The 288358-nt window shown below is 41.4% G+C and overlaps 2 protein-coding genes, 1 long non-coding RNA gene and 1 pseudogene across 5 annotated transcripts; 1 reads left to right on the top strand and 3 right to left on the bottom strand.

Annotated features, from left to right (window-relative positions):
* Nucleotides 1-45117: 45117 nt before the first annotated feature.
* Nucleotides 45118-53617, bottom strand: AQP4 (aquaporin 4). Its single transcript, XM_036914246.2, has 5 exons — nt 53494-53617; nt 50517-50931; nt 49456-49620; nt 49090-49170; nt 45118-45621 (listed from the first exon to the last, which is right to left on the bottom strand). The coding sequence occupies exons 1-5, from the start codon at nt 53523-53525 to the stop codon at nt 45343-45345; spliced, it is 972 nt and encodes a 323-aa protein (XP_036770141.2). The 5' UTR covers nt 53526-53617; the 3' UTR covers nt 45118-45342.
* LOC118926844 (uncharacterized) lies at nt 51224-65948 on the top strand. 3 transcript variants are annotated; one of them, XR_008998284.1, is made up of 4 exons: nt 51224-51416; nt 56844-56947; nt 59745-59978; nt 60777-61205. It is a non-coding gene; the product is annotated as an uncharacterized LOC118926844 (long non-coding RNA). The 3 variants fall into 3 exon arrangements; XR_008998283.1 differs by lacking the exons at nt 51224-51416; nt 60777-61205 and adding exons at nt 53070-53199; nt 62165-65948; XR_008998282.1 differs by lacking the exon at nt 51224-51416 and adding an exon at nt 53071-53199.
* A 12986-nt stretch (nt 65949-78934) lies between these two features.
* Nucleotides 78935-281021, bottom strand: CHST9 (carbohydrate sulfotransferase 9). Its single transcript, XM_036914248.2, has 4 exons — nt 280828-281021; nt 177870-177911; nt 104156-104193; nt 78935-81595 (listed from the first exon to the last, which is right to left on the bottom strand). Exons 1-4 carry the CDS (start codon nt 280946-280948, stop codon nt 80504-80506), a joined length of 1293 nt encoding a protein of 430 aa, XP_036770143.2. The 5' UTR covers nt 280949-281021; the 3' UTR covers nt 78935-80503.
* On the bottom strand, nt 186339-209852 carry LOC118926851 (40S ribosomal protein S3a-like; annotated as a pseudogene).
* Nucleotides 281022-288358: the final 7337 nt, after the last annotated feature.

Raw genomic sequence — 288358 nt, 5'->3', positions numbered from 1 at the left:
GAGACGCTTGGAGCACCTTCTCCCAGATGTGGGGCAGGTGAAGGCTGAGGCACTTTTCTTGCTGTGTTAAGAGTTTCCTCCTACTTTCCCAGCAGGAAGGAGAGCCAGGCTGGGGTGAAAAAGTAGTGTTTTAGCTATAGTGGCCTGGCAAATTGGGCTTCCTATTGCTATGTTGACCTTATAGACTAATTCTATGATTTTAACTTCTGGGAGGGTTTTGTCAGGCTGCAAATATTCTAGGTGACTGGAAAAGAGCATAGTAAGGAGAAACAGCATAAGGCTCTGTTTGGACCCATAGAATCCTGACTTTTATTATCTATCCTTAGTCTTTGACATCCTTATTTTCAAACACCCAGAAGAATGTGTGAAACAGGCTATACTGGACAGGTTGGAGCTAAGAAATCAGTTTCCTTAGCAACTGTAGCCATATGAAAGGCTGGCAAGTCTTCCTTGTCTCATTTTTCATTTCATTTTCTGCAGTTCCTGAAAAGAGGTCAGATGCTCTGTGTTAAGTTCATGCTGCAGTTTTTCTCGTGGAACCTTCTGTCTCAGAGCTGGGGAAGGCAGATCATGGTACAAGTCATTGACTGCTCTTGTTTATTTCAATTAGAAATAAGCACATATACCTGGTCACATTTCACAGTCAGTTTCTCAAAGAATCATAGAATATTCGTTTTATCTGTGTAGAGTTCAGAAAGGAAAGTGGAGAAGCAAAGGACAGCATCAGCCACACACATAGTTACAGGTCATCGGTCTTCAGTGAGAGCTATTCTGATTTCAAAATCATATCAGGATATTTTTTGGTAATGGCGAAAAGCACCCTGATTCTTAAAAATTCAGATCAGTGCTCCACTAATATGATTCCTCTTCTACAATTATATGCAAGATCTAAAATTGAAGTGTATGGCTAATTTCAAGTTTCCAAATTCAATTCAACAATATTTATTGCATCTCTGATTCACTAAGACCTGCAGGGGGATAAGCAGATGTGATAAGATGGTTGGCGCCCTCAAGGAGTTTCAAATTTAGTAGTGGGGAATAAGACAAATATAGCGTAATTACAACTACGAGGAAGAAAGTGATAAACGGTGCAACGCAGTGGTTATCAACCTGGACTGGATTATTGGAATCACCTGGGGAGCCATAAAACCACCTGCGGTTCCTTCCCAGAGGTTCTGATTTAATGGGTCTAGGGTGCAGCCTGGGAATTGGGGTTTCAGAAGAGCTTTCCAGGTGATTCAAATGCACAAAGTTAAGAACCCTGGTGAAGAGAGTCCGAGGGGGTCCCAGAGGCACTCTGGACTCACTGGGATAGGAGAAGGGATCAGATTCATTGGCAGCATTTGAAAACAGCCTTGCAAAGTAGGTGTGATTCCCATAGGCAAAGGAACTTGGGGATGAAAGGAGGTGACTGAAGAGGAAAAGCCTGAGAAGAGCCACGGAGGTGTGAGACTGGGAGGCAGATAGTTAGGAAATGCGAGGGGACCACCTCCCTGCCAGCTGGAGTATCGTGGGTCCCAGAGAAGGTAATGCTGAGGCAGATCGGGAAACACTGCAGCCGGGTGAGGTGTGCGGACTGTGGAGAGGTAGAGGGACCTGGTTCATGTTTGGTTTTTCTGGTTTTAGCTGTGCCTCCAGATCTTTGGGGGCTAGAGTGTGCTTTGATAGGGAGGAGTCAGGCAGAAGACAAGAAAAAGAGCTTTATTATGAGGGCAGAGGATGAAGCCAACATCTGAAAAAACTGCTGTATTATAGATTTAGGAGGAACCTTGGATAATTCAGTTTGTTTTCCAGTCTAGGGGGACCCCTAGGAACTGACCGGGGATGGTTCCATGACGCGTCAGTGGGCTGGGCAACTCTGAGGTCAGTGGGGTGCCCAGGTGGGGATGTCCAGCAGGCAGTTTGCAAGCAGGTCTGAGCTGAGGAGAGAGGTCAGGCATAGAAGAACAGTTCTGAGAATACTTTTCAGTGAGGTAATTAGGACTTGAGGGCAAGGGAGGAGTATGGGAAGGAAAAGGGACAAAAAGAGGAGAATTTGAAGCCAACAGAAGAGGCATAGAATTAGTATCAGAGAAATAAGAGGAACCAGAAGAATTCAGAGGTGCAAAAGCCAGGACGCATTTTCCCAGAGGAAAGGTCCACATGCAAAATGCTGTGTGGAGGCTGCGGCATCAGGCAAAGGGAGACCCTTGGCGCGTGGCTTGTCTGTCACCGGCGCCGCCTCGGGGTGCTGGCTGAGCAGGGGCCGTGCACGGTGAGTGAGGGCCGCGGAGGCAGTTCCGCGAGCTCTCCTGTGAGCAGAGGCTTCTTCTAAGGTCTTGCATCCATCATTTTGTATTGATCCAAGCACAAATGGTTGCAGGGAAAGATGGATAGACTAATTTTCCGTCTGAGGGGGGGAAAAAGCCTCCAACTCTAAAATTTCAAGTAAGACCAATGGAGGAAAAATAGCATTCCCTCACCTGACCTTGAAAACATAAAATGAATAGTTAACAACAAGGCCATAATTAGTTCTCTTCCTGGGGTTTATGTCTAAGTCATTTACAAACGAATGCCCGTGGATTGCGCGGTGGGAACATGTGCGTAGACGACGCGTATCGCATATGATACACAGAACAGCACGGGGGACACACGAGGTGTTGCAGATGCAGCAAAGGAGAAGCCCCTGGGTTTTCCCTTTCGGGTGGAGGCAGCAGGATTCAAGCTGTCTCGTGGCTCTGCTCAGCAGTGAGAGTACCCACAGGCCTCACACCTCCCAGACACCCCCTCAGCTACCCAAAAAGAAGTTAATGAACAGGGACAGAAGCTCCCAATGAAAGAAGAAATACTTTCTTGATTACTCATGAACCTCTAGGTTCCTGAGCTATTCAGAATAACATGCTCTCTGGAATAGTGGCTAAACCCCTCCTGGCTTGCCCATCTGAGCACGCACAGCTGAGGTGCCAGGTCATCTGGGTACCACCTCCCACCCCAATGTAGGAATTACTTCACAGCCTCCCTGACAAGGGCTGCCTTATCTATATGTTTCTAGTGACAGAGCGTTCATCACCTGGTAAACTGGCCCATTCTGTTTTTAAGTGATTTTAGAACCGTTAGGAAGTTTTTCCAAACACTGAATTCTTCCTTTATAATATCATCTATCTTGCAGCTGGTCCTAGGTCTTATCTCTTTTAGATTCCATCATTCCCCTCAAGCTCTTTCTCTATTAACTATTGAATTTGTATTCAGATACTGGGGCCATCATTTTTATTTGCTTTATGAAGTGAAAAAAGAAACTGAAAAAAAATCGTAGCTTCTCTAGTCGAACTAAAATTCTCTAGTATGATGTTGGGTCCATTTGGAGTCCTCCATCCCTTTAAAAAGTCCTTGACATCAACACAAGATTGGTAACTTCATTCCCTCATTGAGTTTACCAGAGTCTAGGCCACTCTTAGTAGTTTTCTGGAGTCGAATGATCTGCTGGGTGCCTGACAAATATCTTTCTGGGCAGAGACTTCTGTTCCTGTGTGCAGAGCCTTCTGAGTGGGACCAGTCTACGGTGCAAGGCATGTCTCTCAGTGGTGAGCTTGGATGATGTTTGAGCTATCAGCAAATTTAACAGTTATCACTTACAGAGTTCCTTTTGCACTTAAATCTCATAATTTTTTTTTTTGATCATCGTCTTAGAGAAGGGACATGCTGACTATTTTTTAAGATTGCAAAGCCCTGCTGTAGCCACAAGTCAATGTTTGCTAAACTGTGCTGAGTTGGCTCGAATGGAATCTGCTTCACTAGGTGCGTCTTTTCCCCCTGAACTTAGGTTTTCCTGTGGGGTACTGGTTGGGTTCCTCTCCACAAACAGGAGAGACGTCTTTGGGTAAGTTTTATGTCTGTGAAGTGTATTTCGATTCTATAGCACTGCTTTGCAAGGCGAGGGCAAGATTCTCTTAGGTGTTATGTGCAAACGTTTTTTTTGAGATTGATAATACAAAGAGAAGAGAGAGGCCAATCAGCAGACAAATGGATCGGGAATCTGGGTCAGCCTGTTCTGCAGGCCAGCAGAAATTCCTACTGCTCAATACCTCAAATATTCAAAATGTTTCCCCTTTTTTATCTGGGTTCTTCAGTGTCTTCAGGATACCCGGACAACTGTTTACAGCCAAAGTTGTTCATCAGGGAATTAAGGCTGGGTTTTTTGTGTTTACAACCACTAAGAGATGTTCAGGTAAGTTGCAAATGATTTTTCTCCATATGTAGTTTTTCAGGGTAGTTTTCCTAATTCCTCTTATATCGGTTTTAAGTAGTGTGACTTGAGATGACACCAGATTTGAATTAGACACTGTTCTATCCATTTCAGCACACGTCCCTGGCTTATCCAGGTCGGTTACTTTCGCTTTGACAGGCAGTCCGCGTTGGTGTCTCTTGGCCAGTGTAGGTTCATGAGTTGCACTTGGGTTCCTGGGTACTGGCTGCCTTTGTTAAGTCCCTCTCTGTCCATTCTTTGTAGCCAGGTTGTCAATCTGCTTGATGATTGTTCCTTTTGGCCTGTTTAGTAGGCATTTAAGCACATCAACAGTAGAAGTTTTATGTACAAATAAAATTTCACATGTTTTTCAAGTGTTGGATTGGCATTTAGTGAAAACTTCAGCGTTTCCTCTGTAAATTAGAGGGCTTCTCTGGAAGTCCCAGTGCTTGGAAACAAAGCCATTGGTAAAGCCCCTCTCCCAGACCCCTAACCCTCCTGTTGCCATACAATCTCTCCTACCACTTTAGTGAAAGGACAATTCAGTAGATCTAGTAATAGTCTAGATGCCAGGGTACTTGGATGGGGTAAGAGAAAGGAAAGGGTACAATAAGAGTGAAGGTTTTGTTTAAACAGAAGATGTGTGGAATTTATAATTGTGGGAGAGATAGGAGAGGTAGGCTTGGAAAGCAATCTGTGGTTTTTAGATAAACTCAAACATTCTCTCTCTCTCTTTCTCTTTGTCACATTTTGTGGGACAGAGTCCTTGCCTGTAGTGGGGTGTGACATGCTAGAATCCAGTTGTTCTTGAAGCTTCACATGTTGATTTAGATGGGTTATGGGGAGAGCCAACGGCCATTTTTCCTGGTCTATCGACAATGTCGTTACTTCTGCAAAGCATTTTCCCATTCGCCCAGAGGTGGACTCTCTGTGATCTCCTGGAGTGTCAGGCGCCTCATTTCGCCCCAGATGTTGTTCGTCAGCACTCTTACAGCCCTCACTGAACGGCGGGCTCCCTGAGGGTGGGGCTGGCCTTGCATCATTTGTCTCTGCTGCCTTTGGCGCAGACGACATTCTCCGACTGCTGGGGCTGACTGGGAAAGACTGGGATTGAGGGCGGAGAGAGAAAGCAGGCAGGCTTGAGAGCCACTTACATTTCCAAGAGCTGGAGGCCCACTTGAGGCCCACCGGGAAGGAACTGGCCCTGGGTCACGGTGTGGGAAGCTGCCGTTCTGGGAGAAAGGATGGCTGGGAAGCCCTGCCCAGGCGTTTGTAAGCGACGTCTCCTCAGAATCCGCAGTGCTCTTGGCTACAGTTGGCTCTGAGGGAGAGGGTGACTCTGTCCAGTCTTTAGCAAACATTTAATCTCAGAGTGCTGAGGGGAGGGGGGGAGAGGGTCTGGAGGATGAGGCCAGCCAGGGCACCAGGAGAGGTCGGGATTCTGAGCAGCCTCCGGCGTGTCTGAGGACTCTGACCCCCTTCTCTGGCAGTCCCCGGATGTACTGGGGGGGCATTGACCTCCTCCTTTGCTTCTTAAACCCTTTCAACTGCACTGATCTGGGGATCCCTCCAGTAGAGGGGTTTTATCTCAGTCCCTGGGCTGCGTGCCGTGTCTGCCGATGGTAAGAGCTGAGTGAGTGAGCCCATCCAACCCTCCGAGGGTGCTCACTTCTGCAGGCAAGCCTCTGAATAGGAGCTCCCGTCCTGCCACTAGGTGGGTGACCCGTCAAAGATAACCCTGGGTTTTGAATTTCAACAGTGGCTAGAAAAATGCCTTAGACTGATCAGGTTTTTTTAGGAAAAATGGTAATGCATTTTAAATAAAGCTATTGTTACATAAATACTTTAGTTTTTTATATGCCAATGAGAAATTTTAATTTCTAATATTCTATTTTTATTTTATTCTACTTTATACTTATAAAATGCTATTATGTAAACATGATAGTTTAAAAGTAAATGGAATTCCTATGAACCATCACCTAATCCAAGAGCTAGGATGTTAGTAGAATACATACATACATACATGCATATATACATCTAACAGTGTGTGTGTATGTGTCTGTACACACACATGCATACACACACGTGTTATGCTTCTGTGCCTTATGGAGAGTGCTGCATGCTCATATTCTCACAGTCCCCCCAGGAGAGGTGAGCACCAGGAAGGGGAGGGAAAGGTGGAAGATGTGCAGGCTGGCAGATTTGTTCCCCTGAGAGAAGTGGTGGCAGTAAGTGCCCTGCTCTAGGGACTGTGGGCTGTGGGGACTGTCACCAGCTGGAGGGCATTATGCAAGAGGACCTGTGTGTGATTGCATATGTGCATATGTGCATGTGTGTGTGCATGAAGAAAAGATATCTGTCAAGGAAGAGCATAGATAAGAGAATTTTCTGGAGTTGGTCAATAATCGCAGATTTGGGAAGCTAGAGAATTGAAGAGGAGAGAAGATTCCTCTAATATTGTCATGACCTATGCATTCCTTTAAGGCTTACCAAGAAATACAAGAATTTGAGTCATCGCTAAAGTCCTGTTGAAACCTAGGCATGTTTTCTTTAACTTGACAAAATTTTGTGATGGACCCAAATGGAGCTCATCAAATGTTAGTAAGTATAGTCACATATACTCTAAAAAATCTAAGCATAGGAGTTAGACATCAAAATCAACTGTTCTTCAGAAGATCCTTACCAGTTATTTCACTTAAATTTAAAGGGTAAGATATAAAAGCTGTCTGCACAAAGTGTGATAGAGATTCGACTTTTCAAGAACAAATATCTCACGTCCAATGGCTCTCCTTCAAAACATTCTATGAAATATAAAAATATAATATCCACTGAACACTTGATGTTTGCAAACTAATAAAAGACAAGTGACTATAGATATTCTCCTTCTACTGAACTTCAAGGTTAGCTTTTTGCTTCAGGCACTATATGCTCATTCTGATGGGCAAAATCATTCCAACCTATTTTACCCTGTGTGCAATTTTGGATTTCTGGTATACCACGTGAACAGGAACCCAGTTGTATTTAGCTGGGTTGACAATTTCATTGTCAAATTCCCTAACCGAAGCCAAGTCGTAACCACATTTCTTGATACTCCTCTTGGGGAATGTATCTATTTGTTTACTTATTTAATATGATGTTTCTTTCACAGGCTACTCTTTCCATTTCTGGTGATAATATGAAATCCTTCTGTATATTGACTAATTAATAAGGAACTAAAACACCCAGATCTATTCTTTAGATATTTTAACCACTGCATCCTACTTTGAATATGTCTCTTTTAACCTTTAGTGGATGTATAAAAATAGGCTCCACCAAGATCATGGGGCTCCCACTTGGAATCCCTTGAGAAACATTGGCTTAGATAATGTTGGATGTGCTCTCAGGGTGGCCTCTCCTGTTCTGAGACCCTCCTTTTTATTTGTAAAATGTCAGGTGCTCTAACACAGAGACTCCTACACCTACACTCCTACACCCAGCTGGGATTCTGACCCCTGCACATCCTAGAGGACCCCCTGCTTCAGAAACTGCATTTTGGCAGTGGCAATCCCCATTTCTCTCCACGTGCAACCACTCTCCCGCCTTTCCTTCTGACAATCTGTCAGACAGTCACCGATTTTTCTTTGCTGGCAGTGCACTGTTACCAGTAATTGCAGAAACCATTAATAAAATGGGTGGGAGGGGGTCCAGGGGGAGGAAAGTAAGACACAAAGGGAGTGAGGATTGTACATAGCCCACAGCTCTTCCCTCCCACACATATGACTCACTGCTGCTCCCCACCTCATGCGGGAGAATGTTGTCCTGCTGAAAATACACCTTAAAGGCAGCTCTGCCTCAAAACTATTGCATATGCATATTAATAGCACACACTTGCAGTGCCCAGAGTTGTTTTTAATGAAGCCAGCTGAAATGCCCCACAACTTTCTCCTCTCCTTCATGCTGCAAAGGGGCCCCTAAGTGTAGGCTCAGGTGGCTCGTGTCCCCAAAAAGAGAGATAAAAGAGGCACAGTGAGTAATTCTTTATGACACAAGCAGGGAGGGGAAGAAGCTTGGCTGGATGAAATTAGTCTACCTTTGAGGAAGACCAAAACTGCAGGAAGAGTTTCAGTATGGAAAATGGCCATAAATGCTGGTCAAAGAGTAGGCAAAGGAACGAGGGGACAGCAGCCGGCGAGGAAAGCCAGGCCAGACGCAGGAGTGTCTGGGAGATGGTCTTTGTTTAAAGGGGAACCCTGAGATGACTTTTTCTCCATCTTGCCTGCTGCCCTCCTGTTTTCCTACAGGATGTAACAGCTTGCTTATCTGAGAACAGATCACCTCGGTTAGCTGGGCCAAATGTAAGCTTGAGTTTCTCAGAATGGTGTGGTATATGCAACCCATCAGGTCCCCAGTCTCCGGGGCCCATTGCTGTACTTCTGAAGAACAGCTGATGCTCTGGGGCTTGGCAATGAGCAGCAGGGGCTCATCAACATTTGGCTTCCCTTGTCTTTGACCAGCCCAAGATGCAGACGTGGTCTCTCTAGGAGACTGGCTGGCTCAGCTGATTAGAACATGATGCGAATGAGACAAAAGCAAATGCTTTTGCTAGCTCATGGTTTAGTTTTACGTCGAAGAAATCTCTTTCACACTTACTGAAATTACTCACAAAGAGAAACAGTGTGGACTATTCCACAGGATCGCCTGAGAGACACGCATCCTTCCTTTCCATTCTGGAAGGAAGAGCCCTTGTGATTTGCCACAGCTTGCATCACTAGCCTTCTAATATTCTCAGTGTTTTTAGCCTTGTTCCATCCCAGGAATCTTATACATGAAGACCGGTTGTAGCTTTACTCATTTGATTTTTTGCCATGGCCCTGAAATTTTGTACTGAAAGCCTTCCAAATCTGATCACAGGTTTCCCTTCTGGTTTAGACTCTTTACCCTCTTTATCACTCAACATGTCAATCAAATCAGAGACTCCAGTAGCTCTCAAGCTGTTAATACTTTCTCTTACCTTGTTGTTCTTCTGATGCCACTCCCAGCTGAACACCTTTCTCCAGTTCTGTCTCTTAAAATTCTTTCATTTCAAGGTACTGTTCCAATGTCACCGGTTCATGAAAAATTTCTTTTCCCACAAACAAAGACAAACTATCCAACCTCTTGCACTTGGCTTATTCCTCTTTTAGGGCACATGTATTTTTTTCATATAATCATTTATTCCTTCAACAGATATGCATGGAGTACCTACAAGTGCTAAACACTGTGGCACATGAGATGCTGAGTATGAACATATGTGATCTCCTTGCATTAATTGGCATTATCTATCTATCTGCTCTAGGCAGCAACCCCCCAACTTACCGTGATTTGACATGACCGTCCCATGCAGTCTTACTGGTCAGGTGGAGACTATTCTGTACATGTTGATTCAAGGACTTTATCAGTTTTATCTACCTATTTTATCTATCAGTTATATATTGTTGTATAACAAATTAGCCCAAAACTTACTTGCTTAAACAAACATTTATTATGTTATGATTTCTGTAGGGCAGGGGTTCGAGAGAGGTTTATCTGGGTGGTTTGACTTTAGGGTTTCTCCTGAGGTTGCAGTCAAGCTTGGCAAGCTGTAGTCAGCTGAAGGCTTGACTGGGGCTGGCAGACCCACTTCCAAGGTGGTTCACTCAGGGTGGCTCACCACCCATCCACTGAGTGTCCTCATGGCTGAGCAGCTGGTTTTCCCCAGAGCAAGAGACCCAAGAGAGAGCAAGATGGAGCCTGTCTTTTATGACCTCTCCTTGGAAGTCATGCTCTGTTCTTATTGCTACATTCATTGGGTGGAAGTGAGTCACTAAGTCTAGCTCATGATCAAGGGGGTGGAAATTAAGTCCCAGCTTTCAAGGGGAAAGCATCACAGCATTTGCACACCTGTTTAAGGAAAATCACAGCGTGGAACCCATGCTCCTTCCATTCCGTGAGGCTCGGTCATCATCCGGGGCCTGGGTTCTTCAGTTTCTAGCAGGTGCCAGGGGAAGGCAGGAAGGCACACCAGCTTCTTGGAGACACTGGTCTGAAAGTGACACATTTCACAGGCATTCTCATTGCAGATATGAGCATTACCTGGCCACCCTTGGATTTGAAGGGTGGCTGGGAAATGGAGTGTCTGGCTGGGCAGCCATTCCCAGGGACGACACTCTGCACCCTACCCTGCACCCCAATGTTAGCTTCTTCAGCATGGGGACTGTTGTCCTTTGTATTCCCATTAAACAAATAGCACAGGCCTGTTCTGAAGAGGTGCTCTTTAAATATTTCGTGAACAAATGAATACATAAATGATGGCACCATTATTTTTCTGTCTTATTTCAACAGATAAGCCTGGGCTTGCTTCTTAACTAGAATACACAACACCTAGGCTACTCAAATCCTATTTGCAACTTGGCTGTGTCATATGGGTCTCTGCTCAGAACTACATAGGCATGATGGTTCTTTTGTTATTTCTTATGAATTATTTATCTTCTCCCCTCTGAACTTTTTTCCAAATGGTACATAGCAAAGGACTAGTTCTTTATCAGAGAATATTAGATAAAGGCAAGAAAGTTCAAAGCTTCTCTGTATCACCACACAAATAATTCAAGCAAGATGCTGCCAAATGCCAAACTGATGGGATCCTCAGGTAGAGATAAGAAATAAATGGTCACAGCAACCAGAAGGCCTCAGTTGGGATGCTGTACTTCAACTTAAAAGATAGTGCTAAGAGCTTAAGCACACACAAATGGCTAATTTTATAAAGATGTCATTGAAATACAAGAGAATCTCTTTAAACTTGTCTGAGTGAATGTAATCTAGAAACACTGTAATATGGAAAAATGCTTAATGAGAGCATTAGTGAGACTTCACCATAATGTTTAATAGGAACAATAATTTGTGTTCATTGTTAAACACTTTTATTTTTTATTTTGGAAAAAATAAGCTGTTGTTCATTTGGGGATTATAATGGTTATGCACATATATATATAATACATAATATATATGAGATACATAGTATGATACACAAATAATATAGTATAGTAATATACATGATGTACAATAGTATAGGAGCAATTTATATGATATTTCATATGTCATATGTGATATATATATATGTGTGTGTGTGTGTGTGTGTGTATATATATATATATAAACTCTTACCAATCCTATTGAGATAGTTTAGGTATTTTCATTTAGTATGTTGACTTTTTACATATAGTCATAAACATTTCCCCATATCTTTAATATTCTTCAAAACATTATATCTAGTTACTGTATAACATTCTGTAATTGAAATGCATTTCTATAATTGAATATAATATTCTATAAGTGAAATAAAATTTATGTAATTATCCCTATAATGTTTGACATCTTTTCCATGTATTTCCATTTTTTTGGTATCATAAATAATTTTGTAACCAGTGCTGTGGTATAAACAATATCTGTTGCATAGTAGGTGCCCAATAAGTATTGATTAATAAACTAAAAGATACAAGCCTTTCTGCACATCTCTCATTAGCGACACTATTCCTAAAAGTGAATTATTATGAATTATTTGAAAGATTTATTCTACTTTTTTCGAGTATTTGGACTAAAATATGTTTGCAAAACATAAATGAGAGAGCTGTGCAGCCTTTGAATGGTCAGTGTTCCCTGCTGGTGTCTGACTTGTCTTTTCCCATGGCCACCACGAAAGCGTTTCTCTTGTAAGGAGCTTTATAGTTGCTGATGCTCCCTTACACTGTCAGCTCAGTCTGGTCCCCACAGCCACCCTGCGAAGGCAGTAAGCCAGTTTTTATTTCCCTCATTTTACAGCACAGGGAAGGAGACTTAGTTTGTGACATTAAAGGTCAACCTGAGGATCTGAAGCTGTTCGTTTACCCGCAAAAGGCCTGAGAGCCTCCTGCATTGAGTCCTACTTCTCAAGACATTCTTTCAAAAATACATCTGAGCAGCATGAAAGGCTGATCTTTTTAGTCATGTGGCCAATTTCCTACTATTAGGAATCTCAAGGGACTCGGCTTATTATTAACACAGTGAGGTTTTTGTGACAGTAGAAGCTGTGGCTTTCATCCTGAAAACCCTTTACGAAATGACTGAGACACCTGCCAGCTTTTCCTTTGCTTTCAGAACTGAGTGAGAGGCACAGGGATGGAGTACACTGTTCAAAAAATCCTTTGTCTTAATAGAAAAGGAGGTAGCACTTTACAAAACCATGATGGAAGCAGGTTAGCTTAATGAGGTCTCGAGTGTTTTAAGAAACGTACTTGGTCTTCAGCCATGGGTGAACCTCGGGGAAGACTTGGGACCCCTCAGGGGTTTTCCCGAGGGAGTAACAGGCTCCTCCTGGTTCACCGTTAACAACACCTTCCTGAACCCTCAGGGTAGACTTGAGTGATGTCGAGTGAGAAGTATGTGAATTAGACCCAATCATTTAAAATTAGGTGACTGCACCCTGGCTCCCCAGGAGACATCCCTGGGGAGATGAAAAGAAGTAGTGATGTCTGGGCCCCACCTTTGACAGTTAAAATCTGAATTTTCTGGGGCAGGAGCTGCATCCACAGCTTGTAAAAACTCCCAGGTGACTTCAATGCCCAGCTAGGGTTGAGGGCCACTTTTTACACTTTGTGAGCATCTCAGGGGAGAAGACAAGAGGTGAACAGACAAATGAAGAGAGCGGGTCCCAAAAGGCTTTCTTGTGTCCAGGTGGCTATAGTTTCCCGCACAGAACCTCAGAGTGGACTGCTAAAGCTTCTGACAGACCCACCCCAACTTCCAGACCCTTTCCTAAAAGCACAGTGTTCCCCAGATTCAATCTATGAAGTCTCCTCCTAGCGCCTCCCCAGGAGCAGTGAATTCGGGCCTTCGTGACCCTCTCTAGGTCTTCCTTCAACAAAATCGCATGGCCAGTTGCATCTAGAGCACAGCACTTCCAAAGGGAAGGGAACCTCGCTGTGCCCGTGAGATGCCCGAGGGGCAGGGAACCAGGGGCTGGGTGGGCTCTCCCTTCACGGGACTCTGGCTGGGAGCATCTCATCTGAACCAATATCAGCAAACTTGCTGGGAATCTATTACCCACACAAAGCTTTTTACTGACTGTTCTTCAAGGATCTAATTAGGCTTTAAAACACCAGCGATGGAGGCAAAGGTGCTGTCAGACAGCAGTGTCTATTAGAAAAATGGAACAATTAGGAGAAATTGTTGGTAGGAAAGGAGGCAGGTGGGAAGTCATGAGGGACTAGGTGACAGGGAGGTTTATAGGGTATCAGCGGGGACCTCCCTGGAAGGCCACTGCTCACTCCTCATCCCCTTAGCTTCCCTCATGCCTGTTTGCACCCTGCTTTCACTGAATTATGGACTCTCCTGTGGGAGGGGGACACTGGGGTTAGACTCCGAAGAATGGGGTAGGTCAAGGTTCTCTCAGACCCTGAAGTAGGTGACGTGCACACAATTAAAGTTGTTTGTGGAAAAGAAAATAGGTCTCCAATAGGAGACCATGGACTTTAAACATTTTAAAATTTAAAGATTAAAAAAACATGAAGACCTAGGATCTGTAATCAAAGAACAATTTTTGTATATCAAGAAGAATGTGGGAGTCTCTCTGTTGAAGATGTTAAGAGACTTTGGGGAATTAATGCAGACCTCTAACCGGCTACCCACCTTATCTTAGACTGTTCCCCTTGAGTCGCTATTAGCTCTTCACCTTTACAAAAATGCCCTTTTATTGACTACAATTATTATATAACAAAGACTCTACCCAAACCAAAATAGCCTGAAATCTAAACTTAAAACAATTAGGGGTTGGAAATGCAAATATTTACAAGCCAGACCCCAAAAGCAACCTTTGAAGCAAATGACAATTCTCAAAATTCTCAAAAATTTACTTATGGAATAGTGTCCTACTAAGTCCAGACTGCAGCTTAATCACCTGTTAGCCCAGCACTATGGACAAAGGGTTCCTGAGCTCGTGGAAGAATGTCTTAGGCTCCAGTAGCCTACTTTTCATATCTGGAAGGGTAGGAAAGTAAGCCTAACTTGGAGAAGCACAGCAGTAAGGTGGCCAGCCACTCAGCCCCTCCTTGCCCCAGGCTCCGGGTTGCAGCGCAGACCCTGCAACCTAGTGCTGTTTCTGGAAGGTGGGTAACAAATTCAACCTGGGTTGCACACAGTACAGGCAGAAGTCACCCTGTGCCCACTCCTGTCTATACACCCTCCCCTTGACTCCTACTGGTCTTAGTTACTTCATTTATTGGGAACACCAATCATGATTTTCAACCAAGGCATTGTTTTTCTTAAATGTCATTTCTCCTGCCTCTAGAGATATTGCATAGAAATTTTTTAGTGAGCCTGTTGTGTGATGTCACTGTGAGTCTTGCACATGTTGGATGATTTGCTTAGTTTACAAGACACCCAGAATCTTAAAAAGGACTGGCAGTGATCTGAACATATAGCATTTCCCAGTGTGGCAAGAAACAGAGGAACCTGCAAGTATCAGAAGCCAGGCTATCATCACATTGCTTGATTTTTTAGCATCTTTGGGCCTCATCATCTCACCACGCCGAGGCACCAAGTTTAATGTCACTGCAGCTGCTGTTAAAGAACTCGCACAGCAATCCTGTAATGAAAGAGAATAGCCATTGTCTCCTCTTGTGGTTTTGCTATGGTGATCCCTTTACCAAAACACCAGCTTTACCAGCCTTTTATTCATCCTCTATTTCCCCAAACTTAACTTTTTACACACACACACACACACACACACACACACACACACACACACACACACACACACACACCCCTACTGTAAAAAAAAATCAGGTTGGCTGATGCAGAAATCATGTACTTTCAACACCTGCCAAGGGGTGGAGCTGCAGAATCCCAGACCGTGGGAGGTCCGGCTCTTGCTGTTCGTTGGTAAGCAGTGCATTTATCCGTGATTTAGGCAGACCCATTTCTTATATGTTTTTCCTTATTTAGTATTGGGTTCTTAGCCCTTTTCTTTACTAGTAATTTTACCCTGATTGTAAGTGTGATGTAAATTCTTTACAAGTCACCCCTGTTTTGTAAGATCCAAGTGGGGACAGCATGCTCGACTGAGGACACAGCCTTCAAAAATGCATCTTGATAAGACGTGTGCACAAAATGAGGAGAAGAAATAAGTGACCAGGAAAATGATGATGCAGAAAATGTGTCTTAGGGAAGGACTATTAACTTTAACAAGTTTGGTTTTAAATATTTGGTATAGGGCTGCCACTGAGTTAAAATACTGAATCGATGGAGAAAAAACAGGTGTCAGGAAATTTAGTCTAAAATCCCTGGGTTGAGGGAACACAGTAAATTAAGCCCAGCCTTTTTCAGTTTTTATATTCATTAAGTGTGGCAATGCACTTACACATTTTTCTAGCTGTCATCACGTCTAGTTGTATATACTCTGGATGTTAGTATTTAGAAGCATACATCAGGCCCCTTGATTTGCATATCATTAGAGCCACAAAAACGTAAAGCAAGGCTGCTGTTTGCGACTGTAGCAAAGCTATTTATGCCCTTATCATGACACTTAGATTAGGGTGGGAAGACATTCTTCAGATTTTTTTGAAGTGCAATCACGCCCTTTACTCAGAAGCAGCTGGTGTCACCATTAGGTGGCACACTGCAGCCACCGATCATTCAGGCTGGACAGATGCATGCTGTACCACCAGGGCGGAAAAACCTGGGCCATTTCCTCAACCTTTCTGTCAACCGTTTCAGATTGCAGAAGACAGTGTGCAGGGAAACCCGGGACTGGAGTTGATATGCGCCTCTGGTGCTCTTTGTTTTAACATTTTGTCTCTAGCTCCTGCTCTTCAGGTTCTCTTTGCCCCTGCGGTCCTGAGCCGCCACCCCTGCCACTTGACTTCCTCTCAGCTGCAGGATTTACACTGGCAGCTACACTGCACATGTCACAATGTGCACTCTATTTGGACTGAATTCTCCCTTTTTTTTTGTATTTTCTGTATTTGCAGTGGGTCAGAAGCCTAATGGGGTGCTGTGTTTTACAACACATGCTATTCTAGAATCTCATCCCTGCTTTCCAACGTTGGGCAATAGTCAAAAAGAATAGTTAGAAAATGAAACCATGGTAATTCCTAGGATTTTCAGCATCTGCTCATGTAGCCCTGTTCCTTTACTCATGTCCTATACTGTGTAACCGGCTACAGGACAGACTCCAAAGTGCAGTTAAACCTAATGGGGCTGGGGGTTATCGTCTGTGGCTCCAGGTCCTCCAGCCACAGAATCTCGGGGCCCAGTCCCCAAACGGCCCGCCCTCTTGGCACACAGATCCTTCCCCTTGGAGGCCGGTGTCTTTTTTAACCCGGCGCTCTGCTGCCCCGGCCGCCCTGCCCCTCCTGGTGTTGCCCTGTTGATTCTGCCTCTCCCGCCACTGAAGATACTCTTGCTGGGCTTCCACGAGGTCGACCCCAGATTTGGAGGATTTTACAGTGACCTCATGCTAGGAACTCGGAAATCATTCCCCTGAGGCTGATTGAGCAGATGTAAGTGACAGCATCGATTATCAAGCCTGAAAGTGTCCCTTGCACCAACAGTCGAGCCAAACTCCAGAATGACGCACTGGCTGCTTGAGTCGTGGCCTCGCCTCCCTCCAGCTCTACGGCCTGAGCTCAGCTCACGGCCTTTGCACTCCCTAGCAGTGTGATCCTGGGTGAGTCATTCACCCTCTCTCTGCCTCAGCTTCTCGCACGTGGTCACAGGATCAACTTTCTGAGCTGTCAGAGGAGTAAATGATCCAGTGAACGTGATGGGCTGAGTGCCTGGCTCATAGCAGGCAATACCCAGTGCTGGCTACTACAAAGCTTTATCTTTAAAGTCCAGGGACTGGCTGCAAGTGGCCGTTTTTCCAAGGAGCCTTTTTCCAATGCAGGCTTACGCTCAGGGTGCTGGATGCTTTCACCCATGTGTACTAGAACTCCAGAGGGACGTGGGCAACTTCATGTTGCTACCCCCACCCTCCCACTCCCACTCATGAAAGCTCCTTGAGGTAAACATGCTGCAAAACTATTGATAGGAAAATCGCTGTTGACCTGGTGCCAATACTGGGAGGCACGGGCAAAATCCTCAGCGTTCGCTTTCTATTTGAGGACCTAGTTAGACATTTATGTCTCAGCCATCAGTGTCCCTTCCTCCTTCCTCAGAGTACCCTGAGTTCCCTTGAGAAAACCACTTTCCCTCGTCCCCAGCCATGTGGGACGGGGTAGCATCGGCCCTGCCCTGGTTCTGGGGTGGCCCCTGAGTGGCCTGTGCCATCAGCCTGCCCCATCTCCTCTGGCCTCTGCGACAGGTGCAGTGATGGACACTGAAGCCTGCCTGGACCAGAGACCCAAGGAGACATGTGCTGGGGTTTCTAGGAAAGAAAAATGTAACAGGCCTTCCCAAATGTTATAGGAAAATACCTTCTCTCTTCCTCTGGGTGAGGATGCGAGATCCGGGGTTTGGCGACTCCGGGAGGAAGTCGGCCCAGAGGGAGACACAGACAGAACTCAGCTCCTGGCGATACCTTTCCAGCCTCTGGATCCCCCTTCCCCACAGCTTCCTCTGGCTTGTTCAGCTACAACTCAACACATTTCCTTTATTGAATCAACCTGACTTGAATTTTTAGTCTCTTGCACTAAATGCCCCTATCGAACCTACTGAAACTCTGCGTCACAGTTAAAGGGTTCCTATGGCGGGGAGAAACACTTCATGGTTAAGTGGTATCATACTTGAAAAATATTATTGCTAGCTCATCTGTATTTAGATGTCTCAAATACCTGAACATTTCAAAGCTTTGTATATTTACATATGACTTCTCTTGATATGAAATGCAGAGTGGAGTCATTTGTTGACCTGCATTTCTGGAAAAGTGTTCCATCTATCAATTAGGAAATGGCCCTTCTTGTACTTTTCTAAAGTAAAATAATTCAGTGCTTGGCACATGGCAAATGCTCATGGAATGTTTAAGAAATTGAGATTTCTGTTACTTGAATTTCTGATTAATTGCAAGTTAATTAGAAACTCTCCCCTCCAACACATATAACTTACCATTTCCTCTTTAGAAAATCTTTGTAAAATGTAAGCATGCACTTTCTTTCCTTGGTAATTACAATACAGTGAGCATCATTGCATTTTTGATGATTAAGAATTTTAAGGTGCCTCCGGGTTAGTGGTCAGAGTATAGATTCTCACTGTACACTGTTTGATGTGGAGAAGTGGAAGGAAATTGGGCTAAACATGGATTGATCCTTTGACATTCCCTACAAGTTTGTTTTTTTAAAACTCCAATGTCTACTAGTTTTCCTTGTCCTTTGGATTTTCCCTTGAAGCATAATTTGTGCAAGAAGTTTAGTCAAAATCTTGTCAGCTGGGTGAGGGAAGTTTTTGTTATATTTTTTAGTAAGCCATTTTAACACCGACATCAGTAATTACACAGTAAAATTATTTATGTCTGGAAAGAGTTGAGGGGGACATGGGTTAACAGGGGCCTGACACTGGCATTATGAGTTTCAGTGACGAAGTTATACTGGGGGTTCAGTCTGTGAAGAGCCTCGGAAGTGAAGCAAGCTTTACCAGCGACAGTGAATTCAAGGACTAAGCTGGACGCGGACACCAGGTCATCAGTCAAGTGGGACTCAGGGTCCATTCCTGTCATGCCTCTTTTGTAGAATGATGGCCCAGTATTTCCAGATGTTCCTATACCCTGCAGATGTTCTGCAGCCAACCCTGCTTGGTTGTGTAGAGAGGTTGGAGTGGAGGGACCACATCAGGCTAGTACATTCTATTCTGGGCAGTCTTTTCTCTGTTTTTTTCTAGTTTCCCTTCATCACTGAACTGATAAGCTTCAGAGGATTCAGGAATTTGGGATCAGGGCTATTCATGCCTTATTTCCATCAGAGATATGATTGATAGCCAGAGTAAGAGATCAGAGGGGGATACAACATAACATGGAATGTTATGGGCTCAGTTGTGTCCCTTCCCCCCAATTCATATGTTGAGGTCCTTACCCCCAGTACCCCAGAATGTGACTGTGTTTGGAGGTAGGGTCTTTAAAGAGGTAACTGAGTAAAAATGAGGTCATTAGGGCAGGCCTCCGTCCCATATGCCAGGTGTCCTTATAAGAAGAGAAGTTTAGGACAGACAGATGTACAGTGACATGAAAACATTGAAAGAGGACAGCTATCTGCAAGCCAGGGAGTGAGACCTCAGCAGAAACAACCCTGCTGACACCTTGATCTTGGACTTCTAGCATCCAGACTATAGCAAAATCATTTCTGTTGTTTAAGCTACTGTGGAGCTTTGTTATGGCAGCCTTGGCAAACTAATACAGGGCACTAGCCAAGAAAGGAGCAGGTGACCATCAGTGTGCGGCCAAGGATGGGGTGGAAAAACTGCAGGTCAAGTCAGGGAGATGTGAAGGGGCCCCATCAGTGTCCAGGAAGCAGGTACCAGGTTGCAGACGGTGGGAACTTTCTGGCTGGGAGCCAGCGAGTGGTAGCGGGTCCGCCCTTTGTCTCAATCCCCTTGAAATTGTGATTCCCTTCTTCTGCCCCCCAACACCAATGCCTTCTGGTTATCAAGAGGCCCTGCTCCAGGATGGTTCAGAAACTGGCATTGGATGAGTTAGAAGTTTGCTTTTGTACATTTTCCAGCCCTTGCTGAGGCCATCCTTCGCATGAGTGAGATGCTATCCACCTGTTGTCTGCAGGGCATATACGTGGGGTGTACTTAGAGTTGTGATGATGAATTAAACTCAAGTTGGTGAAACCCTCCCACCAGTCCTCCCTGTGAGCGTGGCTTTGCATTTGTGGAGAAACTACAGGAGTTTCTGTGATTGGGGACTAATTTCTCTTCCTGCAAAGCTAACTGTTCCTTCTTTTAAAAATCAGGTTTGACTTCCTTCATCCTGTATTAGCATAATGCTCATTTTAGTTATAGACAACGTATTTTACTCCCAAGCCAGTCAGCCACCACTGGGCCAGGTGGTCTGGGGATTACAACGAAGAGTTAGAGAGTGCTCAGGAGCATCGAGGGATGGAGGAAGGAGGTGAAGATCAGGGAGTTAAAAGCCCCTATGCAAGAGATGAGTTCGGGCGCAGTGAGAGAGGATGGGAGGCATGGGGCTTCTGGCACATTCCTCAGATATAATCATTCTTTCCTTTTCCAGGCAAAAATGTGAAAGTAATGAAGTTGGCCTTTTTCTTGGATTAACCCAAGAAACAACATCCCTTTGTGTTTTTTGGTGCGCAAGTATGCATAACTGTTGGCTGGTGGTAGTAATTCGTGCTGAGGGCACAAAGAGCCGAATAAAACACTTCTTCGAGATCTGTGTTTAACAACAGGAAGGCAGGGGCATTGCTCCTATTCTCATCATTGTGTTCTTTGATGTTAAGCTTTGGGAATAGAATCTCAGCCTGCATTTCCCTGGAGTTCTTTTTCAGACATAGGCTAAGTTAGAGCAGGGTTTATTCTACGAAGTTTCTGCTTCCCCTTCCCCTGCCTACAGCAGGAGTGAGCAGAAGAGCCTTTGCAGGAACACACGACACTGTCCTGTTAACTGCCGAGCCCCAAGCTTATGGGCTTTGTGCAGGCGAGTGGCCCCCGCTGATTCTCAAGAAGCCCGGCAGCGTCTAGCCCCATTTGTACCAGCATTTGAGGAGGTGGTCCAGGTAGCAGGCCTCCCCTGACCCTGGCCCGGGTAATAGGGTGGCTGCCTATGCAGTCCCTCTCTGGAGCCCGCCTAGGAGAGGTGCCCCAGCAGCACCCATTCCCGGGCATGCGACACCGGCTCTGCCCAGCAGCCATTAGGTGGCGCTGCCGAGTCAACATTGCCCGCTCCCTTCTGCCGCAGAGTCCTGCCCTGACTGGCCGCGGCACTGGAAGATCATGTTGAAAAAGGTGGAGGTGACTGAAGTTTCCCCATCACCTGTGTGCAACTCCTCAGAGTCTCTCTCTCGTTTCCTCAAGAGTAGCCAAGAGCAGCTCTAAGGAAGCAGCAGCCTGGGAAATAGCTGCTCAGACTGAAAACAATGCTTGATACTTGAAAAGCGCTTTTCACTTTGCAAAGACTTTTCACATCAGAGTTCCCAGAATACAGTAGGTAAGCCTTCAAGAAATGTTGAGTGAATAAATGAAGAACTGTATGGGGAGAAAATTAAGTAATTATTCATTGACTCCTGGTAGTGTAGAAATCCCATCAAAGGTAGTTTATGAGAAGAGATGGATTTTTTTGTTGCTGTTGAGACAACATACATGATTATTGATAAACATGACACAGAGTCATACTTCTTTCTATTGCAGGAGTGTTATGGCAGCTGCCTTGTTAGCAGAAAATTGAAACAACAGAAGCAGAAACAGCTTATATGAAGAACATGCTCTTAAATTACTCTTGTTTCCAAATGGGCCCTTAATGGAAGGGTAACGATTTTGTTCTCCATTACTTTTCAATCATCCTAAATGATCTTGGGAACAGGCAGGGTAGAAAGTTGTTAAAAGCAGTATGTACAGCTTCTCTTACCAATTTTGGAGAGTATACTTATGTCCCCATGAGATCTACCAATTACAATTTAAGCAGTGTGACTTTCCAAGGCATTTTGTGGCTAGCTTCTAAAACCCATTCGTGTGGTATATACTTGGGAAAGAAATGCAAACTTTGATATCCTAGGTCTCAGTTCTAACACTCCCATGCCAACCATTTCAGCCTGACAGGGTCACAAACTCCAGGGACTGTCCTGGGCAGCTTCTTCTCTTGGGGACCCTGGGAGATTAGGTACATGCACAAGTACTAATGTCACCTGCTGGGCTTGCTGACTCTATAAAGGGAACCCCTTTTGTGTCTAGGACTGTTCAAATTCCATCCTAAAAAACCTTGGGATGATGGAAGTTGTGGTTCCTACCCAGAGCGTGCCCAGGACTGTTGTCAAAAAACACCTGTATGTTTAAATTTCAGAAAAAAATCCTCATATATCAAAAAAGAAGTATGTATAAATAAGAATTAAAAAGTATGCCCACTCTGTTCTGATTTTATTCTCTATCAGATGTAGGCATGGGTGAGCATTGTGTGTATCCCTTCCAACTCTTCCCTATGTTGTTACATTCCTGGGGTTCTAGAAATCTCTCTGTCTCACTTTCTCTATGTTTATGACACATACCCACACCCCATTTGTTTTCTTTTTTTAAAACCAAAAGTGGTCATAAAGTATTCCAGTGCATGGACATGTCATGATTTATTTCACCATTTTTCTACTGATGCTCATTTTTTGTAATATTTCCTTTTTTGCTGTTATATGTGCAGATATCTTTGTATCCTATGGACTGTTTCAGACTGGGGATGCTGTGCTTGAGGAAGATAGCACAGTCCCTAATGCAGAAGCCTTTGTGACTGTTACAGGTGCACCCTTGCTTTGCAGTTTTGTTCAGGAATCAGAGGATGACTAATACCCCAGTACTTTGGGGTGCCCCTGCTCTAGGCTCCAATTGAATGCACTCTCCTATCCATGGGGTGAGGTGGTGGTGGGGAGATAGTCCACATTCCACACTATTTTACATTTTCCTGCACTCTGAGAGTGTTCTATAACCCTCACCTCAAGAAAGCTGTAACTATTCAGTCTTACCTCTTCATCATTTTAACCTGTTTTTATTAGTATTTTATTTCTTTATAGGAAACATACCAATAACTTTTTTTCTTTTCTTTCCATGTCTTCCCTACCTCCTCCTTCTTTCTTCCACTCAGAGGACAACTTTATTTATATTTCCCTTTGGAATGCTTCCATTGGAATTACATTTTTTTTCCAGAGAAATTCTGAGTTTAAAATAAAAATAAGCATGTGGCCAATATACTATTTCTTTGCTATCTCTTTTTTGGTAAGTAAGGATTGGTGGAGAACCAGGGGGTTACTGACTCTCAGCAGGGGGCTGTACTACAAGCATGTTCCAAGATTTCCTCTTAGAACTTGGCCAAGACAAAGATGGTGGATGGGAGGCAGGAAGGGGTGTGGATCCCGGGGGTTTGCACCTGAACGGTGTGGTTTCAAGGTGGCTCACCGCTGAGGGCAGATCCCTCTTAGAATTTACAGGGAGAGTAATTTGACCAAGACTGTAACGTTAGGAAAGATGAGAGCAGTAATCATTGCTGATTAAATAGAATTAGAGGGATGGTTTTTAAAGAAAACATATAAAGGAAATATATAAAGAAGTATATATAGAAAGTACATAAAGAAAGGAGGAATCCTGAGATGGAGACAAGGAAATTAATGATGCATTATAGAATTCAGTTTAGCAGGTGTTAACAAGGACATGTTTTAATCTCAATAATTCATAATCTGGATACATCAAACCACACCATAATAGAATTTAACTCTATTTTTAGGGAAGAGTTACAAAATGATAGGCTGTTTAACATTTTTTTCTGATGTGTCACTAGTATATATGTGTAACACAGGCAATATATTTTAACATATGTTAACAAACAAACCAACTTTTTGTTTGATAAGCTGATCAGATCATATATAGTTGATGTGCTTCAGTCACAAAATAACAAGGTTTGGTTCAATTGCTTACTCACTAAAGGTGGCCTATTAGGACTGGCTGTTTGGAAATCAGCTTGGAGTCTCACTGTGGCAGCAGGGCAGTCTGAGAGCCTCCATTCTAGTGGTCTCAGATCTTCTATTTAGAAATTGTCACCACTTCTCTGGATGAAGATAGAATGTGAAGCATGTTGCCAAGTTTTGTTTCCTAAAATCTAAGATATACTTACTACACTGATGTGCAGTGACTACAATGGGGTATGTGGGGAGGGACTTGATAGAATGGGTGAATGTAGTAACCACATTGTTTTTCATGTGAAACCTTCATAAGAGTGTATATCAATAATACCTTAATAAAAAAATTGTAAAAAAAATCTAAGATATAATAGATGAAACTGAAGCCATAATCAGTGCTCACGAGCCTGTCTGTGATCTGCCTTCATTGTTCTGCAAGAGGAAGACTCACACGTGGAAAACCATATGCTTCATCATGTCTCAACTTCTGATGTCCCATCTGGGAGTGGTTTAAACCCTCATCCCTCAACATTTCTTCTATGACTCCAAAATTAAAAGACCATATTCCATCTTATTTTTATTAAATCTTTTGGGAGAGGCACAAAAACAGTAACTCTTAGTAGAGAAGGGAAATGTATGCCATCTGAGCTGGAAACAGATGCTAATGTCAACCTATTGGCAAGATTCCCAGCAAGAATGTACACAGTATTTATCTATTTCTCAAAGTGAGGATGCCCCTGACAATAAAAGAGAGGAGAAATTACCTGAATATAAACCTGAAATACCATTTTCATGTGTGATATAATAGCATTCCTCTTCTTTGGCCAAAACAGAACTCTCTGTTGATAGCTCAGTCAAAACAGTCAGTTAAAGAAGGGAATCATAAAAGAGCTTACACAAACCTTATAGGCTGTATTTAAACATGAAACCCTTAATTGTGCACTAGTTCACAGGCCTTGTGAAGTAGGTCAAGACCTCATCCTTGAGTTTGGACCTGCTGATGAACCATTGACTCTCATGCACAAATGATACCCACACAGAATCGGTTACAATGTTTAGCTTCAATTTCTTAAGTGAAAGAATAATTTATGGAAACTAACCAGACAGATTTGAGACTGGTATTCTTTTAGATTTGTAGGATTTCTCCCTCAATCCTTTCTGGTTGTCTTGTTCACACTTTCTATAAAAGCATTTTTTAAGCAACCCATTTTTATTGTCTCCAAGGCATATAATGTGTTTTTCTGTAGAACAGGTATTTTTCTCTTTGTATTCATATTAATTTCTTTTAATAATAATTAAATTACATTATTACAGAAATGAGTACAATTAGCATCACTGGATTTAAGAACAGGAAATTACACCTCTTGCCAGACACCCACCTCAGGGGCAAGGGCAGAATTGTATGGGTGCACTGGTGAGTGAGCAGTCTATTTGTTGTGAGAATCTAACATTCTATGGACACTAAGCAGCACATTTTACAGACAGCCCCAGCTAGTCTTTCTCTGTTGGATGGGGATCAGTTAAGAGAGTGTCTGGGAATCATTGTCATCGAGTATGTAGGTCCTTGTAGATCAGTGAGCAGCTCTCCCATATCTTATTGTATCAACACATAGAATGGTAACCCTCAGATAATGCCTCTTGTCCTTAAATAATTGCAGCATGTGTCCTTTAAAATCTGGTCCTGTCATAGGGATCAGTGAGTCTTTATTCAGACAATAGAAATGTATGAATGAATGAAATTTATATGTTGAAATGCTTTTGAGTATGGGGTATTTCAGATTCCTTCTTGTTCTTTCTTTTTTCCTAAAAGATGTATGTATTATAAACAATGGAAAATATCTGTATTCAACAATAAAAAATTTAAAAATCAGTGTAATTTAATGTTGGAAGTCAATACCGCATGTCCCTGATTGAGCTGAGAGGTGGAGATGTAGCCTTGTATTACCGCAGGTGGACTGGAAAATGCTGGCGCCTGAAAGCTCACGGTCGGTCACTGAGGACCCAGTCACTACGTGTTTTCATTGCTCCTAATACTTCACAGCTCTAGGCGACTGCCTGTTCTGCCTAATGACAGGGCCACCCTTGACTGGGAGCCCTCTGAACCTTCCCCAGGGGCCCCCTGGTGCTGGTTCACCCCTTGACTTCAGCCTTCAGAATACACAAAAAAGAAATCATAATGAAAGCAGCGGGGATGGAGACGTTGCTATGTGTTCATCTGGCTAAACTTCTAATATTTAATGAGTCTATTCAATTCTTAAGTCATTCTGAACTCTATCTGCAGCTCTGCTCCCTTTTATCTTTTCTCAGCATTGCAACCTTTACTACGAAGCTTATTTCAAGAAAAATATCTCTTAGAATTCAAATCACTCCTGTTTCCTGCTACCCTGTTTGTTCAGGATGCCAGTTTACAAGATGTCCTTTGAATGACTGCTTTTAGTGAAATCAAAGTGACTTTGGGAGAAGAACCTTGATAACTGAGTATGTGTTTTATACTCGTGTTTCTCTTGCAACTTGGTGGAATGAATGTGAAAACTGAATCATGAGGGAGGAGGAGGGCTGAGTCCTATGTTCTAGACTGTTGCAGAATTCCAAATTAGCAGCAGGGAGGTGCTCAGAGGACAGGGCCATCTATGGGGCTTCAGAAACGACCTGTAGCCACATCTGTGACTCGAGCATTTTCCCATTGGCATGAAGGGTGTTCATTCTTGGTTGCCAGATACCTCTGGACTGTAGAGTGAGAGTAGCTTCTTGTCCTTAAGATATTTTTTTCCTTATTTACTTTGGGGACAACTCTTGAAGTGGTGGTAACTTTCAGAGATCTCTAGGGGTTGCTGGAGGAAGGGTAGAAGGCCCCTCGGCTCCCCTGGGCTGGTGCGGAGGGAGGTGCTCCCCGCCACCTGTGAGCTCCCTGGAGTGGCTCTCATGGATGCGCCTCCTCTTGGCCAGAAAAGTTATCTTCAGCACAAAACTATATAACGAGGCTGCCTTACTCTTCTCCCCATTTGAGTGAGCAGACGTCTTTCTATGGCTTATAGTAACAAGTCTTAAAAGATGTCCATTCGTCACCTCCAACAGAAACACTGAGCACTTCCTGTGGATCAGGCATGGCACATACGTGTTTCCTTTAATCCTCCCAGTATCTTTAGTGAGTCTATCATCCTTGCTCTATGAAGGAGTAAAATGAGGTTTAGAAAGATAAAGGTCCCATAGCTGGTCAGTGGCAAAGCTGGGACTTAAATATAGTTCTATCTGGCTTCAAAAATGTTGGCTATAACTAGCCGACGTTTTGTGGCCCTCTCAGAGTATCATTGTGAAGCTTTCAGTGTTATTCATCTCACTTTAGAGAAATGTAAGCATACAATTGTCCATCTAACCTCTTAAATTCTTGGAAAGGACAGCAAAATGAAAAAATGAATACCTTTCATTATCAGCACTTAGATCAACTTCCATGCTGCCAAGCAGAGAGCACACCTCTCTCATCACAGTGTGTTCATTTAGCAGGAGGAAAAGGAAGAGAATCAGGAGCTATGGTCTCACGGGTAAGAAAGAGAACGGAGAATGGAGAACACTCTATAATAATATAAAGTATATACCCCATGAAGGAAGTCTTTTCTTGCTTGTGAAATAGCTGTCACGCCAACCTCTGGGTGTTTATGGTGACCCATGCTTGGTGAAGCCATAATACCAGTGAGGTTTCTTCTGTTCCCTTGCAAGTGGGCTGCAGGGCCGGCAGGGGCTGTTACACCTGCTGTGGCCCAGCTTCTGAGGCCACTGGACCCCTTTGGGCAGGCTGGCTGTCCCCAGAAATAAGAGCAATTTTCTTTGCAAGTGTTTGCCGAAGTGTGGCCCAACATGAAGAATGATTTCCTATGCAATTGTGTAACATTGTGATAAAAGTTTTTAAACAAAAATAGCCCAAAGATAGAATCACCAAACTCACAAGTGATCCAGATGGATTTTCTGACCTCTTTCTGTATCAACATTTCCTCTATGTTTTTGAATGTCGCTGGAAAAGTTTTTACATCCTTCAGGTTTCCATCCTGGGACCAGAAAGTTTCTCCCTTGTGCCTTAAACAGCCATGTGCGTTACTATTAAACTTGAACTGTCTGGACAGCTGTGAAGATGGAAACAAAATACCGTGCTTGGAAATTTTTATTTTGTTGTGTATATTCCTTAGTGTGCAGCTGGTCTGAATTCTTTCTAAAAAAGATGCTTTGCAGCTGTTTCTCTGAGGCAGGACCCGAGGGCGAATATCCCAGCCCATCACCCTACACATCCTCTCTGATCTGGGCAAGCCATCTTGTCCTTAACTCTGGTGTGTATCATCCCCAAAGACAGCCATTCATCTGAGCCTTCTTTAGGACACAGGACATGGGCTCTGGCTGAGAAGTTGCAGGAAGAGGGCGTTCCCGTGTGAAAGACTGTCCACACCCCCCACCTTCCCTTTCAGTTTCCATGGCAACATGCTGCTCTGATGGCACCTCCAGGATTATTACTATCACCACAGTTATTTTGGCTGCTGATTACTATTGCTGCTTATTGTCATCAACATCACTCTGACTGTCGATTCGTCACATCCTGATCCTTAACACCTGGCCTCTGCGAACGTCTTCTCAGAACAGTTGAAAAGCGAAAAAAGTGAGAATGTAAATCCCAAAAGACTACCATAGTGCAATGATCCTGCATCAGGTTTCTTTTTCCTTGCCTTTTATGTTTCTGTACCAAGTCTTTGTAATCCTTCCAGAATATATGAGCATAAGTTTGTTGTGAAAACACAATGTGCAGTTGTTGCTGTTACTGTGTGTGTGTGTGTGTGTGTGTGTGTGTGTGTGTGTGTGTGTGTGTGAGAGAGAGAGAGAGAGAGAGAGAGAGAGAGAGAGTTGGGGAGAATTGCACATCCAAAGCTTTCTAGCATTACTAAAGGAAATTCTCATTAAGTTGTAAACTAGTTGTTTAGAAACAAACTACCTACTGAGTTACCATGCCTGCCTGCAGCCACCCCTGTGACCCTCGTGGGACCAAGAGGGGAGTAAGTTTCCTGAAGAGATTAGTATGACCCCAGGTCAGCTGGCGGGCCTCATACCTTTGGAATCTGCCTAAATTTGGCTTGGAACCCTGCCTGCCAGCTCTTGGGAGCCCAGAACCTCATGCTAAAGCCTGCAAGTCCCCACTGCTGTGTGTTTGTGCCTTTCTATCTCTGGGCCCCTGTGTGGATGCTGGCCTCCCTGACTGGGTCAGTGACACCCTGGTGCAGAGTTCAGCCTCTGCAGTTCCTAAGACACTCCCATCAATCTAGCTTCTCGCCCTCCCTTGTTCATGTCCCAGAGCCTTTTCCTCCTCCACTTTGACTTAATTAACTCTGACACAACCCTCAGATCTCACTTCGAATGCCACTGACACATGGAAGCCCTCCAAGACTATGTCCAATCTCCTTGTAAATGATGTCACAACACACTGTATCCTTTCTTCCCTGCGTTTCTGTTAGTAATTATATGTTTATCTCTGGGGATTTAATTCATATAAGCCTCCAGCACTATACTTTTTTGTTCACCACTGTGGCCTATTGTTTTGTGTTGTATTCATCACATAGAAGGTGTATAATCAACATTTTGGGGTGAATAGGTAAATAAATACCCCCTTTGTAAGATTGGGGACTATGTTATACAGTGCTTCTGTTTGGCACAATGCTTGTTATATAGTAAGCTTTTAATAGGTGGGAGTTATAATAATGACTCTTATCCTGTAAGTTCACTGTACATGGAATAATGAATAATTTGTGTGTCTTCAGCTAAGTTCCCATAATTCTATTAGCTAAGTTTTAATAGCACAAATGATTTTGTTAAGTTCAATATTATGCACCTGGTTTCGACTGCATGTTGGTTTAAGAAATGGAGACCTTTGAGATCATTTGTGGAACCACTGATGGAGATTTTAGGCAGTGTGGCAGTCAGGAGCGAGAGCTTTGGTCCAGATTATGCCTACTTCTTTCTAGTGGTAACCATGGGTAACTTTTCTCTCTGAGCCTTTATTTTCTCACCTGTGAAGCAGGCATAATATTCTGTCTTGCAGTGCTGTTTGGTGATTAAATTACTAATACATACAAAGAGTTGAGGAGAATGCCTGGCACATAAGAGACATTCAATATGTATTAGCTATTATTTTATAAGGACTTGTAGGATAAATTATTCCTGGAATTTAGTACAAAAACTAAAATCATAAGTAACCCTTGAAGAGCTGGTATTTTTCCTTTTACAGCATGCCAGATTTAATAAAGGCCATTGCATTTTCTCTTTTGACTTGACTTGTAAATTTTAGAGCAAAATTTAGGGCTTAAATGCAACAAACATCTCATGTCTGACTCTCTGTCTATATGTGTGTGTGCTTGTATATATATATATGTATATAAAATATATAATATATAATATGTATATAATAAATTCTTTCAGGAGGCCAGTGAATGTGCATATGAATTCCAAGGGTGCATGAATTTCATAATAATAGGTTAGAAAGAAAACACATTTTAGGTGATATTGATGTCAGGTAAATTTTTTGTGAACCAAAATTTTCTCTATAACTCTGTATAAGCTTCTACACTCCTTTTTAAATAACTCATATCAAATTTAGTATTAATGTCAGAATGATTACAGAAATTCTAATATAATCTGTTCCAAATGCTGTAACTGAAAAGTCCCAAATATTTTCTACTATTTGTATCACAGAAGCATAGAATTTCAGAATAGGGTTTAATTTGTTTCCTTTTCATCTTTCACTTGGCTTACACAATAAGAGGAGTCCTGAGCAACTTAATTTTTTGCTAATCTAGCTTCAATTTCTTCATAGAAATGAGACAAAGCTTTTGTATTTTCCTACAGAATTATGGAGCCCAGATGGGCATTTCGTTTGACTCCTTATCAAGGACAAACCCTGAACCATTTGAAATAGGAGGATATTGATCCCATGTTCAAATCTCTTGAAAAAGAAATTTTAAAGACTTTCACTGGTAACTTGCCTCAAGACTGAGCATTTCTGTTCTTCCTGTTTAGTTTCCAACAGCAAACTGAATTTAAAATTCGTACCTCTACTGGGTGAAAAGGGGAGAAAGATTGATGACCATTTGTTGTGTAACAGCCACTGTAGAAACCAAAAAGGACTATTCATTTATTCAGCTATCCATCATCAACTAACAAATATTCACAGATTGATGTCTCTGCATCACATGTGTGTCCAGTTCTGGAGATTCTCTAATGCTCCTGGTCCTCAATGAGTTTTATGAGCTAGCGGATGGAGAAAGACAATCAAGTGAAACAGAATTTTGAAAATGAACTCTTTCTGCCTCTGTTTGGATGAAGCCATTGATGTAATATACATGAAAAATCAAAGTCAATGTGATCATGTTCTCCCAACACAGAATTTACTAAGTAATATGGTAGAACTAGTTCCTTAACTTTGGACTCATTCTGGATGAAGGCTGTATGAGTCTGTAGTGAAGAAAGGATTTGAGGAAGGTTTTCTTGGAGGATATGGTGTTATGAGCCTTAATTTTCACCCCAAGGGAGAGGATGGGGAGGGAATACAACATTCTTCACCTCAACCCTTTAATATGCTCCCTTAGAGAGCTTGCTGTGTAAATTTGGAATGGAGGCCCCTAGGCTGGGGCCTGACTCTAATTTGGCAAGCCTAGAGGGTGACAGAAAGGGACATGAGCTTTTCTGGCAATGCAGAGACCCGCCTACATATTCAGAGTTTGTCAAAATACATGTGGGAGTGTTTCCCATAGAAAAAGGGCCAGGCTCGAGTCTTCTTAACTCCTGTTGTGAGCTGGGGCAGAGGGCTGCCTGCCTGCCTAGGAGGTAGAATACGCCCCCTCCAGCCTGTCTTGAGACTTGGGTGAGGAATCCCTAGGGATGGGAATAACAAAGAATTAAAAAGCAAAATAAAACAAAGCAAAAATACAACCTAGAGGGAAAGGGTCAGCAGTGATTGTTTGTCGGCTCCTCTGCCACAGCTGCCGGAAAGGAGGAGAGCAGGGCACAGGGTGCCCAGCTGGCCAAACCCCTCCTGGAAGTCAGGCAGCTGCCCACCAACCTTAGCGGGGGCGAGAGGGAGCCTCCTTAACCTTGGTGATGGAGGAATTGACTAATACTTTGGGCAGGAAACATTGTACTTAGTGAATGGGTTTTGTGAGCTCAAGAGCTCGCACAGGCCTATCTTTCTATGTGGGTAAGCAGAAGATCATGGGGATCTGCCAGCTCTCCTCCCAGGGACAGGGCAAGACGCTCTCCATTAAACACAAGTTTCGAGGGACAGAAAGATGGAAAAACGAATTTGTGTCTTGGTTGCATTCACACCCACATCCACACGTCCGATGGGAGGAGCACAGGATGTTCCGAGGGGAGACTGGCAGATGCACTCAGTGTGGGCTCCAGGGCTTCAGAGGAAGTAACATTAGATAATGAGCAGGCAAGACTGGAGGATTTCTGTGCAAAGACCTCCTCCCAAGATGCTCATAAAACAATTCTAAAGTGATGTTTGAAGAAGTCTTAAGCCCCAAAGGCTAGGAAGACTAGAAAAGGAGGTGATAACTGCACAATTTTGCACCTGGAGCACAGCTGCTTGAGTGGTAAAGGATTTGAGAGAATGGATAGTTAAGCTAATGCAGAGAAAGACAAAATCTGACTCAAGTTACTCAGAATCCACAGCTCACAGATGGGTGCCACCTGGCTGGACTTCTAGAAGTGAGGTAGTTAAATGGATTAAAATGAGGAGCATCGATTGAAAGTTAGTTTTTGAAGCAGTCAGATCCCCAGAGCACTTTGCCAGCTCAACAACCAACAGTCCAGGCAAGAGAGGGAGGATTTCCTTTTTCTAGAGGGAAACTCAGAGGGCTCAGCTGAGGATGGCGGTAGCATACTGGAAACGGAGTGAGCGAAGGAATGAAACTCCGGATGTGGAGATCGGTCCCCAGCCTTTGCACATTCAGCTTCCGGGTGAGCAGCCAGCCGTCACTCTCCAGACAGGAGATTGAAGAGCCTCCTCTGGGGAATCCTGCCAGCCTAGGAACACAGGCCTGAACACAGTGGCACTGAGGCCTCCTCACCACGACTTCCCAGGCAGGTCACCCTACTTTAAAGTCCACAGTCAGAAGTCTCACACTTGGGCTTGGATGATTTTGTCTCTGTGCTTAAGTGTGAGCAGACAGTCAAGGATAACCAGACATGAGTAAAGCATCTGTTAAAGTACAGGAGGCACAATATTTGAATAATGGGAGCTCCAGAAGAAAGGTAAGTCACAATGGAGAGCAGGATGCAAGGAACAGCTCAAGTAAATATGCTGGGATTGAAGGGACTAAGCTCTAGATTGGCGACAAAATTCAATGGATTAAAATAGACCCCAGACATATCATGATAAAATATCAATGCGCTGGGGAAGAGAGAGCAGCCTAGAAGCTGGGGTGGGGGTTGGTGGGGAGAGAGAGAGAGGACTAATCAGAAAAACAAATGGTGCTTACTTCTCAACTGCCAGAAGCCAAGAGACTTCAAGGTTTCTATTAGACTATAATCAGTTGTCAGGATAAACAAACAAACCACTCCCCCACCACAAAAAAGCGAGAGAGAGAGAGAGAGAGAGAGAGAGAGAGAGAGAGAGAGAGAGAAAGAGAGAGAGGAAGATAGAGAATATGACAAACACAGGAGAGAGGCAAAGGGGATTCTCCAGACGACGGTGAAGGAGAATCCTAGGAGGGCAGACACTTGCCAGGGGAGGAGCTCCATCCGTCCAGGTGGGAGCAGGTCAGGAGGCTAGAGGGGAGGTTTCTTCAGAAAGGTGCCACTGAGAGGATGCCTGCTGTGTCTGAGCATCTTCAGGGGAGATTGAAAAAATCTCTGAAAAATTTGGGGTTGAACTGGTAAATACATAAAAAAGTAAGAAAACAAACTCCAAAGATTATTATGAACTTTAGGGAAAACAAAAACTCATATAAGAAAAGCAAAGAAATCAGTGTTAACTCAGGGCTCAGCTGTGAAGAGCATCTTTGTATATAGTTGTGTGTTGGAAACAGGGGGAAGATAATAAATGTTCTTTAATGGTGGCAAGTCTATATATAAATGTCTAAAAGCAAAGGAAAAAAAATCAGCAAGTAAGAGTGCAGATCTATTATTTAGAGACATAGAAGCAATTGTCAAAGTGTTTAGTCAGAAGAAATGAAAATAATTGCCTTTAGGGGAGAGGAGAGTGGGCAGGGAGGGTAGGGTGTTATTGTTGGTAGGGCGAACTTGGTAGAACTAGTAAAATAAATGTTATGAAAAACTACTAAATTATTTTATGGTGAAAGGTAAAGTGGTGGCTGGTTAGGTTAATAGAGAGCTCCAGGCAGGAGGAATAGGACATGTGAAGGCCCCGAGCAGAGGAGAGCACGGCTCATTCGAGGAACTCACAGAAGTCCAAGGTAAGTATGATGGATGGAGGAGTCAGGGGAAGGGGGTTGCACCGAGCTATGAAGCTAGAGGGTAAGCAGGACTGACCGGGAATGGACTTTAATTTTATCTGAAGGACAATGGAAATCTGATGAAGGACTTTTATCCACAAGTAAGACAAAGGTTCCCACAAAAGTAGCTTAAACACTAAGGGAATTTTACTGTCTTATCACATAAGAAGAGATCTGGAGTTAGGGAGAGTAGCTCAGCAGCTCAGTGATGCCATGAAGGATCAGACTCTTGACTTTCCACTCTGCCCTTCTCAGCATGCCAGGCGTGTCTTTCAGAACAGCTGAGAGAGCCAGACCCCACATCCTCACACAACAGCATCCGAAAGGTGGAAGGAGAAGAGTCCTGCTCCTCCCTGAAGTCTCTGTGTCAGTTAATTGATTGCTGCATAGCAAACCACATCAAAACTTAATGGCCTACAACAATCAGTGCATTACTTGCTTAGGACTTTGAGTCAGCAATTTGGGCTGGGTTTAGCTACAAAGTTCTACTGCTCTCTCCTGGACTCGCTCACCCACAGTCAATCGATTGGTGGCTTACCTGGGTCTGGCTGGTCTAAGATAACCTTACTTGCATGTCTGGGGCCTCAGCTGGGATGGCTGGGACAGTGGGATGACACGCTCCAAATGGTCTTTCATCTCCCAGTTGACCAGACTGAGTTTCTTCCCATTGCAGTCTTAGGCAGTGTCATAAGGAAATGGGATCTTGGGGCCTAGTGTCCAAAGTCCCACAGTGCCTGCAATGCTTTATTGGTGAAAGCAAGTTACATAAACAGTCCAACTTCAAGGGATGAGAAATAGATTTCACCCTATGATGGGAAGAACAGCAAAATCATATCGCAAAGGTATACATAAATAGGAATGCTATGAGTTATCATAGCCATCTTGGCACATAAATCTATCAAAGCCTCTTTGGAGAATAGAGAATATTTTCTCAGATGACATTAAACTAATCATTCTCAGGCCCTTTCCTAAACCAATCATTGATGAGGGCAATTAAATCACTCTGATTATGCATGCCTAATAAGGGTTGACCCCCTGGAACTGAGGACCCATCCTTCTCTGGAGCAAAAGGGTTCTTGTTGCAAAGAAGTATGTGTGCAGGATTTGGCTAGAAAAATAAACAATATTTCCCAGATTATACAAAAGAAATAGGATTTCATTTTTCAAAGATAACCTTTAAAAGATAATGATTTCATTTAAAAGATAACTTTTAAAAGATGAAAAGATATTATTTCATTTTTAGAAGATAACCTTGAAATACGATTTCATTTTTAAAAAAGAATTATCCTTCTTGCTGGGAGGCATGCAAGACTGAAGGCCACTAGACCAGTTGCAGGATTTCTCAACCTCAGCACTACCGATATATCCAGCCAGAGCTAGGTAAATCGTTGTTAGGAGTGGAGGACAGCCCTTTGTGTTTTAGGATGTTTAAAAGTGTCTGTCTTGCCTGAGGGTTTCAGCCCCAAGTTCACTATGGATGGGGTGAGACAGATAAATGACAATGGAACATTCTTGGGGTAAAAGGGTTTATACCCTGCTTTTTTCTCACTGTGGTAGTTTGAGCACTAGGGGATCATGTCTGAATCCAGCAGTCTGCAGGAACATAATCCACCTCCGTCTCTGCCTCTTAATGTAGTGACTCAGTCAATAACAGCTCATTGCCAACTGGGGTGGAATCATTAGCATATCAGTAGGCCAATTACATCATCAAGTAGTTGAGGGTTAGGTGAGGATCCTAGCCATAGGAACTTCCTTTTCCCCAGAAGCACCCATGGCATTTTCACATTAGATGCCAGAAGCTCACCTTTTGGTTCTAAGAACCAAAAATATCTCCAGACATTGCCAATTATCATCTGGGGGGAAAGTCACCCCTGGTTAAGAACTACTGAGTTTGGAGGGTACTACAATGGTCTAGCTGACTATTGCATTGGCCTGAACCAAGGTAGAGGCGTTTGGGGTGGAGGCAAGAAGGATTTAAGAGATCTTAGATATGGAAGATGATTGAATGGGGAAGGGGCACAACATGTGGATGACTGCCAGGTTTTGGCTTAGATATTCTGTGGTTTCGAGCACACAAGAGGAGAAACAGGCTAGAAGAAAATTAGACAATTTGTTCAGTGCAGGACATGTTCACTTTGAAGTGTTAGAGGACAATAAATGAAGATGTCTAAGAGGCCTTAGAGACAAGGTTTCAAATTGCTGATCCTTGAGCCTGGTCCAACTTCTTTGCTTGCCTCTACAGTTAAAAAATACATTTGAGCCAACATTAAGAATTTGGAGACTTCATATACAAGTCTGAATTTCAAGTTTGTTTAAATTAGTAGAAGCTCAGGCCATACTGGACCCAGGTTCTCTGATGGCAAAAATCTGCTGAGCTGAGTTGGCCCCACTCTGTCCCAGTCTCCACAGGACTTTCTTGACCCTCTTAGTTGCTTTCCCACTTTTCCTCTTAAGAATTTGAGTGTAGGACCCTTGCCTAGGTCTGACCTTTGTGCTCTTTGATGTAGACACAGACACGAGACCCATCACCATCTAAAAGGCCCCATGTAATATCCTCTGTGTCTCTGTTTGACCATATATTTAGGTCATTCCTCTTAGGCCTCTTTAAATATATCATCCATTCTTTTCCCTTCAATTCTGACAGCAATACATGTCCTTTGTGGAGAACAGAGAAAATAAAGCACACATATCATCTCAAATCCCACAGTCCTCTTAGATTTTGTTGCTAGCTTTCCATGTATCCTTGGAAGCATTGATTTTGACTCATTAGCCCTTCCCAGGAAGCAGCCACTTCTGTCTTAATTGGGGTAAATCTGTTCCCACTATTTAGTCCAGATCCCAGGATAGTTCATGAGTGAAGCAGAGTTTTTTTCAAAATGCCAATGGAAGAAAATTAACTACGCTTGTATTTATCTTTCTTCTATTGTGCATTTTAAGTCCAAATTGGAGACTGCTTAAAAAAATTTTTCTGAAACAATAAAAAATTCGAGCAATTAAGTGTTCTCCCAACATTAAATGATTCCATAGTTAAAATTTATTACCCCTCCTGTCTCGGTATTTCTAGGAAACATTTTCTATTTATGTTAATTTGCTATCTCAAATGTTTTTAAAATGAGCCTTTAGTGTATTATTTGTAAGGAGGTGACAAAGTTCTTTTAAAACTGCTTGAATAATAGAAAAAAATCACATGCCTCTTAGAGAACAAAACGGGCCGTGATAATGTGAAGGAGGGCGTGTAGGAAGGGATGTAATGGTTAGAACTAAAATGACACCTGACAATTACTTTCAATTTGAACCGAGGGGAAGAAAATCAGAATTACAACACTCTTGTGATTAAACTTTGATGAGATGAAAATGTCATCATTGTTTGATGAGGATGTTTTATTAGAGTTCAAAGAATATGAATGATTTAACTACAATGTACCAACACCACAGGGCTGAATAATCTAGGTCAGTGTTTCTCAACTCTTCCTTACTGCAGGTTGCTAGAGAAATCCCAGCCGCCCTCATTCTTTAGTTCTTCTGTTCCTGTTTTCATAGGATCAGCTTTTGAAACAACAAGATAAAACTTGTCTTTGTGATAAGTTTTGACATTGAAATCCTGGAGTAGCTTGACATGCAGAATCAGTACCAGGCGCCATGTGCTGAGAATTAGGCTCATAACTTTTCTTTTAGAATTTTAGAGGCTAGATTTCTTGAGAGAAGTGGGGAGATCTCACTGTCATCCAGTATATGTTGCTGAAAATCAAGAATCGGCAAGTCTTTTTATTCCACGGGAGTGTCTACTTCCCTTTAGCCTGACATTTTGGCAATGAAAATTGGAAAGATGGCTTAAGTTAAGACAGTGCATAGTCCAGCTCTCTTGGGGGCATTAGTCACGTTATCAGATGCCAAGAACCCGCTGACTCACACAGGGACTCTTCGCTGCCCAGGGCACCCAGCTGCCTTAGCACCTCTGGCTCTGGCTGGGGACAGGACCACTAGGAGTCCCTGGAATCTTACCCTGCTGCCCCCAGAGTTCTTTCCTTCCCCTCTGGGGGCCCACCACTTAAATAATTCCCACAGTTGTTGGTTGTACATCTCTACATTTTTAAATATTTTTTTCTTCTGGGTGTCAGAGCCAGATTATTTGGGGACCTAATCGTAATCCTGTAGTGTGGCCATAGAAAGGTATTAAGTGTGTTTAGTTCTATTTTATAAATGCAAGTCTTTCTCTTCTTATCATTGAAAGAAAGGAAAGCACTGGTCATTCTATTCAATTATTTCCCAGTGCTGTTGTCATAACAATGCTATAACTTGGCCCCCTCAAAAATACCTTCATTTTATTTTATTGCTAAAAAATACAGTCTTTAAACTTATTAGGCTAATCTAGGGTAAGTTATACACCAGCTCAGATTATTGCCAATCACCATTTTATTGATCCCTTATTAAAATTTTTTTTAATGAATAAATAAAATGAATAAGCACTTAAATGTAACATCAGAATTTTCCACAGCACTTTGAACAAAATTGTACTCAGGCATCTACGTTGATAAAGTGATTATGTGTCAAGAAGAATTAAAATCCACTTAACTTGTCTCAATGGAGGGCCAAGAGAAATTGTCAAATTAGGTAAATTAAAGACCAACCAGGAAATCTGAGCTAAAGAGTGGAAGGTAAATTATATAAGAAGTTTCTGTCATTACATTGCTCACTAAAGAAAGAGTTTTCTTGGTCCTTCAAAGTCTCTTTCAAAAGTACTTTATAAGTTTAGCTGACTTATCTTCGTGGCACTTGTATGTGAATATTTAAATCTTCCTTCAGAGGTGGTCAAAATGATAATCAGAGGTTAAGTTGGAAACAACTGAGAAGTTCAAACACACTACAATCTCGATTGGATATGAAAAGTCAAAGACTTGGAAAAAGCACATATGGAAGTCAGAACATTGCAAGCCTACAGTACCCCAGGTAAGAGAAAATTCAGGCCAGTGCCAAAGAGCAGAGTCTGTGGACAGACTGTCTGGATTCAGATCCCACATTTACCACTTAGCAGCTGATTGACTTTGAACAAGTTACTTTCCCTCCTTAGACCCCAGTTTCCTTACCTATAAAATGGGGATAATAGCCATATCTGACTCATAAGGTTTCTACGAGGAATGAGTATACAAGTGTAAGGTATGTCTGGTATAAGTAAGTGTTCAACAATTGAAAACTATTATTATTATTATTATTGAAATGTGGAAGACCTTATCAGTGCCTTTGCAATTAATCCTCAACTCTTTTCTGGACCAAATGAAAAAATATCTTAAATAGTGGTCCTTATGATATTTTTATAAGGAAAAACTCAATAAAAATATTACCTAAATTATCCAAAGTATCCAAATAAACCCATTGTAATAGTCAACACTATTCTCTTATTTGAGACATCCTCTAAGGTCAATAATACTCATGGTCTGTAGTAGTACTTAATTTATTTCCCCTTGTTGGTATACATAAAAGTTTCCTCTAGTATGGATAGAATATATTTTGTGCTACTTACAAACATGGCTGATGGGAAATTAGACTGCTAGGGGAATGGGATAACTTTGTGTGATTTAGGGGAATAATAGGAAATTGGGATTAATTGGGTTGTGGGTTCCAGTTTTTCTTTACCACCAGGTATAATTTTGGGTAGTTTACTTATTAATATCATTGACACTTGGTTTCTTCATATTTGGAAATGAAAATGATAGTAATGTTTACCCCATCATGAGATTTGAAGATTAAATGATTAAAAATTATTATAAATTCTAAAGCCATATGTATATATATATATGTGTATATATATACATATATATACACATATATACTCATAACTGATGATTATTCTAATCCACGCATTCCTTTTCTGCCATTCTGATCCTTGGACAATTGTTTCATTTAGGGAAAAAGGAATACAAGCTATGATTTTCATCTGTTCACAGAATTGTTAAATGCCTCCAGATAGGAGTGTTTCTTGTCCATCCATCCACCCACCAGCCCATCCATCCATCCATCTGATCACCCTGGCTTTGTTGAGCAAAGCACTAGCCAATGTGCAATCACTGTGCCATGCGCACAGGTTGCAAAAATCAATGTCTTGGTTTCTCAAAGACTTTCGAGTATGTGGAGGTAGCAGAACTTAACTCAGCTTTTTACGGTCCTCAATGTCCCCTTAAACCTGAGGAGTGTAGAGGTAGAAAATGAAAAAATAGTAAGAATTAATTCAGGTGACATATTGTTTTGGATACTTTCCAAGCAGGATAATAATCTAAAATCAGGCTGACATTTATATCTCTAGCTTTCCGTGCTTGTTAAAATACTTTTCTTGCTGAAATACTCATTGAGCTAAATTTCACCTAACATCTGGCCATTGTATAAATATAGCAATGAAAACATGTCTTGTTGCCTACACATTGCATATAAATTTTAGAAATCCAATTAGTGCTTCATTCCTTCTGTGCATTTTTCCTTTTATTTTTCTTGAATGTTTGAGCTAATTTGGGGTTTCTAACTGAGACTATAAGAATTCAAATTTCAGCACATATCTAGGCAACAGCAAAAAATAACTAGATTGCAGTGTAGAGCTTTGCAGTATTTCCTAGTGATTGTAAAATATTTCCTAAGTTCTTTATTCATTCATGCAATACACATTTATTGAGTGGAATGTCAAACCTAATGCTCAATGCTAAGAGTGGGGGATACAGAATAAATAAGACACAGGCTTAGCCCTTAAGGAATTTAGGACTTAGTAGGGGAAGCAGACACCTACACAAATGATTTCAGTACAATGTGACAAATGCTGTAAGAGGTATGTATTCACCCAGTTCCTAGGGCATCATTCACTGCTCCTCTGATGGGCTGCACACTACATGAATGATTGTCCTCAATCCTTCCCTGAGGGTCTATATCGTCTCAGAATTGAGGAGCTTCTCAAGCCAAGAACCAGAGGGAATAAACTAGTACACATTGTGCCTACATTATCCATCTGGGAAGGTAGAAACTGCCAAACGCCCTAAGGATGGATCATCTATTTAGCAATACCAGTCTCATTTGAGTCACTATTGTTTAAGTCTTCACTTTTAGACTCACTATAATGATAGCTGATATTCAGTGGTCTATTGTGTGTAGATGTGGATATTCGGAATTAAGCTCACCAAGACACAGCTTTCACTGTGTACTCAAGGGCCTGTTGCAGCATATACTCAACAAGTTCTCCAAAAATACATCTTATCATATGGATTCTGTTACCATTTCTTTGGACATTGATCACATTCAAATATCTAAACCTTCTGATCATTCTGAAAGATTCTCTGAAGGCATAACTTGCAAAAACTATGAATGATTTTTGAACATCATCAAAAACAATGCTTACCTTTTAAACATTAAAAAGTTTATTTGCACAAGTTAGTATGAGATAGAACATAATTCATGGAAATCGAAGACAATGCTAATGCCTTAACAGAGCATTCCAAATATTAGACATTATAGTTTTAAATCTTAATATTAATTCTAATGTTGGAATAACATTTCAGTTAATAAATAATTGTGACTACAACCATATGTTCAGTTTATTCTTATTAGTTTTTCATGAGTTATAATTTTATTGTGATTTAGGTCATCAAAGTGATAAGAATTGGGTATATATTTTCATAAATTCATGCTTATTTAATTAATCCTGAAGAGAATCTAGAAATATATTCCAATGAATTATATAAACCAGGTTTTTTTTAACTCCTGGATTTTAACATGCACAGAAACCAGTTTAACTGTTCTCACAGCAAATTGTCATTTGCGAAAGTGAGCGACCACAGTGTTTCAGTTCTGAATTAAATGTTTTTGATGTATTTCAGAGATGTATGGATTATGGGTTTCAAAGTGACTGCTGTGTTGGGGTGGTCTGTAAAGTCCTACTACACCATTGTGGTAAGGAATTTGCACATTCTACAGGGCTTCTGATGGGAACTGTTGGATATTATTGGATAAGGTTGTGTACTGAGCTCTTACTGTCTCTTTCAGGGGTCACAAAGGCAATTGCTCTGTCGAATGTTCACATGTGGGGACAGTGCTAACAGGCTGCCACAAAGGGCCTCACCAGGATAAATTTTAGCATTTGAATTTGTTGCTCTATTTTGGAATTTTCCTGTTTATTATAGAGCTTTAACCAGTGAGTGAGTTGCCTGGCTTCATGGCCTAAGAAGAATATTCTGTGCTATTTGGATTCAGAACTCTAATAATGAATCAGATAGCTTAATTCTGTCATATGTTATTCAAATATTCCTACTTTCTCATAAAATCTTCAAGACTGAGCAGCAGCTCTAGCAGGCACCTGTAAGTGCCTTAGGAAAAGAGTCAGGGAGTCTAAGAATTTATGAAAACCATCAAATGGCAGAAACAAAGGGTAGGGATCTTAAATCTAAGGCAACTGTTTAGGTGCCAGAAAATATTTCCTTCCAGTGTAAAATTTAGATTTCTTTGAAGAAACATGTCACCTTCAACGCTGAAAACATACATTCAAATTCTGATCCCCAGATGTTTAAGACAGCCCTGGAAACTTAAAAATGACTCTGACCCTGTGTACTCCTTCAACAAACTGTATACATTTCCAGTGTAGGGACCTTGCCATTTGGGGACGCTTGTACTTTTCCACAGGGAAGAGATGGTTGGCATCATTTCCTGGCTGGATATAATTCATTTATGTCCTTCCAGTTTTTTCTCTGATCTCCTTTCTGTGTATCTGTCAGCAGCCCTCTCCTGGGAGCAGCACGATGCACTTCATTAATAAGAAGGGATTAGAGGAAAAAGCCCTGGTCTCCTAATACACTTGGATAATTTGGTGCCATCCACAAGGCAATAGACCCCTGCTGCATAGATGTCATTAGAAAGGTACAATTTCATTACGTTTTACTGGCAGAGCCTTGAGTGAAATACAAAATATGTTGTCTCATATGCAGGGAAAAAAAGTGCTAATGCTTTCATTCACTTCGTGCCTCTAAAATAGTAAAATGCAGAAATATATTTTATGATTTTTACATTTATATTGCCTTCCCTTCATAGTCCTTGAAATCATGCTTGTGTTAAATCTTGAACAAAATTAAGACTAAAAGAAACTTATTTATATTCTTAAATCCCAAGTGAAATTCATAGATTTTAATTGTTCTGAATACCTACTATGCGCCAGGCACCCTGTTAGGTGCAGGAGAACAAACTACAAAAGCATCATTCATGCTTTTTTTTTTTTAGCACTAATTTATTGAATGCTTTTACTGGAAATGAGTGTATAAGAAGTAAGCCATATGGCTGAATAAAAATGATTATAAGTCAGTAAATTCTAAGTGTATTTGGAAAATATGCTAAATTTTTCCTTGTTAACCTTATTTTTGAATTGACGTGTTTGCCAATGGTTGATAGCATTATCTTTTGAACTGAACCATTCCCAATTTGAAGTCTTTAGTTGTATGTTGTGTAGACATTTGAAAAGATGGGCATAAACCATTCTTAGAATCACTGCCTAGTTTCTATAGCTGCTGCCCCAAATGGGAAGCAACATGCATCCCTGGCAGCTGTGGCTGGCCACACCTCTGGAAAGGGGCCAGGTATAAGCCACTCTTTGCAGTGGTAAGTTTTTGCTTTACTTCTCTTGTTCGGTGAAACTGATATTTGTATCTCTTTGTCTAAGATAAAGGCTAGACTAGATGGCTAAGATGATAGAAGCTGGGGTTTCCAGAGACCATTCCACTGCCTTAAGGTGGAGCACTACCAGAAAAACAAAGTATTTTAACAAATAAATGAACCAGTAATGAAAATACTTAAAAAAATATGGCAGGTTACATACAAAGGCAAGATTCATGTAGTCAGCTTTGAATGCAGTGTTCTGATGTCCTCCCCCTTTCATTCTGCAGCCGTGATATCCTTGTCTCCCATGCATTTTAGTTCACTACAGTATCATTACACACACAGTGAAGTTTATCCACAGACATCAAGAGAAGTGACAGAGCAGTAAAGATTGGGACTGGGTGGGATTACTTTACAGCTTCTAGAGTGAACATAGCCTAATAATCAATAAAAAGTCAGGACTCAACAAGTTACGTTCTTGTTACCAAAACTACATCTCAAGTAAGGTTTAAATATAAATAAACAAAGTTGCAAACAAACAAACCCCTCAGTTTTGCTAATAAATTAAAAAAACAAAGCGCAGTGGTTAAGTGGTTAAAAGCTTAGATTGTTAACCTCCTGTGGTGTCTTTGAAGATGTGCACTGAAAACAGATCAACTATTTGACACCAGAATACAGATTTTCTTTTATTTGTGATTTCTGTATGATGGTAACTTTTTCCCACCCCCATAAGATCTTTTGAGTCTGTGTCTTGAATCTCAATAGGTGACCCTTATTATTTGAATGTTTTATTAGCTGGAAGTAATAAATTATATTCTTCTAATTTCTGGGCTTTCATACCCCATTACTGTGTGTGCTGAGGAGGAGGAAGGAATATTGTGAATTAGAGTTGGGGTTGAAGATTGGGCATTTGTAACACAAATGGAAACAATTCATTAGCAATGACCCTTGTTAATATTCTTTTGCTGAGATAGTTTGTAAATAATGGATGCCAGTAACAGAGCTTGTTATATTGCCTCTCTTGAATGTGCACGGCTGTGACATAGTGTCCTTGGACACTGATAAACTTGGTTCAATGGAATAAATATTCAAATGGGGATTCATGGTTTGGAAGTTACGTGGTAGAGGAAGAAGAAGCTGATAGGTGTGTCTGTTAGGTTCTGTCAAGCAATGCTTAACCAGATCTTGATACACATTTTAAACATATCCTTAATGAATGGCATATATTTGCACTGGGGACTCTTTAAAAAGATTTCTTTTTTAGATTTGGAATTCACAGTAGGTTACTTCCATTCCTCCTTTGTAAAATAATTAAATATTTATTGTCCAGATGGAATTAAGATGACTTGAAATGATAAACCTGCGCATGTCTAATTTATAACAAATCTGTTTCCTTAATGGGCGGAAGGAAATCTGAGGACAGTTCTAAGGATCTGTGCCTGCTTTCAGTGCTATCGTCTAGTCATACTGAAGACAGCACCTCTCCGGATGGGTCTTTCCCCTTCTTGTCCTCCGCCCGGTCAATGTCAATCACGTGCACCACCCCAGGTTTTAGAATCAAGTCGTCCGTTTCTACCTGACTCCTGTTGTCCTCCACTTCCATGTAGCTCCCTTTTGTTTGCTGGGCAGCTTTACTGAAGGCTTCTTTGAAACGACGTTTGAGTTCCACATCTGGGCAGAAGACATACTCATAAAGGCCACCGGCGAGGACAGCTCCTATAATTGGTCCAACCCAGTATATCTGGGGGAAAGATAGCAGAGTTATAGCACATAAGTGGTGTAAAACCATTCCTCTGAACAACTCATAAATATAGAACGCAACAGATTTATATTAAGAGAGCCAGTGTGTCATGCATAAGGCAGAGGATTTAGAAAACATAAACATATAAGAAAATTCATCAAATCCACTTATAATAACACTTGACCAGAAAACGAGAGAAAACTGTTTCTCTTTTCCTGCTGTGACTAATTACTTGCTGTCCATTTTCTGATAATCCCTAACATCAAGGTAGCTCCTGTCTGGTGGAGCTGCAAATTAAGTGGACACCGAGAGTTCTTGAGCTAAAATAGAAAAAAGACAAGAATTTTGGGGAGTACTTATTTTCTTCATATTGCTATCTTCCATTCGTTTTCTGAATAATCACAATCCTTGTAAAGATTTGATCATCTGCAGCTTTAGTTATTCAGCATACATGATAAATGAATCAGCATACATGGTAAGCTCCACCACCTGGCAATGTTGTGAATGCTGGCATCAGTTACTTAACTTCCTACACTTCAATTTCCTTGTCTGCAAAGTGGGGATTATAAGAATACATACCTCATGGGTGGTAAGGATAAGACTGATTTAATATGTGTAAAGTACTTAGCAGTTCAAATTTCACGGTAACCTGCTGCATTTTGCTTCCGTTTCCCAGACAGTCCAAGATGTATGTGACTAGGCTGCCATTTTCCTTGCTATTTCCATAGCCGTTTTCCTTATTCTGCATGCTTTTCCTCTCTACAATTTGGCAATTTGATTTAATCGAAAGCCTCATGGGTTGTTTGTTGCTCTTGCCGAGAGAGCACAGTCATCCTCATGGTTCCTGCCAGGGTGACTGGATGACAGAACCCATCACTGTGTTTATGGATAATGGTTAGTTGCAGATTAGTAGTTTCCTAGGATTTTTAATTCATTAAATGGAAGCTTTTATTATATCACTTATGTATGTCTACAATATATTAAATTTTGTGTTTGGATAAATTTGATATTTACTTTAGAGCCCTTGTGCTGTGGAATGGTAGACATTCACTCCACAGATCCAGCCGGGCGCAGAGACCTTGTTTATTGAGCACTCTTTCTGACTCTCTGAGACAGTCGTACTTAGCACCTTTCTCGTATTAACTCATTTAATTCTAACAGTAACCTTTGAGGGAGATATGATTACTATTTTCCCTTTTCATGGGTAGGAAAACTGACACTCACTTGAGAAGGTAAAAAACTTGCTTAAGATTTCTTGCTCAGCAAGCGACTGAGCTGCGATTTCAGGTCTGTCTGATTTCAAACCTCTCTTTGGAACCACTGCATTGCTTTCCACTACATGACACACTCTGAAAACAACAGGATGAATGCTTCTGGCTTAAAGCATTCTCTGGAAATTAATCTCACTTAAACCAAGAGAAATCAAAGAAAATTCAAACTTTAAAGTTGAATTCATACACTGAACAGGGACACGTTTGAACAGTGACTGTGAGAACCAAGCTCCTTTTCTTGAGCATGAAGAAACCACCTGAGAGTTTTCCTTCTCCGCGCCTTTCCAGAGAGAAGCAAGAGTCCTCCTTTAAATGTCTTTGTTCTTTGCTCCTGCGCTGAGATCTCGTTAGATACGTTCTCTTCCACATGCTATAACCTCCACAAGGGAGAAAGGAGCCACTAAGTAATTAGGACATTTTCCCAAAACATCTATGAAGAGGACACGCTCTCAAAAATACACAAATCTCAGTTTCAAGTGGCTATTCCAAAACAAGGTCCTAACATACTCTAAAGTAACTTTATAAAAGACACAATATAAAATTTATAAGGGTAAGCAATTTTTATTGCTAAAAATAAAAAAATACAGGAAAGTGTAAAGAAGGAAACTAAAATAATTTCACTACACAGAAATCTCATTAATATTTCAGTGTTATTTCTAGTCTGTAAGTCTATCTTTCTACAAATATACTTTAAATTAGTTCTAAATTTCACACAACCATTCTTACAAAATGGACATCTATTTTCTGTAGGATTTAGTTTGTTATAAAATAGCAACCAGGGGAAACTTTAATTCAATCAACAAGCTAAGAAGTTCCCTACTTTTTAGATTTTTAACTAGTTTACAAAAACCAATTAATACAAACATGTATTTGCATCCACATTTTAAAGTCCTCAAAAGTGAAATTAAAAGTCGTAAATTTTAATTGCCCAAATAGTCTGAATTTAGTAAGTTAAACTAAAAGTTTGATCATAAAAGCTATATACTGCTCTTTAGAAATTTCCATTCTTATTAATGTGACAAACCTTTTGAGATATAAATGGAAATATCAGTGGTAAAATGATCACCCTCATGAGTACTGCCACTGACTGTTTGTGAGGCTGGGTCTAAAATCTGCTTTTGAGCACTGCCTGTCATGCTGTTATTTAATAATGCAGATTATTTTTAAAGACTTAGTGAACTTTTCATAGAAGTAGATGCACATAGCAGTGGGGCAATTTCTTCTCATTTGTAATGTACATCATGGTTGAGTGGATATGTATGGCTGGGTCAGTAACTGCTGTATGAATGAGATTAAAACACTAGTGACATATTCTGCTATATTCATGAATTAAAAATAAAAGTTGTAGCACTCACAACATATACATGACCATAAAAGTTAGCCCCATTTGGGGCTGGCTTACATATGTGTCATATTTTTGTTGGTTATTATAAGTTAGTGTATGAGTGGCCTTTCAACTGCTGCATTATTCATTTAAGGGATTTAAATTCCTTTGTTTAAGAAGCAATGGAAATAAAATCGTGGTATTTAAAAATAGACATCACAGCTATGTGGAAGCACCGCCACCACATTAATAAGTAGGTTAGACATGAGACTGAAAAGTGTGCCTTTTCTGAAAGTCATTTATTTTTCCAGCTATGGTTTTGGTGATAATAGCATAAACATTTGCACCATTTATTCCTCACCATCTGCAGTTCAGTTGCTTACAACTCACATACTATTAATTGGATTCATGGTTTTGTAAACAAAAAAGTAAATATTTTTGCTATGGGCAGTGCTTTTAAGCATTTCTTCCTTTCATCTTCTTTTTTCAAGTATATTTTCTGTTATAGCCAGCAAGGCTTTACAATTTCAATTATTTAAACACCATATCCACTGCACTATCCTGATGCTCACTTGTCCCACACAGGCAACCTCCATATACTATATAGTGTGTTGCAGTCTGTCAGATTCAGTGCCTACAGCAGCGCTTAAAAAAACGTCTGTTACTGAAGACCCAGAACAGATGTAAGATGAGACGTTTTGCAGCATATCTGTGCTAGTCTCTCCCTCATCTTTGTGAAAGATGTAATAAAGTGGGGGAAGGTCAAGGGTGGGATGAAGCAAGAGAAACTAGTGAGCAAACTAAGGAAAAAAAGAGCTCCATGGGTCATTGTCCTCAACTGTAGGAAGACAGGAGTATCAACAGGATGGTTACCCAATGGTTTTCCCAATTTCCCGTGATAACTGCAGGTCCAAAGGATCTGGCGGGGTTCATGCTGGCACCAGTGTAATTGATCTAAGGGGAAAAGGAAAAGAGCTTCAGACCATGCTAGGATGGAGTTACTAACAGGAATCATTCACTGCAATTTGCTACCATTTGCCAAGTCAGTTAGAGGAACTGTCAAGAGGTCAGCAGCCATATCAACACTGTTATCACAAAGTTAGCAAAATGATCACCTACAATGGACAGATGTGGCTGGATACTAAAGAACTACAGCTGTAAAACACAACATCATCAGGCCAGCACTAGGGTGAGGAGAAATGAAATGGATCAATTATTTAAATGGACCTGGGAACTTACTGCGAATAAATGTCCAATTGCAACAGAAAATCCAATTGCTAAAGCTATTGAACCAGTGACATCAGTCCGTTTGGAATCACAGCTGGCAAAAATAGTAAACACCAACTGAAATGTGATTATCAACTCTACCAGGAGTCCATGACCGGCACTAAGATTTCCATGAACCTAGAAAAAGAAAAATACTCCATCTGAATTGAAGCAGGAGTACATTTTCCATGATAACATATCATTGTCAAAGGCATATTGCATCACTGGGAAATGTGAGTCTTCTATCCCATCCACAATGGCGGCACCACACTTCTCCCTCAGAAAGAATACATTTCCACTCCTTTTGGACTATGGTCATGGATGTTAATTAACTCTTACAATGACCAGGTGGGAATTTGTGCTGGATGTCCTTTTCTACAAAGGAACCAAAATGTGCCACTGCTGCACTTAAGTTATAAAAAGAATTTCTTGAGAGCCTTGTAATTTTATAAGGCAATGATTACATCCATTAATTAGGTTTAAATTAATTAATGTATATCTCAATTAAAATTTAAACTGTGTGTGGCTTTTAAATCAATTCTGGTGCTGAGTTAACAAATGATATTCCTAATCATCTAAGAACAAAGCTAGTATCAAACTCCAATTTATTTATTTTTAAGTGTAACCCTTAATGTCAATCATATTAAGTCTCAGGAACATGACAAGAAGCAAAATTGTTTCTTCTGCTGGTGAACCAATGATAGTTGTTAAGCATTTAGCTAAATATATTTTTGTTTAGAGTTAAGCTAAATATATAGTCAATGCAGTCACTGGGATGGGAGAGAAAGAAGAGAAAACCAACACAATTTTTGTGCCACCTTGACTTAGTAACATCTAAGTCATTCAACAACAACGATGATTTTATATGTATGCATTTGATGTTGCCAGAACCAATTTTCACTGGTCAGTGTCAAGGATCATCAGAAATTCCCTGGGAATTAATAAACAGCGTCAGGAAGGTCTTTCAGGGTACCAGGGTGTCATTTAGTAGCGTCTGCAACAAGTCCTAGTTTGAAAATAGCTGAAGATGCTACCGTGGTGACCCCCAAGCTCCCCACCACACTGGCAGGTGTGACGAGGTAGAGAATTCCTGCTCCAGCGATGGCGCCCAGGCACTGGGCTGCGATGTAGAAGACAGACTTGGCAATGCTAATCTTCCGGGTGCACACCATGGCCACCGTCACAGCAGGGTTGATGTGGCCACCGCTGATGTGGCCGAAGCATTGCACCATAGTTGCGATGCTCAGTCCAAAGCAAAGGGCGATGAGAACCATGTCGACAGGTAAGGGCTTTTCTGCTCCGCCCCAGTTGATGGTGGATCCCAGGCTGAGCAGAACAAAAATAAGCATAGCCAAAAATTCCGCTGTGACTGCCTTCCAGAAAGCTTGGGTCCAGACGCCCTTGAAGGCCACCATGATACTCTCTCTTCTCCACGAAGGCCCACACTTGCTGAAAAAGAAAGGGAATCGCATCAGAGCTGCCAGACTGGGGTTGGTGGGCTCAGGGGAGGATACCAGGCCAGCAGTCTTGCTCTGCTGTGGAGAGGGCCCCTCCAAACCTTATTTGCCCAACGAGGAAGAATGATTCTGGAAAACCTCTTTCAATAGTTAAGAGACTGCTATTCTAGCCTGTTTTTACTTAACATTCAAAGATCATCCAGTTTCACTGAACTGTCCCTAGCAAGGAAAATGTCTAAATCAAGTTCCTTAAAGAATTAAGAATAAAATGTATTTACTTTTCAGTGAATTCCCTCAGAGCAAGTTTTTAAGTGCCAATGTACTTCTAACACGCCGCTGATAGTGCGAACACAAAGCAATAGAAACGGGAGGTCGTTTTCAGTTCCGCGTGATTCTCCCTGCTCCCGTGCGGGGTGGACCCCAGCTTAGGGGGGTCCCGCCGGGGAGCAGGGCCGCGGGACGTCGGTCCCCCCGAAGGTAAGGCCGGGAGTGGGAGGGCGCGCAGGGAGATGGCAGGGGCCGTGGGAACGGGGTCACCTCCGTGCTGTCCCTGGCCCGCAGGAGGGCTCGCGAGCCGCCCGCCGAGGGGCGCGGCGCCGTAAGGTGGACGGGCCGGGGACCCCGCAGAGGGCGAGCTCCGCGGCTCCCGGGCGGGAACGGGCCCCGGCAGCCGCCCGGGGCGCAGGGCAGCCTGTCAGCGGACCCGCGGCGCCTTTGCAGGCCGGGGACTGCCCCTGCCGCGCCTGTCCTCTCTCAGCGCCCCCGCAAGCCTTCCCCGAGGGATGCCCTGCAGGCGGAGCTGAGCGGCGCCGGGCGAGGACGCGGTGCGGCAAGGGGGCCGGGCCTCACCGCACCAGGCTCCGGGGGAGGCGGTTTTCTCCTTGGCGTGTTGATGGCCTCCTGCTTTTGCGTGACCCTGGAAGACGGCGGGCCGTCTCCTCCTGGGGGCGCTTGAGGGTGTGTCGGGTGGGGGCCGAGGGTGAGGCAGGACGGGCGCCCAGGGTGTCTGAACAGATCAGGGTTATTGCAGCGACCCCCTTGACGTACTGCTGAGAGTGTCCCTCCCCCACCCCGCTCCCTGCACACGCACTTGCTGTTCCCCCAAACCCAGGATCTAGCTGGCCAGTGGGGACATGCTGTGCCAAAAAGGGTGAGGGGGACTCTCCTTGAACTTTAGGATCTCAACTCAGCCTCTGGTCTGATTGGGGGCTTTGCTTCAGAGTTGGAAAGAGAAACCCATTTTCTGCCCGAGCTGGGGTGGCTCCAGAAGGGGACCAGCCAGCTGTATCGCAAGCGTCCGCTACCCAAGTGAACAAACTCCTCTAAGTGAATCCTGTAATTATGAAAAGCCCAGCTGGGAGGACAATGACATCACACTCCCTAGAGGAAGAGAAAATAGAGAGATAAACAGCACTTGGCCAGGGCAGGGAGGGTGTCCTGGGAGAGTCATTAAAATATCTCAAAGTGGGAGAAGCTCAGAGAGCTCACAGATTGAAAAAGAAGCCAGGCGGGTGTTTGCTGAACTCCCTCCCCAGCAGCGCACGTCTATAGCCAGGATGGCAAAGGGCGAGGTGCTATCACAGGTGCTGGTCGTCTGTGGCTGGACGTAGTGGGAAAAAGGAGGCGGACAAAGCAGGAAGCTAAGGAAGCCAGGTGGGCAGGAAGAGGCAGATGCTCTTCAGCACACGGAGGACCCCCGGGAAGGTGGGCCGGGCAGCGGGCGTCTCTGGACAGCCCTTCCCGGCTCACTTCCCCAGCTCCCCAGTTCTCTCTTCCTGCTCCTCTCAGGCGTCTGTTTACCTCTCCAGAGACTCACTTAAGAAACTTAGTTGCTCTTTCAGCTTTAAATTTTCATCAGCCCGAGAAATTAAGACAACAATCCAAATAACAACAAAAAAGCCCAGATAGAGAAATACAGTCCTTAAGGGTGCGGTTAGCTTTCATGAAAACACAAAATCTGATCTTCCTCCCGGGCAGAGCCACCAGCCTCAGCCTCAGGGCACCCCAGTTCCCTGCAGCACAGCCACACCCCCGACCTCACCAGTGCTCCCCCTGCAGCGGCTCTCAGAGCCCCCTGTTAAGATCATCAGTGTTCTCTTTTGGGTTCACACTCACTGGAAACGGATCAACTCCATTTGTTTTACTTCTTTCACCCCAGAACAAAGGGGGCTTGTTGATGTGTCCAGATGGTACTGAGCCGGACACATTACTTCTAGCTGAACACCCAGCCTGATCCACTTCTGGACAGCTGAGCCCTTAGGTGAGTAACTTTTCTGATGAAAACATATTATGGTTACATGTCCTTCCAATGGGTAGTTTGCTGTGTTTTCATAGGTCTCCAATATATGGAGGATTTTGCTACAAAGCATCACTTCTCTTCTACCTTCTCTATACCCCTCTGATGAATATGCCTTGTTTCCAGATCAGAAGGAATCCCTACCTGCCCTCTAGTTTTCTTCTAGAATCCTAGAAGGCACAAAATATCTATAATAGAAGAAGTAGAGTTTCATCTTTTAGCCCTGGCTTTGTTCCCTTAAGGCAAAGAAGGACTTACCCCCACCGCCTTGCTGCAGGTCTGTCACTCATGCCTTTCCTGGCCAGAGTGCAGCTCGCATTGCCTGCCTGCACCTCCCCGTGCGTTCGCTGGGAGTCAGATTACTGCCACTCGTCTGATTGGGTTTTTGGAGTCTAGGGGTGGAAAGATTCTGCACCATGTGGCAATCACCAAGTTATATTTGGACTTGAAATAACTTTTCTCTACCTGATCACCGTAGACACAGGGCATTTGAGGAACACATACTGTTTGCTTCCATTATGTTTGTTTAGCTGGTAATCTTTGAGAGTGAGGAATTCCCCAAATCTTTTGAGTTCTTCCTACCACAAAGAACTGCTGAGAATTTGTCTTGTCCTGTTGCATGCTGAAGTTGAAATTGGGCAGCTAATAGAAAATGGACTTGTGTTACTCTGCGGTTGAGATGAAGTGAGGTCCAGGCTGCGGTGCACTTGTCTTTGAGTGGCCCAACACCCAGTGGGTTCAGTTTGAAGTTTTTGATCTGAGAAGCAACGTTTCATGCACAACACAACTGCAGGGCCATGCGTAGCCTGGGCAGCACTCATTTGGTTAATAGAAAATAAGGAAATAGGAATGACAGAAATAAGACTACTTCAGGGTGCTCACCTGACTGTTACATTAAAATAATTGTTGGGTAAGAAGTAGCAAACAGGATTACAGATGTTGGGTTGGGACAAAATTATTGGGAAGTGTAGGTCCATTATGTAGAAACCTAGAGTCGTTCGTGAGGCCCAGTGCAAAAGGAAGGCAGGACTCCTTACCCCCAAATTACTCAGAATTCCCAGTTTGTGACTTTAAACAGGACATTAAACAAACAGTAGGCTCCTTCTAAACCAGGGTGCTGTGTGGCCACACAGGCTGTGTGCCTGTGAAGGCCTCCTGACTGAGGGGTGTGTGAGTCCAGGGAGGTCCGAGATTAGCTGCCTGCACCAGCACCATCCTATTCATTTTTTCCTTTAGATGGACTAACGCCGTGCATAGACTGGAGCAATCATAATCTTTGGTTTATGACACTCTGTCATCATTGGTGCCTATCTGGCCCTCTTTTATTTTAAATAATTACTTTTTAGTAGTATAACAACTATCCGTGAACCCACTGCTCAACCGAACAGCCAGAAGTGGGGTAATAACTTAAGTTTACCTGTGGGGCCCTCCCATCCCTCCCTTCTCACCTACTATCTCATCTCACATCACATCAGTGTTTTTCAGAATGAGGTGTGGCAAGAAGTAATGCAGAAGAGAAAGGAACAAAAGCTGTTACACTTTCACATCACAATTACAATTTTTTGTTTTCTCCTCCCTGTGGGTACCTGAGATAGGAAGGGGTGAAAGGCTCTCATTAGAAAGGAAGTGAAATTTTGAGTGTGAATTTCAGGGCAGCGCTTTATTATTGTTTCAAGCATTTGCAGGTAACAAAGATTAAATTTATATCCTTAAGAATGTGGTTGCACTCGGGAAAGACAATGTAGCACAGAGAAGACAAGTAGTGACTGGCATCTTACTATACTGAGGGACAGTGGCTGCAGCGGGGTGTGGGGGGCACTTGATAAATATGGGTGAGTGTAGTAACCACAATGTTTTTCATGTACAACCTTCATAAGAGTGTATATCAATGATACCTTAATAAAAAAAAAAAGACTGGTTGCACACTGATGATTGTCCATCAGGGAAGTCAGCCTTCTTAAAATATGCTCCTTGAAGGTAAGAATAAAGCCTGATGAGAGGGGGAAGGGGGATTATTGGGAATCCACAAAGAACACAACACATTTCACGAGGACTCTGAAAGCTGTTTACCATTCAGATTTTAGAATGAGATTTTTAAAAGGTACAAAACATTTTTTAAAATTGGGAAACTTTGATTTTCCAGGCAGAAGTGCTAAATGTAATGGCTCTGACCCTAACACATTGAGGTCTCCGAATCCGAAGGACAGCCCTGCAGTGTTCAAGTTCTCCCTTGCGAATGAAGCCTGTGGTCATATCACCAGGGCACCCGGAGAGTGTCACTCCCTAGGGCTACCGGGCACTTGGGGGGCATTTTTCAGGTCCACTCTTTGCAAGTTGCCCTAGGCTCATTAGCATTCACTCCCTGGCCTTGGCAATTCCCCACACCGTTTTACAAAGTGCCAACCTAACTCGGTTACCATGGTTTCTCAGCCCCTTTCCTTTCTTCTGGCTGGCTGGGTACTGCCCTGGTGGAATGTGTTGACAGTCCAGTTCCTAAGGGATGACTGTTCCCATCAAGGGAAGGTTGACCCTAATTGGCACCAACTCATGCACTTACTAGTATTCTCAGTGAGGGGCTTGCAATTGATCTGGGATTAACCCTTCTGCTACTGGAGGGAGTTTTTTCATTAGATGTTACTATGTGTTTATACTTGAGATGGTGTTATTGAGCCTCCTGCAACAACTCGGCCTTGTACAGTCATCGGCTCCTGGCCTCACATTTCTCTGGACCAGGAGCAGAAATTTCCAAGGGGATTGTCTGTGGGGCTGCAGGCAGGGTCATGATGGAGGAAAGCAGTATGGTGCCCTGTGGCTGGGACACTCTGAGGTGGGCAGCTCTGGCCATATAAGCAATAGTGTCTAAGTTCATCCATTTTGAACTGCCCTGGGCCTACAGCCCAGTGAGATTTGGAATCTAATTCTTTCCCCCCATTGGTAACTTTAAAAGGATCTAATCCATTTAAAAATGGAGTAATAATTTACTGATTAAAACTTCTTGGCTTTCTTACTGTATAGTGCTCTGATCTTTAGGATCTTTAGAGGGAGGAGCGTGACATGGCACACTGATTTAAAATCGATGTTACATGTCTGGCAACCTTGTGAATTTTTCGTTGAATGGCCTTGTGAACTTGTAGGTCAGTAATGCGTGGAAAAATGAAAGGAGGGAAAATGAAAATTCTAGAAGGACTCAGCAAACACTAGCTGGTGGATACACTTGGCTTCTGAACGTTTAGCCTACTTCACCAGTTTTTGTTCAGCGCTGGTATGTCTTAGGCAGCTGTGGACTTCTCTCATCCCTGCCTTCCTTCATATTTCTCTGTATGTTTGGAGATTCGAGTGCTAACAGTGCCAGTAGTGCCTCAGTACCAGATGGGAAGCGTCTCCAGGCTGGCTGGGGCAGTTTCAATCGCAACTTGTAAATCTTACCTGGCTTTTCGTGATTCTCAGCATCACGAATATCCCCTAGAGCCCTTCTGTATCAGCCCGTTCATTAAAAACAAACAAATGAACAGCACAACAGCGGCAGCAGTGGGGCGCCGGCCACCACCACAAGGGGCTGTTTTCGGGCTCTGCTCCCTGGGGACAGTGGTGTCACCTTTCGGTTGCAGGTCCGAGTGGTTTCCGGCAGCAGAGCTCACCACCAAAAGAGAATATCAAAAAACAGCAAGGAACCAAAATGTTTGACTTAGTCTGCTGTGCCTCAGAGAGGTGAGTGAGAAAACTGGGTCTTTCCACGGCCTTGGAACCTTTCACAGGTAAGCCTGTGCGCCTGCCCCGACGCCGCACGGACCAAGGGCTTCCGTTGGTTCAGGGCCAGGCTGACTCTGCTTTGGCTGGGGAGTTGTGCTCTGCTGACATTTAAGGCAGGAATTCCCTGGGAAAATAGTCAAGGGATTCTTTTGGCACTGCTGGCAGGGCTCCAGAGGGTTTAGGGTTCCCCTCTCTAGGCAAATGGAGAGAGGGAGGGAGGGAAAGAGAAACAGAAGGACTTTATTGAGTGACTGTATTTCATCTGTAGCTGGCACAAAAAAGCAGAAATGTGGCTGGATGACTGGATACTTTTCTTACCCCTTATCACTCACCCAGCTACTATGGCAGTTCAGCATTTGGTTGGGTGTTTTAAAGGCCGTTTTGGATGTCTACAATGGAAAATCAGTTCTCTGGGAAGCAAGAACTTTGGGATCTGATGGACTGAACCAAAATGACTGAACTGGTCAATAATCTAAATATAGTCTGCAGTAGTAATTGTTTCAAAATTTGAATTGAATTTGAACATATGAAGAGCTGAATGTGTAAGGTTTGGTGAACATTATCACCTGTTATCATTCAGAAAGGCTCAGAACTTCATGTTTTTCATAGACTAACAAAGATAGTCCCAGTGTTAAGGAAAGAGCAAGATGTTTAAAATTCTGTGCACAGGGGGGCAATGACAGGAAGAGCAGCCAGAAACTAGGCAGTTTAAGAAAATGCTTTCAGAATACTGCTTGGAAGCAGAACATTTTCTAAGAAAGGAGCAGAAATGGTCACAATTCGTGACCACAAAAAATGTGACTGACTCTCAGCCATCAAGTAGTTTAGGAAATCCCTTGGATGACCCTTCTAACAATTCAGATGAAACTTTCTTTTGCTTTTTTCCTGAATCATCACACGTCCTGCTCTTTAACTTCGGTAGCTCCTTTTCTTACTTTTGTACAATCTGAAAAAAATGTACATCTAAAGAAATTCACTGGACCTCTTAAAGTTGCTAAGTCTCATCTATGGTTTCACCTTACCTCTTATCTGAATGTTCTCACTCCCAGCTGCCCCTTAATCTGCAGGCCTGCTGCCGGGGGCTGCACCGTGGCCACATTGCGTGAGCACCACCTCTAAGGAGCCAGTGTGGGTGGTATCCATTCATCCACTCTGCCCCTCCCTTCTCATGTACCGTCAGGGTGTGCATGTGCCTTCATGAGGACTTTATCCTTTTTAAGAATAAAGAGGACAGGAAGAGAGGATATAGGAGGAAATGCCTTATATCAGGTTGAAAAAGGAAGGAAAATGAAGGTTTGTGTGTCTCTCAGTTGAAGATGGTAAAAAACTGGTTAGCCCTTCAGGCTATGTAGATCAAGAAATATTTGCTAGAACAATGCATAAATCATTACTGTTACTGCATTAATTACTTTGGAATCAAGAATTTGCATTTTCAAGGGAAAGGCTTGGGCTCTTGCTATTCATCTGTGCCTACTGTTCAGATCAGACCTGAGCAGTGGGGCCCTGCCTTGGAAGGCTCTGCCCCAGCTCTGCATCGTCTTCCTCTTGGATCATCAGAGCCCTTCTAGATCACATGCCCCATAACGGGGCTTCTTCCCTAGGTTGGGCCAGCGTCTTCTTTTGCATCCCTCTCCCCACCTGGACCACACTGTTGATGTGTGCAAGTCTCAGGGGTGGCCAGTGAAAGCTGTAAACAGGTGCGTATATATGGAGCTTGGTCCGGGGTGCCCACACTCTTGCATGCAAGTCTTCTCGTGGTGCAGTGTAGAGCTGTGACTGGGAAGAGAAGGGGGACCCAGTCATGCACACCTCAGGAGAGGACTTGATGATCCTAGAAACAGAGACCTGAGCAAAAGAGAGAAGCAATTCCCAGGAAACAGGAACGACAGTTCTGAGGGAATGTGCACTGCAAGGTCCCTCATTTGTGCACATTTGTAAGTTCCTGGTAGGAAGAGGATTGGCCCGAGCTATCCAGGTGTTGTGAAGAAGACTCTTAAAGAGTGGGAAACCTGAACAACTGCAGATGCAGAGAGGGAGCACAGTGTGCCGTTAGTACTGAAGACAGTTATCAGCGACAGTGCTGGGACACAGCCTGATCGGAACAGGGTGATGCGGGGTACAGAGGAGCAGCGAAAGTAGTGGAAGCACAATGACAAAAAGGGGCCCGAATGTGATAAACACAGAAAATCTTCCCTTACCTGTGTTTGACTAAGATTTTCTCTAGTTCTTTAGAAAAAATGAAATGGACGTCTGTATAGAAGCTACACTGAGTATTGCTGCTTTTTATTTCAACCAGATACGTATGTTTTGGCAAACTCTTATCTTTCAGGTATTATGTGAGGCATTGGTATACATAAAATAGCAAGAAGATCGATTTCTGAGGGCATCAGGGAGAAGAGACTTCAGGTGGAAAAGATTTAGGATAGAGAAGACTTGGAGTAATTTGTTTAAGGAGTGTGCCTGGGGAGGCACGCGAGATAAGTAAGGTTTTGGTCAGCTCCGGGAACATTCGAAGGTAGCGTGACTGTTCAGAGATCAGCAAATTCTCTGATTTTCTTTGGCAGTGCTCTGCAGTCAAGGGGGAAATGAATGCGCAGGGGGTGTGTTAAGTGAATCTTGGCACAGGGATCACTTAAAAAAATCCAGTGTTTGGTGGGAGCAGCGTGGAATTGGCTGGCCACGCCACTGGGTGGATTGTCATCCTCGTTATCACTAACTTGTTTTTTAAGCTCTTCCTATATGGCCTTTTCTGTTCTTAGGTCTTTAAATTCATCAACTCTGAGTTGGGTAGGAGTCCTCTGAGCACAGCGGAGCTGGCAGGCTGGAGAAGATGGAAGGGTGGAGTGATTCCAGGACGTGGTGAATGTTCCAGAAATGTGTGTTTAGTTGGTTTAACTTACACCGGAGACGGATGGAATTTCAGTTGGGGAACTCAAAGATTTGACAATTCCTGGATGAACACCTGAGACAGAATAGTGCAATCATCTCTGAAGGTAATTAAAAAATTGGATGTATTATTTTGGCCATTTTGGAATATTGTAGATGGCCTTGTTTATAAGCAGGGTTATAAGCAAGATGATCCTTCCAAATCTCTTCCCACCTTTAGAGGGTTGAAATGAAACTAGGTATTTTGTTTTGTTTTGATTTAGGCTTCTACTGATAGAAGGAAAAAAATGAGAATTTAATCTCATTATTTAGAATTGAGAAGATAGGTTTTCAAACAAAATAATTTGGCTCCCTGTGCTGTGGCTGAGTGTTGTGACTGTGTGTGACAGTGTTTCCTTTATCAGGTGCAAATAAATCAATCCAGATTGGGTTCATCTTCCACTTGGTTAAGATTTGGTAACATGCCCATATTAGGGAGGAAATTTGCTATCATATCCAGAAGATCTTACCTGCTATTTGTAATAACTAATTCTTAGACTTAACGTTTAGAGGCTTCTGGAAAAAAAGACACAGACTTAAGCCCACCTGGCTTGCTTGCTTATTTGTGGGGATAGAACAATCTTAATTCATATCTGGTGGAAGTCAGCAGGCCATGTAGGCAGACTTCTGAGAAGCTGATTGTTCATGCACAGCAAAACTCACTTTCAATTACTGAAATCAATTTTTTCTAATGCCTCAATTCTGAGGCCTTGGAATGCAATCTTTCATTTCATTTCTTTGCACACTGGCACATCGTCCTGTTTGCTTTGCAGCAGAAGAGCTGATGTGCTGCAGTTTGCTGCCTGGCCAGCTCTCTCTGCCTCTTTTGCCCCAGATCCCGTGACCCTCTGTTCTGTTCTGAGCAGACCCCAACATGGCTTTCTAGGAGGGGAAGTGCAGCACAGTGATAAAAACTGAGCAACACTATGGCTTCACTGAGGCGACTCTTTCCCAGGAATGGTGCTGACCTGATGGTACCCACCCCTTTGTCAAGCTGGCTGCCTGGGAGAGGGTAAGAGTGAGCAAATAGCTTTTAAAGAATGCTCATTTTCTACATGTGTAGGTCACCTACTCAAAATCTCATTTCTCAGTTTAAATCATTTTCTAACTCTTACATTATACCTCCATCAGCCATCTCTTAACTGTAAGAACAACCACATTTTTTCTCCTAGTGATACTAAGTTCACCACATTTCTCAGAACACAGCATAGATTATTGATAGCCTATACTCGTCTCCCCAGTCCTCTGTCTGGAAGAGTAGCTTAAAAGGGAAAGAGTGTATGTATGTGTATGAAATAAAAGGGAAATCCATTGTGCTATTTGGCTTGTTTCCAAACAACAAGTTTTGCCTTCCAAATGATGGTTTTAATGGGTTCTTAAATTATAACCATTTACAATCAGTGTTTTGGAACTTGGCTGTTAATATTAGAACTTTAGTTACAATCTCAAGTTCAAACTCCAAATAAGCCATCTTACTGAGCCTACAAAGATGTATGGAAATGCTCAGAAAAGTATTTCTTGGCCAGCCATGGCATGGAATGGAGATTTGGTGGGATGGGTTGTTGGGAGGAGGGTCCTCCCCTGACCACAGAGCAAGGCCGGTGGGGCTCACTGTCTCCTGTTCGCATGCTTTCCTGAAGAGGAGCCGACTGGTCGGCAGGTCTCCAGAGCACCCCAGAATACTCACACAACCTTTGAGAAAAATTTCTTGAATGTATCCTTGGACCTGGTGCTATGACCAGGCCCTTATAGTATCTGAGTGTGAACTGTAGAGATAGATTAATGGCTAAAAGTTTTGTATTTTGATATTTTCTGCCATTTTGTTTCTTAAATGTTGCATCTTCAATAAAACTACTATTGCATGTATATGCCAATTTTGTTGTTAAAAATTCGTACTGACCTTTTGACTTTATTTTGGGCCATAGTCTTGAAAAGCTTTATTTAGGACTATAGTACATAAAGGTTTATGACTCAGATTTATAGAATCACTGCAACTTAAATATCATCTAGTTCAATTGCTTCAGTTTTCAGAAGATGTCCCAGAGAGATTTATAGATAAATGAGATGGTTGTGTTTTTAACTATAACTTTAAACTAAAATTTTTCATAAAAATTTAATTTGGGTTTTGTTACATTTAAGTATCTGATACTTGCTGAGTATGGAGATTAAAAATGATTTATTAGATCAAAAGATTACACAAATCAATGGCAGAGAGCTTATTCCTTCTTAGTTTTTTCTTGCTCTGCTTCCACAGGCATTAGCCACTTTTAGCTCCATGGATGAGATCTTATCTTCTGCTTGAGTGTGAATTTACCTGGTTTGTTCCTGCAACGTGCTAGGAGCTGTTAGCAGGTTCTTTCTCAAGCCACAATCATTGAGGAAGTACCCACTGAACTAAATCTATAAGCCATGAAAGAAAAATCAGTCATTATTCTGGCTGATGAGATGAGATAAATACAGGTGGAACAGTGAATAACACATCATCTTTTAAATTACTATTATAAGATGGCAAAATAAAAGCCAAGTTGTATTTTATAGATAATAAATAAGGGGGACATATCTGAGTTGATTCTAAGATCAGAATCTGGTGATGTGTTAATTGAACACTTGGCAATTGCTTTCTGGGTTTGCCCATTCAGGCTACTTAGCTTATGGAGGAAATGAAGACAGAAAATTATCAGTGGCTTCATTTTATGCTGATACTTTGGAATAGAAAACCCGGGCTGAGTGGCATAATAAAAATTGTGGATGGACAATTTTTAGACCACTTAGGATGGTTGCATTAGAGAATCCAAGAAAATGTCTGTCATTATCTTTACAACATACAAGTGATCTTAGTTTGGGTTATATGCTTAGTCACGCAAAAGCTGCCTACAGGGAGTTCATGGACAGGGTTAAAGAGAAGCAAAGGTATTTTTAGGAAACTAAGTCACATTTGGAGAGGAGAAGTGACAAGGCAGGATCTTGAGGTTTACTGGTTGTAATCCCAAATTTGGAATGAAAAAGTTGCTCTTTTGTCCTGTGTTCAAGTTGGAGGTTTGCCCTCCAAGAGACAGTTAACTGCTGACTTTACTTGAATGTACTTGGACGGAGAAGAACTCAGACCAGTCATGAACAAGAAAAGAAGGCCAGGTTTTCTGGAAGTGTCGCCAAAACCCAACAATTTCTCAGAATTTTCCGAGGTGCCAGAGGAGAGTTTGCATTTCAATAGAAAAAGTTCTGAAAGCTTTGGAAACGATTCCCAGTCTTACTTTTTCATTAAAAGCGAAGAACCTTTGCTGTGAATAAAGGACAGAAAGAAGCACTTGCTAGGGCTTTGTTAGAAGTTAAAAAGGACTTCTGGGAAATTTCAATTGTTCAGTCCTTTGCCACAAAGCCAAGACAAAGGGGTTCAAGATATAATGGCAGATAGAAAATAAAAGTACTGTTAACTTTCATACAAAAGTACCCAGTGTCTGGAGCCACTTTTCACTAGCTTTCTTCTGAAAGAAGACAGAACTTTCTAGGTTTAAAAAGATATAATAGCAATGACTTTACAATAACCTAATGATACCCCTCATAAGCACATACTCATTACAAGTATTTAATCTTTTCACACACTATAAGTACCTGGTTAGGTGGCTTGGAGATTATATTTCTGAAAGACACTCTTCCAGAAAAAGAATAATACTATTGCAGTTGTGACTTGGAAGGATTTTAAGTAGGCTTATGATAACAGTCAAAAGTAGAAAAAATACTCATTATGGCAAATAAAATTATTTTAGGTCTAATTCTACCAGAGCAAGCTCAAAGTTGGCGCTGTCCAAAAGAAATATACTGTGAGCCATGAGCCAAACATATACGTAGAACTTTCTAGCAATGACATTAAAAAAAGTAAAAACAAACATTATACTAGTTATAATACTGTATTTCATTTAAGCCAATATATGCAAAATATTATCACTTCAATAGGAAATCAGTATAAAAGATTAGTAATGCAACACTTTACTATTTTTTCTTACTAAGTGTTTGAATTTGTAAGTATTATATACTTACCATCTCCATTGGATGTTGTTTTCATTGGAGATACTTGATTGATGTTCAGATGTCATGAAACAGTTGAAAGAGTAGATTTATAAACATCTTAAAAAATTTCTAATAACTGAATTGAGTAACAATTTTTAATTTTAAATTAATTAAAATAAAATAGAAAATTCAGTTTCTCAGTTCTCAACAACAAACATGTGGCTGATTGGCTAATGTGTTAAATAGCGCAGATCTGAGAAGCTGCAAAACATTTTTTTTAATGCTGTAGTTTTATTGTTTCAAATGTTAGCTTATCAAGTGAGCTTTTGAAAGTACTGATGGAACCCTTCTTATGTAGAGATATTTTGGGGGTAACACACATGGGGTATGAGCTTTGATGCGTCCTATGCTATAGGAATCCGTTTCTCCACTTAAGTATGCATGTCTTGCCAGAATTTTTCAAAACCCTGAGCAACCTTGGCCCATGGAGCACAGGGAATCACTTGGTGGTGGAGCTCAGGGGCTGGAGAGGAAGATGAGGGGGTAAAGCAGGGGCAGAAGGAGGGGCATTTTTCCTCCAGGCTCAGAAATGTGAACATTTTTTCAGGTTCTATGACATTACCACATATTTTCTGATTATTGAAATAATGATAAATTATTATAAAAAATGAACAACATTCAGTTTAGCCTGAAAAGGTAATAGAAACCATCCAAAATTCCACCACCAAGAGATAAAGCAAAAAACCCAATTACATTAAAACTTGACTTTTGATTTCACATCTTTTAAATATTCTGTGTGGTTAACTGGGAAGTACAAATAAAGAGTGTCTGACTCATATTAACACATGGCAGTGGTTTTGAGGAAAATCATTTATGCAAGTCTCTGACTTGAGTTGAATTAGTATTTTTTTCCGTGAAACACCAATTTTACTTGAAAGAACAACTAACCGGTAAACTTTGATAGATAAACTACGATTAGTCAGGCCCACATTTTTGTTGGACATCTTTTCAAAAGTGAATGAAGTGAGCTGTCATTTCGAGGAAAACAACAGAAAGTACTTGTTGCCAATAACATTTGAGCTTTCAACCAAAAAGTATAAGTTTGGGAAACTGTATTTACTACTGTGAACTTGACAGCTTACTGATATTTGAAGATTTTTCTGAAGAGATTTGTGATGATGGTAACAGATAGGATTTTTGACACTGTATAATAAAATATGTCAGCATTTGGAAAATCTGCATAACTCAGTGAATTAATATTCTCCAAATATCAATGCATAATTTTTGAAATCATGCATGGGTTAAAGATCCACTCAGAGTTCAAGATGAATGAATGGATCTAATGTAACACAGTAAGAATGTTTATTTTTATAGTTTCAGATTCCATATTGTATTAATATTTAAGAAGCTATTCATTGTTGAGTTTTTGCATGGTATTAAAGAATATCCACAGTTATGTGAAAAGGCTATTACAATACCTGAGCTCTCTCCAGCTCTACTGTGATTTCTGGCTGTTGATATCTGTTCTGGCATCTTCTGAGATGGTTGTTAGCACGTCATAGTGTTTGGTTACTGGTGCACAGGCTGGGAGTCCTCCTCACTCTCGTGGAGGCCTGCTGTTGCTCACTGCCTTTCCGTGCTGCTCTGGGGGACAGGGGGCAGCGGGCACTGTGCAATGGCTTTTGTGCTGTTCCCTGGAGAATGGGGAGCTGTCTTAGTTTCTCTTCCTGAGATGTGCCTGTCTACCTACCATTTTGGTTCTTTGTTAACTCCAGAAAGTACTTGCTACTTGTTTAAGAATATATATCGATTAAAGGAAGCATTGTTTTGATTAACACTAATTGCCAACTTATTTATAGAGCTCGTGTGAGATTAAGTCCTCTGGACTGCTCTTTGATAAAAGACATCCCCTGTGATTACAGAATATCAGAAAGGAATGTTATCTTTTAATCACATCTTTAATTTCTTTACAATAAAGAAAACCACAGACATATGAGTCATCTATTTTAAGATTTCCTTTTTCCAAAGCCTCTTACTATTGGTCTTTCTTTTTTTTTTTAGAGCTTAAATTTAGGGGTAGCTAAATCCTCTTTTTTGATTTTTCATAGAAGAAATCTGAAGTTCAGTGGGGAAAATGCCCCAAATTAGACGCAAGTTAGATTTAGGCAAGTACCTCAACTCCCAGTCTGGAGCTCTTTCTAATTCATTGTGTTTCTTCTCTACATATAAGCACCACCAACGTATCCTGGAGCATGGCTTGGAATCTGTCATTCTCCCATTCAAGAACTCCACTGCCTCCGTACTACCCACTAAATAAAGCGACGACTCCAAAGCCCAGTGATATATCCCTAATTAGTCCTGCAACCTTTTTTTCTTCTCCTCTAAATCCCACTCCCACTCCAGCTCGTCTGGAGCACCCCCACGGTCAGAAATCGGTGCTTTCTTTTAGACACACCATTCCTATACTGTTTGTTCTCTGCCTTGAAAGATCTTCTCTTCCTTTTCCTCTTCTTTAGTAAGGACCCAATTCAAGCTTTCTAATCCAGCTTGAATGCCATTTCCTTAATGTATTATTCCCGAGTTTCTCTACTTATGGATGTAATTTCTCATTCCTTCAAATTATCATAAAATGTTCTTTAATGTTGTTGTATGAAATTTATCATGTCTTGAGTGTTCTAAAATTTGCATTTTCTCTTCTGAATTATATGATCTTCGGTACATGATCTTATTCATATGCCCATTTCCTACAGAGTTTGCATGTACAAAGGAGGAACTAAATAAATATTTTAAAATTACTTTAAATATAATGGGAAAAATATAAAAAATAAATCAGCACAAAGCTAGAATAATATAAATTACACTAAAGAGAGTCAAATAACTTAATTTTCTCTGAGTTTGTGCCACCAATTAGTCAGAAAAAATGGATGATTAATTTTTGGAAAGAGCATCGTAAATTCAATTTCAGCTTGCAATTATAGGGAATATGAAAGGTTTTCAAATACGCTTATGAAAAATGAAAGATAGGTTACCTTTTCTAAGATGACTTGAGTTTAGTCTGAGTTAGAGGTAATAGGACAGACTAGATGTCTAGGCTTGCCTGTCAGCTTCCCCGTCTCCTGGGTCAAGTGTAGAGTTTGTTATCTGATGAAGCATATCAGCCAAGTTGGAGATTTGGGGGCTGTGAGAGTTACACTTTGTTCCTGCTGTGCTCCGCTTGATGTCTGCCTTTCCTCCCTGACTGCCTACTCTGCTCACTTCAGGACCAATCCCACACACAAAAGCAATAGCTATACATAGACTGTTTAACCAGTTCCCACAATGGTATAAGGTCAAATTCCTACAATAGATCCCTTATTGTATTGTATATCAATCCCAGTGGTCTGTTTGTTGATCGAACTCTGGCTGGTACAAAATTTGGTATAGAGGAATAAAAACCGAACATTACGGAGGGGTTCTCTGAGTTGATTCTGCCCTATCTGAAATCAGATCTCTTAACCATTTAGATTTAAAAGCATTAATGACACTATTTACAGTGATAAGAGGGACACTGGTAGTTCACATTCAGTGGCAAACATTTAATTAGACACATTCAATGCCTATTTAATCTGTAATAGGCAGTCATTACAGCTTATACTCATCTGTAATAAGTGCCTATCAAAGGCATACCTTCTATGGTGATACCTTCTTTAGGAGATCAAGTATTTGCTACCATATTACTGGAAATGAGGAGTATAATAGGATTGTTTGGTTGCTTCTAAGTATGTTGGAGAACTTGGGGAAAGGACATGACTTCAGTGCTTTACGTTTCTAGCACAAGATCTACATAAGGGGCCTAAAAATCTCTTTGAGTGCCACTGCTCCCCAGTCAAACCCTTATATTTTGTAGCTGTAGGGCTGTGATTCCTGAAAATCAAACCCAAATTCTAATCCTGTAAGTAGCTGGGTTATAATCTAAAGTGAATCCCCAGCTTCACTGGATTGCTTATGGTAAGTAAGGCACTGACTGTAGATGAGGCGGATCCTAAAAATTGGGGCAAAAAAATATGGGCATGTTCCCTTGACACTGGGAATACCGAATCCTTAAATTCTCCTGGCACAACTCTTCCAGTGGACACAGCCCTTATATCCCTGTCTGAGAAGATCTGCCCAACTTATAACCCTAGACAACTGGGAATGTGTGTGGGAATGGATCCTAGGGCGTGGGATCAGTGTGGACGGAATATAAAGTCAGATCCAGCTGAAGAAGTTCAAAAGTGGATGAGAGGGAGTACTGGTGAGAAGACGGCAGTGGTCCCGTGCAGCCAGCCCGTCACCAGGAGGCTGGCTGTGCAGCAGGGACGGAAGAGACAGTGTCATATCAGCAGCAGGAGCTCGGTTGAGGAGGGAGCAATCCCCCTTCCACCCAGAGCCCCACAGTCCAGGTGTTGGGACACAGACTGTCATCCAGGGTGCACGCCGTATCCTGAAGGTCAGGGCCACCACCCAGGAAGTTGTCGTTTTCAAGCTGGTGCCTTAGCTGGGTCTCTAATAGACCGTCCCATCTTTTATCACCCACTTCTGAGTAAAGCCACACATGGTCAGTCTAGCAGATTCCATGGTTGTCACAACTCATTTGCCATAAAATGAGTCCCTTGACTGGGTGGGACACATGTTGGTAGATCAGTCTTTTGGAGTGTCCTGGATGGTGGCGCTGCTCATGGCACTAGAGGAAATCCTACCTTTGGAGTGGCTATAAATCCAGTAGGACAAATTGCTGCTCTCTCCAGAGGGGAGGAGGTCCAATGCAATCAACTGATGCCAAGCAGATGTCTGGGCTCTGCTGCAAATGCACAGGGCATTCAGAGGCTGAAGTAGCTAGATCTGTTTCGGGGGAGTCACACTCTTGGACCTGTGCACTGCCTGCATCCCTGCTGCCGCGGTCACTTGGTTCACAGGCCCTCTGCACCAGCCCTGAGGCACAGGGCCCCAAGGCAGGCTGCCAGGATCCCGTCCCTGTGATGGCAGGGGGCGTCCCTGTGGTGGATGCTCCTGGGACGAAGGTGTGCCTGCTGCCTGTGCCCACCCCCATGGCCCACCCACATGCCTTCACCATGGAGCTCATTTTCTGTTCTCTCTTGATCTCATTTTCTACAGGCTTTCCTTGAACAAAGCGAAGCCATCGGTCTCTCCCCAGGGGCTCCTACATTTCTCTACCTCTCAGGCTGCTGCTGCTTCCCTATAAAGTGGATGGCTACCACATTTTCCTGCAGCTTTGCCTTCCATCCGCAGAGAACTCCCTTAACCACTGTCTTTTAGAACTACCCTGAGGGGCTGTAAGGGGGCCACTGTCTATTCTTGTCTAAAACCACATTTCACATTCACCCACTTGTGAACCGGGCTCGGCTTATTTCCTCCTTCCTCAGTTGGCCAGAGGGAACTCCCTTCAGACCGTAGGTGTGAGCCGATGGAGAGAGGCATCCTTGCAATAGAGGCAGGTGATGTGGAATAGGGCCCCTTATTCATCACCTTCTTTATGTGATTTACACTTACTTATGTGATTTACTCACACCTTCTAGAACTGCCACACCTGATTCTCAATACATTTCTATTATATAATCATGGACTGCAGCTGTGCACATCTGACCTTATAACTCTGTAGATCTGAGAATTCTCCATTATCATTATAATAATATGAATATTTTTGACAGGATGTTTCAGTTATAAAGGCACTTGGTGTCCTTAGCTGCTATTAGGTGCCAATAACTGTGTTTCAAGTGGGGAATAGTCTTATACTGCTTTGCTCCAGAACCCAAGATGTGTTACAGCTCTCTACTGGGACTTGCCAGACATTCTGCATGGCAACTTCCTCCTGCACAGGCACATCAGGCGCCCTCAGACCTGCTGGGTCACGTGCCCCAGAGCCAGGGCAGCCTGCACTCCAACTGGGAGGCCCCGGCTTTTGAGCCCCGGCCGAGCTGGCAGCCCTCTGAGTGGCTCTCAACAGGCATCAGACCGGTGTTCCCGAGCAGGGTACTTGCTGCCTCCAGACCCAGATGCCCTCCAAGAACCAGGCCTCTCTCATAGCTGCAAGGCACCGCTGTCCTTTAGCATAGCGGAATTGCCCCATCTCCCACAATGCTGTACCTCTAAGATTGTCACCTATGGGGCAGGCTCCTGAATTTCCATGGGGTGCATCTCCCACTCTGTTACACATACTTGGCTTCCTAGGACATCAGGGGAGCTGGCCATTTCCTGTTCTATGTTGTAGTCAGCCAACATGATGACCTGCAGAACACCGAGGCAGTCCAGGTCCCTGTGGGCCACAGGAGGGCAGAAGGTAGCAGGCTCAGCAGAGCCCTGGAGCAAGACAGTGAACATTGTCTTCTGTGTGAAGATGATTCGTGTTTGATCTTTTCCATTGAAGAATAATTTTTTCACTAGATCAAAATCCACAAACTGGATGTCAGAGACGGTGTTAATTTGTTGCAGCAAAGATACCACTTGGTCGGCTATCACTTGATTCAGGTTACAGTAGCTCTTGAATAGGGATGTGATTCCATGTTTCCTTAGGAAAGGGAGGGTTCTGTGACCTGTTCTGGTTATCCTGGTCCAGTGCTGGGTCCCAGGGTTTTATATATTAACTTCATTTTAATATCTGCACATCTGGAGACTTCTGACTGCTTCCTCAATATTGTGGCAAAAAGTTCTGGCATTGCTGCTTCATTTTATGCAGGCCATCGTCATATCCAACTCCGGGGGCCACCCCAACCTGCTGTTAAGATTAGCTTCCTGCCAGAATGGCATGGGTCAGTACCTCAATAAACTGTGCCTCATCCAGCTTCACATCTCACCTGGTCCCCACCTATCCAATACTCTCAGATTTCATTCTTACATGTGTTCCCCTGATTCCTGCTGATATATAGTGTTGAGGCTCTACAATGCTTTTGACATGCAAAGTATTTTCTTCCAGGACCTCCCCTGCTGGGCTGTGCTGGTCCTGGTCATCAACCTGGAGGCAGTGAGGGGTGCTGATGCAAGATCGTGAGGAAAACAAGCATCAGTGTATACCTGCCTCAGATATGTTGCTGTGTGATCTTCACGGAAGGCGGGATTGTTCTCTGGCCAGGGAAATGGGGCTGCTTCTGTTAGCCTGGATGTATAAGATTCTCTCCCATCTGAAGAACCCCCATTGCAGGTCTCAGTGTCCCACTCTCTTCAATCAGGGCCCTGACCTCGGCGTAGAGGAACCACTGAGGCCGTGTACTCAGCTCCGCCAGCATTACGGTTTGCTCCTGGGCCTGGCTGTCCAGCACAACCCGCCTTACCACTTGTGGGCTGAGTGTCTCCGTCAAAGCTGCCAAGGCTCTCTGTGCTGAGAGGACCCCCTGAGTTGGGCAGCAGACTACCTGGCTTTTCAGGTTCTTTCTCCAAAGTTTCAAATGCTGTTAGGAGAAGCCAGCCACCCACAGCCCTTATACTTGTCACTGTCCAGACACTGTGTATTCCAGTGACTCACCTCCCACTTGAGCTTCTGCTAACCATTCATGGACCACGGGTAAAACCTCAGTAATGGGGATGACAATGCTCGCTAAGGATTATTATTACCTCTCTCGTTTCCAAATGTTGGCTTCTGAGAATCTGTGCCAGCTGCTGCCAAGATTGCTTCACGTTACTGGTGATGTACTGGTTCCACTGACTGGCAGAGGGGCCGCTGCCTGACGGAGAGACCCTCATGACTGCAGGACTGGGTGGGCCAATGTTCTTCCCAAAGCAGCCCTAGGCAGGGCACCTAGGAAAGGCCCATGTGAGACTGAATGGGGAGGGACTCTGAAATACCCAGATAAAATAAATTCAGATAATGTAGTAGTATGGTAATCATTTAGTAGTTATGTTTGCTAGTGAGTGAATAAAAAATCAGAAGTAAAGGCCTATTGTATAGGCTTCATCAGCTGCCTTGCATTGGTGGAGAGCTGTGGATTTGTCTGTCATCAGAGGACAAATGATTAGTCATGTTGAGCCTCATTAAGTTTTGTAGGGAGGGCTGTTCCGAGGCTTGGCAGGTCACACAGGTGAAGGAACATGGCGAAACCACAACAGGCAAGAAATGCCTGGGAAACAAAGAAACACGAATGACACCTGTTTTGCAAACTCCACACCAGAAATGGCTACAGCTTGTCAGGAATTCTTATGGCTATGGGCTCAGCACAGGTTGAATTCTTGATTGGGAGACAGAGTAGATGGATGCTGATGTCATCAAATAAAGAAAAAGCAGGTGTCGGGGTAGGTGATGTGTTCAGCTTTAGTCCTGTTGAGTTGGAAAGGCCAGCTGGACACACAGGTGAAGAGACCAGCAGGAGGTTGGAAATCTTAGTCAAAGTCTACAACAGACATATGAGTTGGACAAGGAGATTTGGGAACTGTCTGTCTGGGCAGAGTTGAGGCACAGGGGAGAGAAGAGATTCCTCAGGCAGAGTGGGCGAGGCAGGCTGAGTGAGGGACGGTCACAGTGGAGGTGAGGAGGGGACAGTGGTTGGGGGTCAGGTGTGGGGGGTGCTTTCTGTTGGAGGGGCTGCATGAGGAAATTGTTAAAGAGAGAGGAGAAAATGGACACTTCAGACAGTGCAAAGAGTAGGAACAAAATAGGGGAAAAGCAAGGATGTCTTCAAAGAAGGCAAAAGTTCAATTTGGCTGCATAATGATGCATAACTGATGCAGTTATTAGGTGGTGCTGGGTAAGGGTCATATTGTTGAGGACCTTGAAGCCAGGCAGTGAGAAGCTGGGAGCAGAATGGTGCTGTAGGAAATTTATTTTAAAAGTGTATAGAGTGGAGTAAGGGGAGGAAATATACATACCAAAGAATATTGCTCAGCTTTAGGAAAAAAGGAAATTTTGACATAGCTGCACCTTGGATGAACCTTGAGGACATTATGCTAAGTGAAATGAACCCATCACAAAAGGAAAAATACTGTGTGATTACACCTACATAAGGTACCTGCAAAGTAGAATGGGGTGACCAGGGGCAGGGGCTGGAAAAGGTAGTTAGCACTGAACGGGTGCATGGAGTTGCAGACGTGCCAGATGACAAAGGCTCTGGAGAAGGATGGGTGGTGGCTGCTGCGTAACAAAGCAGATGCACTTAGTGCCACTTAAAAAGGGTAAAGATGGTACATTTTATTTGTGGTTACGTGTGTCTTACCACAATTAAAAATTAAATAAGGAAAATAGGAAAAAAGAGGAAAAACGGGAAGTGTGATGAGGAGTAGGGTTCCTTTTCAGAGGTGGTTTCTAATAGTCTCGGTGGGGCACATGGTGATAAGTGGGTAGGCAGCAGAGCAGTTATTAGGGGGACCCCATGAACGGGGTGTGTTCTTATCCTGGAAGTGGTCAAATGCTGATGATGTCATGTGGTTCAACCTAACAGAAAGGCAAGGAGAGACAAATGCTTTAATGAAGTCCAAGAAAAATGTACATTCTCACCATTTAAATTAAATTGCAAAATATTTCCTGGGGCCCTTGCTTTCAAACTAATAACCCAAATAGCAAATATCTCCCATTTTCAATCATCTTAGGTCAGTTTGAAAATGGCTTTTCTATTTTTTATTGGAGAAACTTGTACCGTCTTCAGTTCAGTATGAAGTTGTGTCGCCAAAGTTGCCTTCAGTACATATTTGTCTTTTGTGTTTCAAAAGGGGAGAATTTCCATTTCCCCATTTTCATCCTGAACGCTTTCAAAAAGTCTGGGCAGTGCACAGGGCTGGTCCCATAACTCACTTCATCACTTCAGCTCTAGTTATTGCGGTGGGCAGATCTTAGGGGCCAAGTTTCTGCTTCAGCCCAGGTCAGAATCCCACAGAGGACCAGGGTGCCAACACCCTCCGACCCGTCTCTGAGCTGAGATTCTTTAGCTTTTCAACAAAGTCACAGAAGGAAGGGAGCAGGCTTTGTCATCACCTATAATCAACCAGGATTTAAAAAGAATCACATACACATGAGTGGTGCTCAAATTTTGCTATGTAAAAAACTCATCCCAGGAGATTGTTAAAAAATTCCCAAGTGAGTTTCACAGAGGTTCTAATTTCAGCACATTTTGGGTGGGGTGCAGGAATCTGTTTGAACACAAAATTGGATAATTTTGATACCGGTGGTCCAGTCACTATTTTTTGAGAAATGGATAAACTAAATCAGGGTTATTTTTTTCCTAAGGACAATTATAGTCTTCTAATAATACTGCCATTTTAAGTTGGTAGTTACTGTAGCATTCTAAGTCCATTTTGGTTCATAATATTTCTGAAGAACATTTTTCTAAGCTTTGGAAATATTTTGAGGAAATTAACAGATAAAATGAAGTACTCCAGCATTTGCCAGAAGTTTTCTGCTCTTTAGGGACAATGGCTATTTCTTCCCAGGGCTGTGTTTCTGTTTTCTCCTGGTCTCTAAGTTGGAGTGAAAGAAAGAGGTCATTAGGGCACAAAAATAGTGATGAGCCCCTGGGAATGCTAACATCACCCAGGTTAGTCACAAGAAGGGGTGGAGAGGAGTTTTGAGCCAGACAGGGAGATCCTCAGAGAAAGCTGGGAAATAGGCACTTTCAGAGTTCAGGAAGGGTGGGGACACCTTGAAAACGAGTTTTGAAGGAAGGTTATGAAATAGCCATCTGGATGCCTCAGTGGGAAGCAGTTTGTGTCTCTAGACACTGAGCTTCCGAGGGCATGGGAACGTGACTCATCTCTGAGGAGGGTGGGAAGGGACGCTGTGGCCAAGGCGACCCAGTGGCCAAGACAGAAGGTTGCCAAAGAAAGGTACTGGATTTCTCTGACATCTTCTTTGTCAGTCAAAAGAGATTTCCTCAAACAAGGAAGTATTGTTTGGCAATCCCATTGGGCATAAGACCAGGGGCAAGTAGCATTTTGAGTGAGGATAAGGAAAGTGAGAATGTGACAACCTCATGGACTGCCTCACACAAATATGGTCCAAGAAAATGTTCAGGGAGCGCTTTTCCTTTGGGAGCTTGGTGGATGAGAAAACATACACTCTGAAGCAGGAGTGGAAGGTGGGGCACGTAGGGCCCAGCCAGGTGAGGGAGAAGGGACATGGGTGATGGTGGTTAGGCGGGGAGCATGAACAAGAGCTCTCTGGCTTCTCTAGGGGGCTGATCTAGGTTCTGCCCTACTATTTTCAGGTGGGCACCTGCGATGCAGGGGTATGTGTACAGAAATACCCTCCCTGTGATGCAAGAGACCTGATTTTGAAACATCAGCAACTAGTTCCAATAGTAAATAAAATGCACTATAGACCAAACCAAATGTTATCTCTGACCCGGTCTGGCCCGTGGGCTGCTGTGTGTGGTCTCAGCTTTGAAGCCAGAGAGACCTTAGCAGGAAGCTGGCTCTGCAGCTAGTCCTGACACCCCTGTGACTCCACTATTCCCATTTATAAAACAGTGGGTGACATGATACCTAACTCATTTGTTTGGGAAAGGACTAGACATATCCTCCATGTCATTGAATGAATGTATGCCAAGTATTTTTTCCAGTGTCAGCTGCCTAGTAGGTGCTCAGTAAATGGCTCTACATTAACCAGAATCATGTATTTTTTCAACATGTCCTTTAAAAACTAAATAAACATATATGTCACTTTAGAAATGTAAGAGATTGCTGTGTCCACAGCTCTGCTTTTAGGTTAGGGTCACTTCCTCAAGGTCTTACCCTGGCTCCTCCTTAGATCCACTGACGCCATAAATGCCTGAAAGTCATAAGGCAGAAATACACATATTAAACGTTAAGAAAAGCTATAGCAGAACCTTTAAACTGTATCATCAAAAACATTTATTAAAGTAACTCTTTCCATGCAGTGCTTAGCCAGAAATGTGAAAAGTGAATTAAACGGACACAGTTCCCTTCCTCTGGGATGACCTTAGACGTATTCCGATGAAATGGAGATTGTATATTCCTACAAAGAGGGATATAGCAAATGGATAAATAAGTTAATGAAGGAAACAAAGGAGGGGAAGGAATGCCTGCGTCACCAGTAAGGGAAGAATCTAATGAGCCTCCCATCAGGAGAAAAGCATTTTGCCTTTTTCCACTGATCTGAATGCTCACGAAATGATTATATTTCAAAATAGAATAAGCTGAGAGATTCCTTGGTGAGTTAGCATGAGATGAATGTCCAGATACGGAGAGAGGAGAGTATTTCGAATAGAGCCGAGACTTGAGCAGAGGCTTAGAGATGGGAGAGATGATGGCTTACATGGATCTGAGTCCCTGAGGGATATGACCCTGGTGAGGAACTGCGATGTGTGTGGCCTGGCAATTCTGTGCACTAGATGGTGTGAGGCAGCCCCCCTTCAGTGAGCTCTTCAGAGGTGGCTTCGCACAGGTAGAGCGTCCGCAGGCCCAGGAAGCCTGTCCCCTCCTAGCTGGGCGCTTACTTATCTTGATTTTTTTCATGGTGTTTCTCAGTTGGTTTAAGTCAACCTGCTTCATTTTTTGGGTACAGTTTTCCCAAGTCAGTTTAGGGTTATCTACCCATCAAACTATGACTGGGGATGGGAACTCAGGAAGGAGCCACCCACAGCTGCTCGGGGTCTCAGTGGTGACTGCGCTTTCACCGTGGCTGATCTTCAGAGGCCGTCCAGTGCCCACGTGCAGAGGACTGACTGGCCTGCCTTCCCCTTGGGCTGCATTTCACTTTCGGCAGGCTAGATTTGTTCCAGGGGCTTTCTCCTTTTCTAAAAACATTGTGTCCCAGGATGGACTGGGAATTCAAAAAAGGCGGAGAGGAATAAATCCTAATGTCTTAAAAAAATGTTTGAATCTGTCGGTTTAACTCAGCAAGAATAAAGGGATAAGTTGATTTGAAATGTGATAACCAACTAGCTAAATACACACTGATAGCAAAAAAAAAAAAAGTTAAGTCTATAATACTTAAAGAAGAGAGTTTGGTAGCGGTATTTGGGGCTGGGTTCATTTTGGCCTCCTGTTTAATTACCAGCTGTATTTCTTTGGTATGTTACTCAACCGCACTCTGCTTTAGTTTCCTTTATTATATATTGGTGGTGGTGGGGGCTACAATAGCACCTAATTTAGATTGACTATGGAGATTAAATAATGCATATAAGGCACTAAGTATTGAATATATGTTTGATTATGACTATGATCATGAATATTATGATGATTAAGTTAGGGGTGGACAGGCTGTGACACTAAGGGCAGGACTACACTGTGTCAGCCCTGGTCTAAGGTTCTCAGGTGGTCGAGCTACTATTAAAGGCCTTTGGCCAACTATTCCTCAGAGCCTGGTGGGGATGTGGGCCAGGGACAGTTTTTGCTTCACCTAATTCCACAAAGGCCGATAGGCAGGATGCATCCCAGCTGGCCAGGTGGGGACTCATAGTAAGGAACTGTTTACTGTAAGCCCAGCCTACAAATCCCAAGTTCTACTCACTCTGCAAGTGATCTTTGCAAGGGGAACGCATAGTCGTAATTCCCTGCAGCTGCTTATATATTCCCTTCAGCTAAACACTAAATATTTTAAGATCTAGCACCTTTTTTGAAGAATAATAATTCATGAATAAAGTGGAAAAGTTTTTTTTCTCTAATTATAAATAGAGTCCAAGTAGTTCTTGAATTGCTAAATAATATTTTATAGATCATGAAGTCAGAGGATTTAGTGAGCTGCCCTACATTTCCATTGACAATGGATATTTCTAAACACACATGAGAAAATCAGAAAGTTAGGTGTCCTGTGCATACATTTCCATTGAATGCTATGGGAGTTTCTGGGCACAATCACATCAGTAAAGCATGTCCATATGTAGTTTACTACATTAAATAACTGTGATTATGGATTTAATTGCCAACTTATTTCTCTAATAATAATTCCAGACAGAGGACTAACAGAGTGAAGGGGCCTGCCAGCTTGTTACTGCTGCCTGTAAAAATAAATAAGATCCTTAGGGTTTAATTAGAGGACTTACAACCACACCTCAAGCTGCTGCTGTTGACATGGGAGCACTGGGCATCTGGAAGGTGAGTCCAGATTTGGTTACCTGCCTTTAGGAATCTACACCCATGAAACTGTGACTGTCCAAAGGAGCAGGGATGCTCACACCGGGGTATGTACCCAGGCAGGATGACAAAGGGGAATGTGAGCTGGTCTGCAAAGCATAATTCAGGAGAGAAAAACAGTGTGAGTATTTAGCCTGACAGGGAATCCTGAATGGTGACTGGCTTCTTTGGCCCTATAGAAAAAGAGGTCATTGGAGAGGAAGAGGAGGTACATAAAAAATGTATCCTCCCTCTGTAAAACCTTTGTAACACATGGCCTCTGGAACTCCCAAACACACAGGATGTCAGCTGGCATCAGAGAGTCTTCAGGGAAAGAATGACTGAAGGACAGACCGCCGATGGGAACACAGGAGAGGGGTCAGGAGAGGGGCACATACAGGCAGGCACAGAACAGCACTGGCAGGGAGCACTACCTGTCGCTTCCTCCCCGCCCCCACCAATGCCTAACAGTCATGTAAATGAATGCATATAGGATTCTTCATTTATATGACTGTTTACATATACGAATGTTTACCTATGTCCCATTCTCTCAAGTGCCTTAGAAATGCTAATAAGAGAGATGAGATCCTTGTTTCCATGTTTTTTCTTTCCAAAGTTACAAAGAGAAAGGATTTTTTTGTTCCTTACATGTCTTTAGGAATTACTTTGAAAAAATTGCCTCTACTTTGTAGCAAGTCCCGTCTAAAACCAGTTTTGTGTAGTTTAGGAATAATGTGTCAGCCTTCTTGGCATATTTTTTATTCTCTCTCTCTGTAAAAAGATAATTTCAATGTTTCTAAGTTACCAGGAATCCACTCTAGCAAAATTTAAATTATACAGTTTAGATTCTCTAGAGTAAAAGTCCTCTAGGACAGGGAGCACAGCTTACACGTATGGTCTAGAGGCAAGAGTAAATGGAGTGGAAAAGCGGTGAAAGGTTGGGTCATAAGGCTTAATACTCAGGATCTGGCAGTCATTGCAGTTACCTACTCCCTGGGAGACACAATGCAGAGTGAAGCAATTCATGAACACTCAGCCATAAAATGGAAAATCAAAATGAAATAAGTACAACTGTAACCATCTCGGTCTATTACTATTCTAATATTAATACCCACTCTTCTTCGACAGACATTACTGAATATTTACTGATGAGAAAAAATGGTAGTTTGGGAAAAGGAAAGTGTTCAAGGAATGCATTTAAACAGGGTTTGAATGACATGAGATTTGCTTAAGTTAGGTTAAGAGTTGACCAATTAAAATAAATTTCCCACCCAAATGGGTCTTTAGATTTAGAGTCCCATGGAAAAAATTTCCAAAAAGCATTATAACTTCTTATAAGGGTGACACATGGTCCTATTTTCCAAAGATTTTGATTTAATATTTGAATGCAGTGGTATTCGACTTCATTAGTATAGAATATTTTAACTTAAAAAGAAAATACCCTAATTTGTTTATGCATAAGCCTATTAAAAACTTTTCTAGGGGCTCTTGTTATGTTTATTTTCCAGAACATAACCTATCTTTGAAGTGGTATATTAGTTTTTAAAAAGTCATTCCCAAGCTGAATAATTAGATTGCAAACAAAAGCTTTCTTGGTGTACAATCCTCAATAAAGCTAAACACATGATGCTTTGATTCAAATAATATTCTTATAAAACTTTGTTATTGTTTGAGGTCTATATTCAGAGTGGCAACTTTTGTTCTTGATGATTATTCCACCCTGAAACAATTTCCCCCCTGGCCAATTAAACCAGAATTAGGTGCACATTTATATCTGATGAGGCTTAAACTTTTTAACGGCCTCCTTCAGAAACTAAGTCCTTCAGTGGTTATGTTCATTTTGTACCTGCAGAGACGGCTCAAAAGAAAACAATCAATTCCCTTATGGTTTTTTCTGGATGAGGAAGGTTGCGTCCATTGCTTTGATCTTAGCATGTTGTGCATTTTTAATCAGCCTGTTGGATATAAAAAGCCATACATAGCCAGCCTCATCTGTTTTTTCTGCTACAGTCTCATGCTGTAAATCACACAGTGCTTTCTAATCTAATGTAAAATGCCTAAGCCTAACATATCATTTCAAATGGATTTATCATTATAGTTGACAGAAAGATTTCCAGGGTATAAGAAAACTATCCAGTGTTTGATTAATATGCCAAAGACTGCTAAAAATATATCCATGCACTTTAGACAACACATTCCAGGATGTAGACATACACTCATGCTATTTTAGATCCCTTTTCCTACCACTGCAAGAAGCTGTTGCAGCTGACATCGCCGCTGGTGAGGTTATTGCCTCTATAATTAATAATCTATAATGTAAAAGCAGCTCTTTCCCAAACATTTTCGAGCAACTCAAGTTCTTTACATGTCTCTGTTAGGTAATTTTCCTAGAACTTTGGGCCAATTGGTGTCATACTATTTGGTAAAAATCTTCATCCTATCAAGACAACTACACTTAGTTAAATTTCTCTCATACAGACAATTAGAAGGAAATCAGGGTTAGCTGATTTGAAGCTAGCATCATGAAGTAAATAACAGGGCTTTAGAAAATGAATACAAGCTACAAAACTGGAGTTGTGTAATTAAACATCAAATAGTCCAAGTAATAAAAGTCATATATTAGTTGTCTCTCAGTTTTTGTCAGATCCTTTAAATACTGTCTCACGACCTGAGCATTTGTTCTCTCATCAGAAGAGTGCCTATCCTTAAAGTTTGGAAATTTCAGCTCTTTTGGAGCACCAATAAGCTGTAAAAAGTAATTGGCATCTTCTTCCAGAGTTTCAAACTTGCCTACAAAATCATAATTGATCAAACACGGATAGCAGAGTTTGCTGACCTTTTCCCAGTGAATGTCCATTCCTACTGGACGGTGGGAATCTAGCAGGTAGTGGACAAACTCTTTGAATCTGACTCCAGATCCGTTATTTAATGCCTCTTCACAGGCATTTGGTCGATATTTCTTTATAATTGCTTTCCCGAATACTGGATGGTAATAACTATTGGGGTGTTCGAATTTGTCCCTAAATGCTGACACTAATCTTTCCATGGGGTCACGAACAAACACAGCTTTGGTGTAGGTATTCAAACGAGTATGTATCCCTTTTAAGTCAAAGCTATCTAGCTTTTTCAAATGCTTCCCATAGTGAACAGCATCATGAGAGATGTTGTATGCAGAGGGAGCCAGTCCATTTAGTACCATCAGAATTCTTTTCCAGTTGGAACAGCCAACCTTGGGCACTTCACAGTATAAGACTTTGTGTTTATCTTCTACATACATCCTGGACACCATATGAAAAAGATGTGACTGAGGACGACTCACCCCACTGTATTTCTTGCAAAACTCATGGAGGAAAGACCTCCGTTTCTCTTGTGTCTCATCAGTTTTCTTCCATTTGTTGTCTCTGATGAAACTTTTGTTTAAAGGGCGAATGGCCAATGGCCAATTCATTTCGCTGAACTTCTTGAAAAAGGTCTTAGTTCCTTGATGTTTTTCAATCAACTTAATTGTTGGTAACCCTGTGGGCTTACCCACAGCTCGATCCTTTCCTTGTGAGTGGCTGGTCTTCATTAAGACCCTAGTTGGCCTCTCAGAATTGCGTATAAGATTTTCTTTTTTTCCCTTGGGATCCTCCAGTATGTGAAATTTGGGGTTCTGTTAAAATAGAGAAGGAGAAGTGTGGAAAGCACATTCACAAACATGGGTATACCAGATAAGGAACTTAACATATTTGTTTTAAAATACTATCAAGGAGAGAACATTTCATTTAAGCCACCAGAACAATTTAGCAAAACATGCTGAATATGCATTTTGTAGCAAGGTTCTTCACAGAAAACGTAACAATGAAAAATGGTATCCATGTATCATTTTGAACCAAAGTTTCACATTTTATGTTATATGTATTTGGGTTACTTAACAGGTTATTATTCATTTAATGTTAGTGTGCTATATTGCATTAATAGATTTTCTAAATCCAAATTTTCTGAACCTTATAGGGATAAAACTATGAGTTTCTAATTTGAATCTATGATCATAAGTTTATTACTGTTTTTGTGCTATCTTTGCATCCATGGTTATCAGTTACATAACCTTACAAAATGCAAACAAACAAAAACTTAACACACCCACAAGATGGAAAGGAGAGGGCCCTGAGTTTGCAGCTTAGTTTTGCCTGTAATGCAATAGCATGTAGCTCTGCAATTCTGTAGGTCAGTGATTCTTGAACTATTAAGGAGTGTGTTACCTTCAAACACTGATTTAGTGCATCTGAAAATAAATATAAAATGTAGCTGTATTTAGATTGAAATCTTTGTTGTTTTTTGGGGTGTTCTATAATGTGTAGAACAGTTCACAGTCATTGATTACAACTTAAAATTGTAGCAGGGTAAGAATAAAGTCCTGATGGTCACCACAGTTTTCCAAGAACTTGCAAAATGTGATATATTTTTCCCTCGGAAAATGTTTTATTTTAAAAAATTCATTATCACAAAAAGTTATTAACTACACTCTACCATATAATCTCATGCATGTATAAGACAAGTCCCTCTTTCCCAGTGAAGAATCAGTAGGGAATCCAGAAAAGTCTACCTGCTGTCCTGCTGTATAAAATCATATCAACAGTAGAAAAAGAAGTTAGTTCTCTTGTCAGTGGGATGAATCAGCCCATCTACTCTTTGACTAGATACTTCCTACAGTTCTTGTAATAACTGGGTGAAGGAAGACATGGAAGATGGGATTTTCAAGACGGCATCCTCTAAGAGGGACAAAAGTTGTAAGAACTTCAGCTTTTACTCTGGGTAAATTAGGGAGACTTTGAGCAACTCTGAGCAGAGAGGTAAGTGATCTCACTTAGACTTGAAAAGGATGGCTGAAGAGAAGACTGAACTGGAGATATGGCAGTCCAATTGTCAGCCTGTTACTGGAAAAACTAACAAATGAATGATGTGCCGTGAGAGGGCTGTAGGGGGCTACCAGCACAGAGGTTGAGGAGTGGTGGGGAGGTCGTGGGGGATGTTTGTGTATCCATGTATGTAGGTATAATTGTAACTCCAGTGTCTGAAACAGTCTGTAGCCTATAGTAATTGCTCTCACATATTTGTTGAGTGAATGAACAAATGAATGAATGAAATTAAGTCTTCAAGGATGATTAGGAATTTTTTAGCCAATTAAGCAAAAAGGCAGAGGAATGAAGTGCAGTATATGAGACCCACTTCCAGGCATAGTGGTCCTCCTACCGGGTAAACTTTGGGTGGAGGGGGTTGCTTTTTTCTAGGGCAGGAAGACTGATCACAGTACAGCAACGTGTATCCCCTCATAAAATAGCTGCCCAAATCTTCCTTGCCACTCAGCCAATTATTTGGGATTTCAACTCTAAAACCATTTATCTGCTGCCTTCTCAGAGACTGCCAGAATGGCTTCAAAGCCCTGAATCCCTCTTTACTAAGATCACTGACTTGTAGTGCTTATAGTTTTCATAGAAATTATAAAATTTGACTTGAGGTTTGGAAGATCATGGGGTTCTTGGTAGGCTACACGGGAAGTACTTAGCACAAGCCAGACAGAAAACCACCATGACGTTTCTGCTGCTACTTTTGTACAACTGTAAATCATAATTGCTATTATTATTGTTTTAATAGTAGGAGTAATAGTATTTTACCCCAGTGGCTAGTGACTTAGAAGGTTCCCTTGTTGTCCATTACTATCCAGACTGATTTGTGTGTCTACATGTGCCCTAACTGGTTCTCTCCCTGCCCCACTAACAAAAAGGAAAAACAAAATCAGCTGTCCCCTGTGCCCGCTGGACCTTGTGCTGGGGTCGTCAGGTTGCCCTTCCATCTCCAGGGACTTCTGGAGTGTTTGTTTCCCATGACTTCCCAGATGAAACCTGGCTGCCCCCCACGGTTCTGCTTCCCTTGCACTTTCTCAGGTGGACGAGACTTCCCTTCCTTGACCACCCGTCCCTCAGGCTGGAAGACAGGGAGCGATTTCCTTGGGCTCCACGGCCTCCGGACCTTCCCCCCAACACAGCCCTCTGCTTCCACGAAGCACGTGCGTCCTGCTGAGCCTCCCTTTCTGCTCCTCACGCGGTCATTTGCCTGTACCCCGGGGTTTTCCACTTTATGCACTGAAGACTTTAGCTCCCAGCTGAGACTTGGCTTCTTCGTCCCACTCTTGTTATTACGTGCAGTGACTGACAGCCAATAAACTCAGTTCCGTGACCACCTCGCCTTTACTCGACACATTCCCTATTTCACGTACACCTCTCTGTACCGTAGACCTGGAGCTGCACCACCGTCATCACTCTGACCACCGCTGTCTAACCCTGCAGCCCCCCGTTACTTTTGAGATTCTAGGGCCACCTTTTGCTGTGTTATTCAGGATCCTAGCAGCCAGCCTGCCGGCTGCTTCTCTTAGCTCCAGAAGGTCACCTCTGCAGTAGGGCGGTTCTCCCTGTCCACCTTGTCCAAATTATGTTCCCTCTGAGGTTCCCTTGAACAGAACCCTGCTTATTTTCCTCATGGCACTTATCACAAAGTGAAGTGATTTTATTTACTTCTATGTTGTTTTTTTTCCCACCAGAACTCCATCTCTGTTGTACTCAAATACGGCTGCTGAGGGCTTGTCTTCCTTGTTCTGTCTTGGACCTCTGGTACCTAGCATGTTGTCTGGCATAGAGAAGATGATCAGTAAATAACTACTGAATGGACAGATGTGATTTTAATTTAATGATGGGTTTCCAAACTATTGTTTTATGACCTTGTTGAAGAAAAACTGTTCATCGAAAGGTCAAAGTTAACTTAGATAAACAATTTGCCACTGATTGCAGAGGTGCTGAAAATCTGTATTCAAACAAATCTTTGGCAGAAGCAAAAACAAACAGAACAGGCACATGCAGAGCTTCTCATGCTAACGTGGGCACGGAGGGCTTGGAGCCTTACCCGCTGCCAAATCAGATTGGTTCAAAGTCACTCAGCACTGCCTTGGAGCCTCCGGGAGCTTGCCAGCGACCTGGCCTCCCAGGCCTCCCTGTGCACACTCTGAAGCAGAGTCTCTGGGAAAGGGGCTCCTGGTTCTAAGTTTAAACAAGCTCCCCAACCATCCCCAGGCAGTAATGGCATTTGGAGACCGCTGAACTAGGGTACAGCAATGGAAAGTAAAAAAAAGAGACTTCATCTCATTCCATCCTGGAGAGAAAGACCAAATATGGTGGATGTGAGTGTTTCCATAAGCAGTCAAATGCCCTGTGTAGGCGGGGCTGGCTCAGAGGGGCCCGATGAAATACCCTTCACATGTATCCCCTGCCTTTCACGGGAAGCCCACATTCCCCAAGCCTCTTAATAATGGTGAGTTTGGCTTGGGAGGTAACTGTGGGGAAGGTTCGCTGCTCATGAATCAGACCTCCTTCTGTTGCCCATTTATCTAGGACTAGTCAGTTTCCTCAGCTCTGACCAAGATAAAGACAAACAGGCAACTAAGAAACAACGCTCCATGAAGCTTCTTGAATGTGCAGTAGACCTTTTTCCAGCAACCCCTTATGTCACCTTACCTTATAAAAGCCATTATTAGCTTGTGGTGACCACCCTCCAACCCCTGTAATCCATCCCACCTCCATTTTCTTTGATCACAGCAATTCTTCCCATGACAGGGCCTTGGACTACTAAAATTAAGGTTAATGGTATTTTAAATTTGAGGCTTACACCAGTGAATTTCCACCACCACCATCATAATGATGGCAACAATAATGAAAAGATAAAATAATAAATACATAGTAATTAAAAACTCCTACATCTTTGGGGTTCTTATTGTCCTCAAAGCACATGGATAAAAAGCCAAACTTCTGCTCTTTCCCAAAGTGGTCCCTCTCTCACTCTTTTCTATTTCTGAAATGCTTTTGTTACATGCCGGTCACCCGCTCACAAAATCTGCATGATGCTTTAACAATCAGAAAGTAAACTGGTTAATTTACATCTCATAATGTCTTTTTAAAAATCTTTTAAATTTATCTCTTTGTTGGGTATCCTTCTAATTAGTCTCCCTGAAAAAATACTGCCAAATTAGCTTTCCTAAACATTTTATTTCTCACTCCTTATAATTTGGAACTGGCTCAAATAGATCAATCATCTAACACCTGATTGCTTACCCAGCAGTGTCACCCTGTCACTGGGCTTCTTGTCTCTCTGTGTTCCGCTCTGTCCTGACACGGTCTGCGTTCTCTACTTGCATCCATAGGCCTCTCAGCATCCCCACCCATGTTCTTTTCCTTGGGCCTTTCCATGTCTCCTGGCTGATACAAAATCCTGCTTGCTCCATGAAAACCACACAGGTCCCCAGCAAGGATTCTGCTCTCTTCAGAACAATGGTAGCCCTTTTCTGTGAACAAGGTAATTTTATTCCAGCTGACACTGCTATTTGATTTTGTCATTGGAGAAACTCTTTTAGCCCCAGCTAAACTGTAAACTATGGCAGAAGGCTGTAGTTTTCCATCAATACCTTTGCAGAGTGGATATTGTTGCAAGGCTAGTTGAAAGATATGAAAAACATGCAGAGAAGTCTAATGAAAAAAATGTGTGGACATTAATTCAGGCTTGGGGGTCAAGGTGGGTTTCTTGCAGAAAGTGGGTGCTACACAAACCCATTTCTGTTTCCTCTTTCAAGAGCACTTTTTTCCACCTCACTGGCTTAGTTGAAAGGCTGGGGCATGCGACTAGTTGGTTTAATCATTGCATTAACCCAAAGACGAGACATGAAAATGTCTATTTCACAAATGAAGGACTTGAATGAAGCTCAGACAGTTTATATGACTTGCCCAAGGTCACACCTCTATTGCTGATGCTGGGCTTCAAACCTTGGACTTAGTCATTGATGTTTTTTTTTCAGCTGCATCACATATCAAACAATTTAGGCCTTGTTTAATGCCAACTGAATGAATTAAGGTACATAAATTAACAATCATATGCTGGTCACAAGAGAGTTAGGTAGTTGACAACCAGGATTTTAGAGTCATATGGTCCTGGTTTTGTGTCCTTGTTCTATCATTTTCTAGTGGTTAACCTTGGCTAACCTATTTCATTTGTCTAAGCTTCAGTTTCCTTGTCTGTAAAATGGGGATCACAATTTTTCTGAAGAGATTTTTGGGGACAGATTTCACAGAGGAATTGATGTGAAGATGAATGTGGGAGGACCCTGGGAAGTTGACAGGTGGGCAAGGTGGGGACAGGAAGGGCTTTCTATGCTTTGAGAGGACACTTAGGGACCAGATTCAGGTAAGTGGGAGAGGCAGGCAGACTTGGCATTCACTCCCTGTGCTCACAGAAGGAGTGTAGACTTTATTATGCAGGTGATGGGGATTTTTAGCAGGGCAAGGACTTCGGGCACACATTCCAGCAGCAGTGGAAGGTGTGCTGGCAGCAGGGAGACCATCTAGGTGAAAACTGTTAGGAGAGGAACTAACACAGTGGTGTGAGAATGAGGAAGAGGGGAGTTACATAAGGCAAATTTAGGACATTGATCAGACTGGAAGAGTGAGTGTAAATAAAGTGTAAGAGTGGCCCCCACTTCCCAGAGAGAGGAAAAGGGAGTAGCAGGCATTAGGGGAGGCTATGGGTGGGCATGAGTGCACACCATTCAGTTTCAGATCTTTTGAGTTTGAGGTGCCCCTGAGAGAGGCTTGTCAATATTAGGATGCCAAAACTGGGTACACAGATTTGGGAACTGTTGGCTGGTGGAGTGCAGGCTGAATTCATGGGCCTTGAAGGCACTGCTTAGACAGAGCAGTAATAATGATCCCAATGTCTGCCGTTTGGACAGTCGGCTATGTGCCAGACCCATCACACACACCACCACCTTCACTTCCATTTTACAGATGAGGAAATGGAGCCTCAAAAAGATTACCCAACTTGTTTAAGGCACACAGCTTGAGAAAAAGAGGCAATTCATTAGCCCAGCTGTTGTTCCTGGACTCAAAGAATGTCCTAAGCATTGTAGACTGTTGTGGGCAGACCATGGTGGGCAACTAACAGACAAATTTAATGATGATAAGATTGGTGATAAGATTGGTGATATGATGATAAGATGGTGGTTGCCTCCCCAACCCCCACCCCTGCTTCCTATCATTTAGCTTTGAAGTTTTCTAGTTTAATTATATATCACTTTTATTAATGTATCTTTCATCATTTCTCTTGAATTTAGATATCAATGCAGTTATATTTCTTCATACTCTCATGAAGACCTAGTTATTTTTAGTGCCTAATAAGAGTAATAATGGTTGTGGATAGGATACTTTTTCAGAAGTTGAAAACAGATATGACCTTCATGGATATAAGTAGAAAAACCTTCTCCTCAGTGGGCTCAATGGGCTTCTATGGATTTATCATGTTATCATCCAAGTTTTCTTGAGTAAATGAGGCTATTCTTTTGTTTTCAAATTTCCAGATAAATAAATTAGGATAGACTTTTGTGATAACTCACCCAAGGTCACTCTGTATAGTCAATGGAGAAATCAGGAACACAGTCCAGCTCTCTAATTCCATCCCAGGAAGCTTAATTAGCAGAACACCTCACTTTCTAAAGACATTCAAAAATTGAATGAGGTCAAGTGAAATACATGCACAATGTCTGTTCTTTACTGTTTTATCTCTCAGGTGTCTGCATGTGGCAAACATGGGTGAGAATGACAAACACAGTCAACTGTATTTGGGACGAAGGGAAGAGAGTACATGGAGGTTTGACTAAGGATTTTAACATTTCAGTGTAATCTCAGATTTCAAATAGATTTGAAATATGGTTCATTAATACCTCCAGGTTGGTATTTGGTTTTCTAAAAATTAGCATTTGTTAGCCAGCCTCTCCTCCCCCGGTATTAACGATGAACAACAATAGTGTGAACATCTGGAACGGTTCCAGAGGAGAAATGGAGGAAGGTGGGGAAGAAGGGGCCAGCGGCTCAGGGTTGGAAGGCCAAGTGTAAAGTCTTCTTCTTGTGGGGTGGGGTGAGGGATGTTGTTACAGGGGTGGGTCAGCAAGCAGGGAATTTTCACAGGCAAGGGGCATGAGTCGATGAGGTGACACTGAGGTTGGGGACTGCCTGGGGTGGACCAGGGAGCTGGAGCTGGGGAGGGCCAGAGACCTGGGTCAGCAGTGGAGGAGGGAGTTGGGGTGCTCCCAAGGGATGGAGATGGAAGTGCCAGGGAGAAGAAAGCCTTCGTGGGGCCAGGAGTGTGGTGGCTGGATAGATCAGCAAAGTATTAAGAACACAGCATTTGAGTCCGCTCGACCAAGTCATCCACCTACCTGGGTGATTTTTGGACTGGCCTTCATGTGTGTTTCCCTAGAAGCAGACCTTGAGTCAAGGAGTTGAGGGCAAGTTGTTAATTTAGAGTTGAGAGCTGGGAAATATGATAGGGAAGGGCAGGCAGCGAATATGGGGGGAATTATTAAGCAAGTTAGCACACTAGGCGCTGGGCCTGAATTCCACAGAGGGCGAACTCTGAGTGCCAGGGAACAACACGCGCTCCAGTTATCCTGCCAGATCCCGTCAGCCCCGGGGGAAGGCTTCTGGGGGAACAGGTCTGGTAGTTCCAGCTAAGTCTACAGGCGGGCAAGGTAGGCCTCCCCCCACCCCACCTGCCCCTCCTGCGGCTCCCCTGCCCTCTGGCTGAGAGGCACAGGGGCTGCGAGGAAATGCTCTGAAGGAAACCGTGCGGGCATGCCCAGTGCTGTTACACAGCCAGTTACCTACCATCTTCTCAGTGTTAAGGTGAGGGTGCTGTCTGTTCTTGGACATGCTGAAATGGAAGTGATAGCATTCGTTGGGATCTAGGATCCCAAATGCCCAGATTCACCCCTGCCCCTTTCCCTTTGCAAGTATCCGTGATGTGAGTTGGTGTGTAGAAGCATAAAATGAATCTGATGGCTAGATGGAATCCCAGTTTTACTGAGGAACGAGACCATACTGATCTGTAAGAGCTCTTTTGCCCACAGCAGGCTGTCCTAAGGCCTATGAGCAACTTTGAACAAGAGGCCTCTTTGGGCCTATTTTCCCATGGCCATGCTAAAACCTCAGTCCTTAGATTCTGACACTTTGATTGGCAGAAAAAAATGGTCTTTTTGAGAATGAATTAGATAAATGCAGTTATAAAGTACCTAGTACAGTGTCTGACATGCAGTAGGTGTCTCCAGAGTGTTAATGTATCCTGTCCCTCTGCCTTTCTTCCCTGACTTTCCCCCTCTGCCCTGGACATGTCATCCAGAATGCCTGCCTCCCCAACTTCAGGCCGAAGTGGCCGTGGCAACAGGCCCTGTGAGAAGCAACAGGGGTGGACATCAATTCAGTTAGTAACGGGCACCTGCCCAGGGGGCAGCTTGTCCATAGGTCAGCTGGCAACCAGCAGGAGGGCCTGGAGCAACAGCCTCTGTCCAGGTGTGTGGATACTAACTGGCCCTACCTATCAGTCCATCTCTCCTCTGGACTCTAGACTGGAAAAGGGGTTTGGCTAGTTATTGGTAAAGAGAAAAAAATAAGAGCAGCCATACAGAGAAGCAGAGCCCAAGAGGAGAGCTGAGGGAGGTAACGGTGGAGTTGCTCAGCATGGGGTGGTGGGGGAGCCCGTTGCAGGAAGCAGGGCCTCCTTCTTCCCCACCCAGAGCCGACAAGTCCAAAGCCACCTGAGCTCTGTGAGCGGCAGTGCCGGGAGGCAGGCCACACTCCACTTTTCTTATTTGCCTGAGCATCTGCCAGCCCCGGATCAGATTTGCCTGCGTCAGCACCCCTGAGTGGCACGCACACCCCTCTGGCTGGCCCGCCTGCACATTTGACAACTCAGCTTTCCTCAAGGCTGCCTCCCCCAAGCCTGCTTCCACCCTGGCAGTCTCAGGCAGGCCACTCACACTCTGGTGCCACTGGGCCCTGGGCTAGGAAGACGGGGCTGCCTTAGGCACGAGCTCATGCATGAGGATCCAGAGACCGTGATGAGAGAGTTTCTTCCTTGTGAGATTTCAGTCTGAAAGTGAATGCAAAGGGAGAATGCAAGACATGAACTCACAGCAAGGCAGAGGACGGAGAGCCGTGGGAGAGTACAGAGCGCTGCTACATGGTCAAATGGATATTTGTATGGTATGATCTCTTCAAGCATTTGATATGTTTTATCGATTTCATTTTAAGAATATTATTTTATTAACCAAAAATATGAAGCTTCTTGGGGTTTCCAAAATGGGTTGCTTTTCCAGAAGACAACTGCGCTAAATTCAAGATGTCATGGAAATGGCTGCTAAGAAGCAACTATGGCCATAGCCGTGGCTGCTCCTCTTTGACCCCTCTCTTTGCAAGGCTGGGTGTGAGAGGTGCTGGCCCTGACCCCTGAACCTGAGGCTGTCTCCAGGGTCTGTGCACCCTCACTCTCTAGAGCTGGTACACATGAGCTTCTCCTGGACAGGGCAGGGTCGCAGAGGGACACCTGCCATCTGAAGCCTCCAGCTTCTGTAAAGGCAACCAGCAATTGCCACTGTGAGTGGGGGGCGCTGGCAGCCCCATCTCTTCTGTTCCTTCCTCTGGGCAGAGCCCATGTCCCAGGAAGCAGTGTATAGGGGAACTTTCTTCCCCCACCCATTGCCCACTGGTCCAAAGCAGCAGAAGCCCTGGGACAGCAATGCCAGCTGGGAGAGCAGCACGCCACTGGCAGGGCTGCTGGTGACATCCCAGCACAATGCTCTTACATTGAGACACTGGTAGGCAGTATTCTACTTGCACTATTTCTAGATATGGCAAAGCAAGCATAATTCTCTGAAGGTCCTTCTGACACAGCGTCATCATCCCCTTTTCTTCACTACGGTTCTGTGACCTGTTCCTTAGAAGGAACAAATGCATCCTGGTGTCCCTTGCTCAGAAAGAAATCACAGCTTATCAATTCCACTATTCCCCACACCATGGAAAACTGTCCGAAGCAGGGGAAAGAAGTCTCAGGCTCTACACAGGACATTTCCTTAGGATCTCCCATCAGCGTAGGCCGCGAGCACCCAGTCTATAGCCGGCACTGTGACCAGATGAAGGGGATGGACCAGAGCACTTCTAGACCATCCCTCAGGCCAATGGGGTGAGCTTCTTGCCTCCCAGCGACTCATGATCCCTCTCCTGAGATTCCCAGGTCCCGAGCGTGCCCTCTCCTGGGCAAGGAGGGGTGTGTTTATACCAGCCGGCAGGGAAGCTTGCCCGCCTTGCCCCCTGCCAGGGCTCCAGTCCCCTTCAGTTCAGGAAAGCCCTTGGGCCGGAATGGTGGGGCGAGCATGTGGGGTGAGAGTAGGCTTGGGATAATATGGCCAGAGTGCTTCACGTGGGCCCGGGGCTGTGCAAACAGTGACTCCTCACCTCGGCTCTGCCAGGGGGTTATGGTCATGTTGCCATTACATTTGCTAAGTTTACAAATTAAAACTGGCAACTGCTATAGCTGGGACTAAGTCCAGGCTTTTCAGGCTCCAAAAGCTGGGGTTTCTCACCATAGAACACGTTCACCTCCCAGGGCTCCCCGTGCCACCACATCTGCAGCTAGAACACTGTTCCCTCACTATTAGATGTGGATGAACACCATCCTTCCTACCATGCCACTCGGCGGTGGCCGAACATGCTTGAGTCAGCTCCAGGCAGGTGGGCAGCAGGCATCACCGACTTGGGGCTTCCCTCCCCAGTGTGAGTTGTATATGGTGGGTACCAAGAACTGATGCTCTATTGAACAATCTCAGATACTTCAGCATGGCCTCTGGCTCCCAGAAAAACCACGACGTAAGCTAACTTTGCCTGGACATTGGGTATCTCCTTGGGAAGCACAAACCACACAGATACTGTGATCGTCTGCTCAGCTTTAATGCCAGCTTTGGAACAAAAGGTCCTTATCTTCATGGCGTATTTATTTCTCTGTCTGCCTTTACACTCATTAGAAACACATATATCCAGACTTGGTGCCTATGGGGTGACCATGTCTCCATTCCATCCATGTTGCCTTTTCAAGATAACTTATTTTACATCTTGGCAATTCACTGGCTGCAAATCTGGGAAAACACAATAATATGTGGGCATTTGTGAGCTGTGTGCCTGGGTCAGGGATGAAAGGGGTCAAGTTGAAGTTACTTCCAACTACTGGTAAACTCCAGGTTACCAGGGAACCTGGTTCTCCCGGCCTTCGTTTACCAACACACTAGCTGCCTGATGTTGTCTTCTTGGGGACTTTTATATACTGAATGAAAGCATCTATTTTCTGCCATCAGTAAGAGTGTGTTGACCTTGGTTGTGAGATACCTATTCCACACCTACATCAGCCCAGCCACTTGCGAAGTGGAAGGGAGGAAGTGCTGAAGACTAGACTTGGTAGATGTTAACCCTATTTGTGGTTTACTTGCAACTGTCAATTGATCTTAAATTGGTTTTCTACCAAATCAACAGCATCCACTAGATTAGATTGCCTAACTGAACAACATGGGGGTAGTTGACTCGACCTTCCTCCTGTAAAACAGAGTATCATGCCTGCTGAACGGAACTGTAAACAATAAATTGAATAAGTAGATAATGCCTGACATGTAGTGTATATTCATTAAACATGGCTTTTAGCCACAAGTTCTATGTCTCTGCGAAGAGTATCACCTTTCTGCAATAACCCTGGTGAGACAGGTACCGTGGGTGTAGTCAGAGTAGGGTGAGGGCCTCTGGAAAAAGCAAGGCAGGATATTTACAGTCAGAGCAATGTAACTGCATGCAAGGAAACCCTCTCCCAAAACTCTGTGTTAAATATTAAGCTATAAAGTCATTCTTCAGTGAGATCAGGTAATATTCCCCAAATAAAGAAGATAACACATGTTTTTATTATACTAATCATTTGTAATCATGTGTAAGATTCACTTTGGCATGCTAAAAGGCCCAGGCCTATGTGCTGTCTTTCCTCCTTCAGACCTGATGAGGTGATTTGCAAACTGGGCAACTAATTTAGCATGTAGGCCCAGCCATAAACAACATAGTAAAAGGCAGGAAGGATTCCACCTTAAAGATAAGATAGCATTTTAATACCCAAGAAGTTAAGAAGCAGGATTCTTAACTTACTCTTCAGCAAACAATACCTCAGCCCACCTTGGGGGCTGGTCAGGCGGCCTTGTTTGATATGCTCCCAGACTAAGATGCCATTTCTGGGAGAAATCAGAGCAGGAAGTTCCTTGTGTTAAGTTAATTCTAAATATTCAGGGACCACTTAACAAGTCCATAACCCTAACCTTTTTTTCACATTTCCAAAAATCCTCAACTGCCTATAAAATCCCTAGACATTGTACCACTACGGACTCTCTTGTCCCCTAGCTCTGTCCTCTCACTGTATCTCTCAATGAAAGCCTCTTCCTGGCTCTCCTACCTTGGTTGTTTGCTGAGTTCATTGTTTGACTCTGCAAACAAGAACCCTGGCATCACTGGGATCTTGCATTACTCTTTGTCTTACTTAGATTGTTAGTTCACGTCCCATGTTTTTATACCAAACTCTTCATTTTTTTCCCTAAATTACTCATTCTCACTGTTGATATTTGGACACATTTTTTTTTTATCATGCCCAGACTATGGTCATGGCTTACTGGCAGAATTAATTAAGCAACACATTCATTCTAGCAGTATTTATTGAGCATCTAATACGTGTTCTGTTAATGGCTTTGGGGCTAGAGGTACAAATGACTCTGGCAAGTCCTGTTCCCTGGTACCAAGGTTCTTCTGGGTGAAGGTTAATGAACAAATAAATGAACAAATGGATAAGACAAATTCTGATGGTGATAAGTATGACAAAAACACCAAAACAGTGATGGAATGGAACATGAGGGATGGGGGAGAGTGCAGTCTGTGTCAACACAGATGTCTAAGGGAGATCCATTTGGGGAGCAGTTTGAGCATAGATAGGCATGACAAGAAGGAACCAGAATCTGGAGCCGAGCACGGGGCCAGCAAGTGCAAAGGGGCCTAGCATGAGCCTGGCCAGGGGGAAGGACAGAGGCAAGGCCAGTGCGGCTGCTGCATGACTGAGAAGGGCCCAGTGACATCAGATGAAATCAAAGAGGAGGGCGGGACCACATCTTGTAGAAATATCAGATCACAGAGGTCATGGGAAGGACTGCGGATTTTATCAGAGGTGTAATAGAAGCCTCTGGGGGGATTAGATGGGGCAGGGAAGGGCTGACGTGATGTAACTGACATTTTATAAAGCTCACTCTGCCGGCCAACTGGAGTGTGGACTGGGGCCTGGTGAGAGTGGATGCATCAGAGCCCGGAGAGGGATTGGTGGCTGCTACCAGTGGAGATGGAGCAAAGGCGAAAAACACCAGATACAGTTTTAAGAAAATTCTACACTAATTTTCCTGAGGTCATTTCTCCACTCCAAAATTTTTGGTGCCCTCACACCATTTCCCGTCGAATCAAATCTGAGTAACTTTGGTCTTCAAAGTGCTGCATGATCCTCCCTGGCCGCTTTCCATTGATTGTTGATTTCTCTAAACTCCCACCCTCTCTATGTTGTGTAGTTAATAAGCAGGTAATAACACACACACTGCTATTCTGTGCATCGTTTAAGGTATGTCCATCTTCTCTTCAAGATTGAAAATCCCTTTAGAACAGGCTCCGTGCTGGGACTTTCCTCTTTCTTCCACAACCTCCATTGTACTGAGCAATGCTCTAAACACAGGGCACATGATGAAATTGCTTATCGATTGATTAAAAACATACATCACTAGCATTTGTCTCCTTAGTATTTCCCTCATATGAAAAAGGGTGATTATCTGTCCATAGTCATTGTGCCACTGAACCACTATTCAATGTATTAATCAGCTCTGAGATAACCAGATGAGCCTCTCTTGCAATCTTTCTATTTTGCTGAGATAATTTCACTTGCTTTGGAGTTTATGAGGCCATAAGTGGCTCCCATCTGTTGATGAACATATTTCTAAGAGTCATTTAGTTTCAAGTATGGAATACTTGAGGGGAAGTTAAATTGTAACTTTTATATTAAGTGTCATCTAGTAACAGAACCAAAATTGGAAGCATGTGTTCAATTTTGGTCTTTCATTTTCAAAGCGCTAGGTTGGGCAAAGAATTAATTTCATTTGTTTACAAAGAAGATTATGCCTAATAAAATCTATTTTGTTTATGGTCACATTTTAGTCAATCCATTGCCTTAGAAAATGAGAGAAATCTGATTGGCTAATCACTCAACATAGTAAATTACATTATTCCACATCCATAGAACATTGGCTTAATTGAATTTTCCAGTAATAGTATGATGAAAATTTTCCCTTTTAATACATTTTGAGCAAGGCACATACCAGTGATGAAACAGTGAAGAATCTTGTTTATTCCTTCCTTGTTTGATGATTGACCCCAGAATGTAACACAACACGTCTGTGAATAATAACTTTCCACATTAAGAATAATAAAGACAAGCCAGCTTTCACTGGGGTTCTACTGGTACTCCGAATTTCCCTACTTGCCTGTATGCCTTTTCCTTCCCAGAAATTTCTTCTCTGATAAGTGGTACTTTCAAAATAAAGTTTAAGTAAAATTGGTTTCAATTTATGCATAATAAAAGAGATCAGTGTGATATGTTTCTCCAGGGAGAGATCGAAAAGCTCTCTAGGATATTTTCTTTCACTCCTGAGGTTCTCATAAGGACCACGGAAGCATTTCCTCTGCAAAATACAGAGACACACAAAATTCTACACACAATATCAGGGAAGTCAGTAGATGGATGCCTGGGGGCCTGCCCTGAGGGGTCTAAACTATATATATCACGGATTCTACAGAATTGCCCTAGCATTAGGGACTACTACTTATTATTTTTTCTTTCTGGGCATTTAGAAATATTTACTGTGGCCAAATGTTGGACATAGCAAAATTCAAGCTGCTAAAGATTAGAAAGTGTTTCAGTCTGTAAACACAAAGGAAATAGTCTTTTAGCATCATTACAGGGAATATATCTTAACTTAAGCAATGATAACTATATACTGTATAAAAATATATCTGATTCCTTGATTACTCCTTAAAACACAATTTTTAAAAAGTCAACCAGCAACATGTATTCAAAATGGTGACAATTCAAGTGCCTCTTTCCTACAATTCCAGAAGATATCAACTTTTCGCTGAGTTCTTCCTTCCGTTCTTTATCACGGGGAGAAAGAGAAACAAGGATAAAATGCTTTAAAGGTGGACAAAAACATTAGTGCATTTTAGGAAGTATATTGAAGCATAATGGCAAATCAGTGGCCCATTTTGATCAAAGCTTTAAATCAAGAAGTGAAAGAAAGATTTTGTACCCAGAGGTGGTGTTTTGAATTACTGAGTGCTGAAGGGTCTCTGCCCATTGTGCCTGGCCGGTGGAACTTGGCTTCTGAGATTTGTTGCTCTGTGCTGAGAGAGAAATCCCAAATGATGGTGCTGGCCATCTTGCTAACAAAATCTGCTAAGCTGAAAAATTTCAGTTACCCAGTTCCTCATTTTCAGGTACAGATGCCACCAAGCAGGAAGGGAGATGACTAGAACGACTCGGAGGAAAATGGAGTGAAACTCTAGGAAATCACTTGTGGAATCGATTTCACTGGCCTGTTGGTGATACATCTCAGGTGGTGTGATTCACCTGTGCTAGATGGTATGTTGACTATTTATTCTTTGTAAGAAGTAGTAGGTGTTCAGCACAGAGTTTCAGGATCTCATATTCCCTCATGAGTACATGCACAATGACTCTGTTGTTACTAATTATGAAGAACTTAACAAAAGAATTTTTAGAAATAAGGTATTTTCTGGAAAATGAAAGAACAAGGGAACATTTTTATAGTTGGCTGAGGATAAAGGTTTTTATTTCAATTCCTGTCCTTGATATGTCTGTTTGGGCTCTGCTGAGGAAAATGGCCAGTGGGCAACCCCAAGATTATCCCAATATGTACTTTTTTTCCAGTTTTTAATCTCTTTTCAGGTGACAAATAATTTTTCTCTTAGGCCAGATTCACTTGGCTTTTTTTAACTTACTTAATTAAAAAAGTAATTTAATGCTCAACAGGAACTGCAGAGTATGTGCTTATCTTGACTGTTAAAATGCTTTGAGAAAAAGACCTACTACATCATAAGTATCTGTAGTCGAGGGTCTCATATTGGTGTCAGAATTGGGGTGCTGATTCGGGTGGTCGTAGGTGGGATCATTTATTAATAGAACAACTTCCAAAACAAGTAGTGGCATTTGTAGCACAGTAGTGGACAGAGAGGATTTCAGAATGAAATACACGTGGATTCAGATTCTGGCTCTGCGACTCACCAGCTGTGTGCCTTCAAGTCAAGATATTTACATCAGCATAGACGAGTCTTACACCATAGAGATACATTGCTTCGATCCTGGTGTGTGACCTTGGACAAGCTACCAGCCTCACTAACCATGAATCCCTTGACTTGTACCTATCTCCAGTGTTACTGCTATGAAGTTTAAATGAGATAATTTGATGTAAAATTTAGCATAGTGCCTAAACACAGAAAGCTCATTAAGCAACCTAATAATAATGCTAACCATTATTATTATTATTATTATTATTATTATTAATGTAGTGCTCAGCATGGCAAGACCTGAAAAATTACTAAATCCGTCAAGCTTGAGTTTCCACCTGTATAAAAAGGAGATAAAAATATGCATCCTCATAGGCTGTTGTGGCAAATGACATGGAGCATTGAGTGACAAGCACAATTATTGGTTGGAATCATTCACAAGCATTTTGAGGCTTGAGTGAGAACTATCTGCATATCTGATTGCTAATAGATCTTGCAGTTGGCTAATAAACAGTTTTCTTCATTCCAATCATTATTTTCTTCTTGGTGTTCATGCTTTTAAAACACCCAATGGCCACTTCTCATCCTGCCTGTGTCTCAACAATATATATCCACAGACTATTGCCTATTGTCTATTTCTACAGACACCATTACACAATATTTTAACTTTTTGGCTTCTGATTAAAGAGGTGAATCTCTGTCCTCTGACATTTACACCCAAGCTTTTTCTAGATATGAAGCCATCTGACCTTTAACAAAGACTACCTTTTATAAATCCTCCTTTGTTAACCACCATTAGTGCTGTTACTTCTTCTTTTGTTTTGCTTTCATGCATTTAAAAAAAAGCCTCATAAATTGGATAGATTTTTAAAAGTACAACTTCCAATTCTAAGAGGTAATGTTATGAAGAATTAGGAGATCTTTACTAGCTACATTAGTGCTGACTTGCAAAGAGAAACTCTCTAGTCAACATTGTCTCCTTGAGGGCAGGGCCATTTTGATAGGAATAGTGTGGGGTAATGCAATCCCACTTTAAATTTAGCAGTAAAGTTCATGCCTACACTGAAAAGGCATTGGTGAATGGCCCTGTCATACTTACATTTGAAATGAAAAAAACATTAGTTGCCCAAGTGTTGACCCATGGAAACCATTTAATCCCCTACAGCGATTATGGAATGTAAACATGAAGGTGAAATCAAGGTCTGGGTCTCCCTGCCCTTTGATTCTTTCATTCTCCCTGATTGTGACCATTATTCATAGGACCACGTGCCATCTTTGCTCACCCCTTCTGTCTTTGGTTTAGATTCTGCACCTGCGAGTGCAAAGGACAACACCTGGTTCCTGCCTTATCAATGACACAATAGGTTCAAGTAGTCCTCTGCACAGGAAGTAGACTAATCACACTTAGTGGTCCCTCTGGTTGCTAGGAAAATAAATGATTGAGCAGAAGAATTTACATTCGACCAGCAACTGGTTGGGTGGTTGTGATGTGCAAGGTGTAAATCAGACACAGAAATGAACCGAACATGATTTTGTACCACGAGAATGAGACTATTTAGATACAACATCATCTAGGGATAAATAATTAAGACTGTAGAGTGGAAAATGCTAGGATCCATAGCCAAGGGGCAGAAAAGTAATACAGGAGCAAAGAAGAGGGAGAGATTATTCTCAGCCACATGGTGAAGGAACGCTTCATGGACGAGGCAGTATTTGAATTAGGTCTTGGAATATGAGTTCATTTTGTATGTGCAGAGAAAGGGGTTGGTATGTTGGTGGTGGCAGAGTTTTATGTAGGACACAACAGTTTTACACAAAGGAGCTGGGTGGGAAAGCCTAGGGAGGCAGGAGCATGCTTTCCAAAGGATTATGAGATTATAGGGCTTAGATTTCATATAGAAAGGTTAGGATTTTATCCTATAGATGATAGATGAGTGGGTTCAGTCTTGGCTCTCCATTGGAATCACTTTAAAAATTTTTAAAGTTGTGTGAGCAGGGTCATCCCTAAGATTTCTGGGGCCTACGTAGAACAAGAGTCTGAATAGAGGCCCACATACTGTTTGTCTAACTATTTAAAAGGTTTAAAGTAAGCAATAGCCAACCCCGGCCCTTGTTTCCACCCACAGTCTGTGGTCTGTCCCAAGTGACTGCTCTGGGCCTCGAGACTCAAGGAACCCCACTCTCCGTGAAGGCCATCCTGCCGTTAGGGGTCCAGTGGACCTTCAGGAGGAGGACTGCCGGCCCAGAACTTCTTGGGGTTGGTGGGGTGGGGCCTCAGAATCTGCACTAAGGAAGCTCCAGGATTGATGGTAATGAACAGGCAGGGGTAACAATCCCTGCTAAATATGGAGGGGGTGTTGTTTCTGTTCAATTTTTGTTTTTCAGCAGAGGAGGGATGCAAGATGACTGACATTTGAGAGAGTTAAGTGGAGCCGAATGGAAGATGAGCAGGAAGGTAGTGAAGCCGAGGGGAGTAGAGGGAAGGCAGGAGAGTCTTTGAAGCCACAGGCAAGCCAGGTGGGGACCAGGAGGAAGCAGGGCTCTGGGCTGGAGAAGGGGTTACCTGGAAGGGGGAGATCACGTAGGGCATGCTGGGTGCTCAGGGGAAGAAGGGGTTGAGGATGTCTCCTCGATTTTTGTCAGGCTTTTACCTTATTAAGGGTTGAACTGCGTCCCCTAAAAAGATATGTTGAAGTCCTAACTCCTGACTTGTGAATGTGACATTTTTTGGATATAGGGCATTTATAGATGTAATTAAGATGAGGTCATTAAGGCGGGACTACAGCGATAGGAAGAGAGGAGACACACAGGGAGGACAGCCGTGCGACGAGAGACGCAGAGACTGAGGTGACGTGGCTCCGAGCCAGGGACGCCGAGGTCTGCTGGCTGCCACCCAAGCCAGGACGAGGCAGGGAACCTGCCCTCCAGGTTCCTGGGAGCGTGTGGTCCTGCTGACTGCATCCTGGACTTCTAGCCTCCAGAACTGACATGACATACTTCTATGTTTTGAAAACACCCATTTGTGATAGCATGCACACTTAGCTTTATGGCAAAACGTATGGCGTGGGCTCTCTCTGAATGGGGCAGCCAGTGAGGGCAAGCCCTTAAGTCGGGCAGTGACTGAGTGTGAGTGTCCCACGACATGCATAGCCTCTCAACAAGAACGGAGGCCTATATTGAGTTCTCTCTTTGTCACCTGGCTGTATAAAAACAAAGTATTAATTCACTATGAGCTTTAATTCTCTACTGTACAAAAAGGCATAAACAGAAGGTATTGATTTACAATAGGTTTCAACTGTCTACTATATAATAAGACAGTTTTCAAAAGTTAAGTTAAAAGATGTTGACATTTGATATTCCCATGCTCCTACTGACCATATTCTAATTTGCTTTTGAAGGTACCTTTGGTAGTATTTTAAGGTATTTTCATTTTCTTCAATCTACCAGTGTAAAAATCATTCAGAGAATTGACAGGAGATTTCAATCCCACAAGGAACATTTTTTCAGAGCGGAAACTGTTGCAGCATTGAACTGCCAAAGAGACAGCTGAAGAAATGGGTCAGGCATTCATCCTGTTCTGGGACATGAGCTGCCAGGCAGTTCACTGTTCATTTTTGTCCTCTTCCCGTAAACAAGCTGCATTAACAAGTTACTTTAAAAAAACCTACTAATTTCCCCAGTGAATTATACAGGAAAAAATTCAGTGTTCCCTCCAGAGAACTCAAATAGCTGTTTGTTCTCAGAGCTCAGGTGTGGTACAATGGCTGTGGGCTAAAAATGCACGCTGGCTATTGGCCCGCAGGCAAGAGTTTTTCCTTCACTACAGTCCTGAGAACACGGGTGTGTGTGCAACTCAGACCTTGCCTAATGGAGAAAAAAAAAAGGACTAAATTTCCAATTTCAGTTTAATTACTCAATCTGTAGTGCCCAGGGGGAAGGATTTAGGGGCAAGATGAACGCTCAGCAATGCTCCATATTACATTCCTTTCTGATAAAGAGCACTGTATTGATTACTCAAAGTGAGTTTTCAAAAACGTTTTTCATAAGCCAAATTCTTCAGGAGGCAGAGTGATTTAAAGAAGGGGCATGACTTCATTTCTTGGATGTTTGCTAAAATTCAGATAAATTAGAGGTGTAAGATGCCTCCTGGAATTGTATTGCCTGTGCCTTCTGAGTAATTCCCTCCTTGGGAGAAGAAAGAATAGAAATTTTATTGTGAAATTAGAAATACCAGCTGGCAGACACTGACTGAACAACACAGCTATCTGTTCTGAGAATTAGTGTGTAATTAGTAAACTAAAGACCCTTCTCTCTTATTTAAAGTCCAAGGAATTTCACTCTCATATGGGGACTGGAAACCATTATGATTTTATCTGGCAATAAATCAATGTGTAAGATTCTAAGTATTAGGTGTTCTATTTTGGTGTCCACAAATTCTATTAGTTTAGCCAGATCTAAAAAGAAGGAAAATTCAGGAAATGAAAATCTGCCCATAAGAAGTGGTTTTAATATGTTTCTTGACTGACTACTTTAATTTAATAAAGAAAAAAGGTTGCTTTATAAGGAAAAGTATTCCCTAGGTAACTTAAATAAATAAAAATACTAGTAATACACTTTACTGGTTAACCATTGCTCAGCCTTACCAAAGCACCTGAGTACATACAAATTATAGAAAATACAGTGATAAATTAAGCTCAAAAGGTGAGCGAACTCTTTGAAACAGCTCACTGATTTTGCCATTGCACAATGACAGCATTTTCAGGGAGTAAGATGGCTGCTGCTACAGGTCAACATTTACAATTATATTTAAAGTAAAACAGCACCTGGTTCAGCATTAAATTTTGCCTGCTGAATTTGCAGTATTGGTATACTCGCCAAATGAGTTAACTATTTCTAAAGTGTGATGAGTTACAGGGCATCTGGTACAGATTAGGTAAAGGTAGAACCTAATTTGGGTGGAATGACAATGGGGATCAAATTTGGAACTCATTTTGGAGTGCATTAGGAGAAGACTTTGAAAAATGTACTCTTGACTGGTATAAAGGTAGATTCCCCACTCTTCTCCTCGGCAAGGGTGAGTTATAATTTACGTTGGAGGAGAACAATGAAAAAGAAGACCTGGAGATTTGTGACTGTGAGGGAAGCCTGAGCATATTTGGCCACAGGCCAGTGTCTGCCTTTGCTGAGTCTAATGGCAGGGGCAGCATTCGGAGAATCTGCCGCTTGAATTATCTAAGGAAAGAGGAGATGCGTTGGGACAAACGGGGGTTGGTGAAGGTCTTCCTGGTTCGTATGTGTGGCTGTCTGTCTTAAGCCACTCAAATAATTATAACGAGTGAGTCCATCTACCAGTAAACATAAAAAATGAGTCAGCAGAAATATTTGATAAGAATGTAGTGAAGAAGACAGGAAGTCTTTGGCTAAGCATGCGTAGAAATCAATGACCAGAATTGAAAGTCAACTTTAACATTTCCACTGCTAGGGGTTCTCTTCTTAACTATGTGGACAGGACTGACTTCCAGCTGGGGCAAATTAAAACTTGGGAAAATCTCAGAGGAGAGTCACCTCAGTTAAGGGAGAAGTAGATAAGTTACCTGTTTGCAGCCACGACAGCATCAATGCCAAGCCCATGCTATGCTCAAGGAGCTGCTGACAGGTTGGACCTGGCAGAGCCCCACCTCGTCACTGTTCCCCATCCTTGAGTGTGGAAGAAGGGATGCAGTGCAGGAGACAAGGAATGTACATGTTCATCCCCATAGGATCAACTTACGTGTTCTCAGAACCAACAACATGTCATCGCTCACATCCAATAACCAGCAAATGCCCTGCTTTCTTATATTTACAGAAGCTTAATTATTAACTTTTAAAGCAAAATTCTGTGTTACAGTTCATGAGAAGTGAGGAAATACCTGTTTGGTGATATGTTCCTGGGTGTCTTCTCTAGTCACTGAAAGAGAAAACAAAAAGAAATCCAACATTAAGGTATGGCAATGAATGAAATGTCTCGGGCATTCTGAACAACGATTGGTTTCATGATATAGACACTTACAGCCACTCCAGTGACGGGAATAAAAAATAGTCAAAACCTAACTAACAGCACATTAGGCAAAGATAATACAAAATGGAGCGGCAGTCTGGGAAGGGTGATACCAGAAGAATGTGAGACTTTGGCAGGGAAGGGAAGAGATGAAAAGGACCGAGGAAGAATTTGAACAACAGCCAGTCCAAGGTTTCCAAACAATGACAACCTGTTAAAGTGCCGTCCTACCCCTGAGATCACGGAACCCTGAGGACGAGACAAGGAGATTTAAAGCAGCAGATGATGGAAGTGCTACTTTTTACAATTTTTCTCTTACCTGTGAAGATGAGAAAGGCATTATCGAACTTTGTTGTTATAGGTGCTGGCAGTGATTAAAGCACAGACCAATGGTTTTATATGAGGTTTCTTGATAAGGACACAAAAAAATCAGAGTAATGTAGGAAAGACAGTGGGGCTATGAAGAATAGAGACCCTAATATAATAAGCCTCAGCTGTGAAAATAGCCTGAATGAGATCAATGTTCTATATGTCTTAAATAGAGGAAAAAAATCATTAGTAATAATAACTAACGAACAAACCACCAGAAGCGAGAGGAAAGAAGAAATGCTGTGACATGGCAGTTATTAGAGGCTTCTGAAAATCTCGGTATGATATGTACACTTTATTAAACATGCTCTTTTAAAATCTTAATTGAGATAATTGTGCAGTGACTTGTATCTGTAGGAAATAATAGATGGATCCCGTGAACGTTTTCCCCAATTTTCCCCAATGGTGACATCTTGAAAATGTTTAGCACATTATCACAAGCCGGAGACTGATACTGGCACGGTGGAGGGGGTGCAGAGCATTCCTATCACAGGGATCCCTCCTTGGGGCCTTTTTATAGCCACAGCCACTGCCTCCCATTCCAAAGCTCTTCTTAACTCCAGGCAAGCACTAACCTGTTTCCCATTTCTGTCATTTTGTCCTTTCCTGAGTTTTATATAAAAGGAATCATACATTTTATAACCTTCTGGGAAAGGCTTTTGCACTCAGCATAGTTTTCTGGAGATTCATTCCTGTCACTGTGTGCATTTCTGTGTGTTTATTCCTTGTTATAGCATCCCACAGTATGGATGTACCATAGTTTGTCTAGCCATTCACCTGCCTAAGGACATCTGGGTAGTTTCTAGTGATTATAAGTAAACCTTTGATCAACATTCATGTACATTATGTGAACACAAGTCTTTATTTCTCTGGGATAAATGCCTAGGAGTATAATTGCCAAGTCGTATGGTAGATGTGTGTTGAGTTGTTCAAGAAATTGCCAAAGTTTTTCAAAAAAAGACATGTAATGAATAAGTGGTATTTACCAGCCAATGAATCAACCAATACCAAGTACATTTAGAAATTGCACTAAGTATTCAGTGTTACAGGGGGTACAGTCCGAGTATAAGCAGCACAGAAAATGGAATGGCCGTACTGAGGGTGTGCTGTTCAAACATGCCCCCATGACGAAATGCCAGAGGTCAGTCTTGAAGTTTCCAGATAATAAGAAAAATTTCCTTCATTTTTAGAACAGCATTGCCAAATCAGATACTCTTGATATGTTTTAATATTTAGGTTTCTTTTGTCAGATTATATGCAGAGTGTTTAAAGAGGCAACAAGGTTTGTAGGAAAAGGTCGGCCTTTTGATCAGATCACCAGAACTGCCAAATAGATGGGGAAGAACATTCAGGCAGAAGGAAGAGCTTGTGCAAAGCCGTGCAACAGGAGGGGGCCCAGGGGGCCCAGGGCATGGAGAGGAGGCCAGCATGGCCAGAGTGGAGAAGTAAGGGATGGGGGTATGAAATGGAACTCGACAGGCAGGCAGGAGACACCAGCAGGTAAGCTCATGGACCACTTTGAGGAGATGAATGATCGTTGCAAGAGCAATGGGAGGTCAGCATTAGGGGCACTTAGGCTGGGATGTGGGCGGGACAATGGAGTGGCTTGGTCAGATTGCATTTTTATAAGCCTCTCAACTCTGGCTGTTAACAGGCAAGCAGGCTGGAGGGTAATCTGGGGTGGGAGGGGCATCTGGGGTGGTAGCGGCCCTGTAGAATCTCAGTTTTGTTTCTTTAGGAACCAAGGGAAATCTGAAGGAATTCAAGAGAACAAATAATCAAATCATCATCATCCAATCACGTAGCAGCCCACTGGACTCTTGGAAATGGACTAGACAACAGCCTGGTATCTAATTTCAGCCCTGACATTTACTAGATGCTAGATCTGGGACCAGTTAATTAATGCCCTGGCCTGTTTGGACATCTATTATAAGAGTTATAATACCTACCTGTCTCTAGATTTCTGATTAAATGATTAAAATGAAATAAGTATGAATTTTGCAGGCAAAGGATAAGAGAGGGATGATCCAGGGAGTTGGGGCAGGTAGAGTGAAGTCTCAGAGGCAAGCAGGGGGTGTCTGGCTGAATCACGAGAGCTCCTGATAGGCGTACCCAGTACAAGCCTTCACCATCGCAGGTGGGAAGTACGGCTGTGGGAAGTGGGTCAGAGACCAGCTGGGAGGCTGCTGACTTGAGGTGAGATCAAGAAGGGCTTTGCAGGCTCTGGGAAGTCAGTAGAGGTTTCTCAGAAAGCAGAGGAGGTGACCAAAGCTGTTCTTGAAAATGATGACTTGGGTGGTGGGGAGGAGGTTGAGCTGACAGTGAGAGAGAGGCAGGTGGCCGAGCATGAGCAGGTCCAGGGCCCAGGGGGGAGTGAGCAGGGCCGCAGCCCAGGAGTGGGAGCAGGGATGGAGGGCTGCCTGGAGTGGGTGGCATTTCTGAGATAGGTTCTGGAGATGGATTAGATGGGGCAAGTCCAGGAGCAGAGAGCAAGAGCAACCCCTAGGTTTTTAGCGAGGGGAACTCGTGGATAATGACGGTAAACCTACAGTGGGAAAAGGAACAGAATTTCAGAAGTTAAGTGAGCTCTATAAGCTTGTCCCCATTATTCAAATGAAGATATCTGTAGGTTATGAAAGCTGACCTGGCAATTTTGGTAAATAAATAACGGCCTCCCAACTCATCCACATGCTCATCCCCACAACCTGCAGAGATGGTACCTTCCATGGCAAAGGGTCTCTGCAGATGTGATGAAGTTAAGGCTTTGGAGATGCAAAGATGATCTCGGACTATCTGGATGTGCCCAGAAAAGGTGATGCGACACTGGGACTAGAGGTTGGGGGGTGGCTGCAGCAGCTGGAAGGTACCTCTCTATCAAAGATTCATACTTGTAGGATAACTGTATCAAATCCTCCAAACTCTGCAGTGAGGCCCATCCTTCCCCAGTATAAGGTGATTGACTGAGCACCTCAAACTGAATAAAACTTAATGGGAAGTTCTTTCGCTGCCTAAACTATTTTTAAATTTCTATTTTTAAAATTATTTTTAGTTTATTGAAGTAGAGTTGCTATACAATATTATATTAGTTTCAGGTGTGCAACCTAGTGATTTGACAATTTTAAACATTGTGAAATGCTCATGACAATAAATATAGTTACCATTTGTCACCATATAAAATTATTTCAATATTATTGACTATATTCCTTTTTTTAAAATTGGAAGTGTGTACCTCTTTACCTCCTTCCCCTATTTCATCCATCCCCTCCACCCTCATTCCTATCACAACCACCAGTTTGTTCTCTGTACTTATGAGTCTATTTCCATTCTGTTTGTTTGATTTATTTTTTAAGATTCCACATATAAGTGAAATCATATGGTATTTGTCTTTCTCTGCCTGGCTTACTTCAGTTAGCATAATACCCTCCAGCACCATCCATGTTGTTGCAAATGGCAGGATTTCTTTCTTTTTTATGTCTAATATTTCACTATAGATATGTATCACATCTTCTTTATCCATTCATCTATTGATGGACACTTAGGTTGCTTCCATATCTTGGCTCCTATAAGTAATGCTGCAATAAACATAGGAGTGTATATATATATTTGATTTTGTTTTCTTCAGGTAAATTCCCAAAAATGGAGTTAGAAGGTCATATGGTATTTATATTTTTAAATTCTGGGGAGCCTCTATACCATGCCTAAATAGTGTGAAACAATGGTTCTTAGCCTCTTCCCGGTTACAGGCCCTTTTGCGAATCTAAGAGTAGCTATGAATCTGCTGCTCAGAAAAATGCCAACACATAGCAAAGGGGATCAGGCAGGCTGCTCACAGACCTCAGAAACCATGCACAGATTGGCAAGAATCTGCAGTTTAAGGTCTATTTTAAACAGTAGGCCCCAACTCATGAAATAATTTCTCTGAATTCAGATCCTCTGGACCATTTGTAGTACTTCAAACCTACAGACTTATTAGTTGTTTATCTATTTCCCTTAACTTTACGAAACAAAGGTAGGAGTCCAATATTTTACATTCATTCTAAAAACGAAATACTTTCAAGGTGTCAGATCCCTAAATGCTGGGTGTGCAAAGATGTTCAGAGCAGGGCAGCCATCCTCCAACAGGAGCAGCATGTGTGCTAAGGGCCTTGCGTGGTGGGGTGGCCTGGGCAGCAGCAGGGCTAGCCTAGCCTGAGAGCCCCAGCTACAGGTAGGAACCCAGCACACCGACCTGAGCTATATCTTGGGATGACAAGCTAGGCTGGATACAAGTTTCCCTGGCAAAAGGTCAGGAGCCCAGGATTCGTGGTGTCTGTCCCAGTCAGGAGGAAGTGGGTGACTGTTGATAATGTAAGTGGCAGGCAACATATCCGTGTCTTGGAGGACTTAGGTACCGGGTCATGTATAGCTCAGGTGGAAGGTAGGAGCCACACTGGGGGCCGAGGGGGAAGGCACAGGCTGGTTCCCCGGGTAACAAGGAAGGCTGACTGGGGATCATAGGGACTCAGGAACCAGATAGGCTATGTCTGTGAGTCTCAGCTGTTTAAATATGAGGGGAATTATCTCCTCAAGTGATTAAAATGCTAATAAATTAAAATATATAATGATATAATTATTTGTGGCCCCAGTGGTTATGATTTTGCCTAATGATATATTTTTTCTCTTGCTTATGGACGGTCTGAGGCTGGTGGAGATGCAAATGCTCCTTGGCTGATGTGAGAAGAAAGGAGGGAATCCCATGTAAGGAGAACCTATGTCATTCCCAAATTTATTCAAATCAAATTTGAAGAAGAGGAATGGAATTTAGGGGATAAATTGTAACTGCATAAGCCTTTGCTAATAAAAGATTAAGAAGTATGTGGCTTAGCATCTTTTAATTATTTTTTCTAGCATCTTGAATATACAATGTTTGAAATCTCTGGTTGGATCAACATTATTTTGCTTAGAGGTTTGTGGACTTTGCATACTGATTCTTTCCTGTTACCAAGTACATTTGCTTTTAGGCTATTTTTATTCACTTTAAAGGAATTTTAATAACTTTCTGTTGACAGCACGGACAGCTGGTCTTGAGAATTAAAGAAAATTCACTTGCTGACTGAGGAAGGAAGTGACATCAATGAGTTTCTTAAGTCAGCCCAGAGGGGGAAACCCGCTTGCGAGAGAGTAGCCTTCCATTGCACTGTATTCATCGAGCGATGCCTTGAGATGCAGATTGCTGTATCAATCAAACCCACCCACCGTGCCTCCCTCCAACCTAGGGTGAACTGAAGGAACAATGCCCGGAAACACCCAGAGGAAAAGTGATGAGGGGCCAGGAACCTCGGGGCTAAGTGAGTTACGGGAGCTCATGATTCCCTCTTTCGGTGCTGGTATTTCATTCTCTGTCATGCCTCAGTTTCTTTGTCTAGAAAATGAGTTTGATATAAACCATTGGCTGAAGTCAGTCTGTTTCTGACAGATGGCTAATAAGACCACATATTGTCTATATAGTGCAGGCATGTTATCTCTCCACTTTGTCCCAAAGAGCACCATCAGCTGCTTTTTATCCCCTGTCAAGAGCTTTCTGGAAAGAGGGACCTTTGGGTGTCATATATAGCTACTACCTCGATCTCCTGATATTCTGAAATTTGGTATTCATTGTTTATAGCTCTACTGCAGAAATGGGCATCAAGCTTGGACTTTAAATAATTATGACAATAGTAGTAACAATTATTGCTGTCATAATAATGAATGACTTAATTCCTCACCACCACCAGAGAATTCCCTCTGGAGCTGCACTCATTCGTTTTTCAAGGATAACGTGTGGGTGAATTGCCTGTACATGTGTGGGTTGGGCCATGTGAGTATGCATGTATGCGTTCATACACACACACACACACACACACACACCTGTGTGAAAGACAGGCAGGAAAGTACCCAGAAATAGTTTATGGTATGAACTGAAAAATTAAGTTGCTGTTATTGATTGTTATTTATTTCTTAGTGCATGTTAGAAAGTGTTTGCGGTGCCTACAGTGATGGTCCAATATAGTGAAATAATGAGTTTGAGTTAACAATCTAGAGTCAAAGGAAATTTAATTCAACCCAAGAGACTGATGCATTAATGCAGGCTTCTTTCCCTTGTCTATAAACATATTTGGAGTATTCAATTAAATTTTCAAGTTTTATGAGCTTGAATGTGTAACTTGAACCACCCAAAAAATATTGGTTAAAATAAAGAAAAGAACAGATGAGACCTCAACAGCCATGGTCTCAGGCCAAAGGATTTTCAAGGATTTTCAGATTATCCCCAAGCCTAGAGATGCTTTGACTCTAGTAAAACTCACTTATCTCATCCTACAGCAACATTTTAGTGAGCATGTATTCTGGGCAATATGTGAGGTGCTTTGAAGGTACAGAAGTAAAGAAGAGGGAACAAGATGAGTGTACAAAAAAGTAACAACATGGTATCAAGGAGCTGTAAAGGCTTTATTAGTAAACTGTGCAGGTTGTCAGTCAAACAGTACTTAAATCTTGGGGTCCTAGAAATGGCTATGGATTCGCTTTCAGGCTCTTCCAGGCTTGGCTTGGCCACCATCCAGCTGTATGGCATTTAGCAGGTGGCTTCACTCCTCTCGTCTCTGCTTTGACTTTAGTGCACAGGGACAGTGCTGTGAGTACAGATGGCCTCTATGCTGGTTTATAGTTCCTTAAGCTCCTTGGCCCCAAAAAGAATGAGGGAGATGGGAAATTCCCATTGAATGTGCCCAAATAAAAAAAGAGAAAGAGTCATTTCTGGTGGGGAGACCTGGGGAGGCTCCACGGAATACACAGCATTTGATCTAGGTAAAATATTCCCAGAAACAGATGGGCGGAAAGGTATTTCACCCAGAAAAAAGAAATCATGAGCAAGAGCGCAGAGCTGGGAAATGCATGGGGGTATGCAGGGAGCACAGACACTGCTGCTTGACCTCAGTGTGGTCTGTGTATTAGTGACGATAGGAGGCAAGGCAGAATACACGTGAGGGACCAATTTCATGGAGGGCCCTAAATACTTAAGGACTGATTTTGACATTTGGTCCTACAGGTCCAAGGGAACCATAGCGGACTTTTTGAGCCAGAGAGTGATCAAAACTGTTTTAAGAAGATTAATCTAATAGTGCTATGGCTTGAGAATGGGAGATACTAGTAAGGATGGAAGAATGTAGGTGGATGTCAGACACATTGGGTGAGTAGAATGACTTAACAATTCAGATGGCAGATTGGAGCAGTAGGATGATTAAAAAGAAAGGAATTAAAGATGACCAAGACCACAAACTTGGTTACATGGGAGAAGATGCTCTAAAGCAAAGAGGCAAAGAAGGAAATAGGGCCGGTTGAAAAGAGTAAATCTGGTGAGTAACGGTGGAGGTAAGATGATTAGCTCAGTTTAGATTTGTTAAGTTTAAAATACTGGAAAGACATCCTGGAGGAGGCTGAAAGTGAGCTCGGGAAAGAGATCAGTATCAGGCAATCTTCTGCAGAGAAATGACAGGGGAGGCTTCAGAATGTGAGACTCTTTTTATACTATAGAGAGGGAAATAAATAACAAATTAGAACTTTAGGAAACAACCGTGTTTTATTTATATTTGAATAATTTGGTGCCTCTGTAGGTAATGAAAGTCAAGTTTCAGATGATCCGCTTTGAATAAGAAGAGGCACCATCTCTAAGCTAACACAAGGATTAACTCTCAAGAACGAGCAAGTTAGAAGTTTGGATTCAGAGTTATGTTCTCTGTGGTCCTGGATTTGAGTCAAAGATTATGATTCTGACACCAGTTCCAATGTGTGGTTTTTACTTAACACACCAATGAACTCAATTCTCCACAATACCAACCAAGTGTCCCACAAGTTTAACTCAATTCTGACCCATGTGTCTGGAGATTGGATCACAGGTGAAGGGTTCAGCCCTACAAGACTGCCCCTCACCCACCCCACCCCTCAGATGCCAATCAAGTCCAGGGTGTCATCTATGTTTGTGACTGGCCAGCTACAGATCAGAAGTTCCAAAGAAGATTCCCACTTTGGGTTTGAGTAATTTGCTAGAGAAGCTCACAGGAGGCAAAGAAACATTTTACTTACTAGATTATGGGTTTAGTATAAGAGGATATAACTCAGAACTGCCCAGTGGCATTGATGCCTGGGGCAGGCTCCCACGCCCTCTCTGGGCGCACCACTCTCCGGGATCTGCATGTGCGCACCATCCTGGAAGCTCTCTGAACCCTGTCCTTCTGGGGTTTTATGGAGGCTTCACTACATAGGCATGATTGATTAAATCACTGGTCATTGATGACTGAGCTCAAACTCCAGGCTCTCTCCTCTCCTGGGGGGCCAAGGGGGTGGGACTGACAATTCCAACTCCTTAATCACATGCTTGGTTCTATGGCAACCAGCGTCCATCCTTAGGTGCCATTGGAAAGTCACCTTATTAACATAACAAAAGACACCTTAATCTCATCACTTAGGAGACCCCAAGGTTTTTAGGAGCTCTGTGCCAGGAAAGGGGACAAACACCAGATACATATTTCTTTATTATAAATCCTAGTATCACCAAGGCAATTCCAAGTTCTAGTGAAGAAACTCAGGCCAATTTCCTTATTTATAAGCCAAGGCTTAGAGAAGTTTGGGAGTTTGGGACTTACCTAAGGACACCAACCAAGCTAATGGCAGATCTGAGTCTAGAGCACAGATTTTAGTAACGGTCAAAGCCTTAGCACACAGTCAGGGAAACTACAAATGCACACTGACACAATCCATCAATGGCAGACACCAGACCTCACAATGTCGCTTACAGTAGGGTCCACATTTTTATTAAAAGTAAGATTTCTCCTCCACTCCCACTCCCACCCTTGGAAGTGGTAAAAATGTTAGCTTTTATAAAATATTCAAACACAGATTTTTGAAATGGGGTGTCTTTTTTTTCAAATTCAAGCAATATTAAACACACACACACATATACACACACAACTTGGTGAGCTTGTTATTTTTAGCTAACTTTTTGAGTAGTAGAGACTGAAGACTGCCTATATAGATGTTTTTTCAATTACCTCTTTTCCATCCATCAACACTGACCCACTTATGGCTAGGGCTCCCTCAAAGGACTGTTAATGTAGTGTAATTGCTAGTCAATCTCCCAGCTCTTTTACATGATGTAAACAGACCTCCTGAGAGTTGGTTTGGATAGGGTAGATTACCATTTTGTGGAGGGAAGAAGTGAAGACTGCCTTTTTCAATGGTCCCTCTGTATGATCAGTGGGTCCTGCTGTGGCATGTGGTGGGCCGGGCCTGTGGACCAGGCAGCAGAGACCAAATGTAAGCAGGCAGCTCTTGTGGCTCCATGTGGCCCCATTTTCCCAGGATCAATTTACCACATATTTTCCTGTACAATACCGACAGGAGAGCATATTATTTTTATGCTTTTTCTTCATCTCCCTTACTTTTTTGTGTATTTTTTGACATTTGGGGAAATTTTGACATTTGCTGGCTTGTACATTTCAGAGGTCCTGTGTATATTTTAACCACCCCTCCACCTGGAGTTAGGGAGTGGGAGTGGAGAGGGTGGTAGGATGGCCCAGGGAGGTGGCATAAAATCAGTTCTGGGGTGACAACCTTGTTTTAACACCAGAAAAGGCTAGAAATCACAAGGCTGACCATGATCTCTGGTTGTACCACAGTGAATTCTCCCTTAGTCAAATACTTACTTTACATCATAAAATTAATGAGGAGAATTCATTAATTATTCACTTGAACCATAATTGGTTCTTAGCTTTTCGCTTTTTATTAAAAGTAGTTTTGGGTTTAAAGTTCACCACTTTTTTACTTAGCAGGAGAATGTGTTGCTTGTTCTGTTTCAGAACGCTGACAATTCTCTTCTGGCTTCCTTTTTCTTCCCATTTGAAAAACGTGTGTCTCTGGTTAAATCTGGTTCTTGATATGAAAGTAATAATCTGGACAAAGTAACTTGTACTTATGGACCCCTGAACCATTTTATACATGAATTGCTTTACAATTTTATTTTAAAATCTCCCTTCCTTTTCTTTTCCCTTGGAGGAACAGAGAACATAACCTTGGAGTTTCTCGGTAAAAGCCGGCGGTAGCCACTCTTTCAGAGCACTGCAGGGAGCGCCTCTCCCACATCCCTCTTATGTCCAAACACTCCCACGCGGTATGAACAAGACTTTCAAATGCTCATTTGTTCCTCTTACTGTCCTGCCCGTTCCTTCTCTGTTAACCAAGTCAGGGAGTTCGAATCCCCAACCACAATCTTGGACAACTAGAAAACCCCTTCTTCTTGACTTTGATAACATTCACTTCCTATGGAGGATTTTATTTTTCCTCTGTTAGGGAATATTTGCTCTGTGAAAAACTCACCCTTGAGGCATGATGACAGCACTTGGCTAAAGTCACGGGGCATATATGGGGCGTGTTGTGCTTCTTCCATAACAATACCGCCACTGGGAAGGGTCCCTCTCAGAAAGCAGGCGGTGAAAGCCACTCAGTTTAAATATTTGTGCCTAAGTTCTCTTCCACATGTATCAGAGCATTTATGAAATGATTACAGAAAGTTAATTCAACACCCTTCACTCTCAGCAATGAATAACTGCAAAATTTATAAAAATCTCACTGTGGCCATTGTGTTGAAATGCCTTTCAGAAGGGCCGGGGCAGAGGCAGAGGCAGAGGGCAAGTCAGGAGGCCATGTCAGCATTTCTGGGCAGAAGCGCGAAGGACCCGAGAGAGAGAGCACGTGGTGCCGGGCTGCACAGGAGGGACCCACTCCAGAATGCAGAGGAAGGGAAAATACCTGCCCGATGGGGAAGAGAATAGGAGAGATCAGGTTTCCAGCTGGCCTGCTTGCACGGCAGCGCCATCCAGGGAGCAGTGGCGCAGGGCAAGGCGATGAGTTCTGGGCACGTAGTTCCCGTACCCCCAGGGCATCTAGGGATGGCAATGCTGAGTAGGCAGCGAATATGTACAGGATTCTGAAGCTCCAGGGAGCTATCTGGACTGTAAATGTAGGTGTGGAGGTTATCAGAGTTACCAGGTGTGAAAGTAGTAGGTGTTAACCGACATGGACAATTAATATTATGACTCAGGGAGAATGGAGAGAATGAGAGAAAATCGGGTGAAGAATCACCAGAGGAAGACCTGCCCAGAAAGAGTATGAGAAATTTAACAAGCTTGTGGCATCAAGGACAGCAAGAGGTCCCACCCCTACATCGCTGGCTGTAGAGGCTCAATGATATAGCCCCTGGGAGGAGAATCTATCAGGATCTGATAGAATTACTTAAGCACTTCCTCGCCTTGGACTCCTGCTTCTAGAGTTTCCCTGAAGATAAACCCGCACATTATAAAAATTGCATGCACGTGGTTATTTGTTACAGCATTACAAGAAATAACAAAAGATAACACAGACCCCATTAGAAACATACATGTGTCCACACAACAGAGGACTATTTAGTTACAAAAAACAGAGTCACAACAATATGTGTATGTCTGTGTGGCTATATTTTCAAAAACAAACATAGAATAATAAACCAGAGTCTCATGGAAATGGTTCCTTATGGGGAGGGTGTGGGTGGACAGTGTGGTAGAGGGCATGTTTGGGAATAAGATCTCTCTGAGAATATCTTTTAATATAGCTGTGACTTCTGAACCATGTAAATACTTCACATATCCAACATATAAATTAAATAAAAAGACCAATCCTAAAAGTGAACACAAACAGAAAGACATGAGCCTCACTCTCTATCAAACTGAGGAGAACAACATATAGAAGAAGAAAAATACAAGTAACTGTGAATGTATTACTTGGATTATTTACCTTTATGGTTTATATTCCAAGAACAAAAAATACCACAAAGAAATTGAAAGATTCACACTCAGTAGATTTGCTGCCATTAGTAATATTGGCATTATTATTCTAAACTATTTTGGGTATATTGTGCAATAAAGAAAGTAAGTAAATATAGCAATACTACTAGGAACCCAAGTTCTGAGTGTAAGAGGAAAGAGAAGGGACAAGGGCAGAGGAATTCTCAGTTTTGGCTGAGAAGATCATGTGAAGCCAACATTTAGGGAAAACAAACATCCTAGCAGCAATGAGCACATCCCACACCCGATCTTAGTTTCTACCTGCTGTTCCTCATTCAAAGGAATCGTGGCTCCTTAGAGAAACTGATTCCAGAGCTGGGGAAGGGAAAAGATTGCTTTACTCTTGCATTCCAAAGAAGGGCTCAAAACTCATGAAGTCATCCCAAATACACACAGGAGCTAGCTCAGTTTCTCTTTGTCCACATTAGGAAAAATATGCACACCCAAAAGAATAATGATTACAATTGATTGTAATACATTGCCTAGGTAAAAATCGGTGAGCTCATAGTGGTCCTCCAGTCCAATGAAAAAAGGAGAGATAGGGGAAAAGAGGGAAAGTTTCTTTATTAAATAATGTCATCTATTAAATGAAGAAGTGACAGAATTAAGGAAAAAATATTTCAGGTCTTCAATGGCACAACTGATTCAGGCAGGGATTGTCAATGGATTCCAAGGTACTATATTACCATCTGGCAAAATGTTATTCTGTGGATCTCTTAATACTTGCAAAGGAAAAATGTTCTTTTAAAATAGAGAGATTGGTTGTTCACACTTTTAACAAGGTGATCAAATTTGCCATTGTTAATAGTGGAACAAATGACAACCTGTAATATGAAGTAGACATGTTACCTGTGAGGTGTCAGTGCTAAAATTATTCAGCTTCATTTCTGGTCCTGACTGTGGAAAGGAGCAATTTCTGCTATGCAGAAACTCAGAATGCAGGACATCCTAAAGACAGCTGACCTGGGCTCCTAAACTATTCTGCACAATTCAGTGTCTTGGGAAAAAATGGCTAGGGTACTCTTCTAGATTGCAAAAGAGTAGAGAAGCATGAACACCAAAATCAGTACCTGAACACTGACCACATCCCAGTTCAGGGAGGAAATAATTGTAAAAGACATTCTGAGGATAAATGAAGACAAATATTTGAATATGGACCTGATATAAGAAGGCAATATAAAATTGTTGCTCATTTTCTTGGGGGTGAAGATGGTGTTGTCATTATGTGGGAGAACACTTTTACTCCAGGAGAGAAGGTGGTGAAGTATGTAAGAGTGAGGTCTCTGATGGCTGCGGCTCACTTGTAAACACATATGTGCACACAGAGCGTAAATGAGGCAACATGTTAACAACTGGTGAGCCTTGGTGATGGCCATTTAGGGGCTCACTGTACTATTCTTCCAACTTCTCTGCAGTTTTGAAAATTTTCATGATACAAAGTTGGGGGAAGATAAGAAGAGAAAGATGGAAAGTGCTAGATATGGCAGAGAGAAGACCTGAAAGATAAGCCTCTTCTTTGACCAGTGGTGAGGATAGTAAGGACAGTTTCAAAAGAATGTGGGAGCTGAAACCAAATGTCAGTGACTTTGAAGGTGAGAAAATGGAAACAGGAAGGGGCATAGGTTCCACAAATGAGAAATCTGCATGTAAATGAAAGACAAAAGATTGGGTTAATGCAGAAAAAGTAATGGAACCAGCGGACTGAAAAATCACTCTGGGCTGAGGGCAAGGAGCCTGCTGAGAAGAAGAGTTTGCTCATCCCGGAGAGTCCAGGTGGAAACCTGTAGTGGTAGGTCCTGGGCGGACAGGCGGGAGTGTATCCCAGGGTACTGGCTCGGCTTTGAGCTGGAGGAGGGCGTCCCAGCCTCTGAGCCAGAGGAAAGGATTACAGACGGTGTACAGTGGGCTTGCAGGGGCAGTGAGGAGCCAAAAGCACACCTGGGGCTGCCGTTTCTTCCAAAAACTGCAACAAGGCAGTCTGCTAAAACCAGCATAGTGGACATAAAGATGGCAGCGAGGGGTTAGAACAACCATTACTGGGAATAGGAGCATTAGGGGACTGGGGGATGGAACGGCCTTCCCTGTGCTGGAGAATGACTTCAGGGGGCACTCGGCAGTGTCGCTATTTCATGCCCCCTATTGGATTAGGCAGGTGATGTGAAAATAAAGGGCACGGGGAGCTCCAGGGTCCTGAAGAAGGGGAGATGATGGGCCATGAAGGCTCAGGGTAGATCAGGAAGGTGGTGAAGACAGAGAAATGCAGAGAATGGCAGGATGAAAGGCCAGAGATTTCTGTGAGGTCAAAGAACAGGTAAGTGGACAAGTGGTACCCAGAGGAAATAGCAAGAGCTGGTCAGTGGTCCTGACGTTTCAGATTTCTGAAGCTGCGCAATTACAGGGAAAGACCAAGCTGTGGCCCTGGGAGCCAGTGGCAGAGGTTGAACAGAGGTTAAGTTCATGGTGGCAATGAAGTTTCCCAGAACCGCAGAGCTTTGGAGTTGATGAGCAGAGCCTTTATTCCAAATCCACCAGAAGACGTTTGAAAGCACTTCTGTTAGTGACAGGCCCAATTTTGGTTTAGTGACATTTAAAAAAAATTGTCTTTCTCAAATTTTAATTGTCTTACCCAGTTTATTTTTATCCAACTAAGAAGGCTGGGCAAGAGTAAAAAAAAGCACGAATCCCTCTTCCAGGCTTTATCCTAAGGAAATCTTCAGGGCAGGACCCGTAACTGGGTAAGCGTGAGTGCTCCAGGCCAGCGGGGGCAAACAGGAGGGCGACTTCAGAGGAGCACTGAGGACTGGCTGGAGAGGTTCCGGCAGCACCTTCCGGTAGGTCTCTTGGGTACAGTCAATGAAAAAGGCAAGTTTCAAAACAGTGTTTCTATCATGAACCTATTTTTGTTAAAATGTATATAGTTTTATGGAAAACATTATGAATCTCTGGGTAATGAATTCGTAGATGACTTTTCTCCTTTTTTTTTCTCTTAACATTCTTATTTTCTACCACCAATTGTGTTACTAGTGTAATAAAGAAATTTAAATTTCAAATGAATTAAAAATGAAACAAATAGCCTATAACACAGCTGTGTTATAAAAGAAGGTGTCTATTATTACCAAATCAATATTTGTTGTGAAAAAACTCAGAAAGTACACATGAAAGAAGTAAGCAATAATTACCTGTGGTCCTGCACTAAATCTGTTAACATTTGTTAACACAAATAACTTGTGGCACACCCTTCCAAATATTGTATTTTTATTTTTCCCATAATGGTATCATTTAACACACACATACAAAAGATTTTTGCTGACTTAAATAATATGAGAAATATTTGTGTGCCATTAAATATTCTCATTCTACAATAGTTCGAATTGTTATATAGAATTTAAGAAAATATACTGAAGCTTCTTGAGGCCCCTGTCCTGTGCTGTTCTGTGCACATGGACATGCCTTTGAGTATACCCATGGCCCTTCATCACCACATGTTCCTGGAAGTGGAACTGATGGATTAAAAAGGTTACTCGCTAATACTAATATAAGAATATCACTATGAAAAAAGGATTAAAGATGGTGGCGTTAGAGGAGAGACAGAGGCATCCTCCTAAAACTGTATACAATTAGAAAATATAGTTGGCACAACTAATCCTAAGAGAGCAACAGGAAAGAGGACAGCACCAAACTGCACACACCTGGAGAAAAGAGCAGACCTCATGGAACAGGGTAACGTACCAAAGCTGTGGCTCTGTGGGACCCGAGCCCCTCCCCCACCCCAGATCACTGGTGGGAGGAAGAGAAATGGAGCAGGGAGGGAGTGGAGGCCTGGAACTGCTGAATACCTAGCTCCGGAGATCTACTCTTTGAGCACAAACCTACATTTCATGGTGCTTTCATGATACCTGCATGATCGCAACCGGGTTGGAAAGCTAATACAGGCAGAATTCCTGGAGAGACTGAGATTCCACTGCTTGTGGAAAGCAGGGATCCATATTCGGCTACTCTGGGACAAAAGCTTATACCTGTGTGTTCGGCCCACTGGTTAAGGCAGTGGAGACAGGCACAGCAGCCGGGAAGTGGGGAACAGCTCTTTCCTCTCCCCAGGCACCAATACTGCTCCCCTGTGACCCCTGACATTGCTTCAGGGGCTGAGCAGCTCCAGAGTAGAGCTTCTGGACCCTAGAGGGCGCCATATACAAATATGAAACACCAAGGGAACCTGGTCCAGAGTAAAATTAATATAACTCCTGAGAAAGATTTAAATGATATGGACCTCATGACTCTTCCTGAAAGGGAGTTCAAAATAAAAATCATCAACATGCTAATGGAGGTATGGAAAGACATCCAAGAACTCAGGAATGAATTCAGGTTGGAGATCCAATCACTGAAGAGCATGATGGAGGGTATTAAAAGCAGGTTGGATACAGTGGAGGAGACAATAAATGAAATAGAAACCAGAGAAGAGGAATACAAAGAAGCTGAAGCACAGAGAGAAAAAAGGATCTCTAAGAATGAAAGAATATTGAGAGAACTGTGTGACCAATCCAAATGGAACAATATTCGCATTATAGGGGTACCAGAAGAAGAAGAGAAAGAGAAAGGGATAGAAAGTGTCTTTGAGGAGGCAGTTGCTGAAAACTTCCCCAGTCTGGGGAAGGAGATAGTCTCTCAGGCCATGGAGATCCACAGATCTCCCAACACAAGGGACCCAAGGAAGACAACACCAAGACACATAGTAATAAAATTGGCAAAGATCAAGGATAAGGACAGACTATTAAAAGCAGCAAGAGACAGAAATAAGATCACATACAAAGGAAAGTACATCAGGCTAACATCAGACTTCTCAGCAGAAACCTTACAGGCCAGAAGGGAGTGGCATGATGTGCTTAATGCAATGAAGCAGAAGGGCCTGGAACCAAGATTACTTTATCTGGCAAGATTATCATTTAAATTTGAAGGAGGGATTAAACAATTTCCAGATAAGCAAAAGCTGAGAGAATTTACCTCCCACAAACCATCTCTACAGTCTATTTTGGAGGGACTGCTATAGATGGAAGTTTTCTTAAGGTTTAATAGCTGTCACTAGAGGAAATAAAACCACAGTTAAGAAAGTAGAACAGCTAATTACTAAGCAAATGCAAAATTAAATTGACTATCCCCAAAATCAATCAAGGGATAGACAAAGAACACAGATTATAACATATAAAGAATGGAGGAGGAAGAAAAAGGAGGAGAAAAAGAAAAGAACCTTTAGATTGTGTTTGTGACAGCATCTTAAGTGAGTTAAGTTAGACTCTTAGAGAGTAAGGAAATTAACCTTGAACCTTTGGTAAGCACAAATCTAAAGCCTGCAATGGCAATAAGTAAATACCTATCAATAATCACCGTAAATGTAAATGGATGGAATGCACCAATCAAAAGACATAGAGTCACTGAATGGATAAAAAAACAAGACCCATCTATATGCTGTCTGCAAGAGACTCACTTTAAACCCAAAGACATGCACAGACTAAAAGTGAAGGGATGGAAAAAGATATTTCATGCGACTAACAGAGAGAAAAAAGCAGGATTTGCAGTACTTGTACCAGACAAAATAGACTTCAAAACAGAGAAAGTAAGAAGAGACAAAGAAGGATATTACATAATGATAAAGAGGTCAATCCAACAAGAAGATATAACCATTATAAATATCTATGCTCCCAACACAGGAGAACCCACATATGTGAAACAAATACTAACAGAATTAAAAGGGAAATAGAATGCAATGCACTCATTCTAGGAGACTTCAACACTCCACTCACTCCAAAGGAAAGATCAACCAGACAGAAGATATGTAAGGAGATAGAGGCACTGAACAATACAATAGAACAGATGAACCTAACAGACATCTACAGAACTCTCCACCCAAAAGCAACAGAATACACATTCCTCTCAAGTGCACATGGAACATTTTCAAGAATAGATCATATACTAGGTCACAGAAAGAGCCTCAATAAATTCAAAAATATGAAATTGTACCAACCAGTTTATCAGATCACAAAGGTATGAAACTAGAAATAAATTACACAAAGAAAATGAAAAATCCAACAAACACATGGAGGCTTCATAACATGCTTCTAAATAACCAATGGATCAATGACCAAATAAAAACAGAGATCAAGCAATATATGGAGAAAAATGACAACAATAATTCAACACCGCAAAATCAGTGGGAACGCAGCCAAAGCTATGCTAAGAGGAAAGTATATTGCAATACAGGCCTACCTCAATGAACAAAGAAGAACAATCCCATATAAGCAGTCTAACCTCACAATTAAGGAAATTAGAAAAAGAAAAACAAATGAGGCCCAAAGTCTGTAGAAGGCAGGACATAATAAAGATTAGAGCAGAAATAAATAAAATGAAGAAGAATAAACAATAGAAAGAATCAATGAAAATAAGAGCTGGTTCTTCGAGAAAATAAACAAAATAGATAAACCCCTAGCCAGACTTATCAAAACAAAAAGAGAGTCTACACACATAAACAGAATCAGAAATGAGAAAGAAAAAAATCACTATGGACACCACAGAAATACAAAGAATTGTTAGAGAATACTATGAAAAATTATATGCTAACAAACTGGATAACCTAGAAGAAATGGACAACTTTCTAGATAAATACAACCTTCCAAGGCTGACCAAGAAAGAAACAGAAAATCTGAACAGACCAATTACCAGCAACGAAATTGAACTGGTAATCAAAAACCTACCTAGGAACAAAACTCCTGGACCAGATGGCTTCACCACTGAATTTTATCAAACATTTAGTGAAGACCTGATACCTATTCTCCTTAAAGTTTTCCAAAAAATAGAAGAGAGAATTCTTTCAAACTCATTCTATGAAGCCAGCATCACTCAAATACCAAAACCAGGCAAAGACACCACAGAAAAAGAAAATTACAGATCAATATCCCTGATGAATAGATGCAAAAATACTCAACAAAATATTAGCAAACTGAATTAAAAAATACATCAAAAAGATCATCCACCATGATCAATTTGGATTTATGCCAGGGATGCAAGGATGGTACAACATTTGAAAATCCATCAACATCATCCACCACATCAACAAAAAGAAGGACAAAAATCATCTCCATAGATGCTGAAAAAGCATTTGACAAAATTCAACACCCACTCATGATAAAAACTCTCAACAAAATGGGTATAGAGGGCAAGTACCTCAACATAATAAAGGCCATGTATGACAAACCCACAGCCAACATTATACTTAACAGCGAGAAGCTGAAAGCTTTTCCTTTAAGATCAGGAACAAGACAAGGCTGCCCACTCTCCCCACTTCTATTCAACATAGTACTGGAGGTCCTAGCCATGGCAATCAGACAACACAAAGAAATAAAAGGCATCCAGATTGGCAAGGAATAGTTAAAATGTCCCTGTTTGCAGATGACATGATATTGTACATAAAAAACCCTTAACAGTCCACTCCAAAACTACTAGATCTAATATCTGAATTCAGCAAAGTTTCAGGATACAAAACTAATACACAGAAATCTGTGGCATTGCTATACACTAACAATGAACTAGCAGAGAGAGAAATCAGGAAAACAATTCCATTCACAATTGCATCAAAAAGAATAAAATACCTAGGAATAAACCTAACTAAGGAAGTGAAAGACCTATACTCTGAAAACTACAAGAAAGTCATGAGAGAAATCAAAGAAGATACCAATAAATGGAAACACATCCCATGCTCATGGATAGGAAGAAGTAATATTGTCAAAATGGTCATCCTGCCTAAAGCGATCTATAGATTCAATGCAATTCCTATCAAAACACCAGCAGCATTCTTCAACAACTAGAGAAAATCATCCTAAAATTCATATGGAACCACAAAAGACCTCAAATAGCCAAAGCAATCCTGAGAAGGAAGAATAAAACAGGGGGAATTACGCTCCCCAACTTCAAGCTCTACTACAAAAGCCACAGTAATCAAGACAATTTGGTACTGGCACAAGAACAGACCCACAGACCAATGGAACAGACTAGAGAGCCCTGATATAAACCCAACCATATATGGTCAATTGATACATGATAAAGGAGCCATGGACATACAATGGGGAAATGACAGCCTCTTCAATGGATGGTGTTGGCAAAACTGGACAGCTACATGCAAGAGAATGAAACTGGATTATTGTTTAACCCCATACACAAAAGTAAACTCAAAATGGATTAAAGACTTGAATGTAAGTCACGAAACCATAAAACCCTTAGAAGACAACATAGGCAAACATCTCCTGAATATAAGCATGAGCAACTTCTTCCTGAACGCATCTCCTCGAGCAAAGGAAACCAAAGCAAAAATGAACTCATGGGACTACATCAAACTAAAAAGTTTCTGTGCTGCAAAGAACACCGTCAACAGAACAAAAAGGCATCCTACAGTAAGGGAGAATATATTTGTAAATGACATATCCGACAAGGGGTTAACATGCAAAATATATAAAGAACTTACACACCTCAGCACCCAAAAAGCAAATAACCCAATTAACAAATGGGCAGAGGATATGAAGAGATGGTTCTCCAAAGAAGAAATTCAGATGGCCAACAGACACATGAAAAGATGCTCCACATCACTAATCATCAGGGAAATGCAAATTAAAACCACAATGAGATATCATCTCACACCGGTAAGGATGGCCTGCATTGAAAAGACTAAGAACTACAAATGTTGGTGAGGATGCAGAGAAAAGGGAACACTCCTACATTGCTGGTGGGAATGTAAGCTAGTTCAACCATTGTGGAAAGCAATATGGAGGTTCCTCAAAAGACTAAAAATAGAAATACATTTGACCCCGGAATTCCAGTCCTTGGAATATACCCAAAAAATACAACTTCTCAGATTCAAAAAGACATATGCACCCCTATGTTCATCGCAGCACTTTCTACAATAGCCAAGATATGGAAGCAACCTAAGTGTCCATCTATAGATGAATGGATAAAGATGTGATGCATATATACAAGGAAATACTATTCAGCCATAAGAAAGAAACAAATCCTACCATTTGCAACAACATGGATGGAGCTGGAAGACATTATGCTCAGTGAAATCAGCCAGGTGGAGAAAGACAAATGCCAAATCATTTCCCTCATTTGTGGAGTTTAACAATGAGGCAAAACTGAAGGAACAAAATGACAGCAGATTCAGAGACTCCAAGAATGCACTAGTGGTTACCAAAGGGGAGGGGTGTGGGAGGGTGGGAGGGGAGGGAGGGAGAAGGGGATTGAGGAGTATTATGTTTAGTACACGTGGTGTGGGGATCACGGGGAGAACAGTGTAGCACAGAGAAGGGATATAGTGGATCTCTGGCAACTTGCTGCACTGATGGACAGTGACTGCATTGGGGTATGGGTGGGGACTTGATAATATGGGTAAATGTAGTAACCACATTGTTTTTTCATGGAAAACCTTCATAAGAGTGTATATCAATCATACTTTAATAAAAAAAAAAGAATATCACTATGAGCCTATTTCCCAGCACTTCCATCTACTCTGAGTTAAAAACAAAATGGTGATAATTTTTTAGGAAACATGTTTACATAATCCTAATTTTGTCTTTCGTTTTCTTATTAGAGAGGATGAACATTTTTATATGCTTATAGGGCATTGATATTTCTTCTATTCATCTCCCTGGCTTCCTTTTCTAATAGAGTGTTTCTCTTTCTCCTGGTAATGTTAATTTTTGCCTGTCCTACTTTTTGTGAGTATTTTTCCTAATTTGTCTTTTGCCTTTACTTGTTCACAATGTTTAGATAATAAAAGGATGTGCTGATGATTGCAGTGGCTTGTATTGACTGTGCACCAACAATGTACCCCATGCACGGTTCCCTTAGTCTTCCTGCCAACTCACTGAGATGAGGTCTTGGTGTCCTCAGCAGCGCCCAGGGTGAAGTCGGTCTCACTGAAGCTAGTGTGGCTGGGATCATGGAGTGGGCGGTGCTGAGCTCACTCCTGATGTCTCAGCCTGCCCCCATCCCTTCCCTGGTTTGTGCCTTCAGTGTCCTGCCTGGAAAGGCCTAACTCTGTGCCACTATTAAAAATATTCAGGTCAAGTCTGTATGTAATGATAATAGAACAATATCTTCATTGTATCCTCAGAACAGTGTGCATAACTCATCTGCTCTAAAAAGTACACGTTTATATATAAGTAAAGAAGTCAGAGGCAATAATACACTTGAACACTTTGCTGTATGTGGGGCCTGGTAGGAGAGGGGCTATGTTCACTTTTAATTGAGACACATTTGGTTTTTTAAAAAAATTAGTAGAAACATACTGCACAAATGTAAAGAGAATGGTATATCTGTTTTGGATCAGAAGGAATGCGAGGCTTTGACTATGCCTTTTCTTCTGGAGCATTAGGACAGGCATTCACTCGTTCATCTATTTGCTCAACCACTTAAGATACTGTTTGAGAAGCACTTTATGCTGATCTTGGGCTGGGCTGGGAAATGCCCCAGTGGAAGGGTGTGGTCGGCCCCTGCTCAGAGTTTAGTTGGGAAACTCACACAGAACAATGCCCCTGTCATGGCTGTTAGAATAAGGTAGAGTGCTGCAGGGACAGTGGGGAGGGAAGACCGATGTCAGCCTGGGGGCACAGGGAAAACTCAAAGGAGGCAGCACTGAACAGAGACATCCTCTCCAGAACTCACTTCCCTGCTCCCCAGCTTTCCAGCTGGGGCACCAACTCTCCTGCCACTGAGCTGGGGTGGCTGCTCCACTGCCATGGACTGCTCCTTCCCCACAGTTTACAGGTAGACCCTTTGGAACATCCACCGACACAGGCTGGCTTTGGGGTATCTGCTGCCCAGCTGGGCACTGACAGGACTGAAGGACGGCAGCATCCCCTGGGGGCTAGCAGAGCACCTGGTGCCAAGATAGAGGCCACAGCAGCCAGTACCTGTGCAGGAGTCTGCTGTAAAGGGGAGAAAGCCGGCAGGTGGCACGTGAGAGGTGGCAGATGTCTATGCTAACGTATCAAGAGGCACCAACTCTGAAGACTTCTAGAAATCACTGAGGTGGGATGGAGCCAGAGAAACGTAATGTCTTATAATGATAAGACTTTTTTTGTTGTTTGTTTTAAAGTCTAAGGCTGATGTGTTCTGAGAAACACTCATCACTTAAATGAGGAAATTAAGGTTTTAATAAGTTATTTAATCTGCCCATCCATTCATCCAGTGAATGAGGGCATACCGAGCACCAGGCACCATACTGAGGGCTAAGAGGGGACAGAAGGAACCAATCCCCTTTCCTCTTGTGGCCAGATTTGAGTCCGAGCTCCTACCTGACACACATTGGGCTTTCCGCTGCCTCATGACACCTCCCTTCTGGTAATTGACAAAATCTCTTTTTGCCAAAACACTTTTTAAAACACCCACTCCTCTTCCACTTTCGGGGACACCACAGACCAGGAAGCCCCTTCCACAACTTGTCTTCCTCCAGATGCGCTTCAGTTAAGCCTGGCAGGATCTCCAAGCTTCTAGAACTCTGCAGCCTGCTAAGTCATTCCTGGGACTAGTCCTAAAAGCTCATGCTGGTATATGTTCCTGAGCTGTTGGGCCTACTTTTAAGAGCAAAGAGAATGGAAAGATTAGCTGCCTACAAGCTCCCCCAGCTGTTCAAATGGAAAAACTTCACAGAACCCCAGGGATCTGGGCATCACAGATTTAGGCATGCATTTTTGAAGAGTTTTAAAAATTAAATGAAAGAACTCTACATTGTCTTCAAATGTAAGCACATACTGCAGCTTAAAGAATATCTGTAGTGGTAGAATGTAGGGGTGGAAGAGCACAAAACTAGGAGTCAGACACAGGTCCCCACACCAACTCTTCTATCTACTAGCTGTGTGACCTCAAGACAATTTACTTAGCATCACTCAACCTTGATTCCTTCTTCCAAAATGGGGATTATCAGAACAATACCTAGCTCATGAGGTTTTCCTAAGGACTGTATGACATAACACACGTGTCAGTTAGCAGTGCCTGGCATCTAGTAAATGCTCAATAAACATAGCCACTTTTATTGCATACATTATTTCTTTTATTTATTACATTCAAACAAACTCTTCACTTTTTTATTAGAGAAGACAATTTTATATGCTTAAAGGACATGGATATTTCTTCTTCTATTTGGCATGCCATCAAGGGAAGAGCAAGTGATTGTACAGCCTGAGCATTTGTAGCCAGGGCAGCAAAGTCCCAGCTTTGTAAGAAAAAACGTTTAGGTAACTATAGAGAGAAACTGACCATAAACTCATTTAACGTAAGAAAATAGAAGCAGAACTTAGATCTTGATGTAGCTAACCACAAGCTTGAAATTTACTGAAGTTCTAAAGCTTTATAAAAATTGGAGAACAGACAAACACTGTATGATCTCACTTATACGTGGAATCTAAAAAAAAACAACAACCCCAAACTCATAGAAAAAGAGATCAGACATGTGGTTGGCAGAGGGTGGGGGTGGGGCAAGAAGAGGAAGGTGGTCACAAAAGGTACAAATTTCAAGTTGTAAGATAAATAATTCCTGGGGATGTATAATGTACAACAATATACAGTATATAGGAAAGTTAAGAGAGTAAAAATCCTCAGAATTCTCACCACAAGGAGAAAAAATTTTCTGTTTTCTTCTCTTCTTATTGTATCTATATGAAATGATGGATATTAGCCAAACATACTATGATAATCTTTTCACAATATTTGTAAATCAAACTGTCATGGTGTTTGCCTTAAACTTACAGCAATGTATGCCAATTATTTCTAAATAAAGCTGGGAAAAGAATTGGAGAACATACCTAAATCTATATCATAGAATTTACTTTATTCCAGTGCTCACATTTAGCTTAGCCAGCAGGGAATGAGCGCAACACGGTATGGATTTTCTCAGAGGCAACTCTTCCATGTTTCAGTTAACCACCTTAACAAGACAGTGGTGAAATAAAGTGTACATTCATTCTCAACATGCATCTGGTTACTGGACTGGTGCCCAGATCAGGACAGGCTGCCTCTGCTTTGGTCTGTCTGCACCTGCCCAGATAGGGGGCTGGGAGGGTTTCGTGGCTGGCCCCTCAGCAAAGGGAATTAGGTATTCATGCAAGTGCAGGCAGGGAGAGAGGAGAAGGCACATTTCACCCCTCCAGAAACAAACAGGACCAATTCGGACTTCACATTTCTTTTTCCCATTTAGTGCACATTACTTACATTTGTTGCTTTATTTTTCTTGGTTCATCTGCTGGAGGTGTGGAAAATGAAGCTAGGTGCACACTGCATGTAAAAACCCAGCAGGCCTCATGCATAGTGGCTCAGGCTCTGCGCCGTGAGAAGGAACCTGTTGTTTTGGGTTACTGACCCCCAGCTCCCAGGTCTCCAGGCCAACCTTCAGCTGCCTTGTCTGCTTAGCACAGAAATGGATGTGTGTTCCGTGCCAGGGACAGCATCATCTAAGTGTGCGGCGCTAGGGAAGGATGGAAAAGCCTTTCTTGGAGAAGGAAGCTTTGAATGGTGCCCTTTCAGGACAAGCCAAAGGAAGTGTGTAAGCTTGGTCCACATGCCACAGCACAGCGCCAGGAGGGGGACAACACAACCACGATGAGCGAGGTGCAGACCAGTGTGCAGGGAGAGGAGTACTGTTCGTGGCCTCTTGCCTTGGTGGTCAGACGGAAGGCTAGGTCAAGGTGGTGGGAGCGCTAGTCTAGAACAGAAGGGACACACCTCCTTTTGTATAAGCAGTATAGTGATCTGTGGCTTCTCTTCATGACTTGCAGTTGTCCAAAGTCAGTAACTTCTTGGGAAGTTTGTTAAAACAATGTACAACTTAATACACGGAGTCACTTCCAATTAACAGCCCTAGACCAGGCATTATTTGGGTTTGGAATCTTAGCGGACTGTGACCTTCAGGTGAGTGTTACCAGTTTGGTGGGTCACAGTGTGAAGCTTCACTGTGCAACTTGCCATGTGTTTTGCAAACATACTCATGTGATGTGACACCAGGGCCCGAGTAGTGTTACCTCACATGCAAGAGCAGTGTGTTGGTGATAGAGCGACCAATTCATAACCATATGCAGACATGTGTGTGGAAACCTGAGCAGTGTACTCCAGTCATGTTCCGTGCTTTTTATAGACTGGCATTCCTGGGCAGCGGGCCATCTGGCTTGCCCTTTGATTTGACCTTGGCCTGTAGAGTGGGCTTTTGCACCCACAGACCTGAGTGTGATTTGAGTGCTGCCACTCGTTAGCTGTGCAGCCTTGGGCAAGTGACTGAACATCTCTAAGCCACAGATTGTAAATCAAAGAGATGTGGATAACGATAGGATTGATTTCATGGTGTTGCTGTGAAGACTAAATAATTTGCCAAGTGCCCAGAAGAGCCTCCTTATTCCTGCAGCAGCAGTAGCAAGTGCCTGGAGACGTAACACACTCTTATCAGCACCGTCACTGCTGGATAAACTTCACAGGGATCAGAAACTCTTGTGACCAACTGGGAGACCTAGCGAGAGACCCAGAAGGAAACATCTTACAGGAAGACAAGGAAGGGCATGAAGAAGTGGATATTGAGGAAAAAATCCCTCTGTGATTCTGACTCTACCAGCAGTGACATGGGGTTGGCAATTCAGACAGAACAGACCTGTGTGTGACCTATTCAGTTTGTATGTCTAATGTTCTGTGGCTTAGCAAAATATATATAGTTTATCCAAATGCTGCTTTTGTTCTTCTCAACTAATTATTTTGTTTTTCTCTAAAGTCTCTGATGGACCCAACTGACATTTAGGGTGGGAAGTGTAAATTAGGAAAATTCACTATTTTTAATGATTTTTAATAAGAACTTTATTGGTAAGTTGAAAGGTCAAATACTCTATAAAAACTATGATTTCCATGACAGCTACTGTAAAAAAAAATAGAGAAAGTATAATCAATAGGATATTTTCATTTTTTTTCTAAAGAGATCTCTTCTAAATCCTTGGAAAAGATCAGGCACAGCAAAAGTGGGTCAAAACCTTGAAAAACATGGCCTTATATGGTCTTATACTCTAAAACAGGGATATACACTCATTTAAGTGCAAGAATGGTAATTGGGTATTTGGGGATTTGAAAAGGTCATTTTCCTGCCTTAAATTCTTTTGGAACAGCAAGGCAAAAATACAAATGCCACGTATAGCACTTTGGGACTTACCACAAGGCCTTGATGAAATGCTGACACTGGTTGAGAACTTGCTCTCTCTCACACACAGTCGCTCACTCTCGCACACATACATACTCATACACACATGCACATGCAGAATTGTTTAAAACTGTCTGGCGTTCTGGTGAATTAACTGGGGATCTTCCTATGGTGACACCATCTTCACAACCATCCCATCAATTTCTTAGGTCCCTCAGCAATGCTGGGAAGTATCCCACGTTGCCATCCAGTGAGCAAGTGAAGGGCAGCTGGCTATTTTGAGGCTCATGAGTTATTTTAGCATTTTAGGTTCTCTCCCTGGTTAAGTTTTGTTGATCACTGGTGATATGAAAACAAGATTTTAATTGTTCCTTTCTCAAAAAGATTGAAAGACATTCCTGTAGAAGTTCAAAAGATTCTGGAAATCTGCATGATATCCTAAAGTCCCAGTTGACGGATGCCTTGGGCTAGCCTGGGGATTCACAAAATTTTAATCTCAGGAAGAATCAGGCAAACATTACAGATACAGTTTTTCAGGGATAGATCTAAAGGATGGGGGCATTGAGGGCTTTATTCTTTCTTTTAGGACATTCTCAAAGTAGTCATATTCACTGTGAAAAAATTTCCAATACTGAGAAAGTATCAAGTGACAAGTTCCTGAGAATTGCAAAGTTAAAACCTCACCCCCACGACATACCGCATCACTTAATTGCACTGTGCTCTACTGAGTAGAAGTCGTCTGTCAATTTTTAGCAGATAACCCTTACATATGTCTAGAAATTTCTTAATTAAAAGCTATTTGCCAGTGAGCTTTCTTTTATCTTTGTGTACTTACACAACCATATTCTGTAGGTTAAATTCTTAGAACTAAAATTTTGGCCAACAGGTATATAAATTTTTTCATTGTTATCATCAGATGACCATTAAAAAAGCTTATAAACATTTACACTCTCCCCAACAATGTATAAGTGTATGTTTTTTCTACTTCCTCTAGCCTTTAGCATTATCAAGCTTTGAAAATGCTGCCATTGTTATCTCATGGTTTTAATGGGTATTTAAAAAATTATGAGCGAGGTTGATTCCTTGATGTTTACTAGTCATTTGTAATCATTTTCTGAGAGGTGCCCATTTTCCACACATCTACTTTTTATTTACAATAGTTTATTGCACATTAAAGAAATTAGACATTTGTGTGCCAAATTCTGAAGGGTTTCTACTTCTTCACTGTTTTTTTTCTTGGATCATGGAAAATATTTTTTGTGTGGACGTTTTACCATTTGTAAAGTAAATTCATTAAATATTTTACTATGTGGCATGCATTTCATGCCATTCTTAGGAAGGCTATTCTTAATCCATGGCTGTTTTTAAAAAATCATCTATTTTCTTCCAGTACTTTTTGATTTATTAGTTTTTGATGATTTCTTATCTTACACTTAAAAATTGGATATGTTTGAAATTTATTTTGGTTTAAGGCTTGAGGAAAGGATCCAGATACATTTTTCTTCTTGACGGCTAGCCAGGTTTGCCCAAACTATTGGTTGACAAATACATCTTACTGCCACTGATCTGAAACACTACCTTTACTTATAGAAAATATGCACATGGGTTCAGGCTTCCTCTCCACTCTGATACCTTGGCTCCTTTGTCTATCCTTGCTTGAATTTATGCAGCTTTATGTTTTAATGCTTTATTATCTAGTCTTCCTTTGTCCTTTTCCTTTCCTTGTTAGTTCCTAAATAACATAAGGGTGGAAGCCTTCATGCATGCTGGTTGTTAGTATATATTTGGAATTTGAGCTTGCCGATAAAAATGTTTTTATTCCACAAAATCGTTTTAGAACAACAAAAGGCACTATTTTAGGTTCTGAGGATAGAGCCATGGATTAGGATGAGAAGATCCCTGTCCTCTGAGCTTACAGTGGGAGCATGGCAGGCATGAACAAGAAGCAGGTCAATAAATACAGAGTGTAATTCTGTGGCAGGAAGTGGAATGAAGATAATAAATTATGGTGATGAGGTAGGGGAGAAGGGAGATATTCTAGATAAGCTATTTGGGGAAGTTTCTGAGTGATATCTGAGCATAGCCCTAAATTACTTAAGCTGCAGTTTATCATATCTAATTTCACTCACAATAGATTGACCTTGATACTTCAGCATTTGACATAGACTTTGTATCTTTCCCTTAAAATCTCTTCTCCTCTGGCCTTCACCATTTTGGTCAGTGTCTTATTATATCTCTAAGTCACCCAGACCCTGAAGCTTTTGGGTCATTTTGCCTCTAATTTTCTTTCCTAGCTGGCCCGTTGGCAAGTCCAGAGCACCTTCTCCAGGACTTGGTCGTCTCTGTCTCTTCTCACCAAGGCTGTGATGGGGCAGGTGCTCTCAGTGATGCAATAGTCACACCTGTCTCAGAGCGGTCTCTCCGCCCCCACACACCCTGCTATAATAGCAGCCTTCCACAGCTTTCTGATAGAAACCTGTGGGCTGCTGGTGGGGGCATTCTGCCTACAGGATGACATGATAGACTTCTTCATCTCGAATTCCAGATCCTGCCAACTCTGAAGTCTGCATGGTTTTCAGCCCTTCTTCCCAAATCAACACTGTCTGTCTGTCAGGTACTGTTCTAAACACTGTATGGACTGACTCCTGCAGTCCTCACAACACCCTTCTGAGGTGGGTGCTATAATGGCTGCCAAGTTACAAGGAGGCAGTCAAGGCACAGCAGGTAACTGGCTTGTCTAAAGTCACGGAGCCAGCACATGCATAGCTAGGATTTCAGCTGAGGAAGTCTAGCTCACCGCTGGCCTCTGGCTGGAGTCGTATCTGCTGCCTTCTGATTAAAACTCTCTTCCTGCTTGTGTGTGATTGAGGCTGCTCCTCAAGGCAGGAAACCCTCTCCCCTGCTCTATTTCTGCTTGTCCAAGTCATCAAGGCCCAGCGAGGTAGCCTCCCCCCAACCTTCTAACCAGTCTCACCCTCAGGGGTTGCGCACACCTCTGAATTCTCAAGACAATTTTAGGGTGTATTACCCAGAACTGCACAAGGTGCTCCATTTCTGCAACTAGATTGCAAACTACATTAAAGCAGATGCAGCGGCTCGTTCCTCTGGACCCTGAGAAAGATCTAGCTCATGCAGTAGGAACTTAATGTTGATTGTTACCCCAGGCAGCCATACTTTATGGAATAAAGCCTGGATCCAGATACTATGGACCAGCTTTAGTATGTTTAAATTTAAAACATGCCACAGAAAAACTTATGAATAAAGACAGAGAAATTCACTCAGCAAATACTCCCTGAACATCTGCTGTACAACTGGCTTGTTCTAAGTCCGTATAATGCAGTGCATCACTGAACAAATGAGATTCAGATTAGGCCAGGGGATGTTGGCAGTAACAAATGATCACGCAGTCACGGTGGCTTAAAATGAATGGTTTACGTCCTAATCTTGCTCTATGTTCTCTGACGGCTGCAGGGGATTTTGCTCAATTTACCAGGGATGGAGCCCAGTGGAGCCGCCCCACACCGACAGGCGCAGGGCGCCGAGTCAGCGGGAGCAGGGGAAGGCGGCTGCGAAAGGCCCTGCCCAGACCTGGCACGCGTCCTTTCAGCTCACTCACTGTTGGTCAAAAAAGTCACACAGGCTTATCTATATCCAAGCAGCCAGGAAAACAGACTCCTACACTAGATCTGTAAGGAGATAGAGCTGAATGTCCACAGACGGTTCTCACAGCTACCCTCAAAGATTTTTTCCTCTTGAGCTTATTCTAGACTTAAATAGGGACACAGCCAATAAGTTATAGAAACAATAGGTAAATGAAGTATAGAATATGTTAGAAGGTGATAAATGTTATGGAAAGATAGAAGGTGAGAGTGAGGCCAGGGGGTTGGGAATGTTAGGGGTGTAGTAGAGATGAGGCAGGGGTGTAGTGTAAACTGGGGTGTCCATTAAGGCAGTGCCAATGAGCAAGGACTTGAAGGAAGGGCAGGAGTTAGTTGGGGCTATCAGGACAGGGGGCTCTAGGCTGATGGAGCGGCAGGGACCCCTACCGCGAGGGCGTCTCTGCGTCTGAGGAACAGCAAGAAGCAGTGTGGCTGGGCGCAGGGACAGGCAGGCGCCTGGGAGCTGAGGCCAGACCACATGGGGCTTTGGAGGTCACTGTAAGGCTGCTGGCTTCTGCCCTGCATGATACAGGGAGCCACGGCAGGGCTTCACATGGCTGTAGGAAGGGTCTGTGTGCAGAACTGACTGTGGAGGGTCAGTGGGCCACTGGAGCCCTCCAGGCGGCTCCACAGGCTGACGGCAATCTTCTCTGCCATGGCTCTGATTTCAGATTGCCTCTTAGGGGTGTGTGTGTGTGTGTGTGTTTTAAAATGTGGTTTTAGTTTCAAACGCTGCATGCACATTCAAACTGAGAATGAAATCCAGTTTCTTCCCACGGCCCCTGTGACAGCCTCTGCCTTCCCCGGCGTTGTCCTTTGACACCTGCTCCTTGTTTACTGACTTCAGCTACACTGGCCTCCTTTGACCACTCACTTTCCCGAAGTTCTTCCCAGCCTCGCTGGGCATTCCCTTCACCCAAAACCCTCTCTCCTTTTTCCTGTCTCAGCTCAAATAGCTCATGTTAGAGAGGCCTTTCCTGACCAGGTAGTTTAAGGAGGGTCTCCTCGTTATTCTTGGTCCCAACCCCTCTGAGTTGTTCCTTCAGGGATCTTATTACAATCTGCAATTCTGCTCCTTAGTTAACCCCTGTGAATTGTCTGTTTCTGACCACTAGAATACAAGCTCCATGCTGGAGAGCTGGGATTGGGTTTGTCTTGTTCTTAGTGAAATTCCTAGTGCCTGCAATTGTACGTGCCAGAATTAGGTACCTGATAAATGTGTGCATGAACAAATAAACGAATAAAGAGTCCCCAAGGGGTGAGGTGGAGTTAATGAGGCAAAGAAGCAGGTCAGTGGATAAAAGGTGCCAAGGGAACTTAAAGAGATTTTTCAAGTATCTCAAAAACTTGGGGAGCTGACATTACAGAGAGGATAATTTTGGGACCTCAGACTGGATACCATTGCTTGAGCAGTCTGGGCACTTATATTCTATCTTAATGACCTGTTTTTGTATGTGTTTCCTCCTCCCGGGCCTATGTGCTATTCTTCCTTTTATCCCTGGTGCCTAAGTGCTTGACAAATACTTTTTGTACCGAGCGGCCTACTCATATCTTCTAACTCTCTCATGCTGAGCTCTCTAATTAGATCCTAATTAAAAATAAAATCTTATCATGAATCTTGTAGGGCTTTTGTGGAAGAAATCTTTGCATGCATGTCATGATCTTTTGGACACACTGAGATGTTCCTAATGAAGCCATCGTCTGTGCCACAAGTTTTATTAGCACTATTTTGTTGTGCTCCATCAATTCATGACAGAATTACAAAACCTCAAGTAGAGGATTTGAACTATGATCTATGATGATGTCAATCTGTCTTAGGGCAGACTGAGATGTCAATTTCTTTTTTGAAGATTTAAAGCTCAGTACATTTTGAAATGAAAGAAAGAAGGACCAAAGACAATAAAAATCAGGGTTTAGGTGTAGGTAGGGGACACTGGCAGGCAGTAGGAGGGATGGCAAAGTGCTTGGACCAGGCAGGGGAGGGTGAGCGACCGAGCACGGAGGCACACGCTGCACTCCACGCTCTGGAATGCCAACACGCTACTTAAGAGAGTGGCAGACATTTAGGTAAGAGAGGCATGAAGAACGTGGGGCAGAAAGGGGTAGGAGGACACCGAGATGTGAGTATTTTCTGAATCTTGAAACTGCTGTGGAGTTGGTCTCCTCTGAAAGCCTATTAGTGATTTTACTATTAGTTTACATTTTTGTTTTAGGTCAAAAAACCAGTTTCCTTACATTTGTGTGGTGCTTGGCAGCTTTCAAACACTTCCACAATCCACAGTCTTTTCTGATCCTCTGAACAACCTATCTGTAGGCAGAGTGGGTATTATTATTTTCATTTTACAAATGAGGAGAGGGAGGCTCTGAGCTTCAGGCAACTGGCTCCAGCTATAGAGCTGCTAAGCAGCAGAGCTGCTGACGTGGGTCTTTTAATCGTACCCCTACCATGTCCTGTCAACCTTACCTTGCCCCAGGATCAGGGTCTCCTGAGCAGAGGTTTCAGGGGCAAATGATGCAGTGAGGATGGGCTGCCAGGAGAAGCAAGGAAGGTGTGGGAGAGCAGGGCAGGGAAGGGCAGTGAGTCAAACTCGCTGACGTCAGAAGGGCCGGACTCAGCCTGAGTTCTGAACAAGGGGTGCTGTAAAGCATAAAGTACATCTCAGAATTTATTCCACTCCAGGCAAAGGAGCTGGCCTTTTGTATTCCATATACTTTTACTTGGCCAGGGGGTGCTCTCCACTGCCTTCAAGGAGCACCCGGGGCCTGGGAGCAATCCCTGGCGGGGCGCCTGGTAGCAGTCAAGCATGCCCAACAGTGTACCCCAAGTCTACGCTAATCAGGATTAAATGAGCTACCATAAGTGGGGTAAGTAAAGGGAACCTTGAATTTTTAAAATGCTCTAAGATATAAGGAATCCTTTTATTCTGGTGCATTCTTAGGTTAGAGTGAACCATCAGGGCACCTTTGAAATCAGAATCTGAGCAGCAGTGATCGGACTCTCTCTTAAGGAACCTGATGCAAAGACACTCCTTTAGAAAAGCAGGGCATGCTCAAGGCTGCATGTTGTTTCACTGAGTTTATAGAAATGAATTCTATTAATATGCACTGTTTAGACAAAAGATCAAGCTTAGAAGCAAGTGACATAGCCCCACATACATGACTGGCAAATGGCAGACTCTGAATGGGACCCAGGTCTCCTGACGCCCAGTCCGGAGTCTTTTCCAGGTCTACACATACACATGCCCCGCAATGGGAAGGCATTTGGTGTCCAGCTGGGCAGGGCTGAACCCAGGAGTGCAGGGCAGAGAACAGCTTCCCCTCCCTGCACTCTGATGGTCAGTCAGTAGGCCTAGGGCTTGCCCAGACGGGTTGGGGGCACTGAGTCTCTCGCTTATTTCTGAAGTCCTTCTCTACCACGGATGGATTCTTCTAGGACAAGAAGAAAAGTTCCCATGATTCATTTGTAGGGGTTGCATGGTGTGGCTGAGTCACACCTGTACCACACAGAGCGCAGATGGGAAACTGCTCAGGCCTGGTGAGGGCAGGAGGCTGGCAGCAGGGTATGTGGGCATTGCTCCTGAGTTTAGAAGAGGAAGAAAATCTGTTTTCTTGCATTCTCTGCCATGCAGCCTTTTGAAGTGTTTATGCAAACTGCCTGGGTTAGCAGTTTTATTCTGCATCCCTGTCTCCTTATGAGGAATGGTCTTATTTTGAAGGGAAGAAAAAGAGGGAGATGAAGGGTCTGGGGAGCCCTGTGTGCCTTGGAACACACTCTCCATGTTCTTCCAATGCTTTCTGGGCTGGTACCGATCAGAAAAATCCCACGTAAAGTCACCGAATCGTCTCAAGAGAAGTCCAACATACATACTCCATTCTATTTTCTCAAATTTCTAAGGAAACTGTGCATCTGTGTAAAAGTATGTTACTTGCTAAGGTATAAAGCCATTTAATTTGTACTGAAGTTAAGAAAAAGAAGTTTAAACAAAACTCAGATGGAAGCTGTCTAAATGCTTGGGTTACAAAGAAGATTGGGTCAAATACAATAGCAAGTCCTAAAGCAATAGCCAGCTGCAGGGAGTACAAATCTATCCGCATTTAGTCTAAATGTAGAGTGACCTTTCACTACCAAGCCTTGAGCTTAAAGTCGGCTGCAGTTATTGGAAATCATTTCCAAAGGTCATTTGTAAAAAAAAAAAGTAATATGGATTTAAAGATGCCTCCCACATATATAGAAAGCCAAGTCTGCAATACTAGTCAGAAAGAATACAGGGAAAATCACTGTTGCAGTGATGAGTTTTGAAAACAATCTAAAAGGTCTAGGGCCACACAGATAGCAACTTAATTTTCTTTCCTTATCCATCAGTAGAATTGCTCCTGTGTGTATTGCTAAGCCATTTACCGACACCATGTGTATACCCGAAAAAGAATACACAATATTATTTCAGAGGGAGTTACTGAGAACCACTGCTTTCATTGGATCAGGGCTAATATTACACTGAAATTGAGCAGAGAACATTCCAAATGAGCCAAAATCTGACTCTCATTCCAGTGGTGACATTGATATGCAGGGTGTCCAACATGTCATTAGAGATTTTTCAAAGAGCATATATAGTTGAAGTCACTAGGGCATGATTACATGTGCCACCTTAATAAGGTAAAAAAAAAACTTCAGGAGCTCAGCAGGAGTGCAGAAATTCTCTAGTGTTCATCAGTGAATGCTAAATGAGCCTTTTTTCTCTGCACGGGCAGAGGAGAGTGGATACATTCATGAGCAAGAAGTAAGGCGTGCTTCGACAATTCTCAAAGACGTTCTCTTCTCCAGTGCCTTTTTTCCAATGTACAATGATGGTTTAATGTGGAATATCGATTTATTTTTCTCAGAGCAAAACATAAATTAATAATAAATCATTCTACTCTATTTAATTAGCAATCTCACTGTCTCAATGACTTCCTTTACACCCTTCCTAACTAACCCCTTTCTCTTTCCCCTTTTTCTGTGTTTTTTTTCTTTTTTGCCCTTTAGAGTAGACTCCTTAAGGACAATGACATCTATTTAGGTGATTTATTTATTTAGAAGGACCTGTATGTTTATTGAGTATTAAATCAGAATATTAATAATCCTCTTGTTCTTTGCCTCAACAAAAAATATAGACCATCTCTCATGTGCTAGGACTCCTAGATACTGGAGCCCACACTGAATAAAAATAAGCCACCTCATCTGCCTTCACAAATGTCAGTGTGCTTCTGCTAACTGCAGAGAGTTGCATACCATTTGGTATTTGTGACGCAGAGGAACAAACACCACATTCAGAAAGAAATCTGGACCCCAGTGTTGCTTCCAACCCTTAGCAGCCTCATAACCGGAGGCAAGAAATTTCATTTAAGTTTTATTTTCTTCAACTGTAAATGAGAAAAAATAACCCTGGTCTTACCTACCTCACTGGACTGTGGAGAAAATAAAAGCTTTGTAAAACTGCTTCATACATTTCAAAGTGTTACGCAAATTTAAGGCACTAGTGCATTTAGCAAATGACAGATTCGGTACCTAGCACAGTGCTAGGCAGAGTGGGTTTTCTACAAAGGGACTAATCCAAGACAAAGTCACCTTAGCAGACGATGATTATCCTGTGCTATGGTGCCCTGGAAATGTGCCCATCCTGTTTTGTTGTGAGAGTTTGATCAATGATATTGTTTGCCTATAAAATGTGGACACTAACAACTTCTTGCATCTTTTTCTTTCATTATGAAAGCAGTACGTCCACTACAGAATATTTGGTAAAAACCAAAAAGGAGAAGTGAGAAAAACAGCAGTCACGTGCCACTATCCTCAGTCACTATTAGCACTTCATTCCACAGCTCTCTCTCTCTTTTTTTCCTATGTATATACTTTTTTGGTTGATTGCTTTTATATAGTTGTGGTAAATTGCATATCCAATGTTACTGTCTGCTTTTATCTCCAACATAACACTATAAAATAAGAAATTTTCTGTTTCCATTTTCTTTCTCCCTCTTTTAATTCAAAACTCAAGTCCTGCACCACCTGCTTTTTGTAGCTTAACAAGTCTTGCTGATTTGTATGGGCTCAGTTATATTCTATTAACATGTTGAGGCCACCACTGGAGTCCATCCCTCTTCTTCCTGTAAGTTAACTGAGTCACCTGTAGTCCCCATTCTACCTTGAACTCCTTCAAGTAGGAACCATGTCCACTTGACTTTGTGTACACTGAGCCTAGATCAATGCCTGGCGCAGGCTGCTCAATAAATATTTGTAGAATAAACAACTGAATATTGTGATAAATTCTTCCATGCATGTCTGCTCTATAGTCCTTTGAGTGGATAAACTATAATTTCCTAAAAAATCACTGTATTGCTTATTTTAACCTTGTTACTACAAATAACTATGTAATTAACATTCTTATAGTTTTTTCTGAACTAAAGATTCAAAGAAGGAAAATCCTTAGTCTAAACAGATTTTATGACTATTGGCATATCCAGTTACTTTTAAAGAAGTTGCATCTATTTTCACTACTTCCAAGAAACCTCCCAGTACTGGTCAAGATTCCATTAAGAAAGCTCAGATGTTGCTTCCTCCAGGAAGCCTTCTCTGTTCCCTTACCACACCTGAGAACCTGTCAAGCTTAGGCGCATCTCTTCTGTACTTTTACCTAACCCTCCACCATTGACTTATGATGCTTTATTACAGTTATATATTTACTCCTCTTTCTTCCAAATGAGACTATTAGTTCTTTTAAGGGTAGAGGAAGTCTTATTAATTTTTATAATCTCCAGTACTGCCTAGAAGCCTAACAGATTCTCAGCATGCTCTTGTTGACCGCAAGTAGCTAGTGTTTAACACAATTATGTAATAAAATTGATCCATGAATACAGATAATAATGACAGTGATTATTATGAGTCAAACCTAAGGTCAAGGTCTCTTATGGAATAATAAGATAATCAGGGATACAGAATGAGTGGGATTCTTTGCTCTGGGAATCTTGTTAGAATTAATGTTCAACACATATTATCATGTTCAGTTGTTCAATGATTCAGGAAGTTTCACAACAATGGATTTTTCCGTCTCTATCAATGTGCTTTTATTCTGTTTCATACATCAGGCTTCCTTCTAACAATTCCTAGGGTTTACTACTTCAGCATACAGATTCAATTAATGGTAGTGCTGCCGAAGGCAAACAGCCCTATCAGTTCTGAATCTGTTAAAAAAGAAAGTCCAGACTTGGGGGACAAAAAAGATTTTATAATTTATAACAGTTAATAATGAATATTTTACCAAGGACAGAAAATGAGCAAAGTGATACAAAAGAGGCTATGGAATTATTTCATAGCAACCCATGGGCTACAACAGAAGCCTGAATATTCTATGCCTAAATTCCAGTGTAGAAAGGATATGTAAAAATGAAGTGATCTTAAAGAAAACAGGTACTGCCTTTCATTTATTTGGTCTTTCTTGAAAATGCTGATCAATATTCATTTATATAAAAATGATCCTTACATACCTAAGAAGAATTCTAGTGATGTTGTTGGAAATGGATGAAGCCCACAGGAGGTTCTTTTTCTTTCTTTCTTTCTTTCTTTCCTTTTTTTCTCATTTTTACACATACTCTCATAGCAGAATTGGAATACTGCATTTTTTCCCTTAGTTTCCCAAAGAAGTGGATTGGGAAAATAGAATTGGCTTCAGATTGAATTTTACGTGTTCAACAAAGGCTTTTTTTTTTTTTTTTTGGTTTTGAAATGAACTATAAAATAAAGTATGGGTAAGAAGAAGTTAAAGTTCCCTTTTTACAGAATCAGAAATAAAACACATCATCAGACAAAGGCCTTCACACCCAAGTGCCAACATATAAACAAAATCTTGCCCATGACCTACGCAGATAATGAGCCACCCATCCTCATTCCATTCACAAAAAATAGTCACTCATGTCTGGCATCAATCAGCATGTGAACCCCTGGTACTTAGTGGCAGCAAGTATTTGCTCAGTGGCATGTTTAGAGTGGAGTAGCATCAATCATTCAAGTGTTACTAATTTCCATTGTAATGAGCACTTGAGAATGAACAGTAAATTCATTGTTCAGGAATACATGTAAAATCCTGCTGTTGATCACCAATAAACATGAACTCATTTTCAAACTCTAGTGCTTGCTGCTGGCACATGGACTTTGGAAGTATGATTTTTGTGCTTAATTATCCCACTTTGTATGTATGCAGGGCTTTGTTATTAACAAAGGCTTCCATCACATAACATTGCAGAGCCAGTAGAAGCTGAGGCCTGACAATTTAATTATTGCTATTAAATTCAAAGCTACTAATGATTTCTGACAAGTTCCCTACCTTTGTCAGCAAATTCAGTGGGCTCAGTCAACTTACTAAACATCGGTTGCGTCCACTCCCTTTTCCCCACCATCCTGTCAGAGCCGTCATTCCAGTTCTCATCAGCTCTCTCCTGATCAGTTTCAACACTTCTTTTAACTGGCCTTCTGTACTCCAGCCTCCATCCATCCCTTCCCACTTACCAATCAATCTCCACACAGCTGCAGTCAGAGTGACCTTTAGAAAAGCAAATCTATCATGTTATTTTCTCTCCTTAACATCATTCAACGGCTTGCAGCTGCCTTTGAGATAAAGTACAAACTCCTACACAGAGGAAACAAGACCCTCAAGTCCTTTCGCCGTAGGGCCTCTGCCTGGAGCTACACTCAGAGCCTCTCAACGCTGGAAGCATTATGGAGAGCACTGCCCAGCCCCTTTATCCAAATGAAATCAAGAGAAAGAGAGGAAACCATACAACACAAAACACATATGTATGCTGTAGTTAAAATCAGTTCAAAACAGTTTGGATTACAAAATTACAAATTTTATCAAAGCTAAGCTCCCCTCACTTTTTTTTTTTCCTTTGCTTTACAGGTGCTTCTAAAAATTTAAGCCAGATTTAGACAACTGGGTGATCTAGGACTGCAGTTGGCTCCCCAGCAAAAACATTCAAGCAAACAAAACAGAAGCAGCAACAAAACTCCACATATGCCATCAAGTAACTCATTTATTTTCATTCATTCATTCACTCACTCATTCATTTATTCATGGTGAGTATGTTGTGTGTCAGGTACTGTACCAGCTCTACTGGGGCCGGGAGGATTACAGTGACTGGAATGCTGCACTGGCCTCAAGGAGCTCACAACTTAGAAGGGCCGTGGGGGAGGGGCTGCAGGGTCCTTGGAGATTTTCTATCTTTCCTCGAACACCTCTTGTGACATGTATCTCTGTGCACCTTGCTTCCTCAGTCTATAAGTCCTTTACCACAAGAGAGTCCTTCAAAACTTATTGATTTATTTAAAAAATTATGTAACTCCTTCAATATGATAGTCCTTCAAGAATAAAATTGATTACAATTCATTTACTCAAAAAACTGTTGAACATTTACAATATGCCACGCTTGTGAATTAAAATTCCCTTGCTTATGTGTCTTGTAGTCTAGGGGCAGAGAGGCAGACAGTTATAAAGTAGTGTGACTGAGGGACTGGATCCGGATGTGTGTGTGCATATATAAGGGGAAGTGTCAGTCTGGCTGAGAATCGTGCTGCATCCAGACAGAGGCACTGTCAACAGGCCCACTAGAGGAATGGCTGAGCATTGCTGGGTCAAGGACGCCTCTGTAGCAGGGACAGAGGAAGTGTAAGCCTTAAGCTAATATATCTCAAATTTTGAGACTGTCCTGAGGAACCTGTTAAAGTACAATTTTCCAGGTCCATCTCAAAATTTCTGATTTAGTAGGTCTGGTCCCAGGTGATGCAGATATTATTGAACCTTTGGAAGCATACTTTGGAAAGTCCTGCCATAGGCAGGTAAGGAAAAGATCACAGAAAGTTTTGTATACAAAAATCATACATGCTCTATGAGGATAAACACCAAAGTTTTATAGTTATTCCAAAGTGGATGCCATTTGCAACTCTGTAAGTCCCACCGTACACAAGCACTCACTATTCAAGGTCCTATTCTTTGCCAGGGTCGACCCTCCTTCACCTTCACATTCCCACTGGTTTTCAACCCCTTCACTAGTTGGTTTTCACTAACAAAATGTAATTATCCTGCTTGATGACACTGAAGTTAAAGACCTAAGCTCAAAACCCAGATTCATGAGATTCATGACACTTACTAGCTATCAACATTGAAAAATTCATTTAGCTCTTCTAATTGTAAATATGCTCATTTTTAAAGTGAGGAAACACAGGTTTTCTAGAGATTTTGTGAAGATAAAATTAAGTATCAACTTGCACAGGGCCTACAACATAATCTGTGCTCAGAAAGCATGGTTTTTTCCAATTAATTATTCTGTGGCAATGGGTTAACTATTTTGACCTCTACTTCATACCACAAACAAAAATAATTCCAGATGGATTGTAGAACATAGAATCCTAAACAATAATGCTTTTGGAACAAAACATTGGGTAGTAACTTCATAAATTTGTAGAAGTAACATTTTCTTAAACAGGACACAAAAGAACTAAACATAAAAGAAAAATCTGGTAAAGTAGGCTACATTAAAATTAAGAAATTCTGATTATCCAAAGACACTATTAATATAATAAAAAGAAAATCCACTAATAAGGATAAGATATTTGCAATGCACATATCTGACAGAAGAACATACAAAGAGCTCTAACAAATCAGTAAGATAAAGTCAACCTCTCAGAAAAAATGGGAAATAGTGCTAATGCTTATTGCCAATGGCTGTCCCATAAAAAATAAAAAAGAATCCAAGAAATGTTCTTTATCTGTGAATTTTTATGCTATCATCATAGTGCTGAGATTCCTACCAAGACACTGTAAAGGCAGTTTAATATATTCTCTTAGTAAAGATGAGGCAAAGACAAATGAGGAAGCAATATGATAAACGAGAAGGAGAAACAACAGAGAAGGTGGAACAGAAAGATAAAAACTAATTTAACTGTGTTCTTTGGAAAATTGCATACAATCTTAATTATATAAAGTGTAGAAATATGTCTAGAGGAAAGTGAAACAAAGTAAAACGGGACATTACTTGGTTCTGTATGAGGCCATTGAGAAACTGAAACTGAAAGTGCACAGAGACTGGTCATACAGTAACTAGGTGTGTGGTTTGCTAGGGGTGCCACAGCAGAACCCCCACACTGGGTGGGCGGCTTGAACAAGAGAAATTTATTTCCTCACAGTGCTGGAGGCTGAAAGTCCAAGACAGGGGTGTGGGCAGGGGTGGCCTCATTTTGAGCCTCTCCTGTGGCTTGTGGATGGCCACCTTCTCCCTTCGGCCCCACGTGGTCTTTCCTCCCTGTGCACATGTATCTGGTGTCTCTCTGTGTCCAAACTTCATCTTCTTCCAAGGATATCAGTCAGACTGGACACAGTGCAACGTAATCACCTCTTTAAAGACCCCATCTTCAACTACAGTCACATTCTGAAGTCCTGGGTGTTGGGGATTCCACATATGAATTGGGGTGGGGCATAGTTCAATCTATAACACTAGTCTTCAGAAAAAAAAATGTTACATATTGATGTACATATTTAAAAATAATGCTAGGAAGCATTTTTTTTTTTCTCGCAGTTGCTTCAAGTGCTGAAGAATCCTAATTTGTAACAGATATGATAAAATACTTGTGTGTGTGTGGTTGGGGTCTGCGGGGGAGGGGGGGACAGGGAAAGATAGACATTCAGAGAGTTGGGAAGAGAGATTTTCTCAACCTTTTTTTCCCAGTTTTTTTTTCTTTTGGTTTCTGATAAGCAACTCTATGGGGCAGCCTCTAAAATGGCCTCAGTGATCCCTGCCTCTTGGTGTTCATGACCTTGTGTAATTCCCACCCCATAGTGTGTGCTGCATTTATTGATTCCTTTTTTACAAATAGCACATGGAAGAAGTGTTGGGAGAGCACTTTTAATTTTAGGTTCTAAAAAGACTGTGGCTTGCCTCTTGGACACATCCTCGTGGACTGCTCCCTTCTGGGGCAAGTCAGTTGCCACGTCATGAGGCAGGCCTGTGCAGAGGCCCATGCAACAGAGTTGGATGCAGATCTTGTGAGCCAACTCTCATGGGTGAGCTTGGAGGTAGCAAGCCTTCAGGCAGCTGGTGCCTTATGGGAAACCTCAAGCTAAAGCTCTCCAGCTAGGCTGTGACTGGATTCCTGACCCACAGAAACTGTGCAATAGCAAATGTCTGTTGTTTTTCAGCTGCTAAGTATTGGGGTAAATTGTTATGCAGCAAAAGATAACTAATACAAATACTGGACAAAAATTCCCTTCTGATGTTGTAGCTCATAGACACATGAAAAATTAGCAAATGTTTAAAACTATGTTTCAGGCCATTTTTATTCACAACTTTAAATTGAGATTAAACATCCAGGACAAGTCTGTATCAGTTTTAACACAAGGAACCTGAAAAGAGAGTTGCTTTGCTCTTTTCCTACCTTAAATGAAAATGGTCTAGGATGTATCTTAATTGCTTTTAATTTTAGTTCTGTAATTATTTAGTTGAGGTTGTACTTTCCCTTATTTCAGTTTCCCTTCTAAGAGAGGGCTAAAAAGCCCAAGAATTATCAAAGACCTTGTTTTTACTAGTTTTAAGAAGAAGAAATTATATAGCTCACATGCAGTGGCCATGTGGGTACAAAGCCAGATACTCTGTGCACTGCTTACAAAATCTGGTGGAAGGGCCTGGATCTGGCTGACCTCTGAGGGCCATCAGGCTTTGTGTAGGATCACCGTGGGTGCTCACAGGGATTCACCGTGCAACAGGGCTCACGCAGGCCTGGGGGACAGCCCTAACTGAGTTCCTCATGCAATCCTTAGGCTCCCATACATTGTACCTAGGCTGCCAGTACTTATGCTCTGTGAACGTGACTCTTAGCCAGCAGTGTATTTTTTCATTAGAGGGGCTCCAGACCCAGGAGGGGAGGGAAAGGAAGGTCTGTTCTTCATCAATTGTCTTTATAATTATTGGTGAATAGTTCTGGTAGCAATATTCTACACAGGACAAAACTAAATGCCATGGGCCAGGGAGGGTGAAAGGGAGGAAGGAGAATTGACATCCAGAAGATCCTAGAGATTGAGCAACTGAATAATTCCTTAGACAGGAGCGTATGAACTCATGTTATAGGACAGCCTTGGATTTCTGTCCAATAATCTCTTGCTCTTTCACAGTGTGAGTGTGGAGTGTGTTAATGTATGCCTGTGTGCATATGTGGGCACAATCTAACATCAGATATTATACCTATGTGAACATATAGGTGTATAGACTATGTCTAATCTCTTAATTTGACTTTATGATACTTACTAGAGGAAAACAATAGAAAATTGATTTGGGCCATATTTTTCTGTTGTCAACAATAATCTTTTGTACCTTTAAGCATATGTCTCACCACTGTCAGAAAAAACAGCATTTTTTAGAAGTACTTTAAACATCTTAGCATAATGAGTCATTGTATGGTCTTGTATTCTGACTACTTGAGTTACAATTTTGCTCTACCGCTTGCTAGCTAAGTGGGCAAGTTTTTTTAACTCTGCGAGCTCCACTTCTTTGTCTCTAAGAGGGGACAGCAGCAGACTTACCTGACTGGTAGTGTTGTGCCATGCTTAGAAGCCCCTCCGTCCGCCTCCACCACTGCTCAATAATGTTAACAATCACGCAGAAGGGTGGAAGAAATTTTCCTACAATAAGAAGTTCTCCACAATAAAACTACAAACAAAATCCTAAGCAGAGAAAGTGCTATTAGTAGTAGAGTCTTTACAAAACCAAAATGTTCCAGTATTAGTTATTATGAGGCATATCAGTTACACAGTCCAACCCATCTTCCTAAACCACCTGTAAGGGTTTGGTTAATCATTTAAAACTGATGCCATGGCATGGAACTAGAAGAAGAACCACTGTAGACTAGAGATACCTCTCTACACTATGGAAGATTTCCGCTAAGCTGCACATGAAGGGATTGTCGCACCGACCTGCATCTCTAGAGTGTAGCTCTGATTTCCCGGGGAACAGTCCCTGCACGCTGAGGTGGGAACTTCTGCCGCGGACAAGGTCAGGGTGGTTGCCATCCTGTAGCTTGATGGCCATTCCGGTACACCGGAGAGACAACACCGCGCAAAATTAGTCTCCAACTGAAAGTTCTTTTCCCTTTTTATTAGCACATTACCACTTTGCTGTGTTCCTGTCACTGTCTTCTGGGCCCGCTCATCATTTTTCTGGCCTAATAGAAATTTGCGCCACAGCCTCTGGTCAGGGTCTGGAAAGGTCCCATATACACACTTCCTGCCATTGATTCCCCGATAAAGCACAGTTCCACCCTGCAGGGCTCACCGTAATTACAAAGCTATGAAAAAGCATTATTTTTCTTTTGACTCTCCCTTCTGTGTCGCTGTTTTCCTGTAACGTGTTCGTTTTGTCATCATTGGCGGGGTGCGGGGATCACGAGCAGCAGAGACGGTCCCAAACAGCTGTTCTTCAGGACGCAGCACCCAGTCAGGGATGTCGCAGCTTCTCCTGCGTCCGAGGACCGTCTGCACCAGGTGTCCGTGCCCCTTCCCGTGCGACGTGCCCCTGTCCCCGCCGGCCCGCACCCTCGCAGTCCTCTGCTCACCTCGCCCATTTCCTGTGGCACCTGCTCCACGGCTCTGCACTTGCTGGTTTGCACTCCGCCTTCCCTTCTGAGGGACTAAAACCCCTGTGTGTGTAACCTCAGGTACTGGCACTGGCTTAGGGACAAACGTATTTGAAAAATATTGGATAACTAAAGAATGGACAAGAATAAAGAAGATAAAAAATGAAAGTAAGGAAGTGGGAGTACACAGAAATCGAGAGAGACTATTATTCCTTAGTTATGTCTTCATCTTCTTTTCTTACATCAGATGGGAATGAGCTTCCTGTAAAGGCCAGAAGTACCTGGCTGTCACGTGGGAATGTACAGGAAGGGCTTCTCAGGAGGCGCTCTTTCCCGAAGGGGCCAGTGGGGCGTGCTGGCCAAGGCACCAGTGGGCTTTCCTCTGGGTACCTGCGGGGTCAGGCCATTCCTCAGCCCCCATGCCTCCCACAAGCCAGCTGGTCATCATTCCATTTGAAAGAACTGGAGCTCCTTTTCACTCTGGAGAACATAATAAAAGTCAGTCCTTCTCTACTAAATTAGGATGGACAACCCTTCTCTCGGGAAGAAAAGCAGTAACTGATCATGATAATGAGATTGTGCAAAAAGCTTTGAAAATGCTTATGCCACATTTATACAGAACAGGGTCTGCTTACATTTCAGATACAGCTGTTGATTTACGGTTTGGAAGCACAGAGTAGGTAATAAATACAAGTAAAACAACTTTCTGAGGCCATTTAAAAAAAGTAAACATACTATGTGCCTGTTCACTTTGTATTAAACAATAGTATCTAAAATATTCCACGCTGGCTTTTCACAATCAATCCTGGCAGCATTTAGCCTGTAAAACAATAATTCATTTCCAAAGTAAACACGAGCACCGACCCAGTGTTCTCTCAAAAACTGTGTTCCAAGCAGGGTATTAGATTTTTAGTCTGTATTATTGAAACTGACTTTACTGGGTCTCATAAAATGCATTTCCTAAAGTAATTAAATGTTTAATAAGATCAAACTCAATATTTTATTTTCAATTTAAACAGAACAAAAATTTTTAAGAGTTTATATAAAGAAAAATTGGAAGTTAGAGAAAATAAAAGGATCTCATGACCGTATATCATCTTCTATATCTTGTGAAAGTTGTATTTTTTGTCTTAACTTCCTACATTGTAACCCAAGGGATAAAAATTATCTAGCTTTCAGGGATTTTATAAGCATTATAATTTATAAGATATTACAGAGTCAGAAGTAATACAATAGTTGTTATGAGTATTTAGGGACGTCTATTGACAAAATTAAAATAAAGACTAAAAATACATATAATTTAGTTGGACATCCAAAGGTTTCTGAGAACATGTGCAATAATGAAAAGCTATTTATTTAGTGGCAGGTTCTGAAATACATCAGTTAAAATAGGGCAAAAAGGTTTCCATATACAGGAGACTAGCACAAGAAAGATATGGAAAATGAGATTGGTGCTGTGCTCGTTTAATTATTTAACACAGAGATCCAGGCTGTCATCATATTTTGGAGCACATTCAGAATGCTCCTTCTGCCTTCCTCCAACCGATCCCAGTGGATGATTCTATGGACATCCCCTTCCCCACCCCCGCCTCACACCCTGACCTCCAAAGCTGACCATGCTTTCTAGTTTCATCCCAGATCCACCTCGTTTAACTGCAGCTTCTTTGCTGTTGGTTTCCACAGGCAGAGCTGTGGATCTGTTGGGCACCTTGGGGCTTCAGCACCTTTGGCAAGAAAAAAACTGTAGTCACAGAGGAGTCTTCTGGGAGAAATTAGGTGAGTCTGGTGGCAGAGGTGCTCACTTATAAAGGGATTTTTCAAAGTCTTAGTGAAGGTGTGTTTTACTTTCAGAGAACTCAGATGAAGAAAATCTGAAATAAGCTGTCTACTCTTCCAAAATTATTTTATTGGGAAAGTGATATTTTACCTGAAGACACAGAAATGAAGTCCACAGACTAGAGAAGTGGTTTCAAAACTTTTTCATTGTGCAGCACTAAACTCTCTCCACCATTTATTTGTTTTCTGTTCTCTCCCTCATATTACTCCACCCCAAAACAAATAATTTAAAAGATAAAAAATACACATAAATGGAAGTCCTAATTTTTCTTCCCTAACATATTATCTTTCACACCTCTTGGTATAAGCAACCCACTTTGGAGATCACTGCCCCAGAAGGACACAAAGCACATGTGAGCAGAGAGTATAAGAAGAAGGCACAGAGACCGAAGCAGCTGATCCACTGGGGGAGCTGGCCAGACTTCGCAGGTGGAGTAGACCTATAAACCGGCTCAGAGAAGAAGGAGTAGGATATAAAACAGATGTAGGAGTAGAGGATGTGTGTATACAGCATGAAAAGTGGGTTTTTGGACATAATTTTCATGTTTGTTTTTTAATGTCACTGAACCCTTTATTCCTTGGATATCAATTCATAAATTGCTATAAAAACAATTTATTCCAAAACTGCTCTGGTTGAAATGGGAGGTGGAGTCCAGAGAGAGTGCCTCCTCGGTGCTGAGAGGGCCCTGTGGGGCTCAGACTCCAGGGATTACAGTCTGAAAAGCCACTATGGTAGACAAGAGATTTCCTCAAATAATGAGTTTCTCTACTATGTTCTTATGAGTTTTGAAGAATGTAATTGTGATTTAAAGTTTGGGAAAATTAAATGGAAACAAGGTATGTTTTCTGAAGTATGTGTGTTTTCTTGTTACTTAGGGTGGGCGCACAAGGTACCTGTTTCGATGCCAAGCTTTCAGTTGTCTGTTACCTTCCCTTAGAAGCTGAGACTTCTAAACAGGAAACAGACTGAAAGTAGAGATTTACAATTTAGAAGTATATTTGATTTGGTAAAACGTTTTTCCTCTCTGTTTAGAAGGATCGGAGTAAACAGTAACAGCAATAGTCACAAGAATCTATTCATTTAACAAATATTTATTGAATGCTTGCTCTGTGCCAGATGCTGTGTTGGGTTCTGTGAATAAAACTGAAAACTCACTGTGGTCCAGGGGGAGGAAGTAGACAAGTACAGTAGTGTGGCATATAAAACACACACATATCAAACTCAGCAGTGTGTCACTATCAAAATAATACCACAAATCATCATGAAATTGTATTTTACACATGTACTGTATTATATTCTATATATTGCTGTATAGTATAGATTTATACTTATATATTATCAAAAGTGTTTTTGCTATGTTTTATATAAAATTAGGAATTAATATTACCATTCCATATACCAGGATTTATTTGATTAATAGTGTACAACATTTTTTTTCATTGCCTGTTCCCACATCCTTTTCTCAGTTTATTAGGTAGTTCATTTTTAACTCACTGATTTGTAAAAGCTCTTTGTATTAAGATTTTTAACCCCCTTTATGCCAAATGTATTGTAAAAGCTATTTTTCTTAGCTTATATTTGCCTTTTTGTATGACTAAGGCATAATATGATTTAGAAAAGATTTTTATTTTTAGATAGTCAAGTTTAAAAAATTTTGTGTGTGTGTATGGGTGTGTGCCCTTTCCTCCTACTTGGGGATAAGAGCAGGGGCATAGATTGGAAGTTGTCCATGAAAATAAAGGCTGGGTTTTTCCAAGAAGCCATGGATCTCCTCTGACTGGCATAATAAATAGGCTGACTGAGACCATGACTGGACATGCGCTTGGTAGAGGAAAGGAGGAAGTGGGAGACTTCCACCCCACTGGGGAACAGGCGCCACCCTCAGTGCTCTGCCCTGATGCCTCTGGAGGAAGATGCTGAGATGCTGATTCAAACCCAGGGATGTTATTTGGGTTGAGCATTAGCAGGACAGGTATACAGATGTTGGTTTTGCAAACAAATTTTTCTTGTTTTCCTATGAGTGTTTTTGCTTTCAGAATGCTAAGATAAGATGAGATTTCGATGTGGAACTAGTTGGGAGAGGAAAGAGGGTTCCATGACTTGATTGGGCTGGAGGTCAATTGGCCTGTCTCTACCTCTAGTTTACAGACACTTTATGGGGTCTGGCATAAAGCATCATAAAAATAAAGAATGAGCTTTTGCCTGATTCTTTTTGCTGGGCACACCCTTCCTTAGAGATCTCAACTTGCCTGGTGGGAGGGTGGCAGGAGTATTAGCAGCTGTGACAGGACAGAACTGGATTACTCAGGATCTCATTTCAGGCAAGACCTACTTAGAATGGAGCTTGGTTCTAGGTAAACATCAACACACAGTTGGGCTTGGGGGTGGCATTCTCTTCACTGATGTGGGGAATGGCATGGAATCAGAAGTAATCTAGTTTTACTCTTGAAAGACAAGAAGAATTTGCCAGGAAGATGAGGGGAAAAGGTCACTCTAAGCACAAGGAGAAGTGTGAAAAAGGCATAGAATCAGGAGGGAGCAATCCAGTCTTTGGCCAAGCTTATACAGAGCCTTGTGCCAATTACAAAATACTGCTCCTGTGGAGAGACACATTTTTAAAAAGGTTCCCCCTTGAGGCTGACAATGTAAAGGGAAAGCACATGCTCTGGGTGGATGAATTAGAAAAAGGTGCCCCTTCTTTTGAACTAAGTCAGCCGCGGGCCTGGGCCCCCAGCTGGGAAACAATGGCGGGGAGTGCTCGGTTCCCATTCGCTCTGAGGTTCACAAGCTGCAGAATCCCACCTGCAGGCCTGCATCATTCTTATATTTTTCCAGCCCATCCCTCTCCTGGGAGATTTCAATAGCATTGCTATTTCCTTTATTCCATGCATGCGTTCTAGCAATCCATTTTCCATAGACTGCTGGGCAGGCTCCTAAGTGCAAATTTGGTCTGTTTCCCTGCTCTGGGACTACAGCAGTGGTTCTTAGACCTGTCAGGTAGACCCCCCAGCCCCTCTTTTAAGAAATGTTTGTGGCCAGGTGTTTGTGAACAGTGTAGCAGTCATTCCCTTTCCTGTCCCCGTGGCCTCATGATGAGGCTTTGCAGTTCCTCTCAAACGGTGGAGTTCATCTTCCCATCCTTGGAATCTGGGAGTCTCTGGGACTTGTTTGGTCAATGGAATACCAGAGAAATGACAGCGGGGCAGTCCTGAGTCTAGGCTGGCATGACTGAGACCTCCGTCTCTGCCATGGGACCCCACCTGGGGACCCACAGACCAGAGTGAGGCAGCCTGTTGGTCCCCACTGAGGCCTTGGCGGGGTAAGAAAGTCCAGTTAACACCAGTAAAGCCTACGGCATTCATGGACCATCTTGGTATTTCTAGAAGCCAGGAAGTGGATGCGATATAGAAATGGGGTGTTTTAAGGGTGCAAGAAGAGCAAATGTCCTCTCTTCCTAAGGAAAGTGTTAAGGAGTTATACAATATCAGTGACTGTGTAAAGAAATACATAGAATGTGGAGTTAAGTCAGTAGAGTCATGCCAGGAGGGAAATGACATCAAAAAGCAAAAATGTAGGAAAACAGAAATCTTTTACCACGTCAAAAAATTGAAATTAAAATAAATGTATCTGTTTATTATAACAGCCACATGGTTTGATTGAGTGGATGTCTTATGATCTGACTGAACTTTAAGTAGAACAAATTGATGAATCCTAAACATAATTTTGAAATAACAATTTTGTGAAAATTGACATCTGAAGCAACATTTGTTGCTTGTGTGAGTAGAAAGTTCCCTTAAAGGTTGAGCACAGGGTTGGCTTATCGAAATCAAAGCTCCAGGGTAATCTGCATAACAATGATACTAATCATTTTTCTACCAGAACAAATTGACAGTGTGTTGACTTTCCCTGACCACATGGCGAGTCAGGGGACAGACCAGAATCGTGAGTCCCAGGCAACCATGTCATTATTCAAGTCCTAGAACCACCACCCCTGGGAGGTTAGCCCAGAGCTTACAAACTAGGTCGGTGGGTGAAGCATTTCAATTTACAGGACGAACTGGTAAATTGTACTTGCAATTATTTTGTTAATTATAACTTCAGGGTAATTTCCGCAGATAGGGTGCATATATGGGAAGACTTTCCTCCCTTCACATTAAGGAGCAGGGCAAGTGAAGTCTCCCATCTTTGTTACTGGGGGTTGCTGGGATGTCGGATATCCCTTAAATATGGGGCTTCAGGATCTTCCTTGGTTAACAACTTCTTCATGTGACAGTAAAAAAACCCCAAAACAAAACAAAACAAAAAAACCATGAATCTGGAAAAGAAAATAAATTAAAATGGTTGTTTGGTGTCCTGTGGACAAAGCAAGCCTCTTTGGCCACACCTTCAGCTTTTCAATCTATGGTTTGGTCTTGTATACACACCATGAAATGGGTTTTTCTGCCTGTTTGTATCCTGTAAGAGACTATCACGTGAAGAATATGCTTTTCACTCTATTTTTCTCCCCAGTTACTTGATCAGGGTGAGAAACTCTTCTCCTCTGGCTTCAGATAACACATAGTCTGTTACCATCACGTTTAGGCAAAACAGATTCTGGAAACACATTTTGTTGATTTCTTGAGGAAATAGGGATGTGAGTGTCTGAATGGGGTGTGGGAAAAAAACAGCCCTACAAAACAAGAATAAAACCAAGACCACAGTTCAGTGTCACAGCCAGTGAAAAACAGGCTACAGAGCCAGGGAACGCGGTCAGGCACAAGGGGAGGACAGCGGAGTGAAAGAGGCTTGTGCACACGAAGACCAAGAAACGCTGAGGCCGAAGGTGAAGGGGGCCGACGTCCTCAGGGAGAGGCCCCAGGAGGGGCGAGAGCGAGCGAGAGGCTGAGAAAGCAATGCAAGGACTGAGCACCGTGAAGGTTTCTGTTCTCACTGTTCTTTCCTTTCTCTTTTATGATTATTTTCCCCTGAATGTCACATCCGGGCTGCCAGCAGTGAAAGACGGAGGGAGTGGGGAGACAGGACTTTTGGCATCAAAACTGTGTCCTCCTTAAATGTTCCTGCTCTGAACAACTTGGCCCCTAAAAATAGTCCATCAGAAGGTATCCTGAATTCTTTTCCTCCCTTGAAAAGACATATATCAGTAATTGCTTTACTTCAGAAAGTACTTTTGGCAATGCTGATTTTATATCCCTAAGTGCCCCCTAGTGACAAAGTCCAATTTCAGAATCTTTTTCATAGTAATTTTGTTCTCAGTGTTTTCTTCTCGCGATACAAATGTGGCTGACTCAGAGACAAAGTATCAGCTTATTATGGATTTATTTTAATTAGGCAGAGGACAATTTCTTGAGTAGGTCTATGACACCATATCAGGGAGTTACTGTTTTTCTATATAAATTAATTTATAATTGGAATAAACCTATAGACTCCTACAGTAAGAGCAGGTTGCCTTCAGTTACACTGTTACTGAATAGATTGTTTGGGAATGTGATCAGTCATACTCTCTCCTCTTCTGTTAAGTCACATTAAGACTCAGATCCCAATGTAGTTTCTTTTCATTCATCTCGTGAAACACTCAAAGAGCTGTACAGTCATGAAGAATAACAGACCACTTCTCAACTCTCTTCCACTTACGATTTCTCCTGGTCATTTCTAATAATCCTATTAACTTAGCATGGTAGCTGAGAGGAAAAGTGTAATCATAAAAATTAAGCTTACATACTGCTTTATAAGTTTTTGTGGGACATGGCCATGTTACCTAATTTCTTTGTATCACTTTTGTAACTGTACAATGGAACTAATAACAGAAGACTGTTGGAGGGGATTAAATAAGATATTGCTTGTCAAGCTCTTTGCAGCCTGTTAGCATTTATTTAGGGCTCAATAAATGATAGTTATTATGATGTGTAGCCCAATCATTGATACATGCCAACCCTGTGTTCTTAAACATATTTGGTAGAAATATCTCTCTTTAAACATATTTGGTAGAAATAATCTCAATACTCTGAAGCAAGTCACAGTGACCTTTAATAGACTGTGAACCATGTTTACTTCTAATCAATGCTATTTTCAGATTCTCTTTAGAACCTACATGCTCAAGAGCTTAACTAGAATGTTCAACAAATCCAGTTTTGTTTTCCTGTATTAAAAACTGTCTGAATACAAAATGCAAGTGGGAGATACTGAAATTTTTCTTTGTGTATACCTTTACACATTTACAGATTCTTAAACACATCATTCTCATTTTACTGATGGGAAACTAAGGCAGAGAAGGGCTACGAAAACTGGGGCAAAACATGGAGGAAGGGACAGCCCTCCAGAGGAAGTATCAAAACCTCCTGGGGAGAGTGATTTTTACAGATAGGTACTGCTCCTCCAGGGGTTTGAGATGCTTAAGAATAAATAGTTCTGCCTTTGCACTTCCAGAGCCGCTATTATTGATGGAAGAGTCTTGAATTCCTTATTCACCTAACCCACTGGGCTAGTAACTGATCTTGAATAAGAACTCAGGTCAAGGATGTTAATACTTTTTACATTTCTATAGTCACATCAGAGGAATTGCTTCTAGTTCCTGTATTCAGAATTCTGAGCTTCAAATATTTCTGGTTTCCCTCACTTCCACTTCCTATATTGGCCTAGTTCCATTTCTATCACCTATTTATAGGCTTGGTTACAAGAAAACGGATTAGCATGAAGTTAAAAGGATCAGTATGCAATTGGAATTTTCTCTCTGATATGATCAGAATAATAGATTTTAGCCAGTTCCCTGAAGAGAAAGAGGTTAGCTGCTCTAGGCTTTATTAATTTTTCTTATTTATTTATTTTGGATCAAATCAAATGCTCATTGATGAATCTATTTTCAGAGATCTCTACTTTATATTCCAGGCATAGGGAGGGTGTGTTATATTCACAGAAGTCAGCCAATTTCCATGAATTGGAGGCAAGTAGGTACTTCCATTGGTCTGGAAACCTCTAGTAATGCATGGATCATGAACTGAGTTTAAAATAGTATTCCCCGCCATGTAAATTTTTATTGTAATTCTGTTTGGCTTGTTTTATCATTTAATTTTCATTCATTTGATTTCAGGCATGGATGTGATACCTAGAGACCTATAGTTCTTTATCCTCGTAGTATCCCAGTGTGTTGCATATGTTACAGCTATACGTATTCTCATCTCCAGCTGAAGAGCTGTTCTTCTGCACTAAAACGTGTCACTCCCTCTCCCCTTTTCCAGATTCAAATGATAGATGAGATTGCTTCTGAGTCATCCTGGGGTTGCAGCAATTTTAGAAGTTACTTCTGCTCAACTTGTTCTGTAAAAAGGTGCATGGAATAGTCTAATCTCACTGGCCTTGCCTTACCACACCACGTCAGATCAGAGAAACCAATTAGTCTGGGTGGCTTCAGGGCTGGTAAGCAGGACACTGTGAATGAGCAGAGCTCCTGAGTCAGCAGACTGACAGGACAGCATCCAGCACAGCCTAAAAGTAGGCAAAGGGGCACGGGCCCATTCCCCAGGCCCCACTGAGTGTGTGTGTGTGTGTGTGTGTGTGTGTGTGTGTGTGTGTGTATTACTTCATGGACCTCAGCTCAACCTCTTAAAATTCCAAGTCCAACATTCCCCTTACCCACACTGGGATCAAAGTCTCCTCAGTGGAGAAACTGATTTTAGTCTTTTGTACCCACATGTGACTTGTTGACAATATGTTACCTCTGCTCTTAGCTATTCCCTTTAATTATGTTATGAAATAGCTGCCTCCTGTGAAAGAGCTCTTGAGCATCAGAGAACGGGTTGGGGAGACAGGTTTGTGAATGTGGGTGCCCTCTCGGAGGGAAGGCACAGGCCTCCTTCATCAAAGTCTGGCCTCGCCTTGGAGAGATGAGGCGCCTTGGCAGATTCCAATTACTTTTCGTGAACACTACTCATCAGTGGCTGGCTATTCCTTTGATATAATAATCATTCATAGATACCGTACTTGATTTGTCCCAAAGAGGGTAGTAGTTAAAAAAATTTTTTTACATAAAATTTTATTTATTAAATGCGCAATGCCTGCTACATAGTTGGCATTCTATAAATTATGGCTACATGAACAAATACATGAATGAATGATTCTTTGGGTATGTGTGCGTACTCTTGCATTTAGTCCATTTGATCAAAAAACCGTATCCCAGAGGCCACAGTTAGGTTCTATTTCCAGGCAGACCAGTTTGCTTGCTTGGTTCTGTGATGACTGACCTGGTTATCTTGTACATCTGCCCTGTGAAATGCAGAAGGGCTAATACCAATGGTGTGGACATATGAAAAAAACTCTTTATTTCAAAATCTAATCGGGATAACATATCTATGCATCAGTCTGTTTTGGGAGGTACTAATCCCATAAAGCCAGGAGAATCAGACAGAGAAATATCAAAATGCAATTGTGGGTAGAATCATCTAGGTTATTGAGATGGACTTGCAGCTGCCTACAACTAAAAACATGTTTAAATAGAACTTGGAAAAGTAGAGGATGAATGAGGTCAAAGTTCACATTTATAATACTGAATATGAACTTCTCAATCTGCACCACATTTGTGAAAAGGAAACCGTGGGCCAACAGAATGGACGAAGGACACTCACAACTCACAAGCTACTGAGTATCTATACAAATGGAAGGAAAGTCCTGTGATATTCACTGGGAGACTAATACAATATGTTAGTGGTTTTACACAGTATATTAGTGGTTTTCAATTCTACCTGTATTATTTATTATTCTCTTAGTCCCTCTTGTAGTTTAGAAAACAGCAGAGAACAAACAGCCTCAAAGGAACCTGGGGTAAGACTATGACCAAAATAGCACGGAAGCTGTTTCTACTTTTCATTCAGATTTTCTCTTACAACACGGGAAATCTATATAAGGTAAACTTGGAGTGACTGGAAAGTAGATTTTAGAAGAGAGAAAGAAAAAAGGGAAGCTGTATCATTCATTCAACAAGAACTTTGAGAACAACTGCGTATTAGGAGCTATGCAAGCTGATGGGAGTTTAAGGATAAATAGTCTAGTTGAGAAGATATATCAAACAAAATTACCCAAATGGTTATATAATTACAGCTGTTATACAATTACAATTACTGGTAAAATGGAGGCGAGGGTTTGTTAAGATAGCACAGAGCAAGGGGTGCAGATCCAGTCAAGAGGAGTTGGGAAGATCAGAGCATTTCCCAGAGGAAGTGACATTTAATCTGAGCTGCAAGGCAAAGTGTGGAGGTGGGGAGAGATGGGTGAATGAGGTGGGCAGAGGATCTCTGGGGTAAAGAGCAACACAGGAAGGTATTGGCCCAGAAGAAGGCTTTCTGATCAAGGTGCTGAGAGAAGCTCCGTGTAGCAGAAGGTGAAAGGACAGGTGAGGGTAACCCCAAGTTGGTACAGAAGGATCACATAGGCTCACGGAAAGGAATTTGCATTTTACTCTAAGGACAGTGGGAAGAGTCTGAAACATTTCAAGTTACGAGTGACCCAGGGAGGCCTGCATTTGGTAAATGTCTTTCTGGCTGTGATAAGAAAAATGGAATAGAGAGCAGCCAGAGTGGATGGGGGAGAACAGTGAGTGAGGGACAGCAAGCTATATATTTTGGAGATAAAATAGTTAGGATTTGACCATTGAACATGTGAGCTAAAGAAGAAGGAAAGTGTCAAGTACTGTGTTTACAGCAGGGGCTCAGGGGCTGACAGGTGACATTTACTGAGAGGAGGGAGGCTAGAGAAGGGGTGTGTTTGGGGGAGGGTGGGGGGGATAATGATGAGACACCCATGGGCAGCTGGTTATATGGCCCTGATGTTCTGAAGACAGCAAGGAGTCTCTGGAGTGGATGAAGCCACTGGGGAAGGAGTGTAGATTAAAGAGCAGAGTGGATCTAGGGCCAGGCTAAGTGCAAAATTCAGATGGGAGAAGATAGCTCTTCAAACGGATGGAAAAGGAACAGTCAGAGTGGGCAGAAGAAAACCGTTTTTTTCAAAAAAGAGAGCGTCGTAAGAGAAGATGGTCAAGTCAGATGGACCACAGAGTGTCCTGTGAATTTAACAACAAAGAGACCACCAGCAAGGGCAAACCCAGGGAGCGCTTGGGACGGAGGCCTGATCAGTGTGACCCGGAAGGGAAGGGGTGGGAAAGGTAACTCTTCTGAGAGCTTGGCTGAGGGAAAGAGCTGCAGTAGGGGGTGGATTCAGAATGCAGGGAGCACTTTCTTTCCTAAAGAGAAAATAGAGCACTGTGAATGCTGATAGATAGCAGCCAGAGAGAGGAGGAGGTTGGAAATCCAGGAGAAAAACTGAGTAACCATTCAGGGAGGCCCATAGAGGACAGAGTAGTTGGGACCCAGATACAGGTGTAATACCTCCCGGGTGACAGCAGGTGGGGCCACCCCCTTTTCACAGAGGAGATGAGGAGAGGATGGGAACAAAAGCGAACTGGTTTGCAGAGTTGGGGTAGATGTTTGAGACAGTTCTCAGTGGGATGTTTCTGTTAACTTCTCTCAGACACACAGCAGGCACTTCCTCCACTGTGAAGGAGGGAGGGGAGTGGAAGACGGGTTTTGGGGGATGAAATTTCCAACTAGAGGAGCTAGGCAACGGTTATTTCAGATAATAACCTAACTAGAGAAATAATTTTGGAATGACCAAGACGTCCTCTTAAGTATTTGCAACAATTGTCAATTAGTCGGGAATTGGAGTATATAAATCCTAAAAGCATTATCTCCCACTGACACTTGCCCTTTTAAACATGCTATGTTGGAACTAATCATTTTAAATGTAGTTCTTTGCATAATTTGTAATTCTCCACAACTTAATCTTCTGGCTTAGAAACAGCGTGTGGCAGAAGTTTCTTTAAATGGAAGACAATTGCAAGAAGTAGAAATCAATTGCCAAAAAAGTGTAAAATGAACTACGTGCTTGGCCTGGGGGTGTGCCTTCACTCACACCGCTCCCCCACCTGCTCTCCTGGCTTCACCCACCCCCTTCTTGCTCCCTTATTCCTTCAGCTCTGGCACAGTGCTGGGCTCACAGGCTCACAGAAAGTAGCTCATCACATTGGTGTTCCTGACTGTATCTTTAACACCACCAAGAAGAGAAATGATCTTCAAGGGTGTTTCAGTCTTGAGACACAGGGCTGTGGAAGGCTTTTTTTCCTTTTCCTTTGCTCGAATTCTGAAATTCCAAATGGGAAACCAAGGCAATTACTTGCAAGCACTGTCCCCCTCTCTTCCTGTGCTCCCCTCTCTCACACAGGCAGAAACAGGCCCCTATACTTTAGATCTAAAGGTTTTGCCCTAAGTGTCAAGAGAAGAAAGTGTTAGGTTCTACTTAATATTTTCTTGAAGTTTATGTGTATGTGTAACTCTGATGCAGTTGTGGAAAAAGACTTTAATGTTGGAAAGGATCTGAGGGACCATTTAATCTCCCTTCCCGCCTGGACTCTGCACCATTTTATGGATAAGAACACTTCCAGTGGGTAAGCGCGTGGTGAACCGGAAGCCTCGGCTGTCTGTGAAAGGGCACAGGCTAACTCCCAGGGGTCAAGGAGTATGCACGTTCATCTGTTTCTTTGCCCACCAACTCTCGTATTCTGTTCTGCACACATTATTGCTTAATGAATTCTGGGTGATTTGAATTTGCTGTTCAGGTTCCTTTAGTCACAAAATGAGCACAGGTTTGGCTCAATGGAAGTTGCTAAGGCATCATCAGACTAAGATCTAGGGTTTAGTATAATTTCCCTTCATTCAGTTTGGAATTAAAATATTACAGAAAAATGGGTGAAATAATGCCAGTGAGTATGGTAATAAATTTCTGACACATGGCATTCAATCTGTGAGGGCACTGCTTCACTTGGTGCTGCACTTTGCGGAGTAATGGAGTGGAAAATTAAATTAAATAAGCTTTTATTATTCTGTGGCTCTGTTGAAAAGGGTACCATCAAATACATTAAAAAATATATCTTCTGAAATGCAAGTTCAAGTTCCCTCACATTACTGAGTTGTGAAAAAGCATTCTCCTTTTATGTTTTCCTTTTTTCTTTCTTTCCGCCTTTGCCAGAATCAAACCCACGGCAACTTGCTTTAGGTTACATCGGAAACACACACTTAGTTCCATCATCCTCACAGGTGAAACCTGAGAGCACAGCTTCTACATTAAACCAGCAAAAGGAAGTAACAATTTCATCATTTACATTTATATCACTCTTTACCCTCAGATTTCTGTGCAGGCTTATATGTCTTAGATGTTAACAGGTATTTGTATGGCTGCTAGGTTCTTAAATATATCATACTAAGCAATCAATTTCTTTTATAACATGTCTGAAGATACCTAATTTTTATCTTTTCATAAGAAATAAATTTACCTATGATTATAAATGATACTTGACAGCTGAAAGGAGGACCTCATATCCTTGGCTTTTGGCCCAGGGATTTAAGTGATGTCTCCTCTCATGATCTATAAGGTTTTTTTCTCACTTCTACTGTCCTCTTTCACACTGTTATTATTTTAGTGACATACAGGAACAAGTCCCCTGTCCTTGTGCACTTGGCTAATATAAGTCATTGACCACCTATGAATGTTCCATGACTTTAAGTGATTGTAAAGGTCATTCAAGACAGATGTTTCCTATGATCACCTGGAGTGACCCAATGTTCTATGGGCACAGTGGAGGGTATGTGAATGCGAGGAGTGTGAGCTTTGGGGTCCCACAGTACCCAAATCTCCACACCAACTATCTGTGGGGCTGTGTACAAGAAAAGTAATTCCTCTGAACCTGGGGTTTCTCATCTACAACACATTCATTCAGCTGAATATACTGTTCTCAACATGGAGTACAAGTAGCACTTTGAGAAACATTTATATAAGTATGTCTATATGCATTATTGAATGGTCAACATGTCCACTAAAACAAAGAACAGCCTTCCCCCCCTAAAAAGCCCCAACTCTTCATTACTTTATAGAGGAACTAAGGCTTAGAGAGGTTAAACAACTGGACCCAGGGCCTACAAGGGGCCAGGACTTGAGCACAGTTCCTTCCATCTGATTCTAGAGTCTAAAGTCTTACACGCACAAGGGAGGGAAAGGGGGCTACGATCAAGCACAAGCCACAGGAAGGTTGATGGTGGGAAAAAAATGCAATAGACCTAAATGTTGTTCATCTTCACTCATATATACTTATCCATGGTCAAGCAATTAGCCCAGAAGTGGGTGGTTATTGAGCATCTGATGTGGAAAAGGCAGGGAATCATATAACAGCAGTTCATGGTGCCGTCCTTCCTTGACTCATCCAGAAAGACAGGACGCTGAACAACTGCAGGACAGCTAAATTCCAAACCACTCAGCATTTAGTAACTAATGTAGCATGATTGCAGATAAATGTGAGTCCGGTATTGCTGCGAACATCAGGGAAGCTTCATGGAAACCTGCATGTTATCTAGGAGAACACATGGGGCAGAAAGGTCTTTACTGGTATAGCGCAAACTTGCGTACACATCCATACAGTTGGGAATGCAAGGCCATAAGAAGTCTGGTATGAGTGGAAGGCAGTGGATGGGGCCCAGATAGAACTGGGAAGCCAGGGCCTGATTATAAAACACTAGAGAGCCATTCTCAGGCAGAGGAAGAACATGACTAGGACCCCTCTGTGTATGCCCATCTAGGAGGGGCCATCTGGGGGCAGGGGTAGGATGGGTGGAGGTGGTAGAACTAGGAAATCCAACCAGAAGGGGAAAAAAGCCACTCAGGGGAGAGGGGGAGAGATAGAGGTGAGTGGTGGGGTGGACACAGACAAGGGAGAGCCTGTAAGCAGACTGACAAAGAAGTAAACTCAGGTACATTTGAACTTGAATGGCTGAAATCCCTGTCCGTTGTTTCTATGTTTCTGATTTAATGCTTCCAAACTTTCAGTCCTGGGGAGAGAAACAGGGTTGTCCAATGAGTGACCCAGGTCTCTCTGTGTTGCCGGGTAGTGAGCCAGACTCATGGCTTCAGCCTCTCATCCTCTCTCATCAGGAAAGGCAGGTCATAGATCCAAGTTCCACAAGGCTGGCAGGTGTCAGCGGCTGGCATTACTGACAGTCCACTCACACTGGCTCCTTTGTGTAGACTGCTTGCCTTCTTAAGTGTATTGCTAGGTCACTCTTGCTTTTGCCTTCTAGAAGAGCAGAGTTATAAAAACAGGGGCGGGGGTGTTCCTCCTCTTCTTGGGGCACAAGTCCATGTGTATCTTGCTGTGACTTCACCCAAACCTTTCTACGGGATGCTGGTGGAAGGGGGTGCATATATCTGTTCAGCCTCTGATGCCTCTGGTGGGCAACCAGGCACTCAAGCCAGCAGATAAATGAATGAATTTATATTTGCTAATTGCAATAACTCATGTAGTTCTTTACACTTTATAGAGCTCTTTGGCATGGAAATGGAAACAACAAACAAACAAACAAAACAATAACAGAAGCCCAGATCTCAGAGAGCTAAAGTGAGTTTCCCCAAATCACACAGTCAGGGCGTAATGACTTAGAACTCTAGTCTGGGACATATATTTTCCAAGTTTGGAATCCAAAATAAAACAAAGATTTTAAATGATAAATGAATTTTACTCTCAACTGTTTTGGACATGGGGCTAAAAATTGTAGCTAGTGTCTGTCAAAGAACTGCAGACTAGAAAACTGCATATTAAATTAGATCATGTGGCCATGGAACTTTCCAGTGTGAAAGACATTAGGCTACTCCTGCTGTATGTATGATACCTCTGTAATACACCTCCATCAAGCCAGAATAGTGGAGTCCTGGCTTCTAGATCTAATTCTTTCACTTAGTGTATGAGCTTGGGCAGGGACATTTAAACTCTGTCATTTATGAAATAAAGGACTCTATGATTCAACTAGTAACGACTTTCATGACACATGCAATATATCTGAGAGCAGCAAGCAGAGTGGTGTTCATAATTTCTCATTCTGTGAATATGTACTGTGTATAACACTTGCCAAGTCTGTGCAATAGCTAATTTTCAGAGCCTGTTACGCATGCTGAATTCACTGTTCATTTCAAGGCTCTTTAACACACATGAGTACATTCATGAATTATAAAGTTGTTTATCCTTTTAATGTTGAGTGGCACTTGTTAATTTAAGTATGCTTTACAATTTGATTACTTGTTCAGCATGAAAAAATTAGTAAAAATAAACAAACAAACAAACAAAAATAAACAAACAAGAAAACCACACTAAAGAATTCACTCAAAGAAAGGACTCCTTGGTTTAAAAAAAATTAGCAAGGAGGCTTACTTAAAGCACTGTGCAATTAACATCATATTTAGAATTTTCCTAGTTTCTCTTTCCTTTTGCATATATTAGCAATAATAGGTGTTTGGTATTGTGGGTAAAACTGTAATATTTCCAGAATCCCTTGCCTGGCTTTAATGCATCTGCATATTAATAGGTGTTTCAAGGGGTGGAGAGACTTAGTCCATCTACATGTCAGTAGGTAACTAGGGCATGGAGAGTTTATCTGGACCAGAGAGGGTGGGTGGATCTCTCTCCTGCTGCAGCTGGGTCAAGAGAGAGATGGGGACAACTACTTGTAAGAAGTAAAAGGGTTTCTTAACTTTATTTCTCCCTTTGACTTATTTCAGTTTTAGAGGTATTTTGCCCTGAGATTTTCCCCCAGGAGTTACAGGTATTTAACATATTATATGCATTTATAATCACTTAAGACTAAATATTTCATTTTAAAGTTTTAAATACCTAGATGATGTGTTTATTCCTTGAAAATTTATCTCCTGGCACAGTGTTTTCAGATTATAGTCATGTTGTAAATGTCAGCTAATTTAAATTTAATAACTTCATTGTCAACTCTCACTTTTATGTAAAAATAGGTCCGGCACACCCTTGACAATGTCAATCCCTTGGAAAAGTTGATTAAACAAGAATTTAAGGCTTAACTGTGTTCATAAAATTAAAAAGCTATGATTGTAGTAGGTAGCATTATAAATAAAATATGTGAGTGCAGCAAAAATTAAATAGAAAGATTCAAGAATTGCAATACCATGCCATCATTCACAAGTTTGCAACAACATGTGCCCTTCATTAAAGTCAATGGAGTGTACCAGTTCATCTGGCATTGTTCATAATCGAAACATTTCAATTTTAGTTAACACACTCAAAAAAACTAATTTAAAAGTCAAATGAGGAAATTAGTTTTATTTTTCCATGTTCCAATTCCACAGTGATATCTACTAGCTAAATTTAGCCTTAGGAGGTATGAAAGATAGATCTAATACAATGAATGGAAAAACCTTTTAAAGAATCACAGATCTGTTAAAACTAATGTTTTTGCACCCAAGCCAACAAAAATATACTTAGTGTTGTAGAAGAACCCTCAGACTGCTGCGAAACAACCGAGTTTATCTATAGATTTACTTCTAGATTTCAAGAGCAGTAAATCAAGAACTGGAGGATTTGTGTAAGATGTACAGTCCATTTCCTGAAAAAAAATTAAATTGAACAGTGACTGGTTGAAAAATATTTTCTGCATACACGTTATAAAGACCAGGAGGAAACTTGTCCTGTTTTAAATCTCTTAGATTTCTCAATTATAGTCAAACACTATTAATAACACATCCTAGATGTTCTTCTGACCTTTATTTCTGTGATACTTTTTGCTTGCTTTTCTATTTTTCACCATTCTTTTGGTGCTCCTCTTTTTTCTCAATTAAAAAAAAAATTTCCTTATCAATCCCCACTGTGCATGTTGCCAAGGACTCTGTCCTTCATCACTCACTCATTATCTCTACATCAAGTCTTTCATCTCCCATCTATGAGGTTAATTGTTCCTGAATGTTTATTTCTGTCAGAGCTTCTCACATGAATAGGTTTTATTTCTTGTCATTTGCAGATATCTAACTTGACCTTAAAGCTCAACAACAAAAAAGGTCATTAAGATTCCTTGAGTTTCCTGTAAAGACATTTTTGTAAGAACTGTATTCTGGCTCTTCTGCAAGTCCACCTTCTTGGTATTTTATGCCCCATATTTAGTCATTCTGTCACCTTTCTTTCAAAGGGTTCAGTCTCTTCCATGTGGGGGAACATTCCCTTTATTTTCCTAAATTTAAATGATCAGAAAAGGAGCTGTGTGTATGTCTGTTCAGGCACCATGCACCCCTGGGAGAGGGCCGGAGGAACGCTCATCTGAGAAGAGGAAGGGCTGATGTGGACCAGCCAGTGGAAGGCACCCAGGCACAAGGAGTGGATGCTGACTTTGCCCCTGCACCCAGCTCACTCATCTGCCTGTTCAGAACCACCTTGGTAGCTTCTAACCACAGCACTGCCTCTCTGGAGGGCTCTGTGGGTGATGCATGCTAGCATATTTTGTCTGCACTTCCTAATGGCAGAAATGAAGTCATAGAGAGAGTCATATGGGGGCTCCCAAACCCCAATAGCCTAGGCTGGTCTTGAAAATTAATCAGCAAATCTGACTAACTGATGGAGGTCTCTGTACAATGATTCTTGGTTCCATGTCTTCCTTTTCTTTACCACTCTGTATAATTTACCCAAACTCTTTGAAGTTCTTTTTAGTAGAATTGCCTGCTTCCAGTCTATCTGTACTCCATCTGCATCACTGAGAATGAGCTCTGACTGGTTGGTGTATGTGAGATTTGCTGTCCTGTACACGGTTAATCCTAAATCCTGCATATTATTTCAAGATTGCCTCAACCTAGTCATCTGACTCCTGGCCTCCTTTCTTCTATGTCCTTGCACAGGCATGTCATGAACCTTAAGTGAGCTCTAAATACAAAGTCCCCTGGCCAGGTCCCCATTTCTGCTTTCCAGTTCTATAGACCTCTTGTCTCAAGAATTCTTTTCAATAAACAGCTGCAGGTAACCCCAGTCCTCTCAGGCCACATGCTACCGGTCACCACTCATAAATATCAGCTACTCTTCAGGGGCTCTAAAAGAAAAGCACTAATTAATATCCCTCATTCTAGTTATGAACACCTCATGCCTGTTTTGTGAGGAATGTGGGCTTCACTTAAAAGGTCCTGAAGACTATTGTCCTCGTCGCACGGCCAATGAAGCCCTTCAGTGGCGTTGCCGCCACCCCTCTCTCCTGCCTCGCATTACCCTGTCTCACCTCTGCTCACTGCATCACCTGGCCCTTACCTGTCTCCGGCTCTCACTTGTGCTGCTTCTCTGTGCGGACTGCTCCTCCCCGACTTGTTACATGGCTGGGTGACTCTCAACCCAAGTGGCTGATTAGACATCACCTGCTCAGGCAGGCATCCATACGTGAGAGAGGTTGTCCCTGTTACTGTCTTTCACAGTGCCCTGTAAATTGCAGAATACCTACCAAATCTAAACAATATACCCGTGTTAACTAACTCTCCTCATTTAGACAGTAAGCCTCTGGAAGTTGGTGCCTGGTCTGTTCACCACAGCATATCCAGTGCCTACTACTTAGTATGGATCAGTAAATAGTAATCAAAGGAATAAATATTACCAGAGCTTTCCTTACTTCTAGGTGATGTCAGAGCATCACCTTAGTAAAGGTGGTGAGAATATTTAAGATAATAACAATTCTGTATATTTAAATAAATGTATACAACAAGTGATACTATTAAGGAAGTTTGAGAATTTGCTACCATCCTCTTGCTGCAAAAATGAGGAAAAAGAATAAAATTAACATTATCTGGCTCCTTGCAATTGAAGTCATTGCTCAAGGACAGTGAATAATGCTATAAAATCACTTGTACTATGAAGAGCATTATCTAAACTCATTATCATACATAGAACATTCAAACCCACACTGAGCTTTCTTTCCTAGTACTTCAACCCTAAAAATTCTCTGTACACCCAAATTTACTTTCTACATCTCAGAAAAAAAGGAGGACAGATCAAGAAGAGACCTGAAAATTGAGAAGTAATCACACATTTATGAAACTGCAGAGAGAGCCCTGTGTTTCCATCATCACAGACATGCCTCTTTGTCTGCCTGCAAGCTGTCTTTATTATTATTCCCAATTTAAAAAGTTGCTATTGCCACTTTTTGAGTAACATCAGGATATACTCACAATCTTGGGGTAAACAGTGATTTCTTAGGACACTAAAAAGCAATACCCATAAAAGAGAAAAGATTTTGCTGTTTTTTATCACATTTAAAAATTTCAGCTCATCAAAAGGCACTTTAAATCAAATGAATAGGTAAACCATAACCTGGGAAAATATTTACATGTATCTGACAAAGGATTTATGTCCAGATTCTATGAATAACTCCTACCATCAACAAAAGACAAGTAATCTGGTAAAAATAAGAAAACACCTTGAAGAGACATCTCTCCAAAGAAGATAAACAAATGGGCATTAGCACATAAAAGGTGATCCGCATCATTAGTCATCAGAGATACACAACCTAAAGCCCCAGAGATTTCATCTCATGCCCACTGGTGGTGAGGATACGGAGCGGCTTTCTATACATGGAACTTTCTACACTGGTGGTGAACTGTTGGGCAATTTCTTATAAAGTTAGACATTCACATTATGATCTGGTAATTCCACGCCTTTGTCTTCAGTGACAACAGATGTTCACAAATAGACCGTACAAGACTTTTCAGAGCAGTCTTGTTCATAATAGTCTTGCACTAGAAACAACCGAAAGGTCAAAAATAATTGAGGATAATGGATAAATAATCTGTAGTTTAGTCATACAATGGAATATTAGTTAACAATAAAAAAGTAATGAACTATGGGTACATAGTTCTCAAAATCATTATGGTAAGTGAAAAGAGCATTTACAGAGTATATGCTGTATGATTCCATTCAGAAGTCCAAGGGTAGACCAAAGTAACCTATGGTGATAGAAATAAGAAAGTGGCTGCTTGGGCAGTAGAAAGAAGATTGGTGGGGAGGGGAGGTAGTGGGGTTTTGGATTGGAATTGACTAGAAAGGTCCATGAGAGGATTATTTAGGTATGAGATTCAATATCTTATTTTAGGTAGCCATTATTTGGATTTAATTGGATTTTATGCTTAGGATGTGTACATTTTATTGTATATAAACTTCACCTCAATTAAAAAAATTAAGATATTCTATTATTTAAAAAAAGCAACAATGAACATCATTCAGAATATTTTCCCACTTTCTAGGCCTAAGAAATATTTTTAAAAATTCTTGTTCTATTGGATTAAAAATACCTGATGACAACATTACTTTCTCCAGTCTCATTAGATTAAACCTCAATTTATTCTGAAGTCAAAAAACATAAAGATACTGAATTACCAAAACAAACAAACAAACAGAAAAACCCAAATCAAAAAAACCCCTCCAGCCCTGAATCAGGGTTGTTTTCAAAGATGAATGTCATTGCCACAGCCCACCAGCAAGGGGAGTAGTTACACTTTGAGAAGAATTCCATCTTCTTCACCACTGAATTATTTTCTAGGGCACTTTAACGAAACCAAAAATTGACTTTTGGGTGTAGCCACAATGGAAATGACAGATCATTTTAATGCAAGAGAGAAAGATCGGAAACGTTGACCCTCTAGATTACTTTGCACCTCGATGAGAAGGGGAGAAGCACTTGAAGATCAGGTTATTAAAATACTCTGTTCTTATAATTCAGGTACCAGGAAAACACTGAAAAGAACGGTAAATTAACAGTGGGATGCCACTTTTTCTTTGTTAATTATTCCCATACAAGAATAATCGTGTATATTCCTCTCCCACCACATAAAAGGCCCCAACAAATCCTCCATTTATTTTATGGATGTAGGAATAGCAGTATCCGTTGGTGCAGAATTTGCAAGCTGTTTGAATACTGGCAGGGAGCATTTTTTTTTAAAATCCTGAAGCATAAGGGCTTTTCAGCTGAGATGGTTATGCCACGAATCTGAAGGTTTATGCTGCATTTTAAAAGATATCACCATGTTCATCAATTCTTATAAGATTTGTAAGGCTTAATTCCAATAAGCTCAGGAAGGCAGTAGAAAAGTCTTTAACGATCCCTTCCTACCAGCTTCGATAATCCTGGTTTTACAGGAAAGAATGTTCTGGTTGGCAATGGGAAGCATTTCCCTGGGCATGCACAAGCACAGGACTGCCAGGTAGGGTCACTTACAATATGGGTAAGAGAAGGGGCAACCCCGATCTTCATCCTAAGACCATGGCACCTTCTCAATCCTGCTCATTCCCAAGAGAGGCTGAGCACAGAGCAACCAGCATGGTGTGCCCTACAAAATGTCCTGATCCGTGCTCAGTGCGGGCAGAAGGCCCCACTCTTCAGGAAGCCACATCTCTGCAATCTGCAGTGCTCGTGAGCATGAGATGTGCTTCCCTTCCTTGGAGTCAAATGAGCACAAGGACCCTGGGTACACAGGAACAACAGTCCCTTCCAGGAACTGTGCAGAGAACATGCCTATGAAACGCAAGGCTCCAGGCTGTGAGCACGGGTGGTAAGGATGGGCTCTGCCTGGTGGGCAGTAGTGGCCAAGCCAGGCCATTTTATTTCCTCTAAAATCACCCACCACTGTAGCTTTTGCACAATGGCAGCCCCACTACTTTAGGAGTTAGCATGCTATCAATATATCACTATAAAAACATATATTACTCTTGAATGCACAAACCCTTTAGCTAGGGCATAAACCCTGCCCAAAGATTTTCTTCATGGAAATCCAAGGACTGTTTTTCAGTTCAATGACCCTAAGAAATGATTTAGAATCACTTCCATTCATGAAATGGAAGGGAAGCATGTATTTTCAGCCTCTATCAATGGAGGACCTTGGAAATAGAGGATCCAGAGCAAGAAGATACATGTTTTAGACTCTGCCTTGGACATTTTATCAAGATGTTACAATATGGACTGCATTCTTGCTGGCAAGGATTCACAGGATTGGCCCACACAGGACATCATTTCACTACACAGGACAGATTTTTAAAGAACAATGAAAAAAGTATGTAAATGAAATGCTGTTATAGACGTACACCTGATTTTGAGTTTGCCACTGGGAAAACCTGAGTCTTGTGTTCTTCCAGTGAAATAGGAAGTAAACCAAAAGACTGTCTCCCGAGGGTTACTAAAATCTGTGGATAGATAGATAGATAGATAGATAGATAGATGGCAGAGATGAAGTGTAAAGAGGAAAATATACAGAGAATCCAGAAATGGGAGACATGCAGACTAAAGAAGGAAACAGGAAAAATGGAGTGGATAGAAGATCTTGGATCTTGGTGTTTGTTTTTAATGAGGTGTGTTGTCCCTCTAGCTGATCTAGAATGAAGATTGTGCACAAACTAGGTAGGAATGAAATGGTGGTTTAGAAGGAAGGCACTTGGGTCTAGCTGGCATGGCACCAGCGAGTTAAAGCGCATTCAAGAAAGGGCTGATGTGCATCTGTGGCATGGGAAGAGATTACCCAGTCTGAAAGCGAATCACAAGCACCACCTGGTGCCTCCTACCCAGGGAAGGCAGACATGGGTTGCACTTGAGCACATAGGGAAGGAACACATGTGGGTAGCGAGGATGTTCTGGAACAATCTACACATCTGTCCATCACTGCAGCTGACTGAAAAGAATGTACAGGAAGCAAGGTGTTTAGAGGTGAATTCTCTGTGGTCCCTGTGGTACTCGCAGAAGAGATGGCTTTGGGAGGCAGCCCTGAGGAGAGGGAAGAGAAAGCTCTGAGGTTTCCCAACCCTTGATGAGTCTCTGTCATTGTATTTTCACAAAAACCTAAAATATTGTCTGAATTTGACAAGGTTTTCCTAATGTTTCAAATATTATTCATGAAAGATACTTATATTCATTATCTTCAAAGATCTTAGAGAGCAGCTAGCACCTCGGATTTAGTATATCCTTAATGAGTAATTGCTAAATGAATGAATCAACCATGTTCCCAGATGAGAACTAGGCCTTATATTAATTAAAATAGGAGTCAATAATGTATAAGATAGAGCCTCTATTTTCTTTATTACTGCCATTTGGCCAGTTGAGAAAGTGCTCCAGCAATTCAAGTCTCCCTCTGAGGTGACTTTAGTAACTATCAAGACAGACCTGGGCAGCTCTCCCCTGGGGTCCCCAAGGCACAAGGAGCATTTGAAGAGGACCCTGGACATTATCCTAGTGGACCGCGAGATAACTCCCTCCCAGGTGTCGGGGAGGAAGCGTGGTCTGGCCTGCTGCCACCAGTGAATTCTGTACGAGGTGTAGAAGTGCTGCAGATGGCATGAGGGACAAGTGGCATGTAGTCTGGTTCCTTTGAATGGGTTCCAATTCCAGTTTTCTATTTCAGAGAAGGTAGAAAAATGTTTCACTGCCTCATATGCTAGGAAAGAACTAACTCTCAAGGAGGAGGCTGGATATAGGCTGGGGCAGGGACTGTGAACCAAGGGTGGGAAGTGGTGGGACTCTGAGCAGTAGCCTGTGGCTGGAGCGTAGCTGAGGGGCAGGCATACCACCTCGGGGGCGTTTGGCAACTCAGCTCATTTACTTGATAATGACAAGAGCCTGTGACAGGCAGCTGACCCTGAGTGGGAAAGGTGGTACTGAGCTGCGGCTGGAGTGCAGGTCTGGGTGCACCAGGAGCCAAGCTTCTGGGGTCTGCACTGACCGACCTTTTCGATTGCTCCTGCAGTGACACGGTGCCTGCTTTGATTGTCCCCAACTCCAGACCATCAGATCATCCATTTGGCTGCTCTGGAGCTCACAGGTAAGATTGTACATGCAAAGTCGTGTTTGCAGAATGGACTCTTAATTCTGCTAAAAAACATTTTTACACATTCCCTTCCATTTTCATTCCCCATTGCAATTTTTTTCCTCTTTCCCAGAGACAAGTTCCTATTCTGTAATCACCAATCAGCTCCCACCTGTACAGCAGCTTTCTGTGAATATGTTGTACATACCTTATCTTTAATAATGTCAATAACTCCCATGAGCTTTGTGCTGTGGTTCCCTTTTACAGACAAGAGCTCAGTGAGGTCACTGTGTGTGTGTTCTGGCCACTGCATCAAGCTGCTTCTCAATATAGGGTGCTTTCACATACGTGGCACGGTTCTCCAGCTGATGAATTAAATGTCAGTGACTCTGTCTTACAGAAGATGACACTGAAATGTAGATAGGTCATGTGACCTGTCCACATTACATCATTTGTGGGCCGCTGAGTTGGGTTTCAAACATGTGCCCCCAATTCTTCATCCCATGCATATCCGAGAGTACAGTGGGAAGAAATTGAAGCTCTCAGATATAAACTTTCTTGTGTTTCTTTATACCCACCTTCAAGTTTATATATATATTTTTCAACACCTCCTGTCCTATCTCAGGGAGAAGCTGATTCTAGTCCATGTTCCTAAGTTCTCTCAATCACCCATGAATACTTTTCTCTATTCCCATTTTGTCACATTTTAACTCTTTATGGGTCTTTCTCTGAGTTCCCGTTGTTTCCAATTGCTAAGTAGGGTAGTATTTTTTTAGAAACATACCTTTGCATATACCAAATACTGACCCCATCCCCTCAGTTCTCTACAACTAATTATGCTGGCTCTGTTTTTCTTGAGCAATGCACACCCTTCTCTACCTCCATACTTTTATGTATATTGACTTGAAATGGTGTCTTTTTCCCTACTTGTAGCAATTCCATTCATTCTGTAAGAATGAGCTCAAATGTTACACCTGCTGTGTAGGTTTCCCCAACTCTGCCAGTCAGGTTTACTGGTAGAGTATCTTCCCAAGGCACTTTACTTATGAGGATAACACATCACTTTTTACATGAGGAAATTATTTCTCTCCATCTCTGTTTCAACATCTGGGTCATCAGCTCAATGAAGAGAAGAAGAGAATTTTATTTATCTCTACACACCTGGAAGCAATAAGCATGGTCCTTGACTCAATGTTTATTGAATGAATGAATGATGGTTCAGTTACTGCTTCAGTTTTTCATCATGCCCCACAGAGGGCATGATCTGCTTTTTTTTTAAACTTATATTCAATCTACAGTATTGTCCTGGAAATTTGTCTTGCCTGTTTTGTGAAAAAATTGAGGTTTAAAATTTTTAAAAATCACCTGCTGTATGAAATCATGGAAGAGGAAAGGGCATGATGGGTAATTTTTCCTGTAGAAGTAAATACACCACTGCCATCCAGGTGATCGGTGTCCAGATAAGCATCCAAAAATTTAAAATTTATGATTGTAAATTAAAAGATAACAGGAATTGATCTTTTATTAATAAACACTTATGCCCACATATAACACAATAGTAAGCCCATCACATTGGGGCAATGAGTTTGGGGAGGTAGGGAGAAAAAGGGAGAAACCAGCTTGAATTGTAGAAGCAGAATTTATTGAAAGCCATGCACTTTTATTACTTTCAATACTACGATCTGCCAATAAAGTCTGTCTAAGGACACATCTACTTAATGACATGGATCCTTACTTTATATCTGAGTCTTTTTGCCTAAAGACCATTATATATGTTAAAACCATAAAAACAATTATTCTCTTTAAACAAGGTATAGATGTTACCTCTATTTCTCTTACTCCTTGCAGACAATCTAAGATTGGGTCAAACTGCTAAAAATTGCATGTTAGCAATGTCAGAGGTTGTTTTACTGTATTCACAGAGAAAGACATTCTGGAAAATATAGCCCAGTGTCCTAGGCAGCTGTTAAATACTTCTAAAATAAAAACAGGAAAAATGTGAACTTTTTCAAATATGGTAAACATTAACTATTCAGTAAAAAAAAAAATAACTGAAATCGATCTTCAAAGTCTTTGGCTTCCTTTGTAAATTCCTTGAGGGCAAGGACCATGGTTGGCTTGCTTCTCCCCCACCCTCCAGGACCATCTGCCTCAACAAGGCCACCGGGACTGTGCTGTCCAGGGACAGCCACCGTTGCCAGAACAGATGTTTACAAGGGACACTATGGGGTTTTCAGATATTTTGGTTGTTACTCTGATCATTTATGCCTACCCAAGACTCAAACAGTACGTCGAGTTTACTTACTCATTCTGGGTACGGGCTGCAAGTAATTTACTGGTCCCCATTCTGGACAAGAAAGGAAATTCAGAGAGTACCATCATATCCAGAGAGATTTAAAAGCATTCTATATGATGATACCTTAAAGCCTCTAATATTTTATTTCCAGCAAAGAAAATCATGGGGAAAAAGGTAGTAAACAGAGTACGTCACCCTGTGGTTCTGGGCTGCTGAAGAGGAAACAGGCTCGGTGGCACTTATGAGGAAACCAAGCATTATCTCTAAACTTTGCCAAAGAAAAGACTGAGCTTTGGGCCTGTTTCCTCCTTACTGGAGAAAAGGAGCTGGAAAGCTTCCATCGCACGCAAGACATTTCCCTGAATTCCTTGCGTTCTACTCCACAGTGTCAGTGTTCATACACAATTACATTTTTCACTCAGAATCTCTGTGCAAATCTTTGTTTGTATACAATTATGTTTTCTGCTTAAAATCTCTGAGTACTTGGGGTGGGTCTCTTTGGGTCAACACTCGGGATGGACATGCCATGTGCATCGCCTGCCATGGCCCACGGCTGGATACCTTGTGAAGCTTGGAAGAGTAAATGAACTGAAATCTAGGATGAAAGAAAAAAAAAAACTCTGAGGGAAGCGTTCCTGTGGATATCTGAAGCATCTGGAACTGATGTCGGTTTACTCTGCAGCAAAGCACTCTGAGAAAGAAATCCTGGGGTTTCCTTGAGCCAATGATATTACACCCTGGGAATCAAGGAGGACCTCTTTCTCCAGAAGGAGTTGCTAAATGTGTTTTCTGGTTTAGTCATCTGTGGAAAAAGGGGAACCTCAGTTCTTTCTGAGAACAACTAGGGAACAGCAAGATGGTAATTATATGACTATATGTCTTTTGCTTTCCAGATTACACAGTTCCAATTCTATACCACATCATATTTTATATGATATATAATTCTAATATATAATGTATTATTGTATGCTAAATATATTAATATGTAATACCCTATATTATATACATATATATGTAATGTTTTGCTCTCTATGTGCTCTTGTGTTTTTAAATATCCCTTTCCAAGTATGTTGAGAAAAACTTAAACAAAACTAAAGAATGGTAAGGCTTACACAACGGTAGGATTACTGTTCTGTCTGCTATCCTGCTCCTTTGAAATAAGTAGCTATCAGGGTGACTCGTTTACAATATTGCATTTCTAACCTTAATTGAGACAAAGATCCTTTTGGCTCTTGCCTTTTTAATTAATCTTTCACCAAATTTCATCTGTGCTAAAATACACCAGTGCATACTTACGTCAATTAAATGCTAGTCTATCTTTAGAATGATCTAAAAAATATATTCAAGGGCATTTTGAACTGTATCATCATGAGTTCCCTATCAGCAGCTCCACTTGACTTAGTAATTGCTGCATTTTAGATGCCAGCATATATAAGTCATTTGTATAGCTCATCAATAAGTTATACGTCTCACAGTACAACTGATCCCCCTGGGTTGGAACCTGATATGTAATCCACTGCTTCAACCCACTTTGATGTAATTGCAGCTCTATATTTACTTGTTCACCCATGTACTAATAGCATGACTAAGGTCACATGTTTGTGACTTGGTGATAACAATATTGTTTAGTCTAAAACCCCAAATCTTTCTTCTTTCAAAACTGATTTTATCCACCATATTCTCATTGTTTATGTAATCTGTCATATAACCATGGAAAGAAATTAAATTGATGTGGAAAAAAAGGCTACTCAAGAAGTCAGTCATGGCTGCTGCTTTGTCTTTTTTGATATTCTTGTAAGTTGTTTACTGATTGCATGATAAATTGTTCTCATCAGGCATTATTTTAAGCCCTATGGCTCATAATGATCAGTCATTTCCTTAAAAAATGTGGACATGATGGGCTTTTTTCCCCATTTTCACACTGGCTCGAATATAAAGCCTGTGCAAGGTCATCTGCCTATATCTTTTATTCATTTTTAATTGATTGTGGTAAAAAAAACAGCACGAGATTTATGCTCTTAAATTAAAAACTGTACAGTAGAGTATTGTTCGCTACAAGCACAATGCTGCAAGCAGATCTCTGGGATTTTTCCACCTTGCATGACTGAAACTCTATAGCCACTGAACAGCAACTCCCCTTCCCCCTCCCCAGCCCACCACCCTCTCCCCAAACCACCAGCTGCCAGTTTCTTAAGGGGCTCCAGAAACTGACATTAGGGCATAACAGTGAGCGTCCTCGGGGACTGGCTACTCCTCCCTGGTCTAGTTGGGCTCTTCACACCTTACGGACTGAAGTATGTTAGTTAAGTGCATGCATGTCTCCTGCTCTACGTGGAAACTTGCTGAATCCAGGGGTGATCCACTCTTGCTCTCTGTAACTTCCCTCAACCTAGTTTGGTGTCATGTATACACATGTACTGAATTAAATTAAATTTAAAATTTTGTTTTCAAGGGTTAATATTAACCAATGTTAATTTTAAGGATCTGATAAAAGGACTGAAAAGCAAATACCATTTATTTTTGAGTTTATGAACTGTCTCATAAAGAAAAGCATCCTCTCTCACCTCTTGATAATAGTAATAGTGTGTGCAGCTCTTAAAGGCTTTGACTCCATCTTCTAAATCATTGCTATTCCTACACATTTTTTAATGTAACAACTACCTAAGATGTTGGGCTCAGTCCATACAATCAATATAAACTGACTTCCTTGCTACATGCACATATTTAATAACTATGAATGTTCCTCCGTGGTCAGCTGTGTGAATGACTTTAAATGTCAGCATCCAGGCATGCTTCACATAACAGAAATCAATTGGGTTTTGGCCAGAGTCCTAAAATTAATGAGTGTGAAAACCTCACATCCAGTGTAGATGTTCTTTTATTGTGCTTGTAAGATTGCTCATGGTCTCAAAGACTTAATTTAGTGGCACAAACAAGCTTATGAAACAAGGTCTTTCCCCATCATCACATTACTTATTCTCAGTTATTTTTGGTTTTGGTGTTAAAGCACATTTCATCTGTTGAAAATTGGTGTAAACACCATACTAAGTGAATAGGTCTAGAGTTTTGATGGGAAATCAATTAAAAAAAATAGCATTTCACTGATCCTTTTCCTGAGGGTTTGAGAGCTCCATGCGTCACGAATGGCACAGAGCCAGAGAGAGCTCACACTCAAGTGAGAGAACACAAATATGACCATAACGTACTTTTCTCAAAGTCATCCTTCTGGCTGCATGGTAAATTAATTTAGTTGTTTATCACTGTCCTTACCTAACAGAGAATACAAATACAGGAAAAGGTTGGACAGTTTTCTAAGGACAGGTGACAGTTTGTGGTTAAAAAGAAAATAAGGTTACATTTCATGAATGAATCAGTTCCCGCCCCCATCCCCTCCACCACTAGACAAATCTTTCAGAAATGCAATTATCCATACCCTCTGAATTTTACATACAGGTTTTCCGATGCAAAAAAAAAAACAACAAAAAAACAATTACAGTGAAGATTAGGTCCTTTGCTGTCTAATTTTTGATTGTTGGAGTTTGGAGTTAAAAGTTTACCCCGGTATCTTCCTTTGAAATATTGATTTGGTCTAACCTTCTTTTCTTTTCTCTTCTAAAATTATCTGATGGACAATTATTAAATTAACAATGACCACATTAACAGCTAACAAGTACTGAATCTTTATTAAATATCAGACATGCTGCTAGCACTTTATGTGAACCTTATCTAATTTAATACCAGAAGAATCCCTTGGGAATATGACCTGGATTTCTGCACATGAAACAGAACTACATGTTTTAAGTTCTGCACTTTTTTTTTTACATAAACTTTATCTGTAATCAGCATCTATGTTTCCTTGTTTCAGTTCCATTAAAGTGGATCAAAACTTAAAGACACAAAGCAGAATCTTTTTAGATTTGTGTTTTTCCCTAATATTTTGCCATTATATTTTCATACCTAATTCTATAGCATTTTACTTTTAGTGGCTCAATATTATTGAGTTTTTCCAAAGCATTCTGTAGAAATAGCAATATTTTTATGTATCTGTATGTCAAACTGGTTTACATAACTTATAACTGAGTTGAATAATCATATGAGCTAGAAAACTCAGCACAGCAGGTATGGGGACAATGACAACTGACTTAGGGTCCACAGCCCCCTAGGCAGGGATGGAAGTGTGTGGGTGGGCTAGAGGGAGAGCAGGTGAAGCCCTGGTGTGGAGCGGGCTGTCAGCAGGTGATACCTAGAGAGGGGACAGTTGCATAATTAGGCAAATCGTTTAAGGGAGGGCCAGTTAAAAGAACTTCTGCCGTATTTGATACTTGAACTGTGCATGTATGATTTTGATAAAATTACAATAAAATATAATAAGTTTTTTTAAATGGAGGGAGAAGGAGGAAGCGAGTAAGGTAAGGTACCATGCTCCAGATTATAGAACTAGATGGGGGCTAGGATTTGGCTGCAGAATTCTGCCTCTCAGTCTAGGGACCCAGTAATCTCCCTCCGACCCATGAGCCTCAGGACAGAATGACTGAGGTGGGGTATGTGGCCTGCCACCGCCCAGGAAGGGAGCTTGGACAGCTCAAGAGTGACCAGCATGAGAACACAATAACAGAGGAGGAAAGAAGTCAGAAAGTGACGAAACAGTGTCAGAAATCTGCAGAAGAACCACGCAATTGTGGTTTCCTTCACGGAGTCCAAATATTTCCTGACCTTGTGCCTCACTGGTTCAAAACAAAAGTGGTTTTAGCAAATAAATTTGGCCAGTTGGTATTGCCAACTATTTTCAGAACCGGTTTTTGCAACCCTGAAATTGAAGAGCCCCTGAAGGGACATCCCTCCTCTCCCGTCAACAATAAACCTCACAGAAGAACTTCTGACCAATGGTCCCTGGAGAGCCAGGGATGGGAGGAAGCTTGGGGAAATATCTGGTGACAACAGCAATTAAGTCATTCGAATCTCACCACCCACTTCCTTCTAATCCTTGGGTTTTACAGGTTCTGTTTCTGTTAAGTCCTTTTTGAGTAAGATTATTTTGAAGAACTTCCTAGCTTCCTGGAAAGAATGATTTTATAGTAGCTGTTTAAAATTATTTTGTCTTTCATTATGTCTTTCCTCAGATTATTATGTCTTTCCATTAAGTATTAATGATTTCAGTGTATGGTAAATGCTTTCTATGTTTCTTTCATAGGCATTTTCCAAATTATTTCCCTCAAGAAGAAAATTATAAAGGTATTAAGACTTCTATGACTTTATGAAGAATCCATAAAAAACATTAAGCTCTCAAATGGCTACCCTTCATTAAAATTATGGTAAAATGTGCAAAATGTTTGTAAATAGGACATCACTTTCATCTACTTTCTCAAATAGCTGTTTAATTTTCAAATGATCTGTTTAAAAAAAATTATTATTGCAACCTTTGGCTATAAATGTGGTTGAGATTTAAAGCCTCCTTATAAAAGAGTATCTCATTTCAGTATCTTATTGGAAACAATATTATAAACAATGGATTAATTATTAAATGAGTACAAAGGGTAAGGAGCATATGCTTATTTCATTTTCCAAAGATTGCAGCAGTTAAGTAATTTTTATTTAACAAAATTAACTAAAAGCAAATCAAAGTGAAAGAGAAACAGGGCGAGCCCCAGGGCCAGCGTGGGGACTGAGCGCTCGCGCCCCGGGAGCTGTGCTTGGGACCCAGGCATCTCCTGTGCTCTGTGGCTGCGGTGCGCCCTGGTGCGCACCAGGCTCCCGGTGCAGGGCTCCGGAACTTCATGGAGGACAAACGGAACGGCATCCAGGGAGGTGCTGAGAGACAGAACGAGCCCAACTGGCAGCCTCTCAAGCGAGAACAGCAGTGAGAAGGGGCAGGGCGGACTCGGCGGCTATTTCCAGGGAAAACACTGAGCCCTGCTTCACTGAGCCCTGATTCCCTCCCTCATCTACAAAATGTCTTGATGTCCAGTTCTGCTTTGAGACTCTAGGAAATGGGGCAAAGAGTTTTCAAAAGTTTAAAATAAATAAATAAGGCATTAGAGAGGCTTATCATTATCATTTTCATGTAATCACCACGTTTTTCCTACTTATGTTGCATTTAATCACTCCCTCTCCGTAAGTGCTCTCGGATCCACCACGGTCTTTGATCCTCACAGCCATTCCATGGGCTTCCTTGCTGGCATGTGACCCTGACTGATGCTTGTCATGCCATCTCAGAAACTGCATCCTCCCCCATTTCTTTCACTCTCATCTATACTTGATTCTGTCCCAAATACACCCACACCCTTAACGTTGCGCTCTCCTGAACTTCAATTCTGCCTCTTCAAATTCTAGCTTCCACATCAGTGTCCTGTTGCTGGATCAAATGGAACTAGACTGGAATGAAACTTGTAATCTTTTCCCCCAAACCACTTGTCCCTCTGAGCCTGCACATGTGTGTGTTATACAGACTGCCTGCTGCCATTCAGGCTTTCCACTGTGACATTCCCTCCACTTGCACCCCATGCCTATTTCCAGACAGTCACCTTCGGATCCTTTCTTGCTGTCTCATACTCATTCTTTTTCTTTAACACCTCCTCCCCAGTCATTGCCACCAAGGTCCTTTGCACTTCAAAGCCTAGACTACTGCAATTATCTCCAAACTGATAACTCTGATTTTGGTGTCCATCATGTTAATTTTCCAAATTAATTGTTTAAAAAATTGTTCTACCCATGCTAGTCTCCTCCTCAAATCCTCTATTTGCAGCTCTCTGGTACAAGTGCCTGCCTAACTCTGCATTCAGGGCTCACGAAAGTATTACTTCTACTTACCTGTGTAACTGAGATCTTTCCCCTACAAACTCTGAAAGTCCCCTGAACAGGTCACACCCATTTCTATTCCCAAGCCTGAAACAGCCGATTCCCTTCCTTCTGCTTGAAGAAGTCCCATTCCTTCTTCAAGATCTAACCTTGATGACTTCGTCTCTCCACGTTCAGAACAGTTGTCTCCTGAACTGTAGTGGTTGTTGCTCACTGGGGAGGCAGGCAGAGCCCAGGAGTGAAGAGCGTGCCAGGCCCTGCCCCTTATGTACATTAACTCATTTATTTCTTTTCAGGTAAGTACTACCAGAATTCCTACTTTACAGGTGGGGGCAGGGCTCAAAGAAGTTACCAACTAGACTAGGTCCCGAAGTTGTGAAGTGCTGGATGCAAACCCCGGCGGTCTGGCCACCATCCTAACCCTTACACTGCACCATCTGCAGAAGTTTCTGCTATATAAATCCCTTTGTGTCAACTATCTCTGCTATATGCACGCATGCTGAAGGAAAGCACACGGTCCCCATCTTCTGCACCTCTGATTAGCACACAGAGACACCAGTAGGAGCAACGTAAGAGGTACTGGAAGTGAGTTTAGCAGAAGAAACAAGAGCAAACCCCTGCCTGCCATGCTTCAAACACACAGAGCCACATACCTCCTTCTTGATCTTTCCTATATTATATGAAAAGTGCTGGCTGTGTATTTCACAGAACAGAAAGGGGATGATGTTAATAATAATAACACCTTATACTTTTCCCAATTTCAGAATGAAGGCCAGAAAATGGAGAAAGATCTTTCAGTGTTACAGTCGCCCTCCCTTACTTTCCTCCCTCACTTTTTCCTTCTCTTTCTTCCCTTGCTGCCCTCTCCACAAATATTTGTTTTATTCACACAGCCTGGCAGAAAAACAAACCTCTGGGTAGGTTATTAACATTTCCATTCTGGATGCTAAAAGATAGAGGCAAGTAATATAAAGTAATATCAAAAGCAATAAAAAGGGTGCTAAAATTTATTGTGAATGTGCCATGAGCGCAGTGTTAGTCCCAGGGCTTGGCAGGTGTGACCTCACTCACCTCCATAACAACTCTGTGGGCAGTCCTCTTCTGGACTTTTTACAGATTGCTATCGACTCCATTTTACAGATAGTGGGGATAAACAGAGAGAGGTTAAGGTCATGGCTCCTAGGGGGCAGAGCTGGGGACTCAGCCCTGGTAGCTGGAGCCTGGAGTTGGACTCCCTCCAGGAGTCAGCTCTGCAGCCTGCAGAAGGCCTATGGAAAACTGGCTGCATTTCCTTGGAAAAGAGCCCCATAAATAGTATCAGAGGCTCAAAGCAACAGGAATGCTTCCAACTCCATCATGGCTCAACCCAAAAGCAGGTGGGTGACTTTTAACAAGTTGCCCTCTCAGGGCTTCATTCAATCCATTTGTAAAATGAAAAATCAGCACCAAATAATCTCCAGAGTTCCTCCCAGACACACAGACATTCTATTATTCTAAAAGGGCAGCAGCGAGCATTCACCCGTACTGGAGTCAGGAGAGCGTAAGGCCAGCATGTCGGCTGAAGCCTGTCTCGGTGGTCGGCGTCTCTCACTTCCAGCTTGTCTTTTGCTGACCTCAGCTGCTCGGAAGACAATCGCCCAACCCAAAAAGCAACTGGAAATACAATGACCTACCCTCAACAAATTTTTTTTTTGAACATCACAAATAAGTTTTTTTAATTTGATACCTAAAGTCTGAATTTTAAACAGATTTTTGGACTGGTGGCTCATATCCATCAGCTCGTTCAATTTAGGCACCTGTCTCATCCCCAGGAGCTTTTCCAGAACTAGTGTCTTCACCGTGAAGCTCCATGAGTTTTCCCAATTCAAACTTGGACTTCTTCAGCATTTTTACTTTTCTAACAAAGGCATCATAGAGTGGATAAATAGATTGGCAAGCCTTTTCTATGTCTTTTCCAATGCTGTCTGAAATCAATTTATTGACTACTTCTTTCAAGTTATTTGTCTGCACTTCTTAGGTCATGATTTCCATCATCTTCTTCCGGATTTGGTGGACCTGTTGATGCTGAGCATAAGAGGTCTTCCAGATATGATTATTGTGTTTTTTAGGACAACCAACACAGAACAGACAAAGAAATAATCATCGGTAGTCTTGACGTCAACATGAGCTTCAGTCATGGTCTGCCATTCTTAGATCATGCAGAACATTTTGTCTTGGGTAAGATCCATGCCATGGAAATTAGTCAAGCAGTTTTTACCCTGAACATCCTCAGTAATTAACTTGAACTTTCTAAATGCAACTTCATCATTCTGCAGATCAGCAAGACTCACTTCAAAAACATGACCCTTGAGGGCATCAGATACAATTTTGGTTCCTTGAGTTCTTGTGACTAGTGTTTTTCCATTATTTTTTATATTGAACATGGCTGGTGCTTTCATATCATACCTATCTTTCTTAGAAATTGATCAACCACTTTCTTCTTGGCTCCCTTTTTGCCACCTTTCGTAAGGTAAGCACCTTATCAACCGCAATGGTGCTGCTCAAAGAGCCAGAAAGCCTCAACAAATTTTTTAAGTGTACAATACACTGTAGTTGACTACAGGTACAATGGCGTACATACCACAGGACTCTAGAGCACATTCTTCTTGCTTGACTGAAACTTTCTGCCTGGTGATTGGGAGCTCCCTATTTCCCTCTTCTACCAGCCCCTGGTAACCACCATTACACTCTTTGACTCTAAGACTGACTATTTTAGATACTTCATAGAAGCAGAATCATGCGATATTTGTGTTTTTTGGGTCTGGTTTATTTCACTTAGCATGATGTTGCAGAATTTCCTTCTTTTTAAAGGCTGAATAGTATTCTGTGTGTGTGTGTGTGTGTGTGTGTATGTGTGTGTGTATATATTTATACCACATTTTCTTTATCCATTCATCTGTCAGTGGACACTCAGGCTATTTGCACATCTCGGCTATTGTGAATAATGCTGCAGTGAACCTGGGAGCACAAATACCTCTTTGAGATTCTGATTTTAACTCTCTCAGTTAAATACCTAGTAGTGAGATTGCTAGACTATTCTATTTTTAATTTTTTGAGGAACCTCCATACTGCTCTTCCATAGCAGCTCATGATTTTTCCTTTCCCCCAACTTTGTGTACGTAACAATCCAAGAATTGAAGATCAAAGTCTTAATCTCTGAATTCCTAATTGCTCTGTTCTCTGGCAGCAGGTTTGCTCTCTGGATGGGAGACTTGCTCTCGTGTCTCCTACACCTCATTGTATGTTCCGCCTGTACAGGAGCTGTGCGCAGAAAGTAATGTGTCTGACCTGGAAGGGTATTTACACTGTTCCCTCCCTTTTCTACATTTTGGGAATTGTTTTGCACAATCCACATTGTTAAACTTAAAAATAAAACCATCAGTTATTTTACCAGCTAAATGAGTTTATTTGGGATGAGCAGAGAATTGCAATTTGGGTTATGCAAACTATGGCAAAACCACAGGCAAGTCCACACAACGTTTTATGGAAAAGGAGGAGGAATTGGGAGTGTTCTTTTGGATGAAAATCTATTGGAGAAGAGAGTTCAGGTTGATGATGGTTTTCAATGGCTGAGTTGCAGGGGGTGTCAATTTCTTGTAGGAATTGTAAACTACGTCTTTCCCTGCTAGGTCGGTAACTGCTGATTCCTTCCTATTGAGGATTCTTCTGTTGGGGTCTGTAACCGTCAATTCTTCCTGCAAAGGATATGTTATGCCCCCTCTTCTAGCCTCCAGACTCCACTTTAGTATGGTTTCCTTTTATTAGTTTTCACGACATCAAGCTTTTCATCTGAAATACAGTCTCTTTATGTTTCTGCACTACAGGCACTTTCTGAGAAATCTCATCTACATTGTTGGCATTGATGATGACTATGTTTATACTGCTTATTCCCAAATCTCTAACCTGTGTCTTTCACCTGAGTTCCAAACTCAAATAGTGACGTGCTCAGTGCATGTGGTTTTAGGTCTCCCAATGGCATGAACACTGTGCCTATTTAAGCATAAAGTCCTCCTCTCCTCTTCCCATCAGGGTTCTTCCCCAGTGCTCCCTCTCAGGGACAAGCATAATTGGCTTCCACATCAGGGGTCCTGGAATTCCTCCCACATTCCCTCATGACTCACTTGCCATTAATAACCAAGTTCTGCTTATTCTTTCTTCAAACAGCCCAGTCCTCAAATCTGCCCACTTCCCCCAGCCCCACTGACTAGTTCAGGCCACTATTATTTGTTGCCTAGATAATTGCAACAGTTACCCAAGATACACCTTTGCTTGGGAAGGTAATAATGATCTCAAATTTAAGTTACCCAAAATAGAAATCTTTGTATCCTCAGATCCCCAAATTGGTCCTCTTATGTTCTGCCACATTTCAACCAATAGTATTATTCACCAATTTGCTCAAGCCCCAAATCTAGACTCATCCTTTTTTCCTGTCTTATGTACGCACATTCAATCTATCACTATTTATTGTCATTTCTTCCCCCAAATACATCCTTAATTTGATAGTGTCTCATTATTTCTACTGAATCCATAGGCCATTTCATTATTCTCTTGTTTTACTCTAACAGCTTCCTTAATATTCTTTTTAGCACTATTTTTTTCTAGAATCTCTCCCAAGAACGAGTGCTTAAAAATCATCTCATTTTCTTCTCCAGTGATTTTCTATTGTGAGTATCATAAATCTACTCTTTCCTACAGTCTACAGAACTCCCCAATATGCTGGGCTCAGCCTACACATTCACTGTTGTTTGCCATGTAACAGCCATGCTGACTGTCTTTCTGGTTTCTTCGATCCACCAAGCTTATATTGTCTTATGGTCTGCTTGCCATTTGCCTCTTCTCTCAGATCTGCTCATGGTGCCAATACTACCTACTGTCTTCCCCCACCACTCTAGCTAAGTGGCACTCCATTATAATTCCCAGGATTTAATGTTGTCTCTTCTTATGGGATAAAGACCAACTGAAAATAGAAAAATTTGAGCCAACTGAAGCAGACTATTTAAAATTAGAAAAAACAGGTAAGTTTAAAATAAAAATGCACATTATATATCTACATTCACCCACAGAATTCAAAAGTGCATATGCTTAAAGGCAGTGTAACAGTGTACATAATATAATTTTGAATGCAGATTGAATACAGGTATTGAATGATTCAAGTTGATGAACAGGAGAGAGTGAGAAGCATCAGCTAGTCTGAAGGGACACGGAAGAAGTAGGATTTCTCTTGTATTGGTAAATTCCCAAAGCTGAGGATAATTGGATTTCCATCCCTTTCTCTCCAATTTCAGGGAAGAAAGAAAAGCGGTGGATGGTAAAAATGAAATTCTTCCCTCCTCTGCTTGCTTGAATTGTCTGGAAGACATGCATGATCTTACCACCCAACCCAGCAAACTATTTCTAGAAATAAAATGTGACTAGAGTTACATTATAAAGTTGCAAAAAAGAAAAACAAAGGAACAACTTCCATACCTTTTTTTTAGTGTTCTAAGATTTTATTATGAATATTTTCAAACATGCCCAAAACGATCATATTTCACCTTACTTTGGATGGAGATGAGTGGTCTAAAAAATTCCCAACTGCTGGATGGCACCAGTATATTCTAAATCTCCAATTGCCTGAGCAAAGGACTGGACCCTCACATGATCAGTTTTGAAATTATGGTCACCTTATTTGGTTAATTATACCTGCAGCTGGTCAATCTGACAAGATAGATAGAAACTGACTGTTTATTTTATTTAATTAATTTATCTTGTTTCATTTTATTGTGGTTAAAAACACCTAACATGAGATCTACCCATTTAACAAGGGTTTCAGTGTACAGTACGGTATTGTTAATGACAGGTATGATGTTGCTCAGGAGCTCTAGAACTTACCAGGGGCTGGAAGTGGGGTGAGGATGGGGAGCTGATAAATAGCTGCTTTGTTTTGGGTGATTTAATAATCTCTGAAATGATTCATCTATGTTTTCCACCTCAGTGCTCTGGAGAAGACCTATATGCTTCAGGGGCATATTCTCTGTCCTTTAGATAGCCCTTCATCAAAGAGTACTGATAATACTGTCATTTAGAGTTCTCAATGACGTTATACTATTTATATGAGTTCTGGAGTCAAATGGTTAAAAAAAATCTAAATTAGTCCCATCTTAGCATTGATGTTTATGTTTTGATCAGGGACTATGAACTAAAAGTTCAATCATATCTGCCATCTTATATACAAATCTTAATTTTCACCCAGAACAAAGATCTTCCTTTGACATTATCTCATGAGTGATGACATTAAATCTGATAATTTACTAGTGGAAAGAGTACACTGCCTAAATTACACTGTATTAGATCCTATCATGTCAATACTGGACCCAGTGTGGTGGTTGCTCGCTGAGAGAGAAGATAAAAAACGCAAGCTGATCCCAAGCATCTGTTTGCTCTATCTATTCCTGCCAACAAATTCCTTAAACACAAAAGATAATGAAAACCATCTTTCAGGCCATTTAGTTTGTTTGTTTGATGTTTACAGTCCCTCAAAGACATTGACTAGTGCTATCTTTGAATGCTTCCTGAAAAGTTCACTGGAATTCAGACACTGTGACTATAATTAGATTACTAAGAAGGACATTACTGATACTTAAATGTGATACCAGGATCTAATCCAGATGTATTAGGAAGTTATTACTTCTTCTATGGAGTGAAAAATATTCAATTGATTATCTCTTTTGATTTTCTTCCTCATGTGGAGGAAGAAAATGATTTCTTCTCGTTTTCTTAAAAAACACCAGAAAGGTAAATTAAGTTCTAGGCATGAATTTATATTGTGCCTTTGAAAAAATATTCTGTACATTTGCATCAGATTAAATAAATAAAGAAGATGCCACCTTTCTAACATTCAATAATCAAAAACATAATAAATCATATAATCATAACCTCTTATGTGTTGGGCATTTTAGACCAAAAATTATTTCAGTTAAATCACTGCAGTGCTTTTTAATGTTGTCATTTAATTAATATTAAAAAATAACAACCATAGCTACATGTGAATTAAAGACGAGTTATATATTTTGCATATGATGCTTTTTTTTTTTTTTTTTACATTATAGCAGTGACCCCACAAACATGCTGAAGAAGGACACTTTGAATGCTACAGCTTGGCTCTTCGCAGATGCCTTTATAATCCCCAGGAAGTTAGCACGCAGCTGTCCTCCAAGCGCACAATGACCATTACTGTTCACCACTGTGGAGGAGGCCCAGCTCACAGCAAACACTGAGAGGCATGCAAATGCTTGTTAGGCTCATTTTGCAATAAAACAATTCTTTTTGAACATTCCCTGACATATTTCTAAAACTAAGAGGCCCCTCTATTAATGGCAAGTGAGTTACTGATGAATGTGCTTGATTTCATTTAAAAGAGATAAAATAGAGAGCTGTGTCAAAGGTGTGAAATAAATGTTAATGATATCCTGCAGTCTCTTTTTCATCCAAACCCCCAAATCACTTCTAAATGTAGATTCCAATTTCCTATAGCACAAGGGCAGCTAGGAGAGGAATTCTGCATGCAAATAATATTCTTTCCTTGTATTTACATACATATTTTTAAAAATAATAGCAGAATACCCCAAATCAACAGGCACAATAAACACAGAATTATCAAGGAAATACCGTGATTTTGTTCTTTCTTTTTAATGTTGCAGTAACACTAAAAATGTAGCACTATTTATCTCTTCAGGCAAATAGACTCATTCCAGGGCAATCGAGATTCATCAGTCAGCCCTCCCCCTGAATGATCAAATCAAAGAGGCTATTATTTTTTATGTTTGAGATCTCTTCTCCATCTCAAATATAACTTTGGTGCTTTTCCCTTGACACTGAGTAGTAAGCAATAAATATTCTTCTAATAGTTCTTCAGCAAATGAATTAATAAATGAGTGACTTCCCTTCCAAATTCAATCAGGATGCAGAAATCTATATGCAGAATTAGTAAGGTTCGCGGTGTCATTTATGGATAAGCAGGTGCTCTTGGCTCCAGGGTTGGTTAGGGAGAGTCAGTCCTCTGTACTCAGAGATGCACTGTCCAGGGCGCTCATACCCTCTCAGGCACGTTCCCATTTCTCTGTTTTTCTCTTCTCCTACCTCTGCAAGTTCTTCCCTTCATTTTTAGGGATTTCTTTCCTTAGGAAACCCACAGGGCCATTTTTTGTGTCTGATGATGTAACAAAACCAGTTGCTCCTTCGTTTGTTGAATCAATTTCCTGAGGGTCTGTTCCTCCCAGGCGCTGCAGGAAGTACTGGGAACAACTACACAAGCAACTTGTGTATTTTCACTACATTTTCCCATTTAATTCAAAGCTGAGCTCAGAAACTCAGTAAACAGAACCGGCAAGGCCCCCAGTCTGCAAAGCCATCCTAGGATGAGGCATGTTGCTGAACAGGCTCAGTCAGCAGGGAAGGTCCCAGTGCCAGGACAGTCTTATGCTCTCCATTAATCTTTAGTGTAATACACACATCTGGCAAATGTACCTCTTTAGCATCTCATTTATAATTATTAAATGGGTTATAGCTGAAATGGTAATGTCTGAGAAAGATGCTAACTTACTAACTCAATGCAAACATACAGAATACATTTTAAAAGGTACAAGGTGAATCCCTTCCTAGAATTTAATTAATTTATCTTCTCCCCTGTCCTGCAAATCCTCCTACCTGGGAACTTTGAGTAAAATAATAGGACAAGGTATGACTGATTCCTGTATTGTTGAACTCAAATGGCTTACATTTACTTTAGAAGGTTTTCAGTTACACAGTGTACAAGTGTATCATTTACAGTCGATTAAAATGTTTGTGGATATTTCTACAGAAAAAAAACCCCCAAAACCGAAGTTGGGCAGCTGTTCCTTAGTTAGAAATACAAGTTCATTGTTTTCTCTGTGGGAAAACCAGGTATGTATGACCTAAGACCCTTTTGACAAGAAAGCCTGAGGATCTCCTGTACTCTATTTCTGTGGGCATTCTGAATCCTTTGTTAGTATAGCCATCTTTACCTAATCAGAATATGCAAACCTAGAATGCTCCATTCCCCAAAAGTGTAATTACTCTTATACTGACTGATATACACACATAAAATGCCCTTTGGCACAACTTCCTTAATAAATTCACACTAGCATGCACCTCATTTTGTTGTGAATGGTTGTGTCTGCCCTGGGCTGCCCTGATGAGACCTGTCATGGAGCTCTTGAAAGTCAACTTTTATTTGAGTTCTTCCCATTTTAACTAGGGATTCCTTCTGGATTTTTTATGGAATATTTAATTTAAGATGAAAGCCTGAAATTACGTCTGGCTAACAAAATTATGAAATTATTCTTCACTTTTTCTCCTGTGCGGAAGGAACACATATATGCTGCGCAAGAATCAACCCAGATAAAAGTTTCACTTTTTCAATTTTACAGTGGGGCACACTGCTTTGGGGGGAAATCTACTGTGATGCAGCTTCAGATAATGTTTCTCTCCTGCCACCTGAAGAAAACACATTTCAAGTCTCCACTGTGTGCAGATAAATCCTGCTCTGTGTCTGTGTGCCATACAGCAATCCAAAGGAAACATGTGGGGGGCTTCTCAGGGAGATGCTTCGTATCTGCACTTGGACTGTGTGGAGTGCCATGGCAATTTCTCCTACATTAGCTCCTTATCATTTCAGATTTATTTGGTTTGCATAAACACGCTGTTTTAAATGCAGCATTATACAATGAAATGTAGGGTATTTTTGAAATAATGTGGCACAGCTGTGTTGTTATTCATGTTCTATCATAAATCTGACTGGCTGGAAAATGAAGTTTGTTTAAAAATAAACTCTTTCAGACTTCTTTTAATGAACAGCCCGTGTATAAATCTTCCATTTTGTGGATGGAAACATGCATCTAAGATATTTTATCTCACTCAATAATTAATATTGTTCTGAAACCATAAACCCAGAGGAAATTGATTATTTTTTAAAATAGAATTCATTAACATAGTTCAGAGAGCCAGTTCTTCAGGAAAGTATTTAAAAAAGAGAGCACACTAGAAATGGATTGCCTGAGAGGCCAAAGCAGAAAACTGGTGCTCAGAATTAAAGGATGGATAAATATGAGATTTTTGTTCACACCATCCTGGGCCATTTGGGCATAGAATGGGAGAAAAGGACATTTTACTTATTTTTTTGCCAACCCCCTGGAGCCTGTATTGGGCTGGGGGTGGGTCACAGGTCTGGATTCAAGTCTTAGCTCTTATCTGTTGGCTAACCAAGTGACTGTGTCCAAGTCACATGCTCCGGGGCAGTGGGTCACGCTTGGGCTTTATGCTCATATAGACTTAGACCCAGGGGTGCACCTGTCCATGCAGCAACTGGTGCTCAAGGAACCAACCAACAACAAATCAACCAACCCTAGTTTGCAATATTTGCCTATTTCCATGGTGTAAATGCTCCCACCATAGCCAATTTAAGTTACCTACATGGCCTCACTGAATGCAAGGCTGGGGAGAGAGACGTGAAAGCATTCTCTCCAGGTATCTCCCCAGAGTGTAAAGCTGGCTCCATCAAGACACTGCCCAGATTTCATTTCTGGCTCTAGTAGTTAATATATGGAACTTAAGGCAAGTAATTTAACTTCTCTACATCTTAATTTCATAATTTTTAAAATGTTGGCCATAAACAAACCTTAGGTCATTTTGAGGGTGAAATAGAGGGCGCTGAACACAGAGCCTGATACAGCAGGTCCTCAAGTCCCTGACTTAATGACTGAACGACTTGACGATTATGTTTGTCTCTGTCTTGGTCTCTCTTCCCCCTCCCAGACAAGTCCTTGAAGGGACAAGTCTGCATTTGTTCTCATTTGTTCTGCACTGTCTCACTCCACCCACGGCTATCTGATTTCACTTATAGAACTCCTAAGGATACTTTCTCTGTGGCGCTCAGCAGTTTCCCCTCAATTCCCATGGATACTCCCGGTGCTTACCTTCTTAGATTGCTCTGTGGCGTTTGGCATACTTGACCGGTCCCTCCTTCTTCTGACTTTTTTCCTCTCTTGGATTCAGACCCAGAAAATACCACTGACTCTCACAAGACAACATTGATCAAACTTTCTCAGGCTCTCAGGCTCTGGTTTCTCTCACTGTGTTCTTTGCTAATGTTAGGGATTTTCCAAGGACTCACCTTTGCCTCTTCTCTTCCCACACCCGAGTCCCCTCTGGGCAGCTCACTCAGAACCAGGGCTTCTACTCTTATTCGGGTACTGATGACTTAGAAGACAAGCCTGCGTCCAGGGCCTCACTGGGATTCCAGGCTTGTGGTGCCGACTGCATATTGGACATTCTTGACATGTCTGCCTTCATATCCCATAGGCCACACCATGATCAGCACACGTAGGACTCAATTTATCATTTTCCCCACCAGACCTGTCCCTCCTCCTGCATTCCCTTATATGGGACAAACTATTCATCTCATTCCTTGGGCTGGAAACCTAGGAGTCAAACACCTTTACCTTCTAAATCCAGTCAAGCAGGCCACTGCTATCCTGTAAACAGACCTGCACCCCATTTCCTGAGCTTCCTCTGTCATGCTGCTGTCTTCATAAAGGCCCCGTGGACCCTCTTTCATCGTCAGATAGAATATACCACCTGATTTCCTGCTTCCAGTCAATTCCCCTTCCAATCCAGATTTTCTCTGGAAGGACTTCCATGAAATGCAAATGGATCATGCAACTCCGTGTGCTTCAGGAGCTTCCAACACCTGCTGCATGAAGTCCACACTCCTTGGAATGGCTTCACAGCCCTGTCCATTCTGGCTCATGCCTGCTTTCTGGCCACATCTCCTGCCTCTTGTTGGTCTTTGTGCTCCCATCTTATGAAACCACTATTGTTTCCTCAAAAGGCCATGCTTTTTCTTGTCTTTGTCTCTCTGGCTGGCCAGTCCTCTCCCCTTGTCTACCTGGTAAACTCCAATTCTTTCTTCCAGGCTCAACTCACTTCTCCCCTTTTCCATGAAGCCTCCTTTGAAAGCCCCATGACACCCAGTGCATAGTTCTGTAAACAACACTGCTCTTCACACAGTGTTATTACCATCTGTACTCACTTCTCTCCCAGAGCTGAAGGTGAACGAGGGGCTTTAATGCCATACCTCCCTCACATTGCTCCTGCAGTATTCAGTACAAAGACTAGACCACAAAAATGTTTAGCTAACTGAAGGTATCAACTTGTAAATGCCTCCTCAGATTCTTTCTCTGCCTCCTTTCTGGTGTCAAAGGAGATGGCATTAGGACAAGACCTCTTTTTAAAAAAAATTGAGATATAATTGACATACAACATTATATTGGTTTCAGGTAGACAGCATCATAGATTCAGTATTTGTAAACATTGCAAAATGGTCATTACAACAAGGCTGTTAACATCATCACCATATGTAGTCACACAAATCTTTTTATTTGTGATGAGAACTTTTAAGATCTCTGTTAGAAACTTTCAAATATGCGATACCAGTATTATTATTATTAAGGGACAAGAGCTTCTATATAGCTGTGAACAAGTTAGGATGACACACATTTTTAAACTTGATTCTAGTGGAATAATGATTCTCATTATTCTCAAATGATGGGATTTTTAAGAATGATAGTTTACTTAAATGTTATTTGTCAAAATGTAATTGGCCTGCCAAGTTTATATCATCAATAATTAAAATGATGATAAATTAGGGCTTCTCATGCTTACCTTTTGAGGGTTTTTTTTAGATAGTATATAAGGACTATGGCAAAAAGCACTATAAAAATAGTAATAAACAGAGGAAAAAATCATGCTAAATACTCATCTACTCAAAAATTTGCATTCACAAATAGCATACAAGAATGGGAACATGCTAATCTCACACAGATGGAAGAATTTATTCTGTGTCTATTTAGACATTTTTAAAAAGTTCTGAGTGACTACATGCCCAATGCGTGTTAAAAAGTTTTAAAATGGAGGCTGTTATTGCTGTTTTAGAACATTTTGAACAAGCAAAAAGTTGAGTCAAAAGCTAAGCTTCCAAAGCAGATGCTCCATTTGTTGAATTTCCAATAATAAATTTCACCTTTTGAGTTGAGAAAAAAATAACATTGTTTTTCTTTACCAGTGGCTTTTTGCAAATTATACAAATGAACAAACCATTTCTAACTTGAGGGATGCTCTAATGTCATAAATGAAAAGTACACAACTTCATTTTAGAATACTCATTATAATCTCTACTGATAACTCCATTCTCTGGTCCACTAGCACTATTCTTTACTCCAAGGAGGAAAAAAATGAAACAATATATATTTAGCAGATGGTGTCTCTAGGTGTACCTTTGTAAGCTTTCTACTATATCTGTTTCTAAACAATAATTTATGAAGCAGTTTTCTCAGTGAGAATTCTTCTTCATATTTTTTTCTATGTTGCTTTTTAATATCAAGAATTCCTTGACCCAAAAAAGTGTCTGTCTTCTGATAAGATAAAAATAGTTCAAACTTAATAGATGTTTTAAGTAAAATCTCTGGAATGTGGATGGTCATTTTTCTTATTTCTCTGGTGAATTGGGTCATTAAAAAAATCAAGAGCAAACATAAAATTGATGATATTAGAGGCTTGCCTTCTGATATTTTGTCTATTTATCATTATACTACCATAGATTTTTAATATTCCCTACCAATCCAGACAGCCAAATTAGGTTTGATTTTGCTGGCCATGTTCTCTGAATTTGACATGGATTTCCAACTTCAGTGCCAAGAGGCATATATTTTGAACTGGTTGTAAAAAATGACTAGGCTTACCATAGCTTTTCGAAAATGCTCTCAGGGTATATACACTCTCTGGTGTTTTATTTCTGGCTTATTGAAAACAACATCATATTTGAGACTATAGGCAGAGTTGCAATCAGGGTGCAAACTGATGTTGGCCCCATTGGCTATATGCTATATTGAGCGACTTAGTCCAAGATAACTTAGCTTAAACTTTGGAATGATTCATTCAGTTATAGAGTGAAATGTGAGCCATTTAGGATGTGTGTGTGTGTGTGAGTGTGTGTGTGTGTCTGTGTGTGTGTGTGTGTGTGTGTGTGTGTGTGTGGTGCTCCATACACACACAGTAGAGCCATTTCAATGAAGTAATAATGATAAGTAGAATCAGAGTTGGAAAGAACCTTAAGAACGATCCACTCAAACTCTTCATGGATCCCTTATCAACACCCCTTACAGGATGGACCAACCTCTGCACATTTGCTAACACACTACACTTCTACCCATCCTGGGGAGGTTTCCTTGTTAGAAAGTTCTTTCTCATCCTGAGTAAAAAAACATACCTCTGTAACTTTCATCTTAGTGCAAGAATCTTTTAAAAAAAGAATTAACCGAGGCGGAGCCAACATGGCGGCGTGAGTAGGACAGTGGGAATCTCCTCCCAAAGACATATATACTTTTGAAAATACAACAAACACAACTAGCCCTAAAAGAGAGACCAGAAGACGCAGGACAGTGGCCAGACTGCAGCTACACCAGCGAGAACCCAGCGACTGGTGAAAGGGGTAAGATACAAGCCCCGGCCCGGTGGCGGGACCCGAGGGCCCCTCCCCCCAGCTCCCGGCGGGAGAACAATAGGCAGAGCGGGAGGGAGACGGAGCCCAGGACTGCCGAACACCCAGCCCCAGCCATCCGGGCCAGAGCGCAGACACAGTACAGGCCCAGGGGGCCCTGGATACTGGGGGAACAGGGAGTAAGACCTCTGAGCGGGTGCCGAAGCTGATGCCCCTGTGACAAAGAAAAGCGGGGGCTTTTTGAAAGTCTTAAAGGGACAGGGACTTAACAGCTTGACGGAAACAACCCAGGTCACAGTACAGCAGCTGGAAATTACAGGGAAAACCGGGTGCACTAACCCCCTGGGCAACAGCTCTGAGACCCCTCACGGAGGCAAACAGTCAAGCAGCCCCCCCATCCATTACCCCACCGGGCGCTGCGAAAGCAGAGAAGCAGCCTGAGACAAATTCCGCCCACAGAAAGGGAAATTTCTCCCTTCCAGCCAGGCAAGACACAAAGACCCACTCTACACGCAATTACCCAACACAAGCCACTAGGGGTCGCAGTTGCCCCAGTAAAGAAAGGCCAGTAGCAAGTGAAAATTTTGGCCCTCCCAGCTGACAGTCAATAACACCTGTCAACATGAAAAGGCAAAAAAATATGATCCAGACAAGACTAACCCAGATAGCTTCGGCATCTGCTACATCTTCCCCTGAGAAGGAATCTGGGGAGATAGATTTAGCCAGTCTACCTGAAAAAGAATTCAAAACAAAAGTCATAACCATGCTGATGGACTTGCAGAGAAATATGCAAGAACTAAGGAAGGAGCATTCAGAAATAAAACAAGCTCTGGAAGGACTTCAAAACAGAATGGACGAGATGCAAGAGACCATTAATGGACTAGAAAACAGAGAAAAGGAACGCATAGAAGCTGATGCAGAGAGAGATAAAAGGATCTCCAGGAATGAAAGAATTCTAAGAGAGCTGAGTGACCAATTGAAATGGAAAAATATCCGCATTATAGGGGTACCAGAAGAAGAAGAGAGAGAAAAAGGGATAGAAAGTGTCTTTGAAGAAATAATTGCTGAAAACTTCCCCAAACTAGGGGAGGAAATGGCCTCTCAGACCACAGAGGTACACAGAACTCCCATGACAAGGGATCCAAGGAGGGCAACACCAAGACACATAATAATTAAAATGGCAAATACCAAAGACAAGGACAAAGTATTAAAGGCAGCCAGAGAGAAACAAAAGGTCACCTACAAAGGAAAACCCATCAGGCTATCATCAGACTTCTCAACAGAAACCCTACAGGCCAGAAGAGAATGGCATGATATACTTAATGCAATGAAACAGAAGGGCCTCGAACCAAGAATACTGTATCCAGCACGATTACCATTTAAATATGAAGGAGGGATTAAACAATTCCCAGACAAGCAAAAGTTGAGGGAATTTGCCTCCCACAAACCACCTCTACAGGGCATCCTACAGGGACTGCTCTAGATGGGAGCACTCCTAAAAAGAGCACACAACAAAACACCCAACATATGAAGAAGGGAGGAGGAGGAATAAGAAGGGAGAGAAATAAAGAATCATCAGATTGTGTTTATAATAGCTCAACAAGCGAGTTAAGTTAGACAGTAAGACAGTAAAGAACCTAACCCTAAACCTTTGGTAACCACAAACTTAAAGCCTGCAATGGCAATAAATTCATACCTTTCAATAATCACCCTAAATGTAAATGGACTGAATGCACCAATCAAAAGACACAGAGTAATAGAATGGATAAAAATGCAAGATCCATCCATATGCTGCTTACAAGAGACTCACCTCAAACCCAAAGACGCGCACAGACTTAAAGTCAAGGGATGGAAAAAGATATTTCAAGCAAACAACAGAGAGAAGAAAGCAGGTGTTGCAATTCTGGTATCAGACAAAACAGACTTCAAAATAAAGAAAGTAACAAAAGACAAAGAAGGACATTACATAATGATAAAGGGCTCAGTCCATCAAGAGGATATAACCATTATAAATATATATGCACCCAATACAGGAGCACCAACATACCTGAAACAAATATTAACAGAACTAAAGGAGGAAATAGAATGCAATGCATTAATTCTAGGAGACTTCAACACACCACTCACTCCAAAGGACAGATCCACCAGACAGAAAATAAGTAAGGACACAGAGGCACTGAACAACGCACAAGAACAGATGGACCTAATAGACATCTACAGAACTCTACATCCAAAAGCAACAGGATACACGTTCTTCTCAAGTGCACATGGAACATTCTCCAGAATAGACCACATACTAGGACACAAAAAGAGCCTCAGTAAATTCCAAAAGATTGAAATCCTACCAACCAACTTTTCAGACCACAAAGGCATTAAACTAGAAATAAACTGTTCAAAGAAAGCAAAAAGGCTCACAAACACATGGAGGCTGAACAACACGCTCCTAAATAATCAATGGATCAATGACCAAATCAAAATGGAGATCCAGCAATATATGGAAACAAATGACAACAACAACACTAAGCCCCAACTTCTGTGGGACGCAGCAAAAGCAGTCTTAAGAGGAAAGTATATAGCAATCCAAGCATATTTAAAAAAGGAAGAGCAATCCCAAATGAACGGTCTAATGTCACAACTATCAAAATTGGAAAAAGAAGAACAAATGAGGCCTAAGGTCAGCAGAAGGAGGGACATAATAAAGATCAGAGAAGAAATAAATAAAATTGAGAAGAATAAAACAATAGCAAAAATCAATGAAACCAAGAGCTGGTTCTTCGAGAAAATAAACAAAATAGATAAGCCTCTAGCCAGACTTATTAAGAGGAAAAGAGAGTCAACACAAATCAACAGTATCAGAAATGAGAAAGGAAAAATCACAACAGATCCCGCAGAAATACAAAGAATTATTAGAGACTACTATGAAAACCTATATGCTAACAAGCTGGGAAACCTAGGAGAAATGGACAACTTCCTAGAAAAATACAACCTTCCAAGACTGACCCAAAAAGAAACAGAAAATCTAAACAGACCAATTACCAGCAACGAAATTGAAGCGGTAATCAAAAAACTACCAAAGAACAAAACCCCCGGACCAGATGGATTTACCTCGGAATTTTATCAGACATACAGGGAAGACATAATACCCATGCTCCTTAAAGTTTTCCAAGAAATAGAAGAGGAGGGGATACTCCCAAACTCATTCTATGAAGCTAACATCACCCTAATACCAAAACCAGGCAAAGACACCACCAAAAAAGAACACTACAGACCAATATCCCTGATGAACGTAGACGCAAAAATACTCAACAAAATTTTAGCAAACCGAATTCAAAAATACATCAAAACCATCGTACACCATGACCAAGTGGGATTCATCCCAGGGATGCAAGGATGGCACAACATTCGAAAGTCCATCAATATCATCCACCACATCAACAAAAAGAAAGACAAAAACCACATGATCATCTCCATAGATGCTGAAAAAGCATTTGACAAAGTTCAACATCCATTCATGATAAAAACTCTCAGCAAAATGGGAATAGAGGGCAAGTACCTCAACATAATAAAGGCCATCTATGAAAAATCCACAGCCAACATTATATTGAATAGCGAGAAGCTGAAAGCATTTCCGCTGAGATCGGGAACTAGACAGGGATGCCCACTCTCCCCACTGTTATTTAACATTGTACTAGAGGTCCTAGCCACGGCAATCAGACAAAACAAAAAAATACAAGGAATCCAGATTGGCAAAGAAGAAGTCAAACTGTCACTATTTGCAGATGACATGATACTGTACATAAAAAACCCTAAAGACTCCACCCCAGAACTACTAGAACTGATATCGGAATACAGCAAAGTTGCAGGATACAAAATCAACACACAGAAATCTGTGGCTTTCCTATATACCAACAATGAACCAACAGAAAGAGAAATCAGGAAAACAACTCCATTCACAATTGCATCAAAAAAAATAAAATACCTAGGAATAAACCTAACCAAAGATGTGAAAGACTTATATTCTGAAAACTACAAGTCACTCTTAAAAGAAATTAAAGGGGACACTAACAGATGGAAACGCATCCCATGCTCATGGCTAGGAAGAATTAATATCGTCAAAATGGCCATCCTGCCCAAAGCAATATACAGATTTGATGCAATCCCGATGAAACTACCAGCAACATTCTTAAATGAACTGGAACAAATAATTCAAAAATTCATATGGAACCACCAAAGACCCCGAATAGCCAAAGCAATCCTGAGAAAGAAGAATAAAGTAGGGGGGATCTCACTCCCCAACTTCAAGCTCTATTATAAAGCCATAGTAATCAAGACAATTTGGTACTGGCACAAGAACAGAGCCACAGACCAATGGAACAGACTAGACAATCCAGACATTAACTCAGACATATATGGTCAATTAATATTTGATAAAGGAGCCATGGACATACAATGGCGAAATGACAGTCTCTTCAACAGATGGTGCTGGCAAAACTGGACAGCTACATGTAGGAGAATGAAACTGGACCATCGTCTAACCCTATATACAAAAGTAAACTCAAAATGGATCAAAGATCTGAATGTAAGTCATGAAACCATTAAACTCTTGGAAGAAAACATAGGCACAAACCTCTTAGACATAAACATGAGTGACCTCTTCTTGAACATATCTCCCCGGGCAAGGAAAACAACAGCAAAAATGAACAAGTGGGACTATATTAAGCTGAAAAGCTTCTGTACAGCAAAAGACACCATCAATAGAACAAAAAGGAACCCTACAGTATGGGAGAATATCTTTGAAAATGACACATCCGATAAAGGCTTGACGTCTAGAATATATAAAGAGCTCACACGCCTCAACAAACAAAAAACAAATAACCCAATTAAAAAATGGGCAAAGGAACTGAACAGACGGTTCTCCAAAAAAGAAATACAGATGGCCAACAGACACATGAAAAGATGCTCCACATCGCTAATTATCAGAGAAATGCAAATTAAAACTACAATGAGGTATCACCTCACACCAGTAAGGATGGCTGCCATCCAAAAGACAAACAACAACAAATGTTGGCGAGGCTGTGGAGAAAGGGGAACCCTCCTACACTGCTGGTGGGAATGTAAACTTGTTCAGCCATTGTGGAAAGCAGTATGGAGGTACATCAAAATGCTCAAAACAGACTTACCATTTGACCCAGGAATTGCACTCCTAGGAATTTACCCTAAGAATGCAGCAATCAAGTATGAGAAAGATCAGTGCACCCCTATGTTTATCGCAGCACTATTTACAATAGCCAAGAATTGGAAGCAACCTAAATGTCCATCGATAGATGAATGGATAAAGAAGATGTGGTACATATACACAATGGAATACTACTCAGCCATAAGAAAAGGGCAAATCCAACCATTTGCAGCAACATGGATGGAGCTGGAGGGTATTTTGCTCAGTGAAACAAGCCAAGCAGAGAAAGAGAAATACCAAATGATCTCACTCATCTGTGGAATATAAGAACAAAGGAAAAACTGAAGGAACAAAACAGCAGCAGAATCACAGAACTCAAGAATGGACTAACAGGTACCAAAGGGAAAGGGACTGGGGAGGATGGGTGGGTAGGGAGGGATAAGGGGGGGAGAAGTAGGGGGGTATTAAGATTAGCATCCATAGCGGGGTGGGAGAAAGGGGAGGGCTGTACAACACAGAGAAGACAAGTAGTGATTCTACAACAGGTTGCTACGCTGATGGACAGTGACTGTAAAGGAGTATATAGGGGGGACCTGGTATAGGGGAGAGCCTAGTAAACAAAGTATTCGTCATGTAAGTGTAGATTAATGATTAAAAAAAAAAAAAGTGTAGGCAAAGGGTCTGTTTGTGTTTATACAGAGGATCAAAGCCTAATTGGGCTACCCCGAAAATGAACTAAGATACGATATGAAAAAGAACTTCCAACATCTGCACTCTCAGGAAGACTCATGCCAGAAGATGATCATCAAAAAACCCCAACAAAGATCCACGCACTGCTACAGCTGTAGATGCACTCATCCCACCAGTTCCTGGACTTGCCATGGGAATGAGGAAGGAGATATCTAAGCTGGCCTGTGCGTACAGTAAAACAACAAATTTGACTGGATCTATACTGTTGGAACTCAACCAAGAATTTGGAGAAGTGCAAATTGTAGCGCTCCAAACTCTTACAACTACAGACTATTTACTGTTAAAAGAACATATGGCATGTGAACAGTCCCCAGGAATGGGTTGTTTTAATTTGTCTGATTTCTCTCAGACTGTTCAAGTTCAGTTGGACAATATCCACCATATCATAGATAAGTTTTCACAAATGCCTAAGGTGCCTTAATGGTTTTCTTGGTTTCACTGGAGATGGCTGGTAATTACAGATATGCTTTGGTTATGTAACTATACTCCTATTATGTTAATGTGTGTGTGCAATTTAAGTAGTAGCTTAAAACCTATATATGCTGAAGTTACTCTACAAGAAGATATGTCAAAGAAATAATCAATCTTCCCATGTTTTCTTCCGTCTGCTACTTCTATAGCTTTTCTTCTTCCTTCCTAATTACAACCCTTAAATAGAATTCGTGCCTCATATCAAATTTACCGAGTATCATAACTCCTCCAAGTGGTAAAGATACCTCAAGACAAATGCTGGGCATAGAAGCCACAGGGCATAAATATGCAAAGAAGTAAAAAGCTAACCTTTTCAAACAATAAGGCTTCCCTCTCACTTACCAACTTCACATTTCCCTGTATGGCCCCGGAAGATGACTGGTTAGCCAGAGACGGGTAAGATTCCTCAAGGGAGGAACAACCTAAGACAGGCACAGTCGCAGGGGGGCCATCAGGTGAGAAATTGGGGATCAACAGAGGTGAGGCTTAGAACCTCACCCCCCCTGTTCTGAGAGAAATCTTCTGCATACGTGGATGTTTTATTGCCCTGGTCTAGCTTGGATTAACACATAGTCTACAGGCACACACCTGATCATCTACATTTGCTCTCTTACAACACTAAACTATGTTTTCTACCTTTATCTTGTATCTACCTACCACTTCAGCATTTTATTAAAAATAATAATAATAAAGAGAGAAATGTGGTATCCACATATAAATCAAGTATAAAAACCAAATGAGTATTCATATTTGAACTGACTGTTTATAGTTCATAATGCATGAGCAAAACCGAAAGTTTCTGTGATGACTGCCCTTGTACTGTTCACTATGTAACTTATTCATTATGTAAGAATTTGTTCTACATGTAAGAACTTGTTTGTTATGCCTCAGAAGATTGGAGACTGACGAAAATTAGGCTTGGGGTGGATTAATGATTGTGCATTGAGCATTGACTCCCCTATACAGAATTTTATTGTCGTTAACAACCATTTGATCAATAAATATGAGAGATGCCCTCACAAAAAAAAAAAGAAAAAAAAAGGCAGACTTCCAATGGTAAAATAAATAAGTAACCGGGATGTAATGTATAGCATAAGGAATATAGTCAAGATATTGTAACAGCTTGGTAGGGTGATAGCTGGAACCTAGAATTATGTATATAAATGTTCTACCACTGTGTTGTACACTTGAAACTCATGTAATGTAATACTGTGCGTCAACTACCCTTCAATAAAAAATAATTATTAAAAAAAAAAAAAAAAAAAGAATTAACCAACCTTGACCAACCAAAAAGTGAGGGTCTGGAAGTCCCTGTTTTAATAGGGAATGTTTTTCTCTACAATATTATTTCTAAGTTCTTTGGGTTCAATTCTGATTAATGCACTAAGATGGAAGATATTTAAAGGGTCCAGTAACTAAGTGATCTCCTGCAGCTGGGAGATGGACCTGCTATAAACAAGGAGGTGTGGGGTGTATTGTCTAATTCAGCATGTGTGGCATAAAATCTGAGCAGAGTGATCAATAAATATATAAAGTCCAGGCAGGAAGCCAGAAGCAGGGATTCCCATGGTGTCCTTGGAATCTAAAGATGCACAGGCTCAGACTAACATCACAAACGGAACATGGTGATATTTACGACCATATTGGCAAAGGTTATGTCCCAATTTTAAAACTGAGACTATCTTTGCAAATACAGATTTCCTGAGGGCAGGATTTGCGTCTATTGAAATGATGAGGAGCCTAAAAATTACCCTCCAAATTTGAGCTCTGTCTATTAGCTCTTCTGACTTCACCTTCTCACAGAAATATTCTTAGACTTCTCAAAGAAATTGGACACATTGACACAATGGGGCAAAGTAACTTCATTAAAAATGGGAGTTTCTCCATGACCCTGGTGACTAGTGTTCCTGCTAAAAGATGCCTTAAAAAATTTTCCCAATCGTTGAAGACTATTTCATGAAGCAAGAAACTCAACACAGTGTCAAAGCGGCTGGCACTCTGAGTTGAAAAGAATGGAAGGATGGTGGGGCTCTGGAAAGAGCAGTAAGTGAAGAAACCCGAGTCCCCGCCCCGCCTCCGCCTCCGGCCCTTCGTGCCTCCTTCGTCACACAGAATGTTAGAATCTGTGAGAACAGAAACAGCCTAAAGAAGCATCTGGCTTAACGCTCTGGCCAATTTAGCTTTTTTCCAAGGTACAAAGTTTCTTCAGGCCAGTATCAGGATCATAGCAATAGCACTTTAGAAACAATATAAATGAATATCCTCCAAGGAGCAATAATGGAGGTAATCAAATCTGTTAGGAGACCAAATACTTCCTGGCTTCATTTTTTGTATTCACGATCAGTTTTTAAGGGATTCACAAAGAGAATGCAAACAGTAACATTTAAGAGGGAAGTCACACAGGTAGTAAGCAGCCCCGTGTCTGAGATGAATACTAAGGCTGGGAAGGAGCCAAGACGAGGGCTTAGGCTGTTTACACATATTTGAACTAATACAGATTTTTGCCTTCTATGGACTGCATTGTTTGGAAACACATATAATACCTTGTTAAAATGAAGTCGAAAGAAGATAGTGGCTGGGAGCAATGTGTCTTACGTTGGCAGCTCTCACAAGTCATAGAATAATGGGCTGGCACAGACTTAGGAAGATTGGTGGGCACAGGTGCCAGATTAGAATTCTCTACCTGATGATTGGCAATTTTAGGGCACTGGGAGCTGGGAGACTGCCCTTCTGTAAAGATTTACTTGGTAAACAAAAATTTATCTTACCTCATAGCTTCAAGCCAAAAGCCAAGTAATGAAAATAAAGAAATGCAAAAACTTATTTTTGTATTAGCAAACATTGGCCCCTACTATGTGCAGTGGCTCTGTGCATTCACTCCTGGATACATACTAGAATTTAGAAGTAGAATAATTATTAAATTCCTCCAAAATGTAAAGATTCTGCTCAGTGGCCAACACTATCCTGGAAAACATCAACTGCATAAATGGTTTTAAGAAAAACAATTGAAATTCATAAATATTTGGGAAAATAAAATGGTTGTCAAGTATTACAACCTCCATATTTTAAACCTGGTGATTACAAGGCTTTCCTCTTAGTAGGTAATCATGAAAAAATTAAATAGCATTTCCCCTCCTTTCCATTTGACTAGAGCTATAGAATGCCCTGAGAGTGGAAAAGTTAAATGTATTAATTTATTTTAATTAATTTAATATCAGTCAATTCTAGGACTATCAATTATTGCTTTTTTTTTTTAATGGGAGTTTTTTGAATACAAAATTGGAAAGGTAGGAGGTAAAACAGGAAATAAAGCTGGTGCCAGCTGGTCACAATCTTACCGGAAGCTGCTTTCTGCTGTTCTCTTTTCTTCTCCACTCTCCCTGAAATGAGAAGCGGCAGATCAGCTGCAGAATGGGGCTATGAGAATATGACCAATATGACCTCACTAAGATGAAAGTGCAGTTTCCGGCCATTTCCAGACTCAATCACTACTCCAGTCCTGCCTACCACGCTTCTAGAGATGATGGGGCACAGTGGAAATGGATGAAAAATGCTCTCAAATTTATGGAAGTCAAGCATACATGTGCATGCATTACTTATGCTGTTGGTTTTCAAAAATCTTGTAAGAGTCATTTACTCAACAACAGATCTAGCAAAATCCCCATAGCAGAGAATGAACTGTGGAGTAACCACCCGAATTAAGTAAGGCCCTGCCTTCTTGAACTTACTTGGGAAGATAAAGACACACAATACAACATGAAATTGGATGTGCCCCAAAAGATACAAAATGTAGATAGGAGAGGAGGCAGTAACTATTTTAGGAAATAAAAAGGTGCCCCTGGAGTTATGCAGAAAATGGTATTTGATTTGTACTTTGAGAGATACATGTGACTTGGGGAATTTGAAACAGGGACAGCACTGATTCTTGCAAAGGAAATCACATGGGCTATGTGGGAACAAGGTCATCTGAGCAAGAAAAGTCATGTTTAGAGCTTGCTTTAGGAATAGTCATGTTGTGTAAGAAGAGGGCTATCCTAGTTAGGAGAGGTGATGGACTGAGAGTGGCAGCTGGGAGTGGAGGGTAGAGAAATGATAGATGCAAGAGATGGGAGGAAGGCAGGACTTGGAGGGCCCAGGAGTTTGCGAAATGTGACGTACAAGGGAGGGGGCGGTAAGTATGAACGGTGATGCAGGTGACTTTGGGCATGGTGGTATGATTCCAGGAAATGGTAAAATGTGATGGGACCTGGGAATGATGGGTTTTGCTTTAGACTTAGTGAGTTTGAAGTGCTTCAGGGACATGGAACTTGATAGAGAGACCCGAATTAACTTACAGACCCAGAAAATGTCCATCTTGAAAAGATGGGATGGCTGGAGCTGAGGGGGGTGGGAACCTCAGGGAAGGCAGGCAGCACAGAGGGCCAGGCTGAGGGGGACCCAGGACATGCAGATACTGCCCCTGTTTGTGATGCAGGACCACGAGAAGGCAGAGAACAGGCAGAGACCCGCGGTGGTGAACAGGGCACAGAGTTGGGTGCCACAGATAAGGTTTTGGGGGGCACGGAGGGTAAACAGCACCCAATGCTGAGGTCATGCGGTTTCTGCTAGGTTGTGAGACAGCAGTGTTAGCAGAGGGTTGTGGGAACACTGTGGGCCTGAGGAGTAGCAAGTGATGAGCAAGACGTGCTGAGGAAATGGCTCCTTATTCATGCAGTTTGGCAGCACGCAAATGAGTGACCTGGAGCAGTAGCTTGAGCAAGAGCAAAATCAAGCTTTCTGCTAGGCTTTAGGCCACATCAGCACATTTACAGGCTTAGATAAGAAACTACATCCAGGCAGCAGTGTGTGTAAATACACGGGTTTGTGGGTAAGCAAGGCCCACCATTCTAGCCATTGCTTCTTGCCAGCTATCAACATTTCATGGACGGAGTTAGTTACTGAGAATTTATGCAACACATGGACACTACTGTAACCTTTATCTAAGTTTTCCTACCAGCACTTCATGTTTTTTAAAACCACAAAATATAAGGTGGAAAATATACAATCTTTCCCTCATGCAGCTGCCAAAAATACAGAATTCACTTAACTGGCACCTTGATTAATGGCACATTCTATCCATTTGGGTGATTTCCAAAGGACCTGTTTTGATGCAATTTGTTTCAGTGATTCAAACAGATAAATGATGTAAATAGTCCATTTAAAGGTTTTATTCATCACCGAGTATGACAGGGTACCTCCTCACTCAAGTTTTTTAGTGGGCACACCACTTTTTGCTATTTGATTATAAATTTCAGTGTACTAGAGGCTTCCACCACCTTTGTGAATTTTAAAAGATGTTATTCAAGTCCTGAATTACAACATGTTTAAAGAAAAACATCTCTTTGGAGAGTCTTTAACTTGTACAAAAATGAGTCCTATATCCTGCAAGCTGATAATGCGCATACTGGAGATAAAATAGAGTGAGTGTAGTCGGTCACCAGGTGACCCAGTGGTCCTTGTCTTCCCTCCTCCTGGCATTCCTGTCCTTGTGTAGATCCCTCCTCCCACACTGAATTCAACTCACTTGTCTAACCAATGGACTTTTGCAGAAATGATGGAGCCTAACTTCCAAGACTGGGCTTAAAAAAAACACTGTGGCTTCCGTTTTGCTCTCTCTAGACTACTAGCCCAAGGGAGGCCATGCTATGAGGATGCTCAAGCAGCCCTGGAGAGGCCCATGTGATGAGGAACCAAGGCCTCTTGTCAGTATCAGTGAGGAACTCAGGCCACCTGCCAGGAGTCAGCATCCACATGCCAGGTGTATGAGGAGCCCATGCTCCAGCCTCCGGCCAGCCTTCAGAGGGTGCAGCTCTGGCAGACACCTTCACTGAACTTGATGGGAGACCCCGACCCAGAATCATCCAGTTCCCCACAGAACTGGGTGAGATGCTAAGTGTCTAGTGTTGTTTACAAATGCTACATTTTGGGTAAACTGTTATGCAGTCATAATTTTATTAGGAAGTTTGGGTTAATTTATTACTTCCTATTATACACCTCTAGTGCTACTAGTTCTGGCAAATCCGTCTCCCTGACTTTCTCACCTGTAAAGTAGAGATCGGAAGCTGTTTATTGGGTTTGTTGTAAGGATTAAATAATCCCATAATCAAAGCCAGCGAGAAACAGAGGAAACACACAGACAGAATGGGGTTTGGAGTTACAGAAGGGAGGCCAACTGGTGTTGCTGAAAATGTTTTTTCACAAAGATCTCAGTTCTCTGGCCCTGTGTTACATGAAAGGGCTTTATAAACTATAGAGTGCTTTATAAGTGTTTTAATTAGTTTTATTGTGCTATTATTCCTGTTACAGGAATCAACTTAAATTTCTGTTCTTAGGTTTATACACACTGAACTTCAAATTAGAGAAATACAAACTAGATAAGTGAGACAGTATTACAGTGATCAAGGGACACTGAGATGCACTGCGTCACTGCAGATGACTCTACGTTTTTAGTCTGTTTCTTGCTCTGTACGGGTGAGCTCATCTCTCATTCTCTCAGTGTTTGCCTTCAGGAAAAGATGATTCTGAGACCTGTGGTTCCAGCTCCAAAAGCTACCTAGGTTTTTAGGCCTCCTGACTCTCTCTAGTTGCATTACCAAGTTTTTACTGCATTACAACATGTCCCTAATGTAAATCAAAGGTGCTTCTCTTCAGAGTTGTCCTCTCTGGTCAGGCAGCCGAACACCAATCCTAAGAATCATCAGCTCCTCCCTTTTGCTCTGCCTTCACATCTTCTGACCCTCTGGCCCTCACATTGTCTGCAGGGCCTTACAGACGGAGGCTCGCTTTCTTACTGCCATTTGCCCCAGCTCGTGAACTCAGTCTTTCTCTTCCTGGGATTATTTTGTACAGGATCCTAACTGATCTCAGTGGTTCTCCATCCTTCCAGTCTGATCTCTAGTCAAGATTAAAACCCACATGTGAAAATGTATGCCCCTTGAAGACTGGCCCTGAACAACATGCTATCATCTCTCAAGCACCATACAGAACACTTACCAATTATGTAGGAATCCCACCTCCCCTCCTAGCCCCCTGTGCACACTGTTTCTGCTTCCTGGAATGTCCTGCCACACCATTCATGCCTATCCAAACCCTACTCATCCTTTAGAGGTGAGCTCAGATGCTAGGCCTTCCTTTAAGGCTTTTGCTTTGCATCACCTCCTCCTCCTCTACTCCCTGCAGAATTAATCACCCTTCTTCTATGTAACTTGAGACCTTTATTTGTACCCTCACCGTAGACTAATGACACTGTTTGGTTCACAATTAGTTGGGGATTTGTTTCCCCACCTGGGATGTGGCCTCCTTTAGGGCAAAGGGTGTACCCTACCCTGCTCTGTCCCCTCACAGACCAAGTCACACATGGAGGGTTATGTAATAGCCCAATACCACCCTTAAAATGCTAGAGAACACGAAGTAAATTTTAGTACTGCCAACGCGGGATCCAAGTACAACCAAGACTAGAGCTTTTGCCAGGTATTTACATCACAACTGACAAGCTAGAAAACGATTATACTAGCCAGGTGGGTGATAAAGCAACAGACGGGCTTTCAGGATAATGGACGTGCATTTTGCCCTAGTCGTGCTTTATGTTATCACACGTTCCAGTTTAAAAACAAAACATCAAAGCATGGTTTGCACCTTACTTCTCTTTAAACCTGGATGCAGCGCTTCACCTGTAAGGAATAAAAATGGACCATAATCTCGTAGAAAGGGAATTTGCAGGGTAAAACTTTCCTGAGAAAATGTATTTAATTGAACATTAAAATGTCATGTCTCATGACTAGTTATTTATATAAACAGACTCTTGATGTTTTTAAAAACTATTTTAGACTACAGGTTGTTGAGAGTCCTATGGAGAAACATTAAAGATATATCAATTTATGGCACATTTTGATACATCAATGCAAGAGGGATTAACCCTCTGCATGGTGATTATGCCTGTGGTTTTTAAAACACAGACACACAGATGGCAAAGCAATGATGTATCAATAATGAGGAAGGCATTTATCATAATTCAGGATCTTACGCCAATTCTAAGGAAAAGGAAATTCTGTGTGTAAATATATACATATTTAGATGTATACATACAAGCATAAGGTGTGTATACACATATATATGTATATGCATGTGAACACACAGATATACATACATTACATATATGTATATGTGATATATGTGTGTGTGTATATATATATATGTATCTGTGTACATACTGTTTTTTTACACTCAGATTCAATCTCATCTGTAAGATACACTCTCTTCTAGCTGCTTCCATCTTTGTATAATAAAGTCTGTCATGGAATCTTATCAAGTCTCCCTCTCTGCACTACCAATTTCTCAGTAGCCTGTTCCGAGTTTGCATTCACTTGCAGGCATTTTATCTGCCCTGCTCTGAGAGGTATTATTAATCACATCCTGTTGCTAGGATACCTGAGAATGTTCATTTGTGTCCAAGGTTTCATTGGCAAAGTGCACTATGAAGAAGGCAAAGAATCATGACAAGGGAAATTACTGGGCACATGCTGCTTATTTAGAAAAAGGTGGTGGTGGGGTGTGTGCGTGGGGGAGAGTAACATAACCACCAGGTAATATAATGCTGACTCCCATGAATTCTTTAATATCACTTTGTATCACCTAGATTTTAATGGAAAAATGCTGGCAATGTTTTTGGATAATGAGAATTTGCAGGACGTCCATACTTCTGAATTAACTAGGAAAAATGGAAGGGGGTAGAGTTTTAATTCTGTTAACTTTATAGGGACTTAGAGAGGAAGGCGATTTAAAATTAACTCCCTTTAAACGCCTTCATTACTGACAGAGTAACTAGGTTACAGCACTAGTCAATTTGCAGAGGCAACCTAAAACCCAGGTCATCACTACTGCCATGTTTGGCTATTTTAATGCAAGACAGATGAGAAAAGTGGTCTTCAAAATGTGCATTTGGCTAATAAGAGAAAAAAACTGCCTTTAACAATATTTTTTAAATTCTTATTATTTTGGATATTGCTATACCTAAGATTCCTGCTTACCCATTGTCATGAGAGAGAATATGAGTATGCACAACCTTCCCACAGGAAAAGTGTGATGTAGTGAGACGAACATGGACTTTGGAGCTAAAAGGGACTGAATTCGCATCTTAAGCAAAGGTACTGACGAGCTACGTAACCCTGGGAATGGAACATAAAGTACCTTCTCATGACGTGGTCGTACTTTGTTCTGTCCTGTTCTCTCTCTTTTGTGTGTGTGTGTGTGAACACAAGACATACATATATATATATATACACATATGTACACAAGATATGTCTATCTAATCTGTCTAATCTATCTCTGATAATTTCAACTGAAAACAATTTTAGTTTTACTTCCATATTTTTCTAAGTGGTATTGGCGGAGTGTTATTATTATAATCACCTAATAATAGTAGCTGATGTTTATTAAGCAGTGTTTTTGTGCTTGTCATTATTATATTATCCATATCATTGTTATCCATATAATATTATATGGATTAATTCATTGTATCCTCACAGTCTTAAAAGGCTTTACAAATTACCCATTTTCGGGTAAGGAAATTGAATACAAATTGGTTAAAGAACTTAGCCAAATCACTAACTACTAAGTGCAAATAAATAATGAAAGGACAATAAATAGTGGGGATGAGACAGTAGGGAAGAGGAAAGTTGGATGCCCATAAACCATATATAATCAGTCCCTAGATTGAGGATTGCCTGAATAAATTATTTCATTAAAAATATGTCAACAGATATTTTTCTTAGTTTTATTATTTATCAAATTACTCGTTTGACTGAATCAACTACTTATTTTAACTACTAAATACCAAATCACAATGTTCCAGGAGTAGAATGCCAAGAAGATTCTCAGATTTTGCATTTTTTTAGTAGTTTGGTATTTATGTAATACCTGTGATGAGTTGAGCACTCTGATGACCCCTAAGTATTATCTGATTTGACCTTCACTGTGACTCCATGGCCTGGATGATTCTTGCTACTGTGTTCCAGTAGAGAAAACAGGCTCAGGAATTTTTTGTAGCAGGCCCTGGGTTCCAGGAGTGAATGGCTGGATTGGAATGCAAACCCAGAGGATTTTTTTTACCGGTTTTGAGCTTACTGGCTGTGAAGAGTAGAGACAGCTCTGTAGAGTGGTGAAAAGCTCAGGTTTGCAGCTCTTCCACTTAGTCAATGTGGAATACTAAATGTATCATTTAACCTCTCTAAATCATATTCTATTTATCTGGAAAAGGGGGTAATACTGGTTCCTCCTTCCCAGAGTCATTGTGAGGTGATTAGGATTTATAATAATCCTAAATGTTTTCATGGCATCATGCAGTCATGTTCATGATGCTCTCACCTCAGTGCCTGGGACACAGTGACATGGTGTATTGCTAGGTGCTTGTCTTTAAGAACATTCCATGTCAGACGGTCCCTAGTAACATATGATAATTCTTAATATTCTTAAGATCAGTTGCTTCACTATACAAATACTATCAAGTTCAGTCTTTGATAGTTTCTGGATATTTTTACCATCACTCTTGACTTCACTTAGAGTTTTTAAGGAAGAAGTGGCTTTCCATTTTATTGAAGTCCTTTCTTCTTCTTCTTCTCAAGTTTTAACTCTTTCCAAGTGTAAATTGGTTTGATGAAACACAAGTTGACATGGCAAAACTCTCCCCAATTATGAGCTAAGATGATATGATTTTAGAACCTAGGATTTGTGGTTTGGATTCCTACGTACATTTTGTAGTGAGCAGCAGCTATCAGACTGTCAACATATGGTCTAAATAGAAAGGGAGAGCTTTTCTAGAAATCAGAATGCCTCACTTGCCAGAAGTGATTGCCTGCAACAAATGGTAGGATCTTGAACAAGTAAGTTGACTTTTCCAAGACCCAATGGTCTTTTTAGTTAGAATATCATCTTTTATTAATTCCAAAAGAAATTGCACAACCTGGGATTGAGAGGATTGTAAGTACAGAAACAGAGGAGCTTAAAGTGAGCCAATTTAAAGTCCAGCTGGTCTAAAGTGGTCTACAGAAGACTGCAGAAACTGCTTAATTTCTGTTTGGTCCACAGTATGGAAAGGCTGAGGGGTTTACTGTATTATTTATACCTGGATTTATGCTGATGCTGAAATGGCACTGGCCTGAGCAGACACTAACGGTGAGGCTCTGTGTGGTTGTGGGTGTTTCACTGTCCTCCTGTAGGTTTAGATAAACTCCACTTGCTCTTCTGTCTGTTTCTATTTGGTTAGTTGATGTGTTGCTAGGATGCCGGAGCAGAGCGAGCCATTATGAGCATGCTGTGCACTATGAGCTCCAGACAGTGTGTAACAAGCTACAGAAACTACGCCTTCACAAATATATTGATACAGATAGAGCTGGGCCTCCGAGGTTGACCATCTGCCTTGGCAGAGCTGACTCTCCATCTGCACTCCTAGCCCCGGGGTCTGCCATCCAGCATAGCATGTAGAAAGCCTGGGAAGAATAGAATGCTCAAAGATTTTCCTTGGGCTGACCTCTCTGCAAAGAGTAGTACAATCAGTATGGGAAACAATAGTTTTATACTGTCTTCAAAATTCTTGAGTACAGAATTTCTTCCCACTCAGATCCCCTGACAAGCACATAATTAATGTGACAAGCAACGGCTCTGTTCAGCTTCTCCACACTGGCCTATGCGAATTAAATCTGAGAGTAAACCTTTTGAAATTCAGAACCTCATTCTGAGGCAGTCATTTTTGGCAGAGAAGTTTTCTGGAATACCTTTAGATGTTGGAGTCAGATTAGAAAAAAAAAAAAACAGTGACTGACAGGTCTTAAATATCTCTGCAGAATGGAATGCTAGTTTTACTGATGTATGCCCCAACTACTAACTAAAGCAGGGAAGTACATTATACTTTCCATTGTGCAGTAACATGTTTCTAGTAAATTGTGAATAATTATTTTTAAATGACATAATATTCGAAGTGTCTTTGGAATGTTCATTCTATTAAAGAAAGAAGAATGAGTTATTTTGTGATATAAGTAATTTTTTCACAGTATGCTTACTTACTCCTGTGCTAGGATAAAAATGACCTTATGTTAAGAGGTAGGGTTGAATTCCCTTCCTGTGGAAACTGTCTAGGCCTTCGTAACTTGAAGTCATAGAAGATGCTGGTAATGCCAGTTTCTAGGCATAAGCCTTGAGAATCTGGTCACTTCCACTTCCTGAGTCTATGAATACCTGCTCTAGGAGAAACCAGCCACAGTTCAAGCAGTCAGACTACTTTGGGGCCACCATGCTGTGAGGAAGCTCAAGACAGCCACACATGGAGCCCACATGGACAGGAAGAGAGCTGCCTGGACCACACATGGCCAGCAACTCAGATGCTGGACATGTGTGAATGAAGAAACCACCTGCTAGTGGAACCTTGCACTCCAGTCACCTTGGAGAACACCATGTGGATCACAGACAAACTGTTCATTGCAACATTTTCCAAATTCCTAACCCATACAAGTGCAAGCAAATGTTTCATAGCATGAAGTCTGGGCACACTTCTTTATGCACCAATAGATGGTAAAAACAACTCCTTTTCTATTTCCATAGTGAGAACATTTATTGATATACCTATCAATATATACCAAGATATACAGATATTTTTTCCCACTTAAAGCATGGTTCTCCTAGGTTCCTTTTTTCCTAAGATGGTTTGCTCATCTATACCTGTAAATATGTTCTATTATCCAGCATTTTAGAATCTGAAGTTATTCCATTTCATGAAAAAAAAATGTTACTATTAGGAGGGTGGTTAAAATACAATCTATGTATATTAATGTATAGTTTGTCTTTACAAAAATATTACAATATTACCCTATGTCCAGGCTACTGATCAAAAGTAAAGTAGAGACTTGCCAGTTATTTAGCATGTTAGAACTTGTAACTCATCAACTGGGTACCCAGTTGAAACAGCATCATTTAAATATTCACCTGGGCTTCAAAATCTTCATTGATTAAGGTTAGAATTATATAGAAAACCTCTGAACTGAAACACTGAAAAGATTCAACAGCAATTTCTGCTTAATAATTAAAATGTTTCATACTTCCCCTGGGTAGATTTACTTTTAAGGGATAAATTAGTAGACTATTGAATTCAGAGTTTTAAAACTATTTAGGGTTAATTTTCTGTATAAAGGCAACAAGGAAAACCTTTTATTACAAAAGGTAATGATATGAGTCCAATTAGAATCTGTGCTTGTAAAGTCAGTTTGTTCACTTCAAATAGCAATTTATTTGGCCAACAGACACATGATCCTGCCCAGCTTTTCATCCAGAGGAAATGACCACATTTCACTGCTTTCTCTCCCACGCTCTTAATCTTCACCTTATTAGTGGAGAAAGCTGGTGGAGGCCAGAGGTGAGCTTAATTTTATTCTTTGAGATATCGGTACAGCTTTCATGCTCACTAGCCCAAATTTTTCCTTCATCTTTAAAAAATCCACATCATGCTCATCTTTTCTTCACATTGACCCGCACTGAAGGTTCGGGCCTTGGAAAATCCGGGACACCCCTATTTCATGAACTGAAGGAAGAAAATAAGGGAGAGGGCTCAGATCAGTGGGTACTGATTGATCGCCCTGAGGCACCCGTGTACTTGCAATCTTGTAAAACTATCCTCTGTAAACCTGGCCGACTCCCTGAGTTCCCAAGAAAAGCTGTTAATTATCTGGTACATTTTATGTGAGGACAGGCTTGCCAGCACTTGGGTACTTAGCAGAAAGCAGAGACACAGATAAGGTTGCGAGGTGCCTAGGACATAACGGGAGGGGAGAACACCACTGCGAAGGGTAAACGACAGATTCCTGGCGGGCTCAAGGGAGGAGGCCCCCAGTGGCGGCTGGAAAGGGGCCCTCACCTAATGACAGGGACGGCGAGGGAGGCACTCCGGGGGGCCAGGAGAGTACATATCACCTGCGCACCTAAGACAATAAGCTGATTTCTGGCAAAATCTTTTATTGGTGTTCCGTGTGAGAGACGCTGATTTCAGAAAAAGCAAGCGAGGCCCTGACACCTCCGGAGGGTAGCTCCTCTGAGCAGCCCAGCCAGAAGGCCAGGAAGTGGGGCCCCCCTGGGGGTGGGTGTCCGCGAGCACAGGAGGGCCGGGAACCCCGATGGTCTCCCAGCATCCTCGGCCACGGGAAGCTTCCCCTGCACAGGACCAAGTGGCGGCCCTCCCCGGAGGGGGTGGCTTCTGGCTTTGTTCGCCCCGGCAGACACCACCGAGGGCCGCCCTGCAGGCATTCCTCCCCCGCCCGCACCCAGCCCTCCTCTCACGTGCCGCGGGTGAAACCCCGCTGACGCAAATCCTTGCCATGGTCCTGCTCTCCCTGCTGTAGGTGCTTGTTTGGCATTTCTGGCCAATGACATGTGCGAGGAATTCTGTTGAGGAATTTCATTGAAAGGTTTCCTTGTCAATAAAAAGGAGACACATAGGAAAAACATTTCCTTTGCTTCCAGTGGGGGTTGTCACATCTGGGTCTGATGCATGGAATGTGACAAATCAACTTACTGCGAGGATGGCGGAAGGGACCCCAGGACAACGCCACCATGGCCGGAGCTAATGGACCGGAACCACCCTCCTCGGGATTCCTTGTTAGGGGTTATTTAATCCTTTTTTTGCTTTAAGGTAGAGTTTTTAGTTATGTGCAGCTGCAAGCATCCTATATTCTAAACAGCCTAACTACAAAATAAACTCTACGTTAAATAAACGGAGTGCTAAATAATTGTTTAGCTAAATATTCTGCACTAAAGGAACTAGAAAAAGACCTGAAGGAGAGTGCACTACCTTTAAGATAGTCCCAGGAATTGTGGTAAGGGGGCCTATTCCCTGGCCAGGGGCCTATTCCCTGCACTTTAAAGGGACTACTCTTGCCCTCTTCCAGACACATCACCTCCACATAGGGTGAGGGGGGCAATGCATTTTCCCACGGAGGCCATGCCTTACCTCGACCAGACACTGAGCACCTGGGATGCAGGAATTCCTTTTCAAACATCCCTGATGCCCTGCAGGACCCACAGGGGCCTGCTTCCCAAATCAGATCTCTAGGGGACTGCACCATTGGTACAAAGGTCTGTGGGATGTTCAAAGGATGCCTGGGGCTTGCATGTGTGTGCAAACTGGTCCCAATGCATATGCACCAGGACCCTCACAAAGCAGGAGGGTTGTGATGGAGGGAGAAAGAGAATGGAGTCTCCACTGGTTCTCTTACCCCAGGCCCAGCAATTACAGGGCAGGTGCACCATGACACACGCACTGAGGGCGGTCCCTTAAGAGTGCACAGGCATGATGGGCACACACACACTGCCTCACTGGTCCCCACAGTCCAAGGGGAGGCTAGGAGAGGTAGTTTACCCACAGTTCATAAGTGAGGAAGCAACAGAGGTTCAGAGAGCCCAACTTGCCCAAGATCACTCAGTGTTAGGTACTGAATTTGAATCTTGGACTTTTGAAGATCACATATGCTTCCTCAGATTTTCTGTGATGTTGGCTTAATTTCTGTATGAAATAGAGAGACACAGATTGATTTAAATTATCCTTTTTATCTGTGCAGTCTCCAGGTTCTTCTCAAAAATACTTGGCAAGGCTTACTCTAAGGGGGAAAAATAAAAATGAATGAAATTCAATCAAGTTCCTGATAAGTGAATCACTGTTAAATTTGTTTGTATATTAAGAAATAGAAAAAAATTCTTTGTAAATACTATACTGGTATAAAGTAAATCAAGTAGGACAGGGTTAGCCTTTCTTTTTCACACATATTATAGGATAAAGATGATCCACTGTCATTTGTACAAAATGTTTTCTGAAGTCTTTTTGAAATGGGTCAGTTCTATTCCTTTCCCTCTGTTGTGCAAAATATGTACGTTTTTGTTTTCCACAAAATTACCCCAACACATCATCCCAGTTGGTCACTTTGATTTTAAATTCTTCAATTCACTATTTGCTACAGGTTTTTTAAAAAAAGTATAAGGTGGTTTGCATACATATTTAAAAAATGTTAGTTTTATCCTCCCATTGGACCAGTTACATTTAAATCTGGGAGAGGGCAGCAGAGGGAAGGCCAGGATGGTTGTAGAACCTCATAGTGTTGTTCCCTATCTTCCCTGGGGTGGCTTTGGAGGGAGAAGGTGTCAGTCCCTCTGGTGTATGATCCGCTTATACTGCCAGGGACACCTAAGAGATTTCTCCTAGGATCCTTAATACCTATGGGATACATGGTGATTTTTTGTTCTTTTTTTTTTTTTTTGAACTCTGATATGACACTGCCAAATATTTGGGGGAAATAATTAATTCTGAGCATTAATGGGCAGGCTGATATCAGTTCTTTAGAAGCTGGTAAGAAATCCTGGAAAAGTGATGATAGATATGTATAGAAAAGCATCATTTTTTAAAGAAAAATGTTACAGAATCCAGATCACATTCTTGTAATACCCCTAAGCCTTCCATGGAAAAAGAAATGCTGGCTGTGGATTCTGCCATCATTCTCACAGGCTCAGCATGATGTGGCCAGGTTGCTGTTTCTCTTTAATGATATCCACACATTTGGATGCCACCATGGAGAACACAGGCACAGCACCCTTGTCCCTGCAACTCAGAGCAGTGGCATTTTTGTCATGGGAAGTACTATTTGGGCTTTAAACAACATGATAGGCTAACTTCAAGTCAAGATGATTCAAAGCCTAGATTGTGTTCTTGGCTTCCAAATAATGCCCCCATAAATGGGTGAACTGGTCATCTAAAGAAATTTGTTTGGTGGATATTGTTATATTTGTTATTTCAGAAATTTTTGACAGAATTGCATATGACACTATAAACTTTTGAAAGAGCATGAAACATAGAGGCCTCTTCTGTTATGCTGATCCTGCCTCCAGTGATGAGGGGCCCTTCATTCTCAGGCTAGACTGCAGAGACTCTCACTTAATCCTACAGTCAAAAGGACACTGCTTGGCATGAGGCTGGCACTCGTAGGTATAGGCTTCACCCTACAATGCACCTACAATTTGAAACAGATAGCCAGCCACACAGAGCAGGAAGGGAAGAGGCCAGACCTGCTGGGCTATCTGTCATCTTTTCAAGCTTTGCATACCACCTCCTCAGTGGGGCAAGATGTTCAGTTTTGCTGCATGCAAATCAGGGCTCAAATGTATGAACTTGAGGGGAGAGAAAGAAGAGCCACCATCTAAAGCCTTTCTTCCTATGTTTAAGGGACAGAAAATTCTTTCCATAAATAAACATCTCCACATTTCATCTTGAAGGCTGGAGTATTCCATGTATCAGAATTAAAATGTGCAACATAAGAAAGTTTGCTGGAGAATGAACACCTCACAGCCAGCTACATCGAGTCAGACTTTGGGTTCTTTTCCCAATTCTGGAAATCCATGAATTTTAGGTCTTATTTTTGTCATTCTAGTGTCTTTCATAACCACTGTGTGAAAATGAATATGAATAAAACCAATGTAGCAAGCAAGAAAGTTTATTATTAAAAATTAAATGAATGGCAGCCACTTTCTGTTTTCGAGGGGAGTTGTTACTGAATTTTTTTTTTTTGGAGAGGTAAATGACCCTGAAAAACATAAAGGGGAAAATGGTCTAAAAGAGAGGGGCCCAGTGAATATATGCATATGGCAATCAGTGGGACCTAAGGAAGGATACAACCAATAAGAAATTCCCGTTTTAGGAAAGGCTACCAAATGTTTGGAACCATAATTACTATCGCAATATTAAGTTGTTTCTAATTCTGTGCTGAGCTGAACCCTATTCTATTAAACTCCCAAATCAACAAAAGTTGGTCAGGTTTAGCAGTGCTGTGTGAGGGCAGCAAAAGTTTATGAACCATATTTAGACTGATAGGGGCTGCCGGGTGCTGTTCTAGGTGATAAAACATGAAGCAGGATAAAAAATTTGGCACAAACCGAAAATGGAATAGATGCTGATCAAAAGAAATTATAAGGGGAGGGGTATAGGATTAGTCCATTTATTTGGATATTAAGATAATGGTGACTAAAGAAGACTTTCGGATCTGAGCAACAAAATCAAAAGGAAAAGAGTATATTGTAAGACCACTATTGCTCGTTGGCGTGTGGTCAGTATTAATTGTTTGTAGTTAACATGGCAAACATTTGGACCCTCATCCTTCCCCTCAAGAGTTATGGGGCTTGGCCAATTGCTTTCCTCTCTTTACTTCCAACTTCTCACATTCAAGATGGAAGCAATAATAGGAAATTATTAGAGTTATTGTGAAAATGAAAGAAAACTTTGAATATTATATTCTCAATAAATGCATAATGTAAATTCATAACTCTTAAGGCAAAGCAAAAGAAAAATCAATATGATTCTTTACACCTGATCATTTTATTCCAAAAATACCTTATTCACATACTTCCTACATTATTTAATAAAATGCTTTAACTAGTTGTGGTATTTTACAATTTCATGAGAATCTAGTTGTCTTTTTTCATTATGTTGCATTAGATATACCAAATTATTTGAATGTATGTGTATTTATTTGGTTATTAAAAATATAATTAAAGTCATTCCTAAAAAGATGAACTAAATAGGTCTCATTAAACTTTGAAAATATATATCGTAACTTCCAGGAAATCACCATGTTCAGAAAATATCTTCAAGTCTTGCTAACAATTATTTCTAAGAAAGCCTTATATTTCTGTAGTGGTTTCTATTTTAGGTGTATGATCTCATTTGTTTTTGATCCCTCTGATGTTTTTTTTTTTATGAAGACAAAATTTTCCATATTTGAAACATTAAGTTCAAGTACTAGGACCCAGTTTCATAATTGCTTTCTTGAAAGTACAGTGGTGCCGTTTATCATTGCACCACTCCATCAATATTTTCATAGCTAAACCAAAGTTTCAAATTCATATACACACCTGCAGGAATGTCTCTTGGTTATTTGGCTGGTAAACTGTGCTGACATTTGACCACAACAGACTTTTTGAAATCCATTCGGTTCAATTTTGTTTAGAAGATTAAGCATCTCTTTGGAGAGCAAAATACCTAGATCAGAATTGACACTGCATTAAATTTACAGGATGACGCTTTCTGGTTTGGTAGTTACGGTTTAAAAATACTTTGTGGTGTGACACCACACTACCACCTGACATTTTCTTCCTCTTTAGAAATTTAGAGAGGAAGAAAGTAAAAGAAAATGAAAAACTTTCCTGTACAGGGTCAGTCAAAGGATTTCAACTACCAACTCAATTCTGCCAGTTTCAATGGATGGCTAGCACCCAAAGTGCTCCTCCTTACATTGATTCATTTTTCTATAGGCCCTTTGCACCCCTTTGTAAAAAGCAGAATTTAAAAAGAAGTCATGACTATGAACTTTGGAATGTTAAATTTAACACATATAGATTGACAGTTTTTAAAGTTTTTTCTGGGACTATTTATCCAGTTTTTATAAAGCTCCTCTACTTCTCAATCATTTTATTATTGCAACACAAGGGCATGGTCTGGATAAGAAAACTCAGAGCAGCTGCTTTTTTTTTTTGTCATAATCTGTGAGAAAACAAGCAAGTTATAACTAATGCATATGGTACTACTTTGGGGCCCTTAAATGACCCATTTTCCTCTCTCCCGTACTCAGAAACCTCCTAAATGGTTCCTCACCCAAATGTTTCCTTGCTGCTCCTCTTCCTCAACAACCACCCAACACTACGTAAAACATTACTTTTTCTTATCAAAAGTGAAAATGGTTTAAAAACTTAGTCTAAAAACTGTTTAACAACTTGCTCCTTTTAGATCTATCAATGAATCCTGTATATGTAAATGAGTGCCATTTTCCAACTAGGCCAGTACTTTAAACCTCTTATCATGGCTTCAACATCCTGGTTCCCTTGACTTTCTGTTCAACTGCCTGGCAGAATCATCCTGGGATCAGTTCAACTCCACCTTTTCATTTGTCTGGTGAGTGAAGATGCAGTGAAATACTTGAATGCACGCATTTATGGTATCCAACCCTCAGTAGGCTGTCAGGGTGCCTGGAAATTCTGGGTTTTCTTAGTTCTCGTTCTTACACTTCATGATAGGCATGTCAGACCTTCCCCTTCATCCACAGAGAAAGGACATCACCGCACTTCTTACTTCACAGTTAAGATGGATGCCAGTACATGAGCTTCCTGTTCAAAGTTTGGCCAACACGGCTGCCATCACGCTACGCTTTCTCATCCTCTGTGTCACGGCGGGAGGACATACTCTCTTCAAGGTTTCCTGACCGCACACCCTCCAGGCTCCCCAGATTATTCCCTTTCCCTCTTATTGGTTCTCCATTAGATCTTCTGCCTCATTAGTATTTAAATATGGTGAAGCCTCCTCCCTTTAACAACATAAATGAACCCCCCTCTACCGAAATTTCATCCCAGCACCTGGCTCCCCCACTTCCTCTCACTCCCAGTCGAGCTGGGAGCTGCCCCTGGTCACCGTCTTCACTTTTGCATTTCCCCATCAGTCCTCAACTCACTGCAAGGTTTCTGTTCCCACTACTTTAAGGACTCTCCTCTTGCCTAAATCATCAACAATCTCCACTTGGATAAATCCAGTGGAAAGATTTCCAGTCTTCATTTCATCTCTGACATTTGAGCTGATGGGTTTCATCAACATGAAATTTTTAATTGTGGAAGATTCAGAGAAACTATTGCTTTGGGTATTTGTTTCTTCTTTGTTCTTTCTTTCTCTTATTGCTACATGTTAGACTTCCTGTCCTTTTTTTAACTCATTTTTATTTCTTAGTTTCTCTCTTCTTCATTCTGTTATTTCCTCAGATGCCTTCCAAATCACTAATTTTGAAAAACATGCCTTCTGTCCAATCCATTTATTAAGTTTTATTTTAATAGCACTTATTTTTCAGTTCTAGAATTCCATTTGGTGTTTACTTATACCTCTATGTTCTTTTTTCATTCTGGCTTTATATTTTTTCTTGGAGTTTTTAACTCTTTATTCACTTCTTTGAATACTTAAGATGCACTTAAGATATTTTTCAAATTCCCGTTCTTCATTGTTTCTGATTCATTGGAATAAAATCTTCCTTCTGTGTGATGTGTGCTGATTCTCCCTCATGACAATTCACATCATCATATGCTTTTTAATCATTGAACACAAGCTTACTTTCAATGAGGATAGTTCTCCATGGATATTCCACAGGCCCCTGGCACAGTATTTCTACAGGGTTTTGAATCTACCTCTGATGACAGCTAGGCATTTCACCAATTTTTGGCTATGGGTTATTTTAATTTATCAAACTGTATCACTAGGGTAGCTGAATTTGTATCCTACACACACAGAGTATGGAAGGCAGAGATGCAAGTTTCCTTTGCGTAACTCATTTTAATTTCGAGGACTCTGGCCTGCTTGCTAATACTGCATCCCTGGGACAGTTGGCAGGTGTCCAGGGCTCTTTCACAAATGTCAGGATTTCACATTTTTGTTTGCATGGGGCCCTGTGGCCTGGGTTCCTCTTCCAATGTGGCTACACGAATAGCAACAGCTTCAGGTTCTGTGAACATGTATTACTTTTAATTCCTCTTAGTAACTGGAATGTAAAGGTTTTTCCATTGTTGTTTCATGCCGAACTTGAAAGCTTTTGCTGTATTTTGCCTCCCATTTTATGTGTCTGGAGTCAGGGAGAAAATTCGTTCACATCAGTTCAGGTTCCACACTGACTGGAAATCCCTGCTTAGTTTACTTATTTTTCTTCTCCAATAGACTGTAAGCTTTTGATATCATGGACAGCCTAAATGTAAGTGCTTGGGGGCTAAGTAAATACTTGTTGCTGGGTGAATGACTGAATAGGAAAAATGAGAGAATATATGACTTCTTAAAAACTAGAATGATAGAAAAAATTTTCTGAAAGGCCAACCTTATTCCCACACTCATATAAATACAAAATCAGGGGGTGGAGCCAAGATGGCAGCGTGAGTAGGACAGTGGGAATCTCCTCCCAAAAACATATGTATTTTTGAAAATACAACAAATAAACTAATCCTAAAAGAGAGACCAGAAGACACAGGACAACAGCCAGACTACATCCACACCTGAGAGAACCCAGCGCCTGGTGAAAGGGGTAAGATACAAGCCCCGGCCTGGTGGGACCCAAGTGCCCCTCACCCCTGTTCCCAGCGGAAGGAGGGGAGTCGGAGCAGGGAGGGAGAGGGAGCCCAGGACTGCTAAACACCCAGCCCCAGCCATCCGCACCAGAGCTCAGACATAGTGCATGAGTGGGGTGCTGGAAACTAGGGAAACAGGACAGCAAGACCTTTGAGCGGGTCCTGAAGCCGGTGCCCCTGTGACAAAGAAAAGTGAGTGCTTTTCGAAAGTCTTAAAGGGACAGGGACACCACAGCTGGGTGGAAGCTTCCCACGTGACAGTCCAGCAGCTGGAAATTCCAGGGAACCCTGGGCACACTAACCCCCTGGGCAACAGCTCTGAGACCCCTCACGGAGGTAAACAGCCAAACAGCCCCCCGTCATTACCCCTCTGGGGCCCCGCCATAGCAGAGCAGCAGCCTGAGGCTGGCCACACCCACAGCAAGGGAGCTTCCCCCCTACTGGCCGGGCAAGATAACAGAGACCCAGTCTACACGCAATTGCCCAACACAAGCCACTAGGGGTCGCAGTTGTCCCAGTAAAGAAAGGCCAGGAGCAAGTGGAAAGAGTCCTGACTCTCCCAGCTGACAGACAAGTCGATAGCACTCCACTGCACCTAACAACATGAAAAGGCAAAAAAATTTGATCCAGACAAGACTAACCCAGACAGCTTCGACATCTGCTACATCTTCCCCTGAGAAGGAACCTGGGGAGATAGATTTAACCAGTCTTCCTGAAAAAGAATTCAAAACAAAAGTCATAACCATGCTGATGGACTTGCAGAGAAATAGGCAAGAACTAAGGAGGGAGAATACAGAAATAAAACAAGCTCTGGAAGGACTTCAAAACAGAATGGATGAAATGCAAGAGACCATTAATGGACTAGAAAACAGAGAATAGGAATGCAGAGAAGCTGATGCAGAGAGAGATAAAAGGATCTCTAGGAATGAAAGAATTTTAAGAGAACTGAGTGACCAATCTAAATGGAACAATATCCACATTATAGGGGTGCCAGAAGAAGAAGAGAGAGAAAAAGGGATAGAAAGTGTCTTTGAAGAAATAATTGCTGAAAACTTCCCCAAACTAGGGGAGGAAATGGCCTCTCAGACCACAGAGGTACACAGAAGTCCCATGACAAGGGAACCAAGGAGGGCAACACCAAGACACATAATAATTAAAATGGCAAAGATCAAAGACAAGGACAAAGTATTAAAGGCAGCCAGAGAGAAAAAAAAGGTCACCTACAAAGGAAAACCCATCAGGCTATCATCAGACTTCTCAACAGAAACCCTATAGGCCAGAAGAGAAAGGCATGATATACTTAATGCAATGAAACAGAAGGGCCTCGAACCAAGATTACTGTATCCAGCACGATTATCATTTAAATATGAAGGAGGGATTAAACAATTCCCAGACAAACAAAAGTTGAGGGAATTTGCCTCCCACAAACCACCTCTACAGGGCATCTTAGAGGGACTGTTCTAGATGGGAGCACTCCTAACAAGAGCACAGCACAAAACACCCAACATATGAAGGAATAAGAAGGGAGAGAAATAAAGAATCATCAGTGTTTATAATAGCTCAGTAAGTGAGTTAAGTTAGACAGTAAGACAGTAAAGAAGCTAACCGTGAACCTTTGGTAACCACAAACTTAAAGCCTGGAATGGCAATAAGTACATACCTTTCAATAATCACCCTAAATGTAAATGGACTGAATGCACCAATCAAAAGACACAGAGTAATAGAATGGATAAAAAAGCAAGATCCATCCATATGCTGCTTACAAGAGACTCACCTCAAACCCAAAGACGCGCACAGACTTAAAGTCAAGGGATGGAAAAAGATATTTCAAGCAAACAACAGAGAGAAGAAAGCAGGTGTTGCAATTCTGGTATCAGACAAAACAGACTTCAAAACAAAGAAAGTAACAAAAGACAAAGAAGGACATTACATAATGATAAAGGGCTCAGTCCATCAAGAGGATATAACCATTATAAATATATATGCACCCAATACAGGAGCACCAACATACCTGAAACAAATATTAATAGAACTAAAGGAGGAAATAGAATGCAATGCATTCATTCTAGGAGACTTCAACACACCACTCACTCCAAAGGACAGATCCACCAGACAGAAAATAAGTAAGGACACAGAGGCACTGAACAACACACTAGAACAGATGGACCTAATAGACATCTACAGAACTCTACATCCAAAAGCAACAGGATACACGTTCTTCTCAAGTGCACATGGAACATTCTCCAGAATAGACCACATACTAGGCCACAAAAAGAGCCTCAGTAAATTCCAAAAGATTGAAATCCTACCAACCAACTTTTCAGACCACAAAGGCATAAAACTAGAAATAAACTGTACAAAGAAAGCAAAAAGGCTCACAAACACATGGAGGCTTAACAGCACGCTCTTAAATAACCAATGGATCAATGACCAAATCAAAATGGAGATCCAGCAATATATGGAAACAAACGACAACAAAAACACAAAGCTCCAACTACTGCGGGATACAGCAAAAGCAGTCTTAAGAGGAAAGTATATAGCAATCCAGGCATATTTATAGAAGGAAGAACAATCCCAAATGAATGGTCTAATGTCACAATTATCGAAATTGGAAAAAGAAGAACAAATGAGGCCTAAGGTCAGCAGAAGGAGGAAAATAATAAAGATCAGAGAAGAAATAAATAAAATTGAGAAGAATAAAACAATAGCAAAAATCAATGAAAAGAAGAGCTGGTTCTTCTAGAAAATAAACAAAATAGATAAGCCTCTAGCCAGACTTAATAAGAGGAAAAGAGAATCAACACAAATCAACAGTATCAGAAACAAGAAATGAAAAATCACGACGGACCCCACAGAAATACAAAGAATTATTAGAGAATACTATGAAAACCTATATGCTAACAAGCTGGAAAACCTAGGAGAAATAGACAACTTCCTAGAAAAATACAACCTTCCAAGACTGACCCAGAAAGAAACAGAAAATCTAAGCAGACCAATTACCAGCAACGAAATTGAAGCGGTAATCAAAAAACTATCAAAGAACAAAACCCCCAGACCTGATGGATTTACCTCAGAATTTTATCAGACATACAGAGAAGATATAATACCCATTCTCCTTAAAGTTTTCCAAAAAATAGAAGAGGAGGGAATACTCCCAAACTCATTCTATGAAGCCAACATCACCTTAATACCAAAACCAGGCAAAGACCCCACCAAAAAAGAAAACTACAGACCAATATCCCTGATGAACGTAGATGCAAAAATACTCAACAAAATATTAGCAAACCGAATTCAAAAATACATCAAAAGGATCGTACAGCATGACCAAGTGGGATTCATCCCAGGGATGCAAGGAATGGTACAACATTTGAAAATCCATCAACATCATCCACCACATCAACAAAAAGAAAGACAAAATCCACATGATCATCTCCATAGATGCTGAAAAAGCATTCAATAAAATTCAACATCCATTCATGATAAAAACTCTCAACAAAATGGGTATAGAGGGCAAGTACCTCAACATAATAAAGGCCATATATGATAAACCCACAGCCAACATCATACTGAACAGCGAGAAGCTGAAAGCTTTTCCTCTGCGATTGGGAACAAGATAGGGATGCCCACTATCCCCACTGTTATTCAACACAGTACTGGAGGTGCTAGCCACAGCAATTAGACAAAACTAAGAAATACAAGGAATCCAGATTGGTAAAGAAGAAGTTAAACTGTCACTATTTGCAGATGACATGATATTGTACATAAAAAACCTTAAATACTCCACTCCAAAACTACTAGAGCTAATATTGGAATTCAGCAACGTTGCAGGATACAAAATTAACACACAGAAATCTGTGGCTTTCCTATACACTAACAATAAACTAATAGAAAGAGAAATCAGGAAGACAGTTTCATTCACAATAGCATCAAAAATAATAAAATACCTAGGAATAAACCTAACCAAGGAAGTGAAAGACCTATACCCTGAAAACTATAAGACACTCTTAAGAGAAATTAAAGAGGTCACTAACAAATGGAAACTCATCCCATGCTCCTGGCTAGGAAGAATTAATATCGTCAAAATGGCCATCCTGCCCAAAGCAATATACAGATTCAATGCAATTCCTGTCAAACTACCAACAGCATTCTTCAATGAACTGGAAAAAATAGTTCAAAAATTCATATGGAAACACCAAAGACCCTGAATAGCTAAAGGAATCGTGAGAAGGAAGAATAAAGTGGGGGGGGGGGATCTCACTCACCAACTTCAAGCTCTACTACAAAGCCACAGTAATCAAGACAATTCGGTACTGGCATAAGAACAGAGCCACAGACCAATGGAACAGAATAGAGACTCCAAACATTAACCCAAACATATATGGCCAACTAATATATGATAAAGGGGCCATGGACATACAATGGGGAAATGACAGTCTCTTCAACAGATGGTGCTGGCAAAACTGGACAGCTACATGTAAGAGAATGAAACTGGATCACTGTCTAACCCCATACACAAAAGTAAATTCGAAATGAATCAAAGACTTGAATGTAAGTCATGAAACCATAAAACTCTTAGAAAAAAACATAGGCAAAAATCTCTTAGACATAAACATGAGTGACCTCTTCTTGAACTCCCCGGGCAGGGGAAACAAATGCAAAAATGAACAAATGGGACTATATTAAGCTGAAAAGCTTCTGTACAGCAAAGGACACTATCAATAGAACAAAAAGGTATCCTACAGTATGGGAGAATATATTCGAAAATGACAGATCCGATCAAGGGTCGACATCCAAAATATATAAAGAGCTCACACACCTCAACAAACAAAAAGCAAATAATCCAATTAAAAAATGGGCAGAGGAGCTGAATAGACAGTTCTCTAAAGAACAAATTCAGATGGCCAACAGACACATGAAAAGATGCTCCACATCGCTAGTTATCAGAGAAATGCAAATTAAAACCACAATGAGATATCACCTCACACCAGTAAGGATGGCTACCATCCAAAAGACAAACAACAACAAATGTTGGTGAGGTTGTGGAGAAAGGGGAACCCTCCTACACTGCTGGTGGGAATGTGAATTCGTTTAACCATTGTGGAAAGCAGTGTGGAGGTTCCTCAAAATGCTCAAAATAGACTTACCATTTGACCTAGGAATTCCACTTCTAGGAATTTACCCTAAGGATGCAGCACTCCAGTTTGAAAAAGACAGATGCACACCTATGTTTATCGCTGCACTATTTACAATAGCCAAGATATGGAAGCAACGTAAATGTCCATCAGTAGATGAATGGATAAAGAAGATCTGGTACATATACACAATGGAATATTACTCAGCCATAAGAAAAAAACAAATCTTACCATTCGCAACAACATGGATGGAGCTAGAGGGTATTATGCTCAGTGAAATAAGCCAGGCAAGTAGTAAGATGATTTCATCTCACTTATAAGAAAGACAAGTACCAAATGATTTCACTCATATGTGGAGTATAAGAACAAAAGAAAACTGAAGGAACAAAACAGCAGCAGAAGCACTGAACCCAAGAGTGGACTAATAGTTACCAAAGGGAAAGGGACTGGGGAGGATGGGTGGGAAGGGAGGGATAAGGGTGGGAAGAAAAGAAAGGGGGCATTATGATTAGCATGTATAGTGTTGGGGGGGCACGGGGAGGGCTGTGTAACACAGAGAAGACAAGTAGTGATTTTACAGCATCTTACTATGTTGAAGGACAGTGACTGTGAACTTGGTGACAAGTAGTGATTTTACAGCATCTTACTATTTTGATGGATAGTGACTGTGAATGGGGATGTGGGGGGGACTTGGTGAAGGGGGGAGCCTAGTAAACATAATGTCCTTCATGTAATTGTAGATTAATGATACCAACAAAAAAATACAAAATCAACACTCCTTCACCAAGCCTAAAGTCTTGATAGATTGTAGATGCCAGTCACTGGACAGACAGCACCATCAGTCTGCTGTAAGTGGTGGAATGCAATCTACAGCACCTGCTGAAGTCATAGGGACAACACAGTGGGCACCACCAACTACAAATTCCAGCAAAATGAACTCTGTTTTTACACCCAAAAGCAAATACTAACTCCTATTTGAGCCCAGGAAGAGGTTCAAAGTAAATGGTCTCAAGAGGGATGAATTAAGCAAATCGTGAGAACACAGCCTAACAGTGCTTTAACGACAGTGCTTTTAACACGTTACATGAGTTTTAAAACAATCAGTTTATAGGAAGAAACTTTTGGTCTCCAGCACCCTGTCTGTTCCTGTTTGGCATGTGAAGAGTTAATTCCATTTCATTCCAGAAGAGATCAGGAGAACGGGCCACTCAAGAATAGATGAAAGAATGGTAGCTGTCTTAAAAATAATAGAATTCTTTTTTAGCTACCATCTGACCAAAGTTTGATAATAACACCCATCCTAGGAAATATATTTCTCACAAGTGTTTAATATAATATACTGGGCTCAGATCAGCTCCAAGGGCTTTGTTTAACTTATGTTCCTCAAAAATGTTTGAAGAGAGGGTCTCAATTTTTATTTTGCACTGAGCCCCACAAATTATGTAGCCAGTTCTGGCTGAGCTAACTTGATAAGGTTATCTCTACATCTGTCCAATAAGAAGTATAATAGTGCTCATGGTTCTTAAGGTCTTAAATGGCTCTGTATTGCCTACCAGGAAGGTGTCAAACTTCCTAGCCCATCATTCAAGACCTGCCAAGATATGGTTCCCATATGATTCCATTTTCAGTTTACCTGAGTTCATTCAGTCCTTCCCTTATGCATTTGGCTAATGGAGGTTTGTTTCTTGAGACTCACCAGCTGCCAACTGTTCTGCTAGGTCCTCCAGGAGTTGTGAAGAAAGGAGGCATGAACTTGTCCTAAGTCACCCTAACTTAGTGATGTTAGCATTGTTTGGCATTTCCCAAACTTCCTTCGCTTTCTGCAATCCTTGCTTTTACCAGTTATGCTGGTGCACTGCCTGCCTGCTCTCAGCTTCATTCCCTATGTATACCCCACTTTGTTCTATGTCACTGGAAACGAAATTTCCCAGGTGTCCTTGGTAGGCTTGGCTAATTGAGGAAAGTCTTGAGGACAAAAGGAGGAGAGTAGCCAGACTCTAAGCCACTGCTCATCCCCTCCAGCCTCGCAGGGGCACCTCCAGGGGTCCAGTTCCCATGGCTGTCCCAGGCCCTGCTGGGCAGCCTCCACCCAGCAGCCCTGGCTTCTGGGCTCTGGGAACACTATTGCCTTCCATGTCCTTCCAGCCCTTGTGGTGGCAGTGGCCTCCTGCTCCACAAATTTTGGGGTGCCCCACCATCCACATTAGGCTCCTGAGCCCTCCCAGCACCTGTGTAACCACAGTCATGTCTCTTTTTCTAAACAGATTCCTTCTGAAGTTGTGCCTCATCTCTACCTTGCCTTCTAGCATTGATAGACATATCTGCGCTTCATTCACCCCTCAGGGCACAAGACCTCTCTGCCTTTTGTAAGTTCTCCTATAAAACAAACTGTCCAAATGTATTTGATAATTGTGTATGTAGATATGTCCTGTCCTCGAGCACAGGGACACACCCCAGAGTGAGTGAGTCATGACACTCACAATGTGAGATTTATCCTGAGACAACTGTCCTCACACCAGGTGCTCAGTAAGTACATTGTTGCGTTTCTCTAAATATAGCAGTGGATTATTTTTCAATTCAAAACTTTAATTTATTGTTCGTATTTTTTTTTCATTTCAGAACTTTGTTTCTTTTGCAGAAATCAGTATTTCCACTGAAATATCTATATTACTCATAAGAATACTGTGTTGGGAAATTAATTGCCAGAATAAAACAGACTGTATTTTTCAGGTAAAAGTGATATCATTGCTTGAAGACATATAAATCATATAAGAATAAAGTCCTGTGGGGGGGTCCATATTTTCATTATTCTAAGACCCTATCAATTATAGATGTCTTCACAGTAAGTGTAAATAATCTCTCAACGTGCCCTTTCCACCAGATATACATCTGCATGTGTCATATTTTATTATCAACTAGGTTTCTACATATTTGTGGCCTTTCATGTGTTAAGCTGATGCAGTTCCTGCTCACCATTTTGTGTGAGTGTGGCTGTCAGGATGAATGTTGGCTCAGTCATTACTTCCACACTGCCCAGTGTGACGCTTGTTCTTCGACTGGGTTACAGTGGGCTTCTGAGAGGCTGGGTATTTGCAACTCGAGCTCTTAAACTATAGCAAGCTTTTGAAGCCTTTGTTCAGGAGACAAAAACCTCTTCCACTGTGTGCTGTGATGCACTAGCCTCATTTCCCTGTTCCTGTCACCTTCTCTGCACCGAAGGCTTGTTGTTTGAAGCCAGGGTGTAGTACGTCCTTAAAGCCTTCCTTCTGGCAGAATTATTGGGAATGCCCTCACTTCGCGATGCTGTGTGACCAGAATTGTTAACGGTAACTTCATGACTTGCTTGTTCCAGGGTCCTACGGTGAGTACTGAAGACAGGCCATTTAAATGCCAAACGGCTTCTCCTAGCAACTTCCTGGTAATATTTACCATAGCTGAAGAGATGGCTTAAATTAGTAAGGGGGACAGATGAGATGCAGCGGTTGAAGCTGTGGGACTGGGTGTCCATACGGGTGACCTGACCTGTGACTAAGATACAACCTTGACCCTCTCCCTCACAGACAGGCCAGTCCTGCTTGGCTGGAGGCTCAGCCTCACTTGGATCTAAACCCACAGCAATGGGATTCGGTGAGGACAGCCAGCCCGTCTTGGTAGAGAGTGCTGGCCCTTGCCTAACCAATACAATGGGCTTTGTTGCTCCAGTCCAAGCTCTGGCAGAAGACTCGTCCCAGGAACAGCCTTGAAGCTACTGAGGGAATTAGTGTCAGGAAGCGTTCCGTAAGAAGTGTTCCTATTGCTCCAGCAGGGGGCTCTGCTTCTGTTTGAGTGGTTCAACCCAGCTCTGCCTAGATTCCTGCAACTCCAAGTATGGAGGACAAGAGCATTGCCATTCCCTAGGAACTTGTTAGATCTGAAGAATCTCAGGCTACGTTGCAGGAGTTACTGAATCAGAATCTCCATCTTAGCAAGATTTAAGTAATTTGTGTGCACACTGGAAGTTTGAGAAGCATGGGCCTAAGTCAGTAGGTGAGTAACCCTGAAAGCACCTGGCTCTCCTGTCATTGGCAATGGGACCTTTATGCTTGTAGGTAAATATCTAGCAGGATAAGGAAGCTGGAATTCACACTGATCTGTCTCACAACGTTCTGAGAATTCCACTAGCAGGGCACGAGCAAGAACCCAGGGGCTTGGCAGAGCCAGCTGAAGCACATACCTAGGGGAGGCATTTCCCACAGTCTCCTCTGGAGCCGAGCACAGGCTGAGAATGATGCCAGTGCAGGGTAAACATGTCAGACCAGCACATGGATGGCACCCGGCTGAGGGGCAGGGCAAGTCCAGGGCCAAGTGGGAAAGCTGACCCCTTAGATTGGGTAGCCCAGAGTGTAAACAAATAGATGACACACAGAGGTGACATCACCAGAGTACACAGTCAGGAACGAGTAAGCCAGAAGTGGGCTTACAGAGAAGATGGTAGTGCACTCGGAGAGTTCCCTGGGGGACATCGGGGCGATCCAGGGCTGAGGCTGAGAAGGGCTTCTGGATGGGAGGCAGCCTTCTGTGGATCGGGGTACTGTCGCCACCAAAGCTCATTCATTCTCTCCCTCTGTGAACCCTGGGAAGCTATCTGTGGCCTCTGACATCTATGAGCAGTATTTTGTTTACTTTTCATGACTAATGCTAGTTTTCCCTGTATACAGAGCAGTCCATCATACTTCCTCTTACTCTGGGTTCATATTTATTATCACATCTTTTCTTATTGTGTCTAATCTCAGCTGTCCCCACACCTCTATGAAGAGGTGCAGGTGTAATCCATCTTTGGTAAGTCGGATCCGAGGTGTAATTGTGACATAGAACCACTTGTCTCATTGAAGGTGACAAAGTTAAAAACAGAACACAATACTCACATTTTATCCTAGCATTTTTGAATATGATATGCAGCTGCTTACCACTCACTTCAAATGTGTGGAAGTTTATGGGACTAACATCCTTAAGTTTTGAAGCACAGAAGCAACTTTCTCCCAAGAGACACATTATTTTGAAATCTGTGATTTATCTTGGCCAGCTTAGCATGAAGGGTCTTTTCTCACATTCATTTCATTTTCTTCTTTATTATTCACCCCAAATAGCTCAATCCACATGTACACTATCTATTCAGTAACTAATGGAAACTTTAATGACTGGTATGTGTTTTTAAACAGAGACAAAATTATCAAAATGCTTTCAAGTTAATGAGAGTGACTTATAACAAATTAGCACTTTGGAAATACCTGTGGGAGGAAAGATTTTGCATTTTCTTTGTACAGTAGAATAAAATGAAATCCACTGTTATTCTTTCTCTGACAAACTGTGATTTTCTCCAGGAGATGTTGACCACAAAAGATTCCCACCCTCCTGACCCCACCCCACCTCCCACATCCTTATCCTTGACATTGAATTAGTGCTCTCAGCCTAATTCTGGTAATAGATTGAGGGGTTTGTGTCCTAATGGTATTCTACTTGTACAAAACGCAGATGATATTTTCTGTTCCTAGCTTTGCGTAAGTAACAATTATTACACTTTTAAAAATATATTGCTGAGGTTGGAGGAGAGCACATCAATATATGATTTAATATGTGTTAAATACTCAAACAAGATAAGTAATATTAATATATAATAATATAGTTTATGTGTACTTACATAACTATAATATATCATTTATATAATCACATAAATACATTATATGCAATGTGTTGAAGTATGTAATATACATCTTATATATTTATATACTGAGAGTACATGTTATTTATGATCATTGAATAGGAGTAATAAAAATAATTTTTTAAAGTAAATGTTCTCCTACTATGTTTCTCTATTTTCTTTTTAATTTTTAAAAGCTAGGATGTGTAGATTGTAGATCACTGATAAATAAAAATGAAATGCCCCGAATCGGTAAAATTGCCTCTTAGACTAGCATATATTGCAGCTTTTACGAAAGGTGTTTTTTTGATTGTTTTTTGTGGGTGTTTTGCTGACTCATGTCATTAGCTGCAAGGACCAAAACTGGCTGTTGAGCAAAACTCATGTCTGCCACACTCAGTTTACAAACTTGTCCAACCAGAGAGCAAACATACTACATTTCCACTGTTTTATGAAAGCAAAGTATTCAAAACACACACACACACACATACACACATACACACATACACACAAAACACACACACACACACACACACACACACACACACACACACACACACACACACACACACACAGAGAAACCCTTATTTTCAGGATACCAAAGGAGGAAGGAGAAAACAAACTCTGAGCTGCCAACGAGTCTTATCTAAAAGTATCATTCCTTCTCACTTAGGCTTTGGTTCAAAGTTGGGAAAATTAATTCTATCTGACCAGAAATAGTCTGACATTACTTCACTTTTACTTTTGAAGGTAAAATTCATGTGAACAGAGATTATGGGACCACAATAATATATAAAATTAGACTATACCAGGAGTGCTTTTTCTGTCTTTAACAAAACTTAAACATCTTATCTATTGGCATCAATTACTCACAGTAAAGTATCTCCTCCACGTACACATTTCCACAAGGGCAAAATTTCTTGACTCCTATTAGAGATGGAAACACTCCCTCGCCTCAAATGCAGTGAGAATGACTAGAAGTAATTACAAAGCACCTAAATACTTAAAGACGTGCCGCATTTAGGGACTTCTTATGGTAACAGAAAGATTGTCATGTATGCCTGAATCCAAGGAGCAAATTATTAAATTCCATGAGATCAAACAATTATAACACATGTGTGAACACCATGCCCCTTTGACCCAGGTCTTTATAAAGATGTGAAGTCCACATAGCTGAAATCAAGTAGCCTTTGGAGGCTGTCACGCCCCAGTAACATAATTTGCCGTGTCATTACCACTGTGACCATGTCCTCAACTTCAAAGCATGTGGTATCCAGGTGATAAATTATTGAATCTGACACTTCTGAACATTCATGAAGTGCTTTGGTAAAAGGACTCGGCTCCCTTATCTAAACGTGCAATTTGAAGACAATAGGCTCTATTTAAAAAGGATTACATTTCTTAGAGTTGAGTTAAATGACATAATTAGAAATCTTAGGCTTTTTCTGATATGGGGCAATTCTAGAAGCAGTGGCTGTGACTGTCCTATTTAAATTAAAGGACAACTTGTTTTTAATGAATGGGTATGTGCCTGTGCATGCGATATTGGTTCACATGAGCAGCCTCAGCTTTTCCTTGGCCTCTAGAAAGGTTCCATTTAAAAATTACTTCCCAGAGGGGAACGTTCTAGGCTGCTTGGGACACTGTGGCACCTAACCTTGGGATAGGTGTGGATCAGCGCAGTTACCAAGAGCTGAATGCCAAGGAGGGAGCTCGGAATGAACCCACAGAACCCAAGCCCTGCACTGCCTCCTTCCTTAAAGCCAGCTAGATTATTTCCCTGAGTTTCTCAGCACAAGCCCAGAATAGCCATCCTGTCGGCAGATAACACAAGGGATGCCCTGCTTTCTTCCAGGAGACCCTGGCATCTTGCTGAGGATGTGAACCCTTTGTGTGAGCTCTGCATCCTCTGCAGCGCTCCTTCACCCACAGTCAGGCCAAGAAGGTGTTGGATAGAAACCTTACTACAAAGGTTGTCCCATATTTTCTGCACAAAATGGCAAATGGAGACGAGAGCTCCCTGCCCAATGAGGGGAAAGGAGGTGAACAGGAGGATAACAATCATTTAACCACACATTTAGCACTTTGGAGAGGTGATTTGTCAAATGGACTCTAGTGGCTTTAATACACAGCATAACTGCAAACATTGATCAGAGAATTCTCACTGTGCTAGAAGAGGCAGTCCATCTATGTTATATACCATGTTCTTACAAGGTGCATAAAATTCTGAATTTATGGCTTCCCATGGTTCATTTAACCCACCAAGGTAGAGTTTATTGACTCCGTGTGGAAACTTTGGAACAATTTTTGTTATAGTTGGTGGTGCCAGTGACATTTTTTCCATTTACTTTATCAATGTTTAGAATCAATCACATTGTTAGAAGTGAGAAGTAATTAGAATTTGAATTAGAGCATGAATGAAAATCAAGGAAAATTCAAAATGGCTAAAATTTTGGTTTTCAGACTCTTGGATGCATGAAGTTATTGACTAAATATATAAACTCCAATATACTTGCACATATTTGATCATATAGTTTCTTTTTCTTTTTTGTGTGTTCAGTTAATTTCCTCCAAAATTGTATAAATGCTTTGGTGAGAAGGAAAAATATCTTCTAAATCTAAATCTTCCACAGTACTCAGCACAGTGCCTAATAAATCATTGCTGAGTAAGTCTTGAAAACAAAAATCCTGTTCATAATAGATAAATGTTGTGGGATGGGGTTGGGAAACTTGGTCTGGATATTTTTACTGCCACAAAGACAATAAGTCTTTGGGGAACTGTCGGGGGTGATAAAATAATTACATTTCTATGAATTCTGTATATTTTGTACCTATATCTTTGAAGTGTAATACTGTAAGAAAATTCGTAATTTGCTGAAAACAAATGAGCAAATAATGTGTCCGGTTCATATGAAGACAGAAAAAAATACATCATAGAAGGAATTCATTATTTTGCACATTATTGTTTTACAAGTGAGAATAGGGAACTACGATGTGGTATACAGGGGTCCTGAGTCACTGACACACGTTGAGTTCAGACTGTGTATTTCCAATTGAGGTTCGTTACAATGTCTTCCAAATTGCGTCCTGCCCAGACCCAGCCACTCTCTAAAATACTCCACATGGAAAAGCACAGTCTACCCTTGTTCTCTGTGGAAGGTAGGTCCATAAAGATAAAGGCCCCCACACACTGAACGGATGAACACCGGACCGCTGCTCCTGGGGGAAAGGTGCGCGTACATGTAGCTCACACAGATTATAATCTTAAAGCCTAAAAACAATTCACCCTCATAAGAGTCTACTTTTCTTTATTTTACAGAAGAGAAACCAACGTTCAGAAGTGTTGAATGACTTGCCTGAGGCGCCCCCACAACAGGTGGCAGAGCTGGGACTCAAACCTCATCCAACGGGACCCAGAGGCAAAGCTTCCCGCCCCACACTGCACTCCCCCCCCACCCCGTGGGCTCCCCTGGCCGGCCACCTCTGCAGGGGTGCCAGAATGGAAACGCAGAGCATGGCCTCCTTTGAGCTCAGCTGGGGACACACATGTTGGGTGTATATGGCAACACAAGTTTTTGCCACTCTGTGGGCACGTCTGTATATGACTGTGAAAGTGTCACAAGTATTGATTTGGGGGTTACAAATAAATTTTAGCAAGTACGCAAATTTGCCAGTCCAGAATCCACAAAAAAACAGAGTTGACAGTATTTGTAAATCATGCATAAGTATAGATCATTTAAGGTTAGAACTAAATCCTGGGTGGCTCAGTTCCTAGACCAGTTGTCCCCAAGCATTTGTTTCCACCACCTGTGAGGGAGTGACGTCTGTGGGTGTGCTTTGAGGACCCTCCTAATCCCCAACTGCTGCATGTCAGTATCTGAGACTTCGTTTCATCCTCATTGCCAAAACCTACCAAAATGGATTATGGATTCTCTGCTTTGATAACATTGAGAGGCCAGCAATGCACAGGAAATACTGCCTTTGCATTCTAAATTAGAGCTGGTTGAAGGTATTAAAGTGTAGGATGGTATTTGATAAAAATTCACATTTTCTGACAGTTGTATCCAAAGAAACTTTCTGGAATTATATTTCAAAGTAAAGGATATCATTAATTGAAAGAAACTGCCTATATCATAGTATCTGGAATTTCTCATCAGTTTTCTTTAATAATCCTCTTTGATAACTGAAACTTGTATGATGAAAATTTTCCATTTGCCTTATCAAATGAGCAAAACTAGTGGTTGTAACATTTAGGATTCCCTATAAAAATTTTAAAAGATGATTCTATAACTGTCAGATTACTACAGAAGAAAATATATAAAATCATGTCATGAACCTATGTAACATTTATGCATATTAAACATTGTAGTAGTTTTCTATTGCTCTCTTTAAGAACTATCACAAACTCAGTGGCTTAAAACAACAAATTTATTATCTTACACTACAGTTCTGAGATCCAAAATGTGCACACAGTGTTGCATTATTTCTAGGAGTTCTTACGGAAAATCCATTCCTGCCTCTTGTGGCTTCTAGAGACTTGCCCACATTCCTTCTCATGAAACCTCCTTCATGTTCATAGTCAGAAATGACATTGCTCTGGCTTCTGCTGCTGTCCCACATTGCCTCTGCCTCTGACCCTCCTGCCTTGCTCTTAGGAAGATACTTGTGATTATCCAGGGCCCATCGGACAATTCAGAATAATGTCCCCGTCTCAAGGTCCTTGACTTAATCATATCTCATCTACAAAGTCTCTCCCACCATGTATGGTAACATAGTGACTGGTTCTGGGGGTCATCATATGGACATCTCTGGGGCCATGCTTCAGACTACCACAAACACTGGTTACAACGGCAAGTTCAAAGGCAACTGAGGCATGATCTCCAGCATCAAACCCATAAGGTAGGCAGAAACTGGCAAATGTTACAATGACCAGACAAGGCGGAGTAGCTTTCAAGTCCTATGGGAGTCCAGAGAAGGGAGATGGGCCACTGACTGAAAAACCTCAATCCACATAGATCCACAAGGTAATACATGGCTTTGTCCCTATTTGTCCCTCATTTGGAAATGCCTTTTCTTTCTCTTGTGCTTGGTTAATCCCTACTCATCCTTTAAAAATCAAGAACAACTTCTTGTGGGGCGTGTCCCTTGATGCCCTAAGCAGAAATGGTACTCTTGTCACATTGTATTTTTTAAAAATAGTTTATGTGCATCTCTCATTAGAAGAAATTCTTGGCTTCTAAGAAACTGTTCCAGATTTTTTTTTTAACTTTTGTATCCTCAACACGTCATGATGATTTGCATATAATAGACACTCAGCAAATATTAGATGAATGAGTTACTGTGGAGGGCACAGAGCCCAACTGTCTGATCTCGGGCAGCAAGGACGTCACGTAGAGTGGGAAGGTAAGCCACACACGGGAGCTGGAGCAAAGAGGGATTTCTCGGCTGACTGATGGCAAGCCTTTGTGGGAGGTGGGAGGAAATTGAGAGAGGCCTAGAGAGCATTCAGGGATGAAGCTGTTCTTAGAAGCCTGGGTGACCAGGAAGATGGTCATGGCTATCAGGGAAATAGGACACAAATCTGGGGAAGTGTGGTGTGGAGCGATCATAACTTCGTTTTTTCACTCCATGAATCTGACGTGTTTAAGACAACAGCTGACTGAGATGACCAGGAAATGAAGATGTGGAATTTCAGAGGGATGGCTCAAAGGGAAAGATCATAAAAAAAAAAAAAAAAAAGAAAAAGAATCAGGGGTCAACTGTTGGTGAGAATATTCAGAAGCACCCCCCTGAAATGGCACTTTTTAAAAGAATCACATCAATTATCAGATGAAGGACAGAGCAACTTTTTTCCAAGGACTGTTCCAGCGATGGCAGGATTGCTTCCTTTCCTGGGCTGCTCAGAGGCACACCCCAGTACACCTACAGTGACCTGAGGAGGGGGTTTGTTGTCCCTAATGTCCTAGATGATAGGCTTTTGGAGGGCAGGGACTTTATCTTTTCATCTTTATGTTTCCCAGATGCTGAACTCTGCTCTTTGCACTTAGTATATTAATTATTAGAATAATAAATTGAGATTCAGATGTTGTAGTATTTCTTTTCTTAATATTATGCCCAGTTTCCCCTAAATTTTCCTTAAGTCCAGGAATGAAAACAAATGTTACAAAGATGTGTAAAGACACTGTGCACAGGCAGGAGGCTAGAAGCATACTTTGTGTTAATTCTCTGTCCTGTTTGCAATGTGAAACCTCATGAAAATAGCTGGTATGCTGCTTGACTGAAACTTTCTGCTACATGATACTCCTCAGGTTCAAATAAAGGGCAGAAGCCTGCACTTAATTAAAAATATAAACGGGAGCTTTCCATCCCAAGACAAGATTTAACTCCAAAGCCACCTGCAACATATTCACCAGTCAGTCGGGAATGAACCCTCCCCACTGGGGATAGCCTGGGGGTAAGTTCCTAGAAATATAGCTCTAACAAAAGACCTACCAAATTGACCTTAAAAGTGGATTACAAAATATATGTTAAATACAAACATCTCATAGAACAGGATTTCAAACCTCAAGACAAAGGACATTCACATATTTGAAATTATTTAGATAATGAAAATATCTTTTGTACTGTCACAATAATAGTTATTTGAGAAATCCACCAGAATGTTCATATTTTATATTTAAGCATGAAAGAAATGGCAATCTATTAGCTTCAGTAAGTTTTCCTGCTATCAGATAATTTTCATATTAATTTACATAAAGGAAAACGCTGTATGGAAAACATCCAGTGGGCTGATTGTGTTTCTACCACCCCCAAGAAAGTGCAGGCTTCTCAGTAGCCATGCATCCATTTTTCCAAGCACGTTCTGGGGCAGTGACCAGCAAACGGCTCCATTAACTTTTTTAGCTGATAGACCCAAACTGATGGTGGCACTTACTCTACCTCAATACTGTGAATACAATAAAACTGGAAAAAAAATAATGGGTTAATTACACCACTCACGGACTGTGATTAATTTTTCAAAGCAAGTCAATTTCTAAGTAAAACTTTTGCACAGAAATTTCAAAAGCATTTCACAACAGGTTCCCACTGTCATTTACTTGAAGTCTTATCCATGTGCAGAGCAAAGACAACCTCGTGCATCTTTCTGCCTCACGGGGTGAGATGTCAGTGGAAGAGGAACGCATTTAGTTGAAAGGGCACTCAAGCTCTAGAAAATTTTCTCCAAATGCTTATTTTGTGTGCTGTGTGAAGTGTGTTAGGCTTAAATCTCTACAGGAACCAGGAGATTTTCACACATCTTTTAGGAGTGGGTATTTTTCAGAGGGAGGCAACAGCATGTTCCTTAGCAGGTGTGGGGGTCTAATGTGAGAAAGGTAATTAAATCATAGGGTACTGCTAACTTGCTACCCAAATGATAAAGACTCCATAAAGAAACACGGAACCAGTATGAAGCAAGAGCTGCAGGGAAAGGCATTAAGTTTAACCTGAGGAGTGACAACTCTATATCCTCAACTCCCACCTAGCTCAGTATTGAGCTTGCTTAAATAGATAATGCTAAAGAATTAATGCAGTGTTTTTAGAAAGAACTTGCCACTTATCCTCACATGTAGAACTGTAATGAGCTTGTTAATAAGCACAATTAAAAGCTGACATCAATTCATTTTATTGTGGATTGTTCAAGGCACATTCTAAGGGAGGTCCAAGCTTTGGGTGGGATGAAAAATTTATTTCGTGATTACACAGTTGATTTACATACATTAACTCATGATTTGATTGCCTCTGAAGATGTATTTTTGTAGGATAAATTAAAAATATTGATTCTCCTCTACTTGATATAAAAACAGGTTTGGTGGGGAAGCAGGCCAATTTGCTCGGTGACCAATTTATACCAAGTCAGTCCACTAAAAATCAATCTGTCAGATGACCAATTTGCCACATTTTTTTCCAAGTGTTAATTTTACTGTATATTGGCTAAGTTCTCTTCCTACTGACTCATCAGCTGGGCCTAGGTAACATGCATCTGCGGCATGTTTCAAAATTCCAGAGCTTCTGGGACTTCCCCTGCAGCCTTCTGATGCGTCCCCACCCACCCCACATTCTTTTATCTGATCTCACTCTTGCCTTAGTGCCTACCTCTGGCTGAATCAGTCTGTCATGGACTTACAATATTTGTATAACAGTTTAAAGTGAATTTTATTTTGACCGAAAATGTGGTGCTTGGGGGAATAGCTTGGGGAAAAGAGTTTTTAGCGAGTTGACTTAGAATTTCCTAAAACTACCCAAGAAGAAGTGTCCTTGACTGAATGCTTGCTTTATGCCTGGCACTTTATAAGTATCATCTCACTGAATTCTAACAGTAATTGAGAGAGTTTTCTCAAAGATAAGGAAACTGAGAATTAAAATTATTAAATAATTTGCTCAAGGTCACAGAGCTATTAAGTAGCTGAACTGATCTGAACTCAGGCTATCACACTCTAAAGCTGGTCTGCTTTATATTAAACTAAACCATATTCTAAAACACCATTTTTAATAAAAGTGATATTATTAAAAAAAACATAAAACAATTTCTGACTTGTTTCCTGATGGTAAGCTCTGAAGAAGCCTAAAATTGGATAAAGGGTGTATACTTGACATCATTTTGGAGATGCAAAGTCTTAGTGAATATTCCAGTGAATAAGGTAAGGTTCTAATAAGTTTGCAAGGGAATTTGTAAAGTGAGGGGAGATGTCAAAAATATGAGACCCGGATATCGTTACTTGAGCAAAATGTGGGGTCTCTTAAATGAACTGGTCTCTTAAACTTTCCAAACAAGTTTAAATGGAACAGAAAGCAGACCCTTAAAAAGTGACTCATGGATAAGGACAGCAGAACAGCTTTTATGAGGCAGGAATCGAAGTGTGTGTTATGATGTCTTGAAAGTGAGTCTGTGAAGAGAGTAGGGGCCCTGGATGTTTTCTGTTGCACAGGTTTAATCATGCAATGATGAAACTGCAGAAGACCTGTCAGGATATCTGAAGTTCCCTTTCTCAGATTGGCCTCTATTCTCTTCCCTAAAGGCTGTTCTAAAAATGTGTGTTTATTGACATCAGAATCAGCAAGGGGCTGGTAGGGAAAGGAGAAGAAAATACTTCAAAAAGGTGTCAGGAAGCTTGTTTCTGCCTTGTCCTCCCTGCTGTCAGTATCAGTCCCTGCCAGTGCTCATCTGGACCCAAATTAGAAGAAACACTGCAGAATCCTTTCCTAATTGAACTTTTTGCCATTTTGTTGAGTATCTTGGCCCATTTGGTTGTTTTCCCAACAGTAGGCTACAACAAGCTGTGCAATCATTCATTCTTAATTTTTACTGGGTGCCTTCTTTTCATAAGTGTATGAGGCATACTACACTTCAGGAATCTGCTTTGCAAATTTATGAGAATCTGAAATGTGCAGAACCAAATTCATTGTAACTATATCTTCATACATGCCTGCTCTTCCCCTCTCCCACCTCCAAGACTTCACCAAATTGCTAGGGACCTTATCCCATAGTGATATGGGGGATTATGCCATGAGTATATAACAATCTTATTAGCCAATAATCTCTAATCAGGCAACTTTACCAGCATCTGTCTTCCCAAGGAGTCTAATGTACACACTAGTTCCCTAGTGAATGGCATTTGTCAAAGGAGATGCTGCAGGGGAAACAGCAGTTCATCACTAATGCCCCTTGTCGGTCCTAGACGGAGCCCCAAGCGGTCTTTGTGTTAACGAGCAATCTCCTGACAATTTCAGGTATTACAGAACAATCACACTAGAGAGTCTTCACCTCTTCAATCACACCCACTTGTTGACTCTTCAAAAGGACAAATGGTCATTTTCAATGACTTGGGAAGCTTTTGGAAACTTACTTATGTCCTTTAAGTATAATATTGCATTATAAGCTCCCACTTTATAATACTAGTAATATTTTAGTAATATAGCTGTAATATCTTATAATGGTAAAAACTCCCCCATCATCTCAGAATATGTGATGCCCAAGGTTTTGCAGACCAGCATGGAAACAGTTTTGGATGCCACAGTAAATGGAAGCAGGAAGGAATTTACATATGGCCAGAGATGAACCATATTAGTAATGAAGAGGTTGGAAAGGAAGGTCTTCTGGGCAAAGCTAAAGGACACAGACTACTGAGAAATGTCTTCTTTACATTCAAATTACATTCACTCTTACTTTACGCCTGTGTCCTTCATGCATTTGATTTCCCATGTTGCTAATATATGGAGTCACATCCATCTGTACTGTCATTTCCAGTTATTATCACCTCTTTTAATGCCTATATGCTGGGAAACTTCCCTCAGGAATGGGAGGGGGCTGTCTATGCAAGTTGCTAGTAAATTCAATGCCGTCTTTGAGAGACACCGTTTTAGGAACCTGCTACCAAGAGGTGCTCCTAGGCAAGCCTGCACAGACCTGGCACCCGTTTATATTTATAAAGTCCTCCTGCAGAATGCCCCGGACAATGGGCTGGAGCTGCACCAGCTGGCCCTTGAGAACTCCAAACACTGTAATGAGAAGATCCTACTCATTAGTCCCTGTTTGCGATAAAGTATCACTTTTTTACTTGACATTAAAACATATCAGTTATTAGTCTAGTTAATTTTCTTTAGTATCCAATTTCAAGCTACTTGCAACACTTACACCAATATTCCACACATTTGTTAATAAAGACCTGCTTCCTCTTTTTGTCTCTTTTCTCTTTTGGTTTTTTGACCAAACAGGGTGTGACATGATTAAACAATGCTCTTTAGACATACACAGGCTAATGGCCTTCCTCTTTATCTTCATGTTAAGTCAGAATTAAAGGTAAAGAAGTTTGTACTGGAACATACAGATGTTAGGTTAAATATATGAAATGGAGTTTATTTTCACAGTTGGAAAATTGAAGTATGCTTTTGAAACCAAATTTTTCCCACTTTCATTTGTATGTTTCTCACAAACATATATAAGGAACTATATATACATAGTAGAAAGGTCTTATTTGCTCTAGAAAATACAGTGAACTAGGGTGGAGGTCATAGTCATCAAAAACAGACCCGTTGACAGAACTAGAACATCTCACCACATTCACTGGGGGGTGGGGAGCAGGGGACAGATTACTGAACACTTGTTAAAGAAAATAGAAACTCTTATTCAAAGAAAATCCTTCCTCTCATTTTTTTTTGCATGTGTGATATATATATGTGTGTGTGTATATATATATATATATATACACACACACATACTCATCAAATAAAAATCCTTCTTATATTCCAGCATTCATAATATATACTGACATTCAAAAAATGTAGAAGCCCTGTCTGGTCAGGTGATAACATTATGGTAACAGCACCAAATGCCTATAGCTGAATTTTCAGTTTCTGTTATGAAATTGTTAAGTAGGTTTAGCAAGTCTCCTCTTATGTGAGGCTATTTTTATGTTGATATTGATGTGTGTTTTTATGGGATGTTAGCAGTGGAAATTACAGGTGACATTTCATTTTAAATATGTCAGATACAGATTTCAGGAAGTTAGAGATAAAAGAATGGGCAGAAGGGATCTATCAAGTCTATGTTCATACTATGGGCTGGACACAACACTTGGGACTTTGAAATTTCACTTAACCTTAATGGCAACCTGACCAAGTCCAAACTACAGCTTCAGATTTATAGATGAGGAAATGCGAGGTTAGATGACTCACCAAAGGTCAGGCAGCAAGTGTCTAAGTCAGGATGCCCAGCTCTGTTTTCTGACGTAAAGCCCACGAGTGTCTCCATGTATTATGTATACTGCCTTGTTTTTTTATAGACAAAAGAATTGCACCATCATAAGGTGATGTTATTTGTACAATTTTTATAGCACAATTAAAACCCAGGTTTTCTATTTCTAAGATCTGTAACCTAACCATTACACTAACAGAGATTAATTTACATTATAAAATAATTATTTTGGTGGATTCCCTTTAACTTAAAGTTAACTACCTCACTACTTTAAGGGACATATGACATACACAAATCTCGGTTTCTGGGCAGTGAATAATAATAATAATTAGATAGTGTGAGGAGGAGTTTTCGAATGTGTACTACACAGTTAGGGTTAGAAAACATGAGCTCCTCTGGCGGTCAAGCAGCGCCCGGTTGGACTTCCTCATGACTCCCCAGGCTGACATGGGGCCGACAGGACAATCTTTTGACTAAAATTAAGTTGAATGGAGTTCAGTCACAAGTGAAATTCCTGGTGTATATATTCTATAGACAATAAATATGAAATCATAACATGATAAGGATATCAATATGATGGCCTCAAATATCTTTCCCACAATTTTAGATTTTAAATTATTTCAGAAAAAAGGAACAGGAAGAAACCATGGCATGCCATCCAGACCCAAGGTATGGAGTTTTAAGAGCAAATACACCCAACCTCTTGCCATAGTCCAGGACTCATCCTAATTGATTATAATGTCTCCCACTGGCTGGTACAGAGCAGACGGCTGATCTTTATCAGCCAAGTCAGGTATGTTTGCCTATCTGTGAAGTACACTGCTTGCTTTAATTCTCCTCTTTTTAGAAGCGTTTGCACACTTGTCAGGAGAACTATAGGAAAAGGTGGTTTTCAGACACAGATAAACTCTTGTTCTACATCCTTGATCTCTGATGATTTATTAATGCAGGAACCTAAATCCTTAAACAGCCAAATATAATTGATCTTCTTTGCTTTCAAGTAATTAGAAAACAGTAATCTCTACATTATTGTTAAATCCAAAGTACATCATTTGTAAGATGTAACCCATCCCAAAAAGCTTGACTCAAAAAAATTTATCCTTAATTACAATATTTGGGAGAAAGAGCTAAAACATATTTAAGTTGTTCAGACAAATAGGGAATCTGTACCGAAAATTCAAGAAATCATCTTAGTTTATGTGAGTAATTGTTTTTGAATACTAAAACATGAAGCTCAAATTTCCAGAAGCAAAATTAAGTTCTTTTTCTGGCTTTAAACATCACCTTTTTAAATATCTGTGCTTCCATCATTCAGGTGATAATCACTGTAAATGACTTCACTGCTGTCAGGATTCTCAAGGGTTCTCACTGTCATTGCAAAGGCTTTGAATTGCTTTCCTGAGAAAAATATATATTCCAACATATTATTGAAAAATTATATTAGGTGTGGATATTCTTAGACTGAAGGTACAAAATGCTCTTAAGTCTTCATGTCAAATAGAAATAGCTCCAAATTTCCAAATCCTTAGTAATCAGGTGTCACTGTATCTAGACATCAAATCACACAATTGGTCTTTCATAATCATTTATTGATTAAATTAGAATCTGCTGGAAATCACAGGTGGCTTCATGAGGGAAATTTAAGAAAACTTTTTTGAAAGGCACAGATGTTGAGTTGTAACTGGACTTAGGAATTTTCACATCAATTGAAGAATTTTTCCATTATTATGGTTTATATCTGTGTTTGTGAATGGGGTATGGTCAGTGCTTCTCAACGTTTAGTACTGAAGATGATGTTAAGAGATCTATAGATGACCAAGTTTTATTTGAATAGACAAACATTCATTTAAAAAGTCAATTGAACACTCATTAGCATATTAAAGCTTTTGTACTGATTTATGGATATCATTGTTCAGGGTGAATCTAAGTAAAAGCATCTTTGAAATCGATTTAAGGAAAAGTATTAGTAACTCACAGTACAGATTCATACACGACTATGGCAAAATTTGTGAAGGGGTTACGACAATCAGAGCTTAAGGAACAAAGGCTGTGATGTTCCCTATTTGGGGATTCTGTCTGCTTCTGCCCAATGGCACAAATTACTGGAAATTGCCTACCCTCATCCATAAAAAGGGTATGATTATATTGTAATTTTTTCCCACCTGCCACAGTGGATTTTTTGCTGTAAGAATGTAGCATTCTTTACTGATGAAATGTAAAATCTTACACAGTTAATAATTAACTTCTTGGGCAATCACATTATCACCTCAATATCTGTTGTTAAGCCTTGGGTAAGGTCATTCACACAAAAGTACTCCTGTGCCTTGGGATGAGATTGGGCTCCCCTGGGATATGTCCACACAGCATCCTCAACTTGTCTTTTACAGGGATGGTCTGAGCTATAATACTGATTTCTGTGATTGTCTGTTTAATGTCTGCCACCCCCACCCCCAGACTCAAAGCTGCATTGAGGACAGGAACTGTACCCATTTTAGTCAAAGCTATGTTCTCTGAGCTTACCACCATACCTGATGCCTACTGGGACTGTACGCTTTGGTTTTTTTAACATTTTAAACCACTGTTTGTGATTAACTTGAATGTGATGAGTACATGTGGCAGTTGTCAGCATGGATAATGGATTAATATTGTCTCTCTTTGTAAAGGAGAATCATTATCATGCTAATGTGGTAGTAGCCAAATATATTTTGTTATTGCCCAAGTCTTCAACTGAGTGTGTATCTAGACAGTGAGAATATGGTTGAAAATGGCCATACGAATGAATGATGAATATAATCTAAAATCCTTCATCTTGAAAGCACCTTAGAGATAACCTTCTGTAACCTTCTCCCTTTATTGTCAAGATGAGTAAACTGAGGTATAGAAAGGGCACTTGATTACACAAGTTCATGTAACAACACAGGGGAAAGAGCTGGTGCCTGCTCATGCTTCTCAGGGATCCATGGCGCTTGGCTGCTCTGCTGTGGGCTCTCCCCTGGCTGGGACTCGCCTGTTAACTGGTCAGGCTCCTCTAACCTCTGCTCTGGGGACAGGTGGTGCCACAGACTCAACCTCACTGCTCACCGCAAGGTGCTAGAGCAACAGGTCCTGGCTCAGTCACGGTCACTCTCCAAAAACTTCCACAACTTACCTGAGTAATAGGAAACCCACTATCAGAAAACCAGTTTGGTATAGATGCTGCAAATGAACTGCACGAAGCTGAGATGGTTTCTACAAAGGCACAGATCAAACGAGGCACCCTTTACCAAAACGAGTTCATTCTCTGATATGATCATTACAATCAGTAAAAATTGTTGAAAAATTGTGTACTCCCTACATGGGAGTATAGAGATGCCTTTGGTGAGTGAGTAAGCTAAGTGGTTTGTACTACAGATTTTTAAAGTCATCAACAGCTGATCATTAAAAGATTTCAAAGCAATTAATTAATCGTACCAACCAACCATACCATCAGAATTCATGTTTTTCTTGCTCTCATGAGGCTGTTTATAAGCACTACTATAACCTGTACAAAGGAGCCAGAGGCTCATTACCCTGAGCTCTCTGAATATACATGATTTCTAGGATTTACTGATACATTACTAATTAGTCATGCAAGGGGATGAGAATCAATTTATTTAAATAAACCTGGAGTGCATCCTATGAGAAATGCTCATCAAACAATGTAACATGACATTCACCTCTTTCTATGAGATTCTGAATAACTATTACTATTTTAAAAAGTTAGTAACTCCTGCCTGAGCACTACGCTCCCTATCATTACTGCGACTATTTATTGTAAACCTACTAGGAGCCAGGAGCTGCACTGGGTACCCAATGGAAACCTTCAGTACCTGTGATGTAATTAGATTCCACATCCTCCCAAGGCGGTCTTTTAAACTGCAGAAGCTGCACTGACTGTATCAGAATACACAGGCAGGACATTGTTGCAACTCTTCTACTCAGGAAGGGATTGCATGTCTGACTGAGGTACAAATGCAAAATCACCTGTTCTGCACACCTTACTGCCTGCTTTTCATGGTAGGAATTTATACAAGAAGTTGTTATACTTTTGTTTTCTGGGTGGTGATAAATCAGCCTCAGTGAAGACCCTTTCCTTAGGCTGTTATTAAAGTCAAGTTTTCTTTAGAGGAAAGTGTTATTGGGAAGCACTAACTCAGCATAGTGGGGGATTCTTGGAACATGTCAGTAAGACGACCTGAGCTACACTGGTAACTGACTCAGGAGGCACACCTTTACAGAGGAAGCATCATCTTTGGCTAAACTATTGATTTTGATTTTGTATTTTAACTTCGGAAAATGATTGACAGTGCTGCTGAGACACATACTTTCCGTAATCTTTCAAATCAAATTTTGTAAACTAAGGCGAAGCAAGGGGCAGAGTAGCCACATCAGGACTATATATACAATTATATCTTATAGATTATCTAAGATACAGCATCCTTCTTTTCCATGCTTTCACTTTGTATCCTTGATGAAAAATGAAATTCGTCCAGTATTTGATTCTTAGGGAGCAGGATGCCTACTCAGTGTCTGACTCACAGTTGGTACTCAACTAACAGTTGCCAAATGGATGAAAGAAGTAATTGTTTGTATTTTTAAGCACAGGAAATGTCACCTTCCATCTTCCAGCCACTGGTGGGAATGAGGATTAACTAACTCCAGTTTTCAATGTTCCCTCTCTCCTCTTTTCTTCCCTTTCTTCTACACTCTTTCTTTTTTCCTTTCTTTGCTAATAATACCTGAGAAGGAGACACTATTTGAGGTCTTAGTAAAATAAATGAATGCTTTAAGGAAAAAAAATATGAAAATAAACATGGGCTTCCACTTCTCTAGAATCACAAAAGTTTGTATGACAAAGACAGAATTTATTAATCTTGAGTTTTGCGAGGTCTTTTTCCTCTTCCTCTCCTGAAACCGCTCCTTCTACTTGCTTTAAAGTAGAGGAAGAAAGGAAGAAAATCCTTGATCAGTTTTTCCCTTCGCTTTCTCTCTAGGAAGAGTTTGACCTTTGCCAGACCAGCCTGAAGATTCTTCATAATTTAGAATCTGAAGAATAGATGGGGAACCTCAAAATAAAGAACCAAGAGAAAAGAAAGGGACAGGCAGAAAGGTTTCATCATGCATGTTGCTGCAGGGCAAGTTCCAGAGGCTTGGTGTGTAAAACATTCTGAAGCCCCCACAAGGTGCAAGAGAAGAGAAGGGGGGACAAGGGAGCGAGGAAAACAACTTGTGAGAAGCAGCACTGTGTGTTGTGAATTAGCACAGCACCATTTCCATGTTCGTCAGAAGACCCAGCTCAATACTGAAGTTCTATATTAATTTCTTTGGCTATTCTTTTGATTATCATGTTATGCAAAACCTGGTCTATGTGGCATTATGCATCCAATTACAGAAACTTTCAATAGTCTGATTATTTCGACCAGAAATATTCTTCAGCTCTCCATGTTCACACATATTCATCTGTATTTCCAAATTTCATGTGATAGTCAAAGTGGACAATTTATGGTGAGATGAGATTTTAAAGTACGAGGCATAAAACATTTTTCAAATGTAGGAAAATAGTTATATATGAATGGATATAAGTTATCAAAAACATATCTCCATATTTTAACATTCCATCTCACTTTGTACATTTTATATTTTACTTCAGTAGATATTTTACTCATAAAAATAAAAAAAATTGAATGTCTAGAGGAAAAATTCAACTTGCATAGCTAGAAACTCAAATACATCTCTGAAAGATTAACCAACACATAAGCAGCCAGGAAACTCAGTCACACATTATCCTTAGTAGCTGGTTGGCATCATCGCCCAAAGTATTGATTAACCAAACTGTCTATTTTTTCAACTGGCATTGTTTGCCTCTGAGGAAAGAGACAGTCCAACACTAGTGTAGGATTAGCTGAGCCCAAACTTTAAACAGAATCATTAACTAAGGATCATTCTTCTTCTTTCCCATCTTAACGATTAGCTCCATTTGAAAACCAACCCTGTATTTTGTTAATGCTGTTATTGGATTTGGATAAATTCACCTACTAGTCTAACCCATTTATTTCCATTTTGTCCTAACTGCTGCCTAGCAACAGCTTCTTACTCTGAGACCTTGCATGGGACCTTAGGAAAACACATCTATAACTTGCATAACCAAACATTTCTCCTCCTAAATTTTGCATATATGATATTTATTTTCAACTGTGCTGAATGCAAATTTATTTAATATTTATAGTTTGGTTTTTGGCTAATGGTAAAAATGCAGGAATAAAGCTTAAAACATTGATTGCTTTCATAATGTGACACATCCTTTTTCTTTGCAAGGTCTGTCAAAACACTGAAATAAAAGAATACGAAAATTTTCTTTTCAAATTTTGATAAATTCTGTAATCAACAATTTATCAACTATCTAAAGCAACTGACATATTTGTTTACCTCTTCAATACCTTATTTCCATATTGATCTTTTCATCTAGAACTTCCTCATAATTCAAAAGGGAAATAATAATCCTAGGACTTTGCTTGTGCACTTTATGTGTATGCATGCATGGGTATGTGTAATGTGAAGACAAAGCTGGACAGTGGGTGACTGGTATGGCTCAGAGCTGGCATTAAAAGATGAAGAGGGTTTCCATTGGTGGGAAAGGCTTTTGGGAAAGAAAGAGAGAGGATCCTTGAGGGAATGAAGTGTATGATCATTAGAATAATATAGTGGCCTTGAGACTAAGTAGTGACTATAATTTGAATTGTATTTAACGCTGCCTATAGAGTTTAAATTCTATTCTATAGGCAACCGAGAGTTGCTGGAGTTTTAGCCAGTGATATGATGAGGACTATTTTCAGGAAGACAACTTCTGCAGCAGCAATAAAATTAAACTAAGAAAGAACATCTCTGCTCAGAGTCCCTCTGGCTATGGTCACTCAGTTTTAGTTCTGCTGCTTAGATACCATCTCTTCCCCTGGTTTTTACACATAAACAGCATAGAAGACTTGTGTTCCAAGGTCTCATTGTTTATGAGTCAATTTTGTTAGTAAATGCTCTATGGAATTACACAAGAAGGGAGCTCTGAGAGATGCTGTGAGTCTACAGAGGACATGCAGGTTTCGGGAAGGAACTGGAGCTGGGATGAAGAGGCTGGAAAGTGTCAGATTTACAGTGTGCTTCCTAACCAGGTGTCTGCCACTGTTCCACAGTGTACACGGCCCCTCGCCCGCGCCTCATGGCACCAGCCTAAAGGAAAGATGGCTTCCTTCCCATTTGTCTTAGAGGAAATGCCACCGAGACAGCCACAGACTTTTCTGCTGTCTCCAGAGCTCTGCGCTAATGACATGGTTTCCCCTCCAAACGTGCTGTGGTCAGAAGGAAGTCCAGATGAAGGACAACCGTGGGCAAGATGAAGTGCACTGTGCAAATCCCCCGCCCCTTGCATTTCTGCTTCACGTGGTGGCACCCTTGATCTCATGTCCATGTTACCATTCAGAGCTTGCTTCTCTCTCAGTCCCTGCCCATTTCTCCTGCCCAGCCTCCAGTTTCTCAGAGACTCAAGTCCTCCATTCCTCTTAGCAGTTCTCTCTGAAAGGTCCTGACATCAGCCATCTACCCCTCTAGACACCTCCCTATCACCTGGTCCCAGAGTCCCCTTTACTTGTTTTCTGGACAGCCCACCGATTATTCCTTACCAGGCCTCTATGAATCTCTTGTGTGTGTGTGATCATGGCCCACCTGCCTGTGTGGACGTCCCCTGTAGCTGTGACTGAGCCATGGCCAAGGACATGCGTGGACTCCAGCGGTGTGCTGAGGCCTAGGGCTCGGGACTCCCAGCTCCGGTTTGTAGGGCACCGGTTAAGTCACAGTTCTTTATGACTTTTGAATGTAAAATGATTCATATAGGTATACTATTTAATAGAAGTGAGCAAATGAGGTTTTTCTAGTGTGGGTAAATGCTTAAATTATATGTGAATAACATGAAATGAAGCTCCACTTTGACAGGGAGTTTTCGACAGCCCTCTAAGAGACTGAGGTTTGGATTGAGCATTTACACATTTACAGATATTGGAAGACAGATGAGAGAAAGGGAAAATGAAAAGAAACAAAATGAAAATGAAATTATCTGTTTCAAAGACTAATTTTCTTTTCCAAGATAATGCTATTTCTCTTTTTGCCAAGAAATATCAGAATTATTTGGCAGTTGTTGGAAGGAGAGGAAGAGGTCATGGGAGGCAAAGAAGAATTATGTCCTATTATCACCTCTGGACCCATGAAACAGGAATAACCACTGTTAATTATAAATATGATGCAATATAAAGATATCATACTTGATGCATTTCATATTGGGATATATAAATCATTCTTTTTTTTTTTTTTCCAGTTTTGGTCTTAAGGCCAAGGGGGCAAAAACTATCTTTCCTGAAATGTTTAAACTAAAATATCTTTAAATTTTTCCTCTGTTGTTTTTCCACAACCATCATCCTGCTCTCCATGATCCTCACTCCATAGGCAATAATGGCATGCGTTCTACTAGGTCATGCATTCAGTCACATCAGGCCAAAATATCATATGAGGATTCTCAAGGTGCTCAGGGATGATCGTGAGATAAGGAGGCCAGAGGTCCTCAGTTATTTATTAAAATTAGATGCCAATTGTGTTTCTAGCACACTACACAGCAAGATTTACATGGCAAATAAACAGAGGATGAGCAAGCAGATAATACTGCAATATCAATAATATATGTGTCCACACTTGGGATGGCCTCTAGCCACCTGGCTGCTAGATCTCATTAAGTAAATCTTAATCAAGGCACCACTACTACTTTTTTTTTATCTCCTACAAACCCCTGAGACACAGCCTGTTGGTTCCTGGGATTTGCTGTCCCTGGGATCTGCAGTCCCCCATAAACTGGCATTTATTCATAGACTGAAGGAGCTGGGCTATTTTAAATTGTGCTGAGAAGTTGCTCATTTTTGCATTGAATACAGCAAAATATTGAGTGATATAGCTGCTGTCTTGAACTCAGATAGAAACGAGCATGTGGCCACAGTTGCAGAGTATGCATTGCCTTTGACCAATTCCCCTGAGATCTGTTTTTCACCTAATTGTCAGCCCCAGCAGAGCCGTGACAGCTTGTTTATTCCAAGGGAGCCCGTGGCCCTCTGTGCATGCTGCCCCCCCAGGGCCGGGCTCTAACTGGTGCTGATGCCAGCTGCCGGACTTCATCACCTTCTCTCTGAATCAGTTCATCATCGCTGCTTCCATTGTCTGACAGCGGCTCCCAGCGACTTTTAAAATGGATTCTGACAACTTTTGTTTTTAACCTCAAGGCTGTGCCCTGGTTACCTCGGTGGGATTGACAATTTGATGTGTCTCTTCATAATCAGGTTGGTTTAGGACAGTTGGCCTCGGAGCTCTTAGCAACTTTGAGAGAAGTGAGGTGTCCACGCAGCATCCCTTAGCAGGAGGGGACGCTCCCAGCTGAGCACAGGAATGGGGGAGTCTAATTTTCTTTATTCAGGTATAAGCAGAGTTGGGTAATTTATTACCAGGGTGGTTTGGAAAGGCAGATGGAGGGAGACAGAGCTTTTGCCTCAGGGTTTAAACACATTAAAATAAATCCTACTGCAAAAGTATAAATGTTCACTGCAGAGTTCCCCCCAGAGTTTTATAGCCTAGTTTTTGGTTTGCACTGTTTTGTTTCTACCACCTGAAAAATGTTTTGTTTGCTCACTGGCACTGGCCTTTGCCTCATTGCTTTCTCCCACTAGTCATTTCCAGAGTTCTATGATTTCCTTGTATTTGACCCTGTATGTCTAATATTTCTTTTTTGCACGTGATTTTTTTTCTTCTGCCTAAAATCTTTGTTTCCCTTATAGGTTTCAGGTTCTCTGACATTTCCGTATTAGTTAGGATACTTTGAGCATAATGAACAGAAATGTCCAACTCAAATTGGCTAAAACAATAAAGATATCTATTTTCTCACATAACTGGAAGCTCAGGCCCCACCCAGGCCAGGTGCCACTGGGGTCACATGTCATCAAGGACCCATATTTCCTCCAGTTCCCTGCTCTGGCCTTCCCAGCCCTAGAGGCCTGATGAGGCATGTTCCCTCAGGGGCCCAAATGGTCACAGTAGGGACTCTGCTGTATGTAGGCTGCACATCGAGAAACAGAACGTCCTGGGGGAGAAGGATGGGGAGCAGGGAGGGGCATAGCTCATTTCCAGTCAGGTGCGTCCTGCCTTCCATAGGCATCCCTTGTGTGTCGGGGCTAAACTGAGATCACATGCCCATCCTATCACCTGTGAACAACCAGGGCGATGGCCGTCTTAGAAGAGTGGTCCTCGCCGTATAGTTACGGGCCCGCAGCATCAGCCTCACTGCCTGGGGATTTGTTAGACACACCCCACCCGAGCCCTGTGAAGTCTGAAACTCTGGAGTGGGATCCAGCAACCTGTGCTTTAACAAACCCTTCAGTGATTCTGATTCAAGTTCAAGTTTGATTTCCACTAATCACTTAGGAGTCTACAAATAAGACCTCTGTAATATCTCTCACAGGACAGCAAGCAGTTGCTGAAGTCATTTTTTAAATAATGGTTTGTAGTCAGAGTATAAGTTTTGCACTTCTTTTGTTAATATATCCCTAATAATATATTTTATTATTTTTAATGCTACTAGAAATGGGATTCTTAATTCCATTTTGCATTGTTACTTGCTTGTTATACAAATACAAATTATTTTTCTATGTTGACTGTATCTTGTAACCTTGCCAAACTCACTTATTGATTCTATTAGTTTTCTGTGGATTTCCGTATTTCAGGTCCTACCATCTGTAAACATAGATACTTTTCTTCCTTTCCAATCTGGAGACCAGACTTCATTTTTCTCCAAACAGTTCATACCCAATTTTGAAGACTTGTTTTTAAAATGACCAAAGGATGAAGTGCATACTCAAATAATAGATGAAAAATGTATGGTATTTTTTAATTACTTGGATATTTAGGAAAATTTTTATCTACCACACATCAGGCCTGTGCTAAGTGCTTCCTCTGCTATTTAACATCTTCACCAGCCTTTGAAATGAGTATTAATAACCAATTTTATGGATGGGAAACCAGGCTCACAAAGCTCAACGTCAGGGAATTTGAAATGCATGGACCAGACTGAACAGGGATTTGAACCTGGGCTGCCTGGCTTCAAAACCAGACCTCAAAACTCTTTCCAAGTAAGAGCACTCCACGATATTCTGAAAGAGATTTAATAAACAGAAAACAAAATTACACCCACAACCTGAGGATCTGCAATTGGCTCTGGAGCATGCAGCCCCAAAGGCCCCCGAGACAGTGCTCCCTTAGGCAAACCCGGCCCATCTCTGCCACCAGACAGCTCTGGTGGCGTCCTGCACTCAGCCACTGAAGAGGCCCTCGGTTCCACCAGAGGACCCCCTCAGGCTCGTCTGAATGGCCAAGATTCCTCCTGAACTTTCCTCCCTGCCACCTCCAACCACATAAGAATCTCCTGGCTAAACCATCACACAGTTTTCAAAGTGGAATGAGAATGTGAATGATTTATGTTCACCAATCAGAGAAGTTGATGAAGAGGTACATTTTGTATCCCTTTAAGTGAACACACAGTAATTTTGATTTAGCCGGGTCTTTTTATTTTATTTTTATTTTGGAACCAAACACTATATCTTCCAGCACTCAGTTCCATGAGTTCTTAAGAGATCATAGACTCTGGTAACTGGCAATGGGGCTGATGAGAGTTGCCTCTGGATGAAATCACCAGACCCCACTTCACCTACCCTTGGAACCCAGTGTTTCTAAATGGTTGGCCTGCCAAGCCAACACATTCACGTCCTCATTTTAATTAATAATGTGCACCCATAATCTCACAGAGCTGATATGACTGGAAGCAGATGCAAAGGACTTTGGTTTTCGGTTGAGTCATTGAGCCACATTATAGAGAAAGATAGAACATTCACTGGACTTTCAGAAATTTTGAACATAGTTCAAGAGCTCCTAGTAATCTTGGCTTCTGGGATATGGGGACCTCAGTTTGGGCACTACCAGGTAGGTATTGTTAACCATTTTTTTCAGTTGCAATATTTTGCAAAAAAGGAAGCAACAAAAAAAACCTTCCCAGAACATTACCTCCACTTCACTGTAATTAGTTCTTGTTTCTCTAGCTAATGGCCTGATCACTTGCCCCTTTTCACAGCTTAAGTCTCTGTTTGCTTATGTCTGTACTTAGATTACAGATGATAATTGCATCCTTATCAGCTATTTTTGCTACTTGCCTTTTCTAAGTGTCTCCTAGCCTTTCTTCACTTATTTTTCTTTTGAAAGATTCCATTTGGGAGGATGTCTCCTTAAGGACTTATTCCAGGTATCAATGGTTTCTTACAGGAGTCTAACTTTTCATTCATTCAACAGAGAATTATCCTAATATTTAGCATGTGTCAGGCACAGTACAACATGCTGAAAATATAACACTAAATATAATATAACATGAATTTATAGCTTAGTATGGGAGGTCAGGACTAGACTATCAAGCAGTCATGCGAGTAAGTTAACACTGTAAATTATGATAACTGCTATGAAGGAAAGATACAAGGTGCTGATAGAGGATATATCTGGGGATGGTCAAAGAGAGAACGTGTTTCTTAATTACAGCCAATAAAGGAAACAGTTGCCTATAGTGACAGTAAACTTTGGATCCAGGTAAAGAAATCAGTGATGGAAGGAGGGGTCGGAATATGCCACCACTCACCCTCTTCCCAGAATGCTCTTCTTTTGACAAAACAGGACCAGTTTCATGACCAGGTTGCCATAATTATATCAATTAAGTTATTTTTCTTTTCTTGTTCTTTACTATTACTTATGGCACAAGTAAAATCATCTGACCCTCTGCCATTCTGCTTCTTTCTCCTGAGATTAGTGGCTCTTGAGCCTGGTACCCCATCAGAATGACCTTGGTATCTTAGAAAGTGTAAGGTCCCCCAACCAATTCCAGAACTACTAAAATGGGATGCCCCAGGGTGAGACCTGGGTAATCTAAGTTTGATTGAAAAAAACAAAAGCTTCTCATTTCAAAACAAACATGAGTATGATCTTAAGAAGGGTTGGGAACCTGTTCCATGACTACCTGTGTGTCCAAGGGTAAGTTATTCTCTCTGTGACCTGGTTTCCTCAGTTGTAAAATGAGAATCACAATGGTACATTCCTGACTTCCTGTAACATATCTGAAGAGGAAACACAGCCAGTAAAGGAGATATCAGTTCTAGGGACTTCAGAAACTCAGGGTGGTCCCGTGATGGGAGGCCTCCCACCGAGTCATCTCTGGCTGTGATCACTGAAGTCGTTTTGTGAGTTCCTTTAAGAGCCGGCAACTCCCACAGCAGGGAGGTGAAGGTGTTATCGTGGGTGTTAGCTTTGGCTTGGAAGCTGCCCTCATGCCCTTGTGCATAGATGACCTCCACACTCACCACCCTTTCCCTGGCAGGAGGCTGTCAGACCACACTTTCTGTGGGATTGGGGTGGGGAGGTCTGTAAGTCAGGCTGGCCAGTCAGAATATGTATCTTCGTGGGCACAGCAACTGGCAGGTAGGTTAGCAGAGGACCCCAGCAGATGAGTCAGGGTCATTTTTAATAACTGATCTGAGCACCAGAATAAAGGGTGTCTTCTCTAACATTGTGATCAATAACTATGATCAGGAGAGATGATAAAAGCCTGGAATTCGCCATGTGTATCTTGGCCCTCAGATGCAGGAGCCTGCTGAGGGTGAGCCTGTACAGAGGACAGCAAAACCAAGAGAAGAAGCCAGAGACAGAGAAGCTGATGACAACATTGGTGGAAGTCAGGATCAAACTTTTTTGAAATCACTGTGGGTCTCCCAGCAGCGGGAATGTGCCGATAAGGAAGTCTGCTGTTGAATGTGTCTTTTTACCTATGGGTTTAGCTACATGGAGATGGATTTCTGTCACTTAAAAACCAGGGTTCTTCTACACAACACCTTTGCATGTTTTTCTGACATATTTGTAGTCAACATGGCTCATTCCCAGGTGCTGCAAGGTTGTGTTTGAGGAGAGAGGTTGAGGGTATCCCCATCTACCAGCCAGAGAAGAGCAGAAGTAAAGACGAGAGGGGACGGCAGCCTTGTCTAGGGTTTAGCTCTCCACATATCACAGTTACTAAAGAGCAAATGTCTTAACTACTGAAATGAATGAATCAGACAAATTTATCATAACATATTTAAAACTTGTTTTTCTATCCTGAACACATGTTGCTACTGCAAAGATATGATCCCGGATGAGTGGGCCTGTCCCTTCCAGTAAAGGAAACAATCTTAATAAAAATGTTGTTCTGACAATGTCCATAGAGCCTTTGTTTTACATTAAAGCTATGAAATACTGTCTTCTATTGTGAGTAGATCTCTACTCAAAGCTACACTGAATACAAACTGGAAGAGTTATAAGCAGCATTAAAAGTTAAAGAAAAATCAGCCTGTTATATGTAGAATAAAAAAAAGTTGAATAAAGAAGTAATTATGTTATGCTAGTTATAGTTAAGGCTTAGGTAATTATTCTGAATTTGAAATTTAGATCATTTCCCTCCCTCCTTGATGTAATTACCCGTTAGACTTACTACTGCACATTTTTCATGTCAAGCTTCAAAAACTCCAAAATGAAGAGGTGAAGCTGCAAGACAGAAGGGGGAAAGGCGAATTTGATGCACATGGAAGCAAAAGAGTACAGGAAAACATCAGCGTTTATTGCACAATCGATCTCTGAAAATGCATGGGGTGCCAAGGCTATTATTATTATTATAGAATAACTTTATTTGGTTACTTGGAAATAGACATGAACCCAATGCATCTCCAGTTTGATGACTCAAGGGAAAAAGTGCTGAAAGAAATGAGTTGTAAGTGAATGAGAATACCAGCATTTTAGAGCTGAAAGGAAACTCAAATGAGCTTTATCATGATGTCCTCACGTGTTAGGTCAGGAGACGCATGTAGGTGGGCCTCAGGCTTCAGCCAAGCCCACACAGCTACTCAGTGGGCATTCCCTTGCTGCTAATCAATGACTATTTCTCTCTCTAAAATATGCATCTATTTGGAAATAACACACAAATCATTAAAGGTCTTCCATTACTCATGTTTCCTGGAATCTCTGACCTGGCGATTCTGCCAGTTGCTGAGCATGCCTCTTCCAGTCACACATCCTGGAACTGGCTGAACAACCACAGGACTGGGCTCAGGGTGACCCCCTCACTGTGAGATGGATCTGAGCTAAACACTCCACTGGTCACCAGACCCTCGTAAGCCCCTCCTCTGACATTTGGGGTCTCCCAAAATCAGTGTTGAGTCAGGGTCAGTGTCCAGGAATGCTGAAAGTCTGGTTATTTCCTTTTCCCCCATTGCACAATCACCCTGGAAATAGGCCATAGTATTCTGTAGCACTCCAGGGAGTTTTTTGGAATTATATGTTGTTTTTTTTAAATAGAAATTTACCTTTGTAGAGAAAAGGTCCATAATACCCTGAAGATAGAATATCGTGTCCTGGGCTTAGTTAAATTCTACAGAAAGAGAACAGAGGGAAGAAGCCTGGGGAGGGCCAAGAGGTAATGGGGAGAAATGTCAAAAACAAGGGAAGATTTATGCATTTACCCAGGACACCTGATTCATTCTCAGAATTGCTGGTGAGCAGCTTGCTCCATAGCAGGCATAAATACTGTGGCAATAGAATAGGCCATTTTTATGCACTGACATCAAGAATGTGGTCCGTTAGGATCTGACAAGATGGCCAGAGTCGGGCAATAAGGCTAGTCTGCAAAGCGCCACCACCACAGAAAACCTCGGATCCCAGCATTTCAGGCTGAGTCCGACAGATGAAAGAAATATTATCCTATCCGGTTTTACAGACCCAGCTCTCTGGAATCTTCTCTCCTCTCTACAGTCCTTGGCCATCAATGATGCAGACGAACATTTGGAGACTACAGATGCTGATAGCTGTATGCCTTTATGAAGTTATATGAGCCTTACAAGGGAGCGTTCTGGAAGTAATGGCAGCACGATTGTTTGAAGTTAATATAATGACTCACATAATAGGGCTATTCTCTGTGCACACAAAAAATATAACAACTCAAAGGGTCCCTAAAGTCAAAACTGAATAAATGAATATTTAAGAATTCCAGATGCTAAAAATACACCTGAGATCTCATTTTCCTCCTAATCAGAAATTGCTTCAGGGAAGAAGGCTCTTTGCCTTCTGGAATCCAACATCAGCCAACTTAACTTGGCATCTTGGCAGAAATCAAGGGTAACCTGATTCTTGCCAAGTGTAAACAGAGAGCAGAAAATTTCAACATGAAGAGATATAGAGGAGGAGAGCTGCCTACCTGTTGCTGTGAATTAAAAAAGACTTATGCTATTTAAATTTCAATGGGTTGTGCCATAGTAGAATTTGAATGTGTTAAGATTTTTCCAAATGCGCACCTGCCATTACAAGATCAGTCTAATATATGTGAAACATTTCAGAAGAATGAGAGAAAGAATTAAAACTTATTAAATTTTCCGATGACCACCAGTTTTCCATTTAGGAACACCACCATTCTCCCATATGTTCAAGGCTTTTCATAACTCTTTACAGTTCTTCCAAAAACACAGCATCTTGCTTTTTGGATATGGGATTTCAGGTCCCAGTGATGTGTTTTTCCTTCACTATAGTTTACCAGACACACCTTTGATCCAAAGCAAACTGGGAGTCTCTACCTAATTTTCTGCCAGTAGTGCAGTGAATGGACTTCTGATTTCTGTTGATTATTGAATCGCTTCTGGGGATGGATCAAAATGCAGGGACTGACACTTCATGTCGATCATAAAATTCTGAGTCCAAAATTCGGAGGCAATATCATTGTTTACAGTGTATTTCTGGCAGCTGATCACAAGCAGCCTGGCTGCTTTATGGATTTGTCTCTCTCCTGAGCAAACTTAAAAGAAAGCTTAGCAAAACCTACATTGGTTTATTGAGTGTGTGAATGCTGTCTGCTATTCTTGTTTTCTCCTGCTACTAGACAGTCTTTGGCCTTATGCCTGTGAAGAGAATTTTAAAACTGAGAATTTTTTTGGTGTTACTAAATGTGTCTATCTTAGCTAATTAGTATGCAGTGGGTCATACAATGCTGGAATAACTTATGAGAAAAATCATTGTAATTTTAAGTAGATTGCATATTATATAAGAACTGCAAAATTGTGTGAGCCTCATTTATAGGAACTAATAATTCATAATAAATTGGTCATAAAAGTAATTTGAAAGCTGCTCATAGGACCATGAAATATGTAAATATTATGTCTAATGTTTTTCATCAGCAAACAACTATTAATTGTGACTTTACCCATATGGGACATGGTAATTCCATGTTTATCATTGTGATGTTTTCATTAAGAGTAGACTCAGGCGTTTCCACAAGTTCTGTGCTCAGTGTACAGCCACCACATGGGAAGCTGGACATTTTGCCTCCGTATTGCTTCTTCTATGAATATATCTGAACTGGTTTTTATGTCAATATCTAGCCTTCCCAGTTTTTGAAAAATGAATGAGAAAAGTTCTCTCCCTGTCAAGATTCTTTACTAAACATGTAGCTAGCAGCCACCCACACAAAGTTAAATGTCATTTGAAAAGAAGAAAAGGCATCTGCACAGGATATATTTTGTTCTTTCTCTGAGATGGGTCCAAACTCACAGGAAACCTCCTGAGATGACAGCTATTGATGTCACTGATGTCACCTCTGCCCTATTTTCTTCTTTAGTGGTTTTCAAAAATCACTAATGCCGAGGACCATGCAGATGGACCACCCAAGTGAGTTTGAAATATTCTGGAAAGCAAAGAAATTTCAGAAGGGTAAAATTGAGAACAGTAAGAGAAGGGGGTTTCTGAGTAAAAGAACAGAAGTTTAATAACTAACCTGTAAAGCAGAATTTTTTATTATAGAGAAGAGCCAGAAAATCAAATTACACTAAAATTTAGCAACATGCTCATGAACATACCGCATGGTAAAGAAGTTTTGCAATAGCACTTTATCATCAGAGTACAAATCATATATTTCCCGAGAACTCAGACGGTGGGTCCACAGGCACATGGATGGAAAACCTCATTGTTGTGGTTATACAAGTCAGAGGCTGACATGGATGCACCCAAGAGAAAAGGCATAGACCTGTATTTCTTTCCAAGTTTTGTAACTCTGTATTTTCAAATTCCATTAACAAAATCCTACTATTGTGGCCACCAGAAGCACACGAGAAGCACGGGATGAACTGGCCTCTTCATGCCCCCATCACGAAGCCTGTGCCTGGAGGACTGGGGGCGCTGAGCATGGTACTAACACCACCCCCACCCCTGTGCCATCCCAAGTGCGCTGATGAGAAGCACAGGGGCGCGCGGGAGTGGCCGCTCACACAGCTGAGACTCAGGAAATGCCTCGAGAGGCACCTGCAGAGGCCTAGGCTTCGAGGAACTGGAGGAAATTTAGGACAGCTGGAGGGTATGTGGCAGGAGGGAGCCTGGAGATGTAAGCAGAGCTCGCATCATGGAGGACCCGCAAATTATGGTATTTCCATGTATTGTGAGGGCCACCGGGGCTGGTGGAGGGGGGGAAAGAGCTTCAAGGAAAAGGGAAGAGGAAAATGGAGGTGTCACAAGTGGTAATAAGGTGTCACAAGTTCTTCACTGTCTCAGAGTGAAACAGGCAAGATTTTGGGGGGAAATGGTGAGTTCAGCGTTGTAGTTACTGAGGTTAAGGGATCGGTGGGCATTGAAGCCCAGGTGCCCAGGAAGCAGGTGTCTCACAGAGAACTGTGAAGGATTAGGTTTCTGTGGACAGGGTCACACCAGGAAAGCAGGCAGAACGTGAAGGAAAGGGGGCCAAGGGCAGAGCTCTGGGGACCGTCAACACCGACGAGATGGAAAGGGGACAGTGGAGCCTGAGGGGGAGCCGAGAATGTGGCCAGATGGGAGCGGGAACACTGGACATCTGTCCTTGCGGCATCAAGGGAGGTGGCGGCCAGGAGGTCTTGGGGTCTAACTCCCAGAGGACTGCAGCGAGGATGGGAGGACAGACTGGACTTTACGGTGGGAGTAGGACTCGTGGTTGAGGCGGGCCAAATGCAGAAAGTTGGGGATTGCTGAGTAGAGAGTAATAAAATGGGGAAAGTGGAGATGGCGATTACACAAAATTCTTATAAGAAGTGAAAGAGGATGAAAAGGGAAAATGTGGCTGAAAGAATTGGATGTTTGAGTTGTGCTTTATTTTTAGGTCAATGAGACTGAACCAAGCACAGGTACAGATACAAGGAAATGGTACATAAAGAGATGATGTAGATACAGGAGAGAGGAAAAAACAGATGCCGGGCACAATCCTTGAGGAGGCAGCATCTGCTGGGAGACAGTGAGTGGGAACCTGAGGAGGAGAAGGAGGCAGGCAAGGGGGAAGGGGAAGCAGCAGCTCAGAGAAGAGCCCGGGATGGGGTGGAGGCAGGCAAGCCTGGGTTCTGTAAGCAGCAAGCTCCGTTCTTTGATGCTGTCTGTCTCCTGGGACACGGGAGGAGAGGTGATCTGCTGAGATACATGGGGAGCAGAAGTGCTTGGAAGGCTGAGCAGAAAATAACATCTCAGAGACTGTCTATATGGAAAAGAGGAGAGAAAATCTCCGTAGGGTACATAGGATTGCCAGGCAACATTAAGAGCTTGTCATTTTATCCTGTACCAATCTGTCTCATGGAATTTTCTATCACTGTCTACAGTTGGCCAGATATAAAAAAGGACAGCCAGACTGATCTTGAGGAATGACACCATGAATGGCAGCATTTTGTGAAACAGTGAGTTTATGAGGCTGCTTCATAACCTGAGCAAAACACTCCCACAAGAATAATCCAGATTCATTTTGTGACACCCAAGAAGAGTATATTTTTTCCCCAACACTCAGAGCCTAGGAAAGTTGCAGGGACTGGCCAGTGCAGAAAGATACTCCTACTGTTGGGAAGCTATATCTCCATTAATATTCCAGTCATTAATTAAATGATTTCTGGGATATATGTACATCCTTAGGTGACTACTTAATGTGATTAGTCCCCCAAAAGTTGTTTAATTCTTCAGAAGAGGCAAAATGAAATATCTAGAGCTGTAAATTCACATATAGACCAAGAAGATTATGAGGACACCAAAGATTGATACATTTTGAGTCCTGGATAAACAGTGGGCTGCTGTTGCTGCAATTTCTTTCCCATTTCTTTCCATTGAATTCTTAATTGGGGTCTCCTACATTCCAGGTGCTGTGTGGACTGCCAGTTGGGGAGACAGGCATGAAAATAACCATTTATAATCCAGGCTGACTGGATTAAAAGGTTGAGAGTAAAGAGGAGACTAGTGACTAATTTTGTCTGTTGGATTAGCACAAAAATGTCTACTTTCAATCCCTATGTAAAACTCAAAATAACTCTTGATAATCTGTGACTCTAAGAAACAAAACAGAGAGAACAGTTAATTAAACTAAGGCTCATCTTTTATGTAAAAACAATTCATGTTTTCAAGCTCTATACCTCTTCCACCTGTGATGAACTGGATACTATGGAACTTGCCATTAAACCTCTCAGCTGCTTGATCTACTCTTAAAAGCTACACCTGAAAAGAAAACCACAAAGTACCGTTGTTCCCAAAGACACTGGTTCTGTATTGCTGCACTTTGTTTTGAAATCTGGGGCAGTTCCAACAGTTAAGCTCTCTGCACACACAGATTTCTCAGCTGAACAGAAACCACATCCCTGCTCCTGGTGATGCATCTGAAGTCGCCAGGCTTCTCAGCTGGGTTTGGAAGGCTACATTCAAGCCCACTAGGAAACAAACCAGTAACTCAGAGGTGTGCTGAAACCTCTTGTATCTCAAGGGCAAGGACGGGAGGAGGTAGGGAAGCCAGGAGGAGGGGAAGAGGACTGTGTAGTTATCTGGAATTATGGTTTAGTAGCTGTCCTGTTACTTCTGGCTATGCAAATGTATGCCTCTTAGTTGCTCCTTTGCAAGAAGAGAAGGCAAGGGCTACATGATGCTTCAGCATTTAAAAGAATTAATTTTTATTAGGAAAATGAGAGCATTTGGACCAAATCAATACTCACTAAGAGGAGCTAACTTGCCCACCGCCATGAATTATTTAGTGAGTGAGGTCTTTATACTCATACTCAAAGTCCACACTAATGACCCGGTAATTATTTTAATCGATTCTCAATGAAGTGCTAACTACTCTGTAGGCATACTGATAAAGCAAGAGGCCCTGTGAGAGCAGGAGCTGCGCTCTGGATTTCCATCTTTCCATCCATGACTCTGAAAGGAAATCTGTGCACACAAATGAATATTTTTGTATCCATGTCACTAGGATTATCATTAAACAGTTGCACTGTTTTAAGAAGTCTTAATTTTGATTTGCACGAGGAGAAGACAAGATACAACATGGAATCGTGGAATCTTGAAGTCAATGTTATTTTGGAGAACATGCAATTTGACTCCTTACAGAAACCTCAACATGTAAATAAAGCTATTATTCAAGAATGTGCTTAGCAGGATTGTGTGTGAAAACAAAAAATTAGAAGCAACTTCAATGGACATTGACTGGAGAATGTTCAAATAAATTACAGCATATTCACTTAATGAAATATTATATTGCAGTTAGGTGAATGCATTAGAGCTATGTAAATCAGCTTACATCAATCTCAAAACCCTAATGCTGAATGAAGAAGCAAGTTGCAAAGGGTATATACACATAGACACCTTTATATAAGGCTATGAATAAGAAAAAGGGAATCTACACAAGTGTTAAAAAAATTATAGAGACATGCACAGGAATGTGGTAATAAACATCAAAATTAGGATGGTTGCCTGAGGAGAGAAGGGAAGAAGGTGTGGAAATCAGAGAAGGAAAAAAACCAGAATCTGGAAAGATTAACAAATTTGTTCAAGGACACAGAACAGGTGAGAAGTTAACAGCCAGAGCTTAGGGCTTTCTCCTACAAAATACTACCTTCAAAATGCACAGCTTCTGAGACTGTCTTTGTTTATTTGTTACTTCTTCAGACAGAAAATGATAGCTATTGGGAACTTAACATTATAAGGGATCTTGAAAGATCATTTTATGCAATTCAACATTCAATTTTTGACTTTTCTTGACAACATGGCTTCTAAATGATGACCCAGCTTTTATTAAAAACAAACATAGCAAAAGGAAAACTAACCCTTCCAGGTAACACATCCCTAGTCTCAGGATATCCCTGGAGAATATTCCCTCCACACCAAACACCGAAACTTCTGAAAAATCCAGAGTTAAGTACCAGCCTCATTTGCCTTCCTTCAATTATTGGATCTTAACTTTCAGTGTGGGTTGACTCATTCAACATAGACTGACTGAGCATCTACTTTGTGCTGGGCTGAAGCAATAGCATATCTTTACATGTGCTCAAAACATATTTTGAGAACAAATGCATTTAACTCATTACAATATTTTAAAAAATCTCTGTTGATTAGATTGACTCTGTACCAAAGTTTGGCCATTGAACATTATTCAATTTCAGAAGATTTTACACAACTTGACATTTATTAGTCCTTCATTTCTAGTAACATGATTTCCTGGGTATGGGGCAAAAGCAGGGCACAGCAACCGAAATACAGGAGACTCAGGACTGGGCAGACAGCCAAGACAGAGTTCACAGGGAGAAGCAAGTTACAGGCAGCTGGGTGACAAAGAATAAATAATGATTTTGGGGGGCCTTGGGAGTATATAGCATAGTAAGTACTGAAACCGGGAAAGGGCCTGAAACTTGGGGTGGGTGGGGCTAGCTGGAGGTCCAGTGGAGACCAACGTGTAAGTTCCCTGCCCTTGGGAAGCTTATATTTTATTGAGAGAGGTAAAGCACATACAAATAAAGACAAAGAATTATTACTGACTGGAGTAAGTGCCATGATGTAAATTTTAAGAAATAATAAAACAGGTGCTAGGAAAGAAAACCTCAGAGGGTATCCACTTTGCATAGGATGTTCAGGAAAGGTGAAATTTAAGCTGTGTCCTGAAGGATAAGGAAAAGCTACCAATACAAGCAGCCAGGGAAACCATGTTCCAGGAAGAGAGGACAGCCCTGAAATGGGAAAAATCACTTAAAGGGAAGATGGGCTGTGGCAGCATCTGGAGGTGGGCAGAGGGAGCATGTGTTCATTTGATTAAAAAATGATTGCCATGCTCACCAAAATCAGAGGAGGTAGTTCAAGTGAGTGACTCTGTAAAGAAGAGCAAGGTTATTTTACTGAGTATATGATTGACAGTAAGCATCAACTCCTTCCATGTCACCAGTGGTTTTGCTCCAGATCGGGTGTATAAAGATCCCCTGGGAGAAAACAGAATTTCAATAGAGCAACATCACAATCATGATGAACAGCCTGACTCAGGAAGAAAATGATACCCTTCCTCATCAGGAGGCTTAGGAGAAAAGAATTGTACCAATCCAGTCTACAAGCAAAACTTTACAGGCCACAAGTTTTTTAGTTTGGAAAGAAGCAAGATAAAAATCTAAGAAACCGAAGTGTGGAGGCCAGTTTGCTTGTGAGGTCCAGAGTATCAACTGCCTAAGAAAAAGCAATGAGGTGGCTTCACTCTGCCTGAAATCAGGCACTTGTAGCTACTACCTTTCACTGTCATATAAACACAGGAGGGTTAAAATGTAACCTGGCCCTACTGATGTTTATTGTGTTTGTGCAAAAGAAAAACTTCAAAACAGCCTTCTCTTTTGGCTATCTTGACACTGACAACAGCAGGTAGAATTTGAATAGAACCCTGGCCTACAGGAAATCCACATCACTGATCCAAAATAACATACTTTTCAGGCAAAGACAGGATTTGGGATCAGAGTCCTGCAGAAGCTGGAATGGTAGCATGGAGGTTTGAGAAGACAGGATGATTCCTACATGATTTCTTCTTATTCTATCTATGATAATTCATATCCCAAACTAAGTCCAGATATCAGTTCTTATTTGGTATATATTGGAAAGTAGTAGAAATCAGAAAAATATCTGTTAGAGGAATGAAAGAAAACTCAAAAATGTTTCTGAGTTTATGATAAACATGTAAAAACAAGACCAATTAATAGCTAAAACATTCTTAGTTCTGAATAAGAATGCTCAGAAGTTGTTCAGATAAATTTTCATAATGTAGGATAAATCTGGAGAACAATGTTCTTTTGGAATTGTTGAGATTCAAGTTGATTCTGGAAAATCTCAGAAAAAAGTAAACTATTAAGTGGGATATATATTGGTTGTCACTGCTTTGTGTATTTAAAAATATGTGAATATCATCCTCCACTCCTTAACAGATTTTATCAGATATGTGTGTTTCCATCATGGGTTTTATATAAGGATAGATTATATCATATTTTAAAAGGAATACAGAGGAAGTGTGTTATGGTTCAGAGGACAGTGACCTGCATCATCTTTTCCAAAAAATGGTTAAAAAATCTGGGTTTCACTTGCCATGAAGTTATCAGGCCATGCTCTGCAAGAAGACTGAGGCTTGTGAAGTGCCGGGGTACAGCCAGGCTGAGTTTGCAGAAGTTAAAGAGATGAGCTCTGGCTGCAAAGCTGAGTAGGTGGCTTGGGGAATGGCAGATTCTTTGTCCCCAGAAATACTCACAGTCTGTGTAGTCATGTGAATGGATGTTGGAAAACCAATGGAAGCATTATTCATCCGCACATACAACACTGAACACCTACCAAGTCTATGTGCCATGCTGTAGAGTGGGGACACTAAGGTGAGTGACACAGACAAGGTCTCAGTCCTCATGGGCCTTGTAACACAGTGAGCCATGCAGACAGTAAGTCACCCAATGATTGCACAAGGTGACTGCTGGTTATGCTCATTTCTCTGATGGAAATAAATAAGATGGGGGTGGGAGGCAGGCCAACTGGCCAGGGCTTATCAAAGAAGGTGACGTGGGAGCTCAGCACTGATAGCTGAGAACTGGGAGAAGAGCATCCCAGCTTCTGAAGCCAGGAGAGTGCACAGGAGGCAGAGGGCTCGGTTTGGTGGAGGAAGAGAAGAGAAGACAGGAACGGAGGGTGAAGCTATGGGGCTGGCAGCGGCCACACTCGCACAGCATTGAGGGCCCCAGGCAGAAGCTATCATTGAGAGGAATAAGGTATCACTAAAAAGTATTAAATAGGAGTGATGTAATTGGATTTATATTTTTTAAAAATAGGTGGTGTACAGGATATCTTTAAAGGCTCTGTAAAGTGGGATTCTGACTGTGCCACGCGAAGGTCTTACCCCATCTTATTGCACGCACATCAGAGTCACTGTGTACCATTCATTTCTGCATGTGGTCTATTTAGCAGAAAGATTCTACCTGGAGAAAGGGTGCCAAACTGCAAATATCAACAGCAGCTGGGGGAAGAAACAACAGCTATTCCTGTGCTTCACTCTGAACCCGCCCTCATCATGAAGGCACCTTACCACAGGTGCGCCTGTCCCACTCTGTTTCGGTGCCCGGCCCGCTAACTGTGCCCACTGCCTCCGCACTCCCAGGGTGTCTATTTCATCGCTGCCACCTGATTAGGCTCCTTCTCCTGATCCTAACTTGTTATTTTGCCTCATAATGGAGAGCCTGTCTCCTTTCTGTCACAACAGACTGTTCTTTTACAGCAACGCCTTGGCCTGGACTCAAGGCCATTTCTCCCTTACAATCCATGAGACTACAGTCTCCTTGGGAAGAGGGATTATACCTGGTTTTTGGCTCTATCTGGTATTCACCACAGTTTGGCACCTCTGATGTTAAGTCTTACAAAACCACTATTGGCTGAATGGGTCCCCTGACCTTGGAGGCGGCCTGTAGAGATACAGGATCCTCCTGGACACCGACTCTCCCCCTGTGCTCATCCTGTCCTCCGTCCATCTACTGCCCTGGGGACCCTGTGGCTGTGTGCCAGTCAGAGCCTCCCAACTACCTGAGCTCAGGCTGGAACTGAGCCTTGCTTTTAGTTTTATCTCCTCTCTCTCACACATACACACACACACACACACGTGCGCACACACAAGCTGTGGCTTGTTTTCTGGAATTCTTGCTGAGTGTTAAGTGGGGTCACTCAGCTTACACAAGTCTGCAGGTGCCCTGCATCCTTCCCAGGGAAATAATGACACTTCCCATTCCTGTGCTGCTTCTTGCCAGGCACCCTGATGACAGCTTTGCAAACGTTGTCCCTTTAATCCTCCCTGTGGGAAACATTATTGTCCCCACTTTGCAGATGAGGAAATTGAGGCTTCCGGATGCCAAAGTTAATTTGCTCATAAATTACTTGTCAGGGTCACACAGCTGACAAGTAGATCTGAGATTTTCAAGATTCTCCTAAATACAAAACTTTTAACAACTAAGAAAAAAAAAGATACAAAATAAAATGTATAATAATACATCTACATACTGCAAATCAGCACAAAGAAATGTATAATTTAATTGATGGTATCGAGAAGTGGATGTTATCAGGAAACTTTCTGTTGTACAATTGGATAGATTTTGTCGCTCTGTGACATATTTTTCCTCTTCACCTCCAAAAAATCTTGTCTACTCGTAATCTTTACTAGCCTTCCCAAGCCTATCTCATATATATATTTTTTGTAATTCTAAAGAATTTTACTTTTTAGTAGAAGGACCTAGGGACACTTGGTAGGCTTAAAAGATGTCTTAGAAAACATCAGATCTTACTAGATTTTAAATCAAATAAAATGTCTGTAAAGAACCTAAAGAGTTCTCACATACAACTGAAATGCATATGACATTAAAACCATTTAGAATTTCAAAATCTGCTCTACTTATGTAGGGTCTCAGGCCCAAAACCAACTCATCTTCCAAAGGTCTTTGATGGACAGTTCCATGTTCTTTGATGGACACTTCTAAAATGTCCAAAAGACAAATTTTCCATTTTTAACTAAACATCAAAGTACCCATTCACATATTTTCTGACTTGAAAAGAGACTGCCTTTAAAAATGCCAGATGTTATTTGAAACACATATAAAATATATAGGTACCTCCTACACTGCTGGTGGGAATGTAAACTAGTTCAACCATGTGGAAAGTAGTATGGAGGTTCCTCAAAAAGCTCAAAATAGAAATACCACGTGACCCAGGAATTCCACTCCTAGGAATTTACCCTAACAATACAGTTTCCCAGTCTCAATAAGACATATGCACCCCTATGTTTATCATAGCACTATTTACAATAGCCAAGAAAATGGAAGCAACTTAAAATAGCCAAGAAATGGAAGCAACTTAAGTGTCCATCAGTAGATGAATGGATAAAGAAGATGTTGTACATATACACAGTGGAATATTATTCAGTCATAAGAAGAAAACAAATCCTACCTTTTGCAACAACATGGATGGAGCTAGAGGGTATTATGCTCAATGAAATAAGCCAGGCAGAGAAATACAAGTATCAAATGATTTCACTCATGTGTGGAATATAAGAACAAAGCAAAAACTGAAGGAACAAAACAGCAGCAGACTCAGAGAACCCAAGAATGGACTAACAGTTGCCAAAGGGAAAGGGACTGGGGAGGATGGGTGGAAAGGGAGGGATAAGGGGGAATAAGGGGCATTACGATTAGCACACATAATGTAGTGGGGGGGGGCATGGGGAAGGCAGTATAACACAGAGAAGACAAGTAGTGATTCTATAGCATTTTACTACGCTGATGGACAGTGATTGTAATGGGGTATGTGGTGGGGAATTGATAATGGGGGGAATCTAGTAGCCACAATGTTGCTCATGTAATTGTATATTAATGATATCAAAATAAAATAAAAATAAAATAAAATAAAATAAAAAATAATAAAATAAAATAAAAAAATAAAAATAAATAAAATGTATAGGTACCTGTTTGCCTAGAAAACTACAGAATTACAACCCAGGGCACTATTCTGGCATAAGGTACAACTCCAGATGGCAGTCTTATTGAAGAACAAAACTTTTCTTCAGTAAAATAGTTATCTAAAGGAATCCTGGTTCTAACATTCAGACTCACTGTCATGAGTAGATTGTGAACTATTATACAATTCATTTAAGATATTCTGAGAATCAGAGAAAGTACTTCAAGCAAATCACAAATAAAAATTAAGAGAATAAATGCTACACATTTTACCAGCCCATCTTAACTGGGGAAAATAATTTCTCAACTTGGAGCGATCATGAACTCAATTAAGAATCCAACTTTCCACATCTCTGAACCTGTGATTAGCTTAGGTTTACCAAGTCAGTGACTTTAAAACATCTGTACTAATACGATGGCATTTATTGTATGTGAATCTTACCCACTTCTTTGGTTAGGAGGTTCTCTGAGGGCTCCTGGGGTGTAGGAGACCTGAGTGTGGGTCACACTTTGATAACTTTCAGCTCTGCACCTTTGGGCAAGTCATTGAAGGTGCTGGTCTCAGCTGCTGCACCTGTACTCTGGGGTGTCTCCCTACTCCCCCCACAGAAGCAACGTGTAGGGCAGAGGCAGGGACTCTGGGGAGGAGGCACAACCTGGCTTTCAATCCTGGCCTTTCCCTGCGCACCAGGCCACGTGTGAGGCCTTATGTTAAGCCTCTTATCTGCCAGAGCCTCAGATTCCCCATCTGCAAACAGAATATCACACCTAGTAAGGTATTGTTATGATTGAAGAAAAAAATATATATATTTACATTTGGCACTTATTAAGCTTTCAATAAATGGTAGCTTTGGGTGCTTGTGGACACATTCTGTAAACTACATTATATAGGTAAGGTATTAATATGGCTTGGCTGTTTCTTCAGATATCATGTGGTTTCTTGCAGACTAAATCATAACATTTCTCCCATAGTCTGTACTTACAACTAATTTTTTTTACATATTTAAGCCTCATTGTGACCCTTTTCTTGGGAAATTTGTTAATGAGACTATGATACTAGCAAACCTCCCAAAAATGAGTAATGCCATCTGTTTGATTCTTCCTTCTTTGCTACAGTCCAGTCTGTAGTCTGCAGTGAGTTTTCAATCTGTTCATTCACTGTTTTACCCACTCATTCAATAAAAACCTACTGAAGATTTGCTATGTGAGAAGATCTAAGCTAGGAGTTACACTGCAGGAGGAATTAGCCTGTATGTTTTATCATGGATAGTTTCATTAAAAATTATAAGTTGTAACTAAATTATTGCTGTGATACAGAAAACTCAGAAAATATTATAGTATATGTAAATTGCAATGGGAATTAAGAATAAGTTTTGACAATGTCATATGTTCTCTAGAAAATAATTATATGCAATTTCTTTTCACAAGTTACTATGTAAATTAAATAAATACAAATGCATGTGAGGATAAACCAAGGAAAGGGATTCAAAAATGAAAAGAATTTTTAAAATGATACTTGTGACTCAGTACTGAGTTATCTTTCAGAGTAGATTCTTAAGGGCTTTATATATAGAATGATTTTAAAATGGTTCACAATTGGAAACCATTAAGAAATTATTCTTGGTTTTAATTTATTTTTCTTAAGCCATAAGTGTTTGTGTATTTCTACTAATAGAAAACAACTGAATTTCACAACATATATATATATATTTTTTTTTCTATGATGATATAAAACACGTCCTTTAATTATTATAACATAACACATTTCCTATTATCCTAAATATGATCCATTTTAACAGGAACTGAGTGTCTGCAATGAGCAGCAATTATGAACTGAATGATGAGAGAACAAGGTCAGTATAGCAGTGATCAGCAAACTACTGTTTGTGGACCAAATCTGGCCCAACACCTGTTTTTGTGAACAAAGTTTTATTGGGACACAACGGGTCCCTTTGTCTACACATAATCTATGGCTGCTTCTGTGATACATTGGCAGAGCTGAATAGCTGTGGTAGAGATGGTATGGCCTATAAAACCTAAACTATTTTCTATCTAATCTATACAGAAAAAGTTTGCAACACCTGCTTTATAGTAAAGGTTGTAAAGAATTTCTACACCTATTTTGAGTATTAACACAAACATTAAGAAGGAAATAAAAGAGAGAGTTTGCTGTATATTTAGCCCCTTTTCAGGCTTGTACCCAATGCTTAGTGGATACACCAGAGGTAGATAAATGCTACACATTTGCTCAGACACCTTCTCTACATGCAGCTCTTGCAGGCTCACAGGCCTTATGCCTCCCTGCAGATAATAAAAATTCCAAATGTCGTCCCAAGCCACCGAGATGTCCAGCAGAACTGCACAGAAGCTGGGGCTTTTAGCTTGGGTCTAATTTATGGTTGGGAATACTGTGACTTTCCATCTATGTATCTGTAAACATCGCAGTTTATTTAACTGAAAATGACCAATATAATTAAATAGGAAAAAAAGAGTTGATGCGGTACCTGTATGTTGTTCTTCAAACCAGACCTGCAGATACAGGAAGAGCAGCAACCCTGCTACTCCGAACACCAGCACCGAGAGGAAGACGCGTTTGGGGGTCATGACCGTGTCAGATGGCTGCATTTCTCCTCATTTCTGAAGACCTCATGTTTGGCTTTTCCATAGAGTGTCAGTCCTTTCTCTTAAGCGCTGACTCCATAAAATAGCCTAGAATTTAAAAAACAAACAAACCACATTGTACCTTGCTGATATTTCTTCCCAAATGTGGAGTAACTATGCAGTTTATGAACAATACTGAAGACTTACATGAACCGTAACACTCTGAAGACAGAAGAGACCGTAGCGGCTCACCCTAGAATGGCAATTTTCTATCATAAGCCATTATCTTATCTAAGTAATGTATTGTCCTACAGTTAATAAGTAACACCCTAACATTAAACAGGTGAAGTAGAGCCTGACTAAGGTCCTCCTACGTTGTAAAAAGTCAAGTAGGGTCCAGGGTACTTTAAAATCACTGTGAGGGGAAGAAGACTGTCAGACTCAATTGTTGAAGAAGGGGTTTTGACAAACATGTTCACAGATTAAAGGGAAACATCACTTCCTGTCTTAAAAACATGCAAAGTTTAAAAGTAGAGTGTTCAATCCATCATTTTCCTCTCATGTAAACCTAGATTTCTGCAGCTGGAAGGGTCCATTAAAAAGCCCTCAAAGGCATAAAAGGATAAATATTAAAAGGTCAGAGTTCAAAGGCCTCTCCCACAATGTCAAGGGAGTACAGAAATCCACCTCAGTAATAAAAGATTATTTAAAGAAATATCAAAATGACTTTGTTTTAGAATAATCTCATTTAGTATAATCCTAACCTTCTTTAAAAGTCATATCCATGTATGGGAATTGAATGACAATGTAAAGCTTCTCCTTAGGAAAACATAAACACACACAAAATCTTGCATAAAAAAATATCAGTATGTTTCTGCATCCTCACTGGAAGTCAGGTTCGGAAGCCCTGCTCCTCGTGAATTGAGGGCTTTGGGTGGGATGCTGGCCACAGACCTGGGCTCTGTTCTAGGCTGCAGGCCACACAGCCTGCCTTCAGATGACCCAAAAGTTTCCTCACTGGCAGCATACCACACACACTGCTGTGTCTGGAGGTTCTCCCTCCTTTTCCTCCAAACAAGCCTCAAAAACTTCTGGGAAAATATTGATTTACTCTTTTTAAGACACATTTGGTGAGGTGCCAGGTAAAAGTTAAAAATTGCTGTAGGAAAATGCTGGGCTGGTTAAAGGGTAATACTCAGCTATTCTGGGCAAAACCAATTTTCACACAGCGTTGGGCTTCATAAGTAACCTATGAGGTCAGAATTAGAAGTGGATGTAGTAGAGCGGTCTCCTGATCCGAAAAAAAATCCACCGAGTAGTTAAAAGTGTTGATGCAGAATAACTACAACAATCATAAATGCATCTTTTTCTTCATATTTGCATTACTACCTGAAGGGGCCAGAGCAGAATGGTTACCAGCCCTGGTTGAGGAGACTTCACACATCCTTTCTGAGTCCCCCGGGGACAGGGCCACTGTTGACGTTTCCATAAGTGCTTTTGAAGACTTCGAGCATTTTCCTGATTTTGGTAGTAGAGGAAGTTTTTAAATAAGAAGGGCCAGGAGTATCATCAGGCTGCTATTTATGGTGCTTTTTTGTTCTTACATTGATTCAAAACTAAAATATAATGGGCTTTCTGAACATGTGCAGCAAAGAACATTTCCCGAGGGAGCTCTGCAATTTGAGGTGTTCCAAGATTGCCTCCCTCAAGGAAAGCCAGGAAGAGAAGCCAGTTTTCTCTTCTCTTGATGCTGCAGTTAAAGAATGAACAGACGTAACTCCTGGGTACACAAGATTCAGACAGGATGAAACCAGCTCTGTGAAATCTACCACGAACAAAGAAATAGCTGTTTACAAGAAAAAAGAGACTTTTACAATCTGTCTACATAATTAAAACTTATCTCAGAAGAAAGAGGATAGAAGACAGCATAAATCAGAGCACAGTCATGAACCTGTGCGAACGGTGGGGGGTGAAAAGCCAAAGGTAGTACTCCTTGGGGGTTTGCGGAGGAAAATTATTACCTACAATGCTGGAAAAAGATTAAGAATTTGCCCTTCCTTTCTCTGGGAGGTGTTGCTATACTCTGACATATCCTCCTGGGTAAAAAGTCAGTAGAAAACCCATAATTGTTATTATGGCAGATATGAATAGGATTGAGTGATTAAAGCCACAAGGCAGAAAGGCAATCTGGTGTAAAACGGAATACGTTTGATCTTCTCCCATCGCAGTCCATTAACCCAGCGCTGGCTTTAGGAAACGGCTCTCATTAAGCAAAGGTGAGGCAGTGGGAGCAGCCGCATTGCTTTAAGGGAACCTGAAGGTCATTTGCGATGGGAAAACACACCTACTTGGTGATCATGCATCTACCTTCATGCCTGTGGAAAAAGTGCAGACTGCTGGAGACTGAAATTACTTGCAATAACGCTGTTTTATGTACAAGCCTTATGCAGCATTTCCATGGTCAAAGGCTTCCTGTATTTTGCACAACTCCTCCTCTCCCTGCTCATAAACATGGTACCTTGAGCCTAACAGGTACTCAACAGTGTGTTGCATTGAACTGAATTTGGGGGTCCAATAATGGAATACAGGTAATTAATTAATTTTCTAGTTGTATTTGTAAATCCTTAATCCTAACCTAAATTTATGTGACTTTATTAAAAAGTACCTATTTTTCTTTGCATATCCTTTTGATTTATCCCTAACATTTATGAAAACTAAAAAACAAATCATTGTTTTACCCCATTAATTATTTTTCTAACACTTAAAAAAATTATTCTTTGAAGATGCTCAGCATCACTAGTCATCAGGGAAATGCAGATCAAAATCACAATGAGACAGCATCTCATGCTTGGTAGAATGACTGGCATCAGAAAGACAAGAGATAACAAATGTTGGCGGGGATGTGGAGAAAAGGGAATCTGTGCACTGCCGGTGGGACTGTCAACTGGTACAGTCACCATGGAAAATGGTATGGAGGTTCCTTGAGAAATTAAAAATAGAACTGTCATATGATCAAGCAATTCCCCTTCTGGGATATAGCCAAAGCGAAAGAAAACACTAATTTGAAAAGGTACCTGCACCCCCATGTTTACTGCAGCATTATGTACAGTGACCAAGACATGGGGACACCCTCAGTGTCCTTTAGCGGGTAATGGATAAAGAAGATGTGGTGCATATATATACATACACACACACAATGTAATATTATCCAGACAAAAAAAATTGAGAAAATCCTGCTATTTGGAACAATATGGACAGACCTTGAGGGCATCATGCTAAGTTAAATAAGTCAGGCAGGGAAAGACAAATATTGTAAAATCTGACTCCTATGTGGTATCTAAAACAACAACGTATCAAACTCATAGAAGAAGATGTCAGATTTGTGGTTACCAAAGGTGTGGGGGGAAGGAAGGGGGTGCAGGGCTGTGGGGGCAGGGAAGTGGAGAAGGTGGTGGAAAGGTACAAAATTCTAGTCATAACTAAGTGCTAGGGCTGTAATGTACAGAGCGATGACTGTAGTGCCTGTGGCATATATGAACGTTGTTACAGAGTGAATGCCAAGAGTTCTCATCACAAAGAAATTTCGTTTACTTTTTTTCTGTATCTATGAGATGATAACCTAAATTTACTGTGGTAATCATTTAATAATATATATAAGACAAAGCATTATACTGTGGACCTTAAATTTATCCAGTGCTGTATGTCACTTTACCTCAATAAACTGGAATAAAACTTATTTTAAATAACCATGGTTACCAACAGAAGCATTTGGGGACTTTAGCATAGTGATGTTACTAGATGGAAGCAATTTATTTAAGAGGAAATTATGAGTTGTCCAGTTTGGCAGAAGTCTACAGTCTTAAGGAGGGAGCTATAGAATTTTAGAAAGGTTGGTTTGGACCAAATCATGCAATTTGGCGTAGAAGAACCTCAGAGTCAGGGGACCACCTATCCTTATCCTCAACCTCAGCAGGACAAGAGCCTTACCTTCTGCCTCTCCCAAGGCAGCTACACCATTCTCTATCGCTTTCCCACCATATGATCAAATAAGAGACAATCAGGGACCAACCACCTCCATTTATTACTCTGCTCATGAAGTTTATTATCATCTGTCCTCGTCCACACATTTGCCTCTATCTCTGAAGAATAAGAGTCCTCACTCTAGCTCCATCCCTTCCAGGTTCCTGTGGCACTTGACTCCATCAATACTGCCTATTAAAAACATGCAAGTAAATCTGAGGACCTAATTGGCTTTATTAAGCTATTCATGAATCAGGAAGCATCTCCGGAGAAGCGCCAAGGAGTGCCCACAATAGAAGGTTTTTATACCGAAGGGGCCAGGAGATGAGAAAGGACAGGAGGTTATTAGCACAAGAAAAGAAGGGATTGTTCCAGTTTAAAATTCCACTCCTGGGAGAGACTGAAGCAGCAATGAGATTAGGTTTTAAACCCCTGTTTGGTGGCTTGGCCTAGAAGTGACACCACATTGGGCCAGTGTCTTTCTTTTCCAACATGCCCAGCCTGGGTCTGTGCCCAGGGGCTTCTCCCTCTGCTCTCCAGGGACAGCCCTGCCACAGCTGTTCCCAGACAAGCCTGAAGGTAGAGGGCTCTGCCCCCGCTGCCTCAGGCAGATCTCCTGCCACTTCTCCACCCACAGCTGCACAGGAGGGGGACGTGACAAGGCTCAAAATTATACAGGGATTGAAAAATGTATAATTCCCTGAGATTCTGGAGTTTTATTTGCTATTCTAGTTTCGTCTCTCTGTGAATTTCCTGTTTGTATCTCTTCCCCATTTTTCTCATTGATTTGTAGTGGTTTATGCATTTCTGAATGGTAATTCTTTGTCAGGTATGAGCATTACAAAAGTTTTCCTGTTTGTGACTTTTCCCTTCCTTCTTTCTTCTCTCTCCCACTTCCTTTGCTGGTGGTGTGGTTGTTTTACTATGCAGAAGTTTTAAATCACTATTTGTCCTTCTTTTTCCTTCTTGATTTATCAGCTACAGTCTTGAAAGAAAGCATGATATGCTCAAACCCACAAAACTGGAGAGCTTAGTAAGGGACAGTTTACAAAGAGTGATGGGGCTTGGGGCAACTCACAAGGCAACAAATTCTAAATGCAAGTAACAGCAACCCCTCCTAGGAATGAAGACAGGGAGCAGAGAGCTATTTCTGGAGCCTGAAGAGGAGCTTGAAGGAGAGGGACAGGCTGACAGCTCTCTGCTGCAAATGGACACAGACAATGTGCTGTAGACAGGTGTTAAGGAAGCCAGAAGAATCCCTATCCTACCTGGACTTGACACTGGCATCTGAAGTGAGAGCAGTCCTGTGGAAGTGAGCCCTTAACCTGTGGGAAATGATGCTATCTCCAGGTCGAGCGTGTCCGAATTGGGTTAAATTAATGGGATACACAGTCTGTGTCTGAAAAGAACTGGGGAATTGCTTGGTGGTATTGGATAAATCACACACACCAGAAAGTTTTCTACCCTTGTATTAGAAACTATCCTTGACTTCAAGTATTTTCAATGTATTTTTAAGTTTTTGTTGAACTGAAAAATAAATTTTGCTTGTAATTTTGTTACCTGTCTTAGCATTAGACTTATTCACGTGCTTGGAATTCTTATGAGCAAGCTCGCTTTGAGTGGAAGATTTCAACAAGTTTTCTTTTCCTTTCCCCTCTTTCTCTGTCTTCTCTCTTTGTGCCTTTCCTCCCTAGTCAAGGAATTTTGCAGTTGCCCCCAAAGTGAACCTTGGGCTTTTATTCAGAGCTAAGTTTCACTATTACTGGCTTGGTGTTTTTGACCTGGTGTGATATTGGAGCTGCTGTAGACCAGTCAGAAAGTCAGCTTGGAGATGAGTTGTTTTCCCAGTGCTGGGCCAGGGTCTGCGTCTGTCTGCTTCTCTAGCCTGCCACATTCTGAAAGCGCTAGCTCCAGGTGGAGATGGCCACTATTTCTTATTTCAAGCTTCTTTCTCACTGTGGTGTGGGTTGTCATTTGAGTCCCTTCTCCTGTCTTCAACTGAAGAGCCTGGCTCCCAGCTCCCACAGAGGAGTGAAACTTCCTGATATCTCAGCAGCTTCTATATTCAAAGCCTAGAGGACTCAAAATTGCCACTTCTTTTGTTTGTTTGCCTCTGCTCCTGATTTTGAATTTGGTTATATCTTTTTATTCTTTTCCTTTTAAATTTCATCTTCCAGTGGCTTGTTTTGGGAGCAGATAGGATAACAAAATATAAACGTAGTTACCCCTCTTGACTGGAACCTCATGTAAACTTCTCACACTTACTTTTATCTGTAAAACAGCACAATGAAATCTGCCCTGTGTCTGACAGCTTTAGAAAATATTAAGTAAAACAGAACATGTAATAATCTTTCAGAAAAGTATAAAAACAGTGTAAAGTTACAAAGTATTTTAGTAGTCTGGTTAAAGGAGTTTAGATTTTTGATGGGTATTATAGGTACAAAAAAACATTACAAAATACATTGTCTCTATCAACCATAGTGAAATTAAATTGTGGTATGTAGTCTAATAATAGTCAATTATGGAAAGTGTTTTATTTAAAGACAAAAAACTTGGATAATACTCATCTTATTTAGTCATTGTACAATGTGTTAACCATAAAAGATTAAATCTTGACTGAATTCCTCTCAGTTAAATAAGGAATATGACCTTTACTTATTATTTATCACTTAATGTACTCACTATTTTATAAGTTAAACAGCCCTATTTTAATCCATAATCCATTTTATTATTGTGTAATTCCTGGAGTTCTGTAAGCAATTTCATATACTCTCATTCTATCTTCAAAAAAATTTTTAAACTTTAATTTTGAAGTAATTAAATTTTACTTCATGCACAAATAAGTTGCAAAAATTGTAGCATCCCTGTGTACCCACCACCCAGCTTCCTCCAATGATAACATTTTACAAAACTATTTGATAATTTATTAAGACCAGGAATTTGACTACTGTGCATTAGAAGGCAGGTCTACCTGTCTAATCATTGTATTAGAAGAGGTAGAGGAGGTCTACCTCCTAATTACTGGAGCCTGTAGAACATGTTAGCTCCCATGGCAAGGGGGAATTAAGGTCGCAGATGGAATGATGGTTTTGCTAATCAACTGAACTTAACATAAGGGGATTATTCTGCATTACCCGGGGTCAGGGTGGTGAGTAAGGTAATCACAAGGGTCCTTAAAAGTGTAAAAGGGAAGCAGCAGATGAGGCTAGAGTGATGTGATGTGAGAAGGGTCTGAACAGCCTTTGTAAGCTTTGCAGAGGCTGGAGATGGAGGATGGGAACCAGGAGCCAAGGAATGCGGTGGCTTTCAGACACTATAGAAGGAAAAGTAAATGGATCCTCCCAGAGCCTACAGAAGGGGATGCAGACCTGCTGACACCTTGGTTTCAGTCTGTGTCAGACTTCTGAACCACAG

Source organism: Manis pentadactyla, chromosome 6 (genome assembly GCF_030020395.1).
Source record: "Manis pentadactyla isolate mManPen7 chromosome 6, mManPen7.hap1, whole genome shotgun sequence".
In the NCBI taxonomy this organism is placed as follows: Eukaryota; Metazoa; Chordata; class Mammalia; order Pholidota; family Manidae; genus Manis; species Manis pentadactyla.
Note: the sequence above shows the minus strand (reverse complement) of the source record. Positions and strands in the feature narration are given on the sequence as shown.

Excerpts from the sequence above, each read along its gene's own strand:
- AQP4 (XM_036914246.2), bottom strand. The coding sequence starts at position 53,525 with ATGAGTGACAGACCTGCAGCAAGGCGGTGGGG. Across the intron at positions 49,621-50,516 it reads GGAGCTTGGGGGTCACCACG|GTTCATGGAAATCTTAGTGC; the intron begins GTAGCATCTTCA and ends TTCTTTTTCTAG. Across the intron at positions 49,171-49,455 it reads CAATTGGACATTTATTCGCA|ATCAATTACACTGGTGCCAG; the intron begins GTAAGTTCCCAG and ends TTTTCCCCTTAG.
- CHST9 (XM_036914248.2), bottom strand. The coding sequence starts at position 280,948 with ATGCAGCCATCTGACACGGTCATGACCCCCAAACGCGTCTTCCTCTCG. Across the intron at positions 177,912-280,827 it reads GTTTGAAGAACAACATACAG|AATGGGGACCAGTAAATTAC; the intron begins GTACCGCATCAA and ends TTTCTTGTCCAG. Across the intron at positions 81,596-104,155 it reads AGGAACATATCACCAAACAG|AACCCCAAATTTCACATACT; the intron begins GTATTTCCTCAC and ends CTATTTTAACAG.